The 244143-nt window shown below is 38.7% G+C and overlaps 5 protein-coding genes and 4 long non-coding RNA genes across 59 annotated transcripts, besides 14 other annotated features; 5 read left to right on the top strand and 4 right to left on the bottom strand.

The window, feature by feature from the left end:
- SSX2IP (SSX family member 2 interacting protein) lies at positions 28172–75211 on the top strand. Of its 36 annotated transcripts, XM_047444197.1 has the most exons (16): positions 28456–28763; positions 36933–37089; positions 38530–38579; positions 47609–47740; positions 48102–48271; positions 49024–49236; positions 52685–52795; positions 54365–54500; positions 56387–56462; positions 56542–56719; positions 60449–60599; positions 62433–62569; positions 62912–63085; positions 66920–67034; positions 68390–68555; positions 71310–75211. In XM_047444197.1, the coding sequence occupies exons 4-16, from the start codon at positions 47698–47700 to the stop codon at positions 71482–71484; spliced, it is 1845 nt and encodes a 614-aa protein (XP_047300153.1). In that variant the 5' UTR covers positions 28456–28763; positions 36933–37089; positions 38530–38579; positions 47609–47697; the 3' UTR covers positions 71485–75211. The 36 variants fall into 36 exon arrangements, with proteins under 36 accessions (XP_047300187.1, XP_047300164.1, XP_047300190.1 ...); XM_047444231.1 differs by lacking the exons at positions 28456–28763; positions 36933–37089 and adding an exon at positions 28172–28243 and having other exon boundaries at positions 62915–63085; XM_047444208.1 differs by lacking the exons at positions 28456–28763; positions 36933–37089 and adding an exon at positions 28172–28243.
- Positions 28245–29004: a silencer, noted in NCBI's record as "silent region_1024". NCBI's record gives its function as "represses an Ori minimal core promoter by ATAC-STARR-seq in GM12878 lymphoblastoid cells {active_cell/tissue: GM12878}" and the evidence as "EXISTENCE:reporter gene assay evidence [ECO:0000049][PMID:35858748]".
- A 6546-nt stretch (positions 75212–81757) lies between the features above and the next one.
- Positions 81758–88441, bottom strand: LOC124904206 (uncharacterized). Its single transcript, XR_007066196.1, has 5 exons — positions 88283–88441; positions 88063–88200; positions 87505–87586; positions 83469–83643; positions 81758–81843 (listed from the first exon to the last, which is right to left on the bottom strand). It is a non-coding gene; the product is annotated as an uncharacterized LOC124904206 (long non-coding RNA).
- Positions 83897–90687, top strand: LINC01555 (long intergenic non-protein coding RNA 1555). The gene is made up of 3 exons (NR_027379.1): positions 83897–83985; positions 87171–87307; positions 88030–90687. It is a non-coding gene; the product is annotated as a long intergenic non-protein coding RNA 1555 (long non-coding RNA).
- Positions 97684–97923: a silencer, noted in NCBI's record as "silent region_1023". NCBI's record gives its function as "represses an Ori minimal core promoter by ATAC-STARR-seq in GM12878 lymphoblastoid cells {active_cell/tissue: GM12878}" and the evidence as "EXISTENCE:reporter gene assay evidence [ECO:0000049][PMID:35858748]".
- LINC01461 (long intergenic non-protein coding RNA 1461) lies at positions 97886–120953 on the top strand. The gene is made up of 3 exons (NR_125761.1): positions 97886–98160; positions 100033–100184; positions 120821–120953. It is a non-coding gene; the product is annotated as a long intergenic non-protein coding RNA 1461 (long non-coding RNA).
- Positions 98014–98083: a silencer, noted in NCBI's record as "silent region_1022". NCBI's record gives its function as "represses an Ori minimal core promoter by ATAC-STARR-seq in GM12878 lymphoblastoid cells {active_cell/tissue: GM12878}" and the evidence as "EXISTENCE:reporter gene assay evidence [ECO:0000049][PMID:35858748]".
- Positions 120954–135298: 14345 nt separating the features above from the next.
- LOC105378819 (uncharacterized) lies at positions 135299–140901 on the bottom strand. The gene is made up of 2 exons (XR_947544.4): positions 140782–140901; positions 135299–135977 (listed from the first exon to the last, which is right to left on the bottom strand). It is a non-coding gene; the product is annotated as an uncharacterized LOC105378819 (long non-coding RNA).
- Positions 140372–140571: a silencer, noted in NCBI's record as "fragment chr1:85044029-85044228 (GRCh37/hg19 assembly coordinates)". NCBI's record gives its function as "represses an EF-1alpha promoter that drives an FKBP-Casp9 reporter gene in an ReSE screen in phorbol 12-myristate 13-acetate-treated (for megakaryocytic differentiation) K562 erythroleukemia cells {active_cell/tissue: K562(+PMA)}" and the evidence as "EXISTENCE:reporter gene assay evidence [ECO:0000049][PMID:32094911]".
- Positions 144345–144464: a silencer, noted in NCBI's record as "silent region_1021". NCBI's record gives its function as "represses an Ori minimal core promoter by ATAC-STARR-seq in GM12878 lymphoblastoid cells {active_cell/tissue: GM12878}" and the evidence as "EXISTENCE:reporter gene assay evidence [ECO:0000049][PMID:35858748]".
- Positions 144477–169306, top strand: CTBS (chitobiase). Its single transcript, NM_004388.3, has 7 exons — positions 144477–144678; positions 148197–148335; positions 148778–148986; positions 152905–153076; positions 155085–155182; positions 155499–155660; positions 163718–169306. The coding sequence occupies exons 1-7, from the start codon at positions 144502–144504 to the stop codon at positions 163916–163918; spliced, it is 1158 nt and encodes a 385-aa protein (NP_004379.1). The 5' UTR covers positions 144477–144501; the 3' UTR covers positions 163919–169306.
- Positions 144625–144914: an enhancer, noted in NCBI's record as "active region_1255". NCBI's record gives its function as "activates an Ori minimal core promoter by ATAC-STARR-seq in GM12878 lymphoblastoid cells {active_cell/tissue: GM12878}" and the evidence as "EXISTENCE:reporter gene assay evidence [ECO:0000049][PMID:35858748]".
- Positions 145025–145124: an enhancer, noted in NCBI's record as "active region_1254". NCBI's record gives its function as "activates an Ori minimal core promoter by ATAC-STARR-seq in GM12878 lymphoblastoid cells {active_cell/tissue: GM12878}" and the evidence as "EXISTENCE:reporter gene assay evidence [ECO:0000049][PMID:35858748]".
- Positions 145838–145887: an enhancer, noted in NCBI's record as "active region_1253". NCBI's record gives its function as "activates an Ori minimal core promoter by ATAC-STARR-seq in GM12878 lymphoblastoid cells {active_cell/tissue: GM12878}" and the evidence as "EXISTENCE:reporter gene assay evidence [ECO:0000049][PMID:35858748]".
- Positions 151538–212531, bottom strand: SPATA1 (spermatogenesis associated 1). Of its 16 annotated transcripts, none has more exons than NM_001397487.1 (14): positions 212499–212531; positions 202522–202694; positions 198226–198332; positions 196410–196527; positions 193168–193221; positions 192844–193072; positions 185943–186057; positions 185151–185208; positions 174613–174715; positions 173158–173283; positions 169953–170131; positions 168387–168485; positions 162938–163007; positions 151538–153056 (listed from the first exon to the last, which is right to left on the bottom strand). In NM_001397487.1, exons 2-14 carry the CDS (start codon positions 202555–202557, stop codon positions 153028–153030), a joined length of 1323 nt encoding a protein of 440 aa, NP_001384416.1. In that variant the 5' UTR covers positions 202558–202694; positions 212499–212531; the 3' UTR covers positions 151538–153027. The 16 variants fall into 16 exon arrangements, 12 of the variants coding, with proteins under 12 accessions (NP_001384416.1, NP_001297085.2, XP_011540816.1 ...); NM_001310156.2 differs by lacking the exon at positions 151538–153056 and adding an exon at positions 165793–165882 and having other exon boundaries at positions 162422–163007; XM_011542514.3 differs by lacking the exons at positions 151538–153056; positions 173158–173283 and adding an exon at positions 165793–165882 and having other exon boundaries at positions 162422–163007.
- Positions 212336–220592, top strand: GNG5 (G protein subunit gamma 5). The gene is made up of 4 exons (NM_005274.3): positions 212336–212481; positions 212616–212906; positions 216947–217091; positions 220369–220592. The coding sequence occupies exons 2-3, from the start codon at positions 212826–212828 to the stop codon at positions 217070–217072; spliced, it is 207 nt and encodes a 68-aa protein (NP_005265.1). The 5' UTR covers positions 212336–212481; positions 212616–212825; the 3' UTR covers positions 217073–217091; positions 220369–220592.
- Positions 212611–212690: a silencer, noted in NCBI's record as "silent region_1020". NCBI's record gives its function as "represses an Ori minimal core promoter by ATAC-STARR-seq in GM12878 lymphoblastoid cells {active_cell/tissue: GM12878}" and the evidence as "EXISTENCE:reporter gene assay evidence [ECO:0000049][PMID:35858748]".
- Positions 212941–213070: a silencer, noted in NCBI's record as "silent region_1019". NCBI's record gives its function as "represses an Ori minimal core promoter by ATAC-STARR-seq in GM12878 lymphoblastoid cells {active_cell/tissue: GM12878}" and the evidence as "EXISTENCE:reporter gene assay evidence [ECO:0000049][PMID:35858748]".
- Positions 214730–215235: an enhancer, noted in NCBI's record as "NANOG hESC enhancer chr1:84969365-84969870 (GRCh37/hg19 assembly coordinates)". NCBI's record gives its function as "activates a minimal SCP1, AML or CMV promoter by ChIP-STARR-seq in naive H9 embryonic stem cells {active_cell/tissue: H9 hESC(naive)}" and the evidence as "EXISTENCE:reporter gene assay evidence [ECO:0000049][PMID:30033119]".
- RPF1 (ribosome production factor 1 homolog) lies at positions 220565–239651 on the bottom strand. The gene is made up of 9 exons (NM_025065.7): positions 239408–239651; positions 237905–237961; positions 235922–236002; positions 229189–229284; positions 228445–228598; positions 223462–223544; positions 222854–223035; positions 222547–222673; positions 220565–221488 (listed from the first exon to the last, which is right to left on the bottom strand). The coding sequence occupies exons 1-9, from the start codon at positions 239633–239635 to the stop codon at positions 221447–221449; spliced, it is 1050 nt and encodes a 349-aa protein (NP_079341.2). The 5' UTR covers positions 239636–239651; the 3' UTR covers positions 220565–221446.
- Positions 224772–224821: an enhancer, noted in NCBI's record as "active region_1252". NCBI's record gives its function as "activates an Ori minimal core promoter by ATAC-STARR-seq in GM12878 lymphoblastoid cells {active_cell/tissue: GM12878}" and the evidence as "EXISTENCE:reporter gene assay evidence [ECO:0000049][PMID:35858748]".
- Positions 239075–239234: an enhancer, noted in NCBI's record as "active region_1251". NCBI's record gives its function as "activates an Ori minimal core promoter by ATAC-STARR-seq in GM12878 lymphoblastoid cells {active_cell/tissue: GM12878}" and the evidence as "EXISTENCE:reporter gene assay evidence [ECO:0000049][PMID:35858748]".
- Positions 239430–239990: an enhancer, noted in NCBI's record as "OCT4-NANOG-H3K27ac hESC enhancer chr1:84944610-84945170 (GRCh37/hg19 assembly coordinates)". NCBI's record gives its function as "activates a minimal SCP1, AML or CMV promoter by ChIP-STARR-seq in primed H9 embryonic stem cells {active_cell/tissue: H9 hESC(primed)}" and the evidence as "EXISTENCE:reporter gene assay evidence [ECO:0000049][PMID:30033119]".

Below are 244143 nucleotides of genomic sequence, written 5' to 3'. Positions count from 1 at the left end.
AACACTTGGAGCTTTAGGAGCCTCTTGCAATTTAGATACAATTACAGGTAAAAGTTCAGGAGAATCCTGGAATTGACTGAGGTTTTTTTCTACCACCCTAGGAGAAAGTGGGATTGAAAAAGGGATTATGTCCAATTGCAGAAAAATAAAGCTCTGTTCCTTATATACTTGTGTTTGTAGATGAAGATTTAGATGCATTACATTAAAGAAAATAATAACAATGGTTAACCTTCCTGAGCACTCAGCATGTAGTGGACCCAGCATCTTAAGTGCTCTATGTGTATTAACTCATTTAGAAAAGAGCTTCTCTGTTCATAAACTTTGATTTGACATTCGTAGTATCCTTATACAAAAATACTTAAAAATACTACAAAGTATTTCTAATTTCTGTTTTATTATTCAAAGCCTGATCATTTAAAAAATTTTTATTATGTAAAATTTTAACCATATACAGAAGTAAGGAGGGTAGCATAAAGAATTCCCACGTATCCATCTCCCAGCCTTAATAATGATCAACTATGGACAATCATGTTTCATATTTTAAACCAAATCCTGAACATTATATCATTGTATCTATAAATGTTCAATATATGTCTCTAAGAAATATGGCTTAATTTTGTCAAATATCCAGTGTTCAAATCTTCCCAAAGTTCTCATGAATTTATTTCCCCAGCTTTACTGAGGTATAATTTACAAACATTGTATATATTTAAGGTGTATAATGTGATGATTTGATATATGTATGTATCATGAAGTGATTAATACAGTTGATTTAATTAACACATCCATCATCTCACATAGTTACCATTTTGGGGGGAATAGTAAGAACACTGCAGATCTATTTTCTTAGCAAATTTCTAGTATAAAATACACTATTATTAACTATATTCACCATGCTGTACATTATATTCTCAGAACTTACTCATCTTATAACTGAAAGTTTTTACCCTTTAACCAACATCTTCCTATTTTCCCCAACTTCCAGTCCCTGCCAACCACCATTCAACTCTCTGCTTCTGTGGGCTTGACTATAGATTCCACATATAAGCAAGATCATACAGTATTAGTCTTTTTGTGTCCAACGTATTTTACTTAGTATAATGTCCTCCAAGTTTATCCGTGTTGTCACAGATGTCAAAATTTTCTTTTCCTTCTGGCTGAATAATATTCCACTGATCATGTTACTGTATTTTCTTTATTGCTTCATCTGTAGATGGACACTTAGGATTTTCCATATTTTGGCTATTGTGAATTATGCTGCAATGAACTTGTGGGTGCAGATGTCTCTTCTAGATACTGATTTCATATCCTTTGGATATACACCTGGTAGTGGAATTGCTGGATCATACGGTAGTTCTATTTTTAATTTTTTGTGGAACTTCCATACTGTTTTCCATAACTACCATAGCCTTACATTCCCACCAATGATGTAAATGGGTTTTATTTTCTGTACACCATTGTCAATGCATGTTATCTTTTGTCTTTTTTTTATAATAACCATCCTAACAGATGTGAGGTGATATGTCATTTTGGTTATGATTTGCATTTCCCTGATGATTAGTAATGTTGAGCACCTTTTCATACACATGCTGGTCATTAGTATGTCTTCTTTAGAAAAATGTCTATTACGATCTTTTGCCTTTTTTTTTTTTTTTTTTTTTGAGACGGAATCTCTCTCTGTTGCCCAGGCTGGAGTGCAGTGGCGCAATCTCGGCTCACTGTAAGCTCTGCCTCTCGGGTTCACGCCATTCTCCTGCCTCAGCCTCCTGAGTAGCTGGGACTACAGGCACCCGCCACCAAGTCTGGCGAATTTTTTGTATTTTTTAGTAGAGACGGGGTTTCACCGTGTTAGCCAAGATGGTCTTGATCTCCTGACATCGTGATCTGCCCACCTCGGCCTCCCAAAGTGCTGGGATTACAGGTGTGAGCTACCGCACCTGACCATCTTTTGCCCATTTTTTTATTGGTCTATTTGTTTTTTTGCTATTGAGTTGTATACATTCCTTATGTTTTCAATATTTACCACTTGTCAGATATAGAGTTTACAAATATTTTATCCCATTCTGTAGGTTGCTTTTTCATTTTGTTTATTGTTTCTTTTGCTGTGCAGAAGTTTTTAGTTTGATGTAGTTACCCTTGCTTATTTCTGTTTTTATTGCCTGTACTTTTGGTATCATATCCAAAAAATCATTGCTCAGACTAATATCAAGTAGTTTTTCCCTATGTCTTTTTTTTCTAGGAGTTTTATAGTTTCAGGCCTTACATTTCTAAATCTTTAATCCATTTTGAGTTGTCTCATGGATTTTTTAACACTTATTTTTTCAAGTCAAGATCCAGACTTGGTCCACATATTGCATTTGATTGATATGTCTCTTGTGTCTCTTTTATTCTATAGGTTTCCTTTCCTCTTTTAATTTTTTTCTTGCATTTTATTTATTGAAAAATCTAGGTCATCTGTCCTGCAAAATTTTCTACATTCTGGGTTTTGTTGATCTTCATATATCATTTAGCATCCTCCCCTGGCCACTGTTGATTCCTGTAGTTACTGCTAATCTTTAGTCTCATTTTTTTTTTTTGTCTGTTTTCTTCATCCTTTCGGCTGTACATATGCCTGCAATATAATGGAGCCCTGCCTAAAATCAAGACCAGTTGTATAACACAGGTTTGGTGGTAGGAGGAAGTCTGTTTTATTTTTAATGATTCTAGAGCTTTCACCTATGAAATCTAAATCTCACAGTTTCTGTTGAACAAGCATTCTCCCTTTCCATCCCACACTGTAGTCTAACCAGACATTTATTCCCAGGGACTCACCACTTGTCTCAAAAACCTTTATTTAAACAAAGATAAACATTAGCATACATAAAGCATTTATCTGTCTTGACTTTTGTGTCCTACCCCTGTGTTTCTAATTTCTTTTTGTTTACCAGACAATGCCTGGTGCCCTGGGATCCACGATATGCTGATCCCTTCTTCATTCACTGTGGGATTGAGGTCATCCCTCAGGGAATAGACTTTCATCTGATTAGATGTACTGAATGGCTGACTTAGCTCCATTCAGGCCTCCATAGAGAAGACAGACAAGTGGGCCCTCCCCTGGGAGAAACAAGGTGGGCCTAATGCTAGACAGCATTTGATATACTCACAGCTGTGAACTCTTGAAAACAAACAGGTGGAGGAGGGGGAGTGCCATGTTGTATTCAGAGCAGGTAGTTGCGGTTTACTAATCAGATCAGCCATCCACAAGCTGGCAGCACTGTAGCTCATGTGTGTGAACAGTGAAAGGCAATATTACTATTTTAGCTTTGGCCTTTTGGGTGACAGCAGCACTGGCTTATATCCATTTATTTCGCCTGAAAACTCTGTCATCTCTAATGCTCTCTAAGACCTCTCCAAACTCTATTGTGTAAGACATAGATATGCTAGTTAGCTAAATACATCCTTAAACTGACTTTGCTATAAATAATTCCCAGTTGCATATAGCTTCAAATCTATTCTATCTTTTTGAAGAGTACAGTTATTTTTATTGCCTCTGAGTTCCATTATAATAAATGAATTTGCAAGCAAAAAAAAAAAAACTTGGAGAAATGAAAACCCAGAACCATATTACTGGAGAAAGCATATTTTGCATTTGGATGTCAACTTTTGAAGGGAAATAATGATGTACTCAGAAGCAGAAACTGGTGAACATAGCTGGAACCATTATCTAGACAGGAGCATCAGAAGGCTGTCACTCAGGAAAAAATCCTGTGAAAAGAGGAGATTTGCTACCCAACTGAAAAAAGAAGCATGTCCCCATGCCTTTAAAGGTTTGAGGGAATGGAAAGTAGGCTACTGGGAGGAGAGGCATAATAATAATTAACTTCATAGCCTTGGCAGTTTACAAAATGCTCTATTTTATATTTTCTCATTTTAACTTCATGACAACCTGGGGAGTGTGCTGTCGTGCCCATTTTTAAGAGAAATTAATGAGGTAAAGGGCGATTAAATGACTTGCTCCAAATCACATATCCAATAAGTAATAGGATTTAAAACTAGGTCTTTGGGTGCCATCTGTACATCCCTTCCTACCACAAGTCTTTTGCGTAATGGCTACATGGTATCAGCCTCCCTGAGTCCCTTCCCGCTGAGCTCTGAATTTCCTTTCCTGGTTACTGTAAGGACAGAAAGTGGCCCTTTCTCCTTACTCGTCTGTGATGCTCTGTTTGATCGCTGTCTGCTAACTACGAGGTATCCTTAGGCAAGTTGCTTTTCCTCTCTGGGTTTCATTTTCTTAATTCTGAAGATTTCTTCTACTTCTTAAATGCTCAAATTCTTTATTAGAACTTAACTTTTAAAGCATAATAAAAATAATAGCTACATTTCTTAAGGACTATTTGGAATTAAGTACTACACTGAATCTTTTACATGGATTGTTGCTAACTCAATACTGCCCTGCAATATTAACTTTATTTTATGATAAGTCTTCTGAGCCACAGAGAAGCCAAGCAGCTCTCCCAAAGGGTAGGCCCCCATCATCTCTCCCTTGAACCCGCAGCAAAAGCCTCCTAATTGGTCTCCTTGCTCCCTCATTGGCATCACTACTTCCATTATCCACACTACGTTCAGAGTGATTGTGTTAAAAATGTATAGCAGATCAAGTCTCTACCCTGATGGCTTCCCCTCTCACTTAGCCGACTAAGGCTCAAACTCCCCACCACTTTTCTCCTTCATACTCTGTGGTAGTTAGAATAATAGCCTCCCCAAAATGTCCACATTCTAATCCCTGGAACCTGTTACTTTACATGGCAAAAGGGGCAGATTTGTTTAAATTAAGGAACTTGAGGTGGGGAGATTATCCTGGGTTATCTGGATGGGCCCAGTGTAGCCACAGGGGTCTTTCTGAGGAAAAGAAGAGGGCAGAGAGGGGGCAGTCACAGAAATTTGAAGCTGCAACACTGCTGGTTTTGATGATGGAGGAATGGGCCAAAGCCAAGGAATGCAGGTGGCTTGTAGATGCTAGGAAAGGCAAGAAAGGGGATTCTCCCTAGAGCCCCTGGAGGGAGTATGGCCCTGCTGACACCTTGAATTCAGCCCAGGGAAACCCATTTTGGACTTCTGATTTCCAGAACTGTAAGATAATAAATGTGTGTTATATTTAAATTTTTATTTATTTATTTATTTATTTATTTATTTATTTATTTATTTTGAGATAGAGTCTTGCTCTGTCACCCAGGCTGGAGTGCAGTGTCACGATCTCAGCTCATTGCAACCTCTACCTATCAGGTTCAAGCAATTCTCTGCCTCAGTCTCCCGAGTAGCTGGAATTACAGGCACACTCTACCACGCCCAGCTAATTTTTTTTTTTTTTTTTCTTCAGACGGAGTCTTGCTCTGTCGCCCAGGCTGGAGTGCAGTGGCGCAATCTCGGCTCACTGCAAGCTCCGTCTCCCAGGTTCACACCATTCGCCTGCCTCAGCCTCCCAAGTAGCTGGGACTACGGGCGCCCACCACCACACCTGGCTAATTTTTTGTATTTTTTAGTAGAGACAGGGTTTCACCGTGTTAGCCAGGATGGTCTTGATCTCCTGACCTCGTGATCCACCCGCCTCAGCCTCCCAAAGTGCTGGGATTACAGGCGTGAGCCACCGCGCCTGGCCACGCCCAGCTAATTTTTGTATTTGTAGTAGAAACAGGGTTTCACCATATTGGCCAGGCTGGTCTTGAACTCCTGACCTCATGATCCACCCACCTCGGCCTCCCAAAGGAGGAATAGATGCTGGGATTACAGGCGTGAGCCACCACTCCCTGCCCAAATGTGTGTTATCTTAAGCTACTAAGTTTCTGATGATTTGAGCAGCAATGGGAAACCACTACATACTCCCTCACTGATCTTCTCCCATGCCCTGAACACGCCAAGTTTGTTCTGGCTTCTGGGCCTTTGCCCTTGCTGTACCCTCTACCTGGAGTGCTCTGCCCTGAAATTTTATAATGACCACCCTACCTGAAGTATCCCACATGGTCGTCATTCTTTATCACACACCTTATTTTACTTTCTTCATACTATGATCACCACCTGAAGTTGCCTTGTTGGTTGATTTGTTTGTTTTCTCCCTGTAGCATTCAACAGAAAGTATAAGTTCCACCAGATAAGAATTTTATCTGTCTTTTTTGTTGCTGTATCCATGAGGCCTAGGGCACTATCTGTCACACAGTATCCTCTGTCTCAATGGAGGTGTACAGTAAGCGATTTGGGGGAAGGTAGGAACGGAAGTAGCAAAACATATGCACAAACTCGTGTCATTCTACTCCTAAACATTTATAAGATGGGCCCACTGTTAAGCCACCTCCCCTCACACTGTAGATGGTTTCTTCTAGAACCTTGCCAGATTTGGAAATGAGGGAGAAGAGACATAAACTCAGAGAAATAATCTTACCATGCCTTTCTTCCCACTGTTGGCTTTGTGAGTCACTATGGAAGACTTCCAAGATGGAACAAAATGGATTTGTTTCAAAGGTCCTTGTTGATTACAATACTCTGAGACCTTTCCAATATACAGAACTTCTTTACTGTATATACAGTAAATTCAGTATTTATATTCTACTTTTGTAATGGAAAATATGAATATCCATTTAGCTTCTTTCCAAGAGGACTGATACAAATAAGGAAATTCCAGTGATTCCTTACAAATGGATATCTCTTTTTCCCTCTTGTGTGAGGATTAGCAGCAATATTAATACCACACATTTACATAGGGTAACACGGTTCTCCTGAAACATGTATTTTAGGATTTGTTTGGAAAACATGGAAGTTAGTGCTTTACAGATGTCAATGAATCATCCTTAGTTATCTAAGAGAGCTAGAAAATGTCACTGGGGAGCCATGTTGGTTGACTCTAAGGCCTAGGCAGAAGCCTACAAAGGCGTTCCCCAATCCCATCACCACAGTGGTTCGTCTAAGTGAGTGGGTGGGGAGAAGGCGGAACAGCTCTGGCAAACCAAGCTTATATCACTCTTGCTGCTAGCTTTCCCAGGGAAGGAGTACTGTCTCTTTCTCAGTCCCTCCATCCATAATCCCACAACAGGAGCTCATCAGGTTATATGTCTGTCCATTAACCATTTGCTGAGGCCAGAAAGATGCAGTTCTCTGATTGGTCAAGACTACCTCTCACGATGCCCACTTCCAAATTTAGCATCAGAATTAACTACACTTAATTGCTTCAAGAAAAGCTAGAAGGGCCAAATGCAGTGACTTAGGCCTGTAATCCCAGCACTTCAGGAGGCCAAAGTGAGAGAATGGTTTGAGGCCAGGAGGTCAAGACCAGCCTCGGCAACATAGTTTCTTAAAAAAAAAAAAAAAAAGAGAGAAAGAAAAGAAAAAAGAAAAGAGAAGAAGAGCTGGAGAAAGGAGTTTCCTAAGGAAAAACAAAACTGGATTTGTTACCAGTAGGAGGAATAGATGCTGGGCAGGCAAAAAGCAACATATGTCCTTTGCCTTCCCCATTTGCTAAAGGTGGAGTTTCAGGCACCAAAACTCTTGAATAAGAGAGATATTTTTGAAGTGTGTGGTTGTTTTTTTTTTCCCAATCCTTAGATAACACTTCATTACCACCAGCCTACTTCACTTGCATTAAAGAGCCATCTGGTCTGCGTTTGACTATTCTATCCATGTTGCTTGCAGTTCTAGCTTAAATCCCTTGGCTTGTAAAGTCAGTTAGCAGCATTTAAATATGCTGAATTCTGGAAATGTTGGGATTATAAATAGTTCATCATATTTTAGAAATGCAAACAGCAGTTCTGAAAACTTAGCCTCTCAAAACCTTCAGCAGGGTTTACAGAGTTTCCTGTGTTATTTATTTTGTTTGTTTTGCTTTTTATGCATAGTTTTTTTAAAAAGACATTTTATTATCAACAATTAGTCTTACACTAAATAAATGATATAGCAAAACTTTTCTGTATAGATAAAAACTTCAAATGCTTATTTTTGCTTCTTAAGGCCATGCTTGTTTGAATAACTGAACGCATTTGTGTGTTTGATTTTCTAAACTAGGTTTTCAGGAAAGTGTGAAGGTGAATTTAAAGGTTTATTTCTTATAAAAATGAAAAGCAAAGATTATTAATCATATTGTTCTGATTTGGGTAGGTGTCTCATGTGTTGCCAATTTGGAACATAAAACTTAGACTCCTTTTATCATTTCCTGAGTTTTACTTTATAGAGCCTTTGCTTAATATTATTTTATGAACGTTATAGATGATTGGACAGGGCATTTTAGTTTATTTCACCAACTCCACTTTAGTTATGAAATACATTGTAATCTAAATATACTACAATCATGTCTTCCGGGTTTCGTCTGCCACCCACTTTTCCAGGTTCCTATTCCATGTTAGGAACTTTAGTAGGTGCATCTGTTGTTTTCCTTTGTCCTGCCTCCCTTTTACTTTGGAAACAGCACTAGTCCCTCAACTGCTCCTCCTTTACTCCATGTGGTTCTGGTGGGACTATCAAGTATGTTAATGCTGCCTCTGGCAGAGGATTTTAGTAGGTGATCCAAGCTAGGTTAGTTGTTGATTACATTCCTCCGGACACAATAATTGATTCAAGGAGTGGGCACACCCCCCCGCCACTGAAACAATCAATGTCTTCCAGAATTTTCTGGAATAGATATCATTCTCATCTCTCATTAAGATATAACCCAAGAGCCACACTTGCATCCACACTCCCTGCCTTATGGAGAAATCTTGTCTGCAGGACAGAATGAGGCCAAATGTACCAAAGGAGGCACATGTAAGAGACAGAGACAGAGAATTCAGGCAAAGAATTTTTGCAGGACCCCTGTTTATATAAATCACTGGATCCAAACACGTTTTACAAAATTCTTGGGCCCATGTAATGTATAGAGGTTTATTGCTGAAGATTTAGAATACTGGGTAGAGAAGAGGTACTTTTGTATTTGTTTATGGTCCAATCTGTTTACATAAAGAGTCTTTGTAGTGTCCAGATACCATCTTTTCTGCTTAGGTTCAGGAATCATGGCTTCATTTTTGTTATTTCTGAATGCACTGTTCCTCACTAACAGTACATCTTCTACCATGAGAAAAAGGTGACCGTGCTCTCATTACTCACACTGTCATGGCTCTTTAGAACCTCATTCGTACTGGAAGGATATAGATGTTCTGGCCCCTGCGAATTTCCCAATACAATTTACTTAATGCTAATTGCATGATTGCTCATTAAGCTGCATCATCCATGGTGCCACACATGAAGAGTGACTTCCAATGACTCTCTCAGAGGTGGTTACTGTGCTTCATGCATGATGGCCACGAACACAAGTCTTATCCAGTGTATGCAGGAAAATATGAATGATCACTTGTTTTTCTTCTCATGTTATACTTACCATTTGTAACTTTAAAGCATAAACATAACAGCACATATTTCAACTACATTTTCTCTTGAGTTCTTTTGGACATAATCACTCCATTTGTAGAATGTGACCTCTTTCTATCTTGACCACACCCATGTCCTCCATATACTTCTGACAACAGGGGATAGGCAATGAACTCGTGGAGTAGAAGATAAGTGTGGTCTCATTTTCACAAGGAATGCATGCCCTTAGTCTAGCACAGCTTAAGACTGACTTAGAAGAGCACAGCCCTTATCAAGTTGGGGCAAGTGTGGACATTGATCCTAATGATCCAATGGCTTTGCATGGTAATTATCTCAAAAGTACTCAGAGAAGAGGCATGGCCACCCTGGAGGATTGCCTGACCCAAAGTATGGAGTCAGCAGAGAGGGTGGGATGACTGCCCTGGGTGCCAGTGGTGGGGGCACAAGGTAAAGGATGTCTGCCATCACCAAGCCACCCTCAAGTACTATAACCTGAAAGCAGCACTGTGGCTGAAACTTGGATGGACAACAGGTGACCCAAGAGCCCATATGTGCAGCTCAAACTAAGGGTTAACTTGAGTTGTTAGTACCCCAAAGACCTGAATTCATCTTGTCTGAAGTGACTGAGTGTCATCCAAAATCAGTGTGTCAGCATCATTCTGGCATCCCAATCTCACACAATCCCACAAAAGAATTAACACTCTGGCCAATGGGAATGATTCTCATCAGGCTGCCTTCCCGGAACTGGGGCCCAGCCTCAGAACCTAAGGATGACCCTAGGAGTATGAGTCCTGGAGCTAGTTGGGGCATCTGTTTGACTCCACACACAGGATAGCAGGTTTGAGACCACCCCAAAAGCACAAAACAGGGGAAGGGGCCCACTTGGATCCTGATCCAGGTTCAGGTAACTCTACTGGCCCTGGTCAATCCCAGTCACAGACAGGACTTAAAACATTCTGATGAAGATGTTTCCAGCAGCTGGGATGCATATGGTATCTGGTCTTAGCCCAGGGTACTCTGCCCCATTGGCACTGCTAATTCAAAGGAAGACTTGAAAATGTGTCCAAGGATGTCCAAGTGACAGGACTCCCTGAGGCTCAGGGCTCAGCAGAGGGGCCTTGCTTGCCAGAGTGTAAGGGCAGTCCTACTGCAGGGGGTCCCAGTGACACTGTTTGAAATGCTAGATCCAATCATGCCTAAGACCAGATCCATCTCTAGTATTCCCAGTTTTGAAATCCAATTTCAGTTTTTGCTTAAGTTGGTTTAAGTTGAATTCCTGACACCTACAACAGAAGGAATTCTGACTAATGCAAGCAGAGCCGTCGCTACCAGCCTTTATTCATGCTCCTCTCACTGCTCCGAGTTCCTTTTTCCTCTGCCTTCAATATCGAAGCCTTGTTTGCCTTCAAGTCCAAGTTTGAAGGATAGGTAATTTGGATACCATCAGGGCTGGAAGGATCACAGTGAAAAATACACTGCAATAGAAAGGTTTATGTTATAAAAATAAATTGTATATAAGGGTTTAGTTTATTTGCCAAGTTAAAGGACATAACCTACAACCTTTAAAATGGTTCAAGATGAGGAATTTGATAACATGTATTTAATTAAGCCACCATTTATTACTTTCTTTACTGTATATCCTTTATTCAGTAAAAGCCTAGGAATTTTAACTACTTAGAGGATGCCAGATATTCCATGTAGACCACTGCTATAAGGACTTGGCATTCTTGTGAAACTCATTCTTTACAACAGCTATTCTAAACCCTTATCACTTCTTCAAACTCTCTATCCCAGCTTACCCTCACCCATCTCCCATCCCACCATAAAAATAACCCCTGAGCTTATGCCTAAAAGGAATTTAGGCTACCATTCTTAGAAAAGAATTACGGTCAGGCCCCACTCAGGATAATCTCCTTTTAGTCAACTCAAATTCAACTGATTTGGGACCTTAATTATATCTGCAAAGTCCCTCCCCTGTTGCCATATTTTATTGGCTAGAAGCAAGACACAAGTTCTACTTACACTTAAGGGGTGTGTATTATACAAGGCATGATCCATTGAGCCTCACCTTAGAGTGTGTCTACTGTATACTCCAAACTTTAGTGGTCAAAGAATAAGAATGAGCAAGATAAACAGAAGAATGGCCAATGAGAAAAGAGGAAAACAGGAGATTGCTGGGGTATGTAAATGAAGTGAAAAAAATTGTTTCAACTGTGTCACTCACTGAGTAAGATGAGAAGTTGAGGACTTATGACTGACCATTTGATTTGGTAACATGAACTTGACAAAAGAGGTTTCCATGGTGGAATGTAAGCCTAATTAGTAAAGAAGTGGAGTCACTGAGCATTGACAATCTTTTAAGGAGTTTTTCTATAAAGAGAAGCAGAAAAATGATGTGGTAGTTGGAGGAGCTATGGAGTTAAGGTAGGCTTTTTTTAAATGATGTTCATTTGCTAGTGGGAATGATTCAACTGAGAGATAAAAATTTGAACATATAATATAGGAAAGCAATGGGTAACAATGGGAGTGAGATAAAGAGGGAGCATCCTGTGCACAAGTGAAGTTGATGGTTTTAGGCAGAAAGGTGAGCAGCTCATCCATTGCAACAGAAGGAAAAGCAGAGTGTGGATAGAGGAAGAGAGGAAAGAAGGGGGTAAATGTGATACTAAGAGCCTCTTCTGTTGCTTATATATTTCTGAGAGAAATAAGATTCATAATTGATGAGGAGGGTGATGGAGTTTGGAGAAGGAATGAAATAGTCTGGGAGAGTCAAAGAATAAATTGACTAGGAAAATGCTGAAGGACCACCAAGCAGCTTTGAGGGCCGACTTAATGTTTGAGGTCAGGGTAACCATGTTTCTCCTGAGACACATTTAGATTCTCAGGAGAAGGAGCACAGAAGGTAGAGATGGAACTATTACCAGAGTTGGGACTTTGTTCAGAATAACATAATGGGATATTACAGGGCCAAGAAAGCTAAGAGCATATTTAAAGGAGTGATTATATAAAGGACCACAGAATCTAAGCCAGGCAAGGAGAGAATGGGTTTTGAGGGATGGAGATAAACAGTGAAAATCATTTTTGGATCAATTGGATTCCAATGAATTTAATTCCTGTCCTCTCCTTACCTTAGAATTGCCTAAGCATCAAGTGCCAAGAATAATCAGAATTAATTGCCCCCTTCCCTTTAAGCAGCCACCAGGGCACCCGGTCTTGTCTTAAATATTTATCTCAGTGACCTTATTTCATTACTTAAACCCCTATCCCCTTCAGGGTCAGGAGTCACATGAACAAGGTACCTAGTGGAGTAAAAGAATTTTTTGAGCTGGGGTACAAGCATGAGCTGAAAATATACAAATGAGATGCTTGAAACTAATATAAGTGAGAGAATGCAATTGTTGTAAATGACAAGGTCTGCAGCTAACCATGGAGGATGGTGGCTGAAGGGGAATGGTGGAAGACCAGATGCACTGGAATAAAGAGATAGAGGAATGGAGAAGCCATGGGCTTGGATGGGCCATCTGTGTAGATACTGAAATCACCAGGAATAATGACAAAAGAATGCAAGAGAGAAAGACAATAAACTTGGTGTTGACATTTCCAAGAAATGTGTGGTAGTGATCAGGAGGACAGGGGAGGGCTACAGCCAGGAGGCCTGTAGGGAGGAGCAGGTTGATGGCATGAGTGGCAAAGGACCCGATGGGGGAGGGCAAGGAAGGGACAGCAGTTTGGAAGTGACAGTGAGGAGTAGGGAAGACATCTGCATCACCTCTGGAACAGTGGGAAGTGACAGGTGAGAGAAAACTGGCCACCACTGCAGGGAATTCCGAGTGCTCAGGGGAAAGTTTCCTTTCGAGCTGCAAGGTGAAGGGACTGTTCAGAGAGGAGTGTGGTTGGAGGGGTTTTTCTGATGACAGCGGGGAATAGAGATTTGAGTGATGAAATTTGACCTGGGAGGCTTAGATATCTTAAGGTCACTGAGCTAGATATTTAAGACAAGACTGGGTGCCTTGGTGACTGCTTAAAGGGAGAGGGCAATTAATTCTGATTATTCTTGGCATGTGACTCTTAGGCAATTCTTAGATAAGGAGAGAACAGGAATTAAATTCATTGGAATCCAATTGATCCAAAAATGCTGTTCATCCTTCTTCCTTAACAACCAGAGTTGGCCCCCCTTCCAATCCACACCGATTCTGTCTTGATTTAAGTCCTCATTAGTTCTTCCTTGGACAATTACAATTGCCTCCTAACTGGTATCTTTCACTGATCTCGCCTCTCTCCAATCCATTCTTCACATTTCTGCCAGAGTGTTCCTTGTAAATCATTAATTTCATCAGGCAGATCCTCTGCTCTAAATCTACTAATGGCTTTCCTAATGCTTCAGGATCAGATCCAAATTCCTTAGCATGGTAAGGCCCCTCCTGGAGAGGACTCTCTCACTGCCTTCCGCCTCATGGGTCCTACTCCCCAACAGTCTCATGCTGTTCTCTTTGTCTGCAATGCTCAGCTTCCTCTTTTTCACTTGAGTACCTTGCATACATCTTTTAAGAAATAATTCAAGTCCCTGAAAGAATAAACAAGAAACAGACACTCCTGGTTGTTCCTGAGAAGAGAAACTGGGTGGCTTGGTGAGGAGTAGAAGAGAAGCTTCTCACAGCATGTCCTTTTGTACATTTTGAATTTTATACTCTATGAATATATTACTTCATTTTTTTAAGCAATGGAATTGAAAAAAAATTTAAGCATTAAATAGACCCCTAGAAAGAAAGAGTCAAGTGTTTCCTCCTCTGTAAGTCTTCTCTACCTTGATGCTCATCTCCACTGAGCTACCATCATGCCCTCCACACAGCTCGGTGGCAGCGTTTATCACTTTATATTGTTAAGTATCTGCAAACAAGCAAGCAGTCCTACCATCCTCACAGCCCAGAGGCTCCTTGAGGGAAGAGACTTTGTCTAACTCAATTTGGAATCTCCAGCCCCTTGCACGGTGCCAGTACAGAGGAAGGGCTCATAGAGATTTGTTGAATTCGTGAACAAATAGAGTTTCTGTGCAGAAGGGAAGCAAAATAAATGTAAGTATTCACATTTATTTCACAGAAAAAGAAAATGAAGCCCAGAGTTATTTACTAATGATTTCACAACTAGTTAGCAGCATTAAATGAGAACCCAAACTTTCCAGAGTCCAACTTTTGTACTAGGGTAAGTTATAAGATGGTCACTCTAAGATAGCAGACATGATGCCTATTATATCTACTTATTTTGTTCCAGGGCTCTGGATTGTCAGGAAATTTCCAATTCCAGTAAACTGCCAGTTTAACCTCCAAGGAACAATTTCATGTATCAGGTCTTGGGTCCTAAACTGGAGTTAGGAAAACATATATCTCCAATAGCTTACAGGCCAGGCATATACTGACAGGGAATTCACATGGAAATCTTGTGGCACTTTTCTTTATCTTAAAGGCTATGTTTGTGTTATTGTGTTCCTGAAACTCACAATGTGGCAGACATAGCTATACACAGTGACTGAAGAGATAAAAGGATAGCACAGGAAAAAGTGATTGCCACAGCTCAAAGCCCAGTTCTCATTTGTAAGCATTTGGCTGAATTCCTTGGGCATTCAAAGCAGAAACCAATAGCATTTTATTTCACATGGGATCTATGTTTTTCTATGTAAAATGTTTGTGTTAATAATTATCTGGACTAGATTTTAAGCATCCTGTGGAGATCTTCTGTGGTCTTCAAGATCAGTGGTCTTCAAACATTTTTGCCCACATGCTGCTCTGCGAAACCTTGGAAAACCTTGCATCCCTTCCACATCTTTTATTGCCACCTACAGTATAATTTTTCATCACAAGTTTGCAAAGGGTGTTATTTCCAGCATATTGCAATTCATGATATTTTAAAATAAAGCTGTTAGCTCACTCTTTTAAATTTACCCTGAAGAATCTAAATCCCACGGTGATTTGTTACTCAACATTATTCATTTTAAATATACATGAACCAGTTCTTCTTTCACAGTCAGAAAATTTGCATTGTTCCCTTTTCTTCTTGAACTCATATTTTCACTGCATTTTCCCCACAGAATGTTATCATGTTGATATTTTCATGCTTGAAAAATTTTTATTGATCAGTATGTCATTCTTTACAACAGACATTATAACTACATATTTATATAATTTTACTTTCTTGTGACTCTAAAGATTGAGGTGTTAAAAGTATCTCTGGGTGGAGTTATCCTTATAATTATTAGTAATATACAATTGATCAAACAGTAACTATATTATAAATTAACAAGTATATTTAACAAAAAATAAAAGTGTATGCATTGATTATATGGAAGGAACTTTTTCTTTTCCAAGGTAGTGATGGATGAATATTATTTATAGCTAGAAGGAAACAAAGCTCCTCCCCAATTGTATTCATGTGTTTGACTCTGTCTTTGTAGATATAAATGCTAAGGTACTTTGTTCACAGAAATTGAGTAGATGGGAATGGGAGAACTTGTTGTAGCAGTGTTACTCAATTCTGTGAATTCCTTTCAATTATATGCCAAATATCATGCAATGATAGATTATTTACATTATTTCTAATGCTCTATCAGGTGGCAATTTTGCTCCCCAGTCATCACAGGCGTTCTCTTTCTCAATGCCCGCACAGGCTTCTACTTTGCCATATTGTGTGCACCTGGGACAATACACTCTAGTAAGATGTGGGATCTGTGAGAAGAATGACTTTTTGCCAAGTGGGAAATGGCCATTGTGAAAGGGGAATGGAATGGAGACCACATGCACATTCTCAGGCAGATCGGTTTTAGGAAAGCGTAGAAAAGGATCAAGGACATGGAATTGATTCTCTTGAAACTATCCTGCTCTGCACCACTGGAGGAGAGTCTTCATGTATCTTGGGGGAGGGGCTGGGGGTTGGGAGCTGCGGGGAAGTGCAGGTTTATCCCAGTTTGAAGATGTCCGTTTCTTAATCATCATCTTTTGAATAAAAATGACAGAGAGCAAAAGAGATTAAGCAGTCCTAAACAGATTGGTAATGACATGGTGGCTAAAAGGAGAACTCGGTAAATCCTAGCTCTGAAATTAACTAACTATATATATAATCTTGTGCAAATTATTTAACCTCTCCCTGTTAAATTCCTCATCTGGAAATGAAAGCAATAATGATACCTAAGAAGGTTGTTGTGAGGATTAAATGAGCTAATATGTAAAGTACTTAGAGCAGTGCTTGACAATTAGTAATCATGCAATAAATCATCACATTAGTACAAGGAAATGATTATATATGACATAAAAATTAGGACAATAACCCCCACATAAGTTTGATATGTACTTTGCTATTACCTAAGCTAACTGCTTTAATTTGTAAACTAAACAAAAAGGTATAAGTTTCCACCATAAGTATGTGGCAGAGCCAATATTCTTACCCAGAGTTTCCACTGTTAAGGACTATGTTATCCTGCCTCTTGAAAAATAAATGAAACAAAAATAAATGATATAAGAGGTGTATAAGTTGTAAAATTTTTCTTTCTAGATCAAAGTAGCATATGTTAAGCAAAATTTATAGTATGCTTATTTCCAAAGTAGCAAAAGTGTTCACTGTGTTCTTTCCTTACCTTTTATAACCACAGAAATTTCCATTATTTCATTTCAGATACTTCTCCCCAACCCCCACCCCCCCCCACACACACACTTACTACTAAATATATCATCCAACTTTTGGTGCTTAGAGGTTCAGGGGTTTTGCCTTGCAGCTTTTACTGGGGCTTCAAGCAGATCATGTTCAACAGTTTTATTACATGAAAATTAGAGGTCCTTTTCCCAATATTATTTTATTTTTTCTAGCATTTCTAGCTGTCCCCCTCCCTACCTCATTCTAAATCTGGGTTTTATGTTCGATAGCATATACAGTAAGCTGAAAAACACAACAAAGAGCTTAAAAACCCGCATCTGAATAACATCGACTTCAGGAACAGCTGCTAAGATAAAATAAATCCAAGAGAGCCCAGCAAGCAAGACGTGATTTCGTTTCTTAAAGGGACAGGCAGACTTATATAAGATTTAAGTCTTAAACTGTTATTTAAAAACATAGTATATTTTAATTGACATCAAAGATTTTCAAATCTAAAATTTTATGTGGGTGTTTTACTCAGTACATAGAGGATTCTATTTCACTATATTTCAATTTGAGCAATTACTTGATGACATTATTGATAAAGGTTTACAAAGCAGAAAGTGTAATCCATCAGGAATCAAGCCTTCAGATTTCTTCTTCACTGAGAATGAAGAAAAAGAAACTTTGCCTAGTGAAATACAAATAATGAAAGCAAATGGAAATTTATAAACAAGATAAAAATTAAATTGAGAATTACAGATTAAAAACATATGAACTGTTTGCAACATCTTAGCCTTCTGTAGTGTGATTCGCATTACAGAAAACTCTATATTAAAATAATTGCACAAAAGTCTGATTTTAAATAATAGGTAAGGAAAGAAAGGAAATCCAGCATATTAAAATATGATCTTATAGAATAGATAAATGATAAAGAGACTATGTGTTCTACAAAGGTGTTATTCATCATGCAAAAAGACTTACCATAGTTTTCTTTTAAACATCTAGCTTCGCTAGTACATTTAGAATATGATTTGATTTATAAGTGCATTATTTACACACGACTTTTCCTGGAAAATATCTATTACATAAAGCAAGTACTAGCAAGAAAACATAGTGCTGTGGCCTGAAAAGTTCAGAAAGGAAAAAATCATTTTGTGAAAAGTTGTATTTATCAATATATTTTAATTTGTCTGGCCTAATTAGCAAAGAAAAAAGATATGATTCAGAAAAATGTTCATATCTTAGATATATGCTGATAATATAAAGTATAAAGAGCCCCACATATTTCCTGTTTCTTATTTAATTTTTCCATTCATGCAGTGCTCTGTAACAACTTGTATACTTCATTTCCCACCGACTTTTTTTGCTCACTTGACTGTTTCCATCTGTGACACTTAAGCATATTTGTACCAATGAAATGAAATATCATAGCCTCAGGTCCCTTCATGAATGTCCTTTTTTCAGTGTACTATCAGGGATGCTTTTGGCTGCAAGTACAGACAACCTAGTAGCATTTTAGAACTCAAAGCATTTATTGTTTACTAAACAGAATGCCCAGAGGAAGGTGGCCCCATGTTGGTTCGGGAGCTCAGTGCTATCAACATGGACCCAGGTGGCTGAGCTGATTTGTCTAGGCAGTCTGACTTATGTGCACATGGCACACTCTACTTCTTCTCTGCAATACTTACAGTTTCACTACTCTGTCCTAGGAGACTGAGTTCCTGTTTTGGGCAGAGATCTTTTCTTTCCTTATATTTCCCAGTGCTTGACACATAGTTAATCAATAAATATTTATTAAACCAGTGAGATCAATTTTAAACAGGAAGAGGGAAACTAGAACTATGTGAAATAAAAAGGTGCTTAGGTACAGAAGTAAATCAATTAAGATTATTCAAATTAATGCTGGATCTCTGTGTTCTGTAGTTTTTAAAGAGACTTCAGTATAACTGGAAGACATTTTGGGTCAATTATAGTCCCCCATTTTTTTTAGAGCAAACTTTGTTGGCTGAATAAGACTCTGGGTTTAAATTTGCAACTTTAGAAAAGTAGACTGAGCTAAATTGCTCTGTGTGAGAAAGGTTTAGAGGCTGACTCTGGAGTCAGCAAGGTTAGCTCTCTCTCTCTCTCTCTCTCTCTCTGTGTGTGTGTGTGTGTGTGTGTGTGTGTGTGTGTGTGTGTGTGTGTGTGTGCTGGAAAGGAAGAGGAATTGATCAAACACAAAATAGTTGGAGGAGAGACCCGAGAAGTGGTATGTTTGCTGGTGATTTTTTAAAAAGTGAAATGTTATAGGCTGTGTGATGAGACCCACAAGTTTTCAGTAAATCTATGAAAGTTATATGATACTTGGTATTGTTGGATACTGATGAAGATGAGTTTATGTCAAGAACTTGGGTTAACACGGTTGAAATGTTATATCAGAATTTTGGACAGTCCACCTAAATCCTTAAAACAATTACCTATCATGTGTGCGTGCATGTGTGTGTGTGTGTGCACCCATGCTTTGCATATGTGCACACTGCATTTACTAAAGGTGATATATTTCTCTCTTGGAAATACAGTTTGAAAACTACTCTCTTTGGTACCCTGACCACCTTTCTATGATGATACCTTATCAACTGTTTAATGTATGCATCATCAAATTTCACATGTCATATTTAAAACTAATAAATCACTTTTGGGACATTTGGAGAGTTGGGAACTAATGTGTTAGCTCTTGATAAAATTCATCAGGTGTTCTTACTCAAAAAGAGTCCTTTTAGAAGAAATCATGGGGCAAAACACTCAGCAGATCAGTCAAAAAACTCAAGTACTAAGAATGTAACACCCAGGAGAATGGAACACCCAGGCATTTGTCTGCTGATCTGTGTGTTTGTGTATGACAGGGTTGGGTGGTAGTGGGGTGGGGAAATGGCAGGATGGAGGAGGGAGAGTTTCCTTTTCTGGAGATTTTCACCTGGCTGGAGGTGGGAGGAAGAGTGAACAGCAGTGGTCTGTTTTTCCTGCAAACTCAGTCAGCACTTTGTAAGTGGCACATACTGTCATTTCAACTACTACTACTACTGGCCCAAATCCAAAGGGATTAGCTAGAAATGAATCATCTTTGGAAATGCAGCATGATGCAGAAATTCACTAAGATAGTCAGAGGAGTCAATCCCAGCTAAGTTTAAGGCCATGTTTTAGAAGTCAGAAAGCAGAGCTGGCAGTCTGGTCTCGAAGCTTTTTTAACTCACAGAACTATTGTGAAGCTTGCAGAGTCAAGATTGCCCCAAGGCCCTTGTCTAGATTTTTCTCTTCCATGGAGTACTCCCTGATAATTCTAGCCCACTGAGAAGACTCTGAAGTCTATTGGCCCTTGGACTCTGCCCCATACTGTTTTGCAGTAAATTATAAACAGCCTAAAGTTGGTCTTGCTAATAAAATGAAGCCATGGATATGAAAGTGCCTAGCACAGTATTCAGAAAGACTTTGTTTATTCATTCTGTTATTTCTGGAAAAGTAGTCCTGGCCAGAACACAGAATTAATAAAAGTGGGGCCGTTAAGCAGAGGTGACTCAGCCCATATTCTCATCTGTTACAGCATAAGGCCCTAACAGGAAATGTTCTCTACCAGATCCAGAAATTGTTGCTCCTATTGAAATAACCCAGATGGTATGCATTACAGAAGAAAGCCTTTATAAGTTGGCCCATTATTATCCAAATGTGAATATGCATGTTAGTAGAAGCACTGTGGCCTGAATGCTGGCTGGGGTACTTGAAACACTTGTTCCTGAGGAAAACATATGAGTAGAATAAAGTGTGGGTCATTAGCTTAATGCATATTAAAATCAGAGCCTATTTATTACAGCAAAATTAAAATATTTTAAGATCACTATAATACATGCTTATAAAAATTCATATAACAAGTTAATAAAAGGTAAGACAAATGTTCCTTTGCTCCTTTCTGCCTTCCTCCCAATCTCATTATTATTATTACTGTTGTTGTTATTTTGATACAGGGCCTTGCTCTGTTGCCCAGGCTGGAATGCAGTGCACAATCATAGGTCACTGTAGCCTCAAACTCCTGGGCTCAAGCAATCCTCCTGCCTCAGCCTTTCAAAGTGCTTGGATTACAGGCATCAGCTGTCACGCCCAGCCTTTTTAATATTTACCTGTGTAGTTATCTTTACCTGTGTTCTTTAGTTCTTTGCATGGGTTCAAGTTACTGCTTAGAGTCCTTTCATTTCAGCCTGATTGACTCCCATTAGAAGCTCTTGTAGGGCAGGTCTGTTACCAACAAATTCTGTTTTTGTTTATCTGGGGATGTGTTAATATCTCCTTTGTTCTTGAGGTATGGTTTTGCTAGAAGGTCTTGGTTAACTTTTCTTTTTTTTCAGCATTTTGGATATGTCATTCCACAGGCTCTGGCCTCCGTGGTTTCCGATGAGGTGTCAGCTCTTCATCTTTTTGGCCCTCAATCTCATCATTATCTCAGGCACTGAAGAGCTGGGGCTACAGAGGCAAACATGACCAACAAGGACCCTCCCTTCAGAGGGCTTATGTTTTAGTTGAAGGGGAAAGATCACAGCAAGGAAACAAATAAAACATAAATAAAACCAAGCCTCAGAAGGTTTCTTTATATATGGAGGTGGGATCTGAATGATTAAAAAAAAGAATCAGTCTTGAATCTTTATGGGAAGAGCCTTCTAGGCAGACTGAATGGCAAGTACAAAGAGCCAAGGGAACTGAAAAGGCTGCCTCTATGGTTGGCACTTTGTGGCCAAAGTGCGAGTTCTGAAAGGAGGATGGGGAACAGGGGCCAGATCATGCCAGGGAGGGCTAGGTGGGAAGTTACTAAATACAATGAGAGGCCATTGAAGGTTCTTAAATAGGGAAGGGGAATCAGAATTTGATTTTCACTTTTGAAAGATGCCTCTAATGTAATGGGGGCAAAAATGAAAGTCTTCAGACAGGTTGGAAGAAATTCATTCACACATACACACAGACATATAGAAATAAATATTTCTATTTTAAAAACAAAAATGGTAACATATAGTACTTATTCTGCAACTAGTTATTGGTGTACATTTTTAGAACTCCTCTTTGAAATTATGCTCAGAGTTGGTTTACTGCCTCCTAGAAAAATCAAACACATTATGTTTTTTTACCTTTCCTTACCCACTCAAATGCAGTAACTTAGCAGGAAAACAGGTTTGGGATTTTAACATTTTGCTCCAGAATGTGTTCATCAGATTTGGCTCTTGCATGACTTTTGGATTGTCCCAGAAATCAGATTTATTTTTTAAAAATAATTATTTTCTTTCTTTTTTTTTTAACCTTGCAACTCCAGCTCAAAGGAAAGCATTATTTTCAACAAATTCAGTAAATAATGATGTGATACCTTTTGAATATGTATACATGGGAATATGTATACAGCCTAATAAAGTGCTTACTTTGAAATGAAAAACATTTATTTGAATTTATAAATTTAGTCACCAAATAATTATTGAGTACCAACCACAAAGCATCAGGCACTGTTTCAGGCACTGGGGATACATTAATGAACCAAGTAGAGGAAATTTATTTTCCTGCTGAGTTTATATTCTAGTGGAGGGAGACAGACCAAATGAACAATCAAAATAAGTAAAGGATCTATCATGGTTTAAGATTGTATAGGAGCAAAGTACGAGAAATTTGGAAAGCTGGAAGGGAGTTCCGATTTTAAACAATGTTGTCAGGTTGGCCCTTACCAAGATGGTGACATTTGAGCAGACTCTAAAGGGAGGACGTAAGTAACAAAGATGCTAAGGGGATGAACATTCAAACAGAGGTCCTGAAGCAGGAATGTGCTTGGCAAAGTTGAGGAACAGTGAGGTGGCTAGTGGTTGGTTGAGTGCTTAGTTGAATGGTTGACAGATTGTAGGACATGGAGTCAGAGAGGTAAGGTGGTGAAGGTGAGGTTGTAAGAGCCTTGCAGCCATGGTTAGCACTTTAGCTTTAACATTGAGTTAGGGGAGCCAAAGAAGAGAAGTGACAGGATCTCACATTTTAGGGGAATTACTCTGCCTACTGTGATATAAATAGACTACAGAGGAGCAAGGGTGGAAGTTTTGATAAGTTTTGGAAAACAACAACAGCAGCATTTCATAGTCACATCCCTTTAATTTTGCTAAAAAAAAGTGGAAAGCAAACTAAGCATTTTTAAAATAAAATTTTCATATCTTATCTTTCCTTTCTGATATAGTTCAGATATGTGTCCCTGCCCAAATATTGTGTTGAATTGTAATTCCCAGTATTGGAGGTGGGGCCTGGTGGGAGGTGATTGGATCATGGGGGTGGTTTCTCATGAATGGTTTAATATCATCCCCTTGGGGCTGTCCTCCATGAGAATAGTGACTCCTCATGAGATCTGGCTGCTTAAAAGTGTGTGGCACCTCGCTATCTTTCTTTCTTGCTTCTATTTTCGCCGTATGAGGTGCCTGCTCCCACTTCACCTACTGCCATGACTGGAGATTTCTGAGGCCTCCCTAGAAGCAGATGCCAGTGTCATGCTTCCTGCACAGCCTGCAGAACCGGGAGTCAATTCAACCGCTTTTCTTCATAAACTACCCAGTCTTTACAGCAATGCAAGAATGGCCTAATACACTTACCATAGTAAAGTTCTATCAAGCCCAATTTCTTTTAGCCCTGGGCTAAAAATGTTCTTAGGCTTAAGCCTACAATGGCTTAAGCAATAGGCCATTTACTGTCTCACATGATATGCAGTGTAGAGATATACAGAGCCAAGGTAGGCTAATGTAGCCACTCAGTAACATCTGGGCTTGGGGTTGCCTTTTCTGTACAGGCACACCTTAGAGGTAGTGCAGGTTCGGTTCCAGACCACAGCAATGAAGCAAATATCACAATAAAGGATGTCACATAGTATTTTGGCTTCCCGGTCCATATAAAAGTTATTTTATACTATACTATTGTCTATTAGTATGCAATAGCATTATGTCTTTAAAAACAAGGTACATATTTTAATTGAAAAATACTTCATTGCTAAAAAATGCTAACAATCTAAAAAAATCTTGAAGCCTTCAGCAAGTTATAATCTTTTTGCTAGTGGAGGGTCTTGCCTTGATGTTGATGGCTGCTGACTGATCAGGATGGTAGCTGCGGAGGGTTGGGGTGGCTGTGGCAACTTCTTAAAATAATGCAATGAAGTTTGCCACATCGAGTGACTCTTCCTTTCACAAAATATTTTTGTATCATGCAACGTTGTCTGACAGCATTTTACCCACAGTAGAGCTTCTTTCAAAATTGGAGTTAATCTTCTGAAACCCTGCTGCTTATCAGTTTAAGTTTATGGAATATTCTAAATCCTTTGTTGTCATTTGAACAACGTTCACAGCATCTTCACCAGGAGTAGATTCCCCCTCAAGATACCACTTTCTTTGTTCATCCATAAGAAGTAGCTCTTCATCTGTTCCAGTTTTATCCTGAGATTGAAGCAATTCAGTCACATCTTCAGGCTCCACTTCTAGTTCTAGTTTTATTGCTATGTCTACCACATCTCCAGTTACTTCTTCCACTGAAGTCTTGAACGCCTCAAAGTCATATATGAGGGTTTTAATCAACTTCTTCCAAACTCCTCTTAATGTTGATATATTTTGACCTCCTTCCGTGCCCATGAATGTTCTCAATGGCATCTAGAATGGTGAATCCTTTCCAGGTTTTCAATTTACTTTGCCCAGTTCCATCAGAGGAATCACTATCTATGGAAGATACAGCCTTATGAAATGTATTTCTCAAATAAGACTTAAAAGCCAAAATTACTCCTTTATCCATGGGCTGCAGAATAGATCTTGTGTTAGCAGGCAAAGCTCTTGGGTAACCAGGTGCATTATTAATGAGCAGTGAGATTTTGAAAGTAATCTTTTTTTCTGAGTCATAGGTCTCAACAGTGGACTTAAAATATTCACTAACCATGCTGTGAACAGATGTGCTGTCAGCCAGGCCTTGTTGTTCCATTGATAGAACACAGGCAAAGTCAATTTAGATATTTCTTAAGGGCCCTAGGATCTTTGGAATGGCAAATGAGCATTACCTCCAACTTAAAGTCAGTAGCTGGAGCCGGGCATAGTGGCTTACAGCACTTTGGGAGGCTGAGGGAGGTGGAGCATTTGAGCTCAGGAGTTTGAGACCAGCCTGGGCAACATGGTAAAACCCTGTCTCTACAAAAAATACAAAAATTAGCTGGGCATGGTGGTGTGTGCCTGTAGCCCCAGCTACTTGGGAGGCTAAGGTGGGAGGATTGCTTGAGGATCACTTGAGGCTGCAGTGAGCCGTGATCGCACCACTGCACTTCAGCCTGAGCAACACATTGAGACCCTGTGTCAAAAAATAAAAAATAAAAATAAAAAGTCAGCAGTTGCATTAGCCCCTAACAAGAGTCAGCCTGTCCTTTGAAGCCAGGCAGGGACTTCTCCTCTTTAGCTAGAAAAGTTCTATGTGGCATATTCTTCTAATAGAAGGCTTTCTTTTGGTCTACACTGAAAATCTGTTTAGTGTAGCCACCTTCATCAATCAGATCTTCTAGATAAATTGCTGCAGCTTCTACAGCGGCACTTGCTGCTTCACTTGGCACTTTCATGTGACGGAGATGGCTTCTTTCCTTAAACCTCATGAACCAAACTCTGCTAGCCTCAAACTTTTTAAATGAAGCTTCCTCATTTCTCTCAGCCTTCATAGAAATGAAGAATTAGGGCCTTGCTCTGGATAGGCTTTTGCTTAAAGGAATGCTGTGGCTGGTTTGATCTCTTATCCAGACCACTCAAACTTTCTACTTATCAGCAATAAGGCAGTTTCACTTTCTTTTCATGCCTGTGTTCAAGGGAGGAGGACTTTTAATTTCCTTCAAGAACTTTTTCTGTGCATTTATAACTTGGCTAACTGGAACAATAGGTCTAGCTTTCTGCCTATCTCAGCTTTCAAGATGCCTTCCTCACTAAGCTTAATCATTTCTAGCGTTTGATTTAAAGTGAGAGATATGTGACTCTTCCCTTCATTTGAACACTTAGAGGCCATTGTAGGGTTATTTATTGGCCTAATTTTAATATTGCTGTGTCTTAGGGAGTAGGGAGGCCCAAGGAGAGGGAGAGAGATGATCAGCCAGTCAGTGGAGCAGTCAACATATACATTGAATTGGCTGTCTTATAAGGGTGCAGTTTGCGGCACCCCCAAAATAATACAATAGTGACATCACAGATCACCGTAACATATTTAATGGAAAAGTCTGAAATATTTCAAAAATTACCGAAATGTGACAGAGACACCAAGTGAACACATGCTCTTAGAAAAAATGGTGCCACTAGACTTGCTCAATGCAGGGTTGAGCAACAAACCTTTATTAAAAAAAAATACAGTGCCTGTAAAGTGCAATAAATTGAAGTATAAAACGAGGTACGCATGTATTTTTCTTGCTTTTCTCTCGTGGTTGCAGAATATGCTGCCACAGCTCCAAACATGTCTGGCTTACTGGAGGATGTCCAAGGCAAGAAGGAAAAAACTTGTCCTTAGTCTGTCAGGATAAAATCCTTCCCCTGAAGCTCCTCATCCCCCACTCCCCATTATGGACTGAGCAGAATTAGGTCATATTTTTAGCCCCTTAACCAGTTATTGGTTAACAAAGAGGGACAGAGTACAAAGAGGTTTAGACCAGTGGTTTTCAAAGATCTGCTGAACCTTGGGGCGGCAAGTTTCCAAGACCCTTCCAGGGAGTCTGCAAAGTCAAAACTATTTTTGTTATAATACTAAGATATTATTTGCCTTTTTCCCTCTCATTATGAGTGCACAGTAGAGTTTTCCAGACGCTACCTGAAATAGCACAACAGATCGAATGCACAAACAGATATGAAAATCCAAATGCCTTCTATTAAGCAAGACATTAAAGATATGGGCAAAATTTTAAAGTAACACCATTCTTTTAACTAATTTTTTGAAAATAGTTATTTTTAATTAAAATGCGCTATTTGACATTTTTATTTTTATTCATTATTATTTTAAAAAATAGCAATTTTTAAATTTCTGTTTTAATATTAATAGCTGTAACCAACATAAAGAAAAGTTCTTGGGGCTCTCAATAATTTTACAAGTGGAAAGCGGTCTTGAGACCAAAAGATTGAGACCGCTGGTTTATTCAGGCAGATCTTATTCCTTTCCCGGGGTTGCTGAGGTCAGAGCTAAACTTCCCAGAGCTCAACTAAGCTTGGTTCAAACCTTTTAAAAATGTAACTGTTAATGGTAACGCCACCTGGGCTCAACAGCAGCTAGACGGGCCTCTGATTGCTTGGCCAAAGGAAAAGAGGAGGATTTCGTTGGGCCCTGAAGTTGTCACCGTGGCGTGCTTCTTCTGGCCCTGATCTTTCATCCAGGATTGGGGATACGTGCATGCAAACTGGGAGGTGGACATTCCTCCCGCTCTTGTTTTTCAGTGTTAGCATCTTCACTCATACTGTTTTGGTTTCAAAGTGCTCTCAGGAGTCTCCTTAAAACACCAAACCTGTTTTTCGCCTTTTGAATAAATCCCTTGGCTTCACCAAAACTAAACAAAACAAAAATCAAAGAACATCTTTGTGTAACCTATATGCCTGTGATTTCTCCATCTGATCTCCTTTCTCTGGCCTCTTTTCTTTTCTTCCCCAGTGAATTTTAGGCTGCCATGAAACCAGGGAGGAGACAGCCTGACCCTGGCCACGGGTGCAGCAGGCATACATTTTCATCGCACATACTTTGTCGAGTGGGTGTAAGACATTTTTGCATAAACTGAGTTCACGAATGCTATTTCTTAGTCTTTCCTTTGCCCGCGGTCTTCTGCCCAGATCCATTTCTTCGCCCTAATTTTACATATAACTTTCTCCCGGCTGGATTGTTTGCATCCACGACTCCCGACGCTTGAACCTCCCGTTCCTTGGACCTGACCTAATTCTAGGTGCCCGCAGTTTATTTCTCCACTTTGGCAAACGCACGTGGCTCTCCTGGAAGCTTCACTTTTGCTGCTAGGCTGGGTGTTGGGGTTCAGTGGGGCTCGGAAAACGTGCTCTAAAGTAGCCACGACCCCGGTCCCTGCAGAGTCCCGGCCCCCACAGAGCCCCGGCCCCGGACGCTGCAGGCGTCAGAAGGGGGCGGGGAGCAGAAAACGGCCGGGTGAATCACTGGGCGTAACAGGTGCCGCAGCCGCAGCTGCGCCCGCAGCGCGCGCGGACCGCAGGGATAAGGTCTTCTTTTTCTCCGGGTTTTTTTGGAGGTAAGGAGGAGACTACCGAGGCCCCCACCCGACCAATGCAGGCCACGGTTGTTCATCGCCTAGCAACTGGCGGAGCCAATGGGAGGCGGCGGGGCCTGCGGCGCCGGCGCGCGGGGGCGGGGTGGGAACCTCGGAAACCTGCGGAGGCCGGGAGGCGGCTGCAAGGGGCGGGGAAGGCGGGAGCCCGCAGCGGAGGAGGGGCCGCGGGCGGGAGGCGCTGCGAGGCGCTGCTGGCCCTCGGGCTGCGGGAGCCGGGCTAGGACGCCGAGCGGTGACTCCCCGCCGCTCCCGGGGGCCGTGACGGTGAGCAGCAGCGCCTCGCGTCGGGGATTGTGACGCGCCCCGCCAGGGAGGGGCGGGCGGGGGTGGGCGCCGGCAAGGGGCGGGCGCGCGCGGAGGTGAGAGCCGGCACCTGGCTCAGCGCCCCGTTGTTCGGCGGGAGGCTCCGCGCGGCTGTTGGGGCCGTTGCAGGGTGCGGGCGAGCGTCGACCCGGGCCGCTCCTGGAGGAGGAGGTGGGAGGTAGGTGCTGGCCCCGGGACCGCTCTCGCTGGCGTTCGCGGAGCTGCGCCTGCGGAGCGCTCTGACCCGGGGAGCCCCAAACCCTCTCTGGGATGGAGCAAGGTTGGCGCCCGGCGTTGGGGGACGAGCAGCGCGGGGACGTGGGGGAGGAGGGGATGGCCGATTTGGGGCTGCAGAGTCTCAGCAGCGGCCGTGGGGCATGCGGGGTTTGGCGATTTGCTAGTGCAGCCGCAAGAGGCAGTCTTTAAAACGAGTTATTGGGTGGCCGCTGCAGTGGAAGAGAACCCCGATAGTGGTCTAGTAAAAAGTCTAGGGGAAGAATTTACATCATCCAAGAGGCAGGCATGTGTGAAAATACTTTGGTTTATAATTTTATCATGAAAATACTTTGGTTTAGAATTTTATAGTCAACGACAGTAAACTGAATTGTGAGCTCCCTGCACATTTTTTGAGCCTATGCTGATTGCCCAGTTAGGCATATCGCTTGGGCCCAGGACATAGAATATACTAATTTGCTGTCTGCACGTATAATGTAGGAATTTTTAGATTATTACCCAGTTTCAGGACCCATAGTTGTAAATGCCAAACTGCGATTACTAGCAACGCTGATAAAGTTCTTGAATCTGAGAGAATTGAGATTTCTCTTTTCTGGACGCTGTAATAGGTTGAGGATTAGAAAAGAAGGTGATTTAGAAGTGTAAGGGTGGAGGCTTCTTGAACTTCCTGGGCTTTCTAACAATTCAGATTAGAGTCAAGGTGTAGAGTTAGCTGTGGGTGATGGATGTCATGGACCTTTTCATGGTTCATGGGGGTTTGGCTTACTGTGGGGTAGAAGAAAATTCTGGTGATCCTACAGTTTGATCCTGAACTAGAAAGGTTGGTATGAGTTGACTCATTTAGGAGAGTGAATAAAATTTGTAAAGAATTAGAAATTTGGAGAGGAAAGAAATGCCTTTAAAGTTCACGTCAAGCTATTTTGAAATTTAGAAGTTAGAGGTAGATTTATGAATTTGGATCCAGTCGGCAAAACTTGATCCATCAGATCTCTTATCCTAAAACTATCAACCTACAGGCTTAGGAAGCTTAGGTTATTCATTCACACTAAACAAGTAAGGAAAGCTAATAGCTAATTTAACACTCTGTTCTGCCTGCTGTTAATGAAGGTTTCTCAAACAAAACGGTTCTTTGAGAAGAGGGTTAGGAACTGATAATTAAAACGAAGGCTCTTTTAGTGACTGGCTGAACCTCTTAGGCCAAGTCATTTTGTACTCTTCCTTCCCTTCTCTTTCCCCAACTGTACAGGGAAGATAAAAAGCTCATGGATTACGTAACATGGGTGAGGCAGCTTGAAGATAACTGTGAAGACTTAGTTATTCTAGGATGAAATGTGGAGATCTCATAACACATTGTGCCTTGTGACAAGACTTGTTAAAGCACATTATGTTCTAAACATAATGAGGCAGATATATGAGAAAACTAAAATGTTACGCTGAAATTGTTTGCTAAAGACCTCAAGTCCAGCACAGTGTCCAATTGTATACTTGGGATCTCCTAGTACTTGACAGTCTGCTTTTTGGCCAAAGCAGGCCGTGACACCGGTTTTATAAAGTAGGCGTTTGAGTGCCTTTTATGTAGTATACCCCTAGAGAAATTAGGTGCATGAAAAGACACCGCCCCCAAATTGTGTGATTTTAATTCATTTAACATGCTTAAATTGGATCGATTTCAAAGATTTTTAAGTTATTTTTTCCATATCTTTTACAATAGCTGTGAATATGCCTTACTGGTTTCACCATTTGCTCATGACGCAAAGAGGTTTTGATACGATGTGGGTTTGTTTTGTGGCTTTGGTAATGGTGATATGGTTAGCTAGTAGTGAAGGTACAAGTTATCTTGAATTCACGAGTTTATGGGATGAGATAGAATAGAGAAATGCACCATTCATTAGTAGTAATGAAAAACATCCTAGAATTGTGCCTTTTGATTGTGGGCCAATGTTTTATGTAGTACCAGCAGATTTACTGAATTATTCTTTAGTAATTCTTTCAATAAACATTCATTAAACGCTTAGTAAGCTGCTACTTGCCTGACCTGAGGATAAAAAGATGAGTGTTGCCTTGAGGAATTTGTATTTTAGAAATTATCAGCATAGTGAGGCAGGAAGCAAAAAAACCTCACAAAAAACAAATATAGGAAGGCTTTCAAAAAGAAGGAGAATTTCAGCTGTGTCTGGTAGAGGCAGTGGAGTTCATCAAGCAGCTGGTGCATTCTGCAGCAGTGTACAGTTGAGTTACAGGTGGCTTGGTAGAGTTGGACCAGGGTGGGGTTGCCATATTAATAAGGCTGTAGAACAGTGCTGTGAACATTGACCAGTAGGTTACAGGGAACCTTCAGAAGGTTTTATGAAGGGGAATTATATTTTATTTTTACTTTAGAAGGATATTTCCACCAAAATCAGTAATTTGAGTGATCCAAAATGTATTGAGTATAGTGCAAATAATATCTGAAAGACAGTCCCACACAGCAGTTAGACTTGAAGTATATTTTGCTGAAGCCCTCAGAAACTCCAGAAAAGCAGAAATAATTATACAACAAACCTTTCTTAAGTATCTTCTACTTTGAAGACTGGAAGAATAGGGATACAAATTAAATAAGATACTTCCCCATTTTCAAGCAACCTGCAGTTCAGTAGGAGAAATAACACAGTTATAATGCAGTACAGAATCTGGGTGTCAGACATAAAAATGTCAGACTCTAGCAATGTAGGATTCTGAGATGAGAGAAGAAATAGTCTTTCAAATTAGCAAAAATAAGTTTTTAAATAGAAATGAAACTACAAGCAGTTAAACATTCAGAACAATCTTAACTCCAGTTGTTCTCATCTTTTAACTCTTGCTTCACACATATCCTTTTCTCATATTCTCTTGAGTCACATTTTCGGTTTGATCTACCACACTACTAGCTATGTGATCTTGTGCCCTGGTTGTCGCATTTATGAAGGATAATAACAATACCTGCTTCGTAGGGGTGTGATTAGAAAAATAGGTTAGTATCCAGAACAATGCCTGGAAAAATAGCTCATACTTACTGAGCACTTAATATTTCTACTTGATATAAAAATGCTGTAATTGAGTAAGAACAGACTTTAAAGACAGGATTTTTTTTTTGTCATGCTAGATCTATCCATGAGCGTCTAATAAAGCCTCTACATTCAGAGAAACTAACATTCTTTTAAACTGAGATTCTTGAACAAGTGATTTTCCTTTTCTTATTTGGTGATCATCTTTCTGAAGTCTGATTTTCATTTTTACCCCTCAGCTTTGTCATTAAGTCACTAATCACCGAATTCAACACTTTTTAAAATTCAAAACCTGCCCATTCTATGGCATTTGCTGCTGTGTATCACCCTTTCTCTTTAAAAGTCTTCTCCCTTGGCTTTCCTGAAGTCCGTTCCCCTGTCTCTTTGTATCTCTTGTGTCTGGGTCTGCTTCACTCGCTTATGTTGATGTTCTTTGGGGTTTGTTCTCCTGCCCCTTTTTTCTTTATGAATTCATCTATCTAAATGTGCTCGGATGTCTTGTGAGTTCTAGGCCTAGAGTTTATCCCCATGTGAATGTCTCATAAGGGCATCTCCAAACCCAGTAAGCTACACAAAGCTCATTATCTCCACACATTTGCCCAAACCCAGTTTTACTAACTTTACTCCTCTGTTCCCTTTATCTAAATGACACTATTATCTGTCAAGTGCCAAAGACAGGTTTTTATGTGAGAGAGTAGATGCCTCCCTTTTGTGTACTTGTCACCATGTCCTGAATTATTTCTTACCTGTTCTTCACTATCCTCAGTCACTGACTAAGTCAGCCAGCTGGTCCCTGACCATTAATTGCCCAGTTTACTATAATATCTGTCTCAAAGATTTTTTTTTCAGATTATAAAAGTATTGTATGCTTTTTGTAAAAAAATTTTAAAAATTAAGATAAAAAGCAAAAAAGTATTTAAGTTACTTCATGTGTAGTTCTTGGCATACAGTCAGCACTGAGAATATATTTTTGTGCCACGGTGCTACAAATAGAACTTATTTTGCAAGCATTAAGTTTGGAGGAGATTTGTAGAGAAATATTGTTCTAAAAGAATTGTAGGACTAAATAATTTTGAAATCGTATATAGAGCCTAAATAGTGTAAAGTAGATACTTAAAATTCAAGATGGGTTCCAGCCACTGCCTATACTTTTCATTTGCCTGTTAATTGTAATCTGGTTGTGCTTTCCTATCTATTTTATTCTCTATTCTATAGCCTTCGATTTTATTTTCTATTCTATAGCCAAATTTCAGGAATATCCCCCTGCATAGGATCTAGACTATAAAAGCAAGCCAACATCATAGAAATAATCTGTAAGTACAACCCATCATTAGCCATGTTGTTTTATAATGAGGCGATAGGCTCAGAGAATTGATATCATTTGCTCAGCATATTTGTTGAATGTCAGGAGGAAACCAGGCCTGTGAGGCTTTGGAATCATAAATAGCTAGTTTTTAGTCTTTCCAGGTTAAATAGCTGGATTTTATTTCTGTCTTCCAGGTTTGTAACTGTAAGTTACCTAATCTGTTGCCTCAGTTTCTTCCATCAATAAACCAGTGCTATCTTTACTCCTTCCTAGGGCTAGCGTGAGGATTAAGTGATAACAGCTAATGGAGCCCCATCTGGCATGCATTAGGTGCTCTTGAGTTCATCATCAGCTTCTCTCCTACCAGTTTCACATAATTAGCTAGTACAGGAGTTATTAACTTGCCATCCATGGATCCTTTGCAAATGGATGGCTTCATAGATCCTCTGAAACTCTAGCCCAAATTGCCTGTTCTTGTACTTTTAAAGGAAGAGGGTCATTGGCTTTGGGTTTTGGGACCCAAAACATTTTAACCCCTGAGTTGGCAGTAAGGCCAAGGACCCAGGGCTCTTGGTGCCTCCACAGCCAAACTGACTGGGTAGAATTTAGAATTGTTTGAAATATTGGAGGAACATTTTATATATATGTATTTAAAGCATTTTAAAGGACTTCAGGTGTAAAGAATTAGTTTATATTCCTTGGCTCATGACACGTTTGTTTAATTGGTCCATTTATAGTTTTAATAATACAGTAAGTACCACCTAACCCTGTGCATAACCCTGTGGGCCCCTCCATTCCTTTTTCCTCTGTCCCTCACCTGAGGCAGCTATTTACTGAATCCTATATTCATCATTCTCTCGGTGTCTTTTATAGTTTTATTGCATCACATAATTTAAAACTGTATATATTACATGCCCTATCTTCTGAAAATTTTTTCATTTTATAATACTGAAATTTATATTATGTGTCACTGAAGTTTTCTGATTACTGCATAATATTCCATTTTGTGCATATGGCATAATTTATCCATTCTCCTGTTGGTGGTATATGGGTTGTTTCCAGGGTGATACTCTTGTGCTACTCGCTATTGTGAAGAATGCTGCTGTATAGGTGCACACCTCCTGGCATACGTAGGCAAGAGTTTCGATTGGGTTTCACTAGGAGTGGACTTGCTGGGCTGTAGAGTATGTGAATAGGATAAATGAATATTCAGCTGATGAACTGTTTATTTTTCAGAGTTTCCCCCCATCCTCTAAGGTTTAATAAGCTGCTTAGCCAGGCATTCCCTAGGACTGTTATTTTCAGCCTCCATTTAGTGCTTTGGAACACTTTTACATCATTCTTGGAATCCATTTTGTAGGACCCTTAGATAAGAATTCCTTTTTGGTGTTCTCTAATTGAAAGTGCATATAAATAGAATACTAATTTATACTGAACCACATTCTATAGAACACAGCAGTGATTCTCAAACTTTGTCAGAATTACGTGGAGGTTCTCCCACCACTAAAGTTTCTGAATCTGTAGGTCTGTAGTGGCACTTGATAATTTGCATTTTTATTGAGTCAGGTGATGTTGATGCTGCTGGTCCCAGGACCACACGTTGACAACTATAACCAATGATTGAATTTGGGCTAAATCATTGAAAAAACGATGAGTAGATTTATTAATTATGTTTGGTTTCTTTGTTATTTCCAATGCCTTTAGTAGATGCTATTACCATTTCATTATTTGAGGAGTGAAATACCAATAAATAGTAATTTTAAAATTTGATTTGGACTTCTTAGCTGACTTTTAACCTTAAAAGTTGATAGACTTCTAAAAGTGCCTCTTTTTTTTCTTGTTTCTTAATAATCTTCTAAGAATATGATTGCTGCTATTCCTGTGTGTACATTGGAAGAATTTGAAACTGATACACTGTTTGTAAATTGCCATGCTCTTGATTCATACCCTGAATCACCTTTCTCCTTCTCTGAGCTGTTACCAATCAAGATTACGTTGAAAGCCCTTCCAAATTGCAGCATGGCCAAAGTGTTGACTTGTCTATCATACTAAAACAGCAGCAAACCTTACACTAATACATCCTTGAACTTGGACATTCATTCAGCAATCTTGACTGGGCTCCAACCTTGGAGTGAGTGATGATGCCTGTTACCGAAGTGGGGTACAAAGAATATGCTGACAAGCCTGCCAAATGAGAACTCAGTTGTGGTGGGAGAGAAATTTTATTCCTGTTAGATCTGTGCTGTAATACAGTTCATGTTAAGTGTTCTAGAAGCACAGAGAGAAGGGATGGCAGTGCAGGGAAAGCCTGGCAATATATTTGCTAGGTTTTTCAAAATTTTTTTGAATTGCTACATCCAGAATTTAATATTTTGTCTGCTTTTGTGTAGTTCCCATTCCAGTTATTCAATTGGCATAATTATTTGATTATAATTTAGTTTCAGGTGAGGTGGTAAAGAAGAGAATACTTGTTCGGTTTGAAAAAGCAGCTTGAGGGGAGGAAGAGCATTAGGACAAATAACTAATGCATGCGGGGCTTAAAACCTAGATGACGGATTGATAGGTGCAGCAAACCTGCACGTTCTGCACATGTATCCCAAAACTTAAAAAAAAAAAAAGCAGCTTGAATATTGTATCCTTCCCCCTCTCCTGTACTAAAGATAGTAGGGTGTAATGTTAAATGTGCTAGACTACCAGGGTTTGAATTTTGGCTTTGTCATGTTCCAGCTCTGTATCCTAGGTCAAGAAAACTCCAGGCTTCAGTTTCCTTATCTGTAATGGGGGAAAGTATTTGGATCATTGTAAGATTGAATAAGTTCGTACACATAAAATGCTTAGAATTGTTCCAAGTAATTGCTACATGCTTAATAAATTATTTTATTGTTATTAAAATTAGGTAGAATCTCATTTGCTAAACATTGGGTTGTAAAGACAATGTGTGCACATTGTTATAAAAATGTGAAGAAAAGGCAGTGCGTGATGGCTCACACCTGTAATCCCAGCATTTTGGAGGCCAAGGTGGGAGGATCACGAGGTCAGGAATTCGAGACCAGTCTGGCCAACATGGTGAAACCCCATCTCTACTAAAAATACAAAAATTAGCAGGTGCGGTGGCATGCGCCTGTAGTCCCAGCTACTCGGGAGGTCAAGGCAGGAGAATTGCTTGAACCCAGGAAGCAGAGGTTGCAGTGAGCTGAGATCACACCCCACTGCACTCCAGCCTGGGCAACAGAGCAAGACTCCGTCTCAAAAAAAAAAAAAAAAGTGAAGACAAAATAATTTTGATATAAATAGCTGTACTCAGTTCCATATTGGGTCCTATGAGAAATGTAAAAATCAAAAGATAATAGAACTTGAAATTCTTTAAAGGTCATCTAGTTTGACTTCATAATTGAAACCCAAAGAAATTATGACCGGTTCAAGGTTTCTCAGTACATAACAGAAGTGTTGCTGAGAACCATGGCCTCTGATGCTACTCAGTCCAGCGCTCTCTCAGTACCCTGTGCAGCTTCCCTGAAGTGACAGCGCCCTGGAAAACTAACAGTTTAATTGGCAGCCAAGTCCAAAACAGGTGAAAACATTAGCAATAAAAAGTCAGTATATAATGGAATATCAGATGGTGTACATAGATTAAGTCCCTACCGTATTTAACTTTGTGAGCTGCTCTCTTGAAGCGGAAATGCACCTTCTTAGTAATTTCATTCATTGAAGGTTGAAAGATGAAGAGCATTTGTTTTTGAAGAGGGTGTTAATAAAGTCAATTTCCCTCTTTCCTCCTACCAAGGTTGGATTGTTCATTAAGCCAGGGGGAGAGTCCACTTTTGCCAGGTCTGCCAGTACTCCATGGCTTTGCCCTTGATGATAGTTGGGGAAAAGTCTGGCCTCTGTATTTCTGTTCCCTGTCTTCCTGATGGGCCAGATTCCCACAGACATTCCCTCAGGTATGAAGACTGCATTACCCTTGCTCATGGGTATGCGTACATATGTGGAACAGGTGCTAGAAGTGTACCTGATTGGTGGGATTTGTCTAAGTCGAGATTTCCACTCAAGGACAGGGCTGCTACTTTTTGGGATTGAGCTAAGAGTACTTTCACACATTATCTCATTTAATTGTGCTTGAATACTCTGCTGCTAAAAATTTTACAGAATAATACATGCTCCTATAACATTCAAGCTATATAAAGATATGCTATGGAAGAGGTGAAAGCCCTGCTCTTCTACCCCTCCCTGTACCCAAATTATTCCATCCCAAGAAGTGTCATTTGTGACATTTTGTAACTTTTCCAGAACTTTCCCCTAAATATATATAGGTAGTTTGAGTTAACAAAAAATGGTGATCATACTGTTCTAATTAACCTGTAACTTCTTTTTTTGTGCTATACATGCATATGTGCTTTAATCTTTAATAATCCCAGAATAGCCTGGCTGTACCATATGTGTTGGTTTTTAACAGTTTGTCCATGATGGATATTAAGATTGTCTCTAGTTTTTTGCCATTTCAAATAATACTGCAATTCAACAATGTCCTCAATATATATTATGCTTGCTCTCTTATATGCCTAGAAGTATGATTGTTTAGTGGAAAGATTTACACATTTCAAATATTTGTATACTGTTGGAATTGCCCTTTAAAACAACAAACTACTGATCTCTGGTAAAGTGCTATTTCCCTTACATAATTGACTATCTTAAAAAACTGTAGGACATTTGTATAATTTTCTAACCAGTTTTTGCCCAACAAGACTGCTTGCTGTTTTATTTTATGCATTTTTTATCACTCATGCCATTCTACCATTGGTTTTGGTGGTTCAGAATGGTGCTGTTTATCCCCATTTCCTGTGCTTATCATCACCATAATTGCCTTTTAAAAACATAAATTTTTTTTCTTAATATGAAAAACACTTTCATTTATAGAAAATTTGGAAGACACAATAAAATAAAAGTTATATTTTTGTGCATGAAAGTACATAAAGAAAGGAATGAAAGTCCTGCCCTTGCCTTTTCCCTATTTTTTAAGTTGGTTTTTCCTTGCAATTTTTTCTGTCCTTATACCAACTTTTGTGTTTATAGAGCAGAATTTATGCCTGTACATATCTACTGATATTTGTTTTTTTTTCCTGAGGACTAAATAAGCTCATATTAGATATGGTTTTGTAACTTTTTTACATTACTTAACAAAATATCATGGAAGTCTTTCCAAGAGTAAAATAGCTAATAATAGCTAGCATTTATTGAGCACTTACCATGTACCCATGACCTTTTTTTAAGCCCTCTACATGCATAAGTTTATTTAATAAAATTATTAAAGAAATTTGGTAACTAAATTTACTGTTTAACCACATAATTTTTTGAGGTAAACTGCTTTTACTCTCCTTTTGCAGATGAGGAAAGTGAGGCCCAAAGAAGATTTATGTTCAGGACCATTTAGTCTGTAAGTGGAGAAGCCGGGGTTTGGAACCAGATGGTCTGGCTTTGGATTTTAACTCTTTTACTGTACTGTTTCTCATACTGCAGCAATGATCAGTTCAAAGATATATAAGGAATTTAAAGAACAGCATGTAGCTCCCTGCTTTCTAAGCTGAGGATGGCTTTCTAATGGCAGATTTTGGCCAGGAGCTTCATTGAGATTATATCCCTCAACCCAGAGATACACATGAATTATTGTACCATAATTTATGTGTTCACACTATTTTATGCAGTCTGAGCCCAACTGGGAGATAGATTGAGTTCTGTTTTTTCTGGTTCTTAAAGGAGTAGTCGTAGGAGATGCTGCTTCCTGAGCCCCTCACCCACTGAAGCAACAATATGTGATGGTTAAGAGAATGGGCTCTGCAGTCCAATGTGGGGTTGGGGGGTTGGAATCCTGCCTCTGCCACTTGCTAGCTCTGTGACCTTGGGCAAATTACCTAACCTCTCTGCCTCAATTTCCTTACCTGTAAAAAGGAAAAAATAACAGTGTTGTTGTGAAGATTGACTTAATTACATACGTAAAGCATTTAGAATAGCTCCTGGCACATGTGTTATTAAACCAGTACCCTATGTCCTAGTTATAGTGTACTTAGTTTTCCACCTCTTACTCTGTTAAATATCCACAACCTTAAGAAGTAGATTATCATCACCCCATTTTAAGGTGAGGAAACCATCTTGAAGAGAGCATCTTGGAAATAAGTGTCTTCGTCAAGATATGAATCAGTCTGTTGACCCGGGCCTCTGAGGCTGGCATTGTTTGCACTGTACTTTCCAACTATAAATCCTCTATTGGCCACAAAACATCAGGAAGGCACATTATTAATATCAGTTTTTGAGTTTGCACCATTCATGTGTATTTAAATTTATGAGGAAGAGTTTATTTCTGTGGAAAATATCTGGAAAATGGCACCACTCAGAAGAAATAATTTAGATTTTAAATTCATAAAGAGTAGATTTTCTAAGAGGTTGGACTTAATGTGTTTCTGTACTGATGTGCGCATCTGAACAATTTTAAGGTGCAGAGATATTTCTAATGGAATTCAAAGCTACGGTCTCCTTTATAACAAAATCATAGTTGAAGGTGGTATTACAGTTTTAAATAATTGTAATATATCTAGTTTTTAAGAGTCAATACTGATGACTAAATTGTTAAGTTTTAGGACTGAATTTGTAAAATAGGACTAATGTTAAGTGACTTAGTTTTATCTTCTTAACCCAACACTTAGTTTTATCTTCTTAACCCAACAGTGTGGTAACTCTAACTTTGTGAGATTTTAGCAAAGACTTCAGTTAGCTCTATTTGTGAAAAATTCTGTGCAATATTTAGAAGCCCAGATGGTGTAAAGTTACCATGTCCCTCTATAATGGAAAGCTATTATTTTCTGTCGACTGAAATTGTTTTAGAATTCTGAGTAGGTAGGCAATTGTACCTTCTCAAGTTTGACTTTCAAGTGACCTTGAAAAGAACACTTAAAGTACTGTACTTTGTGAGGGAAATCTTGTAATCAGAATACTGTGTTTCTGCAGAGCTCTCTTTCAGTTTGTAGTTGCAGAGATTTGGGGGTGAAGAGGACAAGACAAATGGGAATTGAGAGTAATTCTTTTCTGTAAAGGATTGACTCTTCTTTTGCTACTTTTCCATTGCTCTTTTCCTTTCTCCACCTCTACCTGCCAGAATGAACATGTTAATTTGTTATCAGTTATTTGAGTATTCATTGATTATGCCATCCTTTAAGCTTAGTGGGAGGGAGGGGATACAGAAATGTAAAATGTGTGGTACTTGAGAGTGTGGTTGGGAAAGATGAAACAAACCAATAAGTATATGGAGGGCTTAGAGATTGAGCTTTGTGGGCTGGAGTAGTTGGAGAAGGTTATGTGATGGGGATGGCGGTTGTGCACTGTTTTGTAAAAGCATTAGTTTTGAAATACGTGCAAGAAGGAAGCACAGGTGGAGGCACAGAGGCTGAAGTGAGTGTGCCACAAGTGGGACTCGGTTCATATTGTAAACATTTACTGAGCACCTGCTATGTTTCAGGTACTGTTGGCTGCAAAGATGCAGACATTCCCTGCCCTCTAGAAGTTCATAAACTAGTCGGGAAGACATCTAACCATAATACTATAGAATGATTAATTGTAATACTGGATGATATCATTGTTAAAAACCTGATCAGTGGCATTTGTAGTGTATGGCATCATTTTTAGTTATGTTTCAGTAAATTATGGTTTAAGTTTTAGAAGGGACTCCGAAATTTCTCAAGAAATTTATGTATATTTAATATACATACTTAAAAACTTGTATGAGTTATCTGTTGCTTCATAACAAATTACTCCGAAATTTAGCAGCTTTAACAGCCAGCTTAGAACAGATGAGTCAGGAATCTGAGCACAGCTTAGCTGGGTGCTCTGGCTCAGGGTGTCTGACTAGGCTGTCAAGGTGTTGGACAGGGCTGCAGTCATCTCAGGGTTTGAATGAGGTAAAATCTAGTTCTAAACTCACTTGTATGGCTTTTGGCAGGCCTCAGATCCTGCTGACCTCAGACGTCAGTTCCTTGCCACACGGACCTCTCATAGAGTTGCTTACAACGTGATGGCTTGTTTTCCCCAGGAGGAGGGATTTAAGAGGGCAACAAGTAAAAAAACAACCTTAAATGGAAGCCACAGCCTTTTTATAACCTAATTTTGGAAGTGAAATCCCTTCACTTCTGCTATATTCTGTTTGTTGGAAGCTAGTCAATAAATCTAGCCCATACTCAAGGAACAGAATAACCCAAGAGCGTGTCCACCAGAAGGCAGAAATAACTGAGAGCCATCCTAGAGACTGCTTACCTAAAGTTCTACAAGGTATTGTTGTGTATTGAGAACCTCTTCGTCTTTGGGGTAGAAGGAAAAAGATGAGCTAGCCAACGAACTTTACTGATGGAAAAAACAGATGTGATTAACCAGAAAAAACAAGATGTTTTTGCTAAAGGTCTATAAAGTTAGTTTCAATATTGTGTTGATATTTACGATAGAGAAGTATAAACAAGAACAAAGCTATTGTTTGTGGCCAAGCAGAGACCAATTTTACAAGTATGCCTCAACTTAATTAGTATATAAGTTCCAGTGAGAATTGTATGCTCTGAATGGACTCATTTTAAGTGGATTATAAGAACACAATCTTCTAAATAAACAGTGGAAATCATTTTGATTATATTCTATTTTCAGTTGGATGTGCATGCACGATAGAGATTTATGTGTACAAAGTTGAAAGGTTGAATAGTGATAGAATGAAAAGAGCACAGAGTTGACTGGGCATGGTGGCTCACGCCTATAATCCCAGCACTTTGGAAGTCCGAGGCGGGCAGATGACTTGAAGTCAGGAGTTCAAGACCAGCCTGGCCAACATGGTGAAACACCATCTCTACTAAAAATACAAAAATTAGCTAGGCATCCGCCTGTAATCCCAGCTACTCAGAAGGCTGAGGCAGGAGAATCGCTTGAACCCGGGAGGCTGAGATAGCATTGAGCTGAGATTGCGCCACTGTACTCCAGCCTGGGTGACAGAGCGAGACTCCGTTTCAAAAAAAAAAAAAAAAAAAAAGGAAAAGAGCACAGAGTCTTGAAATCAGATTTGTTTCCTGGCTTCACAACCAATTAGAAATGTGACCTTGGGCAAACCTGTTGATCTCTCTGAGCACTAGTTCCTGTCTATAATACAGAAAGCAAAAGAGAAAACACTTGGACATGAGGAATGATAGATTTAAGCTCTGCATGATTTTACCCAGAAAAGACCAGAGTTCCCTTTCTTATTTTATACCTGAAGTGTATGGCATTGGTACTTTGCAACCCATAGTGACATATAGGGAAGACAGTGTACTAATACTTAAAAAGTACTTACTACTTCAAAAGTAGTAAGGTAAAGCTTTTACTAAAAGTATTATAAGATTTTCTATTACAGTATAAAGACATTGATTGGAATCTATGTTGAGAAGTACTTTGAACAAGGAAGTTTATTAGATGGCTATATACGTGTTACCTACCGCTAATGAACAAAACTATGTCTCTTATTTATGGATTACTTTATACTTTTGCTTTGATGTATTTCAGGTTTGTTCCCTGACAATCTTAAATGAATGAAATGCCTTTTACAAGATATTTTAATTATTTAATGTTCAAGGTTTGCTCATAAAATTCACTCATGAATTTGATCCATCTTGGAATTTGGGTAGCTGTATCTTGGAATTTAGAAAGCTTATTTTGCCAAGGTTAAAGACACATCTGTGACACAGCCTCAGGAGGACCTGACGACATGTGTCCAAGGTGGTTGGGGCACAGCTTGGTTTTATACATTTTAGGGAGACATGAGACATCAGTCAGTATGTGTAAGATGTACATTAATTGGTTCAGTCTGGAAAGGCGGGACAACTTGAAGTGGAAGGGAAAGGGGGGCAGGGGCTTCCAGGACCCAGGTAGATGAGTTGAAAGGTTGCATTCTTTTGGGTCTTTGATCAGCCTTTCACTGAATACGCAATTTACATGTGAGAGGGAAGTAGAGGAATAGCCACTTAGACCTTAGTCTGGTTCATTGAATCTGCATTTTTACGTAAATAATAGGGCATAGGAAGCAATCAGATGTGCATTTGTCTCAGGTAAGCAGAGGGATAACTTTGAGTTCTGTCCTTTGTCCCACACGTTGGAAAATAAGCTATCAGCTTACACTGCAAGAGTGAAATCCAACAGAACTGTTTTAGGGTAAAAACCTTGAGGCCCACAAGGAATTTTGGACAAATGTAGCTTTTTAATCTTTGTAGCTATTTTATTTAGGAATAAAATGGGAGGCTGGTTTGCCTGATGCAGTTCCCAGCTTGACTTTTCCCTTTGGCTTAGTGATTTCAGGGTCCCAAGACTTACTTGCCTTTCACATACTCTAACCAATCATATTAATAGATAGAATTTTAGGTTACACATTACTTGAACTAAAACATGAATCACTGCTTACTTTTTTCTCCTAAGGTAACTATGGTAACAGTGCTAGAAAACTAAGTTTGTTCTCATCCAGTTGTGAGGAATAATCATGTCCACTATACAATGGCTTACTATTATTTGATTAATCTATAATATGAACGTGTGTTCCTGCACTGACTTTGTAATGGAGTCCTTCTTGGTTGCATTTGATGCTTTCAAATTGAAATGGGCTTGTGATGGTATTATATTTATGCAAAACAGATATGGTTCTGTTACCTTTTTCTTTTGCTTTTGAAATTAACATTGAATTAGCTTAACATCTTCATAAAAAATGCTTTGCAACCTTCAGCAAGGCAGTTTTAGCTATATTTGAGCTGAAATACAATAATATGCTTAAATTCACTGCTTAGTTTAGGGTATGTATTGATAAAGAGTCGTAAGTCCCCTTTCTTGGAAAAACTGGTCGGGTAACTTTTCTTATATCGCAAGTCTCCTAGCATGTAATTGGTACATCATTGAACAGAAGAGCATTCATGGAAGCTTTTAGATTGTGTGAAATCATATACTGTTAGTTAAGTTTTTTGTTTCATAGGACTTCAAAATGGGGTTTTGGTTTTCATTGTAAACATTTTACAAAGTTTGTTGGTATTAATAGGGCAGGGAACAATTCACTGTCTAATCTATAGACAGGAGAGCCAAATTCGCAGAGAGAATAACTGACTTACAGTTTTAAAGAATGGATATATAATAGACACATTTTGGTGTTCTTTCTGTATAAGGAGAAAAGACACTTAAGGCACTATTGTCTTACTTACAAATACCTTAACAAGAACACAAATTGGAAAGGTGCCTATTACTGTTTTCTTCTGACCTTGTTTTTTCCCCCCAACCAGTTGATTATGAAATTAGCTCACTGCTTACTGTGTTTTTATAAAGATATCTGTCTCTAGATCATTTAAGAATATGTGTTCAACCTTTATTAAGAGCAGCGGTACATTTTGTTATAGGTTTTAGAAGCCTGTCATTTATACCAAATAGCCCTGTGTCTAGATAATAATGATGATGATGATTAATATTAGCTTATGTGTGTCTTCTATGCCAAGCAGTGTGCTAAATACTTTATGACTTATCTCTTGGGATAAGTACATTATACCTTATCTCTTGGGAAACTTAGGAGGTATGCTTCATTGTTACGGTAATTTATCAGAGAGGTATGGCTCAGAGAGGTTAAGGAATTTACCCAAAGCAGAGTTCTATTAGAATAGGTTTATTGTCCCTTGGATTCTGTTTTACTTATAGTGATTATCTCAGAAAGCTAGAAGTAAAATCAGTGTCTTTCTTAGTTGGTACAGTCTTTATCCTTCTCATCCTGTTGCTAATACCCATTTAAGGACAGTGGGAAGAACAAAATAGTTCAAGGTGCCCTTCCTTACCAAGCACATGAGTAGAAAAGTGGCAAAAGACCATTGCCAGACTGAATTACCTCCTGTGTCTGTGTGTGTGTGTAACATCATAACATGTAATATGACATGTAACATCATCTGTCTTAGTATATATTATATGCTTCTCTACAACTTAGAAATCATCCTTGATTTCTTTTTTGCCCACATTTCAATCCATCTTTGAGTTCTGAAGGTTCTGTCTCCAGAACACATCCCTAATTCATCTGCCTGTTTCTGCTTCCACTGTTAGAACTGTAGTTTAACACTGGTCATCTTGCCTGAACTATTGTAGTAGCCTCCTGATTTCTTCCAGCTTCTACAATTGCCTACCTATAGTCTACTCACAGAGTAGCCACAGTAATCTTTCTTAAAGCATAAAAGAGAACATGCTACTTTCCTACCTACAAGAAACACATCAATAGATTTTCATTGCAGTTTAGAGGAAATCCGACTTCCTACGCTGTAGCCTTGCTTACTGTGCTTCAAATATACTGGCCTTCTCTCTGTTTTTCATCGTTAACACATTAATATCCATCATAAGTCTTTGTATCTGCTGTTTCCTTTACCTGGGCTGCTCTGGTCATTGATTTTCTTGCGGCTGACTCCGTATCATTTAGGTTTCACTTCAGATGTCACCGTTTCAGTGGAGGTTTTCTCACTGATCTAGATGCTCCCTACCTTAATACTCTCTCATATTACCATGTTTTATTTTCTTTTTAGTTATCACTCTGTTAAGTTGTTGCTCATTTGTTTAGTATTTATTTCTATCTCCATCAGAATATGAACTTCACTTCTTGAGAACATGGCCTCCCCTGTGCCTAGGAAAACGTAGTAGCACATAGTAGGAGCTCAATTAGTATTTATTGGATGAATATAAATTTCTTTTTTCTTTTTGAGATGGGGTCTCTGTCGCCCAGGCTGGAGTGCAGTGGCACGATCTCAGCTCAGTGTAACCTTGCCTCCCGGGTTCAAGGGATTCTTCTGCCTCAGCCTCTTGAGTAGCTGGGATTACAGGCGCATGCCACCACGCCGGCTAAGTTTTGTATTTTCAGTAGAGACGGGGGTTTCGCCATGTTGGCCAGACTGGTCTCAAACTCCTGACCTCAAGTGATCCACCCACCTCAGCCACCCAAAGTGCTGTGATTACAGGCATGAGCCACTGCAGCCAGACTAAATTTTCATTTAACACTATATTTTGAATATTTTACCACAGTCTTAAATATTCAGAACTGTGGTTGTGAACTCTTGATCCACAGTCCAGATCTGGCCTAAAGACACATTTTATTTGGCTTATTACATAGTGCTGTTGTTTGAGGTATAACTTACAGTCAAGTGCACAGATCTTAAGTGTACAACTTGATGAACTGATCTTGTGTGTACCAGTATAACCACATCTCAGATCAAGATGTAAAAAGTTTTGGCACCCCAGACTCACTCATTTCCTTCTCTAGCCACTCCCCTTTCCCACAGGATAACTTAATACATAGAGTTTTTTTTTTTTTTAATTAGCTACTAGCATTTTAAAATTGGGAGACTTCACATAAAAATTCAGAGTTCCAGTATCTCATAAAAACATCAAAGATCAACACAACCGCTTTCCCCTTGACCACAATTTATTGTAGCCGAGAAGCAGCTGTCCACAGTATTGACATGTGTTCCCCAGGCTGCCTGCAGTCTTCACCCTTCCTCCTCTTCCCCCTGACCTTGAAATCAATTGCCAGTTGCCACTTACAATTTCATTTGAATTGTTTTTCTTATGATGGAGAAATATTTATCTCTTCCATTGTCTCTATAAAAAAGTGAAAACATAAATGAAAACAGAAAAGGTGTCTTATACTTAGTCCATACCATTCATTTGTAGTTTTGGCTGTTTGTTTGCCATCCTAATTCCACACAGTTACGTTTAAATGCTGTATAAATATATTGTTTATTTACTCATTCTTCTATGGAAACATAAACACATTATTTTTGTTCTTTTGATATTGTAAATAACATTTTAGATTATCTTTGTACACAGCATTTTATTAGGATAATATTTTTGAAGTAGATTTTCTGGATCAAAATATATTTTAAGACTTGAAACATATTGTCAGCTTTCTTGGTAGTAGTGTAAATTGCTATAATCTGGAGGGAGTATATGGAAGTTTCATTTCTCTACATCTTTGCCAACACTGGGAATTGTAATTTACAAGTTTTGCCAATATAGTTGGTAAAAACAAACAAAAATGAAAATGCTGGCCAAGAAGAAGTTTTTCATCATCTTATCTATATAATTGTATTTTATTTTAGAGGATATAATATAGAAATATTACTTAGTACAATGCTATACCTTAGATGTATGTTGAGTCAAATCGTGTACCATGTATCTTGTATATAAAGTAATATGAATACCTCAGTAGAACTTGGGAAGCCTTTAACCTTGATCCTTACATATTATTTATATTTCTATGTATATACACACACCATGTTCTATATCTGTGCATGGGAATAGGTATTGCAAAATCCTTCTGTTTTGAAGCACATACAACTAATTCTTAAGCATTGGGTTTATATTGGCTTTCATATTTTAAATTAGATGCTATTATTCTATAATCTGCTTTTTAAGGAGATGCCTACATAGAAGAGTGACAGCAGCTAGACTAAATGTTTAACTGCTGAACTAGTTCCTCAGGTATCCTGGCTCTAGAGATTGCTATGGGAGATTGGATGACTGTTACAGATCCAGGTCTGTCTTCAGGTAATTAAGTCTAAATAATTGTAAACAAAAGCAGAAACTGTAAAGGTGAATTTTTCAATGAAAATATAAAATAATTACTGCAGATGTTGAAGATGTGACTAAAGAGAGACAAATCGTTGTAAAATACTTATTTTCATGTCTACTGAGAACACCACTGTATTTGTATCTTTTTGGAAAAAAAAGTATATCATTTTCATAAAGAGGCTTTGCCCTAATTTGAAAATACCTTAAAATATGTATGTATATATTATATCTATGTTTATATGTATATATGTAATTCAAAGTCTTTAGTAATGGCGATTATGTTAGCTTTACATACGTTTTTCTAAATTATTTATATAGATGCCTTTTATTCTTTCAGAAAGCAAAACTATCTCTCAATATACCTCAGAAACAAAGATGTCTCCATCAAGTTTATACTCACAGCAAGTGCTATGTTCTTCAATACCTTTATCGAAAAATGTGCACAGTTTTTTCAGTGCCTTCTGCACAGAAGATAATATTGAACAGAGTATCTCATATCTTGATCAGGTAACATGTTTTTGTAAAAAACAGTAGCATAAATCATGTTATATAATAGAATGTATCAAAATTATGAGAAAAACATTTGTCAAACACAAGTTTGTTGTTTATGTAGTGCCCCTGAGACTTAGATTTTCAGAGAACCTTGGTGATTATCTCATCTAGAGATAGCAAGTCTAACTTTTTTGTGTGGAGCACCTTGGCCTCCTCATTGTCCCAGGGGCTCCTCCACTGAGAGTCCAGCCATCACTTTATGGATGCAGAAACCCAAGTGCCTTGCTCCATGTCACAGATTTATAGCAGAGACTAAAAGAGCCCCGTCCTCTTAACTCTTTGTCCTTTGGGATATTGACCATTTTCTTAACTATTTCAAGATAGTTTTCTATTTTTCTAAGAAAAGATTTCTATCTTTTGATTTTTTTTTTACTAAGTTGCCCAGTAACCAACCTTTTAAAATAATTCACATTTATTTTTAATTTTTGACAAAAATTATATATATTTGTCATGTTCAACATGATGTTTCATAATACACATTGTGAAATGGCTCAGTGTGCATACCTCCCATACTTATATCATTTTTTGTGGTGAGAATTTACTTGCTCAGCAATTTCAGGAATATAGTACGTAGTTATTAGCTGAGGTCACCGTGTTGTACAATAGATCTATTAAACTTATTCTTCCTATCTAACTGAAAGTTTGTATCCTCTGACCAGTATCTCCTCAACTGTAACCAACTTTAAGAAAACATTTTCTCCTACCAGGAATTGACTACTTTTGGTTTTCCTTCATTATATGAAGAATCCAAAGGTAAAGAGACAAAGAGAGAGTTAAATATAGTAGCTGTACTAAATTGTATGAATGAGCTGCTTGTGCTTCAGCGGAAGAACCTTCTAGCTCAGGAAAATGTGGAGACACAGAATTTGAAGCTGGGAAGTGATATGGACCATCTACAGAGCTGCTACTCAAAACTTAAGGTAGAAATTGCAGATCCATATTTTAATGCCATAATTATATAATTGAGTACTATAAATTTTTACTGACTTTATTAAATATTTCAGGGTTTTCTTAAGCTTTAGGGTTTTCTTTTTAAACAGGTAAGTAAAAGTGAACTTATAATTTACACACATCTGCTTCCTAATACCTACAGTATATTGAAGGCATTAATTTTTTGAGCTGTTTAATGACTTGCCGAATCTGTAAAAAGTTAGATTAGGAAATATTTATGCTCTGGGAAAATAAAATAACAATTCTGTCACCCCATCCAATCTTGGTTAAGAAAGTATATGCTTCATTTAAAAGTCTTATTGTAAGAGGCTGCACAGGTTAATTCCAAGAAAAATATTATTGAGGCATCTGTGATGCCAAATGAGCTAAGGCTCAATAATTAAATCAGACTAGATAACTTCCCTTAGAAGCCCTGGGTCTCTGGAAAAGACTATAGAAAAATGCTTTAGTAAACTTGCTTTTCTCTTAAAAAAAAAAAGGAAGTATTTTTCACAGGACCATTGAACCTACTAACTTTAAAATGTAGAATATTTGATGCTGGTTTCTATTTTGATTTCTTTCTTTTTCTTCCTTTTATGTTTTCATTTTTATTTTTAAAATGTTTATCCAAGGAGAAGGGAACAAGGTGTTCAAAATCGTGGGGTGGTTGGGACTTATAGTTGTATATTATTAAGGGTATAATATAAATCAATCCAAGTCAAATTTTTTCCTAAATATACAATTCTATATTGGGTTTTGTTATTTGTGAAAATCAAAGCCTTTGCATTTGCATACTGTCAGATGATCAGCTTTCTTTTAGTTTTTCATCTGTTGGTCCATGCCCGTTTACTTTTCCTTATTTTTCTTTGTGTACATCCTCCCCCACCCCACGCCATCTAAGAAAACAATAAAAAAAACCCACTCAGAATCTTGAATCTTTGAGCTCTGTGAGGGAATAATAGGACCTGTCTATAGAATATTTAAAAACCCCCTAGCAGGAAATGTGCTGTAATGATGTGGCATAGAGTTGGCCTACATGGGAACACTAGAAACACTTGGGGATTGGTTTAGAGACATCTTTGCTCTTTACGAGCACCTGTGCCTACCATCCTGTCATTGATAATGCTGTCTTATGTTGTCTTCTTGGTTCATACACAATGATAAAAGTGTGTTTTCTCTTAATAATGTTTTTAGGCTTTTGTGCATCTTATATTCCTAAGGGATAAAGATGATCCAGCTATGTGTCTTGGCTGACTGGGGAACTGTGGTAGATTGGAGAGGGTATTTGGTGCCCCCTAGGCTTGTGAAAAGGTTATGAGTTATGGATGCTACTTTAATCCAGATCAGAGAGACCTATGGAAGGTCTTATTAAGTACTGGGCTGATGCAGAGTTGTAACCCTTGGCCACATGTCTTATAAGTAGCTAGTAAATCATTATGATATGTTGGTGATCTGAGGCTATTGAGCCTTTACTTCAAGGAGTGGTCCCATTTATTAGGACTACCCAGAGCAGAGACTGTTTCTTCAGGATGTCTTCTAATATGGGATTTGACCTGGGCCAGAATCTTGTTATTTTGGGTCAACTATGGACAGAAATGTGTATTCAGTGGGGAAAGTTGCCAATCTATCTGGAAAAGTTTCTAGATCTAGCATATGATTAATCCAACTTGTTGAACAAAATTTATTGAGTATATGCTAGGCACTGAGTTTCAAAGATGAGTGAAACCCCAGTCCTAGGTCACGAGGAGATTGCAGTCCAGGGAAGGGAGACATATTGAAACATAACTGTTTGCTTCATTAATTGTTCTTGGGGTAGGACGCAAGGGAAGGCTTCATGGAGAGGTAACACCTGATCTGAGATTGGAAGAATGAGTAGAAATTTGCTAGTGTTTGGAAATGTCATTCTAGGCAGAGTATATGACTTGTGTAAATGCGTAGCAGCATAAGAGATCACTGCACTTTAGAGGAACCACAAATATCTCTGTTGGGGCTGCGATGGGTATGTGATGGTATGAAGAGTGGTATGAGGTAAGGCTGGAGCCTCATCTCCTGATGGTGTAAAAGGAATTGTACAAAAACAGGGAAGCACTGAGGAGTTGTAAACAGGAGGAAGACAATGTGTAAATATTCTGGCAGTGGGGTGGAGAAATTATAGGGGAATTGCAGACTTGTATTTGGGATGGAGTTAGGGGGCTCAGAAAGCCCTGGTGATAAAGATGCCTGTTAGCGACCCTTTGCTGAGGTTTTGGACTTGAACTAAGGTAGTGCTAATGGGAATAGTAAGTAAGATTGAGATCTGACGAACACTTAAGAAGTAGAATGGGTAGGATTTTATGAAAAATTGAATTTGGAGACTAGGGGTCATGGATTCAAGACCCCATTCAGGTTTCTGCCTTGAGTTACTGAGGATGGCGATGTGATTCACTAAGAAAGGAAGGAGGGGTGTGTGCAGATGTTCAGGGGTGGTGCTGAGTTCAGGTAAAGTGTTGATAATCATGCTGAGTGAATTTCTGATTTGACATATATGCTACATATCACCTGGCCTAGTGCCTGTAAGTTATGTCATGCCAACTGATCTACCCTAGTAGTAAGTTTTACACATTCAAAAAAAAAGGTTGCCAAAAACTGACAACCTTAGAGTTATCCAGGTTATACTCCTACATTTTCTGTACCTTCTTGAGATCTGTTCTTACAGAAATTGTGCAAGTTATTATTTATGGTCGGTTAAGACATAATTTGATTGGCTTTTGAATTTTATAAAAATATTAGTACAATTTTAAAAATATTCCATATGGGTGGCCTCATGCAGAACTCGGCACAGTTCCTCAGATGCGATAAGTTGAAAAGGAGCATCTTGTTTCATACTAATTCTGGCTTTGCTGCCATTCCGCTCTGGGAAGTACCTTCAGAGACTTTACCACTTGCAGGGAGAAGTGGTGTCACACAGAAGTCCCATTTCTGTGACTTGATGTGTTGCCACTTTGCTTGGTCACCCATCTTTTTCTTCAGACTTAGCTCCAAATCACTTTTGCTTCTTTTTCAAAGCCAAGTATACTCTCGAAGGATGATGACATTGCTGTACTTGAGGAGATCTTCAAAAGTGTGGTATAGAAGTGTTAAAAAGTATTAAAAATAAACTTTAAAAATATTCAGGGGCAGCATCATGGAGTGATGCTCTTTCCAGGGATCCATTTTGAAGCACTTTTGTATATGTGTACAAAATTTGATATGTAGATTAAAATTTGATGTGTAAGTTTAAATGTTATTTTATAGTGTGCTTTGTAATAATTCCTTTAAATAAACATTTCATGTGCCACTAACATTTGATTTTGACTAATAAACACTAGGATGTATAACTTCTTGTTACTGATATTTTAAGGATTCAGTTATTCTAAATCCTTTATTAATTTTAAGCAAAATTGCTTATAAATGTTTTAGGAACAACTGGAAACCTCCAGGAGGGAAATGATTGGGCTTCAGGAAAGAGACAGACAGTTACAATGTAAGAACAGGAATTTGCATCAGCTACTAAAGAATGAGAAAGATGAGGTGAGTTGTCAGTTATTGCAGATGAAGTTTAAGTGAATTTTTGTTTTCTTTGTAATATGAGATGACCATAAGAGCCACTTTACTTGAAAAAAGAAAGAACCATTTATTCATCTTTCCCCAAATTGATATGGTGGACCTTTGTGTAATAGTATTTAACTGGAAGCTCAGGAACCCTCTCCACTACAGACCCCGCCCCCAGTGGATCCATTTGGCTTAGATATTAGTTCATAGCTGGTAACAGCCAGTGTCCTGGACTGCCCTTCCTGGACTCATGTTCACTGTCACTTTTTCTTAGGCACAAGAGTGCTTTAAATGCAGATCTTTTATTCTCTGCTGTACCTGTACGTGATAGCTGAGGTGCCCCTTCTTGCATGCACTGTCTTAAATATTGACATTGTTCGTCTAGTCAACCAGTTTCTTCATTAAATGGGCACAGAAGCAGTTCACATTAAAAATCTAATTTCTGACACAAAAGATACAATTCTGATTTCTGCTTTAGTGGTTACTTAGCAGAATTCTAATTTCTACTTTAGTGGTTACTTGGACCTATAGCACTAATGCATTTCAAAATATATTTTTTAATTTGTGTAGAAAGAAACTATTATGTTTTTATTGCTCTAAAGTATGACCCCTGACCATGTAATAACTATAAAAATATAATACTTAGTTTCAGTGTTTTATATGTTGTTTTAACTACAATTAAAGACTTCTGAGGAGTGTATTTCTTTAAAGCGCCCTGGAGTGGTTTAGATAGATTTGTTTTACCATATTTGTTTATTTAGTAGTATATTTAGTAAGTAGTAGGTAATTAGTATTTAAACTGTAAGGTTGCTTGTACGTGTTTCCTTGAGTTCACAGACAATTTTGACTAGATCTGTTGATTATATTTAAACGGTTTGAATACAGCTCATCTTCGGTAGGGATTAAGTTAATCATGTTGATCCCTAGCAGGGACTGGGAATGGCTTTATAAAAGAATAGGACATACTCTGTCAGGAGTTGCCTGAGAAACTATAATAGATCTAAATTTTGAACAGCAGTGTCTGGCACCTAGTAGATACTCAGCAAATATTTGGACTGGATTATTCTGCTGTTTGGACTTACTCTTACTCGAGAATTGTTTTTAATTAGAAAAACGAGCCTGCTTACCTGCTGCCATGTGTCACAGGCTTAATTCACTTTGTCACAGATTAATAAAAAGTATAAGTGATTGTAAGTCAGTAATACAAGGAGTTCACTAAAAATGATCAGATGAATTCTGTTTATCTCAGATGAAGTTTTAATCGTTTTAATACTTCCATAAGAATATCTGGTTTTTAAATGATCAGAGTCTATATGTAAGGTAAAAGGTATAGGAGATAATTTAGAAAATTAGCGCTTCTGGAAATTTCAGAATTAAAAAAACTTTATGTGATTCATATAATATTTAAAAAAGTGGTTTCTACTGGTTACAAATAAGGAAGAATCATCCTAGGATTTTAAAACCTATATGGGGAGATGAATTTTAGGATTTTTCTCTTTCAAATTTGTGAATCGTTACTGGGCTTATAATAGCAAATGCCTTTTTCAGGTGCAAAAATTACAAAATATCATTGCAAGTCGAGCTACTCAGTATAATCATGATATGAAGAGAAAAGAGCGTGAATATAATAAACTGAAGGAACGTCTACATCAACTTGTTATGAACAAGAAAGATAAGAAAATAGGTAAACAGCTGGCAAAGATCAGCTAAGAGAATAAATAAGCTAATACTATGCTTAGAAATAATTGTAAAAGGATTGAACACAGTAACTCACGAAATGTTATTTTCATGCTTTATACAATTGATTTTCAGTGGTGTTTGTTTATATAAAAAATGTAGACAACTGGTTAGTGGAAAGTAAGTCATTCTGCCTTGCTTTATTTAATTGCATGTATTTTTTAACATGACCAGTGTAGAATTAATCCATAGAGGAAAACTAAGCCAGAGGACATTCTAATTTTCCATAGCAAAGAACTGATAATATTAAAAATCAGTGTCAGTTTCTGAGTATCAAAAGAAGTATTTTAGAGTAAACCTCATAAAATTTTTCATCAGACCAAATCGTTCATGTCAGTTTGAGTTCCTTTAAATAAGTTTAGCTGTACATTTTTGGAGCAGCTAGTCAAAAGGATGGACTATAAAAGTTAGGCGTGTGTGTGTCTAAGGTATACTTTTTTCCTAATAGTAGTCTTTTTCAAAACTTTAAGCCATTTCATCCAAATATGTGGATAATTTCAAGTAGATAGTGTAAATTAAAAAGCAAAGAAACACGAAAGTAGAGCTTTACAATACAGTTTTGCTGGCCTGGTATAAATACGAGGCACAAGAAGTGTGTGTATTTATTTATTGAAGAGTGGTTTCCTAGTGACTATAGGTAGTCCTCTAACATACATTATACCGTGACACCCCTAAACTGTCTTACCTTAGATTTGAAAAACAGGCGATGAGCGTACGTTTCAGGCTGTCATGTGGTAGACTCTGCCTGCTGTCAGCAAGCAGTTTAGTGTTGACTACATCACTGTCATTCTGCAGCAGAGCTGTTGGAGGTATCTGAATACTTTATTTTTTAAATTGTTGAAAAATAGAAATGAAGATTCAGTAATGCGCCGTTAAGATTGGAAATCTTTAGGTATCCTGAGTTAATCTTACTCATTTGGAGAATCATTGGTTTTTAAGTTTAGTTAGCCTCATATTCATTCATGAAGGAAAAAAATTAAAAAGCAGGATGAAATGCTGAAAGTATAAAGTGTAACACAGAGAAGTTTATTAAGGATTTAGTTCTGGAAACAGAGCTCTTCCATTATAGCGGTCTGGCTGTTTCCTGGTCCAATCGGAAGTGACAGTTTCATAATGATTTTATTAACTCTAAGATTATAATAATTTACTCTTTTTCCTTTTTACGCCAAATGTTTCCATGTCCACCTGCAGCAGAAGATATTACTACTATCAGGGGCTTTGACTCCTTTGATGAAAATGATGATGTTAATGTTAACAGGACATGGCAAACTTTTTCTGTATAGATCCATATAGTAAACATTTTCAGCTTTATGGGATCTACAACTTATTTGTTGCACCTACTTATCTCTGCCATTGTAACAAGAAAAGTAGCCATAGGCAGTATATAAACAAGTAGATGTGGCTGTGTTCCCATAAAGCTTTATTTACAAAATCAGGCAGCCAGCCTGTGGGCCATTATCAGGCAACCCTGATAATGAAATTAATAATGATAAGGTAACATTTATTAAGTACTTACTGTGCGCCAGATACTGTGTTCACTCTACTGTGTTGGGTGCTTTAATAGTTATTTCTTTGTCTTCTCAACAACTCTTTGGTAGATACTTTTGTTATTCCCAGTGTCCAAGAAGAAACAGGCTAAGCAGTTAAATAATGTGCCGAGATCTCATTGCTTACAAGTGGTGGAACTAGAAACTCGAAAATTAGGCTGTTTAAGCCCAAATCCTAACCTATATACCAGGTTCACTTTCACCACTTACGTGTATAGAATGCATTAGAGTTTTAGATGCTTAAGCATGTATGGTAAGAATTAATTTTATGTGTTCATGTTTGTAGCTATGGACATTTTGAATTATGTCGGGAGAGCTGATGGAAAAAGAGGCTCCTGGAGGACTGGTAAAACTGAAGCCAGGTAAAGTCCAGTTTAAATTGATAAATGTAATCAGACTTCCTTCTATCCTGCATTTTCATACTGACAGTTTCTTTCTCAGGAATGAAGATGAAATGTATAAAATTCTCTTGAATGATTATGAATATCGTCAGAAACAAATCCTAATGGAAAATGCAGAACTTAAGAAGGTTCTTCAACAAATGAAAAAGGAAATGATTTCTCTTCTTTCTCCCCAAAAGAAGAAACCTAGAGAAAGAGTAGATGATAGTACAGGAACTGTAAGTGGCTCTTTCCTCTCTAATACAGTCTTCAGATTGCTAATAAGAATAATTAAAATATGTGGTAGGCATTCTCAATGGGGACACTATTGGTATTTTGAATAGGACACTCAACTGCTATGCTACTTTCAATTACTGTGACAACTGAAAAGACTGTTCCTATGTGTTTTCAGACATTTCCTGAAAAATGCTGGAGATGATTTTCCGGGGAATTAATACATGTCAAGCACTGTTAAGAAGTGCTTTATAAGCATTGTCTCATTTTATAATATTCCTCATAACATATGAGATTATTTCATATATTATAATTTGATGATTTAGATACTATAAATATCCCCATTTTATAGATAAGGAAACTAAGGCATAATATTTAGTAGCCCAGTATCACACATGACAGTGCTAGGATTTGAATCCAAGTTTCTCACTCCAGAGCTCACAATCATAACCACTATGTCAAATATCCTTTCAGTTGTTTTAGTATTATGTACTCTACTTTTCACAGAGTGAAACTTCTGTTAACTTTGGGAAACAAATATAAATTTATTGGGTGTTCTTTATGTTCTAGTCTCTGGAAAGGAAAGGCTAAAAAGATTTTGACTTTTTCCCTCAAGAAGCTCTTTTTGGGAAAGACAGACGTGGAGAAGTGATTATTACATGTGTTAGGTGCTGTAATAAGGTGGTACAATGTGCAGAACAGAATAGTTATGGCAATCAAGGCATCACAGAGAAAGTGACATTTTCACTGCTTCTTAGAAAATAAGTATTTTTGAGGTTAAAAAAAAAAACATGGAGAAAGCATTCCAGAGAATGGGAGTAATATATGCAGAGATCTGAAAAAAAAATCACATAATGGTGAAAAGTTCATTTTACTTAATTGCTTTACGTATAAGTTAAAATCGTAGGTTTCAGCAAGTTCACATTAGTGATAAAAATCTGAAAATAATGTTGATGGAAAATGCTAGTTAACAGCAAGATACCAGAACTTGTTTTTTAAACCTGTATTTGAGGATTATTTATTTTGTGGTATCACAAATCAGTCCAGCTGATAAGCCCATCCCAGCACTTACCTTTTTTTCTCCTTAACATTTAAAAAAAAAAATTACCTAAATTTTTTTTTTTTTTTTTTTTTTAAGAGACGGAGTCTTGCTCTGTTGCCAGGCTGGAGCGCAGTGGCACAATCTCGACTCGCTGCAACCTCTGCCTCCCGAGTTCAAGTGATTCCTCTGCCTCAACCTCCTGAGTAGCTGGGACTATAGGCAGCCGCCACCATGCCCGGCTAATTTTTTTTTTTTTTTTTTTTTTGTATTTTAGTAGAGACGGGGTTTTACCATGTTAGCCAGGATGGTCTCAATCTCCTGACCTCGTGATCCGCCTGCCTCAGCCTCCCAAAGTGCTAGGATTACAGGCGTCAGCCACTGCGTCTGGCCTTTTTGAGAGAGAGTTTTGCTCTTGTTGCCCAGGCTGGAGTCCAGTGGCACCATCTCACCTCACTGCAATCTCTGCCTCTCGGGTTCAAGCAATTCTCCTGCCTCAGCCTCCAGAGTAGCTGGGATTACAGGCATGCACCACCACCCACGGCCAATTTTGTATTTTTAGTAGAGACGGGGTTTCTCCATGTTGGTCAGGCTGGTCTCAAATTCCCGAATATCTTTTACATTCTCCATTTTGAGGCCTGCTTGACCTCTTATATGTAGTTAACCTCTTATCTCAAACTCTGTCACTTCTAGTCAGTTCTTAGCATTCACTAATACTTCTTCAAGGTTAGCATAGTGTCCATTACTACTGCAGCATCTTCAGTTTTTGGTCCAACCTTAACGTCTCATCATCAGATTTCAGTTAGCAAAAGTATGTGGTAAGTCAGGGAGATCTTTCTTCAGTGATTAAACCCTCCTCACCCCCATTACTCAGCCAGTGGGTAGTATCCTGTATAATTCTTCATAATTCACATGTTTAAGTGGATGAACAATGACCTCTTAAATATATATTCTAGTTTTAAAAGATCCATTTTTCTAGCTCCCTTTTCTCTTTAATTTTTGTAGGGAAAGATTTTTGAAGCATTATAGCAAGAGAAATAAGATGTAATGTTGGAATGCCTAGGTAGCATCCACATTTCATTTATTATTTGACCTACTTACTTGTAAAACATATACCGAAAATTCAGGTAAAATGAGTTTGTTGTTTTGTTTTTTGGTTTTTTAGAGGCAGGGTCTTGTTGCCCAGGCTGGTCTCGAACTCCTGGGCTTAAACAGTCATCCCACCTTGGCCTCACAAAGTGTTGGGATTACAGACATGAGCCACTGTGCCCAGCCGAATTTTTTATTTTCATTTTGTGGTTAGAGAGTTCTGTTCAATCTGAGAAATGTGCAATAATTATTCATTTTTCTTTCTTTTTTTTTTTTTTGAGATGGAGTCTCACTCTGTCGCCAGGCTAGAGTGCTGTGGTGACATCTCAGCTCACTGCAACCTCTGCCTCCCGGGTTCAAGTGATTCTCCTGCCTCAGCCTCCTGAGTAGCTGGAAGTACAGGCATGCACCACCACGCCCAACTAATTTTTGTATTTTTAGTAGAGACAGGGTTTCACCATGTTGGACAGGATGGTTTCGATCTCTTGACCTCATGATCCACCCACCTCTGCCTCCCAAAGTGCTGGGATTACATACAGGCATGAGCCACCGCGCCCGGCCAATAATTTTTCTAACAGATTGGTAGTATTCTAATAGGCTTTAAAATGTTCAGAAGAGAAGCTGTGCTTCCTTGGAAGAGTTACTGGCAAGTAGCTTTTGAGTATTGGCAGGGGCTAGAATCACCATGAGCCGGATCCTGGGCCATTCCCCTGTCTGCTCCGCCTCAGAGACCCTGACCTCTGCTAGCCCATTGCTGACCTCAACTACTGATAGAGTTCTTCAGACTCAGTTGCTCCCTCATCCTGCTGATCTCCATGTGCGAGCAGTCGAATCAGCCCTTCTTTCTTTTCATCTTTTATCTTTCTTTTTTCCCCAGCAAGATTTTTATTGTTCAAATTAGTGAAGTATATCTCTCTGCCTTCCTGAATATTAATGACAAATTAGAACTACTTTATGTAGATGTGGGTTATTATGACATATATCCCTTTTAGTATTGTTTCCCCATGTTCTTTATCCTGCTTTGATTCTGTGTGATCATATATCAGTAAAGTTTGCTACTTCTTTATGATTTCATGTTTGGCAGAATACAAAGAAAAGTATCTCCCGTTATATAAAAAAGTATATGAGGAAAATAGAATTAACAGTTGCTTTTATTAAATACTTCAGAGATTATTTCACAAGTGCATTTCTTTAAGCAGCCTAGGATTAGAAACAAGTTGATCTAATGTCAAATATCAGTTCTGCCTCTTAGTTGTAATGCTGCTTCTCTAAACCTCGGTTTTCCCACATTGTAATGAGCTGAGGGTTAAATAACGTGAAAACATCCAACACATTAGACAGGTAGTGATATCTCCTTCTCAGACAGCTTCATGACTCTTGTCATTAACTGTATTTGGATTCAAATTCAGGTTTAGAGAGAGCTGAATTTAGGAGTCTCATTTTTTTTCTCAAGACATTTAAATACTGGGCCATATATGCATAAGACACAGCACAGAAATGATTTTGATGTGGCTTCCTCTGGTAATCAAACTGAAGACTACTTGCCTGAGCATCTAAAGCCATTGTAAGGTACTAGCCTTTCCTCTTCATCTCTCTCCGCTTGTAGGTTATTTCCGATGTTGAAGAAGATGCCGGGGAACTAAGCAGAGAGAGTATGTGGGACCTTTCCTGTGAAACTGTGAGAGAGCAGCTTACAAACAGCATCAGAAAACAGTGGAGAATTTTGAAAAGTCATGTAGAAAAGCTTGATAACCAAGGTAACCACTGCTTCTATGCATGTAAAGTGAGTTGTGACATTTGGTAAGGTGTTGATTTTTAGTCACTTAGAAAGCCGCATTATAGGCTCAGAGCTAAAGTACTATACTTCAGTTTGGTGGTTTGAAAGCAAGATTTTGCATACATTTATTTTTTCATTTTATTTTATTTTATTTTACTTTTTGAGACAGAACCTTGCTCGGTCACCCAGGCTAGAGTGTAGTGGTGCCATCTCGGCTCACTGTAACCTCCGCCTCCCAGGTTCAAGTTATTTCTCCTGCCTCAGCCTGCTGAGCAGCTAGGACTATAGGCGCACATCATAGCCAGCTAATTTTTTGGTGTGTTTTTAGTAGAGATGGGGTTTTGCTGTGTTGGCCAGGCTTATCTTGAACTCCTGGCCTCAAGTGATTCACCTGCCTTGGCCTCCCCAGAGTGTCTGGATTACACGTGTGAGCCACTGTGCACAGCCGACATTTTACATACATTTAGATGTGAGGTTTGAACCTCACTGAGAAAAATACACTTTGGTCTCAGAGTGAATGTTTGAAAAGAGGACATCATGGATCCATCTGCTCTGGATGCAGTATACAATCAAATAAAGATAACTGAGTTGGGATAAAAGACTACACATTGGGTGTAGTGTACACTGCTTGGGTGATGGGTGCACCAAAATCTCAGAAATCACCACTAAAGATCTTATTCATGTAACCAAACACCACCTGTTCCCCCCCAAAAAGAGAAAACTGAGTCTCTTTTACTGACTCTCAAAAATCAAGAAATATTTATCGTAGTATAGATAGGAACATTTTGCTTATTTCTAGATGCTTGCAGATTACTATGTTCCTAGTAATTCACTTAAAATTATTTTTAAAATAATAGATGTTTAATGCAAAATATTAATTTGGAAGTATATAAAGTAGAATATCCTGGTCTCTATTCCATACATATAACACTTAACAGTTTGGTGCATATTTTTCTATACTTTCCTCTATGGATTTGAAAGATACTTACTTTTTTTTAAATTTTAAAAATTGAATATTACCTATATTTTTCTTTAGTGTGCTTTTTTCACTTAACTATTATCCTTATACATAGCTCTACATTGATGAATATATTCTTAATATTTTCTGCTTGGTAAAGTTTGAATGCTTTTAAACTAGGAAAATGAAGATTTCTGCTCAGTAAATGAAGCCTATTTAAAGAAAAATTTAAATTGTCAAAATATGAACTCAGTGCCATTGTGTTAAGTATTAGTAAAGAGCAATCAGCAAAATTATTATTACAGCACCAAAATGAATCTACATGAGATTTTGTTCATTTGAGTCAATGCTGTTTATTATCAAATAGCAAGTATGTTTGGACTTCGTATTTGTTGAATTTAATATTTGAGAGCAAGATTTGTGACACTTCATTGATCTTTGAAGCAGTGTCAACAAAAACATGATTTTATTTTTCTCTTCTCTGAATATGGCCATTTTGTCTGTTTTTAATTAGGACATAATCATGAATAAATATGGATTACAAATTGTTGGCAATAGAGCTCTGTTTGTAAGCATATCATTTAGTCTTAAAATTGCACAAATGTGTAATTGTCGTCATGAACTCCTGTAGTTGCTTTGCTTAAACATTTTTTATAATGTTAAAATAATATAAATTTAATTTTGTTATAGCTTATGAAATTTTAAAAAGTCAAAGGACGTAACTACTTTTTAGAAAACCTATAAAATTCTAGAAAGATAAAAGTTCTGAGAGCCCTTGTTTTAAAGATATGTGCAAAACACTGTAAACTAAGTGGTGGCTATAAGACCTATGTCAACTTACTGATTTTGTCTTAGTTTCAAAGGTACACCTGGAAGGTTTTAATGATGAAGATGTAATCTCACGACAAGACCATGAACAAGAAACTGAAAAACTCGAGTTAGAAATTCAGCAGTGTAAAGAAATGATTAAAACTCAGCAACAGCTTTTACAGGTGAATATGAATTACCTTTTAAAGCTGTTCTCCATGAAAAGCCAGAATTGTGCTGAACCTTACCAGATTTGTATTCCTTTATTTCATAAGGCCCTGGTATTTGACAGATTTCTAGTCTGTGTTCCCTGCTAACAGATACATTGTGTACCACTCCTTAAATAGTCCATACTTTGCTAGTTGGGGTAGTAGGTTTCGGGAAATGAGAATTCTCATTTGACTTTTTGATTCTTAATAATTTCTATTCCTGCCCTGAAGTTTGACTGGCCTTCCCTTGCTTTCATTTCAACTCGTTGGAGTGTCGCAAGGTCCCTCAGGAACTTACTATGTTTTAAATTTTAATAGCAGCAGCTCGCTACTGCATATGATGATGATACCACTTCACTATTACGAGACTGTTATTTGTTGGAAGAAAAGGAACGTCTCAAAGAAGAATGGTCCCTTTTTAAAGAGCAGAAAAAGAATTTTGAGAGGGAGAGACGAAGCTTTACAGAAGCCGCTATTCGCCTGGGATTGGAGGTATTTTAAACAATTGTAGTGCTTTTGAAAATACTGGGGGTGGGTGGGCCTCAGTAGAATGCTTCTAAGGTCTCCTTTTTTTCTTGCTATTTACTTATTTTCTAAAATATTTACTGGTGATCTCACAAATAATTTGAAATGAGAGGGAGGCTGAGCATATAGAATGGGATCATTTCCCCTTACCAGATTTGAGAATTGAACTTAAGAAAAAAAAACGCTATAAGCATTTATTACTGCTTTCAGATTGGCTTTCTCCTGCTAAGTGTTTTACACAAGAAATCTCTTTTGGGTATCCATCATTCATCCACGGTCAGTAGGTGTGGTGTCAGAAGACAGTGCAACCAAGACTATATTTGCTGTTTAAAAAGGAAGTATAATAAAAAATTAAGTTCTCTTCTCCCCAGTCCATCATTGTTATATATACGCTCTACAGCTTGCTTTTTTTACTTAGCAATGTGTCATCTACATATTCCCCCTTCAAAAATTGTAGCAGTAATGTCTGAATAAGGTTAAAAAAAAAAAATCAACAAAACTCATTAAAAAAAGCTACAAAGTAAGAAAGTATCCTCCTTTCTCATCCTCAGTTTCATTCCTTAGAGGTAACTGCTGTTAAAAAGTATCTGTTGGAAATTCTTCTAGGAAGTACTATTTTAACTTTTAATGTATTTCAAGTTTTCTTGTTTATCAGTTCATTGATTCCCTGCTATGAAAGATAAGGAATTCTGTGTCCTTATTGTACCTCCTACCTACACCCTTCCTCATTCACATCTCATGTCTTCATAATATTGTTCCTCTTGTTCGTCTGCTTGCCTTTTTTTTGCTTTAAGGAAATAATAAAAAGCTTCCATTTCATGTTTGTTCAACTTCAGTCAGTATCAGTTCATCCCTGCAGTGAAAGCTGAGGACTTTCTTGTTGTTACTCTTGTTCTACCTCTCTTGCTGTACTACTTTGCAATTTTTGTGATATTATTTTTCATTGTTATCACATTCATAGTTTGTCCTCTAATACAATCCAGGTATAAGTACTTTGTCTAAACTTGAGACTTAAAAGTTGGAAAACCAGGAAAGAAAATTGATAATACTACAATTATGTAAATGTTATTCTATAACCAAATATGTTTGGACACAGAAAATATTCTGTATTATTAAGACTTTGCCACCCAGAGAGATATATCACTATCTAGTGAATTCTTTTTCTCTGTAGCTTCCTTTGTGATTTCCTGAATCAGATTTCAGCTGCCATGTTGCTCATATCTCATGTTACTGTCTTTCTTGGGTTTCTGTTCAATTCGCTATATTAGTAATTGAGTAATTACTAATTCTTGAGTAATTTTTTTTTTATAAATAGTGCATGAGCTGTAAACATTCTGAATTCTGGAATAGTCAAAAATATATTCATACTTGATTGGTTTGGCTGTGTATAGAATTTAGATTCCAGTTTTTTTTCCTTCAAAACTTTGAATTATTCCATTTCTCCTAGTGTTTAGTTTTACTGATGAGAAGCCTGATTGTAATATACCTGTGTTACTTTGTAGATAACTGTGTTTTGTTTTCTATCTCCCTCTGTGGAAGCTTTGGTATTTTCTTAAAGTTTGGAAATTTTACCAGGATACTTCTAGAGAGTTCCTTTCATCCTAAAGATTCTGTATTTCTTTAATTTAGGGAAATTTTCTTCTTTATTTTTTCCTTCTTTGACTTCTCTGTGTTCTGGAACTTTTGTTAGACACACATTTGGCCTTCTGAATATATATCTACAGGTTGACTTTTGTTCTCAATTCTGGGATATTCTCTTACCTTTATCTTAGAGATCACGAAACTGGCCTTTCAGGGTCAGTTTTATTATTTGCTTTAGCCACTGAGTCTTTGCTTCAGAATTTATCTTTAAATTTTTCTAATGTCCTTAATTTTTGCTTTTCTTTATATAGCATGATGGTATTTTACAGATGTTTATTAATCTGATAATATTTGTTACATTTTTAAAAAAGATTTCTTTCATCTGTTGAATTATCTCTTATCCATGGTCAGTTTTCTATTTATCTTGACCTTTTTTCTATATTAGTTTTCTCAATGTTTGGTGATGCGTGATTCTGTATCAATATTTATGAATGAAAGACTGTGTGTTGCTTGTTTTCAGTAGCTGACGTGGATTTCCTCAGTTCACAGTGTGAACGTCTGTTTCATCAGTAGCTATCTTCAGGGAACAACACTTGACCAGCATTGTCTCCTACCTGTTTCCAAGCCCTTATTCCCCACATTACTCCAAGAGAGTAATTACTCTTGCTACTTTGCATATTGCTCCCAGTTGCCAGGTGCCTTTCCCTGCAAGAGAATTTTTCTCCGTCTGGTCACTGGGACAGTGGGCATAGTGAGGGATGGGAGGGAGGCATGCAAGACCTGAGGGCTGATGGAGAATTTAGTTTAGGATTCATCAGCTATTCAGAAGGGGGAGGTTTGACATAATTTGCCTATGCCCTCTTGTGGTTTAGTGGTGGTGGCTACCAGTACTGGTAGATGGCTAGAGGATGAGAGAAATGCTTGATGAAGTCATAGGTCCTGTTTTTCAAGTGACTAATTTACAATATAGATTATTTTTCTTTTGTTTGTAACTTTATAATGTTTTGTATGTTCAAAAGTTATGCTAATATTCTGTTCCATTTTTTGCATTGTTTATTTGAACTTAAAATTGATATGAAGACAGTGATGGTTGGTTTATTAGGTGAAACAGATGAATTTCTATTTTTTAAACATAATTTTTTCGTAAGTGAAATTTTTCTTAGTTTTTTTGTTTTTGTTTTTTTTTGAGATGGAGTCTCACTCTGTTGCCCAGGCTAGAGTGCAGTGGCGTGATCTTGGCTCACTGCAGGCTCTGCCTCCTGGGTTCATGCCATTCTCCTGCCTCAGCCTCCTGAGTAGCTGGGACTACAGGCACCCGCCACCACACCCGGCTAATTTTTTTTGTTTTGTATTTTTAGTAGAGACGGGGTTTCACCATGTTAGCCAGGATGGTCTCGATCTCCTGACCTCGTGATCCACCCGCCTTGGCCTCCCGAAGTGCTGGGATTACAGGCGTGAGCCACCGTGCCCGGCCGTGTTTTGCTTTTTGAGATGGAGCCTTGCTTTGTTGCCCAGGCAGGAGTGCAGGGGTGCGATCTCAGCTCACTGCAACCCCTGCCTCCTGGGTTCATGTGATTCTCCTGCCTCAGCCTCCTGAGTAGCTGGGACTACAGGCGCACGCCACCATGCCCGGCTAAATTTTGTATTTTTAGTAGAGATGGGGTTTCACCATGTTGGCCAGACTGGTCTCAAACTCCTGACCTTGTGATCCGCCCACCTTGTCCTCCCAAAGTGCTGGGATTACAGGCATGAGCCACTGCGCCCGGCTTTTTTTTTTTTTTTTTTTTTTTTTTTGGAGATACGGTCTTGCCGTGTCACCTAGGCTAGAGTGCAGTGGTGCTATCTCGGCTCACTTCAGCGTCAACTTCCCAGCCTCTAGCCATCCTCCCTCCTCAGCCTCCAAAGTAGCTGAGACTGTAGTCCTGTGCCACCATGCCCAGCTGATGTTTGTATTTCGTGTAGAGACAGGGTTTTGCCGTGTTGCCTAGGCTGGTTTGGAACTCCTCAGTTCAAGTGCTCCACCAACCCTCAGCCTCCCAAAATACTGGGATTACAGACGAGTGCTGAAATTATTTTTAGTTTTTTAGGTTAACTCATTTGACATAAGAAGTACGAATAGATAGCCAGAGAGCAAACAAAGATAGCTAGAGCAATCATGTGAAATGGCAACTGTGTGGATGTTGAAATATTGATCATTATTTCTTTGGCTGTTTATGGTAGAGAAAGGCATTTGAAGAAGAAAGAGCCAGTTGGTTAAAGCAGCAGTTTCTAAATATGACTACCTTTGACCACCAGAACTCAGAAAATGTGAAACTTTTCAGTGCCTTCTCAGGAAGTGAGTACTTTATAAACTCTTTAATTTGAACATGCATATAAATAAAATTATTTACATATTACAAAATACTACATATTATTAATACAAAACTTTGGAAATCACCAATTAGAGCTCTCTAATTATAACTAAAAGTCAACTTTTTTTTGTTTGTTTTTGAGACGGAGTCTTGCTCTGTCGCCCAGGTTGGAGTGCAGTGACGTGACCTTGGCTGACTGCAACCTCTGCCTCCCAGCTTCACGCGATTATCTTGTCTCAGCCTCCTGAGTAGCTGGGATTACAGGCATGTGCCACCACGCCTGGCTAATTTTTGTATTTTTAGTAGAGACGGGTTTTTACCATATTGGCCAGGCTGTTCTTGAACTCCTGACCTCAGGTGATCCACCCATCTCAGCCTCCCAAAGTGCTGGGATTAGGCATGAGCCACTGCGCCTGGCCTAAAAATCAACTTTAATATTTTATTTACTGTAGTGAAAGTGAGGATGAGAGGGGGACTGTGCATGCCCAAAGTAACTTTTGTTGTGAGTTTGTAATAATGCGAAGTTTTTGAAAATTTACATTGAGAATTTCTTTTTTCAAGATGTAGTCTTGCTCTGTCACCCAGGCTGGAGTGCATCTCGGCTCTCTGCAGCCTCAGCGTCCTGGGCTCAGGCAATCCTCCTTGCCTCAGCCTCCTGAGTAGCTGAGACTATAGGCACACACCACCATACCCAGATAATTTTAAAAACTTTTTTGTAGAGACAAGCCCTCGCTATACTACCCAGGCTGGTCTCAAACTCCTGGCTTAAGCAGTCATTCCGCCTCACCTTCCCAAAGTGCTAGGATTACAGGTGTGAGCCACCCCACCCAGCCTAGAAATATTTTTAAAACTAGATCCTTTTGGCTGGGCACGGTGGCTCACGCCTGTAATCCCAGCACTTTGGGAGGCCGAGGCAGGTGGATCACGAAGTCAGGAGATCGAGACCATCCTGGCTAACACAGTGAAACCCCGTCTGTACTAAAAATACAAAAAAATTAGCCAGGCATGGTGGCGGGCCCCTGTAGTCCCAGCTACTCGGGAGGCTGAGGAAGGAGAATGGCGTGAACCCAGGAGGTGGAGCTTGCAGTGAGGCAAGATCGCATCACTGCACTCCAGCCTGGGTGACAGAGCAAGACTCCATCTCAAAAAAAAAAAAGATCCTTTTAAACATGGGTGGACTATGCAACAAAGATAAGCAAGATTAATGATAATTAATTTGAATTTGTTCCATCTCTTTCCTCACTCAGAACCGCAGATGAATCATCCTGATGATTTACCTTCACTATATTTAATGCCTCACCATATGTACTGCCTTTTTCTCTTACTTGTTTTACAACAGGTTCTGATTGGGACAATCTTATAGTGCACTCGAGGCAGCCGCAAAAGAAGCCTCACAGTGTGTCTAATGGGTCTCCAGTTTGCATGTCTAAACTTACTAAATCTCTTCCTGCTTCACCTTCCACTTCAGACTTTTGCCAGACACGTTCCTGCATATCTGAACATAGGTATTTGTCTATAGGTGATCTTTTCACGTGTTTCTAAAAATTGCTAAAGTTGCACTGCTAAGGGAAAGGTGGCATGTCTGTAGTATTAGCAACAATAGAGATTTTGGAGAGGAATTTAGTAGATGATTTATTCATTCTACAAATATTGAGTGTCCAGTATATATAGACACTGTGCTAGATGCTGGAAATACACTAGTGAACAGGTAGATCTGTTGTCTTCTTGGAGGTAAATCATATGATGTGTGTCTTTTTATTTCACATTTAAGATACAATTTAGAATGTAGTCTTAATTATAGGAGTTAATATTTTAAGCACTTTAATTGTATTAAATGGAAGGATATTGTTTTGACAGTTTTTGTAGAGTACATATCTTAACACTTTTTTCCGGCATGCCCATTTTATTGTTGTTGAAGGGCAAAGAACTGAGAAAAGCCTGTTCCTGTTGAGTGAAAAAGATTTGTGCCCAAGGATGACAGTGTAAAAAAACATGGCTCTCCACCCTGGGAAACCCATATGTTGCTCTTAATTGCTACATTTTGGTGTTTTCCTGTATCTCAAGTTATTATATCATTTTCTAAGATAAGATCAATACTCTGCTTCAGTGCCAATTCCAAGATTAGTTTTAAACGAAGAAGAGGAAGCAGGTAGAACATTCCTAGTAAGACAGAGAGGAATAGAAAAGATCAGAGGGGTAAGTTGGAAAGTATGGTGGTAATCTCTTTGCTCTTAATTAAAAGTAGGAGATAATGGCCTTGGAAAACAGTCAGAGCTGAAGCAAACTCGGCCTGTGTTAGAGACTGGAGTGGAACTAAGTGTCGAAGAAGCCAGCTGGCCCTTGGGCCAAGAATTATGAAATAGATGGAGTTTAAAACAAGAAAGGAAGCTTTTAAAAGAAGGAGGAGAACACACTATAAGTTGTAGTTGACTTTTAAGAGGTGGGGGGATTAGGACTCCAAGTAAATGTTAGAGGGGATGAAAAAGAGCTAGGTAAGAGCACTCTAGCCAAGTGTAGGAACCCTGAGGGTGGGACACACCTCATACATTTGCAATGGTGACCAAGACCTAGAGGTGTGAGATGAGGATGGAGAGATGTAAAAGTTCAAATATACAGAGAGGATAAGATCGTGAACCCACGTGTACCTATGACTCAGGTTCAGCAATTATTAACTCTGATCAATATTGTTCATATATAATCCCACTCTGCTTGCTCTCTCCACCCCAGCCCCAACACATCTGGGATTTCATTTACAGAATATTTTAGTGTGCATTTGCAGGTCAAATATTGTTCTAAGGGGAATAGAAAAAACACTAGTTTTAAGCAAGAGAGTGAAAAAAAGTCTTAAGTTTTAAAAAGATTACTGTTTTATAATATTGAAAACAGATTGTAGGAGTCTGTAATATAAACCAGGAAATCCAGTTAGGAGGCACTATTGGAGTGGAAACGAAAGACAATGGTAATTGGACTAGGGTCATAATATGAAGGAAGAAATGCTTGGATTTGGGATCTATTTTGAAGTTAGACCAGTAGATGAGTTGAATATGGGAAGTGAAAGTTTATTTATTTTACAATCAAAAGATAATGTGTAAGCTTATAGTATTTTCTTACATAGAATGTTATTCAAACTTCTAAATTTGACCAGTCAGAACTATCTGTATAGATATAGACACAAATTCTAGCCACCATTCACAAATAATGCATTTTATATCTAAGAGATAGCATAACATAGTTGTCTCAATTGTTTTTATATATTTTAAATATTTAGCTTTTTACATCATTTTTAGTTGTGAAATATTTGACATAAACATTTCTTGAAGACATTGTTTTATGTTTAATAAAGTTCAGCATTTAGTACCTAAATCATAGGGTGTTGCAAGTTAAATGTTAATGTATGTAAAGCACTTAAAAACATTTAGTGACAGACTATAAAAATAAAAATATATGTAAACAAATATAAACATGCTTTTTTTGTTTCTGAGTGCTCCACTAAACAACATCCGTGGCATAGAAACAATTTTGGAGCTTAAAGAAATTCAAGGTATTCATTGTTAACTAGCCTCTAAGAATAAAACAAACAGAAAAAAGTTTTATAACTAATAGAGAAGCTGTGCAGCCTGACTTGGTTCTTCACATTTTAAATTATTTGATAAACTTGGTTCTCTTGCTCCTGAAGCATTTTGGATCTCGGTTTATATTAATATTGCAACAAAATAATTAGGAGTATTTGTAGCTAATTTCTACAACATCCTCATTGTTCCTTCACTGTAGAATGGAATTTTATATAAAGGCTGTGCCTTAGATTCCAGGCAAGGAGACTTGTGCGTAAGTTACCTAAAAAACTTAGTTTGATCATTTGTACAGGGATTCTGATGACCGAATTACTATAAGTATTGGTAAATAAATTTATAGTAATTTGGTCATCAGAATCCCTTGTACAAATGATTAAACTAGGCATGCACTACTACTCCCAGCTAATTTTTTGTAGAGACAGGGTTTCACCATGTTACTCAGGCTAGTCCTGAATTCCTGGGCTCAAGCAGTTCGGCTGCCTCAGCCTCCCAAAGTGCTAGGATTACAAGTGTGAGCTACTGCTCCCAGCCGTTTTTTTTTTCCAAGTAAAATTTTAAATTATATTTTTGGCCTAGATTTTTAGAATTAAAAGGAACTTATTTTTTTTGAAGAGTGCCACATTATGAGGTTAAAGTACAAAAGAAGGAGAGGATAGTCACTAAGATCTGCCTTTCTTTTCCCAACAGTTCAATCAATGTACTGAATATAACTGCTGAAGAAATTAAACCAAATCAGGTTGGAGGAGAATGTACAAATCAAAAATGGAGTGTGGCATCAAGACCTGGATCACAGGAAGGTTGCTATAGTGGATGCTCCTTGAGCTACACAAATTCTCATGTAGAAAAAGATGACTTACCTTAGACATGTGGACTGGAATTTTTTTCATTAATGTGTTCATCAAGTTTCACATCTAAGTTGAAACAGGGTGTGTCATAAAGTCAGTTATCTCTAATAACTTAAGATGGTCTGAGTTGTTTGTTTGGACTTCCCTGTCTTCCCCCAAAGAGTTGAAATCTTAAATCTATTTAAAAGGATATAAAAGCTTTGGATATGTATTTTTAGTAACAGAAGCATCTGGTTCTGTGAATAAAGGAATGTATAGATGTTTGGATGGAAACAAAAGCACTAGACTGAGTTTCCTCTTATAGGTATTAAAAATAGCACTTTTAGGAAACTGATTATTGTAAATGTTTAATTTTGTCTCAAATATAGTTGGCATTGGAAGTTTAGCCTTTACTTGAATGTATACTGTAGATTTTTAACAAAGCGAGTTCTATATTTATTATGTTTAGTGTGGTTTGAAATTACCTCTTTCATATGTTTTAAATAAAGTGAAATTTATGTATGTTTTGTACATAGATACACATGATTATGTTAAGAGGCTTTAAGATTTAAAAGTTTCACACAACCATAAGTATAGTATTTCATGCCAGTAAAATTTTTTTAGTGGTATTCTGTTTACAGATGTATTAGGACCATTGATGCATTACATTTAAGAATTCTCTTTAATACATCTGGGCAATAAATATTGAAAGGTATTCCATGAAGCTGAGTTCTTTAGATAATCAACACTACTAACATTACATTTTTGAGATTTTTATGACATTAGATTTTTATTTTGTATATGTAGAATATTATAATTTTTAAAAGGACTATTGATGATAGAAGAATAGGGGCAAGACGACAAAAGTACCTTTGAATAAAACAATTTAAGAAATTGGTTTAAGATATTGGATGATAGAAGATATTTAAGATATCTAGATGGTGATATTTTCCTTACAAGATGGGTACCAGTATAGTAATATCTGTATACTAACTAGGGCTTTGTATTGTCAATAATTTTTTAATAATTTTTTAATGAGGTATTTACCACTGAAGAAATATGATAATATAAAACCATCAAATTTTATAATTGAGATGATACTCTGGAAAAACATGTCATTTCATTTTCAGAAAACTCTTAAGCTCTCTTCAGTCTCTGTAATGTTTCTGATTGCATGTTTCTTCATGAAAAGTATGTTGTTGTTTTGATAGTAATAATAATAAATGTAGGCTCAGCTCTTTCCCAGGATTTTCATCAAAAAGCTTTAAGTGCCTAACCCTGCTTGTCTCTGTACATAGAAGCCTGCACAGATCCAACCCTTGCTAGGTATCATAGTTTAGGCCCATTTACCTTCCCCTGTACTGGCAGTTCAGCCGCTTACATGCACTCACCCTGTTTGTGGCTATTTTAAATTCATATTATTAAAAAACAAAAAAAACCCACCTATTTGTGTTGTCCATTCACTATACGTAACTATGTAACTCTTTGGAGTTGCATAGCAGCAGCCATTTTTTCAGGGCTGATAGGATATCATTAAGAGTGTCTTATGAGACATTAGTGGATATACTCATAGTAACCATATTTATAGTTTTAAAGAGCTAGCTCTTGAGCATTAGTCACTACCTTCAGCTTGATGCATGGTCACTTCTTTACTATTTAAAATACTACACATTGTACAAAATATCGAAGACACTACCATATGCTAAAGGAAGAAATCTAGCTGGGATATAGGATTTTTGTTGTTTTTGTTTTTGTTTGTTTTGCTATTTAGCAATAACATGGTCAAAAAGGCAATCAGAAATTTTAAATACAGTTAATGGATACATTTGGCAACAATTTTCCCCCGAGGGTTTTCCATGGTGTACTTTGCAAGAAATAAGCACTCTAATTTTTAAAGTAAATCTCTTATTTTAGCAAATATTATATTTCATGACAATGGAGTTCTAGAAAGCAGCATCTGTTTTTTGTTGCGTGTTTCCATTTTAAAGTGAGTTGAGTTCTCAAATTGGAAAGAAAGATTCCTTGAGACGTACTTTTAAAATCTAAAGTGTGAAAGAAACAGCAGAGTAAAAGCCAGACTCATTGCACCTTCAATGTCTGCATAGATCCAGAAGTTGTACATTTTACCTAACAACATCACTTTTGTTGAACATTCCAACTCCAGAATGATCCCCAATCACCCTAATCTCAGAATGCTGGAATGATGTCTGTTGGAAAACCCAGGACTCCACACACAAAACTCCTGGGATTTTGTTTCCCATCTCTTTCTAGGTGTTTGCAATGTACAAATAATACAGCTGTGCTAATCTCACATTTAGCCATGATAGATGATGGTTCTAGAGTGTACTTCCATTTGTAAGTCCTCCTGATAAGTGCTTTCTTGTTTATCACTATGTAAATCTGAAATATTTTGTACTTCATTTGTTTTTATCCATTCTGAATTTTCAAAGCATAAAAATGTCAAAGAAAAATTGAGATAAACATTTTGTTCACCATTAAATGTTTGCATCTGCAGTCTATGATGAGAAACAATGAAATTATGACTAAAATTTAACAAATAGTATTTTCTTATAGAAGCAATGTATTAAATGATTAGATACACAGGACAGTTCACAGCAAATTGTTTACTTACATGGCATAATTGAAATACTGTTATTTGTAAAGAGTTCTATACTGCCTACCTTAGCTAACCAGAATTGTTCATAGACTTGTGATAATATGGTGTTATGGGAAAACACATTTTGTGCGCATGATGAAGAGAGCACCGTGAATCTAGTCTTGACTGCCCCTGGTGGAACATTTGAAAGCCCTTGGGACTCCAGGAGAGAGGTTTTTGCAGCATGTATGCTAAATTTGTGAGTTAGCAAGACCCTGCTGTGATTACTATGTTGTACAGATCTTCAAAGTATATTGCCTAATATGAGTCATGTTATTTCTAGATTGAATTTAAAGTAAGTATGGATTATGGAAGTCTAGTAAATATACTTTTCCCTATTTTTGTCCTTTTTCAGTCTTTTGGTAAGCATTTATTAAGTACCTGCTGTATGTCAAGGCTTACTACTGCTTTCCAATCCTTGGTGATATGAAGACAGATAAGCACGCTGCCTGCTATTAGGAATCTGAGCTGAGTGGAAGGCCAACTATTAAACCTACATTGTAATAAACAATGGTGGATGCTACGGACACATTCAGTCTGTTCATAAAACATGGACTGATGGGTCTGCTCCAGGCCACATTTGTTTTTTAACAGTAACGTGGCTAGGCTTCCATTTATAAGTCTTAGCATTATTTCCTTTGTGAAGTACTATGTAACAGATGATTGTTTGCTAGATTTTGTTTTCTACAATCAAAATGTTGACCTGCAAAGCAGTGTAGGATTTTCTCTCCTCAAGAGCGTGTATTATTATCTAGTAGAAAAAGCATTCCCAAAGACTTGGTCCATGCAGATAAGGATAATGAAATTGCTCACTCTAATCCTTTTTCTAAATACAGTGTTTTTCAAGCTGGATGTAAATTAGAGTGGGTGGATATTGATTAAATTATTTGATTTATATGAAATCAAATGACTGGTTGAGGTTTTTTTGAACATTTACAAATAATGGATTCCTGAGAGCTCAGGAAGTACTGTAATGTCAGTGACATATGAAGCTCCTGATAAAGATCCACCTCATTCATATATTTGAGCTTCAGAAATACATGTACCTAGTATAATGCTTAACAGCACATAATATTTGTTGATGAGAAATACACTGATGAAACAACACATTTTTTTACTGGAATGAATGGACTATAAGTTTGGGGTTAGAATCCTAAAACTCCTCTTTCTCAAGAGGGTAAGAACCTTGTCATGAATCTATGCATGTGTACTTCCAACCCTATCTCAATTCCTTGCATATAGAGTATCATGATAGAGTAGGTTATGCTGCAATTAAACATTAAGTCGGTGTGGCGTAATAAAATTTATGCTCATGAAATGTCCAGTGTCAACTGGGCAATCCTCCATTTTTAGCTATGCCATCTGGACGCATGGTCTCCAACATCGCCAAATCAGAGCGAGCAGACTAGCAGATGGTGTAGGATATTTTTAAGGGCCAGACCTGAAAGAGACATGCCTTCCACCTACAGCCTCACTGCAAACAAGACTGGGAGGTATAGAACATGTAGCTATTTGGTGAGCACTTACAATCTGCTATCAAATGTAGTTGATGCTAGGTATTTCGTCCATGCATATTACTCTGCAAGGGGTTTATTGCTGATTATTAAAGCAAATATTCTTAATTTTTGGAAGGAATGTATTTTAAAGCTCCTCACACTTTCTAACCTTTTTATAATACAAGTTTCTGAATGTTCAAATGGTAGTTTTACTCATTTAGTTATTAAAGTATCTTACAGTGCACAGAACACTTTTATTTTTCAACTGTCAGGGAATCTTAACCTTCCTATTTTTAGAGTTGATAACAGACTCAAGTGTTAAATAATGAACCCAAGGTCACATAACTGCTGTTAAGTGATAAGACCAGACTTTAACCCATATCTTAGGTTTGCTAAATTTCCACCTTTTCCCACACTGCTGCAGTGCCTGCTTGTAGGGCTTTCTAAGTGAAATTATTCACCCATTAGCTGCCACCTATAATCTACATCAAAAGTAGTGATCATTTGGTCCATGTTCAAGACTTGGCCTCATTTTTTTGTGATTGGTTACCATGGCAGATCTATTCAGGGTTGGACCACTACCTTTCTGCAATTAAGATACTAAGGATTTCATTGAAATAGCTAATTTAGTAGTTTATGATACTCTAAAGGCCATTGAGTAATCTGAAGATATGTCTAGATCACCTGCAATTTGTGTGTGTGTGTGTGTGACAGTGTCACCCAGGCTGGAGTGCAGTGGTGCCATCTTGCCTCACTGCAGCCTTGCTCTCCCGGGCTCAGGCAGTCCTACCACAGGCTTCCAAGTAGCTGGGACTACAGATGTGCGCCACTACACCTGGCTAGTTTTTTGTATTTTTTATAGAGATGGGGTCTCACCATGTTGGACAGGCTGGTCTCGAACTCCCAGGCTCAAGTGATCCGCCCCCCTTGGCCTCCCAAAGGGTTGGGATTACAGACGTGAGCCACCGCCTCTGGCCAGCCTGTATTTTTCTGCCCTGCCATTTTGTTCACTCTTGGCAGTTTGTGTGCCGTGTCCCAACTGTAGCTACAGTCACAGTGACCAGAAATACTTCATTTTGTCCAAAAGGTTCAGTCACCTTTTGCAGACATTTTATCATGAAAAATAAAGTAGTAGAATTAACAGGAATATTTTTACTCAGTTTTAGAAGGAAAACGGCTGATGTAGGGCAGCTGGATATTTTCTAGTTTCTCTGTTGCATCTGCATTTAGATAGATTTTCTTGTTTCTGGTCTGTCATGACAGTTTCATTCCTTTTTACAGTGTTCTATTAAACCAAACCATACCCCAGCCCAGTGTACTCATTAGAAAAAAGTAAACATTTGCATATTCCCTAGAACCCTAAAACTGATAACAAGAACCTACCCTCCATTCTGGCTTTTGGATCCAATTTTCTATTATGTATGATGTCTAAACCGAGGTGGTCAATTGTTCATCCCAGCCAGGCATAGGATCAGACAGCTGAGTTCCCTAGGATTAGACTGCTAGTGCTTAGCCATGACTACTATGGCTGGTTTTGTTAACCTGTAAGTATAGTTTTTACTTGACTAAAACATGCTGTAATTTATTTACCCTACCTTGAGATTTTTTTCTTCTGTAATTCTCAGCCCAGAACTATTATTTCAAACTAAACTTGTATTTCACATTTTTAATTAGTGAAGAGGCTCAACGAAATGCAATTTTCAAATAGTCACCCAATAGTATAAAGCTTTTGTGGAATATCAATTTAATTTCTAGCCACTTTTAGTTTCTTTTATCTTGAAAATCTTTTACCTTAATAACTAGTTGATTTGGTTTTGTAATGTTATTCCTTTTAAGCAAAGAGGTATTAAATAATAAGGAAGGCTGGGTGTGGTGGCTCACGGCTGTAATCCCAACACTTTGAGAGACCAATGCAGGCAGATCACCTGAGGTCAGGAGTTTGAAACCAGCCTGGCCAACATGGTGAAACCCCATCTCTACTAAAAATACAAAAATTAGCCGGGCGTGGTGGCAGGCGCCTGTAATCCCAGCAACTCGGGAGGCTGAGGCAGAAGAATTGCTTGAACCCGGGAGGGGTAGGTTGCAGTGAGCCTAGATCACGCCATTGTACTCCAGCCTGGGGGACAAGAGCAAGACTTCGTCTCAAAAATAAATAAATAAAAAATAAATAAATAAGGAAAATCTCTATAAATTAGATCTCAGTGAAATTAAACTTTTCCAAACAAATAGTTTTTCAGATTCTGTGTTAATGCCCCAAAGAAAACTAGAAATCCAACAACTAGCCACACAAAGCCTTGGTACATATGTTCTAAAGAAGCTATTTTGATCTTAAACCATGAAAAATTTTAACTGGAATTTTAAAAATCACATTGCCTTTTTATTTCCAAAGCACTTGTCTTCATTTTTATCAAGGGCAAATATCTGAGGAAACAACTCATAAATGCTTTTTGTTGTTGTTGAGACAGAGTCTTACTCTGTTGCCCAGGCTGGAGTGCAGCGGCGTGATCTCAGCTTACTGCAACCTCTGCCTCCGGTGTTCAAGCAATTCTTCTGCCTCAGCCTCCCAAGTAACTGGGATTTCATGCATGCACCACCATGCCCAGCTAATTTTTGTATTTTTAGTAGATACAGGGTTTCTCCATGTTGGCAAGGCTGGTCTCAAACTCCTGACCTCAAGTGATCTGCCTGCCTCAGCCTCCCAAAGTGCTGGGATTACAGGCATGTGCTGCCACGCCTGGCCTCATAAATGCTTTTAATTGAAATTCTTTGATAAGGAACGAAAAGACTATGGTAAATCTCAGAGGCAGGTTCTGGCCTTGGCAGTGAGGGCCAGAAAGGGGTGTACATCAGAGACACAGTTGCTTGTGGTGTGGTTTCCCAAAATCTGGAGGTGCACATTCCTGTTGACTCAAACTTTTGATAGTGAAATGGGGAGCTATTCATGATTAGGCCTGTACCACAGTGGAAATTGGGACAAATGATCACCCTGTGTATAATGGAAGCCCTGTCCAAGTAAGCATAACTCTGACTTGAGTTTTGATTGTTGAACCTGTAAACCCAAAATAAAATCCTAAGGCCCCCCAACTATTTGGGTCCCTTCTCTCAGCCAAGGGCATTCCAAAGTTAACCTGAAAAACTAGTTCAGGCCACGATGGGAAGGAAGGGTGAGACATGCCTGATTATACCCTCCTTCCTCTTGGAATTCAGGAAAAGTTAACCAGCATTAATATCAACACAGACCTTAAGTCTTATAAGAGACATTTACAACCTATGCTCCCTGAAGGCTGTTACCTGGAGGCTCTATGATAAAACTTTGGTTTCCACAGCCGCTTATCATCATAACCCATACATTTCTTTGTACTGATTCCAAGTCTTTAGATAATAACTCATTCAGGCTAGGCGTGGTGGCTCACGCCTGTAATCCTAGCACTTCGGGAGGCTGAGGTGGGTGGATCACGATGTCAGGAGTTTGAGACCAGCCTGACCAACATGGTGAAACTCCATCTCTACTAAAAAAAATACAAAAATTAGCTGGGCATGGTGTTGCGTGCCTGTAATCTCAGCTACTCAGGAGGCTGAGGCAGGAGAATCGCTTGAACCCAGGAGGCGGACGTTGCAGTGAGCTGAGATCGCGCCATTGCACTCCAGCCTGGGTGACAGAGAGACTCCGTCTCAAAAATAAAATAAAATAGAATAAAATAAACTAACTCATTCAACAAATTGCCAATCAGAAAATTTTTAAATCTACCTCTAACCTGGAAGCCACTGCTTCAAGTTGTCCCACCTTTCCAGATTGAACCAATGTACATCTTACAGGTATTGATTGAATGTATTATGTCTTCTTAAAAAGTGTAAAAGCAAGTCACACCCAGACCACTTTGGGCACATGTCATCAGGACCTCCTGAAGCTATGTCATGGGCCTGTCCTTAACTTTGGCAAAATAAACTTTCTAAATTGATACCTATCTCAGATATTTTTGGGTTCACAAACCCTAATCCCTACAAAGCTTCTTCCTTTAATTCATGCCTCAGGTATAGTTTCTAAAAGATGGAATCAAGTTGTGGTCTAACCTAATATAGTCAGCTTTCCTATAACACTCATAAACACCATGTAAAAAAGGACAAGTTTGTCTCAATGCAGTTGACATATTAGGGAACAATTTGAGCATAATGCAAAATTTGTGTTTGCTTATGTGTGATTCTGTTAGTGAGAAACACTAAGTGAATGCAGAAAACTGTGCCCAGCTGATCCAAACTAAACAGTAACACACAAAACAAATATACATCTCAAATGTCTACTGTTACAGTAGATAGGTAGGCATGAGCAGGGCAGGAGAGGGCTCCCCCACCACCCACCAGGATGGTCAGGCAACCATCAGATAATGGTATGGCAGTTATCACACTGCCTCTCTAAAAATGATCATTGGCAGCCAGGCCTAGGAGAGGCAATTTCCTGATGGTTCACAGTTGTCATACTAACATGATAATTGATTGCAGGCACCAGGGAGAGGCAATTTCCCAAACAGATTAAAAACACTTGAAATTGGTAATCAGCTTCCAATAAAATCTCAGGAATTGGGTGAGTGAGCTTGAACATATGCATGAAGAGACAAAATGGTGGAGTATGGCCTCCCGGGGGCATTTCACTAGAAGAGGGAAGAAAGCCTCAGGTGAGCATGCTACAACTTCCTAAACACACTGTGCATGCTCACCTCCCAAGCACAAGGAGGGCACTGTGCATGCAAGGAGCCCACCCTCAGGGAAGAATTATGGGAAAAGGGATGCAAGACCCCGGAAGTATGCCAGCATATTCAACCCCAAGTCAAAAGGTCAAATGTCGCACTTATCCTTCAAGTCGCCTGCTTGTGTCCTTCCATGTGTACTTTCCTTTCTTTCCTGCTCTAAAGCTTTTTAATACACTTCCACTCCTGCTCTGAAACTTGCCTCAGTCTCTTTTTCTGCCTTAAGCCCCTCTGTCGAGTTCTTTCTTCTGAAGAAGCAAGAATTTAGGTTGCTGCAGACCCATCGGTAATTTGGATATTCACCACCACTAACACTACCATCTATCTCAGTTTCCCACATATGTTATAAACAATACTCATCCCTATCTGACATTATAATTTTCCCCTGGGATTTCAGACAACTCTCCTTCTACCACTTCACAACATACAAGCTGCAACCCTTCCAACCCCTACTTCCACAAGCTAACTTCCAGTTTTTTTCAAGGTAAAGTATCATGTTTATGGTATTGTTTATGCATTTCTTAACCACTTAACATGTATAAAACTCTGCTACCATTTTTTATTAGGATATTTTTTAATGAGTCAGGGATGACTTTTTTTTTTTGAGATGGAGTCTCGCTCTGTCACCCAGGCCAGAGTGCAGTGGCGTGATCTTGGCTTACTGAAAGCTCCGCCTCCTGGGTTCATGCCATTCTCCTGCCTTAGCCTCCCTAGTACTGGGACTACAGGTGCCCACCATCACACCTGGCTATTTTTTTGTATTTTTAGTAGAGACAGGGTTTCACCGTGTTATCCAGGATGGTCTTGATCTCCTGATCTCGTGATTCACCCACCTCGGCCTCCCAAAGTGCTGGGATTACAGGCGTGAGCCACCATGCCCAGCCCTGATGAAATTTTTTAATGCTGTGCACCTAACTCCATTTTCCCCATAGGTCTTGTGATTTTTACTGTAATTCTGCAAAACATGGTTTTTAGGGATATATGTATTTGTGTTAAAGCAGAGCTGATGAAAAAGATCACCTTTTGTCCCTCCACTTAACATATGCTGACTGCTGATAGCCTCTCAAAATTCCATGCCAGCTTTCCTGATTCTATACATCTGTAACATTATTATTTGAGGGACAGAAACTTTAAAAATTAAAAACAACCATCAAAAATACATCAAGCCCTTGCTGTGGCAGGCACCATACTAAGCCTTAATAAGCCATTTCTTTGACTTTTCCCAACAACTCTCTGTGCAGAAGCTACTGTTATACTCACTTTATAGATGAGAAAACTGATGCAAAGAAAGGTAAACTTGCCCAGCGCCACATAGCTAACACATGGTGAAGAGGACATGTGAACACCAGGAATCATTTTGTAGCATATTTTCTACTGAATCTGATGAACTTGCAAGTGCCTGATTGCATGCCGCTGACTAGGGGTGTTGCCCGACAGGTCTGGACGGACTGAGCTTGAGAAATGATCAACATGGCCTTTGGCTAGAGATTTACTGCATCCATCCTTGGAAAAGGAAAAGAAAAGAAATGGCCAGTGAAAAGTTCAAATTCTTACTTTGTGGATATAACATGTCCTAGTTGCCACAAGATTACCATGTTTTTCAGCCATGCCCATGAAACCATCTTTGCAAAAATCATAACAATTAAAAAACAATGACAGTGAAAGGGATCTATCTGATCTAACCAACTCCCATCTTGCCTTGAACCTCCGGACTGCCTTAGTCATTCCTGGGCTTGGGCCAAGCTAACTTTGGGAGAAATTTATAGTTTAAATGATAACAGCCCTTCCCCAAAACTAAACCACCTTTGTAAAGCAAATGAAAGACCACCAGGCTAGGTGGATGAGAGGAGCACGAACTCTGCTAAGGGGTAGACCTAAACAATTACAAGCCATTATTCTGGAGGTCACAAGATTTGCAACTTCCCCCAATTACTCCTGCAGATAACATCACTATTGTAGAACCTAAGATTGGTCTTCTGAGATGTCTTTTCAGGCTTTTGTATTTCTGACTACCATGGCTCCACTTGGACCTGCCAACCAGTCCTGTGGCCCCACCAAGAAGCAAATTCTGCACACCCCTCTGATTGCACCCCCAACCAATCAGCAGCACCCATTCCCTTGCCTGCCAAACCATCCTTGAAAAACCCTAGCCTCCAAATTTTCAGGGATGCTGATTTGAGTAAAAATAAGACTCCAGTATCCTGTTCAGCTGCCTCTGTGTGAATTAAACTCTTTCTGTGTTGCAGTGCCTCTGTCTTGATAAATTGGTTCTATATAGGCAGTGGGCAAAATGAACCCATTTGGCAGTTACACTCAGACAGTGGATCTTTGTGTAGGTTCTTCAACAGTGTTGTGCCAGCCTACAGGATGAAACACCAAGCTCACAGAAGAGTGTTCATTTAAAAGAAAGCAACACTAATGATCCACACAACATCCTGAATTTGTTATGTCCCAGAAAGGCTTATCATAAGTTCAGTAATTCTGGTTCATCTACCAAGATAAGTAAGTGTGTTTGATTTTGTAAGGTATGCAGCAGTGATCTCCTATTTTGGTGTTTTTCAATACAATTTTGGTTATGTGCAAATAAAAAATTGATGAAATTTTATTTTCCTTCAATATCAACTTAAATGGTTCTTACATCTATAAAGCTTTTTCTGACTCTGTGGGGAGGCAGTCACAACTCTGCTCTCAGAATTGAACTTTCTCCCTTTTATTCATTCAGCAAATGTTTATTGAGTACTTATTAGGATTGCTATGCTAGGTGCTGGGATTCTAACATGGAAGGTGACTTGGCCATTGCCCTCAGAAACTAACAAACTACTGCGGCAAACAAGCCAATGGGCCACTTAAGGCACCTGAGTAAGTGCTCCAATAAAGGTTTTGGAGGGCTCTGAGGCAGGGAAGAGGGGGAGAAGCATGTTTAGCCTGCGGAATAGGAGGTCAGAGAGGATGCTTGAGTTAAGTATTGAAGAGGGAACAGAACATACAAGATCAGAGGTATGAAACCAAATGACCTCCAGGGAAATTACAAATAGCTTTGTAAGAACAAAGTGGTGTGGGAGAACAGTGGGAGGGGTAGAGAGGAGCCAGGTTAAAAGGGTCTCAGATTCAAGAAGTTTTGAACTTACCCTGAAGGCTTAGTGATGTGCTTGGTCAAGCACAACTGTGACCCAGAGTGTTCCCTCTCTCTCCTTGTCATAGCATTGTGAGTATACCTCTATTAAAGCATTTATTACAAATGCTTTAACTGCATATCCTTCTGTCATAGCATTTATCACAATTCTAATTCCATATGGAGAACTGCTGAAAAGAAAGCAAAGTGGAGATGATACCAGGTTGCAGTAATCCAAGCAAGAAGTGATTGAGAGGAATGCATGTTCCTACAGGTAGACTCTGATTGGATGTCGGTGTTAAGTAAAACAATCTCTGGCTCAGATAGCGGTGGATGAAAGGGCTTACAGAAGAACAGCTTTAGGGGATTGAGCAGGAAATAGTCTAGTCAGCAGACCTGGGTTGCCTGTGTGTTAACCCAGCAAAGGTCTGTCTTCAGGACTGGAAAATGACCTCTGAGTCTTACACATTCTGCCTGCTAAGAGTGATTTTGCATGCCTGAGGCCTCGGGCCATGCTGTACCGGTGTGACTAGGTAAGTTTATCCTAACAATGTGATTTATGGTGAATGCCTTTTTTGCCTGTGGGCTGGAGTCTGAGTAGCTGAGATCAGTCACCTGGGTAGGCACTGCATACCTACCTGATGACCCCCAATAAAAACAATAAAAATCCTGAGCACCAAGTCTTGGGTGAACTTCTGTGGCAACACTTCACATGTATTGTCACATATTGCTGTGACTCCACTGGGAGAGGATACCTGGAAGTTTGTGCTTGCTTTTTCCAAGACTTTGCTCAGGTGCCTGCCCCTTTGCTGATTTTAATCTGTAACCTTTTGCGGTAATAAATCATGACCATAAGTATAACAGCTTTTCTGAGTCCTGTGAGTCTTTCTAGTTCATGTGAGTTCATCAAGCTTAAGGGTGATCTTAGGGACCCCTGACACAGGGATAATGAATTGTTCTGGACATATTGAATTTAAGGGTCTCTGAGCCATTCAAGTTCGTGTGGATGAACTTGGGTTTTTATTAGGGTTCCTCAGGTAGGTATGCAGTGCCTACCCATGTGAATGCCTACTGTTGGCAATTGGATATATAAGTTTGGAGCTCAACAGAGAGGTCTGGGATAGATATTGAGATCTGAGAGCCAATACATAAGTGGCTGTTGAAGCTAGGGGCATACATGAGGTCACAAAAAAGAGACAGATGGTAGAATGAGAAGCAGAAGGTAGAGACTTGGGTATCACTGGCATTCAAAAATCAAATGTGCAGGTATGGTGGCACATGCATATAGTCCCAGCTACTTGGGAAACTGAGGCAGAAAGTTTGCTTGAGCCCAGGAGTTCAAGGCAGCAGTGAGCTATGATCACACCACTGCACTCCAGCCTGGCCAACAGAGTGAGACCCTGTCTCTACTTCAGAAAGAAAAAAGAGAAAAGAAAAAGAAAAAAGAAAAGGCAAATATGGAAGAAAAGGCTCTTTTATGGAGTGAAGAGACAGAGAGTTGAGAGTCAATATCAAGAAGATATCAAGGCCAGGCATGGTGGTTCTTGTCTGTAATCCCAGCACTTTGGGAGGCGGAGGCAGGTGGATTGCTTGAGCCCAGGAGTTTGAGACAAGCCTGGGCAACATAGTGAAACCCTCCCTCTATAAAAAATACAAAAATTAACTAGGCATGGTGGTGTGCTTGTAGTCCCAGTTACTCAGAAGGCTGAAGCGGGGATCACTTGAGCCCAGGAGGTCAGGTTGACGCTGCAGTGCAGTGGTGATAGCACCGCTGCACTCCAGCCTGGGTGACAGAGCAAGACCCTGTCTCAAAAAAAAAAAAAAAAAAGCCACCCTTAGGAAGGAGAGAATTCCAAGGAAGTTCAAATGTTATAAAGAAAACAATATATAGAAAAACGCTGGCAGTATTGTGGTCATTAGTAACTTTAAGGAGGGTTCCTCTGCATTTCCTAAGTTAATTTAACCAATATTTATTGAGTACCTGCTGTGTCCCGAGCCCTCATGAACTCAGTATAAAAGGAGACACCCAGGTAATTGATTGTATCTTGAGTGGATATCTCCCTGGAGAGAGTGCAGCAGAGGGGAACTCCTCAGTACCTCATGAGAGTGGGAGGATGGTTTTGTGTCCTGAGCTGTATCTTAAAGGATAAGTAGGAGTGAACCAGGAGGGATATGTCCAGGGCACCACTCACAGTGGGGTTTTGGGTAGCATAAAAGGCAAAGCAGGGGACCAGACACCAGACCAGCAAGATAGTCTGGAATCTGATCCCTCAAGGGGAGCTTGGGCATTATCCTGAAGGCATTTCCTGGAAACACTGAAGGATGTAATACAGAGGAGTAAAAAGATGACTCACACTTTAAATAATAATTCACTTGGCAGTTCTGAGAATGACCTAAGGGAAACAGATCTGGGGGCAAGAAGGGCTCTTAGGAGACTAATGCACCAATCCTGGTGTTTGGGTGTGTGGGTACGAAGTTCTTTCATTTGCAGTTGCTGTATGAGTTTATTTTTCTGCCTTAACTAAGGTCCCTGAGAAAAACAGAACCACGTTTTATGCTTTTGTAAATTTCCTCTTTCTCTCCAAGCTGAGCATGTGGTCCATCATGAGCCATCTGGGAAAATACACTTTTATACTGGGAACCTTTCTGACATATGCATGCTTTTCAGGAAATTGGGAAGTATATCCTAATTGAAAATTAGTTTCAGAGTTGAGATACATTGTAGGACTCAATATATTGCCCTTATTAGAAGGCAAATCTTTTACTGTCATACACATGACTAAGCTGGACCTCAGGAAGAATTCATTTCTGTTTTCTACATTTAATTGACATGAAGGTTTATTCATCCCTACCATTATTAATATCAAGAAAATGGACAGAGGCACTAGCATTATTTTAATCAGGTTAGTTCTAGATAATGGGTGAATTATCCTAGGAAGAGAAGAACTAAAACTGGCCCCTGGCAAACTCCTAATGATGAGTCTGTACTGCCATCATTGGTGGTGTCCCTCGGCAGCTCAAGGCCATGTTGGGTGAATGTGGGCCTGTGGGGAAGTCCTGTAGTGCTCCCTGGAGAGCCTGGGGAGAGACCACCAGCAGTACCCAGCTGTTTAGTAACCACGCTCTGATTGGTGTGTCTCATAATCGGTAGTGCTGGGCAGCTGTTATATCTAGAACAAGTTTCTGCTGGCGGCCGAAGTCCACTGTTTTTGACATTATGGTCCTTAGAGGACGGTGATAATGGTCATGTGTAACCTGCCAGAAAGTTAATTGTTCACAGCAGCTTGAGTGTAATATCTCCTGGTTATACTAGTATAAAAAGGCTTTCTGCAAGAAATGCAATATGAATTGGGCCTCCAAAATCTAGGTTTCTCTGTGCCTTTTTAAAATTAAAACTTTAAAAAAATGCCTGGAGCTAAAAAGAGAGAAAAAATAGAATTAACTCATTTATAGATTATTAAAAACCCAATATGCTCTACGACATAGAAAAGTAAGCATATATGTTCTTATTCAAAAATTTCATCAGATGTGTATTTCATCAGAATGATAGGGCAAAATTGATATTTAAGATCAGAAATACACCTGAAAGATCAGGACTCTGGTATCCACCTAAACCATGGTAGAACATATGTAAGGTTGAGAGAGAAAAATGTAGGTTGGGATGTTGAATGGACAGCTGTTGCTGGATTTGTATTGAATTGATGCTTCTTCGCTTCAGAAACAGCTCTTCTGGCATGATGGTGACCTGCCATGGAAAATGCTGGGTCCCAATGCCCAAGTGACTGTAGTTGTGGCTCAGCCAGGACCCGACCATTTAGATCACCTGTTGTTAGACACGCAACACTGTCAACATAGGTAAGTTTCCACTTTTTATGAGCCATGTTAAAAAAGGTAAAATTAAACAGGTGGAATTCATTTTAATAATAGGTTTTATCTAACCCAATCTATCTAAACTATTATCATTTCAAACTATAATCAATGTAAAATTACCAACTGATTTTACATTTTTTTCATACTCAATCTTTGAAATCCAGTGTATATTTTATACTTACAGCACATCTCAGTTCAGACCAGCCACATTTCAAGGCCTCAATAGCCGCAGGTACGTAGGCTTTCGTAATGGACTTCACAGCTCTACGAGTGGACCCAGAAAGAATATTTAAAGGGAAAACACTTTAGTTCCATTAAGCCAAAGCAACTTATTTTCTAGTAGTACTTATAGGAATATTTTTTTTGTTGTCATTAAATTCCATCCTCTTTTCCATGCTAAGGTTGCTATTATTAAGAAACTTAGTTTGGTGAAACAGACACTAAAATAGTTACCATGTGAGAAGTAGCATGTTAAAAAATGCTATGTGAACACAGAGAAGAAAGTCAAAGACCCCAAGATAAAATCAAAACTGTGTTTCCCTATAGCACAGTGATGTTGACTTAATTAACCATCTGTTTATCTCAATGCACCTATACCTTTTCTGGAGCTTTCATTTCCCCATAGCTCACTATATTCCTTTTCTATTGCAACATTAACAAGTTACCACAAACTTGGAGGCTTATAGTAACACATTATTATTTCACAGTTCCTGTGGGTCAGCAGCCTGTACACAGCTTACCTGGGTCCCCTGCTTGGGGGGATCTCACAAGGCTTCAATCAAGATGTCAGCCCAGGCTGTGGTCTCCACTGAGGCTCCGTGGGAAAGACCCTGCTTCCAAGCTCACCTAGGTTGTTTGCAAAATTCGGTTCTTTGCAGCTGTAGAATGGAGGGCTTCAGTTTATTTCTAGCTATGCTGTGGGGCGGGGTGGGGGAGCTGCCCTCAGATCCTAGAGGTCACCTGCAATTCCTTGCCACTTGACTATGTCCACAGAGGTGGTCCATGCATTTCTGCTTCCTTTGCCAAAGCCAGCAACAAGAGACTCCAACAAGACACATCCTACCATCTCATGTATGCAATCCCGTGCAGGCAATCATGGACATGTCCATCACATACATAACCACGTCCATTCCATCACCTTTGCTGTATTCTATTGGCCCACTCAAAGGGTGTGGACTAATTAGGGAGCGAGAATCAGCCCTCTTAAGTCAGCCCTCTCTATTTCATGTGCCAACTCTCTAGAATATTGATCCTTTTGGTATTTTAAGTCATATCTATTGTCACTGGAAATCCTTTTTGAAGTAGAAAGGACAGAGCTCACAAAATACAAACCGCGCCACTATTCCTGCCTGTCATTTAGAGTTTTGCCAGGGGAGCAGGTTGATTTCAGTCTTTTCATGGAGTTTACTGTTTGATATGATGATATCTTTACCCCCATAATTAATTTTATTTTTAGTTTTGAGACATGGTCTCATTCTGTCACTCAAGCTGTAGTGCAGTGGTGCCATCTTGGCTCACTGCAACCTCAACCAGCCCAGGTTCAAGAGATCCTCCCACCTCAGCTTCCTGGGACCACCCCAGTGGGATCACTGGCGCAAACCACTATGCCCAACTAATTTTTAAAAATTCTTTGTAGAGAGGGGGTTTCACTATGTTGCTCAAGCTGGTCTCAAGCTCCTGGGCTCAAGCAATCTGCTTGCCTTGGGCTCCTTTGGGATCCCACAAAGTGCTGGGATTACAGGTGTGAGCCACCACACCTGCCCCCGCCCCATAATTAATTTTAAGTTAATCTCCACATTTCATTATCTTGGGCTAGATTTCGGGGGAGGGGCCTAATTTAGCTGGCATGTGCCCCATTGGGTGAATCGAATAAAAGCATAGCTGCCCTGGCATGGATCTGTGAACAAAAGTTCTCTGAAAAGAAATTTGGAAGAAAGACTTCATTCAGGAACAGTTCACAAACTTTCTGTGTAAACCAGTTACTTTCCAGAGAACAAAGGGAGGATCCTGGTTTTATAGTAAAAGTTCATGCTCAGGTTGCCAATCAGGTCCATTTTATGAAAATGAAGGCTTTAAATTTGCTTAGTTCTGTTTGGTTGATGCAGCTGCATTCTGATTAGTGGTTAGAACTGAGCCCTAATTGGTTCTTTCAGATGAGCTCTGATTGGCTGCTTTAGGTGAGCTCTGAAAGCCCCACTGTTAAACTGAGGTTGGGGGTTTCCAGGGAAACTCCGAGTATATGAGTTCTAGTCAGCAAATGGCCTGGCCACTTGGCTCTCTTTAAAATTTTGGCCCAGTTAGGTACTTGGGATCCATCTTGAAGGATTGGCTCTTGAAGGATTTGTTCTGAGAACACTTGTGAACTTGAGAGGCCCAGTAAGGCAGAGTGAAAACCAGAACGCTTGGCACCTATCAGTTAGCACAGGATCCTTCCCTGGAACATCAGCATCCCTTATAAGTGTGTCTAACGGCCAACTCGTAGACAGAGCTATTGTTAATACACTGTTCTGAGTATCCCTCTGTGAACACCTTCATCTGGTTGATACAGGAAAATTAAGGAAGACAAAGTTTTGGGAAAGTGATTGAAATCGTGGAATAATCAAAGCAAATCAATGGCAGCTTGTGTTTAAAATTAAAAACCAACTGTCAAGCATGGCATTTACCTAAAGTAATTTCCAAAAGTAATCAACAGAGTGAACAACACCCAGTGGGCCAGGACCATGTCAACGTTGGCTCATTTTCAGAAACAACATGGTGTCAGGGCTCCATGTTCATGGACACCATGAGGGGAGTCTCCTAGCAATGACCCTCTTCTCTCCTGCAGGAAGTCCAAGGTCCTTTGCATGGCAGTCTTATCCCCAAATGGCATTTGCTTTCGACCCATGGTATTTCCATATTCCATGAAGAAAACTTTAAAAATATAGGCAAATCACCCTGCAAGTATCCAGAGAGTTTCCAGGGGGTTTCTCACACACACACACACGCACACACACACACACACATGTTTAGTGGGGATCTTTTAGGTCAATACATATAGATCTACATCATTATTAGTTGTTGCTTGGTGGGCCACTGCATGAATGGTTAATAATTGTTTAATTTTTCCTAGTTAGACAATAAAGATTTTTAAAGAATATATCTTTGCATACTTGCTTATTTATTTGATTAGGATAAATTCCTGAAATTGGAATTGTTAAACCAAGAAATACGCATATTTTTAAGGCTTTTGTTATGTTTTGTCAAATGATCCTCAGAAAGAATGTTTATTAATTCACATTTCCACTAGCACTACACGATAGAACTATTGGGTATTTTTTATGCTGTTACCTTTGCTGGTTTTATAAATAAAATATTCTCTTGTTCTTCTTGTCTTTTTTTTTCTTTTACTACTGAACTTGAAGATTTTTTTTCACATTTTCACTAGCCATTTATATTTTTTCTACTTCAAGTCTTTACTACTTTTCAATGAGGCCTATCCTGACCACCCTACTTCAAATTGCAAACCAACCCCCCGACCCCTGACATTCCTGATATCCCTTTACCTTTCTCTGCTTTATCTTTTTTCCTATTGTAATGATCATTTCTAACATAATATATAATATACTTATTTATTAATAAGTACGTCCTCCCCAGCCAAGTTCTGGGAAGTGGAGGGGACTCCGATCACATCGAATATACAGCCTCTTCCTTGGCTTAGATAAGAGACAAGACAAACTCTTATTCTCCTGACACTGCAGCTCCTGTCCTTAGATGACTCGGGGATAGTTATTTTACCTGGACTTAAAGGTTATTCCCAAACTGCAGGGAACATGTGAAATATCATCTGACTTCCTAATTTTTTGTTCATGTATATACATACATACATATACACACACTAATATATATATATATATGTGTGTGTGTGTGTGAATATTTTAACATTTTAAAGTTTATGAAACTGGAATATGTTTTATGCTCAATGTATACATTAAACATACTTGGCTTGTTTTTCTGAAAAGCTGTTATTTATGATTTATGTCCAACTGATTATGTCTTAAAATAATAAAATATATAAAGTGAACCCTAGTGCCACTGACAGTGTTTAGATTACAACTCTAGACCTCTTGAAAAATTGTTACAAGAAGAATATCATTTACTTAAAATTGTTAAAGAAGCATTCTGATTCCTAATGTTTAGTCTCTTTTATTATTTATTTCAGAACAGAGTCATACAATAAATGTTGACAGAGTGTCTACTATATGTTAGACACAGTTCCAGGTACATAGGATACATTAGACTACAGCTGGGTTAGCAAGCTTTTTCTCTCAAGAGCCAGATAATAAATATTTTAAGCTTTGCTAACCGAGAGGTAAAATCGAGAATATTAATGTAGTTACTTACATAATAAGAGAGAAAACAAATTTCCACAATTTTCTTATTGATGAAATTCATAACAAAATAGCAGTAATCAGTTTTAAAGTTACTTTTCTCTACCATCAAAATTAATTGCAAATCTTAATTGGTTAATGTCAACTTGCAATGAGATTTTACATATTTTGTCCTTAAAAATGTCCTTTCACACAGATAGGTTCTACCTAATACCAACATCTTTCCATGAACGTATCATTTTAATTGAACATATTTATTGTTTGGAAGGTGTTTATAGAATTAGATTATTGGCTTAATATTTGTCATTTAGGATGCCATTACATTCCAAATTAATCACTTCCAATTGGAGGTTAGGTGAAGCTCTTTAATTATAAGTTAAATGGACTTTGAAATATGAAATTTTCATTGCATTTGCTTTGAGGTCTGTAACAAATGGCTGAAAGTGCATTGGCAATGTGGCCCACCCAATCTGCAGTGTAGGATGCCAACCTGCATTTGGAAATACAAGGCAAAGGGTTCATTCCACCAGGAGATGGAGTTGGCAATGGAAGTGGTCAGGAATTCAGGTGATGTTCAGGTTCTAGTCCTCACAGCATCTGAGCAGAAACCCAATCCCATGGACCAGGCCAGTGGTTCTCACCCACAGCTATGTGGCAGGAAATTAACTACGATACAGTATTAATGCTTGTGAATGCATTGTTTTTCTAACGTAATTTAGGCCCAATTCAATCGTATCCTTACTGTTATTCCCACACGATTGCAGTTTATTCGTTGTTGTTGTTGTTGTGTTTTTTTGAGAGAGATAGGTATGGTTTAACTATTAGCATGGAGGATGTGTGCTGTGCACATAAACATCGCCATGTGAGGACTGGAGGAAAAAAACACTCACCTGAGATGCAAGACTGCTATCAAGAAATGACCCACTAAATAAAAACAAAAAACAAGAAACAGAAATGACCCACTGCAGCAGTGCTGTAGGAGCTCAGAACTCACCACCTCAGAGACCATGGTAATGGCAATGAAGTAACTCTACATCCCGCATATCCCTGGATCACAGGCTACTGATGGATTGCTGGTGTTGGCTTTCTCCAAACTGGATGGCTCTTGTTTTAGTCCGTTTTCTGTTGCTATAACAGAATACCACAGACTGGGTAATTTATGAAGGAAAGAAAGTATATTTAGCTCACAGTTCTGGAAACTGGGAAGTCCAAGAGTATGGCACTGGCATCCGTGAGGACCTTCCTGCGGCATCATAACATAGCAGAGGGCATGACATGGCAAGAGAGCAAGAAAGCCACAGCTTGCTTTCACAAAAAAAGCCACGATGGTGACATCCATTCATTCATGAGAGCGGAGCCACCATTAATCAATTTATGAGAACAGAGGGATTAGGTTTCCAACACAAAACTTTTAGCGGACACATTCAAACCATAGCAGCTTTTTACCTGCAGGTTGAAATTGATCACTTCCGCATTGAAGTCACAGGATATTCTTCTCATTGAGGTTTGGAAGGAGTTGTCTAAAGCGTTTCTCCTGGAATTCCTGCAGAAAATAGTTAGCTTAACCCATTGCTGCCTGACCCTGGCTGGGGGAGGGTGGTCAGAAATGAGGTACCCCAAATCAGAATATTAGGGTTGCATTGAGTACTTTCTGGAAGCTGCCTGTGCATGTACGTCCACCTTCTGAGAAACCCCTTTTTTCCCTAATAAACTACAAAGGAAAGTGAGGGGAATGGGGGCAGTAGTGCTGATGGCAGGAGAGATAGTAGAAGCTCTGAAAATGCTGCCTCCAGGCCCTACCTATCTTTTGCTCTGCTCATATGTACTGGAGAGAAGAAGGCTCTCTCCTTAAACAACAACCTTTGCAGAAATCCTATTCACAGCTCCCCAAAGGCTGAGAGTGAATTTTCAAAAGATGAATTATTGTACTATATAATTGGCTTAACTTAATATCTGGGTAAACGGAGCTAGCACTGGCTCAGTTTGGCGGGGCTTGCTCTAGGAGCCTCATTTTCTTCTCTCCCTGAGGACAGGATCATGTGCATGATGTCCTTGTGCCCCCACTGTCACCAACTGCAGTGAGAAAGGTAGCTCGGAAAAGGGGTTCTCAAAGAAGCCTACAGCAAAAGGGTTATCCCTCAGGGACAGCATGGTGTGTGCCTGTGTGCACATGAACATCATCTTAGATAGTTCATTTTGTCTGGACACATTGGTTCAGCTACAGCGATTAACTGCATGGTGGCTTGAGCTCTATTCCCGGTGGCTGGGTGTCCAAACTGGTCCTTGAGCAGTGCTCACAGTCACAGGAGCCACAGACTGCAAGACTCACCCCTGAACACAATGAGCACTTAGCACGGGCAGTGAGAAAGCTGTTTATCATCCTCTGCACCTGGGCAAAAGAGACGAATAAATCCTAATGTGAAAGTTCTGACTTTAGGTGAGGTATTTCACCTTATCCTGTCCTCAAAAGTCATCTCTAAATGTTCCTGCTTCTTATTTTCAAGCTTGGAGGGCCTATCTTTCTTTACTCATTGTGTATCCCAAGAGAAATTTGGGTGTGGGGGGGTGGGGGCAGAGGATAGGTGTCCTTGCAGTCCAGTTTGATCCTAGAAGGGGTGACTCTGCCCTTGCCCTTTAGGATAACATGGCCAAATTAGGGTAACAAGAGGGTTGCAATTCTCTTATGTTTGAGTGTATACTTTTTAAACAGCCAAAAAATGCACAAATAAGAATAAGGCAAGATGTGGCTGGGCACGGTGGCTCACGCCTGTAATCCCAACTCTTTGGGAGGCCAAGGCAGGCAGATCACCTGAGGTCGGGAGTTTGAGATCAGCCTGACCAACATGGAGAAACCCTGTCTCTGCTAAAAATAAAAACTTAGCCAGGTGTAGTGGTGGGTGCCTGTAATCCCAGCTACTCAGGAGGCTGAGGCAGGAGAATTGCTTGAACCTGGGAGGCGGAGGTTGTGGTGAGCCGAGATTGCGCCATTGCCCTCCAGCCTGGGCAACAAGAGGGAAACCACCGCCCCCCCACCCCCCACCCCCCAAAAAAAGAACAAGGCAGGATGTAAACTATGTGACTTAATGGAAAAATTCATACTGGTTGCTTAGCCAGGTCAGAATTAGATAACCATCTTCTATGGGGTCAAGTATAAGTACCCAGCTGCTTCTGTGTCCCCACTCAGCTCAGAGCTTAGTCTTTGAAACTGGTAAATAAAGCTGCACCAGAAAGTGTTGCGCATCAAACTGGTCAATTAATAGTTACAGCGGTTCAGGTCAGAGTATCTCTCTCTAAACAGTCCCTGATAGAGATAATCATCCCACCAGTTCTGAGAAATGTAGAGAAAACTTGTATCTTAAGTGACTCATTTAACATTAAAGCAGCCTATTAAGTTGTCTATTTTGAAATTTCACTCTATAAAATTTTCAGAAGACTTCTAAGTGCATATTCAGCTTTGTTATGGCATGTGAAGAACATTATTAAAGAGAAAAAGATTCTAAGTGCATAGAGAATAATGGGCTCACCCTCCCACTAGTGAACACTTAAGAATCTGACATCTTCCACCCATTTCTCTGTGTCCCTTGCAAGGGGACAGTCATGCCCTGGGCAATCCCAAGGAACACTCCTTTCCCATCTTCTACTGGAGATGGTGGAAGTACCATCTAAAAGTCTTAGGTGCTACATTCTGGTACTGGCCCTTTCATGGCCAAGATATGTTCCTTTGGGCAAGTTGTTCAAACTCTCTAAGCCTAGTTTTTCAACTGCAATAAAGATGATTCCAGTTCAAAATCTGGGCAAGTGTGAGTTACTGCCACTACGTGCAGTCAAGTTCTGTCATGTTTCCTCCATCAAGCTACCCAGCAGGCTTGGGAGAATCAAATGTAAGGAGGTGTAATGCTACCAAGTTTAGAAAATCTACTAATGCTGCTTCAAGACAACAACTTCCCTCCTTCTAGCTCATTTGAATCCCACAGCAATCAGGAAACATAACTGTCAGGTAATATTTTTATTTCCTTTTGGGATGAGCAAACTAAGCTTAAGCGAGGTTAGGTAATTTACTCAGAAGCACATAGCTAATAAGCAGACTAAGAAGAACTTGGGCCTTTAACTGAATACTGCAGACTTTCTACCCCACTCGCTGACTCTATTAAAAACGCAAACTGGCCAGACCAGGCATGGTCCACCAGTCTTACCAGTGTCACCCAGGTGCTGGCTTGTATTAGGTTGGTGTAAAATTAATTGCGGTTTTGGTCACTACTTTTAATGGCAAAAACTGCAATTACGTTTACACCAACCCAATACTTCCTGATGCCTTTATTTTTACCAAGCAGAAGGGGAATGCACCCCTTCCTCATGCTTCCACACAGGAAAATATACTCTACTAAGCATTGCTGAGCAATGTTGATCTCACTAGAGACTTCATTTCATGGGGATAGAAACATTGGAGAATTTGACTTTGTATCTCCACACACCACATCATCATCACCACCAAAGATGGTTTTTTTCCTACAGGCTCTTCTCTCTGCCTCAGCCTCTATCAGGCTGCAGATGACCAGACAGGGAGAAAAGAAGGGGAGAGAGAGAGAGAGAGAAAGAGAGAGAGAGAGAAAGAGAAAGAGAGAAAGAGAGAGAGCGAGAGAGAGATAGAAGCAGAGCCTAGGATGCTACATGTAAACAGTGAAGTAGATACACCACTCCCAAATCAATGACTGTAATCCAAACTCTAACCACATCCTGCAGAGAGGGGCAGGTTCAGAATTTCCATAAGGAAGAGTGTCACTTAGGGGGCCCAATCTAGCTGGAAGGAATGGGGGTGCATTGTTTTGACACTGCATGTGCAAAGCAAACACATTGTTTTCATTTAGCTTGTGTGCTTATCTGGGGTGACATTGGCAAATCAGAAACATGACTATATGAAAGAGTGTTTGTGTGGAGGAAAAAAAAGACAAAGACAGTGACCAAAGAGACTTCAGCACTCTGCCAGGTGAAGGAAAAAGGTGCAAAGGCCCAGACTGTTCCCCCAGTCGGGAACTCACAGCCTAGGAGGGAGGCATGTAGTCAGTGAAACTCAGCAGGAAGAAGCATGGGTCCAGGGGTTGGGATGGGGGCTGAAGTTCCATCATATGATGAAATACTCTCTGAGCATTCTAGTTTTTTATTTTCCTATTTTGAGACGTTGTTTCACTCTTGTTGCCCAGACTGGAGTGTGATGGCACGATCTCAGCTCACTGCAGCCTCCGCCTCCCAGGTTCAAGCGATTCTCCTGCCTCAGCCTCCCGAGTAGCTGGGATTACAGGCGCCCACCATCATGCCCAGATAATTTTTCGTATTTTTAGTAAAGACGGGGTTTCACCATGTTGGCCAGGCTGGTCTTGAACTACTGACCTCAAGTGATCTGCCCCCCTCGGCTTCCCAAAGTGCTGAGATTACAGGCGTGAGCCACCGCGTCCGGCCCGAGCCTTCTAGTTATGAAAGTGAACTTTGAGACCAAGTTTTCTTCCTCCCGGGACCCACTGACCACCGCCACCTACTTACCCCCAGCCAACAGCTGAGGAGGAAAAGACAAGCTTTCTTGGGAACCAGAGCAGTTTATCAAACCAAGAAGCAGCAAGGCCCCGTTTTTAAGGCCAGGGAGCCCCTACTCCCTGCCATTTGGCCGTTCTGTGTTCTCTTCAACGGCGCCAGTTCGACACGGGGCCTGACTCCTCGACAGCATTGCCTGGTTGGTTTAAATATATACTTACCATGATATATAATTGTGTATAGAAAAAGACACTAGGAGAAAATACCCTAAACATGTGTTTATCTCTGAATGATGAGATTAAAGGTATTTCATTTTCTTTTTTATGCTGTGTTTTCTACCCCCCCAAAAAAATTTTTTTATAATGAATACGCATTACTTTGGAGAATAGAAAAAAAAATTGTTTTTGCTTTAGAAACACACACACACACACACACACACAGGTGGAGGGAAATAAGGAGGGAGAGGCAAGGAGGTGGGAAATAGCCATAACCCAGTCTCAGGAAGCCACGCGTGGCTGACCCAGGCTGGCAGCCCCTCCCGCGGGGATAGGGGGATCTGAGGCCCTCCCTGCCCGCCCGCTCGGCCGCCCGCGTGCCCCGCCCCTCGGCCCCGGCAGAGGGCGCTATGGAGCCGGGCGCTGGTGAGTTCTAGCCCTTCGCCAGGAACGGCGATTCTCAGCGTCCTCTCCGGTGGAGGACAGAAGGCATCCCAGGGTCGCGGGAGAGCCAGCGCAAAGTGGAAGGCACCTTGTACGCTGTGAAGCGGAGATGCAGATGTTACCCTAACCAGAAGCCCACCCCGCCACAAATACTGGAGCGCCCAGCATGCGTGCGCCACCCGCTTCCCTGCAGAGGGCGCCGCGGGCCCGCCTCGCCGAGCGCGGGGTGAGATCCCAGTAGCCCAGAGCAGCCCGCGGGGCAGGCCCGGGCTGCCGCGGACTCCTCTTGGTAAGCCTCCTGCGCCCAGAGCCTCCCCGCTGGAGCTCCACCCTCGCCCGGAGGCGGCTTGTTCACCCAGCGTGCGCCCAGGGGAGCGCCTGAGCCTGACGTGATCCCATTGCCCCCGAGACCCCAAGAGTGATTGCATTGGTTTTGCAAAAAAGGAAGGACGGAAGGGAGGGAGGGAGATAATACATAATAATATGTAGTTGTGAAAAATTCAAATAACGTGTATTTAAAAAATCAGTTCTTTCGGCCGGGAGCTGTGGTTCACGCCTGTAATCCCAGCACTTTGGGAGGCCGAGGCGGACGGATCATGAGGTCAAGAGATTGAGACCATCCTGGCCAACATGGTGAAACCCCGTCTGTACTAAAAATACAAAAATTAGCTGGGCATGGTGGCAAGCGCCTGTAGTCCCAGCTGTCTGGGAGGCCGAGGCAGGAGAATTACTTGAATCCGGGAGGCGGAGGTTGGAGTGAGCCGAGATTGCGCTACTGCACTCCAGCCCGGCAACAGAGCAAGACTCTGTCATAAATAAATAAATAAATAAATAAATAAATAAATAAATAAAAATTAAAAATCAGTCCTTTCTGCTGACTCCAAGTTTTAGAGCCTTACTCCTCTAATGCAAATTTTAAAAATCTCTGAATCTGCCTATCATCTATAAAACCCCTGCTTACCTCTGTAAGCCCCCTACTTCAAGATAGCCTGCCTTTTCTGCTGAACTAATGTATATGTGCCCTGTATTGATTTCTGTCTTCGCCTGTAACTCCTGCCCTCCTGAAATGTATAAAACCAAACACATGCGGCTGCCTCGGGACCACTTACTCAAGGCTTCTTGGGTTGTTTTCCGGGGGCGGAGGTTACTCATACTGGCTTGACTAAGCCTCTCTTTCAGATATTTTACAGACTTTGATTTTTCTGTTTACAGTATTAATCAAAATGTTAACATTGGTAACTTCTAGGGGTAGAATTATGAATGATTCTTGTTTCCTGAATGTTCTACAACATTCAGAAATGGTGTATTTGGGGTTGGGGGAGAATTGTTACTATTTTTAAATCCCATCTACTCTTGGGGCTGTCCTCATTCTACATAAACAGACTAATTCCGGGTGGCAGCTCTGTCTTTTTATCGTGCACGGAGAGATTAATCATCTCCCACCTACACCAAGCAGCACTTTAGGTTCCCTGGGTAACAGAACTGAAGGTTTGTATCTCAGTGACTAATGATTATAATGCCCTTGGCTACTTCCTGTATTTTTACCAGCTCCAGGAGCAGAGAACGTTCCCTGCTGGCTTCTGGGAAATAACAAACACAATGGTGATGCTATCAAGTCTCTGTGAATTTAAAAAAACCTTTACAAAGGGGCATTCTTTCTGTCTTGTTTTTTTCTGTTTTGTTTTGTTTTTTGTTTTTGTTTTTTTGAGATGGAGTCTTGCTTTGTTGCTCAGGCTGGAGTGCAGGAGCATGATCTCCGATCTCGGCTAGGTGCAAACTCCTTCTCCCGGGTTCAAGCGATTCTCCTGCCTCAGCCTCCGAAGTAGCTGGGACTACAGGCGCCCACCACAACGCCCAGCTAATAATGTTTCTATTTTTAGTAGAGACAGGGTTTCGCCATGTTAGCCAGGCTGGTCTCAAACTCCTGACCTCAAGCGACCTGCCCGCCCCGGCTTCCCAAAATGCCGGAATTACAGGCATGAGCCACTGTGCCCGGCCGCATTGTTTCTTTTTGAATCTTCAAAAGCAATTTTTAAAATTTTCTTTGATTTTTGAAGGCAGAAAACCCAAGTTCTGATTTGAAGCTTGTTCTAATCAACCTAGAGTCTTTTTGTCTTTGGGAGCTATATAGACATTACAAGTCTCTTCCTTTCCTTCCCAGCAGAAAAGCCTTTGATGCTGTATTCTTAGCACATGGAACCCTAAACCAAAGCCTGCACTGGGGCATTTGTGAGAAGCGTGTGTGCAAAGCCTGAGAGACTCCCCTTTTGGGCATGCTGCTGGGCAGGGGTGTTCTGGTTTGACTTTGTACATGTAAGTGACTTATTTTAAATACATGTATTTTTTAATCACAATTTTAAAGGTAAATTAAAATGGTTAACATTTTGGTAACAGAGGGAGGAAACAAACAAGAGCCCTGTGTAAGCCTTTCATTCCCTGCGGATCAACCATTTCTAGTAAGTTCCTGTAGAGTATCTACTTCATCAGCCAGTATGATCAGCAGCAGGGAGCCATTACTCCAGGGACATTCTCAGACTTTAACATTTCACCAAGTAAAATTCCAAAACAACTTTAGGAATTGGCAATGGTATGCCAGCTTTTGGTTTGTCGAATGAAATTATTAGGAACCTGCCATTTACTGGCACTACTCTTTTTACAAAAGAAAGACATGTAGACCACAAGAAATGGACATGATCTCAGAACAAAGGCTCTTAAAAAAGAAATTCACCTTATAGAATATTTTGTCATATTTTCCTTAATTTTTCATTTTTCCAAAATGAAAATATTGTTACCAACTTGCATTTTGCCCATTTGCCTGGCTTAGTCACTACAACCCAGTGATTATAATTGAATCTTTATTTGATGGGACCTAGTCTTAACATTTTAGGGCCATGATGCTGAGTATCAGTGAACAGTATCAAGAACATTGAGGTGAGAAATGTTAGATATTTGGCTGAATTCATACTAATTCTGGGATCTTATACTAATCCTGCAACCACACTTTCTAATTTAGACAGGTATACTACCATTTACTTTAATTTTAGATGAGATTGTTTTTGTTTCCGTTGAATTTTACTGTACTTTCTAGGTATTATAATTGAAGGTCTTTTTACTTGGATTTTTGTCTGTTGAAGGCACTCTGCTAGTGACCACCCAAAGAACTGAGAATTTTGATATCATACTCTTTGGTCTAAAGTCTCTTCCAAATTATAATCATTGAATTTCAAAAAAGCAGTGCTTTGAAGGTGGGTTGTACTAGCCAACAACTTAAATGAGTTGAGGGGAAGCACAATAAGAATCAATTGAAATGAAAGGAGTACTATATACAAACAACTTTTTTTAACCTTTTCTAGAACTGAAGCAGATACTAGGACAACATTCATCTTCCCATGCTTAAAAGCAATTAAGAAGGGCATGCAGTTTGTAGGAGAGCTCTCCTGATCTGTCAATGCCTGCAACGTGTAGCTCATATCTCAACCTGCTGACATTGTCCTGCCCGCAGGCCTGGTAGAATAAACACAAGGAAGCTCCCTGGATGATGAGACAGGCAGGAGGTTTTCTGGGCACAGGCTCTACTGTATTACAGAGTAGAAATAACAACTTCAATCTTAAACATGACTTTCTTTCCAAACTTGAAATTAGTTGGTGTTAAAGTATTTCAACCAGGGAAAGAAAAACCCTTTAGCAGTTTTATCTTGTCTTGAAATGGAAAACTGATCCAGGTCCTGGATGTCTGGGGAAACAGCATGCATTTGCAGCCTCAGATTTCTTGAACTGCGCTTCTTAAAGGACCTTCCATCAGAAAGGACTCTGCAGAAGACTCACACAACATTGGTGCTTCCGTAGGCTTCATCCTTGACTCTGTTCCCTCATTCTTTTCTAGGTCAGGCCATCTCAAACTTGTGGCTGCAGCTGTCACTTAGAGTCGCACACCTCCTGAATTGGTACCTCCAGCCCTGACTTCTCTTCAGTGCTCCAGACACATGTATTTCTCTGCTCGCCAAACATCTTCCACACAACAAGCACTTTAAACTGAAAATATTCCAAATCAAACTAATCACATTCTGCTTGCTATCAGCAGCCTTCTTCACTCTCTGATTCCTTTATTTTGGTTAGTAGCAGTGTCATTTACCAAACTGCTCCAGCCAAAAACCCTGGTGTCAGCCTAAACTCCACACTCTTCTTTCACCTCCATTGTCTAATAGTCACCAAAGTCTGTCCCCTCCTACCCTAGCATATCTCACCCTTCCATTCTCTTGTTTCCATCCCATTGTCACTGCCCTATTTCAGGCTCTCATCACTTCTCACCTGGACTAGGGCAACTGCTTTCTTGTTTCCATTAAAAATTTTTATTTATAATTGATAATAAGTATACATGTCTGTGGGTACAGTGTAATGTTTCAATACATGTATATATTATGTAATGATCAAATCAGAATAGTTGTCCATCACTTCAAGCCTTTATCATTTTTTTGTGATAACTTTAAAGGTGTTTCCTAGGTATCTTGCAATGTACAAAGCAGTTATTATTGTTATTAGCTATAGTCACCCTACTATGTACAGAATACGAGAAATTAGTTTTCCTATCTAACTGTAACATCCCCTCCGGAGCCTTTGGTCACCATTGTTCTACCCTCTGCTTCTATGAGATCAGCTTTTATAGATTCCACATGTGAGTGAGATCATTTGTCTTTCTGTGCTTGGCTTATTTCACTTAACATGATGTCCTCCAGGTTCATCCTCGCTGTTGCAAATGACAGGATTTTGTCCCTATTTATGACTGAATAGTATTGCATATATATGGAGATATATATATATATATCTCACATTTTCTTTATCCATTCATGCACTGATGGATACTTAGCTTGATTTCATCTCTTGGCTATTGTGCTAAGCCCTTACTATAGTGTTGCAGTGAACATGGGAGTGCCAATATCTCTTTTGACTTATTGATTTCCATTCCTTTGGATATATATCCAGTAGTGGAATTGCTGAATCATACAGCAGTCCTATTTTTAATTTTTTGAGGAACTTCCGTATTGTTTTCCATAGTGTCTATGCTAATTTACATTCCCACCAACAGCATATGAGTTCCCCTTTCTTCACATCCTCAACAGTAATTGTTATTTTTTGTCTTTTTTTTTTTTTTTGCCATTCTAACTGGGGTGCAGTGATATCTCATTGTGGTTTTCATTTGCATTTCCCTAATGATTACTGATGTTGAGCATTTTTTCATATACATATATATATATATATATATGTATGTATGTCTTCTTTTGAGAAATGTCTACTCAGGTCTTATTCCCATTTTCGATTGGATTATATGGGCTTTTTTTTTTCTTTTGCTATTGAGTTGTTTGAATTTCTTACATATTCTGTTTCTTTTTTCTTTCTTTTTTTTTTTTGAGATGAAGTCTCACTCTTTTCACCCAGGCTGGAGTGCAGTGGTGTGATCTTGGCTCACTGCAACCTCTGTCTCCTGGGTTCAAGCAATTCTCCTACCTCAGCCTCCCAAGTAGCTGGGATTACAGGTGCCCACCACCATACCCACCTAGTTTTTGCATTTTTAGTAGAGACGGGTTTTCACCACATTGGGCAGGCTGGTCTCGATCTCCTAACCTCAGGTGATCCACCCACCTCGGCCTCCCAAAGTGCTAGAATTGAATTTCTTACATATTCTGAATATTAACCCATTACACCAGTGCATAGTTTGCAGACATTTTTTTCCAATTTTGTAGGTTGCCTCTTTGTTGATGGTTTCCTTTGCTGTGCATAAGCTTTACAGTTTAATGTAATCCCATTTGTCTATTTTTGCTTTTGTTGCCTGTGCTTTCGAGGTTTTTTCCAAAAAATTCTTGCCCAGACCAATGTCATGAAGCATTTCTCCTATGTTGTACTCTAGTAGTTTTATAGTTTTAGGTCTTCCGTTTACATCTTCATTCCATTTTGAGTTGATTTTTGTATATGGTGAGAAATAGGTGTCTAGTTTCATTCTTCTGCATGTGGATATCCAGCTTCCCCAGCACCATTTATTGAAGAAACTGTCATTTTGGGGTAACTGCTTTCTAACAGGTCTCTGGGGTTTGGTATTACTGCGCCAGAACCCTTTCATATAGCTGTCAGAGAGATGGCAGTGGAACAGCTCAGTTTATATCTCTCTGCTCTTTAAACCTATCTGATGATTCTTCATTGCCAGTAGGATAAAGTCCAAACACCTTGGCTTGTCATATCAAGTCCTTTCCCATCTGGTGCCCATCATCCCAGCTACCTCCTCTGATACTCTCTACCATGCATCCTATGATTGCCTCCCAATTTTACATTCTCTTCATCTTCCTGATTAAAATAGTGATTGCTGATTACATGTCCTCTCTTTTGCAGTTAGATGTGGCCAGGTGACAAAGTTCTGTACAGTGGAATGTAAACAGAAGTATCATGTGAGAGTTTCCAAGAACTTTTTCAGGAGGGAGGAAACACATGTCCTTTGCCCTCCCTTTTTGTTTGCTGCCTTCTCCATCCTATAGCCTGGAATACAGACATGATGGCTACCATCTTGGACTATGAACATGAGGATCACACCCAAGGGAAGGAGAGGCAGCAAGCTGGAAGGTACTATGGAGCAGAACTGCCACAGCCTGAGTACCTACCTCTGGAACTTTCTGTGAGAAATGAAATGGGCCCAACAGTTCCATAAACAGTTGTTTTGGGATAAACATAGAAATGGCCCCTAGCTTGAAATTTGCATTTGTTTTATCTGAGTTCCCTCCTCAGGAAAGGACCTTCAGGCCTCTCAAAAAAGTATCAAGAGAACTGACACCAGATGCCTCCTTGCCCCTCCCTAGTTCCTGTTTTCTTAAACATTGTTACATATCTTCCCTGCTATGTAAGCCCCTAGATTTAGTCAGTCAGGGAGATGGATTTGAGACTGAGCTCTCATAACTTGGCTGCAGCACCCGATTAAAGCCTTCTTCCTTGGCAATACTTATTGTCTCAGTGATTGGCTTTCTGTGCGTCAGTACCTAGACTGAACCCCTGGTGTTTCCATAACTTGGTCAAGCCACTGTTATTCTGAGTATCTGTCCCTTGCTGCTGTGCCTAATCCTAATTGACACAGAATTTGGTACCAGATCTGGGATGCTACAGGTCACTCCATGCTTATGTTTTTCTTTCTTTATGTTCATAAGAATTCAAGAAGCTAGCCAACCCCACTATCTTTGAATTATTCACTCTTGCCATGAAGATTTATTACCATAGCCACTTGGCCTTCCAGCGTTTTGATTTCCATGGATACTTTTTCTCCCAGGTGACTACAAGTGACAATGTATTTATTTTGAGATGGATTTTCACTCTTCTTGCCCAGGCTGGAGTGCAATGGTGCGATCTTGGCTCACTGCAACTTCTGGCTCCTGGGTTCGAGAGATTCTCCTGCCTCAGCCTCCTGAGTAGCTGGGATTACAGGCATCTGCAACCACTCCTGGCTAATTTTTGTATTTTTAGTAGAGACGGGGTTTCAGCATGTTGGCCAGGCTGGTCTCAAATTCCTGACCTCAGGTGATCCACCCTCCTCGGCCTCCCAAAGTGCTGGGATTACAGGCATGAACCACCATGCCTGGCCTACAAGTGATAATTTAAATAACTGTTCTGCCACTGCATACCACAGACTGGTAGGCCTTCCAAAGTAGATCTGTTTGGCAGAATCACATCCAGAACCATAGCTTCAAGGAATTCTGGAAACGTGGCTTTATTTCTAGATCTGTAGAACAGGCAGAACACTGGGAACAGATGTTGAGTGAGTCGATCCAGAGTGTCTGGTAAACATGTCTCAATCCAGCCTCATGAGATAAGTCATTCTTTGCCAGACTTGCCAAGATGGTAAGGCTTCCTTTAAGTCATTTCTGCATTTCCTTCTGCCCTGAATCTTATCTTCCTCCCTCCCTCCTTTCTCTGCTTTGTGAGCTTATGCTACTCTTTCAATATCCAAATCCAACATCATCCTTAGCAAAGCAAATCCATGCTGGTTGCTGCTGGCTCTGAGTAGCACTTTGAACAATCTTTGGTTAACATTCTTAGAGGAATCATATTTATTGATTACAGATCTCTTTTTCCTGATAAAATGTGCCCTCCTTGAGAACAGGAATATAAGCAGCTGTCATTGCATCTGACCCTTTCTGCATTTCTATTTGTATTCTCAGTCTGGCAAGGTGGAGTTGCTGAGGCAATGTTTGTCGAACTCGTGAATATTGATAATGGCTCCAAAGCTGCCTCCTCTCTTAGACCAGAGGGTTAAGAGTATGTAGACTCCGGCTATGTGGTAGCTCATGCCTCTAATCTCACTGAAGGAGCCTCATTGTCTGGGGTAAATACCAGGGTCCTTGGTCTCACAGTCAAGGAAATTGAGGTCACAGACACACACACAGAGTGAGATTGGAGCAGGAGTTTAATAGGCAAAAGGAAAGAACAGCTCTCTGTCACAGAGAGGGGTCCAGAGCAGGTTGTCAAGTTTTAGTAAAAATGTCAGGGTTGGCCAGGTACGGTGGCTCACACCTGTAATCTTAGCACTTTGGGAGGCTGAGGCGGGCAGATCACGAGGTCAAGAGATCGAGACCATCCTGGCCAACATGGTGAAACCCTGTCTCTACTAAAAATACAAAAATTAGCTGGGTGTGGTGGTGCGTACCTGTAGTCCCAGCTACTCGGAAGGCTGAGGCAGGAGAATTGCTTGAACCTGGGAGGCGGAGGTTGCAGTGAGCCAAGATCATGCCACTGCACTCCAGCCTGGCGACAGAGCAACTCTCTCTTAAAAAAAAAAAAGAAAAAAAAGAGGGAGTGTCTTATCTTCCTAAGGCCTGAAGATTTAGTTGGGACCAGGTGTCCTATGTGCATAGAGCAGAGTTTTCTATCAGTTCTTACCTCATTTCCTTGATCACATAGGCAGACTCAGTCCTTGCTGCTTTGTGCTGCTTTGTTTTGCTTATCTGGGAGGGAGAGTTTCTGTGTCTGTTCCCAGACATCTTCCTGCAGCTGCAGGCATCTCCCCACAATCCGCTTTTAGTTTCTCTATCTTAGTGTGCTTAAAGGGAAAGGAATGTGCTTATTAAGGCCCACGGTTTTTACTGGGGTCCATTGTAGGAGTGTGAAGTTTGGTGATTACCCAGGGGACTCCCCCTGTCCTTCTGTGCCCGAGTTGTTTGTTTTTACAGCCTGATCTTTCAAGCTGTTCTTTGTTAGAAGAGAAGTGATTTCTTTGAACTGCATGAGGTTAGAAAGAGAGCTATTTCTGAGCTGCTTTTTGTTAGAAGAAAAGTTTCTGCTGGGGACTCGCTTTACCCTAACTGTCTACCTAAATAAATTCTGTCTGTCTTGTATAACATATTTCCCCCTCAGGAATGGAATCCCTAACTGCTGTTAGGGGGAATTGGGCAACAACTTCTTCTGGCTACTTCCCGCTGGAGAGGGCGTGGTACGGGAACAGCATCTAGGGCTCCTCCTGGGGTCGATCTAAGGGTCCCTGGTAGAAGGGTGGTTTCCTTTTTGGCTCCATTTGCAGCACCATCTGAAGCTTGATGGTTTCTAGGTGAGAAGAGAAACTTTACAAGGAGGTTTAGAATATAGGGTCCAAATATATATAAGACTACCATTATTAGTGAGGCACTATAGGCCATAACCATGACAACAGAGTTTGTTTGATATCTGTGAGCCATTTAGATGGGTTGTGCTGTTGTAACTGGGTGTATGGGGCTTGGCTTTGTTTAGCTCCCTTGGTCTTACTGTCCCCGCCAGAAAAGGAAACCTTGGGGTTATAGGTTACCTGGCAGGATTTGCAGCATAAGTGCCCAGAACTAGCACATTGTTCCAGATTTTTATATTACCCATTCCTTTCTGTCTCCTTTGAGCCACAGCTGGAGATTGATGATTGGTTTACAGGAATAAGCATGATTAGTTTAAAATGTTGGCAAGAACTTACAAACAACTAATGAGACTAGAAGTCAATGACAGATTGTATTAGTCCATTTTCACGCTGCTGATAAAGACATACCTGAGACTGGGCAATTTACAAAAGAAGGAGGTTTAATGGACTTACAGTTCCACTTGGATAGGAAGGCCTCACAATCATGGTGGAAGGCAAAAGGCATGTCTTACATGGTGGTGGCAAGAGAGAAATGAGAGCTAAGCAAAACAGGTTTCCCTTTATCAAACCATCAGATCTCATGAGACTTATCTACCATGAGAACAGTATGGGTGAAACTGCCCCCATGATTCAATTATCTCCCACTGGGTCCTTCCCACAATTCTGGGAGTACAATTCAAGATGAGATTTGGGTGGGGACATAGAGCCAAACTATATCACAGATGTACAGTAAGTGTGGAACATAATTTCTCTCTCCAGTTCTCATTTTTATGAAAAACAACTTATGATAGGACTGAGCTGGTTGCAGAATAAACTTTAGTCCTATACTTGGCCTGATTATCTGCAAAAAGTACAGCAAGAATAATTACCTCTGTGTATTTTGATTGGTTTTGATAGAACTCTGTTCCACAAGGAATCTTGGATAGGACTTTTTGAAGCCAAGCCCAGCCATGAGTTTGTACCCTCAAATACCTGTGAGTTGGATAAACTTCTTTCTTCTTGAGGTTCCAGGAGCATGGGGTTTCCGGGCCTGTTAGAAAGTGACATTCTTTACGCACCACAGGTCAGGAACACTGTACAGAGACTGTGTAGACAAGGTATGCAGCCAGTTTTCCCAAAGGGCTTTCATTGGCTCTGCAAGTCAAAGCCTTGAAGTCAAAGCCTTGGTAAAACAATCAGTTTTTCCAATTGTGTTTTGTTGCAAAAGAAAATGGATTCTTGTTGCACTGATGCAAATAACTATATAGTTGTAATTCAAGAATACTTATAACTAGTTTCCAAATTCTAGAAGAACTAGGCAGAGAGAAACAAACATGCTCCAAACATTGTTTACAGGAGTATAGTTTACTTAGTTCTTAAAGGCTTTTAAGAAAATTTCCTTGACTCTGAAAAACAAAATAAGGATCACCAGTGTTACAAGCATAAATCAAGAATATTGCTTTAGTTTTCTATTAGTTCAGCCCATTCCATTAACTCTTGATCTGCTTGTTATTCATAAACATTTCAGCTTTGTATGAGTCCTATACATTTTTTAATCAAAAACCTGCATTTAAGAGCACCTATGTAAGTTCCACAGCTGATTAGAAACTATTTTTTTTAAGAAAAAGATTCAAACAAGACAACAATTGTTTGTAAATGACAAAATGTCCAGGGTGGTTACAGTCAAGAACATGATTGACAAATTTGGTTGTTTCTGTGGCTTACAATAACCTAACATAACAACCTTAATTGTGATTAATAGCGCGTATTATTCAGACACTAGTACCTTAGACATTCCATACAGTTTTGGAACATATGTTAATATTATTCCCTAAAATATAACCTGAAGAGTATTAGACATCATTTTGGCAATTCCATGTACCTAAACAAGTTAAATAATCCTATTTACCTCTCTTCTGGATGTTCTAGGAGCCCTGTGCAGAACAAAAAGCTAGGGGCTAGGAAAGACAACCTTGAAACTAAAGTTTGATTTTGGGAAGCCTGTTAAATATGTTCAAAATTTAAAACACTTGATATTAGATTACTGTAAGTTTTTTGTTTTGCCAAAATTATGAGTCAAAAATTTGAAAAAGCAAAAACCATTCATCAGCCCTTTCTATTACATGAAAATCCTATTCAAGAGAGAATGTTAAATTTCACCCTTGCATTTGTTTGCTATTAATGTTAACCCTGATTTTTAATGAAACTTTATAGACAATCCTATTCAATCTTAACCAGTTTGACCATGAGGTGAGATTTACACAAACCTTTTATGACCCTCTACAAATTTTGCTAAAGAGTAGATCAGCATTTTAAGAAAACCCTGTGCTTGCATTTTAATCCTTAATTTATAAAACTATATAATACCCCTTTGAAATTAGTTAATATGTTCATACACAGAGTTTCCTTTGCAAGATTAGTTTTTACAATCTTTTTACAATTTGCTTAAACCTTCTGCTTTATTTTATTTAAGACAATCCTTTATGGCTAGGCAAAATGTACATTTTCATGCCTTCTTATCTTTAATTAAAAACAGCTTTTACTGTTTTTTTACACACCTTGCATGCAAATCCATGTTCACTAGTCTCATTACATGTCATAATGGTAACACTTAGCAATTTTTAACTTTGATGTAAAACCTGGTAGGTTGTTTTAATTATGTGCTAGATGCAGATAAAGTTTGACTGCTTTCAGCATCATTAGGGGCATGGTTACTTCCATATGTTCCCAGGCCTTACCAATTGTGAAGCAGGCAAGTAGACAATATTTAAAGGCTAAAAAAGCAGTTACAACCTTAAAACATTTATCAAACCTAGTATCTGACCTGCATAATTTAGATCACATTTTTACATCCTGAAGACATTTGTATTTTACCAATAGTTTCTAAGACTGTTTTTATTTTTGAAGATTAAAGTTGTGTGAACTGAAAGGTACCACAGCTTTTACTTTTTCTTTAAAAATACTTTATTTAAGTGCTTATTTTTCTTAGTCCAATTAATTGGAGCTCTTTTCAAATAGACATTACACACATAACACATATATAACCACACAGACAAACAGAAAAAGATCCAGTGGTTCTAAAATTTTTCATTTGCTAATTTCCCAATTGGATTATTAGCCTCCTGGTGAGACCCTTTAAGAACAGGGCTAGGAATACAGTTTCCAGGGCCTAATAAACAAGCAAAGCTGGAAGACAAAGATAGATTTTGAGAACTACTTATTCACCTTTAATTCCAGGTGTTCCATGAGGAAAACAGATTTTTCCCAAAATGGGATTTGTGGCACCTTTTCTGTTTTCCCAAGGAGTCCCAGGCTACCAGAAGTCATTCTAGGGTCTTTCATGCATGCACCAAGAGTGGTAAGTCACAGTTTTCTCAGTTGACTGAGAAAAAAAGACCTTTTCCAGGAAAACAAGATCTATAAAGAGAAAAACATAAAGGCCTTTAAAATATACCCATAGGTTTGATATCCACTTTGAATTAAGCTGAGTGCTCTTTAGGAAAATCCTTTTTCACAAATAAAACTTTACAGTGAAGATAAACAGTGATTCTTACCATTTTTCCCCCAGTTTGCACCACTACTTGTTCACAATCATGTTTAGGTTCTCCAGTTTTCTCTGGGAGAAAGTGGCTGGGCTCAGGAAGTGGCAGGTTTTCAACTGGACTGCAGATCCCTTTAGCAGCAAAGCTTGATATTTGAGGAGGCAATTGTCTGTTAGCCAGACTTTCCTTAGAGGACAGTAGTCTTGTTATATTGCGTGGAGCTAAACAGTTAAGTTATTCCCCATTGTTAACCCATTGGCTGTAGAGCTGGACCTCCAGTCTTAGTCAAAACTCCCAGGGCTATTTTCTTCCTTTCCAATATACATAAAGATTAAATACCTTCCCTATGGGAAGGCTGAGAACTGGTGCTTTAAGCAAGGCTTGCTTTAGCTGGTTTAAGGCTTTTGTGTTTTAGGTTCCCAAGTTAGGGAGCTGCTTGAGTTTCTTTTAAGAGTTGGTATAAAGGATGAGCTATTTCACCATACCCTGGTGCCCACATTTTGCAAAATTCAGTAATGCCCACATTTTGCAAAATTCAGTAATGCCCAATAATTTTCTTAACTCTTAAAGGAAACGGGGTTAATCCTTTCCTCACCTGGTACTCTGGTTCCTTCTGTGCTGTGTCTGTCCCACAGACCTTGGCCGATGGGTGAAATGAGTACTCAGACACAGGTATGCAGTGTAAGAGCAGCTAGGTGACTGCCTGGCTCCAGTGGCCAGACAGCAGTCCCGAGAAGCTGGAGCTGTTTGCTTTTATTCAGTGCAGGCACAATGCCGAAAACCTGGAGCCAACACAACCTGCAGGTAATTAACATTTATTGTTCCCCTTTCAGGGAATGTTGCATGGGGATGATCCAAGGTCAGTTCCTGGTCAACATAAGTAAACAAACCGGTTTAAGATAAATTCCCCCACACTCCCTTGTACCTACTCCTTGCCCTCTGCCTTAGGGTTATAGAACAGCTGTCTTCAGCCATTCTTCCCTGGGGCTCTGCAGAAACTTCCGACCTTTCAGAAGGTTTGTGTCCTTTCCCTATAGTTTTTTCACCACCCTGACCGATCCCCCACACTTCTGATAAGATTAGGCCTAGGTACTTTACTGAAGTTTGACAGAGCTGAGCTTTAGATTTTGAGACCCTATACTCCCTTTTAGCTAAGAAATTGAGAAGAGTCTTAGTGCCTTCCTGAGACATCCTTGAATGGGGCACAGAGGAGAGTGTCATTTACATACTGCAAAGTTTCAACTTGAGAGTGAGAAAAACTAGAAAGATTTTTAGACATGGCCTGTTTCAGCAACTTCCTTTTGATATCAGGGGCTGCCTGAGTGATGAACCTGTTTTTTGTTGAATTGGAAGACAGGGAGGTGTGTTTTATTAAAGCTTCTCTCAGCCTTTCCAAAAAGGTAGGGAGATTTTTATCTGGTTTCTGATTCAATAAGGACAGTTTAGAGTAATTAAGAGGTTTGGTCCTAGTCCTTCTTAGGCCCTCTGATATGCACATTAAAAAGTATTTCCTTTTCCATTCATCTATGGGGTCACAGGGATTCCAGTCAGGATTGTCAAGAGGTATAGCCTCTCTCCCTATTGAGATTGTTTTTTTCTGTTATTTCCTCACCTTCCTTATCTCCCCTTTTCCTTTTTGGTCACTATAGGGAACATGTTGTTCATCTCCGAACTTTTCTGCTGCTTGCAGAGCTGTCTGCTTTTCAGCTGCAGTGAGGGTTTGGCTGAGAAACAACAGCACAACATCCCTCCATGTGAGGTAAAACACTTAAGTTAAATTTTGGAAGGCCTCTATATATCTATTAGGGTTATCAAGAAATCAGCCCATTTATCTGCCTAAGGTCCTGCAATGAGAAGGGAATAAGTACCTTAATGGTGCCCCTTCCATCTGGCATTTCTTGTAGGGGTAGGAGTGAAGTCTGGGCAGTGGGGAGCTTTGGAGATGGTGGAGCTGGAGGAGCTGATGGTGCAGCTGGAGGGGGCCCTGGACAAAGGGGACTGGAAGGACTGGGGCACTTAGAAGCTGCCTCTAATGGTTCCTCCAAAACTTGCTCTTCTGACTTAGGGGAACTACTCTCCACAGACCTGTCTGATATGATTGCTAAGAGGGCTGAGTTGGTTTTGCAATGCTTGCAAAGGTCTGGGTTGTCTCGCAGGGCAAAGGAAGCCTGCACATAGAGAACCTTGGACCATTTGCTCTTCCATCTACAGAAGAGATCTAATTGCTGGATAAGATTAAAGTTAAGGTTCCCTTTAGCTGGCCAGGTCTGTTCATTCCTGAGAGGGTAAGAAGGCCACACCCTTGTGCAACAGAAAATGAGCCACTTTTTCTTCAGAGTTTGGGTGTCAAAGGAGTTCAAAATGTACTCCAGCAGAGTGCAAGCCAAAATGACTTGCTACCCATCCTGGAAAAGAGACAAGAGGAGAGGCATCCCTCAGTCTCCTTGTTCTTTTTGGTGTGACCCAGGGTGGAGGGGATGACAGTGGGAGTGTCCCCCTGACTGTTCTCTCTCCTTGGTCCCTGGGTCCCAGCACAGTGTGTGCCTCCCCATGGTTGCAGGTGTGACCTTCAAACCATGGTCCCAGAGGAGCTAAGTAATGGGGATAGTCACGCTTACCCATGTGACCTTAGTCCTTTGCCTGATAATTGCCCTTTGACCTCTCAGACTTGTGTGATCTGTGTGACTCCTTGATGAATGGGTATCAGGAGAGATTATGTAACAGTTGCATTTAAGCAAGGCCCCTTAATGGAGGGAGTGTACTGGGCTGAGCTTTATACTCTGCTATTATGGACCAGACTAGAGAATTTATGTTTAGATGGTGGTTCCAGTTAACTTCCAAACATAAAATCCCCTTTCTATTTAGACGAAATACTAGTTGCAAGCAGAATAGGTGTCTCAAGAGAATGTAAGGGTCAAATGGCAGCCTTTCTGCTAATGGAGAGAGTATTGAGACAAAAATTTGGTTTTGGAGGACATTTTTTTCCTCACTGCTGAAAGCAGAGTTCTCCCACTCTCAGAGGTACATAAGGTTTGATCTCTTTTAGAGGGATGTAAAAGGGAGAAAAAGTGGAAAGCTAGAGGCTTTTGGCAAAGGGCAGACGAGGTTGCCGATGGAAAGGATTCCTATTCCACTAGGTGACGCTGCAAGCTTTGAAATACCAGGCAGTAACTTGGCCTCCGTATGGACAGAGAGGGAAGTCTGACATGTGGCAGGCCATTCCTACAGCATGCCTCCTAGCAGGAGAAAGTTAATTCGCCTCATAGAGGGACTATGCAGTCCGGCTGGGTAGTGCTGGTTCTTCACATGGGAAAAGAAACAGCCTAGGTGGAGAGAGGGATGTTCATTGGTGGGGAGATAACCTTCTACCCAACCCCAGGAAGTGCTATCATTAGGAGTTAAATAGTCTTTCAGATCTGGATCACGAAATCCCCCTGTCGGTAGAAAGTCACAAAAACAGCAATCCCCTTGACCTGCATTTCTGGTTGCCAAGGTGGTTGCTAAGCCTGCCTAACTGAATTATTTCTCTGGGCTATAAAAATTCCCGCAGCATTGTGTACAGAGAGGGGATGGGAGACATGGTGACCTCGGAAAGGAAAGGAGGAAAATAAGATTTGCAATAGGAAAGCTTGGCAATCTTGTGGCCGACACCCAGTCAGGCAGTCGGAGGCTGGTGTCAGTCCAGGAGCCTTTGGACAACACCAGGGTGTAGCCCTGGCCAGAAATCCTCAGTTGCCCCAGGACCTATTCCAGCCCCATGTGATGGCAAAGTGAAAGGAAACTGGTTTGGACAGAGCCAACGTTCCCAGCACCCTGAGGGCACTGGAGGATTGACTAAGTCCTCCCCAGCAAGCTTCACATCTGAGTCTTTAAGATTAGCGGCTAGCCCTTGTGACTCATTAATTAGCTGACAGATGCCCGATTTTTTTATAGTTCTTTGAGAGAATAAAAACTGGGGACGAGAAGCCTCGGAAATGAAAGTAGAGAGTCCACTCCTTTACTCACTCTTCCAATGATTTCACCTTCAAATCCTGGACGGGCCCCCCAAATGAAGTAGCCTCATTGTCTGGGGTAAATACCAAGGTTGTTGGTCTCATGGCCAAGGAAATTGAAGTCGCAGACACACATACACAGAGTGAGACTGGAGCAGGAGTTTAATAGGCAAAAGGAAAGAACAGCTCTCTGTCACAGAGAGGGATCCTGAGTGGGTTGCCAAGTTGTAGTAAAAATGTCAGGGTTTTTATAAATGGGCTAGTGAGGAGGGGGTGTCTTATCTTACTGAGGCCCAAAGATTTAGTTGGAACCAGGTGTGCTATGTGCATAGAGTAGAGTTTTCTATCAGCTCTCACCTCACTCCTTGATCATGTAGACAGACTCTTAGTCTGCGCTGCTTTGTGCTGCTTTGTTTTGCTTATCTGGGAGGGAGAATTTCTGTGTCTGTTCCCAGACATCTTCCTGCAGCTGCTGGCATCTCCCCCCAGTCCACTTTTAGCTTCCCTATCTTAGTGTGCCTAAAAGGAAAGGAATGTGCTTATTAAGGCCCACTGTTTTTACTGGGGTCCATTGTATAAGTGTGAAGTTTGGTGATTACCTAGGAGACTCCCCATCTCCTGAGCCTGAGTTGTTTATCTGTGTTTTTACAGCCTGATCTTTCGGGCTGTTCTTTGTTAGAAGTGATTTCTTTGAACTGCATGAGGTTAGAAAGGGAGCTATTTCTGAGCTACTTTTTGTTAGAAGGAAAGTCTTCTGCTGGGACTCACTTTACCCTAACTGTCTACCTAAATAATTTCTTTCTATCTCATATAACACCACCACTTTGGGAGACAGAGGCAGGAGGATCACTTGAGGCCAGGAGTTTGAGATCAGCCTGGGCAGCAAAGTGAGACCCCTTCTCTGCAAATAATTTAAAGATTAGCCAGGTGTGGTGGCACCTGTGGTCCTACCTGCTTGGGAAACTGAGACAAGAGGATTACTTGAGCTCAGGAGGTCGAGGCTGCAGTGAACCATGATCATGCAATGCACTCTAGCCTGGGCTACAGAGTGAGACCCTGCCTCAAAAAGCAAAAAAACAGAAAAACAAAAAAAAGCATAGACCCTGGAGGAAAACTGTGTGTGTGAATCTTGGCTCTACTATGTACACCAAGGGGCAACTTGGGTACATTCTATAACTTCTCTATGCCTTAATTTCCATCTCTTGTTAATTGAGGATAATCAAACCTACAGAATTGTTGGGAAGATTAAATGACACAGTCCCTGCGAAGCATTAGCACAGAACCTATCACACAGATAGAACTCAATCAGTGCCAGCTTTTCTAATTGTGGTAGTTGTTGATCGTTTGCACACTCTTCACTTTCCCTTTTCTTCCCTCCCCTCTCTGCACTTTGCTTTTCAGTAACATGTCAACGCAACAAACATTTTCTGAGCCCCAGCACTGTGCCAGGACAAATATGGTCACTACCTTGGGGAGCTTGCTGTCTTTTGAGGAAGCAGACACATAAACCATGAGGACAACAAAGCATGGCCTATGAATGATAGACATTTTCACTCGTTTCCGTGGATGCAAGGGTGACAGTAGCAGTCACCATAATCAGGAAAGAAAGAGCTGAACAGGAAAGGAATTATAGAGGGAATAATCCTTGATTTAACTTTTAAAAAACAGGAATGGAAGGGAGAAAAGACTTTTGGTCAGAGAGAACAGCATGCGCAAAGGCATGGAGATGTCATACAGTGGAGCGTAGGGAAGAGCCAGTAGTTCAGCAGAACCTGCCCAGTGGTTCTCAAACTTGAGCCTGCACCTGAAGGCCCTGGAAGCCTTGTTAAGAAGCAGATTGCTGGATCCCTCCTCCAGAGTGTCTGATTCATTAAATCTAAAGTAGGGCCTGAAACTTTGCATTTTAAACAAGTTCTCAGGTGATACTCATGTTGCTAGTCCAGGGACCATACTCTGAAACCACTGGGAGGCCAGAGCATAGTGGGTAGGATTGGTTAGAGGAAAATGGTGAGAAACAGAACTGGGCTTCACATGCTAGCTCACCGGTGTAGACTTTGTAATTTAAAAACAATGGGCTGGGCACGGTGGCTCACACCCCTAATCCCAGCACTTTGGGAGGCCGAGGCGGGCGGATCATGAGGCCAGGAGATTGAGACCATCCTGGCCAACATGGTGAAACCCCGTCTCTACTAAAAATACAAAAATTAGCTGGGCGTGGTGACATGTGCCTGTAGTCCCAGTTACTTGGGAGGCTGAGGCAGGAGAATTGCTTGAACCTGGGAGGTGGAGGCTGCAGTGAGCCGAGATTGTGCCACTGCACTCCAGCCTGGCGACAGAGTGAGATTCCGTCTCAAAACAAACAAACAAACAACAGCAATGAAGTACTTAAGGACAAAAGCTTATGATCAGATCTATGTGGCATAAATTGACTTTTTTTTGAGATAGGGTCTTGCTCTTTCACCCAGGCTGAAGTGCAGTGGCATGATCATGGCTCACTGCTGCCTCAACCACCCCAGACTCAGGTGACCCTCCCACCTTAGCCTCCTGAGTAGCTGGGACTACATGCCAGCACACCTGGCTAATTTTTAGTATTTTTTGTAGAGATGGGGTTTCGCCATGTTGCCCAGGCTGGTCTTGAACTCCAGGGCTCAAGCAATCTACCTGCCTCTGCCTCCCAAAGTGCTAGGATTACAGGTGTGAGCTGCCGTACCTGGTCCAAACTGGATTCTAAGGGCACAGAGCTTCAGAAGGGAAGACACTTGAGTTGAGTCCAAGTGCGTTTTGGGTGATCTGTTGGGCAAACAGTGCAGGCCTGTGCTGGGTTCCCAGCCTCTAAGACCAAGCCTTTCCCCACAAGCTGCTCCTTTTCCCTGATCACAGGATTAAAGCTTCCACCCGTGCCCTGCATCTCATGACTTCATTTCCTCGGGAATCACCCTCTTCCAGACATCTTCAGCCTTCAGTGTTTCCCCACAACGCCTCTGCCTCCCAACCCCCAAACCTGCCCCAGCCCCAGCCCCATGCTCTTCCTGTTGGGCATAGTTTTAAGTCAAACCTTCAACACACAGAGTTCCCCGAGTCACACTACCCACCTACTCCATTTGTGTGCTATTATTGGCATTTTTTTAACCAAAATGTTCTCAATGAGTGGTCATTGTCTGCCCCATTTCCTCACCCCTGGTCCCTGCCCCTTCAGCCTTGTTCTGTCCCCACCCCTATAATGAAATAGCAACTTGTTTTTCTTTTTTGCCTTAATTTCACCACCTCTACTACCACCAAAATGTCTTAAGAAAACCCCATATGAAGGGTTCCAGTAAAAATAGTAAGTGTTGAAAATCCCAGAACAGAATTGAATGCTTAGGCCTCTAAGCTTTTATTAACCTTCTATTTCAAAACAGCTTACAGAAGATTCACATGTGATGAGAATATATTATTGTTCCTAACTGAACTAACATAGTCTAATTTGTCTAAATTGAGGCTTAAGTAAAGTACAATTCCTAGAGCTGTATGTTTTAACTTTCCTCGTCTGTTTGTCTGCTCCTTAGAACAGGATTTATCTACCTGTGTATCAAGTACTATAATGGAGCATACTATAATGAATTGTCCATTGTTTATGTCTACATTTAAAATTTGTTTAGAGACCTGAGATGAAAATGGGGCTTGTCAAGCCCTGGGAGCATAAACAAATCTTATTCTTAAGAAATTCCTCACTCAACCAATCATTCTAAACAAATATAGAACATCCATTGACTATAGTTCAAGCTCTTGGATATATAACAGGAATTGGCCTAATTCTTGAACAGGCAGTTTTCTGAGTATTGATAATAGCCAGAGGGCCCACACTTCTGTTTTGTACTTTCACCTTTCTTCTGGACCATTTTTCCCTTTCCTTCCTTCCTTCCTTCCTTTTTTTTTGACAGGGTCTTACTCTGTTGCCCAGTGGTACCATCATGGCTCACTGCAGCCTTGATCTCCCGGGCTCAAGTGAATTTCTCACCTCACTCTTGAGCAGCTGAGACTACAGGTGTGTGCTACTATGCCTGGCTAATTTTTCTTTTTTGGGGTGTTTGTTTGTAGAGACGAGGTTTTGCCATGTTGCCCATGCTGGTCTTGAACTCCTGGCCTCAGGTGATCCACCTTGGTCTCCCAAAGTGCTAGTATAACGGGTACACCTAGCCTCGACCATTTCTAATGCTGATATAAGTCTTTAGTCATATACAGTTTTTTCACAAATGCCTTTCAACAGGAAGGGAGCAGCTGTAATATCTCCAAAATAAATTTCTGACTCAGGCAGGATGCTTTTTATAACATCTATGAGTCAGAAGAACTAAGTTATAGAAACCAGACAGGGGCCCATTTCTTATCAATAATTTTGCTTGTTTAAATGTTTTTCCTCCACTTTCTCCCTGCTGTGACTGCAAAATCTATAGCTTTGTCAATTGTTTAAATTCTTCCCTAGAAGCGAAACTAATGATTTTCCATGTCTAATCAGTGAGAACAGTGCAAATTCTTCTTCCATCATGATCAGAATCTTCTAGGGTTATGGACTCTTTTAAACACAGATCTGAGTCACACATCAGAAAGCCTGTGGTCTTAAAACACTCATGCTCTCCTGAATTTTTCAGAGTTAACACTGGAGGAGACTCGCCCCCAAGTTTGCAGGGAGAGCTAAGTCTATATAGCATTCCTAAAGGGAGCCCAGAGAGGTCCTGTAAGGTGGAACTGGTGGGAGGGCAGGGAAAGGAGAGAAAGACGCTCTCTCTGCCCACACTCCTCCACACAACTCCATCAATCATCCCAAATCAAAAGAGAAAATTAGCCATATTATTTTACACTTGAGTCAATTCCGTGCAATCCAAGTGTTTCTTTTACCAGTTTAGTTGCTCTCTCAAATGCAAAATACTTTGGAAGTCATTTAAAAACTGCCAGAATAGTTCTTCCTGCACACTGGTTTCTGCCAACTCAATTTGAAATTGGCTCTCTCAGTTCTCTTTTTCTCATATGCAAGCAACTAGCCAGATCTCTACCTGCAGATGATAAAATGCTACCCCATGCAACTCCAGGTTTGCTTCTAAACCAGGTCAGGAGGCTGAGATCAAAACAATGAGGACCACTGGAGCCCCTGGGGAGTCTCCAAAAGGGTAATTAGGCTTCTGCCCAGGTCTGGTGGATTTCCCAAAGGCTTGTATTTTTTCAGAAATGGAGTGGAGGGGAATTGGGGAGAAATTACAGTAAGTGAAGGCCTTAAATGGCCTGGAAAATCTTCAAGGTGGTATGACATCATGGAAACCTCATCCAGCTCTTTGAAAGTGATCCCAACGTTTAGCACATTACAGGACTTAACACAAGGCAGATACTTGCTACATATTTATAGGATGAAAGAATAAACAGACTGCTAGAGTAAACTAAAAAACAATTCTCAAACACTAAGGATGTTTTCTCATATTTTCTTTCGAACGCTTTTGTTTGAAAAATGTTAGCATTTCCCATAATCTTGCTTCTAGATTTGATCTCCTCAAATTAATAAATATAAATGTTTCTGGCCCCCAAACCGCTATGATGGCAGCCCACCTCTCTGACCCTGTGAAATTTAAACATACCACGGAAGGCTGGAAATTTTATGCTTCTGAAAAGATGTTGAAAACCATCATCAACATATTCTGTAGTATCCTCCACATGCTGCATGTGACCATCAAGAAAACATAACTAGTCTGTGAACTGCGGGAGGTGCTCCAGGTTCGCTGACACTCCCCTCAGCTGCGGGGTAGGATGGCCAGATGACAGAGGGATTGTTCTCTCTCTTGTTTGCAGTTGGCAGTTTTGGAGTTTGCCCACCAGATATGCCATCCAAGAAGACCAAAAGTACAGCAGGATGATTGTGAACAAGACCAGGGACCTCAGCCCTTGCAAAAAAAGGTTGAAGACTATGTACATGAACGACATTCTAGGCTATCCTCAGGTGGGTTCCAAGACTAGGGCTCCCAGCTTCTTCCCTGGATCAACACCCAATGGGCGTGGCACTCAATACCTGCTCTTTAATCAGTGCTGTACTGATTTGATCAGTACTTTTCAAATTATGTCCTACGTTGTCTGAGATGTTCTACTCAGGAGCCCTGGTGAGGGATGATGTGTGAGAAAAATTCAAGTATCTCCTCTTCTAAATTGAGAAGTCCTAGCCTTTGTCTTAAAATTGATTTTGTGTGTTAGGCTTTCACTTTTTTATTAGATGGTAAATGCTCCATTCTTCAAACAACAATGATAGCTCAGGAGGCCAAGAATATGTGTTCTGATTTGTTCCTGAATGTCACTGCGTCTAACATGAGACTCTGCTTCCACAGGCACTTAACACATACTTATGAGACTGCTTTCTCTCAACTTCATTTCCACATGGAAACATTTGGAACCGAGTTTCCATTCCTGTGACTTTCATTGTGGGAAGACAGAAAAGAACCCAGCCCAGATTTTTCATTAAGCATGTTTAACACAATAATAGTGAGATGAAACTGAGGGTGAGAGGTTTTAAACCTGTGATGTTGTGCTCTTTTATGTAGGAGAAACAAAGTTCTGTTTTGCCTGGCATCATGGGAGAACTGTGATTGCCTGTTTGATATTGTGTAGATAAGCTAAGCTTGCACAAACTATTGAGATGATTGCCTGGCATGGGACATAAAGGAGTCATTAATTTCATTCCTAAGTGACAGGAAAGCAATAGCCATGCCTCTGGTTGGTTTGTACTTACACAGAGAGAAGTCTACAAAAGGGAGAGCTTCACTTATATACAAATGAACTCTGAAGAGCCACTGAAGTGCCCTGATCACTGAAGTTGTAACCTAGCAAGTGACCCAGCCTTCACTGAGCTGAATGAGGTTGCCATTTCCCAATTAAAGTAGGACCCGGGATGGTAGAACATCAAGGATCAGGAGATTTTCATTTTCAGCTCTACCGCTATTAGCTGTGTGACTATGAAAAAGTCATTTTGCCTGTTTAGGCTTCAGTTGTATCGTTTGTAAAATGGGAGTCATAATAACTCCATCAAAAGGTTATTGCAAGAAATAAATATCCCAAAATGACTACCTGACATCACAAATGATCAATTTAAGGTTGTCATTTCATTGGAAAAACGTGGTCAAATCGGTTGATTTGTGTCTGTGGCCCAAAGAAATTGTTACTAAAGTATTCATTTTTCCTCATTATTATGATTGGAAAGTGTCCTCTCCAAGATTCATGTTGGAACTTAATCTCCAAAGCAATCCTATTAAGAGGTGGGGTCTTTAGGAGGTGATCCGGTCATGAGGACTGCTCCCTCATGGATGGGATTAAAGCCCTTAAAGAATAGCCTTCACACATGGTTTGAACCCTCTTTGCCCTTCAGCCTTCTGCCATGTGAGGATGTGGCACAAAGGTGCCATTTGGGAGCAGAAACTGGACCCTCACCAGACACCAGACCTGCCAGAGTTTAAGAGCATTAGAGGCCACGGTAAGGACTCTGTATTTAATTTGGAATGTGATGGAAAGTGGTAAGATTTTTTTTTCATTTTTCGTTTCTGTTTTTGTTATTTGTTTCAATTTTTTGAGATGAGGTCTCTCTATGTTGCCCAGGCTGGACTAGAACTCCAAGGTTCAAATGAGTCTCCTGCCTCAGACTCCTCAGTAGCTGAGACTACAGGGGTGCACAACCACACCCACCTGGAAAGTGGTAAGATTTGATTTATGATTTTGAAAGATACTTCTGGCTGCTTTGAGGGAATAAGAGGTTCAAATAGAAGGCTATTACAGCCAGCCCAAAGAGAGGTGATGGTTATTTGGACTAAAGTAGTACAGGAAGGAGGACCTTGCATGGTTTTTCATCATAAAGTTCAATGCTGTAATCAGGGACTGTTAATATGAAACCATTTTTCTCATGCTCAACCATAACATGGGGCTCTATAATGAAAAAGAAAAATTCAAGTAGAAAAATTGGATTCTAATATTCCCTATCATGTCTCTATTATTTTTAAATATTAAATATAATTTTATATGGAAAATTATGTTTCACATAACACAAGTTCGTGGCCATGGAGGCTGCTGTTGAGGTGGCAGCTGCTGCTGCTGTGTCAGAGCTCGAGGTGTCACTGACCTGCTGCCGCTTTTGCTACTGTCTTTGCTTTTGAAACCTTTCATTTTTTGAATCCTAAAAAACCAAAATATTTTTCAAGAATATAATAGGACACAAAATCTTTTCACAGAATTTACAGAAGTGCCACTAACAGTCTGGAAATGTTTCTCTGACACAGTTTGTGTGTATGAGTGTGGGTGTTTTATTTTTAAAGCTTTGAGAGTATAATCTGTTATTTTGAAGGAAGACGCACTCCTCAAAAATAATTGGGGTTTACTTGATGTAAGATCAAATCTTTAGGAAAGGTTTTTTGTTGCCTTTTTTTTAAACTTTAAGTTCAGGGCTACATGTGCAGGATGTGCAGGTTTATTACATAGGTAAACGTGTGCCATGGCGGTTTGCTGCACACATCATCCCATCACCTAGGTATCAAGCCGAGCATTCATTAACTATTCTTTCTGATATTCTCCCTTTTATCTTCTCCACCCTCCGACAGGCCCCAGTGTGTGTTGTTTCCCACAATGTGTCCTTGTGTTCTCATCATTCAGCTCTTACTTATAAGTGAGAACATGTGGTATTTGGCTTTCTGTCCCCGCATTAGTTTGCTGAGGATAATGGTTTTCAGCTCTATCCAAGTCCCTGCAAAGGACATAATCTCATTTTTTATGGCTGCATAGTATTCCATTGTGTATATGTACCATATTTTCTTTATCTAGTCTATCATTGATGGGCATTTAGGTTGATTCCATTTCTTTGCTGTTGTGAATACTGCTGCAATTAACATATGCATGCATGTGTCTTTATAATAGAATGATTTATATTCCTTTGGGTATATACCCAGTAATGGGATTGCTGGGTCAAATGGTATTTCTGCCTCTAGGTCTCTGAAGAATTGCCACACTGTCTTCCACAATGGTTGAACTAATTTACACTCCCACCAACAGTGTAAAAGCGTTCCTTTTTTTTCCACAACCTTGCCAGCATCTGTTGTTTTTTGACTTTTTAATAATAGCCATTCTGACTGGTATCTCATTGTGGTTTGGATTTGCATTTCCCCAATGATCAGTGATGTTGAGCTTCTTTTCATATGTTTGTTGGGCACATATATGTCTTCTTTTGAGAAGCATCTGTTCATGTCCTTTGCCCACTTTTTAATTTTTTTGTTGTTGTTGTTAATTTATTTAAGTTCCTTGTATACCTTTGTCAGATGGATAAATTGCAAAAATTTTCTCCCATTCTGTAGGTTGTCTGTTCACTCTGATGATAGTTTCTTTTGCTGTGCAGAAGCTCTTTAGTTTAACTGGATCTCGTTTGTTGATTTTTGCTTTTGTTGCAATTGCTTGTGGAGTCTTCATGATGAAATCTTTGCCCATGCCTATGTCCTGAATGGTATTGCCTAGATTTTGTTCTAGGGTTGTTCTAAGGTTTTTATAGTTTGGAGTTTTACATTTAAGTCTTTAATCCATCTTGAGTTGATTTTTGTGTATGGTGTAAAGAAGAGGTCCAGTTTCAATTTTCTGCATATGGCTACCCCGTTCTTCCAGCACCATTTATTAAATAGGGAATCCTTTCCCCATTGCTTGTTTTTGTCAAGTTTGTTGAAAATTAGATGGCTATAGGTGTGTAACCTTATTTCTGGATTCTTTATTCTGTTCCACTGGTCTATATGTCTGTTCTTGTACCAGTGCCATGTTGTTTTGGCTACTGTAGCCTTGGTAGTATAGTTTGAAGTTGGGTACTATGATGCCTCCAGCTGTGTTCTTTTTGCTTAGGATTGTCTTGGCTATTCGGGCTTTTTTTTGGTTCCATATAAATTTTTAAATAGTTGTTTCTAATTCTGTGAAGAATGTCAATGGTAGTTTTATTAAAGCATTGAATATATAAATTGCTTTGGGCAGTATATGGGCATTTTCACAATATTGATTTTTCCTATCCATGAGCATGGTATGTTTTTCCATTTGTTTGTATCATCTCTGATTTCTTTGAGCAGTGGTTTGTAGTTCTCCTTGAAGGGGTCCTTTACTTCCCTTGTTAGCTGTATTCCTAGGTATTTTATTCTTTTTGTGGCAATTGTGAATGGGAGTTCATTCATGATTTGGTTCTCCACTTGCCTGTTGTTTGCATACAGGAATGCTAGCAATTTTTGCACATTGATTTTGCATCCTGAGACTTTGCTGAAGTTGCTTATCAGCTTAAGAAGTTTTGGGGCTGAGAAAATGGGGATTTCTAGATATAGGATCATTTCATTTGTAAACAAAGATAGTTTGGCTTCCTCTCTCCTTATTTGAATAGCCTTTCTTTCTTTCTTTCTCTTGCCTGATTGCCCTGGCCAGAATTTCCAGTACTATGTTGAATAAGAGTGGTGAGAGAGGTCATCCTTGTCTTGTGTCAGTTTTCAAGGAGAATACTTCTAGCTTTTGCCCATTCAGTATGATATTGGCTGTGGGTTTCTCATATATAGCTCTTATTATTTTGAGGTATGTTTTTTTAATACTGAGTTCATTGAGAGTTGTTAACATGAAGGGATGTTGAATTTTATCAAGTCCTTTTCTGCATCTATTGAGATAATCATGTGGGTTTTGTCTTTAGGTCTATTCATGTGATAAATCACATTTATTGATTTGCATATGTTGAACCAACCTTGCATCCTGAGGATGAAAGCTCCTTAATTATGGTGGATAAGCTTTTTTTTTTTTTTTTTTTTTAAGACCGGGTCTCATTCTATCACCCAGGCTGGAGTGCAGTGGCGCAATCTTGGCTCACTGTAACCTCTGCCTCCTGGGTTCAAATGATTATCCTGTCTCAGCCTCTTGAGTAGCTGGGATTACAGGAGTGTGCCACCACTGAGACAGTGTCTCACTCTGTCCCGCAGGCTGGAGTGCAGTGGCACAATCTAGGCTCACTGCTACCTCTGCCTTTCAGAAGCAAGTGATTCTCATGCCTCACCTTCTGATTAGCTGGGACTACAGGCACATGCCACCACACCCAGCTATTGTTTTTTTTTTTTTTTTTTTTTTGTATTTTTAGTAGAGACAGGGTTTTGCTGTATTGGCCTGACTGGTCTTGAACTCCTGGCCTCAAATGATCCACCCGATTTGGCTTCCCAAAATGCTAGGATTACAGATATGAGCCACCACACCCGGCCTGCTTAAGCTTTTTGATGCGCTGCTGGATTTGATTTGTCAGTATTTTGTTGAAGACTATTGCATTGATGTTCATCAAGGTTATTAGCCTGAAGTTTTCTTTTTTGTTGTATCTCTGCCAGGTTTTGGTATCAGGATGATGCTGGCCTCATAGAATAAGTTAGGGAGGAGTTCCTTGTTTGCTATTTTTTTGGAATAGTTTCAGTAGAAATGGCACCAGCTCTTCTTTGTACCTCTGGTAGAATTCAGGTATAAATCCGTCTGGTCCTGGGCTTTTTTGGGGGCTGATAGGCTATTTATTACTGCCTCAATTTCAGAACTCATTATTGGTCTATCTGGGGATTTGATTTCTTCATGATTCAGTCTCGGGAGGGTGTATGTCTCCAGCAATTTATTCATTTCTTCTAGATTTTCTAGTTTATGTGCATAGAAGTGTTTATAAAAACAACTCTGATGGCTGTATTTTTGTAGGGCCAGTGGTGATATCTCCTTTATCATTTCTGATTGTGTTGACTTGAATCTCCTGCCTTTTCTTATTTACTAGTCTAGCTAGTGGTCTATGTATTTCATTTTTTTTTTTCAAAAACTAATGGATTCATGTATTTTTTGAAGGGTTTTTCATGTCTCTATCTCCTTCAGTTCACCTCTAATCTTTGTTATTTCTTGTCTTCTGCTAGCTTTGGGGTTTGTTTGCTCTTGGTTTTCTTGTTCTTTTAGTTGTGATGTTAGGTTGTTAACTTAAAATCTGTCTAGCATTTTTTTGAGACAGTCTTGCTCTGTTGCTTAGGCTGGAGTGCAGTGGCACAATCTCAGCTAACTGCAACCTCTGCCTCCTGGGTTCAAGCTTATCTCCTGCCTCAGCCTCCCGAGTAGCTGGGACTACAGGTGCCTGCCACCATGCCTGGCTAATTTTTGTATTTTTAGTAGAGACAGGGTTTCACCATAATGGCCAGGCTGGTCTCGAACTCCTGACCTTGTGATCTGCCTGCCTCGGCCTCCCAAAGTGCTGGGATTACAGGCGTGAGCCACCAAGCCTGGCCGAAATCTGTCTAGCTTTTTGATATGGGCATTTAGTGCAATAAATTTCCCTCTTTACCCTGCTTTAGCTGTGTCCCACACATTCTGCTATGTTGTATCTTTGTTCTCATTAGTTTCAAAGAATGTCTTGATTTCTGCCTTAATTTCATTATTTACCCAAGAGTCATTCAGAAGCAGGTTGTTCAGTTTCCATAAGTTCTCATTTGATTGTGAGAACTCAGTCTCTCAGACCAGAGAGACTGTTATGATTTCAGTTGTTTTGCATTTGCTGAGGAGTGTTTTACTTCTGATTATGTGATCAGTTTTAGAGTAAGTGCTGTGTGGCAATGAGAAGAATGTATATTCTGTTGTCTCTGGGTGGAGAGTGCTATAGATATATACCAGGTCCACTTGATCCAGAGCTGGGTTCAAGTCCTGAATGTCTTTGTTAATTTTCTGTCTCAATGGTCTGTCTAATATTTTCAGTAGGGTGTTAAAGTTTCCCACTATTATTGTGTGGGAATCCAAGTCTCTTTGAAGGTCTCTAAGAACCTGCTTTATGAATCTGGGTGCTCCTGTATTGGGTGCATATATATTTAGGATAATTAGCTCTTCTTGTTACATTGAACTCTTTGCCATTATATGATGCTCTTGTCTTTTTTTATCTTTGTTGGTTTAAAATCTCTTTGTCAGAAACTAGGACTGCAACCCCTGCTTCTTCTGTTTTCCATTTGTGTGGTAAATTTTCCTCCAACTATTTTGAGCCTATATGTGTCTTTGCATGTGAGATAGGTCTCTTGAGGGTAGCATACCAATGGGTCTTGGTTCTTTATCCAACTTGCCACTCTCTTTTAATTGAGGGCATTTAGCCCATTTACACTTAAGATTAGTATTGCTATGTGTGGATTTGATTCTATCATCATGATGCTAGCTATTTGGCAGACTTGTTTATGTGGTTGCTTCATAGTATCACTGGTCTGTGTACTTCAGTGTGTTTTTGTAGTGGCTGTAATAGTTTTTCCTTTCCATATTTACTGCTTTCTTCAGGAGCTCTTGCAAGGCAGGCCTGGTGGTAACAAATTCCCTCAGCATTCTCCTTTGCTTATGAAGCTTAGTTTGGCCAGATATGAAATTCTGGGTTGGAAATTCTTTTCTTTAAAAATGTTGGATATTCTCTCCCTACCTCTTCTGGCTTGTAGAGTTTCTGCCGAGAGATCCACTGTTAGTCTGATGGGGTTCCCTTTGTAGGTGACCTGGTCTTTCCCTCTGGCTACCCTTAAACATTTTTTTCTTTCATTTTGACCTTGGAGAGTCTGGTAATTATGTGTGTTGGGGATGATCTTCTTGTGGAATATCTTACTGGGGTTCTCTGAATTTCCTGAATTTGAATGTTGGCCTGTCTTGGTAGGTTGAGGAAGTTCTCCTGGATAATATCCTTAAGTATTCCAATTTGGTTATTCTCCCCATGTCTTTCAGGTACCCCAATCAATCATAGATTCAGTCTCTTTACATAATATCATATTTCTCAAAGGTTTTGTTCATTCCTTTTCATTCTTTTTTTGCTATTATTGTCTGCCTGTCTTATTTCGGAAAGATAGGCTTCAAGCTGTGAGATTCTTTCACCTGCTTAGTCTATTCTGCTATGAATACATTAGATTGCATTGTGAAGTTGGTGTCTTTTTCAGCTCTAAGAGTTCAGCTATATTCCTCTCTAAACTGGCTATTTTGGCTCTCAGCTCATGTATTATCATGATTCTTACCTTCTTTGCATTGGGTTACAACATGCCTCTTTAGCTCAGTGAAGTTTGTTGTTACCCGCCTTCTGAAGCTTACTTCTGTCATTTCATTCATCTCAGCCTCAGCCTAGTTCTGAGCCCTTGCTGGAGAGGTGTTGTGGTCATTTGGAGGAAAAGGGGCACTCTGGCTTTTTGAGTTTTCAGTATTTTTGCATCGATTCTTTCTCAACTTTGTGGGCTTATCTACCTTCAGTCTTTGAGATTGATGACCTTTGGATGAGGTTTTTGTGGGGTTTTGTTGTTGTTGTTTTCTGTTTATCTTTTAACAGTCTGGCCACTTCTGTAGGTCTGCTGTGGTTTGCTGAGGGTCCACTCCAGACCCTAGCTGCCTGGGTTTTTCCAGTATAATGATCACATGAAGGACTCTGAAGGCAGGTAGACTCCTTTTGGAAAGCAGAGGAACTGAGCAAAACCCAGTATTGGAACCATATACAGCATGATTTGCATCATTTGGCCCAGGTTTATTTGATAAAGTCCAGTTGTTCATCCTTGCAAGGTAAGTACCTTACCATATGGTGGTTATTCACAGATTTAAGAGGATGGGAAATAGGGCCCATTTAAATTATATATCTAATTAATGAGAACCAAATAACAAAAAATCTCTTTGGTATGGATGAAAAAATGACATTTTTAATTATTAATAATATTGTTTGTGATCATTATTATATCATTAATAGCAACAGATATTAAGGGAAATGTCACTCTTGTTCCTTGAGTTGCCAATATCTCAAATGCCTACTTTTATGCTAAGAGAGCAAGTTAACTTTCCTGAGCAACGTTCTTTTGGTGAATATAGCGGGGTCCTTCACCAGTTTATCACTGAATTTATACAACACATTTCATGCGCTGACAAGATTTCTCCTGAGTAGTTGAGGGAAGAATGTGTGCCACTAGTTTACAGGAAACAGATACATCTGTGGACTCCCTGTAGTGAAATGGGTGTATAAGTTGTCTTAGATTTTGCAGTCTATAAAAATCCCACTTGAGACTTAGGTGCAATGTCAGGTAGGGGCACAGCGGGCAAGATTGCAATGACTACTGCCCTGGACCTGACCTTGCATTACCTTGACTTCCTCAGTTACCCCAAGTTGTGAGCCTCAGAAGGACTGACTTATGCAAACTGAATCCAGAAATGAATGCATAATCTAGAACACCAATTTCTTTCTATCTTTCCTCTTTTCAATAACCAGTGAGGTAAGGTAATTTTCCTAGGGCCATATAGCTGTTAAAGACTTGACCTGGAGTATAATTCAAGTATTTTGATTCTGTCCGAAATTAAAGGTACTGAAAGTGCAGTACCAATACCAATGGAATTGTAGGATGATAAAGATCAATACACTAAGAACCAGAAATGTTATTTGCAGACATGTTATCTCTCTGTAAAATTAAGTCTGATTAATTGACCTAACCCCTGCCTTATGAGGATATATGTTTCTGGCTGCAGAAACATGTGGAGCACATTGAAGCCTGGCAGTTCTTTTAGGCCATCATTATACTATTGTGCACATTACTGAAATGCAGTTCTTAATTGCCACTACCATGACTGTCCTCACCACAGTTGGCATCACCATCAACTTCACTATCATCATAGTCTATATGGCAATTAAAGCAAAATTCTAATATTTTAAAATCAACCAGAATACAGGACAGTCCTGTTCCTGACTCCCCAGAGTCTTGAGCCCTGTGGAAGAAACTGACATTCCAAGGTGGCTGGTGCATGGATACTCTTATGGGTTGAATCGTGTGTCCCCTGTCCCCCTCCAAATTCATATCTTGAAGTCCTAACCTGTAGTACCTGAGAACATCACCTTATTTGGAGATATGGTATTTTTTTTTTTTCTTTGAGATGGAGTCTTGCTCTTGTTGCCCAGGCTGGAGTGCAATGGTACAATCTTGGCTCACTGCAACCTCCACCTCTCAGGTTCAAGCAATTCTCCTGACTCAGCCTCCTGAGTAGCTGGGATTACAGACACGTGCCACCACGCCCAGCTAATTTTTGTATTTTTAGTAGAGACAGGATTTCACCACGTTGGCCAGGCTGGTCTTGAACTCCTGACCTCATGATCCGCCTGCCTTGGCCTCCCAAAGTGCTGGGATTACAGGCATCAGCCACTGTGCCCGGCTGGAGATATGCTCTTTATCAAATTAAAATGAAGTCATTAGGGTGGGTTCTATTCCAATGTGACTGGTATCCTTATAGAAGGAAAATTTGGAGACAGACACATATACAGGGAAGATACCAACTGAACATGAAGATGACCGCCTACAAGCCAAAGAGAAGAGGCATGGAATGGATCCTTCTCTCATAGCCCTCAGAAGGAACCAACTCTGCCAGCACCTTGATTTTGGATTTCTGGCCTCCAAAACTGTGAGACAATACATTTCTGTTTTATAAGACACCAAGTTTGTAGTACTTTGTTGTGGCAGTCCTAGTAAACTAATATAGACACCAAATGAAATATTGTGACTGTCCTCCCAGTGTGTGAACTGTGGCAAAAAGTCATAAAGATGAGCTACATATAGCCTGTCAAGAGGATTCCAGTGGCTTCTCACTTCAGCCAATCCTGGCATACCAGCAAGAAGGCCTGGCCGCCAGGGCAGTCTCAGTCTGTGTTAGTTTCCATTATTTGGCAGCTGCTAAGTGGATACATTTTCAGTGGTCATCCATGCCAACAAAAGCCATTTCGAAGTGTTATGTTTACAGGTTGTCAGCTTGTTTTCTAAACTTCCCTAATTGGAGTACACAAAGACACATCGTCTCTGAGTCTTTGCATTCAGGATGGACTCGTTGAAATAAGACATAATTTCAAGGGATGAATGTACAGTCATTTCTTAAACAAGTTTGCTGCATGGGTAAAAGGTAAATTGAAAGAGATCTGGTTGAACAATACTTCTTGTCAACTTGACATAGCAAGGGGCTTCATTGATTATGAATTTATAATGAGCCAACAGGAGTATGGCTGCCCAGAAAGCTAAGAAATCATTAATGCCCAGAAAGCATTAAAGCATGTCAGCTAATACGAGGCAGCAATTCTGCTGTATGCTGCATGGACCAGATCATGCCTGACCTGCACTGTACAGATTATCTTTGCACCAGATCCTCTGAGCTCATCTAAAAGGGATGTGGGTGGGATGGTTGAGGATGGGATGGTGAAAAGGAAATTATGTTATATCAGCGACAACAGATGGAAATTGATTTATGTAGCCTAGGGAAGGAAAGATTTGGGAAGCAAAGGAGGAGGCAATATTGGCTGTTTATCATCAAATACAGAAAGAGTACCATGTGGAAAGAGGATCATAGTTGTTCTCAGGGTCCCCAAGAGGTTGAGTCAAGACCAATTCGAGTTACTGTAGACAATTTCCAGCTCAAGGTAAAAAAGCTATTGTGTAATTATTAGTTCCCTTAAAATAGGCTTGACTGCTTAGTGACATGGTGAGCTTGTTATACTGGAAGACCCAAGCAAAGGCTGAAAAGCACTTTTTATAGGGAGGGAAAGATGGATGTAAGGTGAGACTTTGAGAGCTGCTATTCAAAGGTGTGGTGAGGACAGCCCATGGAGATTCTGGAAGCCATCCTGGCTCATGCTGCTGACAGAGTGTTAGGTTGTGTCAGAGTGGTGACATTAATGCACAGAAAGCATTAAGGCATGTTAGCTCAGGGGAAGCAGTAATTACCAGAGTCACCCTAATGGTAACCGTTTTCTCCATCTTAGTAAAACAGACTGTAGGCATAGGCATGTTATCTAACATAAATTACCACTGATAGATGCAGGAGGCAGCTAAGGAAGGGTACCTGGAGAATCTCCAACCCACCTCACAAGTGTTTATGTCAGATGCTTTTGTGCAGATGAGGGAATCTGCCCAGGGCCTTGTCTGGGCATGCCCACAATGGACTGGGGGCCCACCTGTGCACTGGAAGAGTGGGGTGGAGCTCCCAGGAATGTGTGCCTTGTGCAGTGGAGAGGAGCCTGGACTCTTCAGCTCATGTGTGGTGGTCTGGTGGTCTGGTGGTCTGGTATTCAATCTGTGAGGTGGAAGCCTGTTTGCAGGATGCCCTCTTTTTTGTTCAGAGCTTTCTTTCCTTTTTTTTTTTTTTTTTTTTTTTCAGATGGAGTCTCACTCTGTCACTCAGGCTGGAGTGCAGTGGCGCAGTCTTGGCTCATTGCAACCTCTGCCTCCTGGGTTCAAGTGATTCTCCTGCCTCAGCCTCCTGAGTAGCTGGGATTACAGGTGTGTGCCACCATGCCTAATTTTTGTATTTTTAGTAGAGACGGGGTTTCAACATGTTGGTCAGGCTAGTTTCGAATTCCTGACCTCAAGTGATCTGCCTACCTCAGCTTTCCAAAGTACTGGGATTATAGGCGTGGGCCAATGCACCTGGCCGCTGACAGCTTTCTTTTAATAAATTCTGCTCTCTCACCTTTTAACGTGTCCACTACCTAATTTTTCCTGGTCATGGGACAAGAACCCAGGTTTTAGCTAAGCTAAGGAGCAAAGATCCTGCATCACCATCTACCAAGAGCTACTGTGGTTACTGAAAATGGCCCTGGGATGCTGTGCACCTCCATCTAAGCTGACAAGTTACTTGCTCAAAGGCAGGGAGGATTGGGGCTCCCAGGCACCTCAGCAGCTTAAGCCTTGCTCTTGTAGCTAGCAAATTGAGACTGCATGCCACAGCTGTTAAGATCATGGACTTTGGCTGGGTGTGGTGGCTCACACCTGTAATCCCAGCACTGTGGGAGGCCAAGGTGGGTGGATCACTCAAGGTCAGGAGTTCGAGACCAGCCTGGCCAACATAGTGAAACCCTGTCTCTATGAAAAATACAAAAATTACCCGGGTGTGGCGGAGGGTGCCTGTAATCCCAGCTACTCAGGAGGCTGAGGTAGGAGAATCACTTGAACTGGGGAGGTGGAGGTTGCAGTGAGCCGAGATTGCACCACTGCACTCCAGCCTGGGTGACAAGAATGAAACTCCATCTCAAAAAAACAAAAAACCAAAAAAACCCCCAAAAAACAAAAAACAAATTCATGGACTTTGGAGCTACATTGCCACAGTTCAAATCCTAGCTCTAACCTTACTACCCATATGAAATCTTCTTTTATTTAAGCTCTGGTGCCTGTTCGTTTGTAAACCAGAAATGATAATAATGGAAACTGCCTCATAGGTTGTTTTGAGAATGAAATCAGTAAAAGGATGTTACATACTTGGAACAGAGTCCACTGCTCTACATTTTACATTGTACTTTTAATCTGTCTGCCCCCAGCTGACACCTGCATTAGAATACTTACACCACCCAGCCTCTAAAAACATTTCAATATGTGGGAATTCCACCTAGATTCAAACCTGAGGTGTCATCCCAGCAGTCTATAATCAATCTTTGAAACAGAAATCAGATTTTGGATGGAAAACCACTGAAATATTCTGTTCTAATTAAACTGAGGCAAGCTTCCTGCTAAGTTCTATAGCAGGGGTTCTCAGAGTGTGGTCCCTAGATTAGCTGCATCAGCATTGCCTGGAAACCTTTTAGAAATGCAAATTTTTCTGGCCTCACTCTGGTCCTACTGTATCAGAGACTGTAAGGGTGGGCCCCGTCATCTGGGTTTGGCAAGCCCTTCAGGAAATTCTAATGCATGCTCAGGTTTGAGAGTATTCTTCATTCAGAACATCTGGGGTGAAGACCAAGATGTGCATCTAACTGGCACGTAGGTGACACTGATGCTTCAGGTCAGGGACTACATTTTAAGAACGACTGCTGTATAGGCTCTGAGCCTCTTTTGGGGGAGCTAAGACTGACACATATAAAAGAATTTAGAGGTCAGTTAAGTCTCTGAAGTTGTAGGGAGGCGCCTGAGTGCAGCATGAGAAACGATAAAGCACAGAAGACTGAAACTAGAGTGAAGCCAAGAGGCTGAAGGGGGAGGGAGCCTCGCAGCTTGAGACACAAAGGAGGCCAAGTGCTGACCACCCCGCTGCAGAGAAGGGCCTGCAGCGCGGAAATACAGACTTGTCCACATTAGGCCAGATCACAGAGAAATGGTAAAAGTCCGGCAGAGGAATTCGGACTTCACTCAGGAGTTCCTGCTGGTTCTGAAGCAGGAAAATGAGAAGTGGCCTCAGGGAATTAGAAAGGTCAGTCTGGGTAAATTTAAGAAGAAAGTGAAGAGGCTACGTTGTGTGGGGTGAATACCCATGGTTCATTGTCTCGCACCAAGAAAATTTAGGATAGGGACACACATGAGGAGTTTAGGAGTGGAAGTTTAATATGCAAAAGAAAAAGAAAGGAGAAAGGAAACCAGCTCTCTCTAGGGAGAGAGAGGGGCTTCCCAGAGGAAAGACTGGCTGGCAGTGGACTCACAGGATTTTATAGTCAGGCTTGAGAAGGCATTGTCTGATTTACATAGGGCTCACAGATTGGTTCAGTCAGGCGTGATGTTTACATAGTGCAGGGGAAGGCTGGTGGGCCCCACCCTAATCTTATTATGCAAATCAACTTTACCCTTGGCCCGAGCCATGTTGTCTGCTCCTTACTGTACATATGGCTGGCAGAGAAGGGAGAAGGGAGCCACCATTCTGAACATGATTGGCACAACTGCCGGCATCTATGTCTGCAGCTTGATTTTACAGGCTGCTGTTTGTTAGAAAGGAAAATGATTTGGGGCTGCTTTTCATTAAAAGGAAAACCTTACCGAGGACTTCCATACCCTCACTATCTGCCTAAGTAATTTCTTCTTAACTCCTCTATCAAAAGTGACTGGAGAAAAGGCTGCAGTCAGGAAAGCTTGGAGGCAGCAAGCAGGATGCGGCTTAAGAGGCTGTGCAGGCCTTGAAGTCAGCCAGACGGCAGGGTGGAGGCCCAGCTTCACCATTGCGGTCACTTGCTTCTTGGGCAGTCATCCTGTGTGCTTAGCTTGATTATCTGTAAAACAGGGTTGAGAATCATCCCTGCCTTACATGGCCATTACTACCAACTAAGAAGGATTTGAATTAGCATCATAGCAGGTAATGGAGAGGAAAAAGTTAAACAAAACAAAACCCAAAATTCTCTCTAGGCACTGAGCTTAAGAATATGAAAGAATGGTGATACCAACAACCACAAAGAAGACTCCAGAATGAGGAAAATAAATCCAGTTTTCTCTCAGAAACTGTATTTCAAACTACACTTTTCAAATCTACCAAAAGTAGAAATATATTAATTCATTCTTGTTTCTAGTTAGCTTAAGTATTATCTTCTCCTAAGAGAGCTAAAGTGAAATCTTTGTTTTGATAATTGGTTCTGGGAAGAGAATTTACATCTTTTAAATTTTTATTGGTGTTTGGGGGGTGTTAAAATAAATGTAAACTCATGTTGTAATTAGTATTTTAATTGTTATTATTTTCTGGGGTCTGTGGTGTTTAATTTCCTTTATAGCCATAAAGAGAATGTTTATTCCTACTGATGTTTAAAGAAGAGCATCCCCAAAGACACAAAGTCACTTTCAAAATGTTCTTTTCTTCTAGGATCCACTGGTGTTGATGAATGGAGTAATCCACAAGCCGGAGGATCTGGTGGAAACATCGGTGCTCACACATCACATTCCGGTAGGAAAACGCAATGCTCCACGTGAATTTGTAATCCATGAGTTTGGACCTCTGAGCTAACTTTATTTAAATTTATTTTGTCTTTAATTTATTTTGTTTTTTACTGGGAAATCACAAAACATATTTAACTGGATATTTGGTAATGTGAAAATAATGTCGTCCCATCAATTTTAAGGTTTTCTAACATCCCATTTTGAGATTTGGAAAAGAATGACCTTAAATGTGCCAAACCCAATAAATTTTGAATTTCAAAAATCTTTAAATTTTACAAAAAGTAAAAACTTATTAAGCACTTATTGTGTGCCAAGCACTGTGTTGAGTCTGGGGGATACTAAGCAAGTGGTTATAAATCACCGTCTCGGTTCTTGCAGGCTCCTGGGATGAGGAGACAGCTGATAGGTGAAAAGGCCACCTGGCTTTCCTCACTCCCTGAGCCTCTATCTACCCCAGCAGCTGGGCTTCCTTAAATCTCATGCGTTATGCTCAGTTCTGTCCTAGGCAGTGGAAGAAATCCTTCCTAGGCAAGGTGCATAAGAAGGTCTTGATGTCATGAACACTTAGGCATAGGATTCAGCCAGTGTTGCTCCTCCATTATCAGCCAGTGTGGCTCCTCCATTATCAGGTCAGCATTGCCACTTTTTTCACTCTGACCCACTTTGTTAGCATTCCTGATACTATTTTCCATTCCTTAAGCCATTATTTCTGAAATTAATTTTCTGAATTGTTCCTCAGGAGTTGGGCTTCCTGACCCCTGTAACCCACTGTCCCAGGGGACTGAATCTCTCACAGCTCCTGTCTGAGGTCCCAGTGCTTTTCATCCTCAAACTTTTCCTTGGTCAAATGCCACTAATTGGCCAGCTGCAGTGGCTCACATCTAGTGCTTTGGGAGGATGAGGATGGAGGATTGCTTGAGGCCAGGAGGAATTTGAGACCAGCCTGGGAAACATAGTGAGACCTCCATCTCTACAAAACAAAATAAAAATTCCACTAACTTTCTACCCGACTCCTACTGGGATGGTCATCTGAGATCTTGGTCCTATTTAGACTACATATAAAGGGCTTGATTCTTGCTTGTTTTTTCTTATCTTATAGTGCTCACTCTTAGACCACACTGACACCTCTACATCTGCACTCATGTCCCCATGTAGCAATTTCATTCAGCAGGAATGTTTTTACCCTCTTAGTGGCAGGTAGAGGGATAGGTGCTGGGGATAAAACTGCACCGGGATCATCTCTGCTCTCAAGCAGTGCACAGGCTAGTGGAGAAGACAGACAACATCATTGCTTTCTTTGATTATTCTTTCCTCCAACCCCCACATCTACCACATCAGCGAGTCTTCCCACCTGTTCCTACAGAAGATATCCTTTATCAGCCAACATATCCAGATGACAACTGCTGCCAGCCTGGTTTGAGCCACCTTGAAATCTCATGGGAACGCTGAGAAATAATCAAAATATTTAACAACTGCTAATGGCACAGCATGGTGCCAACCAACTGCATCCAGTCAGCAAATGTTGGCCATAAAGAATCCAGGCCACAGTACCAGTATTTGCCAGCTAAATATTAGCCCTGCACCTGCACTCCAATAGCTTATCTGGTCTCTTCCACAAGCCTCTCTGTAATCATCTTTCATACACCAGTCAGAATGATCTTTTAAAAATGTAAATCAGACTAAGCTACTTCCCTGCTTAAAACCTTCCAAAGGTTTTCTTCCCATTTCTCTCAGAAAAGAAAAATTAAAAAAAAAATTATAAATAAATGTTTAAAAATGTACTTAGGTCTTCTTTAACGTCTTTCAGTAAGTTTTAGGATTTTCTCCATAAACATTTGCACAGATAGACATGTCATATTTGTCCCTAAGTTCCACATATATTTAGCTATTATAAATAGTATCTTTTTAATATTAATTTTATTTCGGTTTGTAGTGCAATTGATTTAGGTTGACTTAATATATAGCGACCTTGCTAAACTCTTACATCTAGTAATTTATTAAGGATTCTTTTATCTTTTAGGTTTTCTATGTAGTTATTTTTATCTTTGGTGAATAATGACTATTTCTTTCTTTTCAATGTTTATGCCTTTTCTTTCTTTCACTTGTGTTCACTGGTAAGTACAATACTGATTAGAAGTGGTGATAATGAGCACCTTTACTTGTTCTTGATTTTAAGGGGAATGCTATTATGATATCCCCATTGAGTATGATGTTTACAAAATGATTTGGGTTCTTTTTCTATTGTTCCTTCTATTCTCAATTTACTAAGAATTTTTTTGGTGAACCAATACTGAATTTTATCTAATGCCTTTTCTGCATTTAAGGGATACCATGTTTCTATGTGGAGCACATACATTCATTCATTTCCATGAAGCAGAGCTGCTGGTTCGTAGAGGATGTGTATCTTAAAGTTCAGTAAATAATGCCAAACTATTTTTCAAAATGATTATTTTATACTCTACCATCAGCCATGTATAAAGTTTCTGTTGTTTCACATCCTTGTCAATAGCTGGTATTACCAGTCTTTTTAATTTTAGCCATTCCAATGAGTATGTAGTGGTATCTAATTGTGGTTTTAGTTCACATTTCCCTGGTTACCAAGATTAAGCATCTTTTCATATGTTTATTGAACATACAGATATCCTCTTTTGTAAAGTGTTCTGATTTCCTAGCCATTTTCCTCTAGATTACTTTTTTCTTTGAATTTATATGAGTTCTTTATATATTCTTCACACCAGTCCATTGTTGGTTATATATTTTACAAATAATACCTTGTTCCATACTGTGGCTTTTTACTCTCTTGTGTTTTTTGATAAACAGTTCTTAAATATTGAGTAGCCAAATGTATTGATTTTTTCCCTTTGTAGTTAATACTTTTCGGGCTTCATGTAAGGGTTTATTCTCTAGAGATCATGAAATATTCTCTATATTATTTTCTGATAACTTTGTTGTTTTGCCTTTTACATTTAAGTCTAGAAATCACCTAGAGTTGTTTGTATATGGTGTGAGGTAGAGGTCAAGTTTCAGGTTTTTTCCATATTAATATCCAGTTGTCACAACATTATCTTTTTTCTGCTGCTCTGCAGTGATTCCTTTGTCATTAATCAAGTGTATACACATGGATCTTTTGTGAGTTCTCAACTCTGTGCCATTGGTTCATTTGTTTATGCTTGCACCAATAGTGAGTGGAATTTATTACTTAATCTTTTTAAGTCTTGAGAATATGTAGAAGACTTCCCACCTTGTTCTTGAGCAATGTCACAACTATTTTTATATTTTCTTATATATTTTAGAATCAGCTTATCAAATTCCACCAAAACTAAACAGAAAAAAGAAAAATGAAACAAAACAACAATCCTCCTCCCCCAACAAATATTTCATGTTTTATTTGCTTACATCTTCTAACATTTCAATAATGTTTTATACTTTATTAAATATATACTTTTCTATGTAGAGGTCTTACATTCTTGCACATTATATTTATTCCTAAATTTTTTATATTTTATGTAGCTATTGTATATTTGTTATTTGCTCTATGGCATGCTACCATGAATCAATGGATCAACTAGATGGACGTACAGTGTTAGAATTGTGAATTTTTTTTTTTTTTTTTGACAGAGTCTCACTTTGTCACTCAGGCTGGAGTGCAGTGGCACGATCTGGGCTCACAGCAACCTCTGCCTCCCGGGTTCAAGCAATTCTCCTGCATCAGCCTCCCAAGCAGCTGGGATTACAGGCATGCACCACCACACCCAGCTAATTTTTGTATTTTTAGTAGAGACGGGGTTTCCCCATATTGGCCAGGCTGGTCACGAACTCCTGACCTTGTGATCCACCCGCCTCTGCCTCCCAAAGTGCTGGGATTACAGGTGTGAGCCACCACACCCGGCCCACGTGAATGGTTTTAATAAAACATTTAATTAGATATGGTTAAGTTGTCAAAAACAAACATTTCTCCTTGGCTTAAAAATGTTATAACACAGGGTTGGACGCAGTGGCTCATGCCTGTAATTCCAGAACATTGGAAGGCCAAGACAGAAGGACTCCTTGAGCACAGGAGTTCCAGACCAGCCTGAGCAACATAGCAAAACCTCACCTCTACTAAAATAAATAAATAAATACATAAAAGCCAGGCATGATGGCATGTACCTGTAGTCCTAGCTACTCAGGAGGCTGAGGTGCGAGGATTGCTGGACCCCAGGAGATGGAGGCTGCTGTGAGCTTGATCAAGTCACTGCACTCTAGCCTGGGTGACAGAGACCCTGTCTGGAAAAAAAAAGTGATAACACAAAACTTGCACATGAATGTTTATAGCAGCTTTATTCATAATTTTCAAAACTTGAAAGCAACCAAGATGTCCTTCAGTAGGTGAATGGATATTGACATCAGGGGTTTTTCTGGACAAATCATACACCCAGATCACCCTACAGTGAAATTCAAAAAAGTGATAACACAAAATCCATTCAGTAGGTGAATAGATACATCAGTGGTTTTCTGGACAAATCATACACCCAGATCACCCTACAGTGAAATTCAAAGTTAAAAGCACCAGCTATCTACTTGGAGCTTCCTCTCTTTGTACTTTTTAATTTTTACTTTTAATCATGGACAGCAACCAAGAAAATCCAATAATGTAGAAGGAAGGGACCCAAACAACAGACAAAGGAATATGGAGGAAGCAGATGCTGCAGGATTGGATTAACTGTAGTACGTCCCAACAATGAAGTATTATTCAGTGCTAAAAAGAAATGAGCAATCAAGCCATGAAGGGACATGGAGGAACCATAAATGCGTATTACTAAGTGAAGGAAGCCAATCTGAAAAGCTATATACTGTAAGATTCCAACTATGTGACATTCTGGAAAAGGCAAAACTATGGAGACAGTGTAAAAATCTGTGGATGCCAGTGGTTAGCAAGGAGAGAGGAATGAATAGGTAGAGCACAGATAATTTTGAGGGCAGTGAAACTATTCTGTATGATACTATAATGCTGGATACACATCATTATACATTTGTCAAAGCCCATAGAATGTACAGCACCAATATAAAATTCAATACAAATATGTAGGAATTCCTCATTTGGTTAGTATGCAGAAAAGAGTTACCGTAACAGGCCTAAGACTGCGATCTTTAGAAAGGCCTGCTTCCTGAAGGTTGGCCTGTAGGTGGATTTGGGAGTGTTCCTGCTGTTCCCTGAGTCTCTAATGAGCTTCCATGGCAGACAGCCCTTCACACATGTTACAACGTGATGCTTGTGCTTGGCCTCCTCCTGTCTTCTTCCTGTGCACTTTTTCCCTTTGCTCTTTTGCTTCATATTCTTCTGCTGTAATAAATCTTAACTGTGAGTACAACTGAGTCCTATGAGTTCTTTTAGTGCATCACTGAACCTGGAGGTGATCTTAGGGATCCCTAACACAGGTAGATATGTGTTTTCTTCTGTGTCACAGAATACAGTCTGATTCTATGAGTCAGAAGGCTCTTTTCCTTGAAAACTTGATTCAGTGCAACCATTCATGTTAAAAACATAGTTACATTTCAGTATCATGAGGGATTGGTTCCAGGACTCCCAGATACCAAAATCCATGGATGCTCAAGTCCCTTATATAAAATGGCATAATCTATGCACATCCTCCTGTACTTCAAATAATCTCTAGATTAATTATAATAATACGATGTAATGCTATGTTGACAGTGCTCTTGCCGTATTTTTATTTGCATTTTTAAATTGCTGTATTATTTGTTATTTTTAAATACTGTTATCTGACATTGGTTAAAACCATGGATGTGGAACCTCTGGTTATGGAGGTTCAATTGTACTTTTTTTTTTTTTGAGACAGGATCTTGTTTTGTCACCCAGGCTGGAGTGCAGTGGCATGATCATAGTTCACTTCAGCCTCAACCTCCCGGCTTCAAGCAATCCTCTCATCTCAGCCTCCCGAGCAGCTGGGACTACAAGCTTTTACCACCGCACTGGCACACAGGGCTAATTTTTTGCTTTTTATTTTTTGTAGAGACAGGGTCTATGTTCCCCAGGCTGGTCTCAAACTCCTGCCCTCAAGTAATCCTCCTGCCTTGGCCTGCCAAAGTTATGCAATTGCAGGTGTGAGCCACAGTGCCTGGCCTAGCTTTTCATTCTGAAAACGCGTGTTCTTCAGTCCTGGAGCCTTGATAATTACTTATTTCTTTTCTTTTCTTTTTTTTTTTTTTTTTTGGAGACAGAGTCTCACTCTGTTGCTGAGGCTGGAGTGCAGTGGTGTGATCTCTGCAACCTCCACCTCCCAGGTTCAAGCGATTCTCCTGCCTCAGCCTTCCGAGTAGCTGGGATTACAGGTGTCTGCCACCATGCCCAGATAATTTTTGTATTTTTAGTAGAGATGGGGTTTCACAATGTTGGCCAGGCTGGTCTCAAACTCCTGAGCTCAAGTGATCTGCCCACCTCGGCCTCCCACAGTGCCGGGATTACAAGCATGAACCACTGTGCCCAGCCCAAATTACTTATTTCTTCTTATTTGTACTACGCTGCTTCTCAAGCACCTTTAAGAATTATTTATTTCATCCCCTCTGTACTGCGTTTTCCAATTTTCTTATCTTTCAGAGTTTTTGCTCTACATTCCTCAGTGTTATCTTCTACTAATAGTTTTTTCACTTCTTTCTTATTTCTATTAACTTTTAAAAATCCCCTACCCCTTTTATTGCACCCTGTTGTGGCTTCATCTTCTCTTATTTTTCTGGGGCTATTATGAGAATTTTTAAAAGTGTTCTCCCTGCAGCATCTGCTTCCTCCATATTCCTTTGTCTGTTGTTTGGGTCCCTTCTTTCTACATTATTGGATTTTTTTGGTTGCTGTCCATGATTAAAAGTAAAAATTAAAAAGTACAAAGAGAGGAAGCTCCAAGTAGATAGCTGGTGCTTTTAACTTTGAATTTCACTGTAGGGTGATCTGGGTGTATGATTTGTCCAGAAAACCCGATGTCAGTATCTTTGCTCAGCCTCTTAGGTTAATCAGATAGCGAGGGGTTTCAGTTTTCAGTAGGCATAAAGCCACTTATTCTCCGTTTTAGGTGGAATACCCACTCAGCAGAGAATTTATCCCCTTCAGGGAATTCAGCCGGGGTGGGAGCCCGTGGTGGGAAAGAGGGGCAGCTGCCCAGAGACATGAAGCTGGAAAAAGGATCTAGCGATCAGAGTCCTTGAGCAGCCTTTGACTAATCTCCCCCTTTTCCGATTTACCTCTCATACTCATACTTGTGCTCTCCAGCTTCCAACATTTTGTTGCTGTTATCTCTTTGTCCTTGTGTTTAGGTTGTTAAACTTGATTTTTAACAGGAGAGTAGGCAAAATTAGATGCTTGAATTCAAACCACGATCTTAACTAAGACCTGATATCCGTAAGTAAAAATTTTTGGTATTCCAGCTTTCTTTTGAGTAGCAAAAGAAAAACAAAGTCTTTTGGCCACTCCAACCATGTTACTCAGTAGGCCCTTCCAAAGACACCCACTTCTCCATTTTGGGGATCCCCTTGTACCTTCAGACTCCACAAGGAGTACACGACCAGCCACGACAAAACGAGATGCAGACTATTGGGAGGACTATAAACGGTAGGGGTGATACCCATTTGAGTCCACGAACGGCCCTCTCGGCGCCGCAGACACTGGCTGTCCCCCGAGACGCTCCAGCAGCCACTTAACTTCACCCACCTGTAGCGCCCGGGGACGCTCGAAGCCCGACCTCCCACGCCCGCCCCGGAGCCCCGCCCCTCCCGCCCCTCCCCGCCCTTCCCGACTCTCCCCGCCCCTTCCTGCCCCGACGCGCAGCAGGCCCCGCCCACCCAGGCGGTAGGAACCCACTCCGGCCCGCTAGACCTGCTGCTATGTCCCGGCCGCAGCTTCGACGCTGGCGCCTCGTCTCTAGCCCGCCGAGCGGCGTCCCGGGTCTAGCGCTGCTGGCGCTGCTGGCGCTGCTGGCGCTGCGGCTCGCGGCCGGGACCGACTGCCCATGCCCGGAGCCTGAGCTCTGCCGCCCGATTCGCCACCATCCAGATTTCGAGGTCAGCGCCTTCCTCTGCTCCTCTAGGTCTGGGCTTCAGGGCACGAAGAGAAGTTAGGGTAGAACGGAGCCCTAAGGAGAGGTGCCGTGGGCGCCGAAACCAGCTTTGACCACTCGATGAGGGCCTTCCTGTTTACGGATCCTTCAATTTATAGATGAGGAAGCTCGGGCTCAGAGAAGTTGAGTAACTCCTCAGGCCTCACAGCCTGTAAGTGCCTGCGTAGGCAGGCGAGAGTTCAAACCAGATCTGCCTCCTAAGGCAAGCTCCTTTCATTCCCCTGCTGTGCCTCTGCGGAAGCACTCTGGGTGTAAAAAGCAAACAAGGTAGGATAATCCATTTATGTTTCCAAGGAACGAGGATTTCGTTTGAAAGAATCTCAGCACTCCAACAGTACATTAGAATGCAGAGTATTTTGCTTACCTTTAGTTTTCTATACCTGCTAGCCCTTTCCTTTAAAGTACCTCAAAACCACCCATGAAGAGTGGTAAAAAAAATAGCTTTCAGTACATTTTCCTTCTATCTACATAACAATTTGTAAGGCTTCTGGCAACTTTAATCAAACACCTTCTGGAGCAATATTAAAACCACCTGACTGCCCACTTCGATGACTGAAAGCAGGAATTGGATGACATCAGGAAGGTCCAAAGGCTTAATTCAAAGAACGATTCTTTTGTAGAAATAGGCATGATTCCTAGTTCTTAATCTAGTACATTAATCTGAGGCAGAACACTTAGATGCCAGTAAAAAAGTATATATACATGACTTAGGAGAAGAAATAAAAATGGTGAAAGTGTTTATGGAGAACCTGCCTAGTGTGGAAACCTAACATCTTATTAAAAGAAAGACTTCAGACAAAGTAGGATAACCTTTTTTATTTGAGCAAAGAACAACTTATGAATCGGCAGTACTTAAACCAGAAGGGGTTCAGAGAGGTCTGCTTTAGTAGCATGGGCTTTTATAGGCCGAACAGGGAAGCAAAGGAAAATAATTACTTGGTTGGCTATGACTGTTTGCCTTATTTAGCTATGACTTGGTGGAAAATTACTAGTTAGAGGTTAGTTGGCAGTTTCTGATAGGTTAAGCTTAAGTTTCCTTTCACTGTTGACCTTGGGCTGGAGTTTGCTTAAGCAGGAAATCCAAGGCAGTTGGAGCTGTTTCAGCATAATGGCCTCCCAATTAAAATGTTTTATACAATCTGAGGCCCAGCGCGGTGGTAGAGGCAGTGGGGACAGTAGCTGTAAAAGTTCAACCAGACATTTCTTAATTTTCTCAATCTCTTTTTGAGATTGAGAAGCACTTTGTGAGGCCAAGGTGGGTGGATCACTTGAGGTCAGGAATTCGAGAACAGCCTGGCCAACATGGTGAAACCCCGTCTCTACTAAAAATACAAAAATTAGCTGGGCGTGGTGGCGGGCACATGTAATCCGAACTACTTGGGAGGCTGAGGCAGGAGAACCGCTTGAACCTGGGAGGCGGAGCGGGAGGCGGAAGGTTGCAGTTAGCCAAGATCACGCCACTGCACTCCAGCCTGGGCGACAGAGCAAGACTATGTCTCAAAAAAGAGAAAAAAAAAAAACCTGAAAGATTTACTGTAGTACCCAATACTTAGTGGGTTAGGCAATATCTGTGGGCACTTTGAAAACCAACTATTCAAAGAAGCAAAATTATGCTTATTTGTATCTTCATGGTAAATGGTCTTTTTCTCTACTGGCGTTTTCTATGTTTTTCAAACACAAAAACTAGACTACATGGCATTTTCCCCTTATATTTTCAATTAGTTCACCCAGCTTTTTTTTTTTTTAAGGATATCTGTTATATCACAGGCTCTTAGTATTTTTTAAACAAATAGAATCTTAATTATCAGAACTAAAATAGAAGTTTTGATAGAAATATGAGTCAGAAAACAATGGGCCACTTAATTTCACATTATGAATTTTTATTATTTCAGTAGGCAATTGCTTAGCAGAAAAAATGAGTTATGCATAATTAATTCTGAAAAGTTAAAAAAAATTAAAAAAAATTAAGAAATGCCTGGTTTAACTTTTACAGCTGCTATCCCCACTGTCTCTCCCTCATTCATTCCCCTCACAAGGACCCAGTGATCTCTTTTGTAATGCATATCCCCTGAATTAAAACTCTAATTGATTCCCACTGATCCCAAGATAAAATACAACATCTTCAGTGGTCTTGGAAGTCCTACTTAATCTTTCCACTACCGACTTTAAAGGTTTTATCCAGTTCCACATACTTGCAGGATTTCTGTGCTCTACCTACATTGACCTTTTTCAGTTCCAGAATCTCAGAATTCTCCTGAGGTGTAGCGACCTTTGGGCTTTCCCTTCCCTCAGTTGAGAATGCAATCTTTTGTCCATAGGTATATCTCTTCCATCATTCTGCTGATTTCAGCCCACTCCGAAAGTGTGTAGTCCTCAGAAAAGTTTTCGTGCACCATCTGGCTAGCAGGTCCCCTTTATATGCTGGCGTGGCCCCCTGTAACCCCTACAGTCCTTAATACCATTGTAATTAAGTAGTTAACTCCTTACTGGACCTGGTCTCTCTCATTAATCTTTATCTCCTTAGAGCCTAGCAAAATACTCTCCTTGTACCTTATTGGAAATTCAATAAATATTTGCCAAATCAATGAATTAATGCCTTGGAATAAAATAAAAATAATCAGTGAGGCTTCTGTGCTTCTTGAATTAACTGTGGGAAGAAAATATCAGAGAAACACAACATCAGGTGCCTTAGAATTTGACCTAGGTACTATTCTAAGAAGCTAGCTTCACCAAACAAACAAAAAACAGTAAATGTATTTATGGCTCCATCTGCAGTAGCCAGAAACTTGAGTATTATCAGACTTCTCTCCTTTGATTACTCATTCGATTAGTCACAAAGTCCTGTCAATTTTGCCTCCTTAGGATCTTCCAGATCTGTTCACTTAACGCCACTGCTCCACAATTTTAGTTGAGGTCACCATCATCTCTTACTTGGATTCCTCCAACAGTTTCTGTATTCTGCCTCCAGTTTTGGTGTCTCTTTAATCCTTTTCCCACTGCAGCTGAAAATATTTTTCTAAAATGCATACCTTCCCCTTTTAAAAATGCTTTTATTCTCTCCCTTTACCTCAGGATAAACAAGGTAGTACTAACTTCTCAACAGAGCTTATGAGGCCTTTCATGATTTAATCCATGCCTACTACTCTCTGGTCCTTCACTAATGCTCTCTCCCCAAATTCTAGACGTCGGCCATACTAAATATTTAGTTACGCAACCACCATGTTGTCTCTGCCTCCAGGCCTTGGCACTTGCCACTCTTCCTTCCTGGCCCATCCTTCCCCTCTTTCCCAGCCTGGCTAATTACCCCTGCCACCAATTATCTTGGGACCCCTATGTCTTATGCACTTGTACTCTCACTGCCACCATAGTGTTTGGTGTATGGTGATGTTTGATGAACGGTATTTTGGACGGTCAGCATAATATTCTTGGTTTAAATGATGGTGCTCATCTTTGTTCTGGCAGGTCTTTGTGTTTGATGTTGGACAGAAAACTTGGAAATCTTATGATTGGTCACAGATTACAACTGTGGCAACATTTGGAAAATATGACTCAGAACTTATGTGCTACGCTCATTCAAAAGGAGCCAGAGTAGTACTTAAAGGTATGTTGTTTCCAGATCTATGTGTGCAGCAATTGGGAAATTTATCTGTATCACTTGCTATAGTCCCGACTTTCCAAAAAAGTCCTTTTATGTTTATCTGTTTTTGTTAGGATCCTATAATTAATCTTAGATACTGTGTAATTCATTTCACAAACACAGATCTTTTTAAAAGAATTAAACCACTGTATGGTTTTGAGCAAAATGTTAACTGCCAAATTAGCCTTATGACCTTTACTTAATCATAGTCCACAATTTCTGTTTCTAACTTCAGAACAATTTTACTAATGATTTATAATGGTTATTTTGGAGATTCATGAGTAATGGCTTTCTGTTACTTTGGTATATTCTTTCTCCATTGGAAAACTTCAGTTAAGGGCTTAGTCTTCCAAAATAATGAAATGTTTTTGCATACATGTTCAAAAGATATATACTTCTTCCACAGGAGATGTATCCTTAAAGGATATCATTGATCCTGCTTTCAGAGCATCCTGGATAGCTCAAAAACTTAATTTGGCCAAAACACAATATATGGATGGAATTAATATAGATATAGAGCAAGAAGTTAATTGTTTATCACCTGAATATGATGCATTAACTGCTTTAGTCAAAGAAACTACAGACTCTTTCCATCGTGAAATTGAGGGATCACAGGTAAAAACTCATTTATTTTTTGGAAACCTCATATTTTCCATATCAGAATATACTCATGAGGGTATAACTAATATAATCTTTGTTTTATAGTAATGCAATGGGAAAGAGTTTCAGCACTTATTTCCTAAAAAATTTTTCTGGAGCCTTTGGTGTTCTTATTTAAGGAATTTTAAAGCCCTAAATCTATTCTCTATTCACAGCAAAATACAACACTGGGATTACCCCCACTACTTGCCTTGTAGCACAGTTAGAAGTGTTAGGCAATGGGAGAACAAAAATCAAGGGGGGCGCCTAACCAGCTTTTACCAATGCAGGACAGAAACAACCCAGGAGTAGAGGTAGTTCTGGGGAAGTGTATCACTTGCTCTACAGTCTCTGAATTACTTGCACCCAAGGCCCAGTAAAGCTTAAAGGACTAACTACACAGAACTGTGACAGCTATAACAATAGGCAGTGTGCTTCCCCACTGCCATAATGAACATGATTAGAGCAGAAGGTAACAACACAAGCTATCTTGCCAGACAACAGATGGGTAACAGAGGATAATGTGAACCCAGATCAGTGATCCTCAAACTTGGCCACATATCAAGATAACCATAGGTCTTAAGGAAAAGTAAGCATGTGTTTACTTTTCCACACACATGCACACTGTGAACTCACTCCCAGAAATGATTTTTCAAAAGGTTTTGGGTAATCCCAGAGCCCCCAATTTTAAAAAAGTTTCATTGGTGATTATAGTTAAGAAGTAATAGGCTAGACAATGAGTTTTTTTGAAGACGGGGTGCAGCTCCTTGATATCTAACAGAATGCTTAAAAATGTATTCCAGTATAGAGCATTATGAGTATTATAAACCAGTGATTCCTAAACCTGTCTCAGAATTACCTGAGAGTGCTTGTTTAAAATATCCTGAGTGTATTAGTTTGTTCTCACATTGCTATAAAGAAATACCTGAGACTGGGTAATTTATAAAGACAATAGGTTTAATTGGCTCACGGTTCTGCAGGCTATACAGGAAGCATAATGCTGACATCTGCTTGGCTTTTGGGAGGCCTCAGGAAAACTTACAGTCATGGTGGAAGGCAAAGCGGGATCAGCACTTCAAACAGCCAGAGAAGGAGAAAGAGAGAGGGTGGGGAGGTGCCACACACTTTTAAACAATCAGATCTTGTGAGAACTCTATCACGAGAACAGCACTGGAGGGGGAAATCTGCCCCTGTAATCCAGTTACCTCCTACCAGGCCCTACCTCCAACATTGGGGATTACGATTCAACATGAGATTTGGGCGGGGACACAGATCCAAACCATATCACTGAGATTGACTCAGTAGGTCTGGGATAGAGCTTAGAGAACTGTATTTTTGCCAAGTGTCCTAGGTGATTCTGGTAGAGTTGGTCATCATGAATTTGAAAATTACAGGTAAAATAATTTGAGAATTACTGGTAAAATAATAAGCAATATGACGACTGACATTTCTGTGGTTTTATGCAAATAGGGAAGATCTGTCAGTATGGAATTCAACTTGTCAGGAGAGTACAATGTAGATTAAGAACAGCAAATACCTGGCATACAGGCCACAATACCCCTTCTCCTCCTCACACATTTTGGCCTCAGAAACTTTTCCTTCATTCTCTAGATAGTGATTACTAATAGGTTAGAATTGATGTGTGGAATATATGGGAAACAACCTATTTGACAATCCTGATTAAGCTGTAGTGAAAGAGCAGAGAGGAAGAGATTGAGCAAAATCCTTGCAGTAGGAATATCTCTTTCTGTCTCTTGAGAGGTGAGGAGAACAATTTGGGCTACATGTCAAGTTCATGTTAGGTGAATTAGTGGGAGGGACAGTTGCAAAGGTAGGCCAGATTGTGGAAGATCCAGAATGTCAGGCTGAGGACTGTGCATTTTATTCTGTGTGTAATGGGTTATGTGTGTAAAATAGTGTTTGGGGAAACTATTCTGTAGGAGTATGTAAAACTAGATGAGAAAGGAAGATGAGTAAGGACTGCTAACTGAACAATACAGTATCAAGGGATTTAGTTTGGATTTGGATGATGACATAATCCTAAATCAGCAGGTGTACAATAAATACATATTAAATGAATTAATTAATGGAAAGGAAGGGGCAGAACAACTGTGAGATGCCACCCAAAGGGAGACGTGAGGTTAGATTTTGGAAGTAAGGGAAGAAAGAATCAGAAAATGGCCCCAAGGTTTTTAAACTGGTAACCAACAAAAAATGACTAGATAATCTAGAGGGGGGAATGAGTTTTGGGAATAAGATAATAACTTTGGTTTACAGAATTGTGGTCACAGAATTAAAGAGCTACAAATAAATGCCTTGAAGAGTTCTTTCTACACCCTCATTTTTATAGATGGGAAAAATTCAGATGCTTTAATTGACTTAGCAGTGATACAGACCTAACTATAAGATAGCTGACACTAGCACCCAAGTCTTTTGCTTTCTTGTCTAATATAATAATAGTACCATCTCAAAAATATGAGATTAACTGTGAGAGAAAATCCTGGTGAAAACACTCTTACAAAATGGATTGGAAATTTACTTGCTTAGAGGTAGTCATTTATTTTTCTCTATTACTATAATATACCTCTCATTTTGTAATAAGAGGCAGTGATAAAATAGGAACAAATATGTAATAATTTTATTTCATAACTTATTTTGTTGGAAAACTACTGAGCAAAGCTTATAATTATAAAGTGCTAATATTCACGGAATTATAAAGGGAACTTTGAAGAAGTCCTAAAAAGAGTTTTGCTAGAATAAATTGTTCAAAGTATAAAAATGTTACCTAAAGTATCTCAGTTTTTAAAATAATCAGTGTTTATTGAGTGCCTAATTAAGGGGGGAAAACAACCTTTAATGAAGTTTTAGAACATTTGTACATGTATAAAATAAGGCTAATTAATATTTGGTTAAGGCAATAAACATAAAGAGACACATTCTTGTTGAAGGCTGGCTCACTATTCAAAATGAAAGATAAGGCTGGGTGTGGTGGCTCACGCCTGTAAGCACTTTGGGAGGCTGAGATCGGCAGATCAGCTGAGGTCAGGAGTTTGAGACCAGCCTGGGCAACATGGCAAAACCCTGTCTCTACTAAAAATACAAAAAAATTAGCTGGGCGTGGTGGCGCATGCCTGTAATCCCAGCTATGTGGGAGGCTGAGGCAGGAGAATCACTTGAACCCAGGAGGCAGAGGTTGCAGTGAGCTGAGATTGCGCCACTGCACTCCACCCTGGGTGACAGAGCAAGACTCCATCCCCCCCAAAAAAGAAAGATAATACTCAACATTTATTTGAATATTTCCGTAAAATAAGATCATTTAAATGATTTATTCAACATTTTGACTTGATTAATCTATACCTGTAGGCCGTAAGACACCACTATTGTCTTAACTGTAATATTGGGCCAAATCTACCATATAAGGTGATTGTGAATCAGGCTGAAACTCCCAACCCAGTCAGGTTGTGCCAACAGGTGACATATTTAACCTGCACAATATTTTAAAAACTTTTGTATTTGAATTCTTTTAGTGTGCCTTTACTCTCTAGTTGCTCAGGGGCATCACCATACCCTGTTGTCATTATACCTGCTTCTTTTAATCAGCTGAGGTACCAGCCTAGCGTTTGAAGACATTTTGAGTTTGAAGGCCATCTTCTATATAGTGTCTTGCTCCTGGTCATTGTATGTCCAAATATATGTCTGACTCAGTCAAGTGTAAGCAAAAAATATTTCTTAGAATGGTTCAAGTTCTATGTGTGTCAAACCCTACATTCATATACTGTAAGCAGTTCCTTTTCCTTGTGTAGTATAAGGTAAAAAATATATATAATTTTAAAAATCTGACGTAATATGCACACGTGATCATATTACATAAAATAGTAAGATTTTTTTCCACAGGTAACCTTTGATGTAGCTTGGTCTCCAAAGAACATAGACAGAAGATGCTATAATTATACTGGAATCGCAGATGCTTGTGACTTCCTCTTTGTGATGTCTTATGATGAACAAAGTCAGATCTGGTCAGAATGTATTGCAGCAGCCAATGCTCCCTATAATCAGACATTAACTGGTAAGACTCTAAACATGGTCATTTATTAATAATATTAATAATATTCTATAAATTAAAATATTAAGATGTTTTTAGTATTTCTAAGTTATATGTATACGTTTTTCAATTGTAAGGCTTGCTTCAAACATGTAAAAATCACTTAATTGAAAGCTTTAAAGTTTACAAAAAGTTTTAAAGTTTTGATTTTCACTTAATTCTTCCAACAATCTTGTGGTATAGGTATATTTCTAGATGAGATAAAAAGAATTAACTGCTCATGATTGCATAACTATTAAGTATTATATAGTTGGGGCTTAATCAGGTATTCTCATTTCTGGTCTGATATTCTTGTCATGAAATCACATGCTTATCTAGAATTTGACAGGATATTTTTGTTGAAATAACCAGTGTTAAATAATAGCAAAGATAGATATGGTTGGGCACCTTCATTGCATGATTAATAGGATAGGCATTAACTTCTTTTAGTATCTGTGATAAATTAAAAATTATATTCCTATTAGAATTTGAGTACTTTTGACCTGTCATTCATTTGATGTAGGCTTTGCATTATCCTCTTCAAAGTTTGGATTGGTTTGTATTCCATCAGTCAACTAAATAAAAGATTGCTTGTTCTTTTGTTTTTTTTTTTAATTTTTATTTTTTTGAGCAGGGTCTCACTCCATCACCCAGGCTGGAGTGCAGTGGCACGATCAGGGCTCACTGCAGCCTCAACCTCACAAGCTCAGCCTTAGCCTCCTGAGTAGCTGGGACTACGGGTGCATGCCACCATGCCCAGCTAATATTTTCATTTTTTTCTTTTTCTGAGACAGAGTCTTGCTTTGTTGCCCAGGCTGGAGTGCAGTGGCACTATGATAGCCCACTGTAACCTCGACCTCCTGGGCTTAAGTGATCCCCCAACCTCAGCCCCCTGAGTAGCTGGGTATACAGGCATGCACCACCATGCCCAGCTAATTTAAAAAAGATTTTTTTTTTAAGGAGATGGAGTCATACTATGTTGCCCAGGCTGGCCGCAAGTGATCCTCCCACCTCAGCCTCCCAGAGAGCTTCAATTACAGGCATGAGCCATTGTGCCTAGCCACATACCTATTTAAAGTTGAAAAATAACTTATTCTGTTAAAATTACGAAGTAATTATTAATTGAGGGTTCCCAAACTGTGTTTCAGGCAAGACATTATAATTATGTTCTATCAATAAAAGGTTCAAGCCTTGGGAGGCTGAGGTGGGAAGATCACATGAGGCCGAAGTTCAAGCCAGCCTGAGCAACATAGGGATACTTTGTATCATAAATAAATCAACAACCAAACTAAATAAACCAATATGTTTGGGAACTGATACATACCCCACCCCATTTTTGGTTATTTAATAGTACATAATAACATTAAAGGCTCTAAAAAGTAATAAAGTTTTTTAGCTGAACATTCTAGGTAATCTGTGAATATGTCTTGGTGGAAAAACATGTTTTGCAGCATTGGGCAAGAAAAGGACTGATAGTTCCAGGGATTTGTTCATTTTTCTCTTTGTTTCCTCCCACTATAGATGACACATTTCTTATCCCCAGCTTACTTACAGAATATTTGCAAAACATGGAACACTTGTACTTTCTAAGAAACTCTGAGACCATCACTGCTAGAAAGTTAAGATTTATAAAACTTTTTTGAAACTTTAGAATCTAGAGTATCAAGTATATCATATCTTAGAATTAATAGATATAATTAGCATACTTTCCTGAAATGTGTCATTCTTCCTAGAATTAGATTTTGTGAATATTTTATTTCAGTATGATCTTAATTGTTTTGAATGTTTTCTCCTATTCAAAGAGAAATGGTTTAGAAAGCAAGATATAGAATTTATGGTTCTTAAGGGATGTTTTATAACATATTAAACAATATTAGTGTTTTTTATAAATGTACTTGTTTTTACAAACAGATTCTGAACGGTTGCATAGCTTGTATGAACACATTGACATATGAAGAGAAACAAATATGCTTTTTCTCTCCTGCTTGACTAGGATATAATGACTACATCAAGATGAGCATTAATCCTAAGAAACTTGTAATGGGTGTTCCTTGGTATGGTTATGATTATACCTGCCTGAATCTGTCTGAGGTAGGAACAGTCATTTGTTACATAATTTTTATTATCTATTATATTTTTTAGAGTCTCTCTGTTTTCATTAGAAATATATAAACTTTAGAATCTCTGAAATATAGTTTGAGATAAAAATTATTTATTTTTACTTCTATGAAAGCTTATGATTATCATACATTTTCATTTAATAATGAAATTTATTTTAACCTTTTTTCTGTATAGTCAGGTTTTCTATGGTATATGTTTTATTTCTAAATAATTTATATATTTTTGGTTTGGCTTTTAAGAATTGCATAATTGATAATATATAACATGAGCACTTTTGCATTTCTAGGATCATGTTTGTACCATTGCAAAAGTCCCTTTCCGGGGGGCTCCTTGTAGTGACGCTGCAGGACGTCAGGTGCCCTACAAAACGATCATGAAGCAAATAAATAGTTCTATTTCTGGAAACCTATGGGATAAAGATCAGCGGGCTCCTTATTATAACTATAAAGTAAGACTTTTCGTAAGTTATGAGCATTTATTCTATTAGTTTTTGTAATTATTTTCATAATTAGATGTTTGATATCAAGAATTTCTATCAGTTTTCTTTTAGGGCATAACATGCAGACTGCTATTTACATGAGTAAACTTGTCTTTGAATCTGTAATCAGGAACTTTAGTTCCCTGGCGAGCAATTGGAGTTTTGCTAATGGTGAATCTACTCTGCTTGGGCCACTTGTCATTTAGATGATGCCATAAAAATGTGCATATCACAAACAGGATTTCTGTAACAGTTGACAATTATGTTAGGATGACTGTTGATTTTGAATGGGTTTTGGGCCAAAATAAGTTACTATCTCTGAAAGCCTCCATTTCAAAGTGGCCTACAGATTCTGATGAGACTTACATAGGGAGGAATGAGGCTGAGAACAGAAGAGGTGTCATAATCGACTTTACAATGGAAAAACTATCATTTTCAATTTATTTTATAATTAAATTATAAAGCAATGTCAAAACTTACAAAAATATTACATAAAGGAAACCTGAAGAAATACACTAAGTGATTAGCAATTCTGTCAAGTAGTGTTTAATAGGAATTGCTATACCAAAATGGCAAAGAAAAGTTACAGTTTTCATAATTTACCTTTAGCATTATAAAGGCTCTTCCACAGCTCAAAAATCTAAGTACAAATCCTCTTTGAATTTATTTCAGATTATGTTACTTTAAAAGGAGTACTAAAATGATATAAGTGAAGTTCAGCAAGGATTTATATGCTTAATTAATGGTCTGGTACCCATTTATAAAAAAATGACTGCAAACACACTACATGTCATAAATTATAATTGATATACATGTGTATGCCTCCACAGAGAGCTTTAGTGTAGAGCTTTCTAAACTTTGGAACTGAAAGTATATACCTATTAGTGAAACTAGAGTGTATTGTAATCTTATCTTTCCTAAACAGTGTTTATATTAGTCTGTCCTGGGAACTGTTAATATTACACACACAGATGCACATGTGTGCAAAATATACACACGTGTGCCATGGCCAAATATATTTAGAAAAACACTATATACTGTACGCCCCTCTTGGAGATTTGTAACAACAATTATATTAATGGGTTTGAGAAGTGCTGTAATACATAAGGTAGTTTAATTGTTTGACATATAATCTTGTTTCACAGCATTCTTAGAAACATGCAGTTCTTAGAAACTGTTTCATGGATATGGTTTGTTAAAAGTTATGGTAACCAATTACATATACAGGCATACCTTAGAGATATTGCAGAGTCAGTTCTAGACCACCACAATAAAGTAAATATAGCAATAAAGCAAGTGACATGAATTTTTTGTTTCCCTGTGCATATAAAAGTTATGTTTATACTATACTGTAGTCTGTTAAGTGTGTAATAGCATTATGTCTAAAAAAAGTACATACCTTAATTTAAAAATACTTTATTGCTAAAAAAATGATAACGATCATCTGAGCCTTTATCAAGTTATAACCTGCTTGCTGGAAGAGTGTCTTGCCTTGTCATTGATGGCTGCTGACTGATCAGGGTGGTGGTTGCTGAAGGTTGGGGTGGCTATGGCAATTTCTTAAAATAAGACAACAGTGAAGTTTGCCACGTCAATTGACTCTTCCTTTCACGAAAGATTTCTGTGTAAAACGTGATGCTATTTGATTGCATTTTACCCACAGTAGAACTTCTTTCAAAATTGGAGTCAACCCCATCAAACTCTGCTGCTGCTTTATTAATAAGTTTATAGAATATTCTAAATCCTTTGCTGTTATTTGAACAATGTTCACAGCATTTTACCAGGAATAGATTCCATTCTCAAGAAACTACTTTCTTTGCGTATTCATAAGAAGTAGCTCCTCATCTATTCAAATTTTATCACGAGATTGTAGCAATTGAGTCACATATTTAGGATTCACCTCCAATTCTAATTCTCTTGCTGTTTCCACTACCTCTGCAGTTACTTCCTTCACTGAAGTCTTGAACCCCTCAATGTCATCCATGAGGGTTGTAACCCACTTCTTCCAAACTCCTGTTAATGTTGATATTTTGACCTCCTCCCATGCATGAATCATGAATGTTCTTAATGGCATCTAGAATGGTGAATCCTTTCCAAAAAGCTTTCAGTTTACTTTGGCCAGATCCATGAAAGGAGTTACTGTCTTTGGCTGCTACAGCCTTACAAAATCTATTTCTTAATTAATAAGAGTTAAAAGTTGAAATTACTCCTTGTTCCATGGGCTGCAGAATGGATGTTGTGTTAGCAGGCATGAAAATAACATTCATCTTGTGTTCTCCATCAGAGCTCTTGGGTGACCAAGTGCATTGTCAATGAGCAGTAATATTTTGAAAGAAATCTCTTTTTTTTCTTAGTACATCTCAGCAGTGGGCTTAAGATATTCAGTAAACAGATGTGCTGTGAGCCAGGCTTTGTTATTCCATTTATAGATCACAGGCAGAGTCAATTTAGCATAATTCTTAAGTGCCATAGGATTTTTGGAATGGTAAATGAACACTGGCTTCAACTTAAAGTTACCACCCTCATTAGTCCCTAACAAGAGAATCAGCCTGTACTTTGAGCTTTAAAGCCAGGTATTGACTTCTCCTGTCTAGCTAGCAAAGTCTTAAATGGCATCATCTTCTTCCAATATAAGATTTATTTGAAGAAAGGGGTCTCTGCCTTTTAAAATGTGTTTGATCATAATTTTACCCGACATGGGAGGTTTCAGAATGAAAACCCAAAGATACAGGAAAAACTGTCCATTTTTGTGCTTAGGTTCAACGAAGTATGGACAGCTATGTAGAACTGTGATCAGAATAAAGGGCATGAGCTAATGCAAACAGACTGAGTGGGAAAACTCAGCAAGGACTGTCTGTTCAGATTTTTCTTGGCCTCTCTGTGAAGGATTTCTTCTCATGGGTATGGGGTAGGACCTCTCTGGAATGAGGGTCTTAATTTCTTTATGGCCAGCTATTACACAGAAAGGTGGTGGTGGGAAAGGTTAGAGTAACATTTTTAGACTTTATGGCTGGTTTTGGGGAAAAGAGGCTCTAGTTTCTATGACCCATTTTAGGGAAGAGGGATTCTAGTTTCTCTTTCTTTCTTTCTTTCCTTTCTTTCTTTCTTTCTTTCTTTCTTTCTTTCTTTTTTTTTTTTTTTTTGAGACAGAGTCTTGCTCTGTCGCCCAGGCTGTAGTGCAGTGGCGCCCTCTGGGTTCACTGCACCCTCTGCCTCCTGGGTTCAAGCAATTCTACTCCTCAGCTTCCCCCATAGGTGGGATTACAGGTGCCCGCCACTATGCCGGGCTAATTTTTATATTTTTAGTAGAGATGGGGTTTCACTATGTAGGCCAGTCTGGTCTCAAACTCCTGACCTCAAGTGATCCGCCTACCTTGGCCTCCCAAAGGCCTGGGATTACACGCATGGGCCACTGCACCTGGCCAACACATTGTTTAAGCTCTTAGAATTCAGGAAACATTTTGGTGAGCCTTGAAGGCCATTTAATGTCACTTCAGAAAACAATCTAATTATAACTATTTTCTTCCTCTTTTTTATTCATTGCAAAATTCCCATTGTAAGGTTATTAGTCTAATTTCAATATCGTTATTAAGTCTTTTTTTTCTGAGATGGAGTATCGCTCCGTCACCCAGGCTGGAGTGCAGTGGCACAATCTCAGTTCACTGCAACCTCTGCCTCCTAGGTGTAAGTGAGTCTCGTGCCTTAGCCTCCCAAATATCTGGGGTTATAGGGATGCCCTACCATGCCCGGCTAATTTTTTGTATTTTTAGTAGAGATGTGGTTTCACCATGTTGGCCAGGCTGGTTTGAAACTCCTGACTTCAAGTGATCCTCCCATCTCGGCCTTCCAAAGTGTTGGCATTACAGGCGTGAGCTACCGCGCCTAGCCAAATATTGTTATTAAGTCTTATATGGGCAGTTCATGGTGCCCACAAACAATTACAATAGTAGCATCAAAGACCACTGATTGCAGATCATCATAACAGATATAATAATAATAATGAAAAAGTTTGGAATATTTTAAGAATTGCCAAAATGTGACACAGACACAAAATGAGCACTTGCTGTTGGAAAAATGGCACCAGTAGACTTGTTCAATAGAGTTGCCATAAACCTTCAATTTGCAAAAAATTTAATGTCTGCAAAGCACAATAAAGCAAAGTACAATAAAATGAGGTATGCCTGTAATTTAAAAATATGTAACATAGAATCTTAGGACAGTATATACTACCATATACTGTTTCTTTGTAATCCTGACCTTAGTAATCTGTGGCTTGTTTTTTCCTTAATGAATGTGAAAATGCAGGAACACATTCTTCTTTTTTTTTAGACGAGGTTTTGCTCTGTCACCCAGGATGGAGTGCAGTGGCACAATCATGGCTCACTGCAGCCTTGACCTCTTGGGCTCAAGCAATCCTCCTGCCTCAGCCTACCAAGTAGCTAGGACCATAGGCGTGTGCCATCATGCCAGGCTGATTTTTTTACTTTTTGTAGAGACGGGGTCTTTCTATATTGCCCAGGCTGGTCTTGAACTCCTGGCCTCAAGTGATTCTCCCACCTTGGCCTCCCAAAATGCTGGGATTACAGGTGTGAGCCACTGCACTTGGCCTCTTTTTTTTTTTTAATTAAAAAAAAGTGGCCGGGCGCGGTGGCTCACGCCTGTAATCCCAGCACTTTGGGAGGCTGAGGCGGGCGGATCACGAGGTCAGGAGATCGAGACCATCCCGGCTAAAACGGTGAAACCCCGTCTCTACTAAAAATACAAAAAAAATTAGCCGGGCGTAGTGGCGGGCGCCTGTAGTCCCAGCTACTTGGGAGGCTGAGGCAGGAGAATGGCGTGAACCCGGGAGGCGGAGCTTGCAGTGAGCCGAGATCCCGCCACTGCACTCCAGCCTGGGCGACAGAGCGAGACTCCGTCTCAAAAAAAAAAAAAAGTTTAATGGCAGGCAAAAATTATCTGTATTTATGGTGTAGAAGATGATGTTTTGATATATCTATACATTGTGAAATGGCTAAATCAAGTTATTTAACATATGTATTACCTCACATACCATTTTTTAAATGGTAAGAACACTTAAAATCCATTCTCTTAGGAATTTTCAACATAATACATTGTTATTAACTATAGTTACCACGGGATACAGTAGATTTCTTGTATTTATTGTTCCTAATTGAAAATTTGTGTCTTGAAATATCTATTCTTCCCACCCCCAGCCTCTGGTAACCACCTTTTTACTCTGTTTCTATGAAGAAACACATTCTTTAGGTCTCAGAATTCAGGAAACATTTTGGTGCGCATTGAAGGCCATTTAATGCCACTTTAGAAAAAAATCTAGTTATAACTGTTTCCTTCCTCTTTTTTTTTTTTTTGAGATGGAGTCTCACTATGTCGCCCACGCTGGTGTGCAGTGGCGCGATCTTGGCTCACTGCAAGCTCCGCCTCCCGGGTTCACGCCATTCTCCTGCCTTAGCCTCCCAAGTAGCTGGGACTACAGGTGCCCGCCACCAAGCCTGGCTAATTTTTTTGTATTTTTTTAATAGAGACGGGGTTTCACTGTGTTAGCCAGGATGGTCTCGATCTCCTGACCTCATGATCTGCCCATCTCGGCCTCCCAAAGGGCTGGGATTATAGGTGTGAGCCACCGCGCCCAGCCTCCTTCTTTTTTTTTTTTTCTTTTTTTTTTTTTTTTTTTTGAGATGGAGTTTTGTTCTTTTCGCCCAGGCTGGAGTGCAGTGGCACGATCTCGGCTGACTGCGCCCTCCGCCTCCCAGGTTCAAGCAATTCTCCTGCCTCAGCGTCCTGAGTAGCTGGGATTACAGGCATGCATCACCACACCCAGCTAATTTTTGTATTTGTAGTAGAGGCAGGGTTTCACCATGTTGGCCAGGCTGGTCTTGAACTCCTGACCTCAGGTGATTCACCCATCTTGGCCTCCCAAAATGCTGGGATTACAGGCGTAAGCCATCGCGCCTGGCCCCCTCTTTTTTATTAATTGCAAAATTCTGTAGCAACATGAATCAAGTTTCTGTCTTATTTGAAGAGAATCACTCTATTGGGCTGTTTCAGCAATAGCAGCTCATCTTGGACTCAATATTCTGGAAAGCAAATATGCCTTAACCATGCATAAATTAGTCTTACATGTGCTTAGTTTTTGCCCTTTGTTCCTTTACAATTTTGAGACATTTGAATTTCTTAATAATATCAAAAAGGCTCAAAGTACTAGCTAGAATGATGGCAAAATTCAAAGGTATATGTCTTTGGGTTTGCCCCTGAATCTTCAATAATCTGTCATATTTAAGTACAAGTTCTACAAGTTGCCTTTTAATAATGAATCACAACTATTACTAGGGCATGCATGGCTTTGTCTAGTTCTAAAAATGTTAAAGAATGGAATATAAGATACAGACTGAGATATGCTTGATTACAATTAGTCTACCATATTTAAATATGCCGCAGTGTATTCATTTACCAGGTGAATTATTTTCCTTCAAAGTGGTCTTTTTTTTTTTTTTTTTTGAGACGGAGTCTTGCTCTGTCTCCAGGCTGGAGTGCAGTGGCGTGATCTCAGCTTACTGCAACCTCCGTCTCCTGGGTTCAAGCAATTCTCCTGCCTCAGCCTCGAGAGTAGCTGGGACTACAGGCATGCACCACCAAGCCCAGCTAATTTTTTTGTATTTTAGTAAAGATGGGGTTTCACCATGTTGGCTAGGATGGTCTCGATCTCTCGACCTCATGATCTGCCTGCCTCGGCCTCCCAAAGTGCTGGTATTACAGGCCTGAGACACCGTGCCCGGCCCCAAAGTGGTCATCTTAAGAGACTATTCTAATTCCAGGAGTGCTGCTGTAAATATTACTGGCATTAATTCAGAAATGCCTTTAAGGAGTTTCCTAGATGTATATAAAAATAAGTAAATTATTTTTAGTCACAGGTCTTTCTATTTTTTATCTCCTATCTTTTTCACCTTCCTTTGCACTTTGTCCTAGATCTGCTCCTTTCCCTTTTCCTTTGTCTCTTATCCAATAGCTCATGTGCTGCCTGAGAGAGACTGTGTTAGTACTAGATAGAGGTAGTTGATTCTGGGCAGAAGGACTTTTTAGGGTGGAAGGTGAACATAAGACCAGAATCTAATTTATGGCTCATAATCAGGTGTATGTTAAGTCACCAATAAAGTGCAGACCTAACAGACTCTGAGAATGTATCTGTAAGACCTAGAAAAGGATGTACTTTTCTCCTCCATTGCCATTACCTTTTGACTTGGCTGATTCATCATAAACAAAATCTTCTGTAGACCTCCTAGCCAGGCACACTTCTAGCAACTACAGAGAATACAAAAAAGCACATAAGCTGGTTTTAGAGGACCAGAGCATTGATTCCCCTTAACTTTGGTTGCATACCAGCATTATCTAATGAAACATTAAAACACAAAACAAATATATGCCCTAGCATTAACCCTGGAGAATTCTGATTCAATAGGTTTCATGTGGTGTGGGACCCAGGAATCTGTATTTTAAAAGCTCCGCAAGTGATTCAGATGTACGCCTTGGCTAATAATCACTGGCTAAGGGCAAGGAAAGAATCTTAGGACATGAAAAGGAGCTCAAGTAGAATCTATTAGGAGGCTCGTTTCTGTAATCTTTGCCATTGTTAAAAGTGCCATAAGCAATAATACCTAGAAAGTACAGATGTTCCTTGATTTATGATTGTATTGTGTCCTAATAAACCCATAAACATATGATAAGTTGAAAATGAACGAAATACCCTGATAAATCCATCGTAAAGTCTAAAAATTGTAAGTTGAACCATTGTAAGTCAGGGACCATTTGTATCAAATATAGAACCATGGAATTATAGAATAGGAAAGTGTTATGCCCTAAAATTTTTATTTCATTGTATCCTTTTTGAATAATTGGATTTAGGAAACTTTTTTCCCTCTTACTGTACTGTATACTTCTTTTATTTTTCCCTTTCCTGTGGTGCTGAATTGTACTAAATACTTTAAAATCTCCATTTTAATTTATTTATATAGGATCCTGCTGGCCACTTTCATCAAGTATGGTATGATAACCCTCAGAGTATTTCTTTAAAGGCAACATATATACAAAACTATCGCTTACGGGGCATTGGCATGTGGAATGCAAACTGTCTTGACTACTCTGGAGATGCTGTAGCCAAACAGCAAACTGAAGAAATGTGGGAAGTCTTAAAGCCAAAGCTGTTACAGAGATGAACATCTTTTGTCAAACCATTAAGAGTTAGAAAGATGATCTGTATCAACAGATCTAGTTTCTTGCATTTTTATTATGTTGCTATATACTTTTGTTATCCGTATACTAAAAAAAAAGAATAAATAAATGTTTTGATTGTTTGAATTTGAAAAATACACACGAATGTCCTCAGTATCCAGGAACATAAAGGCAAGAAGCAAGTCAACTTACCTATTAAATATTCCTCTATTAGATGTTTCAACACTATAATTTAATTGGGAAAAATTGCTTTCAGAATTTTATTATGCCATATTTCCCTTCATTATAGTAAAATATATGCTCACGAATCAATGCTGATTTTTAAAATATGTATAATCTGAAGTGGAAATTGTTTGCTTAGAGTTTTTAAAAACCTAGTCTTTGAAAAGCAGTTTGTGCTATACTTTTCCCCCAACCCTCCAATAAATCTTAAATTTAAAACCTACAATGTAGTGTCTCCCCTTTAGGTTCATCAAACTGATGAAAATAATTTTTCTGCTTCCTGACTCCATATAGTATTTATGTTCTCTGAGGTACTTGAACTAAATCTTTGGACAGTGAGTGAGAATTAAAAAGAATCCAGAAGATTAAATGTATTCACAAAATAGAAGAATGTAACAGTAATATTTTGAATTGGTAAGTTAGAACTACCTAATATTTTCCAACTACATTATTTTTATGAGGCTCATTTGTAAAATTTTTAATAATAGGAATAACTTGCAGTTGAACTTGATTCTGTTCACTGTCACACTTCTAATTATTCATTTCTTCATTTATGGACATATATAATTTATTTCTTGGCTAGCTTGCTTACATGGTTAAATTTTTCTTTCTACATCTGCAATGTATCTTTTTTATTTTTATTTTTTGTAGAGACAGGGTCTCGCTATGTTGTCCAGATGGGTCTCCAACTCCTGGGCTCAAGCACTCCTCCTGCCTTGGCTTCCTAAAGAGCTGGGATTACAGGCATGAGCTGCATTGTGCTTTTAATGATCTAAAGACACTGATTAGCTTCTCAACTAGTTCTCTTTCTAAAAGATCAATTTTATACAAATAAGTTTTCTAAATGTAATAAAGTCTGTTTTCTTTCTCCAGGGAATTAAGAACAACATTGTGCTGCCCTTATTAGTTCCTAATTACAGATTAAAAATCTGTATCTTTGAACTCTAGATTTACATAAATCCTGGCTTCCCTGCACATTTTGCCCCTGTAAATTGGAATACATGATGATTGAACCATCTGTTATGAGAATATTACATTTCCTATTTACACAATTGTTTGTGACAGAGTAAAAACCATTTTCATAGTATATGTTGGATCACTGTTGTCTTCATATTTCTAAAATAAATGAATTAAAAAATTTAAATTCTTAGATGCTTATCTCTATCATAGCTCAGAATGCAACTTCAATACCCCCATTCTTTTATATTTCCAGATTTCTTTTAATTAAGATATAATGAACAAATTAAGTTAAATGAAGTCTGTATTTTCATGCAAATATATTAGTATTCATTAATATACATTTATTCTTTGCAAATAGATTTTAGTTATATTAGCTCTTAAATTGTTAAATAAATTATTATTGAATTTTATTATTAAATTATTAAAATGAAAATTATAAAATTAGCACTGTAAAATAATATGTAAAGGACTTGGAATGTTAAAAATAACCATTCATCATTTTGCTTTATATTACATCTAATATTTCCTGAAACATTTTGTAATACCCACATGGAAAGTGGAGAAAGAGAAACCTTGTGCTTTTTATAAAACATTGCCAAGGAGAATAATGGTTAAACAAATCTGTTCAAATACATATTTAAATTTTTTTACAAATAAAAGTTTTAAATTAACATACCTAATTGAGATTGTAGAGATGTATTATTTTTTTTTTCTGTGCCAGTTCAGTTTTCAATGTTCGTAAATCTGAAACTGCTTGTTTTCTCATCTATAAAAAGAATTACTTTTCAAAAATGAACTTCATCATACCCTTCTAAAAGTACATCATAGTTGTCATGTAAACAGGGTTTTTGTAACCGCTTTAACTGTCTTCTCTCATTTGGCTTCAGTGCTTTCAACTCCCACTGGATTACTACAGTAAATGTGTAGATTATGAATGCTGTTTAATAAGCATGCTTATCTACTGGTGAGATATGCTATAAGGTAACCTTGTTTATGAGTAGATAGGGACAATACAATTGAACTGTTCTAAAAACTAGAGTGAGAAAGAATTTTATGTTTTGCTTAAACTTCAAAACCTGTTGTTCTCAATGTGTAAAGAAAATAGTGAAAACAACAAGAAAACAAAATACAAAAAAAACCCTTAATTCCTAGCCCTTAGGAACGGAATAGATATTTCAGAAATATAGTGTTTACTCTGTGGCAAGCACTCTTCTAAGTGTATTAGTCTCTTATTTTTTTTTCAAAAATTTTACAGAATCAGATACTAGTATTTATCCCCATTTTACAGTTGAAATGGAGACCTTTAGAGGCTAAGTAACTTGCTCAAGATAAAAAACTAGTAAGTGAAGTGGGTACAGCCAGGATTCAAATTCAAACCACCTGGTACCAGAGCCCTTACTATTCCAAGTGTTGTCTGTGGACAGCAGCATTAGCATCAGTTGGGAGCTTGTTAGGTAGGAAGAATCTCAGGCTGCACCCAGACCTACTGAGTCAGATCCTGCATTTTTAAACAGGATCCTCAGATGATATATTAAACTTTGAGAAGCACTACTTATGCTATACTATCTTGAATAAATATGGTTGCAAGAGACTCAGGCTGGGTTTTTTTTGTCCCTTAGTTCTGAATCTTATAGGTAGTGCTGTTTTGGGGAGATCATTCAGAAATCAATAAAACTTCTTAAATAATGTCTGTTATGTGTCAATCAGGCACTATGGTTAAATACAGGATTTTTTCCCCCCAGCCTATAAGCTGAAAACTTTGTTCTCTTTTTTTCCTCTTATTCCACTTGTCCTTACTGTTTTTGTATGAACAATTCTAATTTGAGTTCAAACCATGAGTGACATTTGTAATGTTAAAATATACAAAGATTACAAGTAATGTGCATGCTTTCCAGAAGAAAACAGCATGAGGGGAGTCATAATCCAAGCCTCTGGGGGCATTTTTATTACTCCTTCCTACCTACCCAATTATTAAGTGTACAAGTTTACATATTGGCTTTATCTCCATATATTGAATAGACAGTTTTCCTTCATTGAACAAATTATTTTTTGAGTGCATATTTAACTGATATTTTGTTAAAAATTATCCTCTGCTCTTTTCCTTTTCTATTTTAAGTTTTAAGCTTCTCAGTGCCAAACCAGGGCTTATTTAGCCTCGAGAATGCTGCTTGTAAAAAGAATCTAGAACTGCACTGTCCAGTATAGTAGAAGCCAGTTGCCATATGTAACTACTAAACTTAAATTAACTAAAATTAAATAAAATTTAAAATTCAGTTCCTCAGTCACACAAACTACATTTCAAGTGCTCAATATCAATAGGTGGCTAGTGGGTACCAATCTGACAGTGCAGGCATAGAACATTTCTATCATCACATAAGTTCTGTTGGACAGTGCTAATTCTATTTTTTTATTTTTAAATTTTATTTATTTTTATTTTTATCTGAAACCGAGGACAGTACTGATTTTCTTTTTTCTTTTTAAAATTTTTTTAAAAAGAGCTAATTCTAGAATGCAGTCATTATTCTGTGTCATAAAGCTGTTTCTGATAAAGAAATGAGAGCATTCATATAATTATCGTTCTCATTTTCCTGCCTTGCTGTGGGTACTTGTATGAAAATGTATAATCTTCTGTTTTCTGTTCAACAAAAAAGCTTTTTAATACATATGTACTTCACAGATAATTTCTATGATGTAATTAGTTGTACACAATTCTCACCAAATAGAGCATGCCCAGAAGCCTCTACTAAGCATCTGCTATACAAAAGGTCCCATGGGAGAAACAAAGTTAACTAAGGCATAGTCTCTGCCAGGAAGGAAACTTAACATCTAGTAGAAGACACATTATTCATATTTAAATAATAGAATACATATGAAAATAACCAGAAAAAATGAAACGATTACCCATAAAAAATTAAATGTCAGTTCAGAGGAGAGCTCAGTGGTTTATCAGACTTAATAATTCTAATACAGGAAAACTACTTAAAATTTTTTTTGAGAATATATTGACTCACAGGTTCCTTTTCCTTTAATTCTTCCTAGTAAAATTTTACTAAATTTTACTTTGGCTTTATTATATCATGTATCTTTTCACAGGTTTAGTTTTTCTTCCTGCATTTTTTTTTTCACCTATGCTCTTTACTGTTAAGGTAACAATTTTAATACAGTCAATCCTGGCTACCCTTATATTATTGACACCCAAAGTTAAAACACCAAAATATTTTATTTCAAGATAAATGTTATAATAATCTGATTAGGAAAAATGTAAATTACCTTAACTTCTACTATGAGTTTCATTTTGTCAGTATCTAGTTTTCTCTTAAGCTGGTCAATTGCATGCTGTACCTCAGTGATCTGGATTATTAGGTAATTCTGTGTGGATAGATAGATATTTATTTAGTATAACATATAAACATTTTTATTTTTAACTGCCTTGTGAACATAAACTATGAAATGATAAAGATCAAAAGAGTAAATCATGAAAATAACCTATTCCGTAAAGTAAACTAAATTGCTTTGGAGAAATTACTATTTGTTTCTGTTGATTTCTTGCATTTTAGGGAACACTTTCTCTAAAGTTACCATTAAATTAGCATCGTAAAAACCAACAACTATTACTATGAAAGGAATAATATCTTAGTTATTAGCAAGACTTTAAAATTGTCATAATGCTTTATCAGCTGAATAAGATTAGAATTATTTTAAAATACTTAATAATATGATACTATATTTTATATGCAAAAACTAATTTAATACAAGAAAACCTATTTAAAATAAGAAGACTTTTTGGTTTTTGTCCAGAAAAGTTTATGAGTTATAGTGGTCCTCGCTAAAGAAGTTATTTAAGAGTTTTAAACTGGCTTTGTGAAAAAATTCTTATATTGAACTGATTAAACAGTAAGATAAAGTATAAGCTATGCTAAAAAAAAAAGTACCAACTACTATGGACAAACCATTACTTGAGCCTATTTGGACTTTATATTAAATTTATTTAAAATAATAAACTTTTAATATTTCATCTTGTCTAAAGTTAAATCCTTACTTTTAATCATAGTTAACATATTTTAAAATTACTTTTGGATAAGTGGGATTGATCCAACCCAAATCAAATTGTTAAATGCCCTCTTGAATTTTTTTGTCTGTTATTTAATTATATGGTGGAATTAATAATAAAATAAACTTCATGTCTCTGATTCAAGGCTGTCTCAAAAAAAAGAACTGATCAAAATTTCATAATTTCTTTAAATTCCTGGGTGTTATAAGCCCTCCCGCCACCACCACCAAATAACAGGACTATAGCAGACACTGTTTGTCCCCTGCCCTACTTCATCAGGTATTTGCCTCTTTCCCATAGAGTCAGGAAATGGACCCTGTCCCAGGTACAGAGGTAAATCCTAATTAGTCTGTAAGTCAGTCAGCATATAGCATTCCTTGGCAACTATTTCTCATCCAGGGGTAGGCCTAGTTGATCCCTTACCTAGGATAAAGGGAAAGATTTATATATTCCATGATTCAGAGAGAGGTTTCTCCCTGTTTGGGGATATAAAGCCCTACTTGCCCTTGACCACTCTATTGCTACTATTAGAAGCAGTCTTACAATGAAATTAACACTGAAAATAATAGGAAGAAAATATCAGACCCCTTAAAGGCAACATTAAGCTGCTGACTGTATCTCCTCAGCAATGCTCCTCCTATTACATAAGGTCATGAGTTTTTTTATTGTTTTAAGCAAGTTTAAGTCAAAGTTAGCCTAATGCATCTTGTGATACTACTAGCACTTATAAAGCATGTGTTTTGAACAGAACTTCTCTAACGGAAGGGGGATACATTTAGTAATACCTTGGAGTCTGTGATGTTTGCCAGATTCTTTGGTCTCATCTTGATCTCCCTGGCTTCAAGTTGCATGAGCAGTTTTTTATAGTAGAGTTCCAAATCTTCTCGAAGTTTTGTTAAAACCTCCTCCATTGATGCTGTGACTTTCTTTGTTTCCAAGTATTTTTTCTTCCAACCATTGTAGGCTATAAAAAAAAAAAAAAAAAAAAAAAAAAAAAAAGGAAAGGCCTTCGTTTGAGTATTAAAGGATTCAACTTTTCATCCTGGAAAGGATCCTAGAGCTAATGTCAATTTAAACCATTTTCCTCTTTCTCTCCTCTTCTCCTTTTTTTATATACTGAGGTCATTAGACCTGAGGAAGAAATGTTTTTTGGATTATAAGAGAACTTGTATAGAAATATAGTAATATATATATATTTTATAGTAATATACATTACTATAAAAGTAATATATCTAAAAGTAATACATTGAATAGTAATATATATTATAAAAGCAATATATATACTTGTTATATATAGTAATCTATAACATATATAAAACTATAACATATATACATATAACATATATAACTATAAAAGTAATATATGTATGTTACTTTTTCCCATGATTATGGAAAACTGATCCAAAATTAATCATTAGAAATTAAACACTACCAGTTTAACAAATTGCATTGATACCAATGAGATTCTAAATACAAACTTAATAGGAACACAAACTATATGCCAGTATACCAGAATTTGTTTAGTTTCTTTCTTTTAGATTATCATAGAAACAAAAATCTCAAATTTAAAAATTCTACTTTATAAGGTGATTTAATTAAAATTATATAGCTACATGGAACTTTAGCTCAAGATTTTGGATATTTATCTCATGCTCTATTATCCAATCCCTTAGCAACTTCTACCGGTATTACTGCCAAAATACTTCTAGCATCTAGCATATTCCACCTTCTTCAATGCTACATCCTTAGTCAATGTCATCTTTTACCAAGAAGTCTGCATTCTCTTTCTAACTGGTCTGTCTGCTTTCATTCTTGCCCCTGTACAGGGTATTCTATACAGCAGTCATTCTGATCTTTCTAAAATATTTTTTAAAATCATATAAATCCCTAGCTCAAAATCCTCTAGTGGCTTCCTACCTTGCTTAGAATAAAATCCAAAATCTTTGATTTGGCCCATTTATTCCTTGCTGACCTTTCTGATTTTATCCCCCTCTGCATTCCTTCTTACGTAGTGTTTCAGCAGCACTGGTCGTATTTCAGGCCCTTAATGCCACAATGTCATTCTTATTTCTTGACCTTGATATTTAGTGTTCCCTTTGTGCCTGCCTCCCTATTAATCAAATCTTAATCTTCTCAGAGATACTTTCTCTGAAAATTCTACCTAAAGCATCTCTTCCCTGCCTCATCACTCTTTACTATGCTCTTTTTAATTGAATTCTCAGCTCTGATCAAAGCTGATATTGTCTTACTTGTTTATTGTCTGTCTCTTCCCATAGGGAAGCAAGCTCCTTATGGGCATGGCCATGTCTGTCTTGTTCACTGCTGTATCCCCAGCATTTAAAACAGTGCCCGGCACATAGTAGGCTCAATAAATATTTTATGGCCAATACATACCTTTTATCTTGAAATATTCCTGTTGAAATAGGAAGTGATGGATCATTCCCATTTCATAAACAGAAAGGGTGAGGCACAAAGAGGGGAAGTAACTTGTCTAAGTAAAAGATAGATCTGGTGTTACAATCCTGGTCCTGTGATTTTCAGTCCATTGTTCAAATCTGTCTGATAAAATTGCTTTTTTAACATTACAACAAGGCTGACTCATTGCCACCACTTTCAGGATAACACATTGTAAAGCAGAATCTTGAGAAGTATCTCCTGACATTGTCTATAACCTTCAATCAGTTCTAGTGCTGAAACAATTTTGCTGTAAATTGAGAATCATAAAACCACTTAATTCCATAGATACCTTTTATCCTTATAATCCTCAACACAACCCAAAACGGAGGCCTCTCAAATAATTTAGCAACTCTCAAGCCACCATCATGTACTGTCTTCATCCTGCCTCATCAGTCCACCAGTCCTAACAACACTGTTTCTAATTGTACTGCAAGAAAACTTACTTAACTTCCCTCATTCATTCACTTTTAAAAGCAAGGCACACACACACACATATCAAAAAATTAAGTACAGAAGAGACCAAGGGACTCAAAGTAGGCTTCTACAGTAAGTGATATATAAGGTGATCTTGACTGACTAATAGGAAATAGGCAGGTAAACTGGGAAGAGGGTACCTCAAGGTAAGAGGAGAAGTAGATGGCAGAGGGAAAAGCATGCCCGAAGACCTAGAACCAAGAGTGTACTTCAGATCCTAGCATATCCAACACTTTTCCTGGAAGCCTCTCTTGATCTCTTCCATCTAATTTAGGCGTTCTCCCTTTGTATTCCTATCCATAGAACTTTGTAATTCCTTTATCATAGTTTTCATCAAGTTTTTTTTTTTTTTTTTTTTTTTGAGGCAGAGTCTTGCTTTGTCACCCATGCTGGAGTGCAGTGGCACAATCTCAGCTCACTGCAACTTCCGCCTCTGGGTTCAAGCCATTCTCCTGCCTTAGCCTCTGCAGTCACTGGGGCTACAGGTGCCCACCACCACACCTGGCTAGGCTAATTTTTGTATTTTTAGTAGAGACGGAGTTTCGCCATGTTGGCCAGGCTGGTCTCGAACTCCTGACCTCAAATGATCCGCCTGCCTCGGCCTCCCAAAGTTCTGGGATTACAGGCATGAACCACTGCGCTGGCAAGGATGTATCATTGATGCTTAACTTGCTTATCATTTCCCCACTGGACTGTAAGATCTATGTGGGCAGGGACAAGATTGTGTCTGTCTTAATAGTGTCTCCTAAGCCCCTAGAATAGTGGCCAGATTCAATAGGCATTTGATAAATGAATAGAAGAATTAATAAACAAGTTAATGAGTTTCAGTTATGAAAATATTTGAGTTTTAATTTTAAACCCTATGTAAAGCATTTATTCTATAAAGTAGAGTTGCATAATAATTTCATGTTTTCTATATTGAACTTAATCATGTACCACTTAAACTAAAATAGTAAAACAGTAAATATTAATTATAACTTTATTATTTATTCTAAAAGGATCAATTCTGTAAAACTTAAGTTTTCTTTATAGTGATAAAAGGTATGTAATAAACTTTACCATGATATCGTTTTAATTTGCTTTGTTCAAATAGCTTTTCAACCGTTTTTACTAGTTCTTCTCTATTTCTTTCCAGATACCTTCTTTCTTCCTTTACTTGTTTCATTTGTTTGATAATCTTCTCTCCTAAAGAGATTATAACTCATATTCATCAATGTCTCAAAGCTGAAAGATGGCTCATATCCTAAAATATGGAGTGTAAAACTTAAAAATGTCTAAAGCAGCAAGAATAAATTTTATCCCAAACTGTTTTTCTTGCTACAGTATAGCATTTACCATGTGGAAAATGCAAAGGAGTCATTTCAGTTTCCAAGAGTGATATATAAGGAGATTTATAAAATAGTGTGTTTTTTCTGCATTTCATATATGTGTAGAAACTAGGTAAAGCTCAAGCAGTTATGCTGATATTCTTTGGTTTAACTCTTTTGGTAAATTTATCTGGGATTCAAAATTATTGTACTTAAATCGTACATAGAAAATGTATATTTTAGGATTATATATATATGATATATATATGATATATAAATATATATATATTTTTTTGAGATGGAGTCTCACTCTGTTGCTCAGGCTGGAGTGTAGTGGTGCAATACTGGCTCACTCCAACCTCTGTCTCCTGGGTTCAAGCGATTCTCCTGCCTCAGCCTTCTAAGTAGCTAGGACTATAGGCAGCTGCCACCACGCCTAATTTTTTTGTATTTTTTTGTATTTTTAGTAGAGATGGGGTTTCACCATGTTGGCCAGGCTGGTCTCGAACTCCTGACCTTGTGATCCACCCACCTCAGCCTCCCAAAGTGTGGGATTACAGGCATGAGCCACCATGCTTGGCCAGAATATATATTTTAAAATGAAATAATGTTGGTGACTAAACATATGTAGTAATAAATATAAAATCCCTGGGCCAGGTGCTGTGGCTCACACCTGTAATCCCAGCACTTTGGGAGGCCGAGATGGGTGGATCACTTGAGGCCAGGAGTTTGAGACCACCCTGGCCAACATGGTGAAATCCCGTCTCTACTAAAAATGCAAAAATTAGCCAGGTGTGGTGGTGCACGCCTGTAATCCCAGCTACTCGGGAGGCTGAGGCTGGAGAATCGCTTGAACCCGAGAGGCGGAGGTTGCAGTGAGCTGAGATCACGCCACTGCACTCTAGCCTGGACAACAGAGTCAGACTCTGTCTAAAAAAAATAAAATAAAAATAAAATTCCTATAATTTAACTTTTTTATTGTTGTAGAACATATTACATAACAAACTGTACCATTTAAAATATTTTTAAATGGTACAGTTCAGTGGCACAACATTCACACTGTTGTGAAACCATCACCACCACCCATCTCCAGAACTTATTTATCTTCTCAAACTGAAACTCTATACCCATTAAACAGTAACTCCCCATTAACATTATTTACTTTACCTCACAGAATCATCTGTACTTACGATTGCACTATACTTACTTTCAGTTTGTAATAAAGATATATCAGTTATTCCTGAAGAAAGAACAGGTTGACAAGGAAGTGAAGGGTGATCTGGTAGGGTGATGTACTCTTTTTCAGCTGTCTGTAAGCAAACGTGAAAATGAGTAAGATCGGCTACACTGTCACATTCTTTTTTCACTTGCCCGTAGGTATTTGATAATGCAAACCAGAAATGCATTCTTTTTACTTAGTGGTGATGAACTCCAAATTTTGTATTTATAGCTGCAGATTCTCTCCCATGTTCTGGTCTCTGTATTCTATTACTTGGACATTATAAACAAGTACTTCAAACTTAAAATTTAAAAAAAATCTGTTATTTTTCTTTCTAAACATGATTTCCTTCCAAGATTTCTGGTCTCAGTTACCTGTTATGATAACTTTAAATATTTTCTAAGATGCCTATTAATATTTTTTTCATCTTGAGTCAATTTTGATTATATTTGCTTAGAAAATTGGTAGTTCTGTCACATGTCAAAATTTTAGCAGATAATTTTACATTTTATTCTAATATATCTTATCTCCTCTGTGTTTGTGTTTCTGTTGCCTTCATCTTTCCTAATTTTTGTGTTTCTACCTGATATGATTTGGATCTGTGTCCCCATCCAAATATCATGTTGAATTGTAATCCCTAAGTGTTGGAAGTGGGGCCTGGTGGGAGGTGATTGTATCATGGGGGCAGATTTCCCCATTGATACTGTTCCCCTGATAGTGAGTTTGTTCTTGTGAGATCTGATCATTTAAAAAGTGTGTGGCATCTCCCCCACTCCTTCCTCCTGCTCCAGCCTTGCTCCCCCTTTGCCTTCCACCGTGATTGAAAGCTCCCTGAGGCCTCCCCAGAAGCAGATGATGCCATGCTTCCTGTACAGCCTGCAGAACCGTGAGCCAATTAAACCTCTTTTCTTTATAAATTACCCAGTCTCAGGTATTTTTTATAGCAGTGTGAGAACAGACTAATATCTACCCTTTTTGATGAATTACCTCAAGCCTTACCATGTTGATGTTTCTCCCACTATCACTTTATCGATCTTGAATTGTTTTCAATTATGCTTCGGTACCTCATTAGTTTTCACTTTTATCTTCATCAAGCTCTCACTTCTATTTTGTTTGTCTTACAGTTAGTCCCCGTTATCTGTAGCTTCACTTTCTGTGCTTTCAGTTACCCACGGTACAGTACAATAAGATACTTTTAGAGAGAGAGAGGCCACATTCACATAACTTTTATTATAGTATATTGTTATAATTGTTCTATTTTATTATTATTGTTTTTGTTATTGTTTACTGTGCCTACTTTATAAATTAAACTTTGTCATAGGTATATATGTACAGGAAAAAACACAGTATATATAGTATATATAGGGTTGAGTTCTATCTGTGTTTTCAGGCATCCACAGGGGGTCTTGGAACGACAGATAAAGGGCAGAGTACTGTATTATTTTTCTAGCTTATTTATTTTGTTATGTTATAAAGTTGAGTTCCCACAGGATAATGGCAGCCACCTAAATTAGAATTGCTCCACAAATCTTCCAAACTACCATAAAAAGAAGCCAAGTAAAACCACCCAAATTTATGCCTACAACATAATTTGGGCACAGAATCCTTTACATGTAAGTGAGGAAATAAAGACTACTAGATCAGAGTGTGGTCAGGAGCCCACATCTGAGCAGAGAGTCAGATATGGACTATGTGTCAGCACTGTACATAAATAATAGCAAACACCAATCACGAGTTAGCCTGGAAAGAGAGGGCTCTACCTGAAGTGGAAAAATAGAGCAAAGAAAAAAAACCTGGTAGATTCTATGAGGAATTCAAAAGAAAGGATTTGAAAAACACAGGGAGTCAGAGGCAGTAATCATGGTAAGACATAGCTTCTGGGAGAGAAGAAAATGCTTTGAAAGGGAGAGATGTCCTTGGGAGCCAGTTTGGTAAGAAAAAAGAAGAAAATGGCCAAGGCAAGAGCTCCACTGAACTAAGCTAGTGGAAAAGAATCCAAAGAAAACATACCCATTTCCCCAAAAGGCCCCATTTACTTAAAAAAAGAAACATAAATAACTGCATTTCTTGGGAGGCCAAGGCGGGTGGATCACCTGAGGTCAGGAGTTCAAGACCAGCCCGGCCAACATGGTGAAACCCCGTCTCTACTAAAAATACAAAACTTAGTCGGGTGTGGTGTCGCACGCCTGTAATCCCAGCTACTCGGGAGGCAGGAGAATTGCTTGAACCTGGGAGATGGAGGTTGCAGGGAGCTGAGATCGTGCCATTGCAGTCAGGCCTGGGCAAGAGAGCGAGACTCCATCTCAAGAAAAATGAAAATAAAACAACAACAACAAAAAAACAAACAAACAAAAAAAACTCAAAAACCTGCATTTCACTACAGCAGCAGAAGAGGGTGCTCCTGATTTAAGAAACACAGTAAGCCACCAAAACAACACTCCCTGTTCCTCTGTAAGAACACCTGTTATTACTGATAATGGAAAAATCCAACGCAAATAAACATGAACATCTATAAAATAATCTAGCACTCATGCAGTTACTTATGAAGAAAACCTCAAAACTGAGCAGTAAAATCAAAACAAACACGCCATGAAGCAGAGAAAAACTTACCAATGCTCCCAACATAGATTAAATATAATTAACTAAGCATTTGCAGATATTAATGAACACTATAAAACAGAAATTTTTAAAATTTGTAATAAAAATGGAAAATAGGAAGGTGTGAAATGAAAATTGGCCAAACTCAAGAAATAAAGAAAAAGAAATTCTCTCAGAAATGAATAAATTAGCAGGTGTTCCAAGATGGAACATATATGACCAAAAATATAGTAAGAAAAACATAGAATAGAAATAAAAGGAGCCAAGAAAGTGAAACATAATGAAAAGAGTAAAATGGATCAGAATGAAAGTGGCAGATATAAAGGTAAAGAAGATCTAAGATAAGACTAATTGTTGCCCCTGAAAGAAAAACAAAACAAAACAATGAAACAGATCTATTTAAAATTATAATTTTAGAAAACATCCTTGAAATAAAACAATTTCTGATTTCTGATTTTCATATTGAAAGGGCCCACTGTGTACCTAGAAAAATCTGACCTACAATTCTCAACTGAGATATAACCTGCTAAAACTATTACACATTAAAGGAATTCTCTGACCTTCCAGGCAAAAATACTCAAGTCAGTTTACAAAGAAAATCAAGTTGGCATCACACTTCTAAATAGTAACATATAAAGCAAGACATCAGTAGTGCAACGTTTACAAGAAACTCAAGGGAAATAAGCCAAGGATTTTATAGCCAGTCAAGCTATCCTTCAAGTAGTAAAGTATGAAGGCTCTAGAGCAGGAATTAGCACAGTTTTTCTGTAAAGGGCCAGAGAGTAAATAAATATGTCTGGGCCACATCTGGTTTCTGTCATATATTCCTCTTTTTTTCAACTCTTTAAAAACATAAAACACATTCCTAGCTCACAGGCCTTACTAAGCATGGTGCAGACCTTAGTCTGCCCATCCTTGCTCTACAGAGAGTTTTAAATGTGCAAGAACTAAGGGAATATTGTGCTCAGGATCTTTTCCTAGTATAGGCTGAGCTTCATCTAACCAAGAAATCATTGAAAAATCTTTTGCAAAATAATTGGCAGTTAAGTGTTGAACATATTTAATTATAACTCTGAGACTAAAACAAAAGTGAGGGTATAAGACTACGTGAACAGTACAAAAAATTTATATTGTTTGACAAAGTAGAAATAACACAACTGAAAATAAACGACAAGAAAAGGGAGGGAAAAAAGTGAAAGTAGAACAAGTTTTTTGATTGCCTCAAATATAACAAGGAGGAGTCAGAGCATAATTTTAGAGGTAGCAAATCAAAAGCAGAAGGACAAATTTTTAAAAAAGGAAAAAAGAGGGGCCGAAAATACTAGCTTAAGTGTATTACTATAAAGATAAATATTAGAACAAAAATAAAAATCTTTCTAAATACCAAGACGAAAAAAACCCAAATAAATAGTAGAAGACACACAGTAAATATAAAATAAAATGACAAATCTGAGACTAAACATATCAGTCATATCAATTATATAAATGGACATGACTCATCTAACTAAATAAAAAAGACTTTCAGACTAGCTTACAAAGCAAAACCCAGCTCTAGGCTGTACATAAGAGATACATCTAAAACAAAGTGACTCAGAAAGGCAGATAAAAAGGAGGGGAGTCGAGAATGGGAATATATCAAATAAATGCAAACAAAAAGAAAGCAGAGTATTTTGACATGCAGTAAGGAAGAATTCAGGCCAAAAAGGCATTAAATGAGCCGAAGAAAGACACTTCATAATGCAAAAGTAATAATATTCACATAAGAACAACTTTGTGCCAAATAACATATAGAAACACATAAAGCAGAAACCACAGGAGGTGTAAGCATAAATAGCAACACAGTAATAAAAGGAGATTCTAACATACCATTCTCAGTCCGAGACATAGAGAATGTGGAAAAAATTAAGAATATGGAATACTTGATGTATTCAGCAAGGTAAACCACAGACAAGCCACAAAGTAGAGGAAGATATTTGCAACACACATAAACATCAAAGGACTATCTTCCAGAGCATATTAAAAACTCCTACTAACCAGAAATAAATGGCAGACAACCCAATAGAAATACTTAAAACAGGTAACCCCCCCAAAAAATGGTTATCAAAATGGGGTCCATAAAATATAAGGGTAACCAGGGAAATTAAAAAATTCAAACTGCAGTTAAATAGCATTGAGCATCCACCAGAGTGGAAAACATTTTAAAGTGTGAAGACAGTATGTATTATTGAGGATGTAGAGTAACAGGAAATGTCTTGGATTCCTAGCGGGAGCGTAAATTTGTATAATCATTTTGGAATACATTTTGGCATTATTTAAGTTATAGATAGACATTTTCCAGCAATTCTACACATAAGTATATATTCCTCTCTTGTTTGTGTGTGCTGTTTATAATAGGTAAAATTTGGAAACAATAAAAGTATCCAGCAACAATATAACAACAATTATTTGCTGAAGATGGTATGCCTTTGCTCCCAAACCCAAGGGCTTAGAGCCGTGATTCTCCTACCAGGGCTTGTACAGACTCCATTCAGCATTCCAATCTACTATACATCAAGCATCACTGGATAATCTGGACAGACATTAAAACACTAGTGAGCTGGGTGCAGTGGCTCATGCCTATAATCCCAACACTTTGGGAGGCTGAGGAGGGCCGATTGCTTGAGTCCAGGAGTTGGAGACCAGCCTGGGCAACATGGAGAAACCCCAACTCTACAAAAAAATACAAAAATTACCTGGGTGTGGTGGCATGTGTCTGTAGTCTCAGCTACTCAGGAGGCTAAGGTGGGAGGATGGATTGAGTCTGGGAGGTCAAGGCTGCAGTGAGCTGTGAACACTGCACTGCATTCCAGCCTGGGCAACAGAATGAGACCCTGTCTCAAAGCAAAACCAAAACCAAAACCAATAACCCCACAAGTGGCAGCATTGCTTGCAATCCCTCTGGGATCACCTTACAAGCCTTCTCTTGTTTAAGTCCCACTCAAAGTTGGCAGGCTTCTGATTCAGTTGGTTTAAATAAAAAATAGAGCAGCACATCCTAATGCAGTAAATCTCTCTACAAATTCCAAAAAAGGTCCACAAAGTGCTTTGTTTCATTCTCAATAGTAGCTGGGGCAAGGGGATACCTCAACATGTCGCAGACCATGGAGCTCCCTGAAATTTCTCTGAATTGATAGACTCCTAAATTTTCTTGCAGCTTATCTCCTACCCCCTAAGAAACATATGTCTTACCTAAGGTATCTAGATTATTTGGTATTTCCTGTTTATCAGGTCCAAGGGGATCATGATATGGTCAAGTTGCCTATAAACTAGATTACGACAAGGAGCCAGAATTGACACAGCCCTTAGGCAAAACAGTGAAGGTCTACTGCTATTCCTATTTGCTACTTTTGGTTTTCTCTGCTAATTGGGATGAAGAAAAAAGCATTTTCCAGATTAAGAATGGCATAATAGGAGCATCAGGCTGTAATAATTTGTTCTAATAAAGAGAGGATGTAAGGAGTAGCAGCTACAATTGTCACCACTTGACACTAAGGCCCATTAATCTTCTCCACAGACCAACTAGGTGAGTTGAATGTGGCTATGACAGGAATAACCTTTTCTGCCATTTTCAAGTTTTGATCATGGCACAAAACCCACAATTTGTCCAGGAGGTTGGTAATGCTTTGGTTTACTATTTTGGTAATGAATAGGCCATTCCATCATATTTCACTTGGCCCTCTCTACTATAACATTCCTTATTGCCCATGCTGCAAGCATCAGGGAGGCAGTATGAGGATTCTGCCATTTGCTGAGTAAGTCCTTCAAAGTATACATTCATGAATTAAGGGAATGGCTACAGGGAGAATTTGCAAAGCCATTCAGCACACCAGAAGACTGATTTAGCTAAAACTTCACTTATTATCTGACCCCTCTAAACCTCCACCCTATTGGTGGAACACAGAGTTATTCAGGTCCCCAACGATCAGAATCACATCAAAGCCATTGCCATGAATCCTGAAAAGTATGGGTACCTCCCTTTCTCCATTGTAGTCATCTGGGTAAACAACCTCTCATCCCCTTAAGGAAGGTAAAGGAAATTTAGGAAGGTAAGGAAATTTAGTCCATATTTGTGGCTGAGTGACAGGGTTTTTCCTCAAGGATACCTGGCCTCCCCTTCACTCAATAAGTTCTGGGTATGTAAACTGGCTAAGGTCTCGTAATTTAATAAGGGGATGTGAATCTTCATGTGGTTATTCAAGGTAGACGTCTATTTGTGAAGACTAAAAATAATTTTTGGTTTTACAGACCAATAGCTTACTGGTAGCTTCAGTAAGCTATCCAAAGCTTATCCAATAGCTTATCCACTTCAGTCTCAGGAACATCATGATTAGTCTTAGGGACACCTTGGCAATTAACTATTGTCAAGGATTTCTTAATCATACATCCTTATGATCACTCTGGTACTGTTTTCTCTTATATAGTAAAATGCTGTAAATTGGCTTCTTCGGGGATACTGTCATCTCTAAAGAAATCAAGTAGGCCGGGCGTGGTGGCTCACGCCTGTAATTTCAGCACTTTGGGAGGCCGATGCAGGTGGATCACGAGGTCAGGAGTCCAAGACCAGCCTGGCCAAGATGGTGAAACTCTGTCTCTACTAAAACTACAAAAATTAGCTGGGCGCGGTGGCAGGTGCCTATAATCCCAGCTACTCGGAAGGCTGAGGCAGGAGAATCGCTTGAACCTGGGTGGCAGAGGTTGCAGTGAGCTGAGATGGTGTCACTGCACTCTAGCCTAGGCAACAGAGTGAGACTTCATCTCAAAAAAAAAAAAAAAAGAAAAAAGAAAAAACAAATCAAGTATAGTCCTATCTTCATTCCATGTGACACAAAACAGCCACTATAAGGTTTTTTAAAAGAATTCTGGGGTTGCCTTTCCAATATATTTCCCCAATGTCTGGTTAAAGAATTAAGTGGGCCGGGTGCGGTGGCTCATGCCTGTAATCCCAGCACTTTGGGAGGCCGAGGCGGGCGGATCACGAGGTCAGGAGATCAAGACCATCCTGGCTAACACGGTGAAACACCGTCTGTACTAAAAATACAAAAAAATTAGCCGGGCGTGGTGGCGGGCACCTGTAGTCCCAACTACTCGGGAGGCTGAGGCAGGAGAATGGCATGCACCCGGGGGGCGGAGCTTGCAGTGAGCGGACATAGCGCCACTGCACTCCAGCCTGGGCGACAGAGCGAGACTCCGTCTCAAAAGAAAAAAAAGTGGATATAAATCTCCTCTTAACATTTTTATATCCCCAAGTCTTCGGATTTCTTGCTCTACTTTTTAACAAGAAATTCTTGGCATTCTAAATTTACTCAGTATGAACCACCATATTGTCCAGGTTTCTGTCAGCCTCACTCAATTTAGCAAAATGTTTTTTACCACTCACAGTTGCTGGAGCTAGCACATTAAATCCAGAATCTCTGATAAGTGTATCCATATTATTAAACTTGAGCCAATTTAAAGTTATATTCTTTCATTCCTGCTCTGAATCTATTTCCAATAATATTTTTCTAAGTTTCTACTAGCATGAATTAACAAAATATTGCAGTTCTTTTGCAATAACCAGTCTGAGATTCTCATTTGTAAAAGTTTTTGGCCCATGTCACACTTTCTGTACCAAATACTGAATCAGTTCAGTGCAGGTTTAAGCAGGAAGAAATGTAATAAAGGAAATTAAGTGTATCAGAAAGACTGGAGGAGCAGGTTCTAGGTCTGGTCTCCTAAAATGATGTTTCCATTAGTGAAATTACCATTGTTGAGGCCATCACCAGAACTACGCTGAAAGCAAGAAGCCATCATTATTATTGCCATTACAACTTCTCACACTCAGGAAGCTGGAGGAAAAAACACTTAATTCATAACAAAAATAGAAAGAAAGAGTAAAACTATTGTTATTCACAGATGACATGAATATGTACGTAGAAAGTCCTAAAGAATCTACAAAAAAAAAACCTGATAGAACTAATTGAATTTAGCAAAATCTCAATAGATGAGTTCAATGTATAAAAATCAATTACATTTCTATAAACTAGCAACAATTAGAAAATAAAAATTTTAAAATACCATTCTATAGAAGCTTCAAAAATACCAAATATCTAAAAATAAATGTAATATTAAGATATAAGAGCAATACACTAAAACCACAGACACTGCTGAAAGAAACTAGTGACATAAATAGAGAAATATATTGTGTTCACAGATTAGAAGATTAAGTATAGTTAGGATATAAGTTTTCCTCCCAAATTGATTGACAGATTCACGGTGATTTCACTCAAAATTCCAGTAGTCTTTTGGTAAGAAATTGACAAGCTGATTCTAAAACGTATATGAAAACACAAAGAATCTAGAATCACCAAAATGATCTTGAAAAAAAATTGACTTGGAAATCTTACGCTATCTGATAACAATAACTACTTATAAAGCCTCAGTAATGAAGATAATGTGGTATTGGCGTAAGGATTAAAAAAAATCATTGAGCAGAAAGGGAAGCTAGAAGTTGTCCTAGATCTTATAGAGTCAACTGAGTTTTGAATAATGCAATAGGAAAAATAAAGTCTTAACAAATGGTGTAGGAGGTGGGTATCTGAGGATCTCAACTGAACCACAACCACAACCTCATTCTGTACATAAAATTTTGAGATTCGTGGTTCTCTTCAAATTACCTCTATTTAACAAAAATTATCACTGAGAATGCAAGAGAAAGGAGGTCTTGATTGTCTGAGGAGAAGGTATGACAGAGTTGTCTAGAAGAATAGTAATGGACCAAGAAAATGTAGTATATTTGTTGGCACAATTAAAGACTCATTTGAAGTTTGTGATTTATTAACTATGGTTGGAATTTTGTCCAATGGGTATGAAAGACATAACCGTGGAAGAATTAATGTAACTTTCTGTGTTTTCGTTTTCTCATCTGAAAATAGAGATAATAGTACCTCCACAAATAGTTGTTGAATTAAATGAATTAACATACATAAAGCATTTAGAATAGTGATTGGCTCAGTAAATGCTATCTAACTGGTTTTTGCTATGTTATTAGTAGTATTATTTAGGTAGGTAGTTATTAAAATGGTTAAGACTGAACTCTGAAGCCAGTCTACACTATTTAGGATCTAAGCCCAGCTCTAGTACTTACTAACTATATAATATCACCTGGGAAAGCCATGGAACCTCTCTGTGCCTCAGTTTCCTCATCTGTAAAAGGGGAATGATAACCATAACCTACCTCATGGAGTTTCCTTTATGGGGATTAAATGAGTCAGTATGTGTAAAATACTTAGAATAATGCCTGGTAGTTGATACTCATGGATAGCTATTATTTAAATTAGTATTGTTATCATTCTTAAGACTGTCCTAAATTCATCCTGCAAATATGTGCAAAATTCTCCTAGTCTTTCCATCATTTCTTGAGAATAAACTGGTAATGTGAATAGTGTTCATTAACTCGTTTAAACCAGTGCAATTCAAATTGGGTAACATATCCAAGGTCACACAGCTAGTAACTATAACATAAACAATTTACTACTATACTGCTTCTTAACACACTATATAATTCTGTTCTAAAGAGACAAGTTAATCAAGTACAGGTATTAGTATATTAAATTACAAATTAGCTATGAAAGCTGCTAGTTAAGTATAGTTTGATGTACCTTTAAAACTAGTAATAAAATTTGAGAAGATAATCCAAAAAGGTGTTGGTGGATAACTTTTCCCCCTTCTCATTTGGGCATATTGTTACCTTATTTATAAAAACAGAAAAATTGGACTACTATTGATTATATTGATATTAGAAGTATGTTTCTGGAAAACTTAGACATTTTAATCTGCAGTTTCAGTTTAATCTTAGTAAAAATATTATGATGTTGCAATACCATGTTTAAACAAAAAATTTTAAATAGTACCTGATTGTCCTGTCTTCTACTGATAGCTGTATCATCTTCATTTTCCCAAAGACACTGACTTAAAGGAAATGACAGGTTTGAAAGTCATTAAAACATGATCCCATGAATATTAGCTTTTCATATTTTATGTATTTTATTTGATGCTCTGTAAACACAAATATTGAAAATTTTCAAAGTCAGCCTGAGACCATTATCATATGTTCTTTCAGACTCATTAGTAATCCATGTAAAGCTACATTTAGTATGAGTAATAAAATCATATTTTATTATATTATAGCTAAATTCTAGTTCAATATCTATAGCAAGATAAAATTACTTGAAATTTTAGAAACATATTTGTTTATTGTTCTTTTGTGAATAACTGTTTATAAGAACCCTTAATTTCAAAAGACTGTGTAAAACTCGTCTAAGTACTATAATTTTGAATAAAATGATACCAGTGTGAAAATCAAGCATATTGATTAGTTTACCTATAACCAAGAACTTAAGAGAGGCAGGATAATTAGTTCTAATGAAGGGAAACAAAGACAGAAATTTTTCTGTCATCAAGTTGTCCCAATGATAAAAGTACTACAATAGAAATAAATTTAAGTTATGAATTATCCCTTATTATCTTGGAGAGGAATGTTAGCAAAAAACAGTAAAGATCTGAATCAAGGTAATTTTAATTAAAATATCACTAATTTCACTCATATCTTTAAGTAGAAGTCTTTATAACAATACTCTGAATATCTTACTCTTTTTCTTATTGTTTAGATTATGGCATGTGGAATCAGCATCTATACTAATTACCTTTTTTTAGTGCCAAAGCAATCATTATTTGAATCTTCCAATGATCCTGGCAACTCAGAATTTCCAATTTGATTTTTTGCAATTTGGCTTTTTTCTGCAGTGGCTTTTCCCCCAGCTGATGTTGATGGTCATCCACAGCAAATAAAGTTCAGAATGTTAGGAAAATAGTAAAATAAACGTTTGTTTTTATACATGTACACTATAATCTTATCGTAGATTTCAGAATCCCCATGAACTTTCCTATATAGATATAAGTCAATAGTTTCCAAAGTGAATTTCATGAAATATTTGTTTATGTGAAAAGAAAATTATTTGGTTAATTCAGCTTGGGAAATGTTGAATTAAGCAACATCAAACAGCAACACAACCCCCTACACACACATTCACTCCTATTAAAGGGTTTGTCTCCATGTACAACTAAATCTGCAAGAGCGGGGTAGGTAAGTTGGGGGTTTCCTGAAATATAATTTTTTTTTTTTGAGATAGAGACTTGCTCTGTCGCCCAGGCTGGAGTGCAGTGGTGCAATCTCAGTTCACTGTAGCCTCTGCCTCCCAGGTTCAAGCGATTCTCCTGCCTCAGCCTCCCAAGTAGCTGGGATTACAGGCATGTGCTACCACGCCCAGCGAATTTTTGTATTTTTAGTATAGACAGGGTTTCACCAGGTTGGCAAGGCTTGTCTTGAACTCCTGACCTCAGGTGATATGCCCACCTTGGCCTCCCAAAGTGCTGAAATTACAGGCATAAGCCACTGCGTTCGGCCTTAATTGTCTTTACAAACCGTTTGCCAAAGCAGTTTTTGAAACAGTGCTCTGAGGAACCTTCTCTGGAAAATGCTGGTATAAATACAGAACATAAAATGTCATTTTTTATTTCACATACATTTTCATTGATAAAATCTCCCTTCATTTTAACAAAATTTCTCAATATAGGAAAACTAAACAATCCATCTTTGAAATATTAACACTAATGTTCCACATGGTCTATATAAACAAAAGATACACGAACCTGGCAGTATTAATTCAGATTTTTTTCCCTTGGAGAAATCAATTTTTTTAATTCATAAAAGAATAAGTGAGCCAAATTAATATTTGAAAAGTCATTTTACAAGAGTTGTTGCTGGGCATGGTGGCTTATGCCTGTAAACCCAGCACTGTGGGAGGCTGGGCAGGAGGATAGCTTGAGCCCAGTAGTTCAAGACCAGCCTGGGCAATATCTCTAGAAAAATAAAATAAATTAGCCAGGCATGGTGGTGCATGCCTGTGTTCCCAGCTACTTGGGAGACTAGGGTGGGAGGATGTCTTGATCCTGGAAGGTTGAGGCTGTAGTGAGCCATGATCACCCTGCTGTTCTCCAGCCTGGGCATCAGAGCAAGACCCTGTCTCAAAAAAAAAAAAAAAAAAAAAGACTTGCCAAACTATTGTGCAACCTGGAGCCCATACTGATTTTTGTTTGGCTGCTACAATTTATTTCCCACCTGGTATTGAAATTGTCACTTAAGAACAACAAACAGAGGCTGGGTATGGCGGCTCATGTCTGTAATCCCAGGACTTTGGGAGGCCGAGGCGGGTGGATCACTTGAGGTCAGAAGTTCAAGATCAGCCTGGCCAACATGGTAAAACCCTGTCTCTACTAAAAATATAAAAATTAGCCAGGTGTGGTGGCACGTGCCTGTAATCCCAGCTACTCGGGAGGCTGGGGCAGGAGAATAGCTTGAATCCAGGAGGCAGACACTGCAGTGAGCCGAGATTGTGCCACTGCTCTCCAGCCTGGTCTGGAGAGAGACCCTGTCTCAAACAAAACAAGGCAAAACAAAACAAAAAAACAGATTGTCTAAAAGATCTATATAATGCAAAATGAATAAAAAATGGACGTACCAGCTGTGTAAAAGCTAATAGTAAACTACAACTCTCCCTACCCACCCATAAAAAGAAACAATAATGTAGAACTCAGTGTTTTGAGAACTCCAACAAATATATGTTTAAAATATGATAGAGTCACAGAAAAGGGAGTGATAACTGTGAAACTAAGTTTTGAACTATGAGCTGTTTGGTGACAAATAAGGGAGTAGGAGGAATTTAAGCAAAGAATACGGTATGTACAAGGAGCAGAATACTAATAATGTGTGAAGCATTTTTATCCATAATGAAAAGATCAGTATGATTCTAGCGCAGTGTTATAAAGCATGGGCTTTAGTCAAACACAAAAGAGCTCAAGTCCTGGCATGGCCATAACATGTATGACTTCAGTTAAGTTATTTCTCTAACTTCTCTTTCCTTATCTCTAAAATGGCATAATGCATGTAAAGTACCTGGCACACTGTCCAATCCTGAGAAGTTTCTTGACTTTAAGTTCTGATTTATATCCCATTGCCATTTTCCTAGTCCCTAAGTCTATTTTCCATCTTGTCACCTAAGCTGTTTTTCTAGAACTAAAATCCAATCATGCCAAGTTAAAAACTTCAGATTGCTTCCCATTACCTACTAAACTCTTCAGCTTTGCAAGCAAGGCTCTTGTAGTTCAAGTCGCTACCTACCTCTCCAGAAGTACCAGTTCATAGTACTTCTCTCCCTCCCTTTCCTAACCTCATGCTATTAAATAGTAGTATTACTACTAATAATAATAGATAAAAATTACTGAACTAACCCCACCATTAAGTAAATCCTGAAAGCTTCATTCATATCACGATCTCTGAGAAGGAGGCCTTCTGGAGATAGGTACTAAACAATCTGCATGGCCATACACTGTAGCCCTGGATTTGAAGAGTTCTCTATGCTACCTTAAGAATCTTAGGCTCGGCCAGGCGCGGTGGCTCATGACTGCAATCCTAGCACTTTGGGAGGCCGAGGTGGGTGGACTGCCTGTCCCAGGCGGGCGGATTGCCTGAGCTCAGGAGTTTGAGACTGGCCTGGGCAACACGGTGAAACCCCGTCTCTACTAAAACACAAAAAAATTAGCCGGGCATGGCTGCGTGTGCCTGTAGTCCCAGCTACTCGGGAGGCTGAGGCAGGAGAATTGCCTGAACCCAGGAGGCGGAAGTTGCAGTGAGGCGAGATTGTGCCACTGCACTCCAGCCTGGGTGACAGAGCGAGACTCGGTCTCCAAAAAAAAAAAAAAAGAGTTTAGGCTTCAGCCGGGCGCAGTCACTCATGCCTGTAATCCCTACACTTTGGGAGGCCGAGGCGGGTGGATCACCTGAGGTCAGGAGTCCATCTCTGCTAAACATACAAAAATTAGCTGGGTGTGGTGGCAGGCACCTGTAATTCCAGCTATCGGAAGGCTGAGGAGAATTGCTGAAACCCGGGAGGCGGAGGTTGCAGTGAGCCGAGATCGCACCACTGCACTGCAGCCTGGCAACAGAGCGAGACTCCGTCTCAAAAAAAAAAAAAAAAAAAAAAAAGGCATATTACCTGCATTCTTCCCAAACTTTATTATTTATTATAAATTTATTCTCTAAAATGTCACGTTTCAGAAGGGATAGCATCTGTTATCATTTTTGTACCATTACAGTTACTAAGAACACAGTAATTGATTATATATTATTTACTCATTGATGTTAAGACAGTTATTAATTTTCAACAAATATTTATTCAGGACTGTGGTCTAGGCACTGTGTTTGACTCTGAGTAAGTAGCAATAAATCCTTGTCCTAAAAAGATTTTATAATATTTATAAAAATTTTTAAAAACTGGATTTCTTTCCAACAAAATGACAAACCACAGAGGAAATAAAAGTTCAAACCAAAACTATCGAAAAGAATTACTTATATTTGTTTGTGTGGTGATTTACAGATACAAAGCAGTTTCACATATGATATCCAATTTTGAACCTCACAATAAAGAATAATAATATTGAATGGGAAATCACCCTGCCAGATATATAAAAAATATTAATGTCAGTACTAGTTCAGAAAATGGATAAAGTCTGAAAGTGGTCATGTATGTATAAGAATATATATATGAAAAAATATATATATAGTGTGGTAAAGGTGCCATTTGAAATCAGTGGGGAGGGAATGAATGATATTTTGGGATAACTGGAAATGCATTTGGAGGAAATCTATACTACCTCACTCTTTATTTTTTCCAAAATGTGGAGCAGAGAAACAAGGAGACAGAAAATATATGACATAATGGCAAGATTATGGTTCAACAGGAACTTCTAGACATTGCTGCTGGGTACTACCGCTTTGGAAAACACATGGATGTTGTTTAGTGAAGTTGAACATGTACGTGAACATGAACAATGAACAATGCCAATTCTCTTGCACATGCACATTTAGGACTTGTGTACAAAAATGTACATAACAGGATATTTGTAATAGTCCCAAGCTGCAAACAAACCAAATGTCCATCAGCCATAGAATAGACAAATAAATTGTAATGTAAATAAATTGTGTGAGTATAAAATGGAATAGCACAACAATGAAAATAAATAGGTATGGTTGACTCTTACAATGTTGAGTAAGAGAAGTGAGTCCAAAATGATATACATAAATAAAATTCAAAACAGACATAACTAAACTATATTATCAGGGATATATATCTCAGTTGTGAAACTACAAGGAATTCCTATGATCAAAAGAATCATAGAGTAAAAAGACAAACCACAAATTAAAGTTAAGAAAATAATTCAAAATAAGTACTACTACCAGCAATAAAGAGAAACATTACATGATATAGGGGTCAGTTTATCAAGAAGACATAATAATCCTAAATGTGCATGCACCTAATAACAGAGCTTCAAAATACAGAAGGCAAAAGTAAAGCAAGAAAACAATTACCACAAATATCAAAGTAGTAGTTATCTCTACTGGAGAAGGAAGAAGTGTGACCAGAGAAAAACATACAAGGTTTATAAGGTTGTTACCTTAGAAACAGCAGTTAAATTTCTAAAAATAATAATAGGACAAATGCATGAAACTGCATTTAGAAAAATGTTGCTCTGGCCTGGAGCGGTGGCTCACGCCTGTAATCCTAGCACTTTGAGAGGCCAAGGTGGGTGGATTACCTGAGGTCAGGAGTTCGAGACCACCCTGGCCAACATGGTGAAACCCTGCCTCTACTAAAAATACAAAAATTAGCTGGACATGGTGGTGTGCACCTGTAGTCCCAGGTACTTAGGGAGGCTGAGGCAGGAGATTTGCTTGAACCTGGGAGGCAGAGGCTGCAGTGAGCCGAGATTGTGCCACTGCACTCCAGCCTGGGCAACAGAGCGAGACTCCATCTCAAAAAGAAAAAAAAATGTTGCTCATTGCACTATACATGATAGCAAAAACATTAATAAAGGGTTGGGGAAGTAAATTATGACACAGGGAATTCTATAATGACACAGATCTATATTTATTAATATGAAATGTTTATATTTTAATATAAGAGGCTTTAAGAGTCTGTATGTGTCTTCATTTCTGAAAAGTAAAAATATATTTTATATATAAGAACTAAAAAATAATAACTGGAAGAATATACATCAGAATTCTAAGTAGTAGTAATCTCTGAGTAGTAAAATTATTGTCAGTCTTTATTTTCTTCTTTACATTTATTAGTAAAAGTATACTTTATACTTATTTTCTTCCTAATACTTACTGATGTTTCTAGAACTTTTAAAAATGAACACACACTGGCCTCTCATTTAAAGCATATAAATAAAGCTGACTACAGTCTAAGAATCAATAGGAAAAAAATTAGTTTAACTTTTAACTTTTTTACCATATTACATTAAAAAATAAACTGTGAAGGAAAAGCAGATATACTAAACATTTACAAATGAAATGCATCCCCCAGATGTTGACTAAAGACAACATCTATTAAAGCTGTAGAATATAGTAGTTCTTAATCAGTTACATTTCTTGTATTCTAAATTTATTCTAAACCCAACAATGTTCCAAAGTTAGTACCTGCTTTCATCTTAGGTGCATTTAATATTTACTGTTTATTACTTGACACCCGTTAGATGCTCAGTGAGTTTAATTTTTATTTAAACATTTTAAATTACCTATCTTTTTTTCCTATTGATTCTTAGACTGTAGTTAGCTTTATTTATGTATTTATGAGTTTAATTTTTATTTAAACATTTTAAATTACCTATCTTTTTTTTTTTTTTTTTTTTTGAGACAAAGTCTCGCTCTGTCACCCAGACTGGAGGGTGATGGTGCCATCTCAGCTCACTGCAACCTCCCCGTCCCTGGCTCAAGCAATCCTCCTGCTTCAGTCTCCTGAGTAGCTGGGACTACAGGCATGTGCCACCAGACCTGGCTAACTTTTGTGTTTTTTCGTAGAGACAGGGTCTTGCCATGTTGCCCAAGCTGGTCTCAAACTCCTGGGCTCAAATGATCCACCCACCTTGGCCTCCTAAAATGCTTATTACAGATATAAGCCACCACTCCTGGCCCCTATCACTTTTGAAGAATTGAGTTATTAGTAATTATTAGTAAATTGATAGGTGTAATCAGATAAAAAATTTAAAATTCTCTGAAATACGTATGTTCCCCAACATTAAAGTTTTTTTGTTGTTGTTGTCTGTCTTGGTTTGATACTGTTTTCCTGATCCCTCTGGTCTCTGAGTAATACCAAAGTTTTATGCAGTCACCTTTCCTTTCTCTTCCCCTGTAGCTTTACTTTTATCTAAAACTATTTTATTAAAAAAGAAGTAAAGGTGGTAATGTTCATTTAAGTGCTGTAACTATTTTGATTTTGTTTTTATTTTAACATAGTACTTAAATTGTTTTCTTTTCCTCCCATCTGGCAAAAATATTTTTTTAGAAATCCCCAAGTGGAATTGTAGCTTTCTTTTTAAACTGCCTATATTTGTAAGGCTAGGTTTGCTCAGGGTTTGCTTACAGACTTGACTGCTAAAATGTACTATAATAGCCTCTTTCTTTTTCCCATTCCAGTTTAAAATCACCTTCTTCCTGATTCTTGTTAGGAAGCTCTTTCAAAGTGTTTTCTAACAAACTGGGATCTCTTCCAAGTTCCTCCTTGAACAAAGTTACACTAATTGGTCTGTGGATTGTTCCATCAGCCTCATTAACACCATTATTAGTCTGCCGCTCATCTAAAATAACTGTTGATGGTGAATAAACATTTCCTAAATGGTCCATTACAGGAAGCAAATATAATTCTGGTTGAAGAGCCTAAAACATATAGGAAATTTTAAAAGTTAGTTTGCAATTAAAAGCAGTGCTCTAAGTTAAAAATTAGCATAAGTTTAAAATGTCACATTACATACATATGGAGGAGCAAATGATTTGAGTTTCAGTTCTGATTCTTGCTTTTCCTTCACCTAGAAATAAGTAGTGAGAAAAAAATTAAAGCTTTTGCTACATTTTTTTCAATTATTTTTACCTCTACTTTTTTTGCAGAAGGCATGTATTTGTGGCAAATATAAAAATCAAATTTAAAAGCTATGGCTAGATTCTAGAAATGTAGAATATAATGTTACTTTTATTCACTGTATCAAACATAATAGAAATTCTATTCATTTATTAATAATAACTATGCCTATCACTTAAATGGACTTACTATGTCCCTGGCACTATTTTAAGTGCTTTACACTTAGTAAAGATTGTATACCTAGGAAATTTCCAAGTTGGGATTCAAAACCAGGTCATCTGACCCCAAAGTCCAACTTAGTAAACTTTATTTTATTTCCTACATATTCAACCCATAGAGTTCATTTGTTATTTATCTATTTATTTAACAAATATTGGGGGACTGGGCGTGGTGACTCACGCCTGTAATCTCAGCACTTCGGGAGGCCAAGTTGGGCAGATTACTTGAGGTCAGGAGTTCGAGGCCAGCCTGGCCAACATGGTGAAACCCCATCTCTACTAAAAATATAAAAATTAGCCAGGTGTGGTGGCTCCCCCAGCTACTCGGGAGGCTGAGGCAGGAGAATCGCTTGAACCTGGGAGGTGGAGGCTGCAGTGAGCTGAGAGTGCACCACTGCACTCCAGCCTGGGCAACAGAGGGAGACTCTGTCTCAAAAACAAAACAAAACAAAACAAAACACAAATACTGAGGGCATACTATCTGTCAGGCAGTGTTCTACATGGTATGGATACAATGATAAATAAGGCAAAATCTCTGCTTTCATGGAGGTTATATTCTACTTGGGAAACCAGATATTAAATAAATAAATAAACTCAATTTAGGATGGTGATACATGTTTTATGAAAAGAAAACAGAGTGATGTAATAAAGAGTAACTTGAAGAAAGGTCAGGGAAGGCCTGTTAGAAAAGATAATACTTGAGCTAAGTCCTGAATTATGAAAAGAAACAGCCAGCTATGTGAAAATCAGGGAGAAGTGATTTCTAGGCAAGTGCAAGGACCAAAAATCAGAAATGAGTCTGCCATATTTGAGAACCAAAGGAAGATTTTTTTAGCTGAAGTATGAAACCAAGGAGAAAATGGTCATAGATAAAATTTGAGAGGCAGCTTGTTCCTTAGGCCCTTATTATCTCTTGCCTGAACCACTGTAAAACTTTCTTACTGAAATTCCTGCCTCCTCACTTCAATCCATCCTTCTCAGTGAGGCCCAATTAATTTTACTGAAGGCTCTAATCATGTCACTCTTAGTCAAAAACTCATGGTTTCATGAAAAAATCCAAACTACTAATCTGGCATTGAAGACCTTCAACAAACGACTTTACAACTTGCTCTCCACTATTTCCTTTCATGTAGTCAATGCTCCATTAAAAAAATGTACCATTTATTATTTCTGAGTTGTCTGCATTTCTACTTCTGTGCTTAACCTATTTTCTCTGCTCAGAAAGCTTTTCTCACCTTTCATCTTTGCAAGAACAAATATTTTTCTTTTAGGATCCAAATTGAAATATTGCTTCTTTCTCAAAGTTTTCTACTTACCCTCTTCCCCTGCTGGAAGTAATCTCCTTTTCTTTTGAATATATAAAATATGATATTTTATTTATTTATTTTATATATTTTAATCTTCATCACTACACTGAGCACTCTTTGAGGGCAAGATCTATATCTAGTTCTTTTTCTAGTTTTGTATATAGAAAAACATTAATAAATATCTGTTTAAAATAATAAAATATTAGAAGGATTTTAGAAATTGACCTAAATTACTTAGAAAGTCCCTTCCAATCTGGGATTCTATGACTGATATTTTGTACATTTACATACCATGAAAAGAACAAAAAATTATGAGAGTTGTTCATTTTCTTGCCTGCTTGAGGAAAGCTGACTTAATGATCAGTAAATTAATATTAATATGCCAAAAGTTGTACCAAATAGAACTCTGATAACCAAAACCTCTTCAAATTTAACTACCGATCCCAAGAATCTCACACAGCAAATTATAGTAGTACTTTGGAAGAAAATGCCTATTTTTTCCATTATCATTCATGTTTTAATTTGTTCAGTGAACATTTAAACACCTCTAGTGCAAAGCACCTTGTTAGGCACTGGTTATAAATACAATGATGAATAAAATGAAGTCCCTCCCCACAAGGACCTATAATCTAATGGTAGAGTTAGATGTTAAGCAAATATTCACATAAACACATAATAATGATATAATCTGTTAATGAGAGTGAAATAAGAATATGCTGCATTTTAAAGAGTTTAAATATAGAAAATCTTGATTAAGGAAATAAAATTTATGTAGATATGAGAGACCAGAACCTTTGAGATCTGATGGCTTGTTAGATTTGAAACTTAAGCTAGGAATACTCTCTACTTAGAGTATCCTGCCCACTAAGTCATAGAAACTACAAATAGGAGTGTTCAGTAAATAATAGTTGACACCAGTCAGGCAAGGTGGCTCATGCTTGTAATCCCAGGACTTTGGGAGGCTGAGGCAGGGAGATCACCTGAAGTCAGGAATTTGAGACCAGTCTGGCCAACATGGTGAAACTCTGTCTCTACTAAAAATACAAAACTTAGCCGGGCGTGGTGTCGCATGCCTGTAATCCCAGCTACTCGGGAGGCAGGAGAATTGCTTGAACCTGAGGGGTGGAGGTTGCAGTGAGCCAAGATCACACTACAGCACTCTAGCCAGGGTGACAGAGCAAGACTCCGTCTCGGAAAAAAAAAAAAAAAGTTGACACCAAAAAAATATGTTGGAGCCATATCATTTTCACATCAAATGAGTCTAGTTGTGGCACAAGTGATGAGAACCCCATTTTTTCCCAGAACTCAAGTACCTGTTTAAAACACTTAAAAACTTTCATTTAAATTCAAGAACTTATATGATCACATTTTAAATTGGTATTTCTTTGCTTTGCAAGGAAATTCACACACAAAACCCATCATTTTCATGCCCAATAACATGCCTATGCAACTTATCTTTGTTGATCTGTATGTTTAATGATATTTCCATTTCATTTTGATTGAGATTACATATCTAATAATATCTTAAGGAGCTGAGTTGATAAGCATTTAAGAAATGTAATTTGAGAAGGTATGGTCTTTCTCAATCAGAAAGAAAAAAAAAGAAAACTTACCACAGCTAAATTATTTCCAATGCATTTCAGAAATAAAAATTTTTCTGCAATAGCATCTTCACCCAGGAACTCACCAAGACGCTCCCTCAGGGCTCGTAAAGTAAGTTGAGGAGATACTCTGAAATATTATAAAATTGCCTTATAATATAAAATGAAATAGATTTTGGATATACTAATGATTCAATAACTTTAGTCAGCTATCTCAAACACAAAGGTTGATTTAATGTGTCAGATATAGCTTAACATATTATGTTTCCACATTGCCGGCATTTTGTAGGTCTTCCATAAATAGCTCTTAAAATAAATAATTAAAAGTCTGCCTTTAAAATTATGCAAATAAACACTGTTTATAAATGTTTTGTACTGAAAAGGAAAACAACTGTCTCTTTGCTAATTTACTTCCAAATTTTATTGTTAAAATTTGCTGTGGAATAGATGTACTTTTATACATATACCAATGAATGATTTAGCCACAGATATTTATTTTGGAAGTTTGGCAGGAGTAGCTAGTGCTTAAAAATTTTTTAAATAATCTAACATTGTCAGAGTCCACATCTTTGCTTATTAGGGATACTTTGCTCCTGAATATCTAAAATTTAAAGCCATCACTTACGCTATCATCTGAGTTCTTGTTTTTCTGGGACCTTATGAGAAATATTAGGTAATTCATTCAATCAACACATATTTATTGAGCATCTACTATGTGTCAGACATTGTTCCAAGGGATGTGAATATGGCAGTCAACAAAATAAAAATCTCTGCCCTCATGGACTTTACATATAATCTAGTGGTGGGATAGAAAAATTAATGAAGTAAATAAGTAAAAAAATGTAATTCATAAGACACTACTAAGTACCACAGAGAAAAATAAGGCAGGGAAGGGAGAAAGGGACTGTATGAATGATTTAAAATACAGTGATTAGAGAATATCCACAGAAAAAGGTAATATGTGAGTAAAGACCTGAAGGAGATGGGAGAGCATATGGTTAGGGCAGAAAACTCATTCTAGACAAAAGGAACAGAAAGTACAAGGGTCCTGAGGTAGGGCTATGTGTTCCAGAACAGAAAGGAGGCTGATGTGGTTGAAGAAAGAGATGATGAAGATTAGAAAGAGAGGTATGCGTAAGGAGTAACAACAGGCAGTCAGATCACATGGTATTATGTGTCTTTTTGTGAATTTGAAAATACACATCTACATACATATAAACACATGTTCTTTGTTTATATTTTTAAACAGGTCAGAGAAAGAGGCGTTGTAGATATATTGCTTTAACTGCTATTCTCAGATCAGCAGTTTTCCCTCCCTCCCTCCCTTCCTTCCGTTCTTCTTTCCTTCCTTCCTTCCTTCTTCTCTCTCCCTCTTTCTTTTTCCCTCTTTCTCTCTCTCTTTTTTGTTTTTGGCAGAGTCTCACTCTGTTGCCCAGACTAGAGTGCAGTGCTGCAATCATGGCTCACTGCAGCCTTGACTTCTGGGCCTCAAAGAAATCCTCCCACCTTAGCCTCCTGAGTAGTTTAGCAGATTTTTAATTTTAGATAACTTCTCTCTTAATTCACTTTGTGTATAACCATAATAATACACAGGTTATATACTGTTTTCTGGGTGGTAGTATTATGGCCAAGTGAGCTATTCCTACAGAACTGATTCAATTGTTACATAGCACTATATATTGATAGTATTCATTAAGTCAGGAAATGGATCTATCACGTGGACAAAATATTTTTCACTTATAGTTTTTAAATTTCCAAAAAGCATTTTTCTCTGAAGAAAACAGATTCTTCTTTCAGGCATATTGTTACATGACTACACAACACTTGCCTTAGAAATCCAGCTGAAATGAATTTGTTAACAACTTCTGTTGAAATGGTATTTAGCTTATAGTTCCATGATCCTTCAGGGACATAAAAAACATGAAGTTCCACCAACTGAATAAATTGAGAAGAACATCGGTTAAAATATTTTTAAAGTGAAAAAAAAAATCAATTGATGTCCTATAGAATTAAGTTTAATAAACACAATAGAAAAAAAACATGGAATACATACATCCCTCTGAACAAACAAAAACCAAAATGAACTAAAAATTTGTTCTTAAGTTGGCCACTTGGCACTTGGAGTACATTTTCCCTTGGCAACAATGTTATAGATGTGGCTATGAGATTAGCTCAACATCTTTGGCATATGGTGTTTTTTTCTGTGGCCTGCAGTAAGAATCCTAGGGCACCAAGACTAGTTTTCTTAACATCAACTTTACCTCACCTCACTCCCCACCTACTCAGTTCCATTGGGGTGATCCCCTGTGGAATCTTTATCCTTTGTATATTTTCTCCCTATTACAGTTCTGATGATTGCTAGCCCTCAGCACCTGCAAAAAGTTTAATACTGTGGTTTGGGGAATGTACTTATTCCCCAGAATTCCAGGAAGAACCTATTCCTGACCAATGAGAAAGGAATGATTGTTCTTACATTGGGCATGTCTATGCTTCTATGTAACTATCCACTTTTCCACTGATGTTTTGTTATGACCTTGATTAGAATCCTTCTATTTAGAAGAATATTTATATAACCACAACAGAAACAATGATTGCAAATATAGTCTTATCTTTTAGTCAAATTAAGTTTGATACTCCCTGCATATTAAAAGTCAAAGCATTTAAATGAATATTCTCGAATGCAATATTAAATATCTGAGAAACCTTTAAAAGTTTGAATATGACCTACTGTTAATATTAGTAATTTCATAGGAGATAAAAATAGTTCCTGAGCATAAGGTTTTCTTCAAGTTGTTTTTATAAATCAAGAAAATTACTTCTATGCTTTTGATGATGATTATTAACTAACAATTTAAAATGTCTGTATAGATCTGACAGTGAAGTTTTCTATACGTTGCATTTTGAACACTAGAGCACTTAAAAGATTAACCCCTAGCTATACTATTAAATATTTGCAAAACCTTAAGAAATTTGAAGTAAATATGACCTTATCTTTATATAAATGTATTAATATTTTACAGGAGGAAACTGTTTCTTGAACTAAATATTTATATATATGCTTCTTAAAAAAGACATTTTAATGGCTTTTTTCCAGAACAACAAAGTAGTTGAAAAAATACTGAAAAATTTTAAAGTACATATTAAATCTGACAATATTATTTTAAGGTTAAATATTCTATTTACACTCAAACGCTAATTTATTATAATCTTACCTTCCTGACTTTAATGGAAGCTACTCATCAATAACATTTTCATTAAAACCATTAGCTATTTTAAAAATACATTACAAGGTATGGCACATACTTTTTCTTTTGTCCCAAGTTTCAAAATGATTAGAGATGGCACTGTTGGATCCTGTCTCTATTTAAAATATGGATATCTTGTTCATCATGGATTTTTTTTGCATTAATTTTACTAAAAAAATTTTTTGGTAGCCCCTTAAATTTTTCATCTGTGGCAAGTACCTCATTTGCCTCAGACTAGTCCTGGCTCTGTGAGAAATATAGCCAACAAACAATAAATACTGACTTCTAAGAAGTACAATTTTTAAAATTTTTTAAAAATTAAAAAACAATAAACATAAAACACTAATAGGTAACATACTATATTATAAAGTGGTAATTGCTAGGAAAAAATAATAAGTAGGGCAGGGTAAAGAAGAATGGGAAGATATGGGATGGAGAAGTTTTCAGTTTTAAATAGTCAGGGTAGGTCTCATGGAAAAGGTGAGATCTGAGTAAAGACCTAAGGGAAAAGAAGGAATTAGCCAAGTGAAGATCTAGAGGGAAAGAGTTCCAGAAAGAGATAAAATAAAGGTATTAAGGTGAGAGCATGCCAGTATGATTGAAGCAGAGAGAGTAGGGGAGAGGGTAGAAGATAAGTTCAGAAAAATAAGGAGGTAGAGGGGAAACATACAGCACCTTCTGGGCCATTTTCACCTACAAAATGGGAAGCTAATGCATGGTTTTAAGAGAAACATTAAGATCTGACATATATTTTTATTTAATATGAAAAATTTTAAACATACATATAAATAAAAAGAGTAATTCTCTCCCTCTGAATAAAATATTCAAAGTAAACAGGACATCATGACACTATATCCCTAAATTATTTGGCATCCATATTCTAAAAATAAGGACCTCTGTAACATAATCACAATTTCATTTTCACATCTAAAAAAATTAAAATTCCTTAATGTCAATTAATATCCAGTCCATATTTAAATTTTCCCAATTGTCCTCGAAATATTTTCTTAATCTGGAATTCAAACAAGGATCACACAATGCATTTGGTTGTTACGTTTTTTAAAACTTTCATCTTGAAGAGTTCCCAAACCTATTTTTTTGCTTTTTATTTTTAACATGGCATTGACTTTTTAAAAGATATTGGGTCAGTTGTCTTATAGAATGTTCTACATTCTGAATATACTTCATTATCTCTAAGGTGTCATTTAACTTGTTTCTCCAACCTCTTATCTCCTGTAAACAGTTAACTATATAGCCTTCAAGGGACACAGGTTACTACTTGCGGCAATAATATTTCATAAGTGGTGTCCTGTATTTTATATTGCATTATATCAGGATATACATAATGCTTTACTTAATTAGTTGAGTGATGGGAATCATAGCTAGAACAGACTATAAGAGGCAAGAAAAGAGAACTTGTTATGAAGCTACTGGAATAATTACAGTCTGAGACAATGGTGACTCACGTGCTAGCAGTAAAGGTTATTAAAAAGTAGTCAGATTTTGTATATATTTAAAAGCTGGAGTCAATCCCTTGGAAGTGGAGTTTAAGAGTCAAGTAGAAGAGTCAGAGTCAATCTATTGGAAGTGGAGTTTGAAAGAAGAGTCAAGTAGAAGACTCAAGTATGCAAGAAGAATCAAGTATAACTCCAAGGCATTTGGCCTCAGATACTTAAAGGATAGATTTGACATCACCTGAGATGGCAAAAGTCATGGGTAGTGCAAGTTTTAGGGAAGGGAAAAAAATCCAGTTTCAGACATATTAAGATGAGATATCTATTGGCCATCCAAGTGGCGATGTCAGTTAGTCAGTTGAATATAGGCCTACGTGAATCTGGAATTTGGGAAAGAGGACTGAGATGAGGCTATAAATTTGGAAATCCTTGGCATAAAGTTGGTATTTAAATCTGTTAGACTAGATGAGATCACCAAGGAATGAGCGCAGGTAGAGAAGAGAACAAAGAGCTGAACCCTGATGTATGCCAAAATTAAGAGGTCAGGAGGAAGATGAAGGCCCAGTAAAGATGACTGAGAATGAACAACCAGGGAGGTAAGAAGAAAACAAACATAATATGTATGCTAGAAGCCTAGCGAAGCCTATGTCAAGGAAGAGAAAGTGATTAATGGTGTCAACTGTTGTGCACACATAGATCAAGAATGTTTAGGATAAGAATTAACCAACAGATTTAGTAATGAAAGGTGAATTTAATGAGAATAGTTTTGGTGGAATAATGGAGGTGAAATCTTGACCGCAGTTGGTTTAAGAGAAAATAGAGAGAAGGTATTGGGGGTCTGAGATGGTATGACATACTTGTTTAGAAGAGTGAAAGACTGAATTAATGAGTGGCAGATAGTAAGACTGCCCACCAGAAAAAGATTCCACTTGAAATTCATGGTCATGAATTTAAAGTGAGAATGGTACTTACGATGGTATACATTTTTTTTCTCTAGCCATGTTCAGCTGCTCAGGTGTAGGTACAGAATAGGTGGAGAAATGCATTAACCATGTTTGTTGTTTTGCCAAGCAGCACAATGAAGTGAGAGAGGGGCAAGGAGTCAAAAATATGTGCAAAGGAGTGATCATGACTGCTCTATGGAACTTAAGCTAGATATGGAGGGTACCAACCTCAATCATACAATTGAGAAACAGTGAAAAAGGTGATAGGATCAATGCATTGGGGATCCCAATATGCTTGGGATAGAGGAAGTGAGCTAGAGACACGAGAAGTGTAATCAGGCAATGGGATACATGAAGTTGGGATCATGGTGGAGTCAATATCTAATACTTTATATAATCTATGTTTTTGCTTTTATAAAACTTTTCAAAAACAGTGATAAGCAGGTCTTTCTTATATTTTAGTATAAAAAGATTTTCTTACCTCTGATGAGGAAGGTCGACTTGGATTGAGTGACATATTCACTAATGTCTGAATGGGATAATTATCAATTGGAATTTTGTTTCTTTTTTTATCTTTCTTCATTTAAGTAGTACTAAATAAAAATTATAATAGTTTTTTTTGGCTTAAGATAGCATTCCACTCATTTCTGGTCTCTGATTTGTTCAAGAAATAAAAAGGAAAACACAAAAGCATTAAATAAACTACAAATGAAAACTTAGACATATATACAATCTTTATTATTCTAACTCAAAAGGACATATTACTAGTAAATAGGACTGTGTAATAAAATGAGCATAAATCTATACAACTAAGTAACATGACAAATTACATTATAATGGACTTGTGACCAGGACATATTTTACTATTCTAAATAATTCATCTTTTCTTGGTCAAAAATTAAGGTTAAATATATAGCATTTTACATGAAGTAGAAATACACATTTGGAAGTAGAAAGGCAGAATTTATGATACTTGGTTAGTATCAACTACAAATTCTAAGCATGCCTAAAGTTTTAGTTAGCCTCTTGGCTAGTTAAAATGGCTATAGAATGATGAAAACTGTTATATCATATACATTTCTTCCTGGGCTTTGATGCCTCAATAATAAAAAACGTGAACAATCATTCCAGGTGAAAATGCCAGTCTTTAAATAAATCAGGCTTCATTTGTGTATTATTTCCAGTGTTTTTCCTCAGGATTTATGGCAGTTTACAAGAATGTATGATACAATTAAAAATATATAATGTATATAAGAAAAACTAAAAAATAAGGTAGCTGAATTATTACTCTAACAGGAATTATCAAAGCAGGATAATTCTTAAGGATACATTAATCATACCAACACAAGAGCTGAAGCTCTTCTAGATTTCAAAGCATTGCTCTTCCTTGATTTATGTTAAAATAAGGATTTAAATCCAACAAAACTTAAAATTCCTCTGATCTGGAACTGATTACAGCTCTACAAAACCCTAACAAGTACCACTAATTGTTTTAATAGTATCAAAATTAAAAGATTATTTCCTGAAATATACAGTCTCCTTAAATTAGTTTTACACATTACTTTCCATATTTCTTACAATAATTAAAACTTAGAATGTGATTTGCCATTTTGACCATGTCTTAAGTACACATTAGTACTTTAAGAAAGTATTTATATATCTATCCAAAAACTCTGTATGCCATTGTATTAATATTAGCCTCTATTATGAACCTAAGTGAAAGATGACTCAGATACATATATGGTCACTTCATTATTAGATAAGAATTAGTTAATAATCTATAATAATTATAGCATATGGGCATTCATTGATTCACTGGTATGCAAATTAGTAGGCTAAAAGTTTTAATTTGTTACATATTAAAATGTGATATTTTAATTCAGAACAATTTTTTTTCTTTTTTTTTGAGACAGAGTCTCCCTGTGTTGCCCAGGCTGGAGTGCAGTAGCGCAGTCTTGGCTCACTGCAGCCTCTGCCTCCCAGGTTCAAGCGATTCTCCTGCCTCAGCCTCCCAAGTAGCTGAGATTACAGGCGTGTGCCTCCACTTCCAGTTAATTTTTGTATTTTTAATAGAGACAGGTTTTCACCATGTTGGCCAGGCTGGTCTCAAACCACTGACCTCAAGTGATTCGCCCGTCTCGGCCTCCCAAAGTGCTGGGATTACAGGCATCAGCCACCACTGTGCCCGTCCCAGAACAAATCTTTAATTAAACAAACTCAAGATAGATCAGTCAAGACCTGCTTTATTGTTGTCCTGAGGTAAACCTATACAGGACCCCACTATACAGGTTGAGTATCCGTAATTTTAAAATCTGAAATCTGCAATGCTCAAAAATCTGAAACTATTTGAATGCTGACATGATGCTCCAAAGAAATGCTCATTGGAGCATTTTGGATTTGGATTAGGATTGTTTAACCGATATAATGCAAATATCCCAAAATTTGAAAAAATCTGAAATCTGAAACATTTCAGATTATCCCAAACCTTTTGGATAAGGAATACTCAACCTATAGTATCCCTTCTAAAGTAATGGCAAAGAAGCCATGTTTGGGATTTTAAGAACTCCCTTTATCATTTCTGATGAGACCAATGCTGGAGACCAAATCCTGGGCTGGCTAGAAACAAACAAAATGTTCTGATGTAAAAAGATGAGCCCTTGGGGATTAGACCTGGGAAAAGAGCTCAAGATACAAGCATCAGTAGACATTACTAATAAGAATATAGAAAAGAGAGCCGGGCGTGGTGGCTTGTGCCTATAATCCCAGCACTTTGGGAGGCCGAGAGGGGCGGATTGCCTGAGGTCAGGAGTTTGAGACCAGTCTGGCCAACATGGTGAAACCCCGTCTCTATTAAAAATACAAAAAAAATGAGCCAGGTGTGGTGGTGTGTGCCTGTAATCCCAGCTACTCAAGAGGGTGAGGCAGGGGAATTGCTTGAACCAGGGAGGTGGACGTTGCAGTGAGCCGAGATCGTGCCACTGCACTCCAGCCTGGGTGACAGAGTGAGACTCCGTCTCAAAAAAAAAAAAAAAAATAGAATATAGAAAAGAGAAGTCATCAGTTAGTATCATAGCCATGAGGCAAGCCCATGTTATGGGAAAGCTATACTTATTTATAAAGAGATAGAAAAAGATAAAGAACGGAGAAAATGACTAGGTTAACTGGTAGTGAGAAGCAAACTGAGGAAGTAACATAGCTGATTCATATTTATAACTAAGCACTAGAGAGGAATCAAGAATTCTTGGGGCTGGTCTCTAGCCTTGGATCTACTTCCAGTTTGACCTATTAGCGTGACAGTTTCTGCTTTGGGATTTACAAGGGATATGTGCCTCCACTGCTGCTCTATGTTGCTCTTTACAATAATCTCCTCATTGCTTGTGCTAACTTGAGTAAGCCTTTGCTATTGAAACCATGAGAGGCTAATTAAAACTTTAGGCATGCATGGCTGGCACTGTGGCTCACGCCTGTAATCCCAACACTTTGGGAGGCCGAGGCAGGCAGATCACCTGTGGTCGGGAGTTTGAGACCAGCCTGACCAACATGGAGAAACCCCATCTCTACTAAAAATACAAAATTAGCTGGGCATGGTGGCCCATGCCTGTAATCCCAGCTACTCCGGAGACTGAGGCAGAAGAATTGCCTGAACCCGGGAGACGGAGGGTGCGGAGAGCCGAGATTGCGCCGAGCCGAGATTGTGCCATTGCACTCTAGCCTGGGCAACAAGAGCGAAACTCTGTAACAAAAAACAAAACAAAACAAAACCAAAAAAACTTTAGGCATGCTTAGAATTTGTAGTTGATCCTAACCAAATCATATACTAAATCCTAACATATAACATGTGGGATTTTCACATTTTTTACCTATTACTAATTAGCTAATGAACAAAATGATGCCAACAATTCAAATGAAAGGAGACTGATATCTCAATAACCAAAAATAAAGTGACTATGAAGTTCCTGTCTAATCTTTCATTTACTACATAATTTTGCTTCACAACTCTACTGCCAGGAATGGAAAATCAATTTTATCTTGCATGCTAATTCCCATCAACTGGTACTGACTATCTAAAAGTGAATTACTAAGTAGGATCCCAAGGCTACATCTCAGTAGGAAACAGTACAGAAATGAATTATCACAGTAAACTATGGGTTTGAGAAGGAGTAACTGTTGGTAGATGTATCACCTATCTGCCATCTCTGATCTGGTCCTTCCTTTCAAAATAGCTACCCATCATGTTTTCTCTGCACTTTTCCAAAATGATTTTCAGTGTCAGTAGCAGAGCTGAAAATCAAGCTTAAGAAATTCTGATACTTATTCTGTGTCTAGAAATAAGGATTCTCGTAATTTTTATTTCCTGTCTGATTTGATAATATGGCATACAAAGATTGCTCAATGTACTTTAGAAAATCCTAAATGCTGACATGGGCTATGTTTAAATATACCAATAAAGTAGAATCTCACACAAGGTAATCACATTGATTGGGAGCCAGAAAAGCAGATTTCTAGTCCCTTATAACCTATACAACCATTCGTTGGTCTGAGTGTGAGTTTCTTAGTGGTAAGTGACTTGAACTCTTCAAGATCCTTTGCAGCTCTAAAATGTTTTGATTACTTGATTGCTCAAGGAATGCAACAAGTGAAAGGGAAATTTACATTCTGGAATAAAAAAATCAGAATACAGTTAACTTTATGACAGATGATGGGAGTATTTTTTGACATAATTCCTGATTCTTAAATCACCAAGGCGTGAAGTCTATCTGATCAGGATAAATTCAGATTATGTATATGTCCTGGGAGTTCTGCTTTATCTGGTTCCTGGTTAAGCTGTAAATAAAATTCTCATCAATTTAAAGGTTAACCTGTCTTAGGTAAACAGATTAAAATGCCTGAAATGAGGCCAGGCGCGGTGGCTCACGCCTATAATCCCAGCACTTTGGGAGGCCGAGGCGGGTGGATCCCCTGAGGTCGGGAGTTTGAGACCAGCCTGACCAACTATGGTGAAACCCCACCTCTGATAAAAATACAAAATTGGCCGGGCATGGTGGCCCATGCCTATAATCCTAGCTACTGGGGAGGCTGAGGCAGGAGACTTGCTTGAACCCAGGAGGCAGAGGTTGCAGTGAGCCGAGATCACGCCATTGCACTCTAGCCTGGGCAACAAGAGCAAAACTCTGTCTCAAAAAAAAAAAAAAAAAAAGAAAGAAAGAAAAAAAAAAAAAAAGCCTGAAATGCCTGAGGGCACTCCAGAATCCACAAACATTTATAGTAGTTAGACTTCTAGAACCAATGGAGGAATGAGGTTTGTTTTCTAGACACGTCCTAGTGTTGACAAGAGGGCACTCCAGAATCCACAAACATTTATAGTAGTTAGACTTCTAGAGCCAATTGAGGAATGAGGTTTGTTTTCTAGACACGTCCTAGTGTTGACAAAATGGCATACTTGTCTTGAGTTGAAAAGTTCTCAGGATATATAAGGACATTTTAGGGAGGGGGAGGGTCTCCCAGAGAGTAACAGAATGATATAGAATCAGAATCTATGTTGGAAAAGGAATTATAGAGTTAGGTTTCTTTTACTTTGTAATTTTTGTGGGCATGTAGTAGGTGTATATATTTATGGGTACATGAAATATTTTGATACAGGCATACAATGTGTGAAAAGCACATCAGGGTAAATAGGGTATACATGACCTCAAGCATTTATTGTTTGTTTTACAAAAAATCCAATTATACTCTTATTTTAAAATGTATAATAAATTATTGTTGGCTATAATCACCCTTTTGTGCTATCAAATACTAGATTTTATTCACTTTATCTAACTTATATTTCTGTACCCATTAACCATCCCCAGTCCCCACCCCACTACCCTTCCCAGCCTCTGGTAACCATCATTCTACTATCTCCATGAGTTCAACTGTTTCAATTTTTACTGCCAAATAAGTGAGAACATGTGAGGTTTGTGTTTCTGTGTCTGGCTTTTTCACTTAACATAATGACATCCAGTTCTATCCATGTTGTTGCAAATGAGATGATCTCATTCTTTTTTATGGCGGAACGGTACTCCATTGTTTATTTGTACCACATTTTCTTTACTCATTCATTCATCTGTTGATAGACACTTAGGTTGCTTTTAAATCTTGGCTATTGTGAATAGTGCTGCAGTAAACAAGGGAGTGCTGATACCTCGATATACTGGTTTCTTTTCTTTTGGGTCTATAGCTAGCAGTGGGATTCCTGGGACATACTGAAGCTCTATTTTTAGTTTTTTCTGAGGAACCTCCAAGTTGGTCTCCATAGTGGTGGTACTAATTTACATTCTCACCAACAGTGTACAAGAGTTCCCTTTTCTCCACATCCTCACCAGCATTTGTTATTGTCTATCTTTTGCATAAAAGCCACTTTAATTGGGGAGAGATGATATCTCATTGTAGTTTTGATTTGCATTTCTCCTGATGATCGGTGATGTTGAATACCTTTTCATATACCTGTTTGCCATTTGTAAGTCTTCTTTTGAAAAATGTTTACTCAGCTTTTTTGCCCATTTTTAAAGCGGGTTATTAGATTTTTTTCCTATATAGTTGAGCTCCTTATATATTCTGGTTATAAATCCTTTATCAGATGGATAGTTTGCAAATATTTCTTCCCATTCTGTGAGTTGTCTCTTCACTTTGCTGATTATTTCCTTTGTAATGCAGGTTTTTATTTTTATTTTTTGAGACAGGGCTTCTCTGTTGCCCATGCTGGAGTGCAGTGGCATGATCACAGCTCACTGCAGCCTTGACCTCTGCAGGTTCCCAAGTAGCTGGGACCACAGGTACATGCCACCATGTCCAGCTTTTTGTATTTTTGTCAAGATGGGGTTTTGACTTTGCCATGTTGCCCAGGCTGTTATACAACTCCTGGGTTCGAGAAATCTACCTGCTTCAGCCTCCCAAAGTGCTGGGATTACAAGCGTAAGCCACCGTGCCTGGCCCTGTGCAGGTTTTTAACTTGATGTAATCCCATTCGTTCATTTTTGCTTTGGTTGCCTGTGCTTGTAGGGCATTATTCAAAAAATCTTTACCCAATCCAATGTCCTGGAAAGTTTCTGCACTGTTTTCTTTTCTTTTTTTGAGAGATGGGTCTCACTCTGTCACCCCGGCTGGAGTGCAATGGCGTGATCTCCGCTTACTGCAATCTCTGCCTCCCGGATTCAAGTGATTCTCCTGCCTCAGCTTCCCAAGTAGCTGCGACTACAGGCATGTGCCACTACGCCCAGCTAATTTTTGTATTCTTAGTAGAGACAGGATTTCACTATATGTTGGCCAGGCTGGCCTGAAACTCCTGACCTCAGGTGATCCACCTGCCTCGGCCTCCCAAAGTGCTGGGATTACAGGTGTAAGCCACCATGCCCCAACTCCAATGTTTTCTTATAGACGTTTCATAGTTTGAGGTCTTAGATTTAAGTCTTTAACCCATTTTGATTTGATTTTGGTATACGAGGAGAGAGACATCTAGCTTCATTCTTCTAATACGGATATTCAGTTTTCCCAGCACCATTTATTGGAGGGACTGTCCTTTCTCCAATGTATGTTCTTGGCACCTTCGTAAAAAACGAGTTCACTGTAGGTGAATGAATTTGTTTCTGGGTTCTCTATTCTGTTCTACTGGTCTATGTTTTTTTTTTTTTTATGCCAGTACCATGCTGTTTTGGTTACTATAGCTCTGTTGTATAATTTGAGGTCAGGTAACATGATTCCTCCATTTTTATTCTTTTGGCTCAGGGTAACTTTGGTGACTCTGGGTCTTTTATGGTTCTGTATAAGTTTTAGGATTGTTTTTAATACTTCTGTGAAGAATGTCATTGGTATTTTGATAGAGATTGCACTGAATCTGTAGATTGCTTTGGGTATTAGAGACATTTTAACTATATTGAATCTTCCAATACATGAACATGGAGTATCTTCCCATTTTTTTTGTGTCCTCTTCAATTTCTTGCATCAGTGTTTTATGGTTTTCTTTGTACAGATCTTTAACTTCCTTGGTTAATTCCTAAGTATTTTATTTGTAGCTATTGTATATATTTTTTTCTCCAAACTTCAATTTCCTTAGCCATTATAAAAACAGAATAAGCTCATTCTTTGAGAAAGAAGTCAGAATTGTGAAATCCCCCTTTGAAGAGATTCAGCTTTTAGTTAAAGTACAAAGTACAGCATGTGACTCTTATTTATTCAAATTCTGAATTTAGACCTAGTGAACTAAAGAACTTAGGGTACTAATTAATTGAATACGGTGAAGATCTCAGGTAAATTTAAATTGACAGTGCTCTGCTGACAAAACATAAAGTGACAGATTACTTGGTGGTCTTTTCTTGGCATTTATTGCTAAAAGAATCCTCTTGGTGACAACAGGCCAGTCTTCAACCAACTGAACAGTGAGCATCTATGTCTGTACAGTTGGTAACATGTTTGAAATGTCTTAGATCATTGTGGAAGGTCAAAGAACATCTAAACAAAAGTTTAAGAGATACAGATAGTTCATAAACTATATTTACTGGTAATCACTTCAGATGCAACTGAACTTAAAGTTATCTCAATGGTTTTGTTTTTTTTTTTTTGAGACGGAGTCTCACTCTGTCGCCAGGCTGGAGTGCAGTGGTGCCATCTCGGCTCACTGCAACCTCTGCCTCCCAGGTTCAAGCGAATCTCCTGCATCAAGCCTCCTGGGCAGCTGGGACTCCTGGGTGGCGCGCACCACCACGCCCAGCTAATTTTTGTATTTTTTAGTAGAGACGGTTTCCCCACGTTGGCCAGGATGGTCTCGATCTCTTGACCTCGTGATCTGCTCGCCTCAGCCTGCTAAAGTGCTGGGATTACAGGCGTGAGCCACCATACCAGGCCTCAATGTTTTATTTTTCTTTTGTATCCTAAATAGAATCTTTAAACACACGCTACAAAAAAATAACACCTGGTGTTTGAGACAGCACTCCAGTCTGTGGTTTCCCAATGCAGCAGTTAATAAAAAAGCAACAATTTTTTTTTTTTCTGAAACTGTTTCGGCCTAAAACACTGCTTATTCCTCAACAGTCTCCCTCACAGAAGTAATTATTGGACCATATATTCCCTAAAATCTCTTCCAGCATTAACATACCACGGTTCTAAGAGTTCAGTGATATATTTTACAACTACTGTAAAACAGATCATTCTTTGAATAGATACTTGTGTTTAATCTTACAAATCTGTAAAGTATGAATGACGTTTTAGCATTATACAGTCAACAAAGCACCAAAGGTGAAATAATTACAATACCTTTTGGGAAAAGACAATATTTATTGAGATAGCTTTCACATTCTTTTTACATATAATGTCATTTCATTCCGAAAAACAACTCTACGAAGCTGTATAATTTACTTTGAAATAAGGAAATAAAGCCTCAGTAACTTAAGTGGCTTGCCCAAGAATACCGTAAGTAGCAGAGCCAGAATTCAAACCCTGGTTTTAACCCCAATCATTACATCCGTATGAATTAAGTAAAATGCTAAACTTACGATGTACATTTTTGCGAACTGATATAAACTGTTGAGTAAATAAATTAGATTTTGTTGACCAGTGCAATTACACATGCTTCCCTAATAAAAAATTTGAAATCCATTAATGATAAAATTATTAACATTAATGGAAAACATCAGCGCATTCGGAGATTGACTACCCGAAAAGAAATAGGAAACATCTGCCCTTAGTGCTGTGACATAACACACATATTTCCGTGGATGAAAGAAAGACCTACTGGCTGAGCCTATTTTGTTTGGTTAGACCCTACCCTCTCTCCTAAAAACTCCTTTGGTACTCAATTTCAAGCAGGAGGTAATAAATTACAACGGAAATACTAAAGAGCAAACTTTCCGGAAACACAAAAATAAGTTTTATTTTAAAAAGTACAATAAGCATTAATTCTCCAGAGTAAATGGGTAACCGAGCAGACAGGTGTAATCTTCAGCCAGCACCTTGGCTTCTTCACAATCTCCTTCAGAAAAACCGATTCAAGAGCTAAGAAGCCAGTAAAGTCAAACCTCGAGAAGATCCCTTCTCCAGCGAATCAGCGCCCCTGCTCCCCGCCCGCCCGGCTCCGCTGGGTACGCGACAGCGACCTCCGCGCCTGCTCTCCGCCTCGGGTCAGCGGGGCTGGGGGTTGGGGGTGGAACTGAAAATGCCTGTTGGCCAAACTCGGGTCACAGAGAGACACGCCTGTACGGGGCGGGGGTGTGCGGGTGACTCACGCCGGGTGCACAGTAGCTCCTACGCCTCACCCAGTATCTCCCCTCACTTCCCTCAACCCTTCCCACAAACTGGGAGGAAAACTGAGACCTCCTGGTCACCCGCCGCCGGGCCTTTTAGAAACTCCCACAAGCTCTGCCTTCCCTCCCTGGTCCTCTTCAGACCCCCTCTTAGTTCTTCGCGGCTAACGGTAAGCTCTCTCCTTACCTCTCCCTAATCGGCCCCTCTGGAGAGGAAAAGAAAACTTAAGAGTCGGGTCGCGCTAGCCTCCAGCAGCCGCCGCGCCCACCGACTGCTCCGCCCCTTCTCCTCCCCCTCCTCCAGGCTCGCGCTCGGGGCCGGGTGTGGAGCTGGAACAGAGGGCTGGCAAGGCGCGCATGCGCACCGAGGGTGGAGCCGCTGAGCACAGAACCGGAAACTTAGAGACAAAGTTCGGAGCCCCGCCCCCGCCGCGCGCCGCTGAGTTGTCTGGCCCCGCCGACCCACGGCCCACGACCCACCGACCCACGAATCGGCCCGGCCGTCGCGTGCACCATGTCTGGCTCCTCCAGCGTCGCCGCTATGAAGAAAGTGGTTCAACAGCTCCGGCTGGAGGCCGGACTCAACCGCGTAAAAGTGAGCGGGGGCGGGCGGCCGAGGCGGGAGGAAGGCGGCGGCGGCGGGTGGGATCCGGCGGCCCAGCTGGCGGGGGCGGGCGGGACACGCGCCGGCCCTCGCTTCCCCTGGAGAGGACGCGCGCTCAGCGGCGGCGATCGGGGAGCGGCCAGCTTTAGAGCAGGCGCCGCGTGGGTCTACGCTGTGTTTTAGGGGGACGATTAGTTCGCCCTTCCGCCCCAGGACTTTCCGAGGCGGGCTGGCCCCTGGGTTGAACCGTGGCCGACATTCCGGTCCTCCTCCGTCTCTACCTCCCTTGGCAGCCTTCTCGGCTGGTCTCACCAACAGCTGCGCCTCCGCGCGCTGTCCGCACCCTTCCTTTCCCACTTTGCCAGCCTCCTGTTTCTCATCGGACAGGGTATTTTCCGACTTTTGATTCAGAGCAGACTTTTCTCCCATTTGATCTTTCCCAAACCTACTTCCTTTAGTATTAAATTCTTACCTTCAACTTCTCTTGTCCGTTGAACACATACTTTTAAGCGAATTATTGCATAACTTAAACTGTGGATTGAATAAGCATTTTTCGAAACGATCCTGGAGTGTAAAGTTCCGGTCAGTGCCCCGTACAACCTCGAACAAAGCGTGCATTTCATACCTATGGCACAGTTTGCTCATATTTGACCTTGGGGATATCGACTGGTCCGCATGCCGGAGAAAATGATTATTGTGGGTAATTATTGGTCTTATTTTGGCGTCTGGTTAGTATTGGCCTTGTCTTGGGGTACTTTGGGAGAAAAAGCCTTTTGTCTGTGTTGATAGAATAACTTGACATTCAAGTGCTGTTCTAAGTATTTCCTGATTTTTACAGTCCTAAATGGATTGGCTTCTTTCTGGTACAATAGGTCAGGCTACATGTGAAACACTTCTGCAGTTAAAAAAAGAAACAAGAATGTAAATCATGTGCCCTGTTAAAAGCAGCCAGTTCCTAAGATGATTTGATTTTATACTCATCAGGCTAGTCTTTATTACTTGCCGAAATGTTTTGTGAACTGAGAGGGTCTCTAAGCTTTCTTAACTAGAAGTGTCAGAGACCTAGCTTACTCAGTTGTGGTCACCTCAGAAGGGAAGGGAAATTCTCATTCGTCTTGGTGCAGGATCCTCCTGAGAGAGAGTCTCCCATTTAGTTTTGTTAACTAGAAATGTCAGGGACCTAGCTTACTCAGTTGTGGTCAACTCAGAAGGGAAGGGAATTCTCATTCGTCTTGGTGTGGGATCCCCCTCACGTCCAGTCCTTGAAATGCTGTAGACCTCACTGCAGTTTGGAATCCATTTCTCTACTCTCCCAATTCTTACCTCATCACAGTGGTTTCTAGTCAGTCTTGGCTGGATTTGGCTCTGAAACTCGAAATCATTTATTTCGTAACCATTAAATGTCATTCAGGTGTGCCTTTATCATAGATAGGATGGACCAAGAAAAAAAAATGGGGGTGGGATAGTGAAAGCAATAAATTGTACATCTTTAGTCTCCAAAGAAAATGACATGAGGTTCTCAGGCTAAAATACTCCAAGAGCTTTACTTTGAAAACCCTAGCTGCTGCTCCCCTAATTCCCCAAAACTGATCCTACCTAAATCTTCAGTAGACTTCTGGTTCTGGTCGGGATCATTAAAGGCACCAGACATGATTTGGTTTTGGAGTTATTGCCTGATGTTAAGGCTGTAGCAAGAAGGGGAGCATCCCCTTTTGTACTTTTTAATGAGCTTTTCTTTAGACATGTTGCTAAATGTGGTTTAACGTTGTGTATCTGTTTTATCAATGACTGGGCTAGGTGATTTTTTTGTGAGATTTTTAAACTAGCACAATCTTACTTTTAACCTTTATGTGTGAGTACAATTGATAGAACTTACCATAAGTGCTTGACAAACTGTCATAGGTAGGTCAGGACATTTTTGAGAGTGAGAAGGGGCACTAATAGGCCAGGATTACAGGGTTTCAACCTCCTGGATGGTGATTGTTACAGTGCCTTAGGGGCTAGCAGCTTGTTCCAGTTTTAGAGTCTTTGTCTCAGCTTTCCTCACTGTTTGGAATGCTGTTTCTCACTGATGGTTATTTGGCTGGATCTCTTGTCATTGAGATCTCAGCTTCAATGTCACCTCAGACACCTTCCCTTAGGTGGGCACCCAGTCACCATCTAAAAGATTATTCATTTTACTACAGAGCACCTTGTCTGTCATTTTCTCTGAACTGTTAGCTCCATAACAACAGGGCTCTGGCTGTTCTTATGTATTCTTAGTGCCTGTAAGTATATGCGGCACATAGTGGTGCTTGAAAATTGTGAAAGCGAGTTACATTGGACCCCACCTACACTTTAAACAGAAAATTAACAGGTACTCTTTATGCTTCCTGCTGGTTAATATGAATGAAAACACTAAACACTATTACAATATTTGGTGAAAAATGACACCATTGTTCCCCTACTTTAGCTACACTTCTTTTGGAAGGCGGGGGATGAGGGGGTGTAGTCATTTGTAAAAATACTTCTTTTACATAGGAGCTAATAAACCTATGGAACTCATTACTCTGGACTGCTGTATAAGCAAAACACACAAATAGATTCGATAAGCGTTTAGATTCATCTTAGGATGAAGAATTATTAGGTTGGAGGTACAGCTGTAATCTGCAGGGGTTCTTGGTATAGAGAGCATTTGTGATGCTATTAATTCCCTGAGGCCACATATCCAGCTGGATGGACTGGACACCTGCTCCCAGCCTCCTTGCGGATAAAGACTGAGAATAAAATAAATGAGTATTTCTCCCACTTTTTAAATCTCAGTTCAAGACTTCAGATATTAGATGCATTTGGGGCATGTTTTAGTCATTCATGTTCCACGTCTGAACGGGTCCGTTAATGTTATTAAACTAGACAGTGACAGATTTCTGCCCAGTGTCACGTGACTGAAAGGCTGCTAGCAAACTTCAATTTAACAGTTTTTCTGAGCAGCCTGCCTTTAAGAAACTATTGCCTTAAATATGATTTAAGTGTTAATATACATATACAGAGCCACCCAAACAGGACTTAAGGAACTTCAATGGCTTTATGGTTATTTTGTTTATATCCTACATCACCTTAGCAGAATATATAGAAATAGTAGATGTCTAAGTGAATGAATGCATGCCTCTTTTAATTTGTTTTAGTTTAAATGCAAGACAGTATAAGGGTCTGATAAATTTGAGGATCAGTATACTGAATGCATTCTTAGTGTTGGCTTTTCTAAATTATGTGCTAGTTATCCCACATTATGTTCATTCACAGTAGCATTTTTCCAGTAATACTGCTTTCAAGACAAAGTAATAGTTTGCTAGAATGTTATTGCTTTTTGTTTAACCCTTAATGTTTTTAATAAGATGTTAAGTACCCTCAGGTTTGCACTTGAACAGCCTATTATTAATAAGCAAGATGTGCTACGCTTTGCAAAAATCAACATAATTCTACTGTTTGTACTCAGTCATCTGATGCTTCTAGTAACCAAGCAAAAGAAAACATACTTAATTAAATCAGTCTTATTTGCAAGCACTAGTTTTAAGTATTAAGAGCTCACTAGGCTGGGCGTGGTGGCTCACACCTGTAATCTCAGCACTTTGGGAGGCCGAGGTGGGCGGATCACGAGGTCAAGAGAGAGAGACCATCCTGGCCAACACGGTGAAACCCCGTCTCTACTAAAAATAGAAAAACTAGCTGGGCGTGGTGACGTGCGCCTGTAGTCCCAGCTACTCAGGAGGCTGAGGCAGGAGAATCGCTTGAACCGAGGCGGAGGTTGCAGTGAGCCGAGATCGCACCACTGTACTCCAGCCTGGCAACAGAGTGAGACTCCGTCTCAAAAAAAAAAAAAAAAAAAAAAAGAGCTCACTATTTGACTTAAGTCTTCAATTATTATATAGTATCTTCTTTTGAAGCAAGAGAAGTACTGTTTTATTGTAAGTACAATATTTCCAAAGATTGAGAAAACCTTCATTAAAATGTTCTCACCATCTGGCACTTCCCCCCCTCTTTGTTATGTATAGGTTTCCCAGGCAGCTGCAGACTTGAAACAGTTCTGTCTGCAGAATGCTCAACATGACCCTCTGCTGACTGGAGTATCTTCAAGTACAAATCCCTTCAGACCCCAGAAAGTCTGTTCCTTTTTGTAGTAAAATGAATCTTTCAAAGGTAAGTTTCCTTAAATTTAAAACAAAAACCCACACTGTAGGAATAACTAGTCTTCTCTTTCTTTGCAGCACTTAAAAGATCATCCCATGCCCTTTCCTTTGGCCCTCCATTTCCAGTATTTTTCTGTTTTGCAAGGAAAGTGAGGATTCATGAAACTTGCTGACTTAGTAGCCATGAAGGCTAATCGTTTCTATTTTACCATAAAGAAGGTTAAGTAGAGGATTTAATAACCATAAAGAGGGTATAGGAGAGTTACTACAAAATCCCACTGCCGTAACAAGCCATGTGTTACTTTTTAGAGCATTGGCCTAATGGAGTCCCCAAGTACTAGTTTTGTTTTTGTGTACCTGGCAAATATTTAGACAGTTTTTAAAAAATCTGCAATGTTTATGGGGATAACTTAAAGTACTACCAACTGATTTGGATTAACTCTTGATGTTATTGCTCTAACTGAACCCAGCTGTAGAGCAGTATAGCAAAGATTGGGAATTGGAAATGCAAGAGAAAGTCAGATGTAATTGAGTAAGCCAGTGTGGTAGAGGCGTTTGGACTGAGGTAGAACAGACTTTATATTTTGTTCTCATTTGTTAGATTAAAGATAAAACATGAAGGAAATGCAGTATATAAGTTCTTGGTGGCAAACAGACAGTGGACTGAATTTCAGAGAATTAAAAACTAAAGACCCTGTTGGCTTTATTAAAGCATGCTTCAGTACATTAATTTGTGCCTTCCAGATCAAATGTCATGTGTACAAAATGTATGTTAATCTAAGAGATGTGACCAAAAACGTTTTGGATCATTTAAAATGTAACTGAAGGGTGCTGCCTTTTATAAATTCTTAGTACTTTAGTTAGGGAATGTACTCATTAGTATTGACCTATGAGAAGCAAACTTAAACTAATAGTACTTTTTTAAAAAAGATTTTGTATATGGCACACACCCCTTACTAACTTTCTGACTTCTCCAAAGTCCAGGAAGCTGCTTCCTAAAATACCTTGTTACATAGTTGTGCCCTCCTTAATTAAGCTTCCTAGACCTGGGAGTGTCCAGGAAGTCTGTATAAGTACATGTTTCCAGTAAATACAATGATTGGTTAAGATGTTTAAGTTTTTTGAAATACCAGGGGGAAAAAAAGCCCTTTGAAAACAGGTGTCATGTGCACAAAAATGCACATGAAGAAGTAATTCACTTTCATATTTAACAGTTTATTATAATATCCTTTGTTTCTGGTACTATTCATTTAATTCTTCATGGTAGTTTTTGGAAGTTTCATATTTTTATGGTTTATTAATGATTGTTTTTTTAACCTCAGTTCTTGTATTCACTTTACAGTGGTTTATTTTCATTTGAATAAAATACTGGGCAGCTGTTAATAGTTTTACTTCATAGGAATCTACAGATAAGTGTTTAAATGAATTGCTCAAGTTTAAAAATATGGCTGGGGGTAAGAACCCAGAAGGTAAAATAATGTCTATTAATCCCAGCAGTATAAGAAAACAGCTTTGTGGATATTAAGATTTGCAGCAGTTTGGGCTAGGAGAATAATAATTGGGCATCAAAGCATTGCTTCTCAAGCTTGAATATATGCAAATCACTTTGTTAAAATGCAAATTCTAATTCAGAAGGTCTGAGGTGAGTCCCTAGAACTTGCATTTCTTACAACTGCCCACCTACACTGATGCTGACAGTACTGGACCTACACTGAGTGGCATGAATGTAAAGAATCTACATTGGAGTTATGTATATAAATACAGTTTTATCACTGGAGTGCAGTGGCGCAGTCTCGGCTCACTGCAACCTCTGCCTCCAAGGTTCAAGTGCTCCTGCCTCAGCTTCCTGAGTAGCTGGGATTACAGGTGCACACCACCACGCCCGGCTACTTTTTGTATTTTTGGTAGAGACAGCGTTTCTCGAACGCCTGACCTCAGGTGATCTGCCCACCTCAGCCTCCCAAAATGCTGAGATTACAGGCGTGAGCCACCGTGCCCGGCCCTGTATTTCCTTTTAAGAGGAAATTTTACTATTTTTTTTGAGATTCCAGCTTTTGAAATTTTTCCTCTTTTACACAAAACAAAATAGAATAACACAGGATTAAAAACTGTTAATCAGTAGAACATGTATGCACAAAAAAATGCAGATAAGACGACAGGCTTATTGACAGTATTCGCCGTTTTTCATTCTGCCTTTTTTAAATGAATTTATTTCATTAAATACTCTTTGTAAACAAGATATTTAATGGTTGTACTAAACTATGATGGAATTATACTTCACTGAATATTTAAGTTTCCAAAATTTGAGGTTACAGTGAGGTGAAGATTTTGGTGAACATCTATATATACTTAGTACCTCTATTAAGTTTCTAGAAGTAAAAAGGAGTGAACGTTTAACATTTTTACAACGTTGTACTTGATATCCCCTGCCAATATAATACTTTGGCCTTCCACTAGAAACATGAGAATGTTTTTTCCTTGAGTCCTAACAAACCTTAGTCTTTTCTGTCACTATTTTAGGTGAGATTAAACATTTTTCACAGCATTCTGTTTATGCCTTTTCAACATTTTTGTCACAGACTATCTCAGATTAACACTTTTGTACCTTTCCATATCAATAACTAATCCTAAAGTTAGTATGCTCATGTTTTAATTTTTTAGTACACTGTTTTTCAATTTAATGTTTTCATTTTTTAAATCTTTTAGTTTATACTCTATTAAACTGAAATATTATGGTTTGAAAACATAACTTATTTTTTAAGGCATAACTTATAATAGCTTTGTATTCCATCATATGTAGAAACCTTCGTTTATCCATTCTCCTACGGAGTTATATTTAGGCTGTTTCAGTTCTTTGCTGTTAAAATACTAATACAGTCAGTATCCTTGTACATGTTTCTCTATGTCTGGGTTTATCTAGGTAACTAGAAGTGTGGTTGCATCCTTTACTTCACTAGATACTGCCAAACTGCCCTGCTAAATATAGTCTTGCTCATTTTTCTAAGGATGTTTGGATTTTTGATTTAAGAGAGTTTTATTAACCTTTTTTATTATATACAGAATGTATTTTGGCAGTAATCTTAGCAAGTTAATCTGTAAGTCTGTTTATAAAACAGGAATGACTTATACATCAGAGTGGTTGTGAAAATTAAGGGAAAGATTTTACTGTTACTGGACCATAGGCATTTCCCATCCTGCTTCTTTTAAGTTATTCATGAAAAAAATTAAAAACTATGTTCTTTGATACTTTACCCTAACTCACCTTTTTTTTTTTTTCCCCATCTTAGGTTTCCCAAACCACTCCTTATGATCCAGTGAATATTCAAGAGAGCTACATTTGAAGCCTGTACAAAAGCTTATCCCTGTAACACATGTGCCATAATATACAAACTTCTACTTTCGTCAGTCCTTAACATCTACCTCTCTGAATTTTCATGAATTTCTATTTCACAAGGGTAATTGTTTTATATACACTGGCAGCAGCATACAATAAAACTTAGTATGAAACTTTTATTTTGCATTATTATTGGTATTAAATACATGGTATATTAATCTGTTCTGAACACCTGAAGGGGTTAAGTTTGTACAGTTTTTTCCACCTACTCTTCTCACATGACTTTATGCCATACATCTGGCAAGACTGCTAGGGAATTAAAGGTAAACTGTGAACCTTTATTCTTTTAAGGTCAGGAGGAGGCTGTTAAGTTCTACGGGTTTCCATCCATGAGTTACTTATAGGGTTAACTTTGTTTCAGTGCCTGAATGGAGTACTACAGCACCATGTAATGAGGTAAAAAAGAGCTCCCCACAACGTGGGCACAAAAAACCAAAAACCTCAAAATCAGGAAGCAAAGATTAGCTTCAGTAATTTGCAACTTTGCTTTAAACCCTGGTAGATCATTTTGCTTTAAATTTTTTACCCTTCTGAAGGCTTAAGAGAATGTTAAAACATCCAGAAACCTGGCCTCCATTTAAGCTATTAAAACTGTGCCAGACACTGGGAATCCAAGGTTAATCTGGTATAAAAATCAAGGGTTAGCCAATATTTACCAACCATTTTATTCCTCTCATGTGTTCTATGCAAATAGGAAAGTTAATCTGAATCTTGATTCCAACTTAATTATTCACAGTTACCCAAAAACAAGAGAACTAAGTTTAAGGAAACCTAAGCCATCAAAATAACTTTTATTTGTATTTTCTACATAAACACACAGTGGCAATTCATGGCATTTGGTAATTCGTCCAGACGTGAAAGGTTTATGAAATCAGCAAATGCCATTTTGAAAAGAGTATTCTGTCAAAAATAATTTACCAAAGTTCAAGATAGGCCTGTTCAGCAAAATCCAATATCATTCTCTCAGTACTTTATAAATGGAATTTTCTTCTACTTGTATCCATTTCCCGGGGCTGAAAGTGGAAAGCAAGGGAGTGGAGGAAGAAAACAAAACAAAAATATAATTAACAATTCAGGTAAGACAGTAAAAGTTAACGTCCCTAGATCTTCATAAGTAACACTAGTGCTGAAAAACCGGGTTTGTGCGAGACCCCGAATAGTCAGTCTTCGGTCTAATATAAAAGATGTTGGCAGTTACTGTGTGTGTGTGATTTTAAAGTAAAATGTTACTAAGTGAAGTACTGCTTATACTAGATAGAAAAGGATGTTTTAGGCCATGCACGGTGGCTCACACCTGTAATCCCAGCACTTTGGGAGGCTGAGGCAGGCAGATCATGAGGTCAGGAGATCAAGACCATCCTGGCTAACACGGGGAAACCCCTTCTCTACTAAAAATAGAAAAGATTAGCCGGTGTGGTGGTGCACACTTGTAATCCCAGCTACTCGGGAGGCTGAGGCAGGAGAATAGCTTGAACCCGGGAGGTGGAGGTTGCAGTGAGTCGAGATGGCGCCCCTGCACTCCAGCCTGGGCAACAAAGCTGAGACTCATCTCAAAAAAAACAAAACAACAACAACAAAAAAGTTTTCATTTATGATTTAAGATGATGATCTCCAAACTTCTAAGAAAACTTATCAATAGTTCTCAAGAAACATGTAGTAGAGTCACATATAACACAGGCTTATAAGCAGATTGCTGCTGGGTCCCACCCCCTAAATTGCTGATCGAGTAGGTCTGTGGGCCAAAGAATTTTCATTCCTAATAGGTTCCTAGGTAATGGTGCTGGTCTCGCTTTGAGAACCACTAATGTTTATACTTCAGATGAGCCAAGGTTAATCACCAGACCCAGATATTGTATCTTTTTTTTTTTTTTTTTTAGTTCAAGGGTATATGTGCAGGATGTACAGGTTTGTTACATAGGTAAACGTGCTATAGTGGTTTGCTGCACAGATCATTTCATCACCTAGGTATTAAGCCCAGCATCCATTAGCTATTCCTGATGCTCTCTCTCCTCCCACCCTCTTATCCCATACTTTAAAAATGACTTAGTCTTTTTAAACAATAAGCACATACCTTATGGACCCATTCATACTCTCCATATTTAGAATCAAAGGTTCCTTTCTGAAGAGACCTTAATTTTAAGGTAAAACGTGGTCCAAGTTCCTGAATTCCCACTTTCTTTTCACTCCTGAATATGTATCTTCAAAGACAAAAAGAGTTAAATTAGTCTGAATGAGCTATTGTTTAACATTATGACAGGGTTCAAAAGATAATTCATTTTATCTTGTATGATACTTGCTACAATATGTTGGAAAATTAGTTCATGTTGAAAATATATTTCATAATTGAAATCAAAGTTCAATGAGTTTACCTTCCTCACCTGTGAAATCTGAAGAATATGTAATCCCGTTGATTGTGGAATGTGGCAACCTGCCTTCCGATAAATTGAGGATTATGAGGAAAGAGAGATGCAAACATACGTCCAATTGAATGACCCAGCCGTGTTGTAAAATTATTCAGAATTATTTCAGGTATGTGTTCTGTGGGGTCCTTGCCTCTTCTCTAGAAAAATAATGAAAAATAAATATCACAATGGGCTAAGCTAATTGGCAATACGTCCCAATGCAATTTCAAGTATCAAAATTTACATGACAAATTTGCAAAATGTATTTTTTAGTGACAAACTACCACAGATGGCTTATCAAACCCATGAAATAAGATGTATCTAAAATTATTTTAATATGCACTGAATGCAACAACAAAAAAATCCTATTAGAAAATCAACGTGCTTCATAGTAATGAAGACTATTGCCTGCCGGCTGTAACTTAACCACAGTCTCCCAAGAGAATTGATAGATTAAAAACTGCTCTAATCAGGAGAACAAATGCCATTATTAAAATAAATTAGAGCTATAAGATACAGCATCTATTGATCAAATAAATATTGTGAAGAGATCAATGCCAATCAAAGAAATGTATAAAACTTACCTTAATTTCTTTACGAAGACGAACACTGCTCATTTTAAAATGAGCAGTTGGGCCATTTGGCAAGTGACTCAAAATAAGTCCATCTGTTCATAAAAGTTAAGAAAAACACATTGAACTCTGTAATCTAAATCTAATTGTTTAAATAACTGGTCCTCTACATCCAAAGGCCCCTAAAATCTGTACCCAAGTGAATAGGCAGATGTACATATTCCTCTGAAGTGACATTTTCCTACCATATCAAAAGCTCAAAATCAGTCAAAATCTTTCAAGAATATAGACTAACCTAGAGTAGTCCTTTTTTTCTCTTTTTACAATATAATAGTTAATCACGCTCAATAGGGTATCTTAAGGTACCCTAAACTAAAGTAGGTGAAAAAAAGCTATTTAATTGACCACTACTCTTAGGAGTAAAATAGGATGTGATTCTATAATCATGTAACACTGCAAATAGAGTATGAGTTTACCTCCACGTTCTAAAGATGTATAACCCCAAAATGTCACTTTTATACATTTGTATGGTCACGATATGCTGTCAACTTTGAATAACATCCCATGAGACCAGACTCCTAAACTTTCCTCTATGAAATTAAGGTTATTAGTATTTTGCAAGAGATCACCCCTTACTTAGGATTACTGTACCCCAAATTATAATCAACAAACCAATTAATAGCCATTCACTGACTGTCATTTCCCATGAACTGAGAATTATGCTAGACATGCTAAACTACAAATGAAATGTGAGATCACCTACCTACAACCAGCAGGACTAGCAGCCCAAGGACTCTAGAAGTCCTGGGTGCTGCAAACTAAGGTTGCTACCTATATAATATTCTTCAAGTTTGTGGCACAATCTGACCTTCACTTGAAACACCTTTACTTTTCATGAGTAATTCTTGGCTATTGCTTAATGGCATTACAAGCAGGCATATTAATGACAATGGACAGGGCTTTCACTTTGTATTATGCTTTTCTAGTTTAGGAGAAATTTTCAAACACATTTCATCTGATTCAACAACTTAAATAGGCCAGAATCAGATGGTTTCAAGTCTATCTGCATTTAATATGTATCTTTCAAAGCAGATGTTGCCATCTTTTTACAATGGCATCAACACTCATTCCTCCAGATTAGAAGCTATGGTATCTTCAGCTTCTCCCTCTCCCACCAAATCTTAACTGCTTTTACCTTCAGAAGTTCTCACTTAGCATCCTCTTTACCCTTACTGTCTTAGTGAGGTCCTCAAGATTTTCCACCTAGATTATTAAGGTAGTATTGTGGTTGGTCTGACCTTTTTCTCACCATCTCAAGTACATCTCCTAATGCAGATTGTAAAATCAAGTCTGGACTTAGGCCTTGGTTCTATAAGTAACCAGCTATGGGACTCAGCTGTTTCATTATATCTGTACCATAGTTTCTCACATGCTAAGTGAAAAACAAACTAGATACCTTCACAGTCTTGACAGCTGTAGCTAATTTCATACTACTCTCATCACAGACTCATCTACAGAAAAAAGACATTAGTATCAGACTCATAATGTGGCCACAAATTACCTTTTCAACCTATTTACCCTATGCCCACATCAAGCCTGTTTCCTAACTGGTAGGTACTCACAGTCTTATGTACTATATATGTGAATCCTAGCATGCATTTTTTGCTTCTGCTATTTTGAATACCTGCAACGTTTTACTCATCTATTATGGTCTACTTCAAATGTCACCTTTTTATGTAGTCAGAATTAAGATCTAAATCTTCTCAGTTCTGCTACCACAGCACTCATCACTTTTTGAGTTAGGAAAACACCTTTCTTCCCAACTAATCTGTTAAAACTTAGGTAGGGATGGGAATTTTTTTCTTTTGTTTTTTTTTTTTGAGACGGTCTCACTCAGCAGCCCAGGCTGAAGTGCAATGGCACGACCATGGGTCACTGCAGCCTCAACCTCTCGGGCTCAAGCAATCCTCCCACCTCAACCTCCCAAGTAAATGGGACTACAGGCATCATGCCCAGCTAATTTTTGTAGAGAAAGGGTTTTGCCATGTTGCCCAGGCTGGTCTCAAGCGATCCACCTGCCTTAGCCTCCCAAAGTGCTGGGACTGCAGGCAGATCTTTTTTTTTTTTTTTTTTTTGATAGTAGTGCCTACCATGCATCAGATTATCAGCAAACGTTTGAATTCTATCATTTTAAAAGATTCACCACAGGCTAAACTTCATGAAATACAGCCAAAAGTATTTATTAAGGGGTCTAGGAGATATAAAAGTCATTTCTTCCAACGCCCAAATCAAGGCTTAAATCCTTTCTAGAACATTCCCACTAAATTGTGGTCTGTGTCAAAAGCCAAGTACAAAACCCAAACTTACCAGTTTCTAAATAACTTCTTTTCCCATGTACCTGCATTGTGCAAGAGGCTTTATTTACATTACTGCTAATCCCTAACACAAATCACATAAAACAGGAGTCATCATGCCTATTTCAGTAATGAGGAAAAGAGGCTGAAGAGGGTCAAGTAAATTAGCCTAAGTAAATCAGACTAAGGCAACTGCAGATCTCAACCACGGTGGGACTGCACCTAGCTTAAGCCCCCTGCTGACAGCTGCTCACATTTGGAAATGTACAGAGGCATTTTGTTTGTCAGTATGACTGAGGTGTTACTGGCATTTAGAATCCAAAGGCCAGGAATGCAAACCATCTTGGAAGCTGCCAAGAGTGTAGCACAAATAATTACCCTACCTCAAATAACAGTAGTTCCCCATTTAGAAATAATGAATAGAGGATGTAGGTCTGTACAGATAAAGTTTACATGCTTCTCACTATACCACGTTTACTAAAATGCCTACCATGTGCCAGACACTATGCTTTATAAACATAATACATTTAATGTGATCTTTGTGGGAACTCTAAAGATAGGTATTATTTCCCACATTTAAAAAACGAGGAAATTGAGTGGCTAAGAAACGTGACTAAAATCACAAAACTAGAAAATAATGGAATCTGTATTTGATATCACAGCTGCCCTGACTCAAAGCCACTACTAGGTTTCTACAGTTTAGACAGCTGATGAAATTCTATTTTAGAATAAGTCAAAAAAGTATATCCCTTTAACTTTCACCATTCAGCACTACTCTTCCACACAGTAGCCCCTCCAATGGTCTTTAGAAAGACGCCATGTTCCTAGAATCTACTTTCCCACAGGCTAAATCCTGTTTTTTCAACTTTCCCCCCATGTGTCACCATTAGGAGTTGTGATTTTTATTCCTGAACCCATGCTAAGTCTCTAGGATAATCACCATTTTTTTTTTTTTGACAGAGTCTTGCCCTGTCACCCAGGCTGGAGTGCAGTGGCACCATCTCTGCTCATGGCAACCTTTGCCTCCCGGGTTCAAGTAATTCTAGTGCATCAGCCTCCCAAGTAGGTGGGATTACAGGCATGCACCAACACGCCCAACTAATTTTTGTATTTTTAGTAGAGATGGGATTTTGCTGTGTTGGCTAGGCTGGTCTCAAACTCCTGACCTCAAGCAATCTGCTGGCCTAGGCCTCCCAAAGTGCTGGGACTACAGGTGTGAGCCACCGCATCCGGCCAGAAAATGTAAACTTTTTAAAGGCAATAGATGGTATAAGTGAAATTTGTGTGACTATATAAAACACCCTGGATAAAACAGGGATAGAACATTTATTGAATTGATGAATGCCTGCTTCTTAGCAGAGTTACTAGTGGCCTCAAAGTGATGACAGTTGTTTTTTAACTGCCAAAAATAAAAAGAGGAAAACAGACCTTGCCACTTTGTGGAGGCAGTTTAAAAAAAGAAAAAGAGGCAGCAACTACCTTAAAAATAATTTTTTTCTGGAGTAGTTAAGTATTCAAGAGATTTTAGATATTTTGGTACATTAATCCAGTTAAGCCAAATTATAATATGGCCAACAAAACACATTACAAAGCTTGTTATAGTAGTTTCTGGAAAGCTACTAGTACAAGTGGATAAAGTAAGTTATATTGATAACAATTAAAGTCATAAAAGTTAGATTTTTTAAAAACAGCCTTTTAAACCACTAATAGAGTGTTCACTGATATTAGAAATAAAATGTTATTCTGGCAGCACAGAAAGTCTTGTCCCTATTTTGTAAATTCTTTATAATTTTATTTTAATGAAATTAAAAATCATAAAGATGACTCATTCAATTGGTCATCTTTAAGGTTACTGAACTCATAGCCATCATTCAATAAATAAATAAATAAAACAGCAACAATAATAACAAACCTAGATATCCTTTATCAAATCTCTTATCTCAACAGGAAGAAATACCTTGGGTTCAGGTGACACATTCATCTCAGGTCTGAGACTCACAGAAAAAGTTTTAGACTGGAACACACACATAACATGGGCCCAAGTCTCTACCTCAAAAACTTAATCCTGTGATACCACCTCTGGCAATGTAAAATCTAGCCACAACAAACCATATGCAGATCCCCAACTAGGTCAGCCCTTTCCTTCCTCTCTTTCCAAATGGTAGTCCCTCTGCACTGAGCGCTTTTCTCTGCCTTATTCCCCTCCTTCACCCTCATCCATCTAGATCCAGCTTCAGCATCTCTTTCTATGGGAAGTCTTTCCTCCCAGGGCAGACTTTGTACCAGTCACAGGGTCCCCACTATATCCTGCATTTCTCTATTTAATTGTACCATCCACACTATATTTTGTCAGTTTACATATCCATTTACTCCACCTATGAATTTCCTGGTTGTCTCTTGTTTTAGCTCTGCATCTTTTACTAAGAGTTACAACAATCTCTTGGCTGTAGCATGTGCCTGATAAATGTTTGGTGAATACAAAGGAAAAATCAGTTTATAGACTCTTGGAAAGAGATACAATTTTCTGATAAAAAAATTATTTTCTGAAAGTTATAGGCAATATTTCCTTATTCTTTTAAATATATTTTTAAGGGGGGTGAGGGAGAGGACAGGAAAACCTCCTTAAAAAAAAAAAGGATACTTGGGGTTTTACGATCTTCATTAATAACAATCAGGTCTGTGAAATCTCTTGCGATGCACTGTGGAATAATTTTTTTCAGAGCCAGTCCTCTTCTGTAATAAACATGTGAGTTTGGTATAACTGTGGAGAGCTGTTCACAGAGTCGTACTGTTCTCTGCAAAACAAAATAACAAAAATTTTGAATAGTTTTCAAAAAAGAATAAAAATCTTATGTGGTACATATTCATAAGGAAAGAAATAATAATTATTATGATTAATAGAAAGCAACATTGAGGAAAGCATGAAACTCGAACAGTGTGTCCTCTTTTATCAAAGGCTGATCATCCTAAAGCAGTGGTTCTCAATTAGGGGCGATTCTGCTCCATCAGAGGACACATTTGGCAATGTCTGGAGACATTTTTGATGGTTATGACTGATGGTAGTGGTAGTGGTGTGTGGTTGCTACTGGCACCTAAAGCATAGAGGCCAGGGAAGCTGCTAAACATCCTGTAATGAACAGGATAGCTCACCATAACAAAGAATTCTCCAGCTAAAATGTTAACAATGTTGAGGTTGAGAAATCCTATCTTGAAGAATCATGTTTAGTAAACCTACATCATATTACCAGAGCTACGTTTTATTTACTTAGTCACAGGCATTCTTTAAGGCAATTAACTAATGGTTTAACTCTTCTGAACAGAGTACTTTAAATAGAAGTAATAAGAAAATTAAGAATTCAAGAACTAAATTAATCAATGTGTTTACCCCATGAGGTCTATCTGATGTTGTGATGAGAATCTTGGGAGAAGTCTGTTTGTTGAAGTAAGAAGCAAATTCATCTGTAGCTTCATCATAAGCGACCTGAGAACAGAGAAGAGGAATAATTTTACATCAAAGAAATACTCTACTGGGCCAGAATTCTAAAAGTAGCATCAGCAGGACTGTTGGACACTGAGTATCTAGCTGATAGGGGCTTTAAAGACAGACTAGGAAGGACTGACATTAATGGACACGTGAAGAGAATGGATGAGTGGATTTCTCCTGTGTAAAATACAAGTACAAAACTGAATAAAATTGTCAGAAATCACTTCAGGGCAGAAACTGAGATGTGTTTACTCTTGAACTACTTTCATTTCCCTCATCAACTTGGTTAGTAAAAACAATAACCACAAAAAAAACAAAACAAACAAACAAAAAAAGAACCAAAAAAAACTAATGAAATTACGAGAAGACAAATCTTCCATTGAGAGACACTCAGATTTAAACATTAATGAAAGTAGTACCTTTTAAAATTTGTGGAATATACCAAAAGTGGTAGTCTGAAAGAGTTTTATGGCTATACCTGCTCATATTAGAAAAAATATATATTGAGCAAATCAATAAATACAGAATAAACTCAAAGGAAGCAGAAGAAAATAATAAAGATAAAAGGAGATATAAATGAATTAGAAAACAAAGATTCAACAGGATCAAAGAAGAAAGTACTCAGAAAAGACTAAGAGAATAGATATCTTGGTAAAAACTGATTTAAAAAAGAGAAAAAGCCAAAATAAAATAATATTAGGAACGAAAAGTGGACATTACTGTAGTCTCACTCATGAACACAGATATAATTAATTCTAAGCAAAGAATTAATAAATCCAATTTGGTTATGATGTTTAATGCAGTAAGAGAAAAGCCACATAATCACCTCAATATTTGCAAAGAAAACATCTAATAACATTCTACATTCATTCATGACAAACAAAACAAAACAAAATCATAAGAATAAGTAAAATTTACTTAACCCTTAACTCATAATAATCTATCTCTAGTGACACAAATATTAATGTTGACTCATTGGAAGTATTCTTTTGAAAATCAGGAACGTGGCAAAGATGGCACTGTTGATTTTTCTATTTATTTGACATTAGGCTAGAAGTTCTAGAAGGCACAAAAATGGGAGAAAAATGGGTCAAAATAAGAAAACTGTCATTTGCAGAAATGGTTATCTAAACAGAAAAATGAAAACGATATCCCAACAAATTAGAAATGAATTTAGGTAGGCTACTGGTTAGAACATCACTATTCAAAAATCCATTGCATTTTTATAAATTGGCTAACAAAACAATTTTCAAAGACATGCAGTTTACACCAACAAAAACTGTAAGATATCCAGGAATAGCTCTAGCAAGATTTATGTGTCAACTTCCATGAAGAGAATTACGAAATACATGAAATACATTTCACTATTTAAAGGAGACCTAAGTAAATATATATTATATACATACATACGTATCCCCAAATTGATCTGATTTAGTGCCATTTATAATTTATATGGAGGAGCAAAGGCCTAGGAAAAGCCAAAACACATCTGAAGAGAGGGGATTTAGGGGCAGGAGTGAAAGAAGCATTTTGCCCTTATAGATATGAAGCCTTATTATGAAGCTAAATAATTAACTAATGATGCAGTGACAAACTGACGAAGCAAATAGCCCAGAAAAAGACCAAGCATATATAGATATTTGATATATATCATGGCATTACAATTCATTGTGGGGAAAGGCTGCACTACTCCAAAAATATAACTACTGGTTATATATAACCAGTACTGGATAAACTGGTTATATATAAATGAACTGTTAAGAAGTAGAACACAGAATTGTAAGAGTACATTAAAACTAATTCAAAATATATATATGCAAAAGGACAGGTTGGGGAGACAGGAAGGAAAGTAACTGGTTTCCATTCTCACACCAAACAGAAAACAATTCCTGACAATCAAGCAAATAAATACGAGAGGCAACTCTTTAATTATTTTAGAAGGAAAGAAGAACTTATGATCACAGGAAAGAGAAAAGTTTCTTAAATATTACATAAAAAGCTTTAAGTGCTAATTTTTCAAAAACTCAACTACATCAAGAACTTCTGGTCCTGGTCCTCAAAAGACACCATAGAAAATAAAAAGAGAATTCATGAATTGGAAGATTTCTTTAATATGTATGAAGAATTGGTATCCAAATTATATAGAGAAGTTCCACAAATGCGTAAAATATACTACATGATAGAAAACTGGGCAAAAGACATGAACTGGCTTATCTCTAAAGAAAACAACTTATATTAAATGATGCTCAACATTAGAAAACAAGGAAATACAAATTCAAACCACAATGAGACAGCCTTTTATCATTAGTCTGAACATACCATGAGTTGGTTAGAATGTGGATGAGCAGGAACACTACTCTTGTACCACAAAAGTATAAAATGATACAACCACTACTTTGAAAAATATTTTGGTACAATTATGTAAAGTTAAACATTTACACATTCCATGACTCAAAATTATCCTACTGTAGGTAAACATTCTAGGGAAACCTTTATGTACACACACCCTTGATATGCCTGTTACCCCCAAATTTATCTCAAGACCTCTTTCCTGAATTCCAAGCTCACATCCCAACTACCTGCTTGACATCTCTTCTAAAAACTCTTGAGTCATCTCAAACATAATATATGCAAAACTGAACTCTTGATTTCCCCTTAAATCTCCTTCACTCAGTCTTCCACATCTAGTCAATGACCATTTCATCCTTCTAATTTGCTCAGTCTAAAACCTTAATACCATCTCTGAATCCTCTATTTATCTCATATTCTGCATCCAATTTGTCAGGAAATTGAAGCAGCTCTGATTTCAAAATATACCCAGGGGAAAAAATATTTAGAATCAGATCAATTCTCACCACTTTCATTGTAACTACCCTGGCCCAGGTCATGATGAAAGCCCATCATTTCTTTCCTGGATTTGTTTAGTAGCTTCCTTTCTCTACTTACCTCTCCAGCTACATTCTCAGTAAAGCAGCCAACTACTTCTAAAAATTAAGTCTGATCACATCATTTTCCTATTCTTTTTTTTTTTTTTTTTTTTTTGAGACGGAGTCTCGCTCTGTCGCCCATGCTGGAGTGCAGTGGCGCGATCTCGGCTCACTGCAAGCTCCGCCTCCCGGGTTCACGCCATTCTCCTGCTTCAGCCTCCCGAGTAGCTGGGACTACAGGTGCCCGCCACCACACCTGGCTAATTTTTTTGTATTTTTAGTAGAGATGGGGTTTCACCACGTTAGCCAGGATGGTCTCAATCTCCTAACTTCGTGATCCACCCGTCTCGGCCTCCCAAAGTGCTGGGATTACAGGCGTGAGCTACTGTGCCCGGCCACGTCATTCTTCTATTCTAACCCACCCAGTGGCTCTTCATTTCACTAAGTATAAAACCAAAGTCCTCATACCGGCCAACAAAGTCACTGATCTGGTCTTTCTTCTTCATCATACTTTCCTAGGACCTCTTCTACAATTCTCTCCCTTGCTTGATTTCAGTCACAATGGCCTCCTTGTTATTCTTAAAAAGCATATTCGATACACTCCTGCCTTGGAGCTTGTGCACTGGGTGTTCTCTCATTCTGGGGCTCTTTTTGCCCAAAGATGGCTAATTTCCTCACATCCTTCAAGTCTTTGCTAAAAGGTCAATTTCTCAATAAAGCCTACCCTGACTTTCCTATATAAAATCACTACCCAGTAGACAAATGGGCAAGAGACACAATCAATCAATCAAGGGGAAAAAAATATGAAAAGATGTTCAACCTCATTCAAAATGAGAACTGCAAATTAAAACTACAGTGATATACAATTTCTCACTTATCAAACTGGAAAAAATGATTTACAATGAGTGTTAAGTTGAGGAGTAACATTCAAGTTATCTCCTCCCCAAATACTTACTAATTATCATACAAAGGGAAAAACAGTAAATTCAGAGTGGAGAAACCTGGCAGGCACCACCTTAACCAAGTGATCAAGGTAAACATAACCAGTATGAGAAAATTATCAGGTGACTCTTGGTAAGAAGTACTGAAAAAGGACTTAACATAATATTCATGGCACAGGTTAGCCTCCCTAATCCAAAAACACCCAAAACCTGAAATATTCCCAAATTCAAAACTTTTTGATAAAGCACCAACATGGCGCCACAAGTGGGGAATTCCACACCTCACCTCATGTGATGGGGTCACAGTCAAAAGTTTGTGTCATGCACAAAATCATTAAAAATATTGTATAAAAGTTACCTTTACGCCAGGTGGGGTGGCTCATGCCTGTAATCCTAACACTTTGGGAGGCCAAGGTGGGAGGATCGCCTGAGCTCAGGGGTTCAAGACCAGCCTGGGCAACATGGTGAAACCCCATCTCTACTAAAATACAAAAAATTAGCTGGGTGTGGCAGTGTGAGCCTGTAGTCCCAGCTATTCCAGAGGCAGCAGAATTGCTTGAACCAGGGAAGTGGAGGTTGCAGTGAGCAGAGATTGTGCCACTGCACTCCAGCCTGGGCAACAGAGCGAGACTCCATCTCCAAAAATAAAAAAGTTACCTTTAGGCTATGTGTATAAGATGTATATGAAACATAAATAAATGCTGTGTTCAGACTTGGGTCCAATCATCAAGATACCTCATTATCTATCACAAATATTCCAAAGCCCGGAATCCAAAAAGACTTCTGGTCTGGCTAAGTGCGGTGGCTCACGCCCGTAATCCCAGCACTTTAGGAGGCTGAGGCAGGTGGATCATGAGTTCAGGAGTTTGAGACCAACCTGGCCAACATGGTGAAACCCTGTCTCTACTAAAAATACAAAAATTAGCTGGGTGCCTGTAATCCTAGCTACTTGGGAGGCTGAGGCAGGAGAATCGCTTGAACCTGGGAGGCAGAGGTTGCAGTGAGCCGAGATCATGCCACTGCACTCCAGCCTGGGTAACAGAGCAAGTCTCCACCTCGGAGAAAAAAAAAAAAAAAAGACTTCTGGTCCCAAGCATTTCAGGCAAGGGACACTCAACCTGTATTTCTGTCAAAAGTACATAAACTGAATATAATCAGAGGAAACCCCAGGCGAACTCATATTAAGGTACATTCTATAGAATATCTGGTCTATACTATTCAAAAAATCTCAATGTCACAAAAAGCAAATGACTGAGGAATTGTTCTAAATTTAAGGAAGTTAAAGAGTAATTACAATGGAATGTATGACCTGGGACTTTTTTTTTTTTGCTAAAAAGGACATTATTGGAACAGCTAGTGACATCTGAGTAAGATCTATAGAACAGATAATATTGAATACCAATATCAATGTCTGATTTTGCTAACTGTGCTCATAAAAAACAAAATGAGATATATAGGAATAAAGGGGCGCCATGTCTGCCACTTACTCTTATTTAAGAGGGAATATTTAGGAAGTCTGGGTGAAGGGTATGTACAAATTCCTACTTTTCTATTAAGTCTGAAATAATGTCAAAATAAATTAAAATGCATACACACACAAACACCTTACTTACATAAAATTGCAAACCCTCTCTACTCCAGGTAGTCCTGAATCTCCTTTATCCTATTTTCCTTTAGTAAGCTATCACTGGCTAACATATGTCTAACTTATTTATTTCATTATGTTTACTGTTTGTCTCCCTTCCTAGAATGTAAGCTCTGGGTGGGTAGAAGTTGTGTGTGTGTATGTGTATGTGTGTGACTATTCTGTGTACTGATGGATCTCAAATCCCTAAAACAGATCCCAATACGATGCAGGCAAATCCATAAACATTTGCTGAAAGAATGACAGAAATCAGTGTATGACTATACCAGGAGATATGAGAAAGAATGTTGATAGCAGCACTGTTTCAAAGCAAACAGACATTCGAAACCAAATTTCCTTTACAAAACTTTTAAAAATATAGTTTTAAAATCTTGCTTCTTTTTCTGCACTGTTGCCAACTATCTAAGGAGAATATGCAAAGTGAAAGATTATCTTGAAACTAAGATTTATGAGAATACAAAAAATAGCATCAAATGTTATTCTTAGGTATCAAAATGTCTAACAAATACTACAAAAGTCGATAGTACAAGGAATTCTTTTAAAACCACCAGGCCAGGCGCAGTGGCTCATGCCTGTAATCCCAGCACTTTTGGAGGCCAAAGCGGGCGGATCACCTGTGATCAGGAGTTCGAGACCAGCCTGGCCAACGTGGTGAAACCCCATCTCTACTAAAAATACAAAAATTAGCCAGGCGTGGTGGCAGGTGCCTGTAATCCCATCTACTCAGGAGGCTGAGGCAGAAGAATTGCTTGAACCTGGGAGGCAGAGGGTGCAGTGAGCCGAGATCACACCACTGCACTCCAGCATGGGCGACAGAGCAAGACTCTGTCTCAACAAAATCAAAAACAAAAACAAAAACAAAACCCTCCAAAATACCATTCAGGGATTATATGACAAATGTAAAAGTTTACCTAGAATTTTTATAGAATTTTTCTATAGCATTATTGGGAAATTCAATTATGAAATAGTCTTCACCAAATAATAAGATAATATGCCAACATTTTAGCTGAATCAGTCCATTATGCAACTTGGCCAGCCAGCACTTTAAATATCAACAAAAAAACATATAATTTATCAATTATATGTGATCATTCAAACTAATTTAAGACTTCTAACATTACCTCTTCATCATTAGGGTCTACTGTGGTTTCATCATACACTCGCTGGTTGTCAATGGTCTTGGGTACAGGCTTTGGTGGAGCCTAAGTAAAAGAGAAGGGATTACATTTTAGAAGGATTTTACATTAATTATATTACTGTTGGAGAAAAATAACAGAAAGCTACAAATAACCCCAAACTCAATCTGTTCCTCATATCAATCCACTTCTATTGCTACATCAATTCTAATAACAATATTGAATAAGAGGCTTTTTTTTTTTTTTAAACAATCTGGGCAGAGACACACACATACTAGAAGAATGGCCAACACTGAATGAAAAGGCTTAAAACTGTGCAGAAGTAACAAGGAGAAGAAATAGAGATCAAGATAGTTATCTACTAGGGGGAAACACATCAAACAGGAGAAAAATAAAAGAAAAAAATAACAAAGCGACATCCGTACATGACTTTGTTCCAATACTTTCAGGAAGCTACTCAGAAATATTTAACAAAAGTCTAGTTGTTATCCATTGACCTAGTAATTTTACTTTGGGGTATTTATGTTCAGGAATGTAAATGGGGGAGAAATTTGAACGAAGAAATACATAGTATCCCTATTTATAATGCAAATAAACAGCAAACAGGGCAAATGTTCAACAAGGTAATGACTAAACATACTACAGTACATCAACATTATGGAATACTGTTAGGATCAGCAATCATGCATACTCAGCTTAGACCAAGAAATGGTGTAAATGAATTGCTAAGAAGTAGAACACAGAATTGTAAGAGTACATTAAAACTAATTCAAAATATATGTACACTAGCAGAGCTATGAAGAAAATACAAACTGAAACTAGCATTTATTACTCTATGAAACAAATATTACATTTTAAGCATTTTTTAAAGGAGGCAATTTTAAGAAGTTATCTTTCATCTCAAAAAACAAGAATGGTGGTGTTTTCAAATGGTGATCATAACATTAATTTGCTGTAATAGACTGATTACAAAAGAATTAAAAAGAGACTAACATGCTTGACATACTAGGATACTGCAGGTCAAAACAGTCTACTATTGACAATTTTCTATGGTTTAACCTAATACTATTCAAAGAATGTATGAAATAGTAGAGTGTTTAGTTTGTATACTGTCTTTACATTTTTTTCCCTTCCTCAAACACCCTTATTTGGTAACTTACTTGAATGGGAGGCGGAGACATGAATGTTTTCAAAATTTTGCAAAAATAAATCACAACCTAGGAGTAACTATAAATACACTGAAAATAAAAATAACTTAGCTATGCAATAATGTATGAGCATTTAGTAGTTTAAAAAATTTTTTCAATAAAGATTTCACTTCTTATGAGTACCACAAATACAGCCAAATTCTTTCTTGATGCATTATCTGCTCTTTTCTCTGCCATAATCCTCACCGTCCTCCCACTCCCCATTCTCACTTTTCACAGGTTCATATCCTCTGTACCAGCTCTAAAGCTTAACACACCCTTATCACCCTACTCCAGAAGAGGATCTGTCCTGCCTTTCCCCAGCCTTGCCTGACCAAAAATCTTTGCTTCACATGACAAGAGCCAAGCTCCAGGCCTAACCTGGGGGAGCTTCCCCATTCCCAAAGTCAGGGAGAGGTGTTGACCTCTGAAACACAAAGTTATATGCAAAATACCACCACTGTGTTACCGTATAGGTACACAAACATACACAGTAAAGGTAAAAGAAGTGCATGGAAAAAATAATCAAAAATTTCACGAGTGGTTATCTTCGGAGGGAAAAGCAATTATGAAGCAGACGAGGGGCTTCCAACATTCTTTGCTAATGCATTATTTCTTAAGCTGGGTAAATGATACAAAGAGGTTTATTATATTACTTTTGTATTTCTTCATACATCTGAAATACGTAATAATAAATTTTAAAAGAAAGTAATTCAACTTAAATATCAGGAGGGATTCCCTAATATAAGATAGAAAGCAAACAGCTAAAAATTTTATTTACCTTATCGCCAAGAGCCTCTCTTTCTTTTTTAAGTTTTTTCTTAGCTGCCAACTTTTCCTAAAGGGTTAAAAAAAAAGAGAACAATACTGAGAAACAACCAGTTATATCACAAACACATACTGAAACTACAAATTACTAATGCTATGAATACTCGAACTGGGCGGTCTTTGTAATCTATTGAAATAAGCATCTGGACGTGGAGTTTTCTACCTAAATTACTGTAAGCCAAATGAGCTGGCCAATCAATAAGATTTCTTTAACAAAGACCTGCTCCTTTAAAAAAATCTAAACTGGCAAGTTTGAACATTTAAAATTTGAGTAGCTTAACCTTTTTCCATAAAGCCTCAAATTAATTAAAGTATGTGATGGTTTCCACTGTGTTTTGTTTTGCCTAACTGGTGGCATCCTAAAGACGACCATGGTTATGCTGCTTGCTTCTCTTGAAAAGCACTAAAAATAGGAATGGGAGCTGAGTTTTCAGGTTGTTTTCCATAAAACCATCACCAGTTATTCACATATTTTATAATCAAAATATACTTCTAAAATTTAGTAAGAGCTTGCAAGGTGGCTTAAGATTATCTGTATTTGTATTGTCAATCTATATATTCTTCTGGAGATTTCTAGATAGAATGCTTGACAAAATAAAAAATATTCTTTTTTCCCCAGCACCTACTGATCCTCAATCCACCAGGTTTCAGATTAGAAATCATAGCTCCAATAAGTCTTCCAGGACATCCCTCCCCAATACGTGCATACCAGAATGAGTTAAACGCCCCTTGTATGTATTGAAACAGCACCTTGACACTGAACATGAGTAAGAACCAGTCCCGGGCCTCAGAAGGGCCAGTAAGAGGAGGCAGACACATAATAATAATATTGTGTGAACTTCTACGATGTGCAAGAATAAGCAAACGTTTTCTTCCAATTGCAATTTAACCAGAAATGAGCACTGCGACCTTGACAAGTCGTTTAAACCTCTTTACGTTTCAGTTTGTTTACCTACCAGAAACGTATAAGGATAAAGCTGAAAAGAACAAATACAATTACCAGAAACTTTACAGTACTAATTTCGGTAAGGAGCTCCTGCAGGAATCAGAGAAGCAGTATTTTGGATTTATTACGTATTGCCTCCATTTCAGATTCTGCAAATTAACCAACGCTACCTAGACGGACCAAAGGGCTGAGACTTTTGCCTTCTGGGCCAGGAGGGCGTAGTTTTCACTACTAAGCCAACTGGCCTTACAGCTTTCCTTGTGAATCTAGCGTCCCAGGAAAGAGCCTATCAAGATAATCTTCCACCTTGACGCTCAGGCAAAAGGCTGAACCTAGAGTCTCCAAACTAGGGCGAGGGGACCAGAACACGTGGGCCGCGACGCCACCCTTCCCACGGAGCCACAGAGAACACTTTTGAGACCAGCAGACAACCACAGATGTGCGCCCCGCGACCGCCCTAAGCGTCAGGAACAACGCGCAAGCGCCCGGCAGCCCCCGCCTCTCGCGTACCTTCCGCTGCTGCTGTTTCCACCGCGTGAACATTAAGTGTCGCCGCTGTTTGTTTTTAATCTCCGAAATGCTAAAGCCTGGCGGAAAGGCAGCCGCTTTCGGGGGTTGGACCCCGTTTTCCGTCGCCCCATCCCCAGCGCCTGCAGCCTCCTGAAGTTCTTCGGCAGCGGCTTTCCGTTTTAGACTTTTCTTCCCGCTGCTGCTGCTCTTATCCCCGGCTTTCGCCATGGTCTTGGCTCCTTTGCTTCCGTACGGAAACGGAAATAGCCTTCTCCTGTGACCCCCTTCCTTAACCTTTTACTTCCGGGGTCGCAAAGTTTTTGACGCTAGATGTGTTTTGTGAGTTTTAGCCATTCAAGAAAATAGTAAAGCTGAGGCTTGAGGAAACTTTAGGCAGTTTGCCCAGCTGTATAAAGAGTGAGATGATGAGTTTGGGCACTCCTTGCGCATCTATGTGCCCAGCCCTCAAAATAATGGAACAACAACAAAAACCGTGCCTGGATTAGTTTACGTTTTACTTGAGGGAAACCTAAAATGAGCATACAAATAAATTATGGTGAGCTACAGAGTAAGACATGGTATGGAAAAAAAATAGAACAGGATAAAAGAAGATGAAGAGACATTCATCTTTTTGAGACGGAGCCTTGCTTTAATGCCCAGGCTGGAGTGCAGTGGCACGATCTCCGATCACTGCAAACTCCTCCTCCTGAGTAGCTGGGACTACAAACACGTGCCACCATGCCCGGCTAATTTTTGTATTTTTGCAGAGATGGAGTTTCACCATGTTGGCCAGGCTGGTCTTGTACTCTTGATTTCAGGTGATCTGTCCGCCCTGGACTCCCAAAGTACGTTGCAATTTTAAATAGGATTCTCAGAGTAGGCTTCATTGAAAACGTTACATTGAGCCAAGGTTTGAAGGAGGTAATGGGCTAAACTAGTTATCTGAGGGAAGAGCTGTTAATCTGAGAAAAGCTGGTTATCAAGGAGAAAAGCTGTCCTGGCAAAGCAAACAGCCAGCTCCAATGCTCCTAGTCAGTAGCAAGCCAGGAAAGGCAAGAAGTGTTGAGATTGGACAGGTGGTGTAGAGTTTTGTAAGGACTTTGGCTTTTATTTTATGTGAGATGAAGATCTCTTATAGAATTTTGAGGAAAAGAATGGTATGATCTTAACATCTTAAAAGTATCAGGCTGGTGCAGTGGCCCATGCCTGTAATTTTAGCACTTTGGGAGGCCAAGGCAGGAGGATTGCTTGAGCCTGGGAGTTCAAGACCAGCTTTGGCAACACTGTGAGACCCCATGTCTACAAAAAGTAAAAAAATATATATATCTGTTTGGGCATGGTGTACATCTGTGGTCCCAGCTACTCAGGAGGCTGAGGCAGTAGGATCCATTGAGCCTGGAAGGCTAGGTTGCAATGAGCCATGTTGGTGCCACTGCATTCCAGCCTGGGTGAGAGGGTGAGACCCTCTCAAAAAAATAAATAAAAATAAAGTAAAAGCGTCATTCAGAATCTTCTTTTGAGAAGAGCCTATGCAGGGGCAGGGTGTGTGGAAGAAGGGAAGAAATGATAGTGGCCTGAACCAGGGTAAGTCTTGTGTAGGTGGTTGAGAAGTGATTCCTCTGGAAGGTAAAGTTACTGATGGAACTGAAGGGAGGACATGAAAGAGTCAAGGATGACTCCAAGACTTTCGACCTGAGTGATTCAAAGGATGGAGTTACCATCAGGTGAAATGCGGGAAAGTTCAGATGGAACAAATCTGAGAGGTAAGATCAAGATTTCAGTTTTGGAAATGTTAAGTTTGAGATACTTTTTAGTGATCTGATTGGTGGTGTCAACTAGTCAGTTGGGATGTATGATTCTGCAGCAGGACAGAGAGGTGTGGGCTAAAGATCAAACTTTGGAAGTAATTGGCACATAGGTAGTATTTCAAACCATTAGAATGAGTGTAGATAGAAAACTGAAAAAAGAAGATCAAGGACTGAACCCTGGAGGAGTCCTGCATGAAGAGATGGAAAGAAAAGGAGGACCCAGCAAAGGAGAAGGAGAAGAGAAAATCAAGAGAGTAGAATGTCATGGAAGGCAAGTGAAGAAAGTGTTTTCCTAGTGGTTAAATTTGCTGTATTCTTCATTCTAATTTTATGAAAATGCTTTCCAAATAGCAACAAGAAATCCCTTTTGATTTACTGTTAGGAGTCAGTTTTCCAGAATCTGCCTTAATTTCAAATTTTATGTACCAATATCTATATTTCGTGTTTTGAGAATCCAATATGTTTTTGTCCACATTTCATTTTTCACCCATTCAAATTCTATTTAACAACAGCAGGATATTAAAAGCATCAAAACTGTGTCTTCCAGAACACAAGCTCCATCCAAACCTGCTATTAGATCACAAATTGAAAATTGTTGTTAAAAAACTTAAAATCATTATGTTTAGATCCAAAATTGGATTTAAGTTATATAATACAAAAAAAGGAAAAAAATAGCATTGAGTTTTAAAATCACTGACATATAGATTTGGCTGCAGTAAATCATAAAATTTATCTGGACATGGTGGCTCATGCCTGTAATCCCAGCACTTTGGGAGGCTGAGGTGGGTGGATCACTTGAGGTCAGGAGTTCGAGACCAGCCTGGCCAACATGGTGAAACCCCATCTCTACTAAAAATAGAAAAATTCGCTGGATGTGGTGACAGTTGCCTGTAATCCCAACTACTCAGGAGGCTGAGACAGGAGAATTGCTTGAACCTGGGAGGCGGAGGTTGCAGTGAGCTGAGATGGTGCCATTGTACTCCAGCCTGGGTGACAGAGTGAGACTCCATCTCAAAAAACAAAACAAAACAAAAAAAACCCCAAAACCATAAAATTTCATATATAGTTTATTTAAAGGGGGGTAATCAAGTCAAAAAGGAAGAGTAGTCCTGGGGCTGTGGCTCATGCCTGTAATCCCAACACTTTGATAGGCCAAGGTGGGAGAATAGCTTAAGCCCAGGAATTCAAGGTTGCAGTGAGCTGTGATTGCATCACTGCACTCCAGCCTGGGTGACAGAAGGACCCTGTCTTAAAAATAAATAAATAAATAAATAAATAAATAAATAAATAAATAAAAGAACAAGAGGAGGGGGAGAAGAAGAAGAAGGGGAATAAGTAAATCTCCATCCTGGAAATACAGACTGAGAAAATATTTTGAAAGTCTCTTCTAACTGTAACGTTTTATCTCCCTACATATAATATTTCCTTTTCTCATAAGAATACAAAATAGTTTTGAAATAGATTTAGATAACAGTGTTAAATTTATTTAGAAGCACCATACAAATGAGATCATTAACTCCTTAACTTAGACTTCCTTTTTTTTTCTTCATGCCGTATTTATAATAACAATTGTATGAGTTGAATGAAAGGATTTCTATAATCAGAATAAGTCCTTATTCTTAAGTCACAAAAACATTGATTAATTCAACAAATATGTATTAAATGCTACTCTGTAAATGAATAGGGTGGGTTGTGTTCAGATCTTGGCTCAATCACTTAGATGCTATAAAATCTCAGTTAAATCATAAAATGTCTGTGGGTCTCAATTTGTCTGTAAACTGGGGCTAATTATACTGCCACATAGGATGTATAGAGAGGAGTAAAGATGTATATTAAAGAACCAGACACACTCAATAAATGCTAGCTAGCTATTTTTACCATTTATTGGTGTCAGAGACTGTTCTAACTAGTGTGGAAGAAAAAGGCATCATGTTTGCCATTAAGTAGTGTACAATTTTAGAAGAAGATGAAACACAAGAATAGAGGTCACTGTAGAGTGCTTTACGAGGTTCATTTCAGCCGTTCACTTTCTCTCACCAATTCTTTCATTGCCCATTATTTTCCAGGCCCACTTCCAATAGAGTATATGTTATTTTAAAATAAAGCACTTACTTTTAATACTTAATACAATTTTTGCCTATTTGTTTTGATTCTGACATTTGGGGCACGCTGGAATACAACTCTTAGGCACCAGGTGAGTTCAGTGATCCAAATCAAGATTCTCTTCAGAAAATTTGACCTATTATTTTACAGTATGACTTAAGCTTTTTACATCACAGAAACCCATTCCGAAGGCACAAAATATGAATCCATTGCATCAGAATAAGGAATAACCAATTTGGTTGTTGGCACATTTTTTATTTACAATGTTGTATAGGCCTTTGACAAACATAAAGTAAATTAAAGCTTCCTGACTTGAATTATGCCCTACACTCTACTGGTGGGAATAACAGAACTATTATAGAACTAACCTCTCATCTGTGGATGCTTCAGTAGTACCCAAGAGCTATTGTTGGCATTTAAACCACTTATCCTAAGAAGTTCTGAGAGTTCTTTTTTTTGTTTATTGTATTATTTAAGTTATCTTAATGACTAACAAGGTTTGTTTCTCAGGATTTACTGACCCAGGAAGTATGTTGAAATGTTATTACAGGGATTCATAGTGTCAATTAGATTCTCACAATGTCAGCTCTCCTTTGAAATAGACACATAGACTGATAAAACAGAATAGAGAGCCCAGAAAGAAACCCTAGGGTCAACTAATCTTCAACAAGGGTGCCAAGAATATGCAATGGAGAAAAGATAGTCTCTTCAATAAACAGTGTTGGGAAAACTGACAATCCACATGCAAAAGAATGAAATTGGACCTTCTTCTTACACAATACACAAAAACCAACTCAAAATGGATTACAGAATTAAACATAAGAC

This window comes from Homo sapiens, chromosome 1 (genome assembly GCF_000001405.40).
Source record: "Homo sapiens chromosome 1, GRCh38.p14 Primary Assembly".
Lineage (NCBI taxonomy): Eukaryota > Metazoa > Chordata > Mammalia > Primates > Hominidae > Homo > Homo sapiens.
Note: the sequence above shows the minus strand (reverse complement) of the source record. Positions and strands in the feature narration are given on the sequence as shown.

Bases quoted from the DNA above. Each gene is read 5' to 3' on its own strand.
- CTBS (NM_004388.3), top strand. From the start codon at position 144,502: ATGTCCCGGCCGCAGCTTCGACGCTGGCGCCTCGTCTCTAGCCCGCCG. The intron at 144,679-148,196 runs GTCAGCGCCTTC...TTGTTCTGGCAG, and splicing joins GCCACCATCCAGATTTCGAG to GTCTTTGTGTTTGATGTTGG. The intron at 155,183-155,498 runs GTAGGAACAGTC...TTGCATTTCTAG, and splicing joins CCTGCCTGAATCTGTCTGAG to GATCATGTTTGTACCATTGC.
- GNG5 (NM_005274.3), top strand. From the start codon at position 212,826: ATGTCTGGCTCCTCCAGCGTCGCCGCTATGAAGAAAGTGGTTCAACAG. The intron at 212,907-216,946 runs GTGAGCGGGGGC...TGTTATGTATAG, and splicing joins CCGGACTCAACCGCGTAAAA to GTTTCCCAGGCAGCTGCAGA.
- SSX2IP (XM_005270428.3), top strand. From the start codon at position 47,698: ATGGGAGATTGGATGACTGTTACAGATCCAGGTCTGTCTTCAG. The intron at 63,086-66,919 runs GTATTTTAAACA...TGTTTATGGTAG, and splicing joins CTATTCGCCTGGGATTGGAG to AGAAAGGCATTTGAAGAAGA. The intron at 68,556-71,309 runs GTATTTGTCTAT...TTTTCCCAACAG, and splicing joins TCCTGCATATCTGAACATAG to TTCAATCAATGTACTGAATA.
- RPF1 (NM_025065.7), bottom strand. From the start codon at position 239,635: ATGGCGAAAGCCGGGGATAAGAGCAGCAGCAGCGGGAAGAAAAGTCTA. The intron at 228,599-229,188 runs GTAAACACATTG...TTTGTTTTGCAG, and splicing joins CATCAGATAGACCTCATGGG to AGAACAGTACGACTCTGTGA. The intron at 222,674-222,853 runs GTGAGGAAGGTA...TTGTCTTTGAAG, and splicing joins ATATTCTTCAGATTTCACAG to ATACATATTCAGGAGTGAAA.
- SPATA1 (XM_024446289.2), bottom strand. From the start codon at position 202,623: ATGAAGAAAGATAAAAAAAGAAACAAAATTCCAATTGATAATTATCCC. The intron at 193,073-193,167 runs GTATGTAATGTG...TATATGTTTTAG, and splicing joins AATCATTTGCTCCTCCATAT to GCTCTTCAACCAGAATTATA. The intron at 165,883-168,386 runs GTAATTTACATT...TTCTTTTTATAG, and splicing joins AACTCATAGTAGAAGTTAAG to ATGAGAAAACAAGCAGTTTC.